This window comes from Lepeophtheirus salmonis, chromosome 3 (genome assembly GCF_016086655.4).
Source record: "Lepeophtheirus salmonis chromosome 3, UVic_Lsal_1.4, whole genome shotgun sequence".
Lineage (NCBI taxonomy): Eukaryota > Metazoa > Arthropoda > Copepoda > Siphonostomatoida > Caligidae > Lepeophtheirus > Lepeophtheirus salmonis.
The window spans coordinates 28,402,945-28,691,302 of NC_052133.2; the positions used below are offsets into that span (position 1 = coordinate 28,402,945).

The 288,358-nt window shown below is 30.0% G+C and overlaps 3 protein-coding genes and 3 long non-coding RNA genes across 10 annotated transcripts in view; 3 read left to right on the forward strand and 3 right to left on the reverse strand.

Annotated features, from left to right (window-relative positions):
- Nucleotides 1–1,210, reverse strand: part of LOC139904987 (uncharacterized) — a 1,898-nt gene extending 688 nt beyond the window's left edge. The window contains exon 1 of the mRNA XM_071887269.1: nucleotides 1–1,210. This exon is cut by the window's left edge and continues 61 nt beyond it. Coding sequence (XP_071743370.1) covers nucleotides 1–1,210 — 1,210 coding nt within the window.
- Nucleotides 158–4,681, reverse strand: LOC121114844 (uncharacterized). Its single transcript, XM_040708932.2, has 3 exons — nucleotides 4,264–4,681; nucleotides 1,645–1,997; nucleotides 158–1,579 (listed from the first exon to the last, which is right to left on the reverse strand). The coding sequence occupies exons 1-3, from the start codon at nucleotides 4,603–4,605 to the stop codon at nucleotides 1,225–1,227; spliced, it is 1,050 nt and encodes a 349-aa protein (XP_040564866.2). The 5' UTR covers nucleotides 4,606–4,681; the 3' UTR covers nucleotides 158–1,224.
- Nucleotides 4,682–10,750: 6,069 nt separating this feature from the next.
- Nucleotides 10,751–14,817, forward strand: LOC121115469 (uncharacterized). Of its 4 annotated transcripts, XR_011779361.1 has the most exons (5): nucleotides 10,751–10,902; nucleotides 13,213–13,266; nucleotides 14,027–14,276; nucleotides 14,343–14,396; nucleotides 14,460–14,817. It is a non-coding gene; the product is annotated as an uncharacterized lncRNA (long non-coding RNA). The 4 variants fall into 4 exon arrangements; XR_011779359.1 differs by having other exon boundaries at nucleotides 10,751–10,906; nucleotides 14,027–14,396; XR_011779358.1 differs by having other exon boundaries at nucleotides 14,027–14,396.
- A 28,295-nt stretch (nucleotides 14,818–43,112) lies between these two features.
- LOC121114847 (uncharacterized) lies at nucleotides 43,113–53,549 on the forward strand. Its single transcript, XR_011779362.1, has 2 exons — nucleotides 43,113–43,310; nucleotides 53,222–53,549. It is a non-coding gene; the product is annotated as an uncharacterized lncRNA (long non-coding RNA).
- A 25,219-nt stretch (nucleotides 53,550–78,768) lies between these two features.
- Nucleotides 78,769–212,331, reverse strand: LOC121114848 (uncharacterized). Of its 2 annotated transcripts, none has more exons than XM_071887272.1 (4): nucleotides 211,831–212,331; nucleotides 101,541–101,745; nucleotides 79,685–79,822; nucleotides 78,769–79,611 (listed from the first exon to the last, which is right to left on the reverse strand). In XM_071887272.1, exons 1-4 carry the CDS (start codon nucleotides 211,874–211,876, stop codon nucleotides 79,383–79,385), a joined length of 618 nt encoding a protein of 205 aa, XP_071743373.1. In that variant the 5' UTR covers nucleotides 211,877–212,331; the 3' UTR covers nucleotides 78,769–79,382. The 2 variants fall into 2 exon arrangements, with proteins under 2 accessions (XP_071743373.1, XP_040564868.1); XM_040708934.2 differs by lacking the exon at nucleotides 211,831–212,331 and adding an exon at nucleotides 183,165–183,667.
- On the forward strand, nucleotides 199,088–199,933 carry LOC121115470 (uncharacterized). Its single transcript, XR_005863529.2, has 3 exons — nucleotides 199,088–199,396; nucleotides 199,560–199,629; nucleotides 199,694–199,933. It is a non-coding gene; the product is annotated as an uncharacterized lncRNA (long non-coding RNA).
- Nucleotides 212,332–288,358: the final 76,027 nt, after the last annotated feature.

Here is a 288,358-nt window from a genome sequence, read left to right on the forward strand (position 1 = left end):
TATCCGTTATACGTGATATTGTAATACCTCTGTAGACGGTGAGATCAGGAGCTCGTCTTTTAGGTACAGGAACAGAGTTAGTAGTAGTAGTAGAAGAAGTTGCAGAGCGTTTTGAAGAATTGACTGGAGGATGAATTTTACTGTCAATTACAGTATATTTTTGATCACTAGATGCAGAAAATGACAAAGTAGTTCCAGCTTTGACTTTTATTGCAATTTTTCGAGGTACATTAAGTAGAACAGGCTTAGGAGACGATTGAGATCTTACAAGAATAGAAACCTGATCACTTTTATGTACCTCTGATGTAGACGAACTGACCAGCGAAGGAACAGAGTTAGACTGTCTACTTAGCTGAGCCGAAGAAAATAAAGCGTTGAGTTGCCCCCGATTGTTTTGAGTGGTTGGATTAATAGCTAAAAAAATGGGTCTTCCATTTACACGAGGAACTTTTCTAGCTTTTTGATAAAGTGTTCGCTGAAGAGTGGTGGCCCTCTCAAAAATTGTCTTTGATATCATCTCACTTACTTGCATGTTATTAGAGAATTTAATAGGCTGATATTTTCCATTTTGGTGCATCACTAGTTCTACAATAGGACGCCTTCCATTTGGATTTGTCATGGGAAGCTTAACGTTCACTATACTATTCACTTGTCCTACGGTGAATGATCTCACTGGAGTGGAAGAGGAAGGTGATGAATGTGACGAAGATGCCAAAGGATTAGAATTGCGATTACTGAGTAAGGAACAAGCTTTACACTTAAAAGTTTTAAAAAGTCGGTTTGCTTGAGTCATCCCTTGACAGCGAGCATGAAATAGGCATTGACAGGATACACAGGTCAAATTAGGTAAAAGACCATAGGATCCAGGACAATGCAGAGTGCAGGGAAGATTCTTTTTTGAGCCATGATCCAAAGGTGATCTCTTAATACGATTTTGTTGTAGATTCATATAATTAAACCCTGAATACTTTCTCTCAACTGGGATATTTTTGCATTTTCTAATGGCAGAGTCATGTGATGCTAAATTATCCTTCATGTGCTGCTCCCTTTCGAGGGAGAGTTTATCTGCTTGTAGCTTAACTTTTTTGAGAGCATCCTTTATTTTTTCGGTCGTTTCACGGGGTGTTAATTTCACTGCACGAAGAGGAGGTGGTGTTGGAGGATGAGACTCTCCCCCCGAGTGAGGTAAAAATCCCCATAGGATCATCATCAAGATTGGTCCATTTAGCTTCTTGAGCCATAAATGGAGTTTGGCACCTTTCCACTGTACGCGTTTTCCTTCTTTTTTTTATACTCTGCCTTCATACCAATAATGGAGCGCTTTATTTGAAGAACAATAGGGATTTCCATGGAGAACTCTTCCAAAATGTCGTCGTCATCCTCATCATCAGAGGAGAGAGTCGCAGGTTTGGAGTCATTGTAATGGACAACAGTCTTGGGTTGAGTTCGCAGCCCATCACGAGGACTTCGCACGATTTCATACATTGAGTTGTTGAGTCCGAGGGGACGGCAAACATAGCTGAAATTAATGTCTGAGAGGGAAGTGCTTGGAATTTCGTCAAAGTGCCGAATAATATCCCTAGAAAGTACAAAGAGATTCAAATACAATTCACGACTCCTCAATCAAACAAGAGAAACAACTACCTTTTGGAGCGCTTCTTCCGATGCGTTTCTCGACTTCCCCCATCTCTCTTGGGAGGGATATAGTAGATATCGCAGTCCTCGGACCCTGCTCGCAGCACACATTCCCTTTTCCACCCTTCCAGAAATGGCGCCAAAAGAGTCGACTCAATGGGGTGTAGAGCGTCCATCCCGGGAGCTCGCTCCTTCCTCACTTCATCCTCGCAGGAAATACCCTCTTCTTCTTCTTCTTCCTCCTCCTCCTCCTCTTCTTCTTCCTCCTCGCTTTCATCTTCGTCCCCAGAGAGAACCATCACGTCAGGCTCCTTCTCCTTCACTCCCTCCATCTCTGATCCCCGCTCACTCAAGGATGCCCACTAATCAGTAGTGATGAAACAGAAATCAGATAGAAATACAAAAGGGCCAGTCGAGGAATAATAACAATAAAAAGAGAGAGAGAGAAAGGAAGGAAGGAAGGGAAAAAGAGAGAAAAAAAAAATATTTAGAAAAGAGACACACAAACACAAGCAGATACACAAACAAAGAGAAAGAGAAAGAAGTATCTATTAAAAAGAGAAAAAGCTCCTCTTCTTTCCCACTTAGCACGCCCAATCGCCTCACATCTACAATTAGTGCAATGTTTGCTTTGCTGCTATGAGGGACTGCTAATCTATTTTCTTCACTAATCACTACGACACAGCTTGCTACCTTCTTCTTTCAGGGTTGGTTGGTCTCCTCTGGTTACTTATCATTCAAGGAGTTACTTCATTTTATCCCATTCACGCCGCTCACACATCCCTTTTTGCGCATTAAATCGATTTTTTTAAGAGCATCATCATTCATTCCCTTAATACAAGTTGTCATTCTATTACACAAGAGAATAAACCTAATTTAGACTAGGTACTTCTCATTACTTCAAATGTAAATGTTGGGAGGGCCGGGATGGACTGTACCACTTTCAATAACATTATTTGCGAGTTATTTAAAAACATGTAACGTGTGAGAGACTGATTCGTTTCATTTTTTCAACTAAAAATGATTAAATAATTTTTTCTTATAACAAAATAAGTAGTAATAGTAATGAAACCATAAAGAATCAAAATTATATTGTCAATGATAACAAAATGCTCAAAGGAGGAAACAGTTACTTATAGCATTTAGAATCACACACAGACGAAATAGTTAATTAAATAAGGATATTCTAAGAGTATACATATATAAGAGAGAAAGTCCTTCAATAGTCTTATAGGTCCTCAATGACAAAACATGACGTATGATGTTCAAGTGAAGACTTCTTCTCTCTTTCCCCCAAAGAGGAAATTTTACATTATTATTGAACATATTAAAAATTTAATTAAAAAAACTAATCTGTTTCAGCATGATGCAACAGGTGTTCCAATTATTTATAATTATTGATATGCTAATGTTTTTTAATGAGTTGAGGGGAAGCGTCGATACAGTAATTAACAGTGTATTCTCAATTTTTGAGTGGGATTATTTAACTTTTTATTCAAATAGAAATACTACAAACTAATTATAGATTGAAATCAAATAAATCTGCTGGTACCAAATGAAACGATGAGGGTCACGTCTTACATTACAACATTATTATTTTTTACCCACTAGACTGTAATAAAATGCGTAGATACTTGTAACCCGCTCCGAACAGCATTAATTTAATTTCAAACATTTCACTTCAAAATCCATTATTTCCAATATTAATCAGCTATTAATTACTGTCCCGTTTTAGGGTTTAATATGCACTTAGTCCTTTTCTTCTGAGGAAAATCAAAAACTAACTTTGGCAATATTTGAAAAAACAGGCAGGGGGAACTGCAAATCATTGAGCACACTCCTTAAATGATCAAAAACAAGAAACTGTGACAAGATCAGTAAAAATATTGTATACCAGTAAAATATAAAAAGTACCATTTTTTACTCATAGTTTCTTTTTAAAAAGGATGAGTAAAATAATTAACTTTCTGCATTATTTAAAGTTGAATTTTCTGGTTACAAAATGTTTCTAACCATATAAAAGAAAATGGTCTCTCCATAAAAAATAACAGGTTGTCAATTTTTGAAAATGATGAAATGAAAAGATTGTGGACGACCATCGAGTACATAAGAACTATATTATTTTTTTCAAGTTGTAAGGTATCATTTGTGATACATGAGTTTTGGAATCCTCGATTTGAGGAGTTACAATGTTTTTTCAGGCTCAAAAACTTCGTGGATGCAATGACAAATATACTACCAATGGATTATTAGACAGAACAAACACTCATTTTTGGCTTTCCAATGTTTGAATTAAACAAATTTATAACCAAAAAATCTTTGATTTTTGTTTGTTTTTAGAAATGAACAAGGATTCAAATTTCAAAAAATAAATATATTCTGACGATGCATTAATTTAGTGGACGTTATAGAGTTAAACGATATCTTATGCATTGAATTGAATAAGTTGAAGAACATAACCAATCTATTGTCAGAAAGAAGATTAGAAGAAGTAAATAAAGAAAAAATGATTTAAAAGTACCTACAGTACAATAACTATTACATAAAACTGACAACAGTAGATAGAAGCTGTAGTACCTACAGCTTCATTTATACATATAATATATAAATTATATTAATAAATAATACCTGGTTGACATAGCTCGTCCTACTGCGATGAGCAAACACATCTAATTCTCGTTGTCTATTAAACATATGATTAAAGATCGTGGGTATACTTCCAGGTTTTAAAATACGTTTCTTCTTATACCCCATTATTCGCATTTGAAGCTTGGAGGATGCATCGAAACATTCTTCGGCAAAGTGATCCGAACACAAATAAATGCGTTTAGGTAAATTTCCTCCTCGCTGAATACAGTCAATCCACACTTGTTTCAAATTTTCTTCTTTTGGGATCAGATGGAAACTTATGTCCAAGTTTTTGCATTTCTTAGTATTATTTGAGCACCCTATGATTGCACACCAAGACATTTTTAACTCAACTATGAACTCTATACTCTTCCCAATGTTTGATTTTGTATCTTTTTCTCTCAGTCTCAGTTTGTTTCTCTCTCTCTCTCTTTCTTTCCTCCCGACAACAATCTTTCCTGTTTGTGACGTCAGAATTCTTTTCAGAATGGCGCGCAGACTACAGGTTTATTTCATCATTGTGATCTAATAAACATTTCACCTTTACCTGATTAATTAATTTGTAATCTCTTAATTAAAAAGACATATTGTATATTACTTATTTCATTAATATTCCCCCAGAGAACAGCCAGGTTCCAGGTGGCTCTTGATTTCAATGAAGAAATTAAATCTACTTCTATTATTCAAAAAAAAATCTTAGTCAAAAGGTAAAATATAAGAATACTAGCTTGAGGTATCTTCTTTTCTATCGTGGTAACTAATAAGTAATAAAAGAGAACATTATCCAGCCTAGTGGGGGTCTAGATTCAATAATTATAATACGATTTCAGTCAGAAATTTGATTCCTCTAAAAATATTTATGCAAATTTAATATAGAAGCATATTTATCGTAATGTTCTTTAATGAATTAAGAGGCCATAATTAATGAGCAAGAGAGCATGTTGTGGTCAACTGTTGATTCCGGCTCCTCGTGTGTGTTTACATCCTGGCTATATATTTATAAGAAAAAAGAGTACTTCTAATATCTAAGTACTTGAATCATTCCCCCTTTTGACTGTTTTATAATTATTTATGATCTATTGATCTATGGAATAATAACTTTGAGAATACAGTTATATCAAAATGATGCTGTACGTATATGTTTGGAATAGTAGAACAATACTGCCTCTTTCTATTAAAAAATGTTATTTCTGCGAAAAAATATATCGATTATAACTAAAATATGAGTAGCCAGTCGGCATCGTCCAAAGATTACACAAGAGAAAATATTTTTCTGCTTGCTATATAGTATTTCGCGAACGTCATTAATTGTGTAATAATTGAAGGAGACGCTATTTTGAAGAATTACAGTTGAAATTTTTTCCATTAAACCTTGATAAAACTCCATCAAATAGTTTTATGAATAAAAAAATAAAAATAAAAAATGCATTGAATACTACTTGATGCTAATGATAAACAGTGATATTTGTATATTATCAAGGTAGTATATATCGAAAATATATATAATGAAAATCGCCAAAAATGGCTAGATTTGTACATTTTTTTTATCGATTTGAGCTTGAATTTCTCAACTAATGATTAGGGACGAAAAAAATAAGATGGTTAGAGAAAAAGTACTTATTCGGTCTATAATAATAGTTAATTTGTATCTACAGTACGGAAATAAGACTGCATTACGATGTAATAATGTATATTACACACATTCTGAAAAAACGGAGAATATATTATGTTCACATAGTTCACATCGGATCTCAAATAGAAAGGTTAGTCATTGAAAATTTGCTCCAATTAGATTTATCTTTGGGATCTCTAATTTTGAATTCATAATTTTGTAATAGAAGTGGCCTCTTTGCATCATTAGAATGTACAGTTTAATTTGTAAGGAATTTATCTGAATTAATTTGGAAAAACCATATCCTCCGAAAATTAATTGTAAATTCGGAAAGCACATAATCTTTAATTACTACTGCCACTACAGGTGTGTCCGCAGGAGGGGGGCTATAGGACCTGTAGCCCCCAAAATCGTTAAAAATATTAATAAATATGGAATGAAAATTAGCCACCCCCAAATCAATTTATGGATTTTTTTTCTAAAAAAAAATTATTTTATAGGATTTATTTTATAAAAAAAAAGTTCAATCAAATTATGCTGAAGGGAAAAAACAAACCAAGCTTCCCCCAAAAAAAAAAAATATATATATAATCTTGCAGACGCCTTGCACGAATCAGCAAATGGAGGGGGAAGACTTAATAAATATAATATCAAAGAAAAATACAGATTTGATTATAGTTTCCGTAACAAAGCAAACTTGATCGCTTGGAAAATGCTCCCGGTATTCACGATATATGCTGTTACAGAAAAGAAGGATCATGGATCATGTTTTTCTAAGAAATAATTAATGAGGTAAAAAAACTTTGATAATAAAGATTATAATACTGGCAAGATTTTTTTTTTGAATAAATTGGTGCATTTTAAATATTACTTAGCAGTTTATGAAAAATAAGTCTGTAGTATTTTCGATTCATGTTGTTTTCCTAATTCTTTTTATTCATTTATATTTATTTATCTGTTAGAAATCATTATTGACCTTATTATTGATCTCAATATACGACATTTTTCAAAATATCTACATTACTTTAAAAAAATAATATGATTTATTTATTGTGTGTGCCTATGTTTGCTATGACGACTAATGTATTTGTTATTTTTGTTGTTCCGTTCCTTGTTAGGGTATCCAAGTAGTACTTTAGAGATGGAGTATGCACTTTTTTTTGATATTTTACAAGTTGTAGTGCAAAAAATTATCACTCAATATATTTCAACTTCACCAGATTGAATGAAAATTGATAATATCAATATCTATTTTTTACTTGATATTTGGAAAAAAACAAGTTCGTTTATTTGTAATTTTTTTTTATTAATAGATAATTAAAGTTTTAAACAATTATGGAAAAAATAATGTAGAAAAATTGGTCATAATACCAATAAATACTACTTGACTATAATTCTACTGAACGTCTTTCAAGCAAATGCTTTAGAAACAAACAATATATAGTTAAGTATCCAAGACAATAATATATAAGCCACAAAATGAACATTTAAAAAGAAATACATTTTGTCTAAGAATTTCATTAAGATTAATAAAATAGAATTAATTATGTAATATTTGTACAATTACAGGTAAAAAAATACCTTTTATTGATGATGTTAAGGGCAAGGTTTAAAAAAAAGATTTATATTTATAATATAACAAAATATGGACTATTAACAGTTATTTATGCCACTTTTTTATTTATTTAATTTTAAAATTACGATGATTTGTAATTATAAATTATCGTATAATATACATAAAATCCCTTGTGGTGTACTCAAAAAAGTCTATGTTGCGTTATCCAATATATCCACTGATTGTAAACAAACAATATATTAATAATTATACGTCAAAGTTTCTAATTCATAATCGATGAGAAAAAGTGTTACCCTGCAGTACTGAATGCTTTTTGGCTATCCCACTTTAGACATGGTCCATGCCTAAAGTTGATATGTTTGTAATGAGTCAAGTCTGGGCCGCACAAGTAGGTATCATTCGAATGTTTTATATCTAGAATTAAATGAAAAATGAACAAGTAAAAAAGCGGAACTTTGGAAAAAAATTCACAACAAAACCTATACTCCAAAAAATTAACACCATATTATATTATAAAAGGCCTGGCGGTCATTAAAATTAGGCACTAGCCAACAGGGCAAGTCATTTTTTTTAGTACCCCTGTTAAAATAGGATAAGTTTTGGATTACAAAAAGATAGTAAGATATTTTCTGTGAAACATAATTTATACTATATAAAAAATATTGAGTGTACATGGTGTCAGGAGTAAAACGAAAAAAAAAAAAATTAGCAAATTAAGGGTGTATTGGAATTGTTCCTGGACAGAATATGGTTTCAAATAGTAATAACCTACCTCCTCCGAAGCCATTGGATCTCTCTGGTAGTGCTAATGAGAATTTCAAGATGTTTCGCTAGCAATACATGATTTATGTGGTTGCCACAGGATTGGACCAGGGGTCCAAAGAAAGAAGAAGTGCTATCCTCTTAAACCTAGTAGGTGAGGAGGCTCTTAGGTTTTATAATGGATTTGTGTGGGCAACCGCGGCAGAAACGGAAGGAGAGGCAAGGTATGTCCCAGAGGAGGACAAGAACGACCCGGAGACTATTCTATTAAAATTTCAAAAATTCTGCACTCCAAAGACGAATGTAACAACGTATGAGAGATATAAATTCAATCGATGCATACAGGAGGAGGGAGAAAATTTCGATAATTTTCTATCCAAGATTAATATCCTTGTGAATACATGTTCTTATTGAGATATGAGGGACGAGTTTATCAAAGATAAAATTGTACTTGGAATAAATAGCGACAAGGTGAAATCAAGGCTCTTAAGGGATGGTGATCTTACACTGGAAAAGGCCGTGCATGAATACAGAGCGGAAGAATGTTCAGGGAGATGGGCTCTTGAGATTAAAAATGAGTCAAAGGTTCAGGTTCAGGCGATTGGAACCCAAAGTAAATGGGAAACAGTACATTGTTCTTGTGGACTATTATTCAAGATGGATTGAGGTGGCTAGTTTACAAACGACAACATCGAACGAAGTCATTGATAGGATGAAACGGGTATTTTCTAGATTCGGAATCCCAGATCAAGTGAGATCTGATAACGCCAGTTATTATACATTAAAAGAGTTCAAACTATTTACCAATGAATATGGTTTCCGTCATCTTACAAGATGTCCTGGGCATTCATCAGGAAATAGAGGAGGTTATTCCTCTCACTCTCCATCGACTCGACCTTTGACTATCACTGTTCTTGCCTAGTATTATGCAAATGATTGTCCGTCAATCCAAGAGTTCTGTCCATTATGAAAAACACACCATGTCTAATGATATTATAATTGATAACAGAGAATTAAGTGATTAGCACTTTTTCCATTGGAATTACTCTCGTCTTTGTTTATTTTTCTTTTATCGTAATATATGTATATTATATCATATATGTATTGGTGATAGTTATTATATCAGTTTAAAATAATGTTTTAATTTTTTCCACTTATTCTTCTGCGATTTTTTCCTGCCCCCTTCCATTTGTGTGTCCAAATGTGAGTTTCGATGATGCATTGATCACGGAACGTTCAAATACAGACCTACAATAAAGCATTGCTGGAGCACGGTCTGTGCAAACATTTTCCCAAGGAATGTCATGATTTTTCAAAAAATAACCAACTTTGTTAAAGACATTGTGTGTAGTAGTTTTCTTTTCCAGTGGTTTGTAAAATAGAAACTCATCTTTGAAATCGCCTTCATAAATATACCTTAAATAAACCAGTAACTGAGAACAGTTTGAGATATTTGTCGATTCATCAACCTGACTAATAATTTTTCCACGTGGAGAAAATTTCATTTACTAGATTATTTGCTTCATAATATCGCCAGAAATGTTGTCTATTTTTCATCTGACGGTTTTATTAGACAAGGATATTGTATTCAATTTGTTAATATATTCAGCCCCAACCATAACTCGAACAATGCCTTTGTTGCTGGCAGTAGCAACTCCTAGGCAATTGTGTGAGTTTTTTTGACTTTGTCGTTTCTGAGAACCACCAAATATATAATCGCTTCCATATTTTGCTGTTTGTACTTGCTACCAAAATCAAGTCTGGTTTTTTTTTTTTTTCATACCATCAGTTTTATTCTTAAAATATTGGACATCCTTACTCGCAAAGTTAGGATGTTTAGTGTTAAAATGCGCCATTTTATTTTGTTAAGCTTCATTGATTCGGCTGACCTAACTTCGTTACAAGTGAGGCATTGTGGTTTTTCAATTTAACCAGGTTTGGTTATCGAATCATCAGGTGTTATACAGAAGCTATCTCATGTGATTACATGCCATTCTACAATTTTGTTTATGTGATCGGTTGTACGAAATGCTCAAAGCCAATCCAAAATAAGATTAAAAGATCGACAAGTGATCACATGAGATATGTTGATAAATTTTTGGAAACCACTAGAGAACACATCAATTCGAGAGGACATAAGTAATCCAATATGAAAGTACAGGTGCAAGAATAAATCCGGCCTATCAGTTCCGATGATATGATTCGGTTGCTTTTGGTTCGATAAAAGTAGTGGATCAATCAATTTAGGTCAAAACACACATAGGAATGAATATACATTGAATTGGACGTTCATTAAATATACAGTTTCGTTTAAAAAAAATATCACTTTAGAAAAAATATATAGTTATGAATTGATGTTAGGTGACGATCCTTTAAACGGAAAATCTTTTGATATTTTATTATTATTATATTAATGTACTCGTTTATATTATTAATATATATTGCAAGTTTTAAATTTTAATGTTTTTATTTTTTTGTGAATACTTGAGAATTTAAGAATATTGCTATATTTATTATTATTTCTGAAGAGGTCTCCAATGTAGACGAAATCGATTAAAGGTTGCTGATCATATTAACATCTAAGTTTTATTGTGTTGGTTGAGTCAAATCCATTTCCTTTAAAGTTTAATGGACCACTCGATATAATGTTTCCCGAGATGCAAATTTTGTGTTGCAATCTTTTTAGAAAGTACGTAAGTCATAAATTATTTTCTAATTCTTTTTCCTTCTTTTCCTTTTTCCTATTACATCATATAAAATATCGTAGCAAATATCGAAATTTCTAAGAATTTTTTTCCAATACGATGTAGATATTAGAGTTTTTGTCCTATAAATCGGTTTTTCAATTAGGATCTAATATATTAGCCCACGTCAAATGGGAAGTGGAGGAACCCAAAATATTAATTACATAGATTAAAAATGTCAAAATCTTACTTATAACCCCTTCTTAGTTTTTTAAATCACTGCCCTGTTGATACGAAATCTGAGACCAATAACTATGGGAGCCTTAATACATTGGTACGCTACAAATTTACATAAATTTCCTTGAATTTGGCTGATTTTAACCAATATTCACCGTCTTGTTTTCAATGAAATCCGGATTTCAATGAAATATTTAGCAATAAAAATAAGAAATGAATGAGAAAATTGCATTCTAATCTAAACAACGTACTTAGAATACCTATTTAATGCACGATCATTTTATAGTCCAGTGATTTGAAAATAGTGTGCTGTGAGATATTTCATAGAAAACTATGTTTTGATTTTGCCTGGCGTTGCCCGTACATTCAGAAATTTAATTTAATTAATAATTCCTCTACTTAATATATATAAAAAAATAGAGACAACTAAAATTTTAAGAATTATTCTCATGTTGGTTTTAAGAATATAATTATACTAATATATAGGGATTATATAGCCACTCTTTTTTAAGGGATGAGAAAGTCATTGCTTTTTTATTTATTTTTTAACCAGACTAGAGTGATACATATTTATAAATTCAATATGGAAAATTTATCATCTCAACAACAAAATATGCATAAAATATTAACTGAATAAAAATAAATAAAATGAAACAATAGAGCATACACCAATTTTTATATAAATTACCCTCAACATAGAAAATAAATAAATAACAAATGAGCCACTAAAATATAAATATATAATAGTAAGAGCAGAATTGTATTTAGGCTAACAACTAACTCATTTCTTCAAGATCTTTCTAAAAAGTTTTAGTATTTTCTGCAATGTCCAAAAATGTCTAGATGAGTTTCATCGATGATATTTAATAATATCAGAGGCCACTTTCTTCAATTTGAACGCTCCGTATCATGCACTGCCGAAATTAAAATTGCACAAATATATAAGTATAGGAGATATAGATATATTCTTTGCTAGGTAACCCTTAACATTTAATAAAGCATTGTCTATATACTTAGTTTTAGGAGTATAATCTTTTTTTTTTCTTTGACAATCCAAACAGAATTATTACCGTAGTTATATAAACATTCCTCTTAGGTTTAAAATAATAAATGATCTCAGAAAATGTAACTAAGAACATTCCGAAAAAGTTTGTATAATGTTGTTGAATAATTTAGTACAATCTTTACATGGAGGGCTGAAAAACATAATTCCTGTGGATATTCGAAATTAAGCAGTTAATTTTCTGGAAGTTGATGACATAATACTATGCATCCAATTTTTAGGTAGATTTATTTCCCTAATGGCCCTCTTCCAAATGTAATATTATTTTATTAGCCAATGATGCTAATCGGTAGCCTTTTTTAGTTCGCCAAAGTTTATTTTGGTTTGGCAAACTGAAGAGTTTCTTTTCGTTTCCTAAGCTGTTGTCCTTACCGTTTAATTCCCCAGCAGTGAACTTCCTTTTCTACTACATACAATCATACTCAAGATTGTATGTAAAAATTTGTTTTTACTCATAAAACATGGAGAGTAATCTTGAGGATTCGTTGGGAAGTGATGCCCTTGTTGGGCTTAGAATAGAATTGAGGATCGACATCTGAGTAGTTTTTGCCTATGTCCTTGTTTATTACTTTCTCCCATCCATAAATAGGACGGATCTTGGACCCAAGCCAGCTTTGGGTACTTGAACTTTTACGGATCTAAAAAAAAAAAAAAAAAAATCCGATGGATTATATGGATCTTAAGAAGCTTATAGTATTACTTAATCCTAGTTTTAAAAAAAGAAATCCGTTTTATTGAATGTGGTGCACTCTATTTATCTTGATAAATGCTTGAAGTGACATCTACACAAACTATTGCATCGCCCACGTTGTTACCATTATTGTATCACATTACAGGTAACAAAATGTCCTATTTTATTGGAACAATAATTTAAATAATTACTAATAATAATGTTTTAACAGTAATAAAATTAGATTATTCTATTTTATTAAAATATAATCAGACCATCTTTTTACTTTCTTATTTTACATGTAGAATTATCCGTAAAATTACATTAAATTTGATATAATTACAGCTAAACAAAGATATACAGACAGTTTCTGAAGAACAATACAAGGTGGAACACACGGTACGTGCACTCTTTTTCTTCTTCCATTTTTTAAACCAACTATGGACTATTTTCCAATAGTTATGGAATGAAAGAGGGAATTGAATTTAAAAAATGACGTAATAAATGTCTTTCTGTAGACATTCGTAGCATGATTGTTTTAATTCAATTCTATCTTTCATTTCAATAACAATTATACCGAAGGAAAAATAGAAAACTAGCCAATTGTAGGTCAAAAAAGAAAGAGAGAAAAAAAATTGCCTAATTTATACATATAAAGAAGATTCCTTGATTGGGTGATTTACTATCTTATTTTTTGGCTCCAAGGTTTTTATATAAAAATTCATGAAATTCTCGGCTTTATGAAAGACAAATGGTGCGAGTGGAAAACCGACTTAAATAGGAAATATACTTTAAATTAAAGAAAGATACAAATCCAAAATATATTTACTAAAAAAAAAAGACAATAGGAATATGACCCAGGGCCAATTTTAAGGTGAGGGAAGTACCCCAGCACCACTATTGTAAAGATCAATTCCGTTTATTTTATATTCGAGTGAAATTATTTAAAAAAAAAATCCAATTTAAAAAAAATGGAAGAATGAACCCCGAACATATATCCTTACTCCTTGCACTGCTCACATTAAAACCAGGGCTGGCATAAACCTCCAGTAATTGTGGAATAAGTCCATGAAACTTCAATATTTATGAATATCTGCTAACTGCTAATCCGCTTACTTTCTTGACCTTTCTACTATCGATAATTCTGCTAATTTTGTAGGTTTAAGGGTCCGCGAATACTAATCCACTAACGTTAAACCACAAATGAGAATCCTTGAGGTTTTGACTGTGATATCAAAAGAAACAAGATAAATTGGAGATATTAATACGTTTAACCCCCTGTTACTTTCCTGGCGTGTTTATCTACACGTGGGTACATGAAAAACGGAGAGCAACACCAAGGACTGAAGAGTAATTTTCCATATAATTAAAGCAAAATCTATTTTTTCGTGGATGCCTAATAACTCCGGGTAATGTCAGGTACTATTGTTTGTGTTAAAAAATATATTTTTCACAAAGAATATGTATGTTTCTAGCCTTCAAATTGAAAATTCCGAGTTTAACACTGGTTTCAGTCCAAAATTCCAGAGGTAAGTTTCCATGCTTGAAAATTTCTGTAATTTTGTAACCCCTGTATGCATTAACTTCACCAGTATCAATACACGTCACAAGTAATTTTTTTTTGGAGGAGTAGCATTGGGTTTTTTGGAAAAAAAAACCCAATAAGAGATCGTTGTACAGTGTGCCTAGTTTGATACGAAGGTTAACTATCTACATTAATTCTCAGCCATCCAAGATATAAGGCATATTTTTAAGTAGTCTAGTAGGCAAGGAGTGTACAATTGTACTAGTAGTAAAAAACTACATAGCCCCAGGACGTTGGGCTAGTGATTTTTCGAGCCATGTAGTGTAGATATAGATATTCTTTACGCAATTATTTGTTTACAAGATAAATATACTGAATTTACTGATAAATAGAACCTACAATAATTAATAAAAATTTCGATTTTATTTATACATGTGTAATTTCCCAAAAAATAATGGTGTTTTAATTATTTTTACACATTGCTATCTTGCATTTATTAATGCATAAATTACCATAATATAAACTGTATTTATATGCAAATATATCCTACTCATAATAACTATTTTCATAGCTAGTATGAATTCAAACATGTTATTAAAAATAACCCCAGCTTCAGTATGTCTATTTATATAATATTTATAATGATTAATATATGTAACAAGTAGAGGATAAGCATGATCTAGAATCCTTAAAATCAATAACAGCCTTAACACGCCGGAAAACAGATTGGGAACTCTTGGTGATGAATGCAGTGACCATTGCGTACCACAATGTCATGATGGGAGCTCGGAGCGAATCCATATTTGGAGAAAATGTATGGTAGACATTCTTCACCTAGACGCTCTAAAGTCTAGGAGGTTGTGGTCAGGGGCAGAGGAGGGTTGCACGGAGGAATGTCAGAATACAGCAATATTATTGATGGATAAGTTTTGGTTCTTTTTGGTTGTTTTGGATTTTAATGGACTTTGGGATGCTTTAGGCAGTCCGGATGGAGATGACTACAGTATTTGCAGCCTACTCAACGCTGACACCGACGCGAATTAAATTGTACACACTTTGCCTTTTTTGGTTGTTTCTCCGACTTTTTTGCACTTACACTTACTTCCTTCGGCCATTTTTAATAAATTTTAAAAATGATTTTTTTTTTTAAAAAAAGGTTAAATCATTTTTTCAAAAAAAAAAAAAAAATCTTCTTCAAGTTTATATTTACATTTATAGAAAATTCAATTCAGCACGGTCGCCAGTAAAGAGCTAGGACCAAATTCCTCAAAAAAGTCCTATTTGGTAATTCTATATGCTTTGTTGAATCTAAGGCAACAAAGAGGAGAAAAAATGGATCTCTATATTAATAAAGATAAGTCTGTATTTCTAAATGTCTGAATATATGACAGCATGCCAACAGGTGTATTTTATAGGTATGGTCTATGGGTGATATTATGAAAATATATTAATTTAAGAAATGCAATCTAGTCGTATTAATGAAGTATTGCAGGTGTGTGCATAAGAGGGTATTGTCCAAAACGAATATTGAAATAGCAAGCTTAACCTTCGCGAAAGTTGCGTCTTGATACTAGAAATGAACGTAGATAAATGTATTTTGACCCCCATTTTGCGGTCAAAGGCCATGCATCTTAGTCATATTTTTCTGCTCAATAAATCCTTGCCACTCTCTCACATGGATTTTTTTTTTAGAGCAACGACTTTTTTTCCTGGGTATTCCTTTTTTATAATATTGGCATGAAGAAATGTCAAACATATCCCCACTCTCTTAGATCATTTGGTTAACTTTGACATTTTCTTTGTTTAGTCCACTTTTAGAAAGTCTATTAATATTTTCATCCAGTTTTTGTATTTTTTTACTGACTCTAGGTCGATTTTTGGTGGAGCTACGTGTAAAGTAGAATATGCCTAATTGCCCTATGGAACCTTCCAAATTGTCGGTATCGTTTATTGTTGAATGTTTAGGTCGATTTTTAGTGGAGTATCAGGCAAACAGACAGACAAACTTTGGTTGATTAATATAGAAGATAACTCCCCAACAAATCCTCAGTGTTACTCTCTGCTTTTAACGAGCACACTCACATGCAACTACTTAATATGTAAACAATATATTTATATTATTATATCAATTCATATGTATTCTCGCCTCAAGAATGGAAGAAAAATAATAAGAGTTTCAGAAAAGAAAATAGTTTTTTGGGATTACTGATGATATACATAAGAGGCCAATAACAAAAAAAAAAAAAAAAAAAAAAAAAAAAAATACCAGAAACTCTGTTCTTGTTATACATTCACACGCCTGCAATATTTCATAATTACGACTTATTATTTCTTATATCAAAATATATTTATGATATACATCATTTATATTAAGAAAAGTAGATATTTGGATGAAATGCATAACTACGGACGATCCATTAAAGGAGGCCTGTTCTTGAATAAAGAATTGCATTCTTAAAATTTCCCCAAGTAACGATCATAATTCTAATCTGCTCCCTAAACTATAATTACATTAAAAAGTTTATGCATAGCCATGTTGATGAAAATACTTACATGCAAGATATTGAAGAGTTTAACTTGTTATATGACACTGACGAGAAAAAAAAATCTAGGAAGACATTTTATATTTAATTTAATCTTGAATAAATATTTTTTCTATTTATTCCTTGAACATTATTTATAAAAATATTTTTTAAATACAAAGTAAATATTTTCAAATAAAACATAAGCTAAGATAACAATTCTCACAACCTTTCCTCCAAAAGAAAATCACAATTTTACCAAACTTTATAAATTATTCATCAACAATAAAAGAATATTATGTACAGCTTAACAAAAAATAATTTTAATTCAACCAATCTACGCTAATAAGATAAAATATAAGTAACATATATATAGAATATATCTACGAAGATTTTGTTTCAATTTTATCAATCATTGACCGGAGTAATGATGAATAGACTAGAGCAGGATTCTCAAACTTTTTTTAGTGATGTGCCACTTGTAAAATATTTATTTAACACAAGTACCCACTTACCAGCACAAAACATTTTTAGCTTCAGTGACAGGAGCATCTGCATGATTATGTATCGGAAGGAGGGATTTGTTTTTGTATTTAAAAAAAAAATCAAAAAAAAATTCAAAAATCTTTACCTATTCACAAAAAATTTAAAAATCCATCTATTCTCAAAAAATATTTTGTTTTTTTCCTAAAAAAATTCTAAATTGATAGTTGCACACAAAAAATTTCAATTATAAATTAATTACAAGCTATGGAAATTTAAAAACCCATAACTATTCACAGAAAATTAAATTATCTTTCAAATATTAAATTTTTTGAAAAAAAAAATTCAAACATTAAATTTTGAAGAAAAAACAAAAAAATCATAATTTGGGAGGGGGGCTACAGCCCTTCCAGCCCAACTCGTGCAGACGCTCCTGAGTTATGTACCACTTATAAAATATTCTTCCAAAATCTGAAGTACCCTCTGAGTAGTCTCCAAGTGATTAGTGTACCCCCATTTGAGAACCATGTGTTAAAAGACAAATTTGTAGAAAATGAAATGAAAGGTAAAAAAAATGAATATTCAGTTTATTAATATCGTCAGTTGTTAAGAAGCTGTCAAGGTCTTTCGATTTCTTTCCTCTGAATGGAGGATGAAATTCTAAAGACTTTTTCTTCCGGTGTTCTATTAAGAGAATATCTTAATTAACTCAAATATTTTTTTACGGGCATCCCCTTAGTCCACTTAGTGAGTGAAGGAAGTAGTGAGTTCCATAATTTTTTATTTTTGTTATTATATATTTTTCCTCGGTCTTATTCTAGAAATTTGGATCTGAAGAGTAAGACACAACTTAAAAAAAAAAAAATTGAAAAGGTTTTTCCATTGTGTTTGGTGTTCACAACTTCCCTTTTTATTCAAAAAAACTAATATTTTGTGTGTTATTATTATAATAATATTTTTATAAATATTTTTGGTTTCAAATAAAACTTTTCAATTATAATAGCAAATTTCAAATTTTACAACACTCATTCAAAAATATGCTTGAAAGTCTTGAAGCTTATAATATAATATACATAAACTTAAATGGCTTTAAGTATTGATAGGATCGGAAGTCATTTGTCTTATTAAAGAAATATTAAGTAATAATAACAAATACAGATAGTTTAAGCAGTTTTTTGCATGTTGAATAAGTATCTTACCGAAATTATATATATTTCTTCTTCACCAGTATATAAGCCAAGCATGCATATGTACTATATTTTGACCATGATAGAAGGTTTTTTGGTATTTTTCTTAGCGAAGCATGATAGAAAAAGGATAAAACTATCGATAAGTTTTTGTGACATGTTCCTTAAATGCAAAGTTCTTATAATACTTTGATCACAATCATATTTATTATAGAAATAGTATAAGCTATATATGTACTATCTATTAATCCGATCTCCTTACAAATAGATAGGACATTTTAAATATCTATTCATTAAATGTAGTTAAATACTCATTATAGCTAGAACCAAAATTAAAAATTAAATTTGTAGAAAATGAAATGTAGTTTTAATAATAAATCAATATTCAATTTTTAATTATCGTCAGTTGTTAAGGGCAGTTAAGGTTTTTGGATCTCTTTCTTCTGAGTGAAGGGTGAACTTCTGAAGACTTTTTCTTCGGGTGATCTATTTAGAGAGATATCTTATTAGACTCAAAATGGAATAAATATTATTTTTCCTGGGTCTTACATACTCGACTTTGTGAGTGAAGGAAGTGACCTCCTTGATTAATTTTAAAAAAAAAATCATTTTTTTTTGGGTTGCTAGATCAGAGATTTTCTAAATAAACTTTAAAAATTAATGATATAGGCTCATGGAAATTCCATTTCATAATTGGAAATTTGGTGCCTCCTTTGTGTTTGTTTTTATTTAAGCTAATCTATTTTCTTTACATTATTTATTACAAAGTATAATCTATATTCTTCTTTGTTTGTTTTTAATCAAAAGATAATCTATTATGTTGAAGAAAGTTCATGAATACAATTTGTAAAGTAATAAAGTTAACCATAAGAAATTACAAATATACGATAACATAAATCAGGGATGTCTTAGTGTATTTTTTTGGAACCGACTAAACACGAGCTCGGAGATTTTAATATCCACGTGTAATTTGTAACTACATATATATAACAGCTATAATTAAAGAGACCCTTTATGAGGTACAGAAAAATTTATCTAGTAATGCGCTCTATTGATGAACAACAGGAGATCTTGTATTTCTATTAGGGATGGGTCCGGGTAATAACTGTATCCAGGAATATCTGCAAAAAATGGATACCCCGGTGTTAATTCAGTTAAAGAAGTATTCGGATATTTATTTATTGAGTGGTATTCGTTATAACCAGGGCATTTGTCATACATGTATTATTACTATTGATAGGTGATTTCAAGTTTCGCCCATTTATATGAGTACTTTTTTCACAAATTTGGTTCGCTCTCACTCATCACTACAGTTGACATTTTTGTAAAAAAAATAGAGTGTGAGGAGAAGGCGGGAGCGAGACATATGGTACACCAAATTAAGACACTTGTTAATATCATCTGCCTGTTGTATGATTTTTGGGGGAAGAAAATGAATTCCTGATGTTAAGAGAAGAACCTTCTTCCTTTAAAATGGTATTAGTGCTGAGAAAATATCATGAATTATATTTAAATTCATAGATATGTATTTTATTATCCATTTTTAAATCAATTGACATCAAAGATAGGCGATAATTCTTACTTCAGAAAATAATATTCAACATGTTTTAACGTAAAAACATAGATTCATGGCGAAAACCTTCCCCCTCCCAAATATACGTTTAAAAGATAAATTGCGATTGATAGGTATATCGACCTCATTGCCTTCTTAGAAGCCTGGTTTTAGAGTTAGTAGGAATTTAAGCAGATTGACCTTAACTATTTTTTTTTATTAGTTGGAAAAGTAACAAAAAATATGGAAATATCGAAATCCATTTGGTTACCAGAACCGGTACAAATATATTGGTATCGTGAAAAATACTAACATGCACTATATTTTTTAACAACAATCCATATAAAGACAAAAATTAACTTTTTTTGCACTTGAATTCGGATGGTGTGTTCCTCATTGCTATTACCTCGATAAATATGAAAATGACCTTTATAATCAATAATTTCTAGTTTTGTGGCATACAGAGAGCAACATTTCATATTTTTTAAATAAACCTTGATATATTAATAAATATATATTTTTTAAATAATAAATAACTTTTGTAACACTTAAGTTTTATGATGGTTTAAAAAAAAAGTTATTTGCATTCACTTAACGACTAACTATAATTTTTGTTACTGTGATCAAAAATGCTACATTTATTAAAATATTAAACAGAATCCCATCCCCTCCTTTACTAAGTGCACTGATGATTTTATATATTTGAAAAGTATCAACAGGTTAATAAACAATGAGTGACGTCGATACAGTCCTCTGCATTTGATTTGTCAGTACAAGATGACGTCATACACTTGATATAATTTTATACTGAAAACCAAACCGATACCAATAAAACAAATTTACACAAATAAATAGCTATTAAACAGAGAGTCTTCAAGTTTTTTCTGAAGAACACTATCTTCTTCCAAGGACTCCTGTAAGCAGGACCGGGCACGCGCAAACATGAATTCAAATACGCGTGCAACATGGGTCCATTGAAAAAAAACCAATGCAACGTGTTTAGTAAGATAATAGGTAATAACTAATTACTATTAGCTACTTTGTGGACTCCATTTTTATTGTGTTTTGAAATACTAATCATGCCCACTAAGTGTTGTGCTCCAGGGTGTAGAACGGGATATGACAACGAGCCACAACAGTCTGGTGTTACGATCCATCTGTGGCAAAACAAAGAGAGAAACGACGTACTTGATACCGCCTGGCTATGAACCATTCCAAGAGAAACAGATCTGCAAAAGACAGATTAGGCACCATCCAAAAGTACAAAGCTGTGTTCCCTGCATTTCAACTACTCCGATTCTTAAAAAAATCAGACCCTTGGCAAGGCTCTAAAGAAGAGGTTAGACAGCTGCTCACTTTTGATATGTATGCTTATAACCGTCCTTCTTTTATAGGTACCTCGAACCAGACGTAGTACCATCCCTATAGCCAAACTGCCCCAACTACCTCTCAACTTCTAAAGCGTCATCAGGCCAACTCAAGCTGCGACCACGTCACGTAGGGCTCAACAGTTCAATGAACTACAATAGCATGCAGTGTTTCACGAATCATCCATTGGAGCACTTAAGTACTACTCCAAAGAAGACAGCAGACCGGAGTTTAAAGACACAGCCGAATTTTCAGAGTTTGTCAGAACTATGTGGAATATCCTAAACGTTAAGACACCTGGAGTTGGCTACGAAAAGAGAGATGAGCTTCGGGAACCAATCTCTGAGAAGAACAAACTTGGCCTCTCTTTCTAGAGAGATTTTGTCGACTTTCTCATCGAGTGGCAGTAAAGCACCTGGCTTCAGAAACCTTCCTAATAACAAATCAGACGTGACGTGCTGCAAGAGATCCGCCAGAGTATATTCTCCTAGATGAAGAATTCAGAAGCTAATAGAAAAAAAACAAAATTTCAAACAAAATCCTCTGACTTGTAGACTTGGACCAACTTTGTACTTTTTGATAGTGCCTTTTCTTTTTTATATGTTTTCAATGTTTATTTTGATTGAAGTACTAATAAAATACCACTTCTATTAGAAGTATATAGCCTCATTTGTATCATTTTCCCTAGCAAAATACTTTTAAAAACTCTATATTTTGTAGCAAAACACTTAAGAGACATTCCATATATGATATTGATATATCATATAGTTATAGAATAAGCAAATACCCATATTGGAAACGCTTGAGCGCAGTGTCCTGTCCTGCTTACAGGAGTCCTTGCTTCTTCCAATTCCCTTGTTGTAGCTAACAAACGTAATTTTAAAATAGAGCGATCATATTCTCACGTTGATGTCCTGATCCTCGCTTTTCTAACTAAGCCGTCTTCTCCAGGATGTTTTTGAGACAAAGCCCACTCGTCAGACACCTTAAGGCATGATTCCACGATGTTATATATTTTTTTCTATCACATAATCACCCTTGTTAATATTTTCTCTCGTTTTGAACCATTTTGTCCTCAACATTAACTGAGGAGACCATAATTTCCAGAACATATCAGTTTTTCTTTTAATAAGTTGGAACTTCTTACGAAGATAACTAGATTCGGCTTCATCTAGTTGGTCCACTATTATTCCTTCCCCTTATAAGAGGCTGTTCGCTGTAATGAAACCTACTTCGTCCAAAGGATTGACTGAATTAATAGGAAATAATGACCTCAAATTTACCATATAAGTTATTTCGTACAATATTGTAGACCATTCATCACATTACGCTTTTATAATCCATAATTCCGTTTAAAGCTTTTCTTACACTTTTTATTAAACTTTCTACAGCTCCATTCATGTGACTAGCGAAAGGGCAGTTCCACTTCCACTCCAAATCCTTAGTTCGTACTGTTTCATTTTTCATCAACTCACTCCAATTATTACATATTTTCTTAATTTCTTTGTGAGCTCCAACCAAATTCTTGCCCTGATCGGAATACATTACTCCCGCTCATTCTTCCATAAAAGTCACAAACCTCCCGAACGCTAATAGGAACTTTTCTGATGACAATCCTTTTCCCCCACCACATAAATCATAAGTCAATTCTAAATAAATAGTCCTAGAGGTTAAACAGGAGAAAATGACTACCTGTCCTACACTTTTATTTGTAGAGACTTTCACCGACATAGGTCCAAAAAGATCCACAAGATGAACATTCAAACTGGTTTTATTCTTTTAACATACGAATACCAGGCAATTGCCCCATCTGTTTAACCATAACGGGCCGATTTAAAATTATACAATTTGATACGAGTATTTATAACTTTCCATACTATACGTGATACTCAAATTATCTATAACCCATCATGTAAAATAGATGCAAGGGTTCGTCTTGATCCCCCGTGATAAACCTTCTCATGGTGATACTGTACGATACATTTTGCAACTATGCCTCCAGGAATAATCATAGGGGATTTTTGTTCTTTTTTGCTTTCCTGGAACGAAACGAAACCACTTTGGCGAAAAAGTCTGTTGAATCTCTGACACACGAGCTTGCACATGAGCCTTAAAAGAGTCTTTATCTTTTCGAATTCAGTTTAATACTGTCTTTGAATCACTCCACATACAAACTTTTTCTGTTTCCTATTGTAACGCATTTATAATAGACTTCATCAATCTTGTCATGATCAACATCCATTCTATTTAATTCTAGGTATGCTTTTGATTAGAATAGGAGTTTCGTAAGACTTCGCCGCTATAAACCTGACTTCAAAACTTCCGTCCCCCATTCTCCATCGAACAAACACACAACCTCCATAAGCTTATTCTCCTCCATCAGCAAATCCATGAATTTCAGGTTTTCCTACTAAATGTTTTGGACGTAATGATCTTATTATTTGTACTTCCTTCAACAGATCCAGTGATTTGATTTTTGTCTTCCATACTTCTGCTTTTTTTTTCTTCTAGAACAGTGTCCCAATCTATTCCTCGTGCCCACAACGATTGAAAATCAATTCGCAACTCAATCAAAACATGAGCAAATATTCCTAGGGGATCCCATATTCGAGCAATATCTGACAAAATCGTTCTCTTGTTAACTTTGATTAAATTTGGCCATTCTCTTACTCCTAGTCGTATATAATCTACTCCACGTCCAAATTATACCCAAGAACTGAAATCACCATACATGATTCTCCTGAGCTTAACGCACTGGAACCCCATCTTTTTATTTTAAAACTTCCTCAATGCAGAACACGATCTACATCCATCATTATTTTACTAGCCACATCATCACTTTCCACGGGTGTAGCAATGTCATCAACAGAAGTATCTTCAAATAAAACTCTTCTAGCTTCTGGTTACTCATTTGCATATTTTTCATCAATAAAATCGACGGTGCTATGAGATAAGTCCGTTCTATGCTTATCTCCAAATATCAGACGTGTCCATTCGTATGTCTACGGATTCGCTCTTTCATCTCCATTTCTCTATACAATGTGTCGATTGTTTCTATCATCCTCTTTAACAAAAATACGATTAAACATTTTCGAAATATCACCATGGAAAAAATCTCTTCTAAATATTATGAGAACTTGAAATACTCTATTCGTCAAATCAGGTCCGGTCTCGAAACAATAATTATAAAGGAATCCCGGCCAAACTTCTTATGCTGAGTTACAAACAATTCTGAAAGGAGTTGACTCACTTGTTGTCTTGAAGACTCCTCGGATGTTTAAATAGAAGCCTTCTTCATTTTCTTTCGGGGTAACTTCTTGTATAAAGTCATTCTCTTCTAATTCATCTATCTGATCATTGAATAATTCCATATGTTCATTCCTTTTCAGTTGTTCCTCATGTGCCATCATCGCATTGATAGCTTCATCTCTATTGTTTGGAAGCTTTATCGGAAACCCCTTTTTCCATGGTAGTTTCACTTCCACGTGGTCATTTACTAATTTAATATCTTCCTTCAAATTCTTGATGAAACGAGACTCGTCAATTCCTTCTCACTACACAAGCACAATCTAGTAGGTTTTACTCCTGATTGATTCTTTGACATAATTTGCCTAAAATTGTCTACGTCTTCATCAATTACACAATCTATTCTAAAAACGTTGACTTTCCTTCTAGCACAAAATAGAGAATTAGTCAACACTTCCTTAACTCTTCGAACAACAGCCTATCCTAGAGGATACTTGATTGCACAGGATTCCTTCCATTTGCGTTTTATTCGGCCCAATTCTTCCAGAAGATATTTAAACCTTGACCGATGAGTACATCAATTACTACACATTATTTAGCTACTCTATCATACAAACACTTTAAATATGGATATTTGATACAAAAATTATTTTCTAATTCCGGTGATTTACCACATGTATTGCCTTTAGAAAACAAGCCCAGATTTTCTGTTTGATTTTGGTTCATACAACGTCTTTTCTTCATGTAACTTTCCACCAGCAACCTCCTAACAAATCTTTCCTATTATTCCATTTAAATCTAATTGAGACACTAAATCTTTTCTTATAAGGCTTGTATCACTTCCAGAATCTATCAACGCTCGAATTTGTCTCCATAATCCATCCAGATCTTGAATTTCAATCATAACCACTGGCAATCATACTTTAATTACCTGTAGGGTATTAATGTTCTTGTTTTCCATCTCATTATGCCCTTTGATTGGTATATGAAGGAGAGTGTGATGGTTGTGTCTATTACAAAGATTACATTTTACCAAATTGGGATACATCGACCTTTTATGTCCAACTTTCAGACATCGAAAACAAACGCTTCTTTTAGGTATGATATTCTGACGTTATTTTACAGATAACATAACAAATTTCTTATATTTTGTTAGGTCATAACAGTTATTGCTACATTCCAAATCATACTCCATCTTTACAGCTTGTTTATTGAAGATAGACGATAGTGAGTGATGTTGAGTTCTCACATCGTTTCTCTTCCTACATGGAGAAATGCGTATTTTCCCTTAGAAACAAGACTAGTTCATCTACGTTCTAACCCTTCTTCATTTTTATAAATAATTCGGATAGTCTCTATGGTAATTTATCACTTATAACATCTTCTAACAAAATACCTTTATTAACATATTCTGCTGGACCAATTCTTGTCATCCGATCTCGAAAGTGTTCGATAGATAATGGCAAACTTTTCATTTGTTCAATATTTCCATCTTAAATTCTTCTTATTTTATGAAACTCTGCCCTTATTTCTCTCAGTAGATTCTGTTTAGTTATTGGACGTTCAAACTTATCAAATGAATCTTTAATTGTCGAGCTTACTCTTACCTCCTCGTGATAAGAATTAGGTAATGCCTGAATCAGTAATGCTCGCATTGTCGTTTCATTCGTAACACTTGCTACCTTTAAGGTTTCTAAAAACGAAGTTTTCCACAAATGATCTCCATCCCACTTTTCATAAGAGTTCTGTATTTTTCACAAATGCTTCTTCCTAACGGGAATGATTTGAATAACAAGACATAGATGCTTCTTCTCCGAGTCTAAAACCATCACTATCGTTAGCTCTAATATTATCGTGAGTACCTTCTTCAAGCAGTGGTACATCTTTGGTTCTCATTCGATTAGTTCTATATTATTTCCATCAATAGGCGTTTTTTAATCTGTTAGTGTAGATCCCATTTCCAAAATTGTATATTCTCTTGGGGTTTCTGAATCGTTACTAGGCTGACTCACTTTGTTTTCCACATTTTTTTCATTTGCTAACTTCATTTTTTCTATTTCAAGCTTAATTTTCAGCTCTTTTAAGTTATGATCACGACTTCTCTGAGACTCAAAATCAACATTTTAACCTATGCCACCCTAACTCTCTCTTCCATATCTTCTACTTCTCTTACTGCAAGTAAGTTCCCCTTTCGTGCTTTGGTTAGCTCTTCTACAGTCAACATCTCAACTGTCTTCAAAGTGTTGAGACTCGTCATTGTTTCTTCATATTTGCCCAATAATTTTTCCAAAATCTTTACTCGAGAATCTGTTCTCTAAACCTCCTTCCCATCTGTCTCTCTGCTTCTCTTTATCATCCTCGAGCAGCTTTATTTCACTCCATACCTCTTCAACTTCTTTCTCCGACATCTCGTTTGTACTACAACACCTGTTGTCCTCCTCGATACGGAATTTATCCAACAGAGTAACCAAACACGTAGTATTGAAAGTTTTTAACTAGAATGAACGGTCTTTGATCTTTAGACTCGTCCTCTTTTGACTTCTTAGTTAACTGTTATATTAAAAACGAACATTAATTATATATATCTATTTTATTAAATTTGTTGCAAACTTTTAGCCGATTCACGTCCCCCTCCTTTACTAAGTAAGAACAGGAGAAACAAGTATCAACAGGTTAATAAACAATGAGTAACGTCGATCCACATGCCAAAAACCAGAAATTTCGGGTAATAATGGTCATTTTCATGTTTCTCAAAATGATAAAGGCAATCAAGAATACAACATCTCAATCAAATGGGGGAAAAGCTAAAATTTGACTGACTAGTGTTATCATCAGATGTTTAAAGTCAGCCGCAGCATCATATTTATAGTTGCTAGTGATGGGACGATTCCAAAAAAAAATCCTCATACCGATTCCGATGCGATTCTAGTAAAAATTAACGATGGCGCTTCCGATTCTAGTAACAATTAGCGATGCCGATTCCAATTCTTAAATATTTTAAATAATTGTTAAAAAATATTATTTTGCTATCAAGAACATCTATATATTTTAGGCAGGGCTTAGTTTTTGGATTTTTTAAAAAATCAAAAATCAAATGTTATATTTCATTTTTTTTTCAAAATTCACCACTATTAAAAAAAAAAAAAAAAAAAAAAACTCTAGCTATTCTCAAAGAAATACATTTTTTTGAATTTTTTTTTAAAAATCCACAGCTACTGACAAAAAATTTAATTTGTTGGAAAAACAACTCCAAAATTCCCAGCTTTTCGGATAAAAACTAAATTAAAAAAAAAAAAAAATTGTAAATATAATTAAAATTTAAATATTATATTTTCTAGTAAATAGCAAAAAAATTATTAATTTGGGGTTACACATTATTTTCCCCATACCGCTTCCGATTCCAGAAAATACACCCGATTTTCCGATTTCTATTCCGATTAATCGTCCCATCACTTATAATTACAGCAAGATACTCTTAGTTTTATTGATGTTAACAGGCGTCAATATCAGATAACAAGGTACATTAATATGATTCCTAATATTTGTTAATATAAGACTTTTTATTGTATCCATAATATAAGAATGTTCAATAATATGTATTTTTTCTCTTACAAAAGCAAATGTAATTAAGACTACAGCACGTCTTAAAAATAAGGAAAAATTAACCTGCTTACGGAAATTAGCAATTTATCGAAAACTCCAGAACCTACAAGGTTAATTCATACTTAATCTAAAAGAGCTTATAAAGATATTTTAAATAATACCATGATAGTAGGGATCAAAGTTCTGGTTGGCCTTTGTTATTAGGATGAAGTTAATTTCCTATTATTAACGGATTAAAAATTCAATTGCATGTATCTTTAAATACATTATGTATGGGTGATTATCTACCCCAGAGACTGAAATATCATTGTAGCTAGAGTAGGTTTCCAGGTGTTGCAGGGGAGATTAAGAAATTAAAATTAATTTGGAACTACATATACTGCTTCAAATAAAACACAAAAACAAAGACGTTAACATTTTAAGAAATATTTTTACTGTATATTGATATGTATATTTGTATACTTTTTTTAAAAGGAGATTATAAGGTCACCATGGCCTTGCAGGCCAAATAAATTGTTAACAGAACCATTTATAGAGCCTTCAGAACCAATTTGAAAAATTTCAGAAAAATCCATGTACTGGTTTGGCCGTGATTTCTGGACACCCCCATACATACATTTGCATTTAATATATAGAAGAGAAAATATATGTAGTGTAAATCATGTTCTAAGTCCCATAATTTGTCAAATACTTGCAGTATTCAACTTTTTGGCGATGGTACTCCATTAATATCTCAGTTATTCACACATTTTGGAATTAACTATTGAGGTTTACAAGAATGTTCTTTGTTTTTTCTTATTATTTATTTTCTCCAAAAATTATGATATCAAAAAAGGAGATCAAAATGGAGTGTGATATTTGAAGAGTTAAGTAAATTGTAATGAATAAAAGTGCTCGATGAGAATGCGAGAGTAAGACATATGGTACATCTCAATTACAATGCATTAGTCCGCTCAAGGAATTCTGAGCGCTCTCCCGCTCAGTTACTAATTTTGTGAGCGCCCTCCCATGCAATTAAAAATGAGCGGCGTTCATTTTTTCGCTCGTATAAGAGTATTTGAATTTAACTACTCTTAAGGATATAAATTAATTTTCTTAAATTTTTATATATTATTTATTCCACAAAATGAAGAGAAATAAAGTACGAAAATAGATTTAACTTAAAGATTTAAAATTATATTTAAAATAAATAAAAAATCCATAAAATGATTAATCCAATGTTTTAAATATTAATTACATGATTAATTGACAAAAGTAATTTTTTTAAAATACTTTTTGTCTTTTAAACTCTGACATCTATTCTTAAATAATAAACGACATTAAGAAAATTCCTTCTCAACGATAGCTGAGGATATCAGTGTATAAATTAGGAAGTAATATTAGTGCTTGACTAGATCTAACATCAATTCTGCCAAATATCTAAATTAATTTTAATAACAATTATCAAATTGATAGAATGAAAATTACCACATGCCAATCAGATAATATTAAGTACAAATGGGTAGTGGTTCCTAAACAGTGTGTCTTGAGGCAAATTCAAGTGTGTCGTATGATTTGTGACATTATCAGCAATAACTTAAAATAATTCGTTTAATTACAATAAGGGTGTCAATTTTTTTTATTAGTGTACCTTTGGCACAAAAAGTTTGGGAACCACTGTCTTAGAGGACATGTAAGTAGGAGGTTTCATGCACTATCATACAGTTAAAACTGATAATTAGTTTGAGATTAAAGAAAGGGTTCTCAAGTTTTGGAATTTATGCTTGCGTGATATATTGAGATCTTATTTCAATTTATTACAACGTTTCCAAAAGTGGGCACCATAGAAAAAAAAAGGTTCCAGCTTATCTTGAAACATCAATTCAACCGTATTTTCTCACAATCTTTAAAATCATTCTGTAACTATCAAATTTTTTGATGTCATCTCTGAAGGAGGTAAAATCGGAGAAAGTAATACAAATTTATATAAATGAGCAAAAATTCGAGCGATTTTATCCCTATTCTAAAATTGCGAGTGCCCTCCCACTCTCGCTCGTTATTCAAACCAATAAGCGCGCTCCCAAAAATAAGATGGAATAAGACAGAGGATTTTTGAAGCCTCTAAGGACATTTTAGTTTGAAAAAATGGTATATATGGTTCAAAATTGGGCATTTCTTGGCCTCATGCACATATAAAAATATAATGCTATGGGTATTGTACAACTTATTTTGAATAATTTAAGGGGCCTACGTTGTACTCAATGATGGGCAGTTTCCATTCCTTTATAGAACATAACATATCCAAATTTAACACTATTTGAAGTAAACATTATCTTGTGTTTTAATATTTAAAAAAGGGAAATCGCAAATATTATTTATTATTAATAATTCCTTCTTGGATACTTTTAATTAGAAAGTAATTCAGGAAGTCTATGAAATTATATATAAGTGTATTTCTCGTTAATAGTTTTTATCATAAGAAACTCTCATCAGGCTTACGAAAAAAAAAGTAATTAACTTTTTGTGAGATTACAAAAGAAAATGATTGAAAAAAAAATATTGATAGCATGCTAAAATACTATTAAATAAATAATATGATGATCAACTTATTAGTTTTTTATTAGGTCTATGTATAAAGCATTGCTCGAAGTTATTATGTGTCGACAAACAGACCGACAAACTTTGCTTTAATAAAAAGGATATGTACTCACATATTCTTTTATTTTTTAATATGGCACGCCAAAGTTTAGCTACACAATCTCGTTGTAACAATGTTATTTATAAGATCAATTGGTCACAAAGTTCTAAGATATTAAGCGCACACTTTAATTTTCAAAATTTATCTTTTAGTAATCCTCAAATTAGGGCTGTTTTTAGTGTGAGTGGGTCATTTCTTCTATAGTTTTTCCCAATTTAACATTTAAAAAGTATTTCCACTTTAAAATTAACTGCGGGCCTTTTATTCTTTTTTTTTAAAGAACCTTTTTCATAAGAAAAAAAATGTTGCTCTTTTTGATTAAAATATTTCATACATCGAATGATATTTTTTTAATAAAATACTATTTATTTTAATTTTAAAAATAATTCAATCCTTTTGTTTTTAGAATACATATTTGATTTTTTTATAAAATTCATTTAAGGCAGGGCCCGATGCATTAGCCCCCATTGCTTCCTCAAATCGGCTTTTTCCCTTGTATTTTTATGAATATTTAAAAATTATATATTATTTAATATTACGAATGATAAAATAGTATTAAATAATTTTCATAAAAAAAAATTTGCAAGATCTGGACATCGAAACGCAGTCAGCCTAAATTTACATGAAGTACAAAGTGAATCCTAAAGGTTTTATAATATTACATAGAAAATTGCAGTGGCTATCTAAAAACAGAATGTATTTCAAGGCAGCACATCTAAACTATTATAATAAAATCACAGATGAATAATAATTTAAATAAAATGTTTGAAGTTTTTTTTTTTGATAAATGACTTAACATGAATTTAAAATCTAATTACTTCGGATGGTTTTGTCCTTTGCATTCATATCGATGTTATTTTTTGCAAGAAATATAAAACCTAGGCTTGTTTTATTTAGGATAATCGGAGGATACTTCTCTTAGGTCCCAAAATTGATCATAAAAGATAGTCAGCCCATACGTTGTAAATATTTAAAAAGATAATGAAAGTTTAAAAAAAATGTATTTTCTTAAAATAAAATTGTAAAATCAAAAATTTATTTAAAAATATACATCGTTTAAGCACAGGATTCTATTGAAAAATCAATCAAACACTTTTCAAATAATATAAACTATCACCTCAACAATAAAAAAAGGACATGCATTTGGTCTTTGCTGACAGTAAAAACTGACTCTGCACTTTATCGTAAAAATAAATGTGGCCTTACTCAAAATTACTTAAAAAAAAATAAGATTATTATTTTTTTAAAATCAAAGATTTTAAAAGAGCCCTGCTCATATTTTTACCAAAAAGTAAACTCACAGTAAAACCTGTTTCTGCAATTTGTATGTTTGGTACCCTTGCCTTATGTACATGAATCAATTACTTATAAAAATCCCTAATCGATTTTTCATCTATTTAAAACATCTTTTATTTGGACTATATAATTTATCTTAACACTTAGTTACATTGAGGGGTACACTTTTTCAATAAGATTGAGCATGAGACTGTAAAGGCCAATCTATAGAACTTCAATTATCATTATTTTACCTTTTGCAGTATGGCTCCCGTTTGCTTTCTTATTCTTGGTCTAGAGTAATTTTATCGCTATTCCAATATTTTGGTGATGGTTTCAGTATCTTTTGACTAAAGACGTAAGACAAAAATGGCATTGAACGTAGTTCACATACGCTTTTTTAAAATTATTATTCATCCAAATGTTACAGACACTATTATAAAATTATTTAATTATAACAGAAGAACAAAAACAAATGATTAATAATTAATAGGCCATAAGATAGCTTTAAACAATAAAGTATGAGTTCACACTTCCTCGCTGGGATGATTCTGTAGTTCTTTGAACCAAATTATGGGTTTTTAAGAAGCTTTGTAAAATTGGTTTGTCAAGTAGGAACCATATTCCGTCATTAAAATATCCAATTGATATGAGGTAAAAAGCCAGGCGACATTTCAGGGGCTCCAAAGTCCTCCTTCATTCATCCATTTTATTAATCATTATTGACTTTTTAATTAAAACTAATAAACTTCTTGCTTTGGCCACACCGAAAAGGTCCGAAAAAAAAGTCTATGCCCTTTCCCTTAATGATATTCGCTGATTGTCCACTGTCTGTGTGAGTTAAGAGGAGATGTTGAAATTATATTATGCAAAATAATATTTTCATTTTTTTTTCACGTCCTTACCTTTGTAGTATCTTGCAAACTTTTCCTATAGAAGAAGCTATAAAAAGGCCAAAAATCAGTAGTAGTTGGACGTAAATATAGAGAATGTTTTACAGCTTAATAAGAACTAATTATAATTCTACCAATCAATGTTCAGAACACGGAAGGGGAAAAGAAGCAAAAGCATTGAGAAGTGACAACAAATACAATGTAATTGTTTGTAGTACTAAGGTAACCCCACACTAGGCTCAGAAATTTCAGGGATTACGTCATTGAGAGGCCAATACTCTATAAACCAGTAGCTGCAAACACTGGTTTCAATAGCAATTTATTAGAAAAATTTTAAACGCCCCAATACTCCAGTACCTCTATAGGACCGAACCCTACTTATTCTGAATTATTCAATAAGCAGCCCTTCAACACATTTAGAGTAACTCGGTAAATTTCACCATCTTTTTCTCGTTTCGATATTAAAGATTTGTAACTCATTATTTCTGAAGAGACTCTAAAGAGCGACAAAACAGAAGAAAACTCACGAAGTAAAAAAAAATATTTACCTCAATTATGTTCACTCATTCACTCCCCCTGATCAAAAAATGACAAGGGCGGATGGGACGTTTGTGAAGTCGTTGAAAATAAAATTATAATTTTTCTCTACGAAAATCCCATTCCTAATTATGACACGAGGTAAAATATGAACATATCAGTAAACACTCTTAAATCTATCAGAATTGCATGTGAAAACTTATTTTTTCATTCTATATGCCTGTCACCTCTTTCCTTAAAGTATGTTTAATTATTTCATACTTACGAGTTCTAACTGATTATTATTTGTTGGACCAGCTTAAGGTATATTTGTAATAAAACAGCCCTTCTCTATATGATGGCAATCAGGTCTAGTGTTAGGATTTTTCTTTGGGGGGGGGGGATATTTCATAGGATATGGTTTTTTTCATTTTTCTACAAAATAACAAAAGGCCTTTTTAATAAAAAAAAATTGCTTCATTTTAATCCAATTAGTTTTTTTTTAGAAATTTATGTTTTATTTTATGACTAAAACGTCCTATTTATAGAAAAAAAATCTTATATTTTTTCAATAAGCTATTTTAAATTTTATAAAGCCACATCTCATTTTTATAATTAGTCTTAAAATGTGACAAAACAATGCACATATTCCTTAAGAAAACTATTAACTAGATGCAAGATGTAATACTTGAGAGTCTTCAAATTACAAATTTGTTAAAAACTAATTTTGAATTTGTGCAAATTTTACTACTTTGTTTCAATTTCTAACCTAAGCATATTAAAAAAACCATCGACTTATTAGACATTTATTTTTTCAATCAACACTACACAAATATGATAACAAAATAAAATAATAAATAATAATCAAATATGTGGTGAGATTGGATCAACTATTTAATGAAATACATGTTTTCCTTATTTGTAGGACTTCAAACATAATATGTGGCGCTTTTACTGTTAAAGTTAAATCCGACCTAAAAGTCTGACACAAATCTTTTACTCCATAAACTGCTTTGCATAACAGCAGCATGATGCTAAAAGATCTGAATAAGTACAACATTCCAGGAAGTAATATTTAAGTGAAATTTTTTTATAGGTGTAAAAAAAACTTAGGGTAATCTTTGCATAGTATTAGAAAGAGCCTAATGGACTCACCCATGAACTACTACTAAAATAGAGGTAATTTTGAAGGATTTTCTCTAATGAAGAATCCGTGGAGAACAGTTCAAAAGTAGGTAAAAGTTATTATAACTCCAATACTTAATGAATAATTGAGGGCAAACTATTATAATATCAAGGAGAAATGGAGCGGAATACTTAAATAATTTAAATATTAATTGAGATACTATTCATTTGATTGAATTTAGATATTTAGACGAATATTGAAATATTTTTATTTCATATCTGAGGAATGATCTTTTGTTTTCGTTAAACCATGGGTACACTAAACAGCATCTTATTCCATTTTCCTATGATTCATTGACTTAAAACTAGTCCACACTAATTATACACTTTGTGAGGTGCCCATGATTTATCTTGATTGCCCATTGGGATTTTAAAATAGACCATGTAAGCTTTCTTAGTTAAATAAGTTAAATCCCACAAAACTTTTTCTTTTTTATATCGCTATAAAAAAAAGAAGGATGGATATTTTTAAATGATTTTTTTATTTGAAAGCCTCAACATTCCGGTTAATAATAAAACACCATTTTATTCATATGGCCTCCGTCGCTGGCCTTACAATAGCCCATTCTGTCGACCAAATTTTTCAATACATTTTCGATTGTGTGAGCTTCAATAGCTGCAATGGCGACTCCAATTTCGTGTTTCAAATCTTCAATCATCTCTGGATGGTTGGCGTAACATTTATCCTTGACGGTTCCCCACAAAAAATAGTCAAACAGAGTCAAATCGCAGCTACGAGGTGGCCAGTTGACGTTGCCGTTTCGGCTTATGATGCGATTGTCGAAGACAGTGCGCAAAAGATCCACTGTAACGTTGACTGTGTGGCACGTAGCGCCATCCTGTTGGAACCAAATGTCGTCAATGTCTTCCTTTTCCATTTGGGGAAACAAAAAATCTTCCAACATGGCCCGATAGCGCTCACCATTGACCGTAACGGCAGCTCCTTGCTCGTTTTTTCGCTTTCGGCAACAACAGTAATGTTTTCGATTGAGCGCACTGGACGTACTCGGAAACACGTTGTTTTAACCATTAACGAACCAGTTTCGCGCACACGCTTCACAAATTTATTCACAAACTGCCTGGAAGGCCCTTTATTTCGACCGACGTAATTTTCTTGCAGTTTCCTTTGAAGACTCTCCATTTTGGAAGTAAATCTTCAGTATTTCCCAATTTTCCTTGAGCGTAAACCTAACCATTTTGTAAACCGGAAACCTTTTACAAAATATTAGACACAATAAGAATGTTACTACAGCTGTCAAACTAAATAATGATATTATTTGCATGAATTTGTTATTTTGATAGAAGATCCAAATTTTCTTTATCTCCTACATAATATGTTTTATATTTAAACTAAAAAATTTAGGTATCTCTGAATTTATGATTAATAGAATAAGTCTAATATCCATTCTGCTGCTCTGAAAAGATAAATTATGTGTTTGAATTTCTGAGAATGTTAAAAAACTTTGACGGATATCTTCAAATAAAAAATATATCAATATCTTTCGTCCATAAAATTCTAAATATATTCATTTACCTTGACTCCAATTTAGACTGTGCTATAAATTACATACTTGTAATTTACTTATATGTGCTTTAATGACAAACATGTATCTATATGAGAAGGAAGTTTAGCTAAGTCATAAAATTATAGCTAGAGTAGAAGTATGTATAACAAGTAGGTATAGTATTTAATTATCGAAAGTCCAACTTTTTGGTATTTTAATATAATATGAAGTCTAAGAATTGATCAATGTTGAAAACTATTCTAAAATATATGCAAGGGTTCTTACCATAGAGCTATTACAAAAATAGACTAACTCCTGGCACTGTGATAGCAGTATATTGCCCCTATATCAGTGAGGACAACTTTTTATATTTAAAAATAAAAAGGTTGCATTAAATAAATCATTTTAAAGGAGGTTCCCTAATGAAGAATCTGAAAACTTATACAACTGAGGAAAATAATATTTCATTCTTCAGATTACCAATCCTAAAAAAAAAAAAAAAAAAACGAGCTAAAAACTACATCGGATGTTCATCTCTAAGATTTACATTCGATGTAAGTAAATTAAAAAAGCTTATAAATAATTGAAAATGTTGGGCACCTTATTTTTTATGATCTATAAAGTTTATAAACATTTCCTTAAAAGTTGTTTGTTAATAGATATGTAGGTACTACTAGTTATATTTTTGAATTATTTACTCTTTTACTTTAGAAAATTTGTTGAAGTGTGACAGATGTTACGGCTTGGATTTAACTACTCTTTTACTAAGTAAAAAGTTATTGTAATTTGTACATAAATATATGTATGGATATATCGAAATGAGAATATAATAACGTAAAGTCTTTTTTGATAGCTGTGTGCGTTAAGTTTACTATTGCTGATTAACACTGCAATGTGTATGTAAACTCCATCTTATTCAATAGACACTTTGGATGTACAGGGTAGACCAGAGTTATAGTCATTAAATAAGAGTTTTTATCTAGAGATTTTGTTACACTAGTCATAAATATTGCAATAGCCGTTTTGCCTGAAAAAATATTACACTGTAGGCTCCAGCTAGTGTTTTCTCGGCCCTAATTTATTTGATCTAGTCCAGTCTAGTCTTAGAACTGGTCTTATTGGTCTTTGGAATTTTTCATAAATATTCATGTTTTTATTAGAATGCAATATATACGAACATAATATATTTTTAATAACTTGGATAATTTGTTTTATGAGATAACAAAATAATTAAGTAATGGGTTAAATTATGATATTTAAGTAACCAATCGAGTTATACACATGCCGTCATGCTCTAACCCGACTTGTTTTTTTTACTAGCCACGGGCTAGCGTGAATAGCAAGTAATATGCAGTAAAATGGGTTAAAAGCAAGGTTGTGCCAGCTTAAGTTTTAGCCGTTCTATCGGTGCCGATTTCGGCTTCAGTCTTCGGTTTCAGTTCTTTTTTACAGAGTGTGATAGATAAATTTTTCTGCGTTATTAAAATTATTTCTTTTGCGCTAATTAAGGTTTTAGGTGACATCTCAAGCAAGGTTCCAGTACATGTATTGTTTTTCCTGTGCATTGTTTTGATTTGATCAAAATGGGACAAAAAATGAGTGAACAGGAATTAAAAAGACAAAGGGTGTCCATCCAAAAAAAAAAAAAAATCAGACATGAAACATTTCTCAAGTTCCTGGAGGCCAAGGTCAAGGAAGATCCAACAGCATCAATGCACCGCTTGACTCACAAGTTCAACGTGGAGGAGATCACCATCAGGAGGGGAGTTCACGATGACCTCGGCTTTAAGAGCTTAGTCAGGACTCCAAGACTTCTCCTCACCGACAGGATGAAGGCTTTTATGCTTGAGAGAGGCAAAAAAGTCCTTAATTACTTGAAGAGTCATCCATGGACTGTGAAGATCTCCTCAAACAAGAAGATCTTCATAGTCAACTAGGTTTTGAACCGCAGAGACGACCGATTTATAGCACCATCACCTGATAGGAAGAAAATGGATCCGGTTTTCTTCAAACCCAATGATAAAATCGGGGCTGAGGCCTACTATTAGGTCCTGAGGTGAAAAATCTTGCCCTGGCTGAAAACTTACTATCCTGTGCACCCAAGACGGTAACCCCAGCCATACGGCCTTGAAGACACAGCACTTCTGCAAGGATCACTTTGCTGACCTCTGGGACAAGACCTTATGGTCCTCTTCTAGTCCTGATATCAATCCCCCGACTTCAGTATGTATAATGTCTTAGAGAGCAAGGTTGGGAATACATCACACTTAAATGTGTAGCAGCTCAAGGCCTGCATCAAGAAGCAATGGACCAACATGTCCACCGATTATATTGCGGCAACCTTAGCTAAGTTCCCACATCGGATGCAGGGTTTGATAGAGACTGGAGGCGGACATATTGAATAATTCTTGCCAAGATTGATTCCTAAATGTTTTTTTTTTAAATAACATTTTTCATTATACTTTTCTAATAAAAAGTTATTAAGGTTTGGGTTTTGTTTCTTGATCGCGGAAAATTTCCATGTCACACTCAGTACATATGCTCACTTTGCACTTAAAATAAGGGGTATTGCTTGAAAATTTGGGTCCAGGAAATGATATTCAATACAAACAGAGCACAGCTCCCTTATACGCAGATTGTGTTGTGTCCAGCATGGCTCCAAAAACTAAGGTTGCTTAAGACAATGTTTTTCAAAGTTGGAGCCGTGAGGGAAGGTTAATACAAAGATGGAGAATTGAGGATTACTTTCAGTCTACAGATAAATATTAAAAAATTTTTAGTATAAAGGGGCCTCAGCTAAAAATATATTAGTGTAGGGGGCTTAGCATAATAAAGTTAGGGAAACCCTGACTTAAAAAATATTATAGTTATCATATTTTAAGCCCCGAAAGGTTAGTAGCGGATCAGGATCCTTAATCTACCCCAACCTTCCCTCTTTTATTTACACCGTCTTTTGCCCAAAACCACTTTCCTAGATCCTATCCTTAAGAAGCCCTTAGCTATTTGGAACTCAGACACAACTGTATCGCCTTGCCAACGTTTGGAAACATTGGAAAACGCTGCAATTGCACACAAAAAACTCAGAAAATTGATTAAAGCTAATTTATTTTTTATAATATGCATTGTATAAGGAATATATTGCAGTCTGTTAGTTTACATTTTTTTGCATAATTCTTTACAATTTCTGGATTATAAATATTTTAATTAACCCTCTGTAGAGTACGCAAACTAGGATTAATTATTATCAAAATATCCCACTAAAAAATAATGTAGATGTACAGTTGGTACAGCTAAACATAATTAAATGCAAGGAATAAAAAGTCTTGTTAGATCTGAGTTGAATTGAATTACCAAAAAACTCAAATTTCACCAACTTTATTCAAATTCGTCTATTAAATTTTGCTAAGTCATTTGTTTTGAATTAATGGAATATGGTTGTGCCTTGTATAGAGAGGATCTATTATCTAGTCAATAGTTTGTTTCCCAGTTGTTCAGAGATATTTGATATGACTTTTACTTCTCAGTATTAGTTATTACCGTTTTTCCAGAATCGTATGCTTTTGACTGAAAATAATCCATGCTCCGAACTGCAAAATCTCATGTATATCGTTGTCTGAGCAACCTTTCTCCTAACATTATTAAATATTATTTTTATTTTTACCTTTAGAGATTTTTTAAAGAAATTGGAATTCCTATGATATATCAAAGGGATACGAGTTATGACCTACCATTTGTAACTACTCTTATTGAATATAAAATACTTACTTCTTTAAATTATATCATGTCATGTATATCAATCTTAAATTATATTACAAATAAAATATAAACTTAGATCTCTGAGTTAAATTAATTTACATTATTCATGGTATCTTATGATTGAATATTTAAATTTAGTAATATATTGAACAAACAAGTATGAATGCTGCCTAATGGATAATTTATAGGCTCGGAATGGGATTTCTCCCCTCTCCTCTATATCATACAGATGGACATGAGTAGTGTATATTTCATGTTATATTACTAAAATTTTTAAAATAAAAGTTGACTGACATGCTCATTACATTATTACTGAAACATGCATAATTAAGTCAGGACGTATTTAATGTGTCCTGACTTAATGATAATGTATAAGTTTGCCCATACGTCATAATTTCTCTTTCTTTCTCAAAATTGGAGACGGCCACAGAGGATAGTTTCCATGACCCGACGAACTGCTAATTAACCGAACAACTCGGAAAAGTCGAGATCCTTCCGCTACACTTCGCATCTTCTCTTCCTCAGTCAATAATATTCTTCCTTCACTTTGCGTCCCTACGCTTGATTTACGGAAGTTATTTCCTTATTATTGAAAGGTTGTGAGAATTGAATTTTGTACTATCCTCTGTCGCTGTCTCCAATTTCGAGATAGAAAGAGAAAGTATGAGGTGTGCACAGACTTATACAGTGTACCCGATGATAATTATCATCGTAGTTAGTGATAAACTGCGAGAAACACTCGTAAATTGGTACTTGAGTTTTATTAAGTAAATAAAAAAAGATTTAAAAAAAAACAAGCAACACGTGGGCATAAAAAGCCGAGTGTTACTTGGAACTCGTTAAAACCTCGAAACCCGTCTAAACCTCGGAACTCCCCAAAACATAGGATTCTCTATTTTTCTTTTCCGAGCCTATTGTAACATGTAACACGTAACTTTTCATAGACTGACTTCCTTTCCCTTTTAAATTTAGAATTTATGTTTTGCCAGAGGCAAAACTATGTTGACTTTTGTGAAATGTGTACTCTTAGTCCAAGTTTATTTTAAAAGTAATTTTTGCTGGAACTTTTTAAGTCTAGGGGGAGTACTCGACATTTCTTTGAATAAGGCAGTTTATTAAGCACACACTCAAAAGTCCTCCTCAGACAAATATATGTTGTACATACAACAAAATTGTCTGTATTAAATAAATATCAATATTTCCAAATGAATGAGGGAGGACCCACTATTAAAAATAAATTCGAAAGTTCAAATCTGATTTTCACTCTACTAGCTACAAATTCGTTCGGCGTATCCCCTGAAATTTAAGCTAAAACATAATTTTCATTACTCTTACAGTAATTCAGGATTAGGGTATTAACTTTGTAACTATCATTATAATTTTTGTTTAAATAGTAGTTGCATATTAAAATGAATTTATTGTTCAAATTTTAATATGTTTTGGTATTCGATAAATAATAATAATAAGTTGACCATTAAGAATTTTAATGATAAGGAAAGTGGAATGGTGAAGTAAGTGACTATAACAGCCTTGTTTATATTTTTGAAACTCTAGTTGAACCACAAGATTGTGAAAATGACAACGTTATTTACAGTCTATGCAGCAAAAATATAAAAGTTACTGGTGTCAACAGCAGGACCTCAATCAAATACCACATGGAAAACATCCATGAAGTTGGTTAAAATGATTTTACTAATAATATACCATGAGTCTATGATTATGTCCCTTTATAAAATAAGTTTTCTGAGCCTCGAAAATAAATCCTTGATCGAAAGGCAGCTTTGACTCCGTTCAAGGGTTTAAAAAAATTATTCATTGTTTCAATAATTCTATAAAAAATATGGCTATTTGAGGGACAAGTCTTTTTACAAAGAAAAAGTGTTAGAGTGGATAACGAGTATTTAGGCGAATAACGAGCATTGAAGCGAGTAACGAGTATACCTCGTAATTCCTCGAGTTTTTTTTAGAAGCTCACAAAAACTCATGCAGCAAAATTCAGCATGCGGCACATCATTAGTTATTACTAATAATGATACATAAGTTAGCAATCAATTTCACACCATTAGAACCAACTTTAACATGAGTCATCATATAAATTAAGTATCTAACAACCTTTAGGTATGAAGCTAATATATGTATATATAAATAGATGTGAATAATTAATTTTTATTGAATGTTTAATCTAGGTCAATTTAGTTTTATATATAAAGAGTGGTTAAACTTTTATTGTGATACTAAAAATGTGGCGGTTGAATTTAAACTTCTTTGAAGCCCAGGAGTTCACATTTATCATTCAAGTGTTTTATTGTCGAATATAAAATTGCACACGACAATATTGTCTTGCCATAACATTACTTAAAATTATATTTCTCACCATGATTTTGCTTCAGGATCATATTATCACAATTATTTTGTTGCAACCTTATTACTGCACTCATTTTACTGTGAACTCCCTTTTTGGTCATTAAGAAAAGTCAAATTGATCCTTGATGTCGTCATTGAGAGTGTTTTTCCTAATAGAATCAATTCTACATATAATTAAGTAAAAATTAAATTTGTTTGTTTCAAATAGTATTATAAATAAAACGTGAATATATTTTGCAAGATAAACTCTTAATACATATCTTGCCTTAATAAACTATCGGCAATTAATGGAAAAATTCAAACACATAATGTCTTAAGAACCGACTGACTGGATGTTGGATTCCTTTGCACAATTTTGTTCTACAATGGGTATTCTTGAGCTTATGTCCAAGGCTGGAAACTATGCGAATCTATAAATATATATTGTGTACCTCTTCCATAATTTTTTTTCTCTCTCTCTTTCTCTCTCCAAGTTCCTTTTCTACTTCATTTTCGAAGACGTATGAAATATATATGTATGTAAAATGAGAGAAGAGTGATAAAAAGAAAATCCCTATATAAATATTCCACTCTTGCATATAAAATTTCATTTATACCATTTCCTTGTCAGCATTCAGAACTCACCCTCCTCAGATCAAAATGAAACTAAGAGCGATGTTTTTCATTTGGGTTCTTGTGGTGTTATTGCAACTAGCAGATTCATATAATTTAAATCAATGGAAAGCAAATTGGTTGGATCGCATGAAGGATGAACAGTCACTTTCAAATGAGCATGAGGATATTTTGGTGAGATATTTTTTGATTTTTGTATAAAGGCAGATCCGTAACCCCATCATTTCTAATAGAATGAAACGATAAGACACATTCATGCAATAAATAAAATATTTTTCCATTGATATATGTACATATGTGGGTTGTTTTAATAGAGAAGGACTGAATATCATAGAGTAATCCTCATTGGTTAACCTGTTTCATTGACTCATTAAACAAGTTGGAACAAATTTCAGCTTAAATGGAACCAGTTTTGGAACCAGAAGACCTATATACATACAAGGACGGCCACTCACTCCAAAATATTATTAATAATATCAATGCCGTGACTTCTTTCCCGATTGACTAGATTGAAAAGACATTTCTATACTCAATTTTTTTTTCTTAATTAAAAGCACAAAATTTAAATATTATTTGTAATTTTTAGAAAAGACAATTTATTCAACATTTATGTTATTCATACTGTGGATATCTTTAGGTTTGATGTTATTATGTGTATGCGAGGGTTATAGTTTTTATTTATTCTTTCAACGCCTTAAAATAATCTTTGCTATTTATTCTTGACTTAAAAGTGCAGATTTTAAGAGATTAGTGCTATAATTAAGCAGTGCGATATATTTGTTTTCTATTTAATTGAGAGGCACAGTAATACGGATTTCGAGGAAGAGTTTAATCCATTATTTGAGTTATAAGTATTTCTTTAATCTATTTATAATTTTAGTTAGACGATTTATTATAAGGTTAACGATGCTAATTTATTGGAGTATTGTTGTTCAATTGATTTTAAGGTGAGGCCCCTTAGGTTTGTGTATTTAGGTATGTGTGTTACTATAAGGGAATTAATTTTAATAATAAATCAATTAGTTACAGGCTTGGACAATAATATAGATTGTTCCCAAATTCTGAAGTTTTAGGGCATTAAAATTTTAATTATGTTCATTTTTTAAGTTTGGGACATATCCATTGTTTAGTTAGGACATTAACCCCTAATGCCTTCCTGTAGTTACGACACTAAACATATGTTTCTTACCACCCAAAAAATATCCTTAAAAATGATTACTTGTTAATACCCAAATAACATATGATATGTTCAAGGAAACATCAAAATTAGCAAATATGTTACTCCATATCAAAAATATAGCCGCGACATACCCTCCCCCTGTTCATCTGATCATCATTAGAGCTGAGATTTGGAGACATAAACTAGGCCGTCTAAAATGTGTATTTCCTTTTAATTGGTCCTCATATTTCTATATAGTTTTTTTTTCCATTTTTTTCTTTACCGAATGAATAACAGTAAGGGAGACGAGGACAGTTGCAAAAATTTTACAAAATAAATATCATATGTTCAACATGGCTTACATCTATTCAAAGAGAATACTGCGTCGTAGTTTTTCCTCAAATTGTATTAAGTATGACAAGTAAATGTTGCAACAGTTAGGTTTTCGACTTTCAGTTATAAATTAAGAAAAATAGACGTGTCAATATCAATTTTCATGTTTTATAGCAGAGTAAGATTTATATTATTATATAGGAGAAATGTATTTTAACAAACTTCTTTTGAGGCCTACCATGTCATACAAACCTGGTTGTTGCGAAGTGTAAATATATAAAAAGATAAAGAGGAATAAAAGAATAAAGGAACTTCCCCCTTTGTACTGAGTGCTATAATATCACAAATTTCCTTAGAATTAATGAGTTTTTAATATCTGGTAAAATTATATCAGCAAAAGAATAATCAATCATTACCATTATATAAAAAAATAAAAATATATTTACTCCAAAAAATTACTTTTACTTCTCAAAAACAGTTTTTATCCATCATTATATATGTAAGTAGATTATAGACAATATTTTTATTAATATAATTTCTCCATGATCTTATTTATGGGACAGGAATATTTTCTAAAGTACAAAGAGCATGAATATATATATACATAAAGTATATGCTAGTTAGAGCAAGATAAGAATGCTTTTATTAATTATTTTTTCCTAATTGAAAATTCTAGCGTATCAGCAAACATGGAATACTATAGTTAATAATTATCTCTGCGAGCAGATATGTATGTCTCTCAATGTAACCAAATTTTCTATGAATGTATTTACTTTGTTAGAATCTGCTATACTTCCATAACACATTATGGGAGGGATGGGCAACTGGATACCCGGGGGGGGGCACACAGCCCTCATCCACACTCAGTGTGGACAGCAATAATTTATAATAAAAAAAGGTAATGTGGCCCTCCAATGAAAGTGCATGATTTTTTTTGCCCCTTTTTATCATGGAAGTTGATCATCCTTGCATTATGGCATCGAAATCTCATTTGATAGTTGGAGAGGGAGTGACAATGCGGAACACGTTTTTTAAGAGATTATTCCATTAATTTTATAAATTGAATTAAATTTTTGAATTCTTATTTGGATATTTTCTTTTTATAATATTCATTTTAGATCCTATTTTATAGTTGATAAATATTCTAATAGTGCCAGATCCAACAGATAAAACAACATAACAAAAGAGGGACTGAGAAGGAGTTAGATAGGTTCAAAAATAGTTAATCCATTGTTTGTCCCCAAAAAATTATTAATTAAAGGGATTTTTGCTAACGCTCTTTATTAAAAATACCTTGTTTTAATTTTCTAATGTATAGTAGTTCTATTGATGCATATATATTGCACTAAAAGTTTTCCTCTCTTAAGGAAAAAAATAACAATAATTCCTGTTGTAAATAATAAATTGATTTTATTTTTAGAGACCTCATGCAAATTATCATTCCAAATAAAGCTATTATTTAAAAAAAAAACTACTCAGAAAATAAATTCAATGTACAGGGTATTAAGATTAAATCGGCTTGAATTGTACATATGAATGTTGAGAAATGACTCATCTGATGTGTCCGCCTCCAGCATCAATCACAGCCTCGGCCCAAGCACAGAAGGAGGATAAGTCGCTGACGAGGTAGTTCCTGGGAATGTGAGTCATTCTCTTCTTGGTGGAGGGAATCAAGGACTCTTTGAATGCATGAAATGTTCGATTTTTTTTAGATTCAACGTAGCTCATATAAAATAATTCATCTGATTTAGATCTGGACTGTTGGGGGGGAGGTATATTCCCTTGTCATGGCACTTTCCTGGTCGCATTGTTTGCGGCATGATGACGGATCTGGGATCATCCGTCGCCAGAAGAGCCTTACGAATCTTGTGAACGTTCTGGATTGGAACGCTTGTCAGATTTGAGACCTTTCGATTTAAAATCTTCATGTTTTTGTAGACAAAAAAAAAGGTACAATACCCTTCTTCCTCTGTAAATTAAATCTTCTTTATATCTGGAGCAGCAACGGATCTGCCGTCAAAAAAAGAGATGCCATAAGTCAGCTGTATCATTACAAAATCACCGGCGTATGCAAGCACCAATTTGATCTTAACAAGTTATATGTAAGTACATATAACCTGTGATGGGCGTTTTGTTGATACAAATATACATATGACAGCTTTACGATTGGAAACTCATTTTCTTATGGAATTTATGTGAATTCTTGTTACATCGTTGTGGTGTATAGCATGAAAGTTTTTTTTGTAGTTGGAAATCTGAGCTGTGTTTCTTATTTTCCATAACTTGTCATCTTTAATTTTTCATTCTTGAAAGAAAGAAAATCCACGTATAGTCCAATCAAAAAGATTTTATTAAATGTCTAAATCATATCCATCAAAATGAAAAAGGAAGACAGTTAGCCAATTCTTCCCAACTATGGAATTATTCTTCATTAACGGTTTGGAATTATTTTCAAGTTAACAAAAGAAAATTTAATTTACTCAACCCTGAATAGAGGTGACAACAACAAAATGCAGTGAAAGTGTTTGTGTAGGTTAGGTAACGCCTGTGATAAAAGGAAGTCTTACTAGTGATGTAAATCCTATGAATTTTTTAGCTGGCCAGTTTTTAATATGAAGAATCAATTTTCTTTTTTTTCGTAGTCGTCATTATTTCTGAGTAGTTAATATACTTTCCTAAATAGATTAAATTATATTCAAAACCTGATTAAAAATTATTGTTTGCTCAAAAAAGACGGATTTTAACCTTGAGGGTTTGTTGGAGAGTTATAATTGGAAGTCCTTGTTGGACTCTGAGTAGAATTGAAGCATCGGTGTAATTCTTGCCAATGCCTTTGTCTATTTCTTTCTCTCCCTCCTCCCTTGTCACAGCTGAATGTAGTTGATCTTCTCCAAAACATTCCTCAAACTCCCATGGTTACCATGTTGATTTTCGGTTGTTTTTTTAGCAAGCAAATTATACACTCTTTATAGCTCTTCTTTACCTTTTTTTATTATTGGGAGTAAAATGGCCCGGGAGTTTATATTTTCTACATTTAAGTGGTATTAATCCTGAAGCGACTACATAAATCCTACACGAATACTACTCGCATTTTCTTATAAATCAATAATAAAAATTGAGAGAAAATTTAGTCCAAATAAAATTACGAGATTATCTTGTTCGCGAAGGATTAAAATAGTACAATCATGATGACCATATCCAAAAAATATGACAATGGAAAAAAGAGTGACGTTTTGTAGTTGTAAACTGAACAGTGTTTTTTATTTTTCAAAGCTGCTATCATAATTATTATATATTTATAAATAAAGATTTGTTGTGGTTTTATAAGGTCCTTATTGGACTATGAGTAGAATTGAGGATCGACACCGGATAATTCATCTCTATACCATTGCTAGAAACGGAGTGGGATTTGAGTTTATTTCTTTATTCTCATAGTTCCTCACAGCTGAACCAAAGAAACTTCCTGACGGATGAGCTCCTATTCTCCAAAATCATAATTAATTCCAACTATGAAAATAACATTTTGGGAAACTTTTTATATAGCTCTATCAATATTTTTCTCAAAACTAGTTTTATCTATGGGTTATATACGACCATATTTAAAATATTACTATAAATTTTAATGTATAAATTACATAATGTCATCATTTAGGATATTTGTATAATACTTATATATATCTGTCATATATCACGCATCCATCATCATAACTCAGAAGATTATGCTCCTATTTCTTTTATTTTTGTCCTCAATGAGTAATGATATACTGAAAAACTAGATGAAAATATAATCTGGCAGGCTACACTAATGGAACATTAACTTTAATTTCAACAACACCTCGCTCTTTCATCTTCATTGATGGTGAACTATTGGTAACTAATGAAGTTAACATACTTTCTTCAAAGGAATGGTCTTCGTCAAGGAAAGTTTTTGTTGCTCAAAAATATCCTCACCTGCTGTAGTTCCGTGCAATGAAATGGGAAAAGTTCCTCTAGAATGGATAAACTATTGATGTTGAAAAATCGAATGAATATTGCCATTTGTGGTATGTCCGTATTTTCCACAGATTCATAAATACAAATGGATAAGTATTCCGATTTTTTCGGTTTAGTTCCCACCCAGTTTTTCAGTTAATTGTGTATTTTTATCGTTCGACAAGGGAATCTTTTTCAACTGGTTGGGTATCTTGTCATTTATGTACTTTGTCTACGTAGCAGTAACCAATTTCTCTATTTGTAAATTCCTGAAATATCCCCGGAAAATAGGATCCCAGCAGATACATGACATATTTTCCTGTAATATTTGCAGGCTACACAATTTTAGGATATGCTCGATTTTAGCATCAGCAGGGCCTGAGTCAAAAATAAATTTATGGCCCCTTTTCCTTCTTTCCTTTCTTGAAATTGGATTTAAAACAAAATATTTTTACTTTAAAAAAAATTAATGCAGGGGTCTTTTTTTCATATCATTTAAAAAAAAAAAATAAAGAATGTTCTGTTATTTTTAGAATGATATTTCATAGAAAAGTTATTTATTTAACATTCTCTAGTCTTTTTTAAATAATTTATGTCCATATTTCACTTGTTGACGTTATTTAAAAAAAAATATTTTTTTTCTATATTTAAAACTACCTTTAAAAAAAAAGATCAATAATCCTTTCTTTATTTGTATATATATTTTTTTGTATATATTAACTCAGAGATTTCCCTAGGTGTAAAACCCCAGATATCCTTGGAAAACAGGATTCCGAGAGAGTACCCTAGTAGGTTAATAAAATATTTTCCTGTAATATTAACATGCTTCAAAATTTTAGAGTAGGCTTGGTTATAGAATGAGCAAAGCCTTGGGCAATGTTACATTTGTTGGCCTTTTTTCTTTCTTTTTTTAGTTTGACTTTAAAAGAATATTTTTATGTTTAAAAAAAAAATAAATGAAACTTTCTTGCAAATGAACTTTTTCTTAAAAGAATATAAAAAATAAAATGTTCTTTAGCCTTTTCTATAAAAGGTAATTCTAAAAATAACAAGAATTTCATAGCACCATTAATAATTTATGTTCGTATTATATTGGTTAACTTTTAAACAGAAACAAAATATTACTTGCTATTTTTAAAATGACATTTTGAATATAATAGTCAATAATTATTTTTCTATTTTTATAGTTTTTATCGTGTATATATTTATCCAACTAGGGGCCAATCAAGAGTCAATTGCTTCATATAAAACTAGCCCTGTTTTAAAAGTATCGGTAGTGGTCAGAAATTTCTCTTTTTTGACAACTCTAGGTAATTAATCTCCATGTATATACATAATTATCAGAAATAAATGATTTCTATATTTAATTACATTTTCTTTCAAATTACATAACCTCCTTTTTTCAAAACAGTTAATAGAGAAAGAATGTTTTTTTTAATGATGATTTTTATGTAAAAAAACCATTAAGCACTTTCGTAAAAATAAGCACACAAAAAAAGGATTGTGTTGTGCAATATCCAAAAGTTTATTAGTTGAAGCAAATATTTTGTTCCATTTATTTATAATTATCGTATTTACTGTCTATATTCACTAACAAATGAACGATTTAATAAAAACCTCGAGGCAATATATCGGTGTTTTTAAGGGATAGGTTCGGGCAAGGTCGTCAACACAAGGACTTTTTTAAGGTCTTTGGTGTTTTTTATTATTTAAAAAAAAAATTTCCTAGTGAAATCTAATTTTTTCCGACTCTAATATGAAATTACTTTCTTTTCCTAAATAGAATGCAAGGTTCTTAACTTTAAAAAAAAAGAAGATCTTTGATTTTTTTTTATTAAAATTAGTAATTTATTAAAATATAGTTGTGTTTTATCAAACAACCTTTTTTAAGAAGAGTCTAAGACAGACTTCTTATAGCATTTTTAATTAATTGTGTCCATATTTCCTATAAAAAAGGGCTTTTTTAATAATTAATATTTCTTTTTAATTTATAAATGGTCTTATAATTTGAAAAAAAACCTTGATATTTTGTTCAACGGTTAATTAATGAAGTAAAAAAAAAATTGGGGTTACAAGCTATATAGGTAGTTTGAGGTTTACTCTTTTATAAAAGCTGAGTGAAATAAAATATTACGTTTGATAATAAGTTTTTTTTTAGGAATAGTCAATGTTTTGAACGAATTAGGAATTATCCAAGCAAATCCTAGTTTCTAGAATTTTATCAAATGAACTAATAAATTATCTTTCGTTCATTTTGTTGAATAGAGTGTTAGGAATTAGGAATCCCACTTCTAGTTGTAAGGTTGATGGATAATAAATATTTTAACCTACGATTTATATGCATTTGGTTTCATCCATAATCTAGCAAATAAATTTTTTAACATAACTTCAATGCATTCATTGTAGTTTAGCGTTCAGCTACTTTACTAAAGTAACACTATTAATGGACCAGATAGTCAAGTTTTCAAAGATATGAAGTTGGAGAATATTTTAACGGCTCAAAATTTGATTTTTAAAATTAAAAAAACTCCATACCTGTTCAATTAAATGTAGCAGGAAGTTACCTCGCGATGTTTTCGCTGCTTTTCCCCCCTCATCAGTGTTCTGAACGTTGACTAGTAGAATCATAATTATGTCATTTTTAAACTATGAACAATTATCATCAATTATTGAACAATAATTTCATAGTTGGGGAGAATTGGCCAATTACCAACGGATATTTGCCCTTTTTTGTTTTTTTCGGATTAAAGATTGTGTGATCCAATATCGGTAAATACATGGCAGAGGTGATTATTTTTGATAACCCGTCCCACCCGTTATAAAAAAGGTTAAAATACAACCTGACCCACAGTCAAAAATATTTTTTTAAATTTTGACCAAAAAGTTTTGGATTAGAAAAATATGAATTTGGCCAATTTCAACACAAATCCGGTGTTTATCCAGATTGGACACAAAACATGTACAAAATGCCTTGAAATTAACAAAAAAAGAAGTCTGGATTTTAGGTGTTGGATTCCTGGGTACGTTAATTTTTAAAAAAATTCAAGAGAAGTTCTGAAGGTTTCCTTGAGAGACACTATTTTTTTTAATAGTGGAAACACTGATTTTAATTTTAAGATTAAACTACTAGAACGGAACCTTAAAATCATTCAACGTTAAATAACGTTTTGCTTTCCGTTCATTGAACCTGCGTTCTTCTGAACAATAGTAAGTTTAGAGCTCCTTTCACAAGACTGGTTTTTGTCTAAGGCCATTTTCTGTGAAACCCTAGCTTACGATTACAACACATATAATAAAAGATATGCTTCTCGCGCTTTCTACGTAAGGTTTTTGTTTCACTCGCCACCACGATTGTCCAAAGAGAAAGGACATATTTGAAAAACATATGATAACTATCATTTTAAATTTTCCTTGTTGATAACTCTTAATTAATATTGGAAGATTATTTAATAATTATTTTGTTGATTTAATTATTAATTGCACAAGTATAAGAATTAATAACCGAGTATGGAATACAAGAATTCTAGACGAAGGGGCTTGATTTACATAAATTAATTTAAAAAAATTATAATTTCTAACACCTTTTTAGAGTTCATGATAGGTAGAGTTAGCTGCATTAAATCATGCATGAATAACTCATTGAAACAGCAGAGAGGAAAATATAGTGTACATATCTTTGTTTATTTCAAAAGTCTAGTCGTGCTTAGAATAAAAATCACGTCATATATATTGATGACAACATTATCACTCAAGTTTTTATTGTTATTGTTTTCCAAAAAGTGATGGTGAAAGGCAATGGCTAGGGAAGTGAAAATGGTATAATTTTGTATTCTATCCTTACACTCTTAAAAATTAACTCAGGGGCATTACTTAGCTGCATTTGGTTATTATTCTCTACTTGTGAGGTTCTTAATATACATATTTCTCACGGTTGTAAAAATTATTGGTTAAATACCTTAGTTTACCTAGTTCGAAAAAAAAAAATAGTCAAAACCCATCATTCATGTGGTTCATGGAATGATGTTGATGTGGCCAATACTTATGAACAGAATGAAAATTTTAATGTATAAATATTATTTTAGATATGTTATTTGGAAAACAAAATAGCCATTTAGAGGTCTGTAGCTTTATTCATAATATGAATTTCCATTACAGTTTCCAAATGATATCACAAAAAAACAAAAAACACACACACACATACGCAAGATACTTGCCGAGAAATAGTCTTTTTCTTCTCTGTTACTGCTTAATTTGGATATAACGCCGTTGTAGTTTTAGTAAATGAACTTTGTTAGCTCTGCCTTCATTTGATTTAAAAATAATTGTATAAAAGAGATACTCTTATCTTAGTTATATTTTGTATTACTTCACTCATCAATTATCCTTATTATAATATACTCTTAGAATCACACAACTCCATTAATATTATAAATAATTTAATAAAATTTATTTAACATAAAAAAGTACGATAAAATTCTGTATAACTTTTTTTTTTTTTTGAAAAAAAAGAAACCCCCTTTAATACTCAATATATGAATATATTTTGAGTGTAGCGCAAAAAATATTGACATACGCCCTCCATATGAGTAATATATCTACTGATAGTGTTTTTATTTTATAGAAGGATGTTTCAAACGTGAAAATCGGTCCCCGGATCTCCATCCGCTCTCCGAGGATTAAATTTAATCCAAATGAAGAAGATGACCCCAATAATATCTCGGCTGTTGACTACTATCGACGTGCCATGTTTAATAAATACTACTTTGGGCTAAAGAAATAACTAACATTTACAATACCTATTTATTAATACATTTATTACTCTTAACTTCAGTTACAAATTCATAAAAGTGAATTAATTATATATTATGTTAACCAGTTGCAAATTCTCCAATTTCATTCCAAGATACAACTAATAATAAACTAGAAAAATAAAATAGACAGACAGATCAGGATTTTTGTATATTTTGGGGATGGCCATACATCAATTGCCAGGCTGCTCTGCATGTCTAACAATATCAAAAAATAATTCCCTGAAAATAATTATATTTTTTAAAGTTAACATGCAGTCATATTTATTATGCTTCATTGCTATTGTAAAGCCAAATCCAGACAATTTCAAACACGTATTTTAAACAACATGTAGTAAAAATAATAATAAAAAATATAATTAATAACATATAGAAAGCACATAAGTTATAGACTAATTTAATTTTAACACATTCTCCAAATAATCATTCACTCGATACGGGGTCAAGAAGGCATTTACCATATCTGTGGGAAATATGCCAGCCCAATGTCAGTGGCTTTCTCTCAAAGACATCCAAAGTTATGATGAAGGCTGGAAACTTTATTTAGAACATATGAAAGCCATTATTTTCAACTCCAGGGATAATTTTGAACATCTTTTTATGATCCAGCTCATCTCATCGCTAAAAAAAAGTTCTCTATTGAACTTCAATTGTTGAACGATATTTTACCATTTGTGCCCCTGATCAGAGCTGTTATCATTGGGAGGGTGGGCTAAGTGGTGTACTATTAGTCCTGGGAGGTTGAAATTTTACATTGGTCCTGGTCAGACTCAGAGAGAGATGTTGATTTTCGGGGCGGGGGGATGTACGTGGAGCTAATTCTATGCCTGGAAGACAAAAATTGTTTTCTGGAGATCAAGGAGACTAGATCAGGAGTTGAGTTAAAATTCAAAAAGTGACCAGCGTCTCAAAAAACAAATATACAACTCAGCACGTTTTCAAAGTTTATTAAAAATCAAAGAAGTTATGGGGGAAAAAAGGATTCGGGGAAAACTACAAATTCTTTTTTTTTTTTTTTTGTAGTTAATAAAATGGATTTCCAATTGTGTATTGGATTCGTAGATAAAATAAAGTTTGTAAAAATTTGTCTGAAGCTTCGTTTGCATATAAATTTGATGCATAAAAATTGATGTTTAACTGAAATATCTGTCATTTTCCGTACAGATAGTTGGTAAGACTGTGAATATATACTTCACCAGAGGCGTAGGCACAAAGTCTTCGAATGCAGGTTTGATAAAAGACCACGAGTCCTTCTTTTCTGGACTCTCCCTAGGTCAACGTCAAGTCTATTCTGCAGGCCTCTCACGTGCAGCAGATTACATCGAACATGGAACTGTTGCACGTTTTGGAATGAAATAACTTATATGATCCCAGGAGAACCCAAAACAGACTGCATAGAAAAACAAGTTGTACCTCAAGTTAGCAAATGCAGCACTTAAGTGGGAATCTGCAAAGACCGTTCTCATTCAACTGAAAATTTTCTACAATAAGGCGAATATTCCTATAGTTCCTATCATCAATGTTGTAAATTAATGCTTGATCGTCTCAGTGAAAGCAGCACAAATTCCAGTGTCTCGTCGGGGAAATCAACATACCTTAACAAAACTCGAGTTTGAGAAAGCTCACCTTGACAAAACATTTAGTTCATGGGTTAATGATGCTATGGAAAAGATTATTAATGAAGAAGATAAAATACATTTATAAAATTCGATTGTTTGGCATCATTTGATATTATAGAAAGAAAGGAAGCAGCTATTGAGCGTAAAAAAAAAAGAAGCTATATCTCGATCTGAGGCATCAATATTAGAACAGCTTGAATCCTCAAACTCAAAGGATCTTCTAAAGCCTGTAAGTTTTTCTGAAAGTGACTCTGAGTCTACTGGGAGCTCGGATAGGACCGAATAAATCACCATAAAAAAGAAACGTTGCCACCACAGATTAACCTATACCAGTATACCGGCATTAATTCCTCATGACATTTTAAAAAGGCCTTCTTTAGTTTCTGTTACGATTCATTTCAATATAAGTCCTGCTCACCATACTGCACTCACCAAAGTGGCGATTGAGGAATCAAGAGGTGATACCTCTTGTATTTTTAAATCGTTTTCAATTACAGATAAGGCTAGGAGACTGGTCAAATTACACTTGACCGTGCACTCTTGTGGGCAGCATGTCGTCATCCTGTTGCAGAGATAATTTCAAACAATTTTTAATGTCTTGAAATTAAGCCCTCAAAGTCACCTGAAGTCTCCTTATTTAAAAGTCTAAAAAAGAATTGGGAACTTCTCTGTTGTGTAGAGGGTGGAAAATTCTCAAACGTTGACCAGGGAACAATACGATGCAGATGCCACAAATGCATTTATCTTACCAAACATGTGTCTTGAATTCATTACAAACAGTGTCCTCATATTGTAGAGATGATTATAAGGAAATGTCACGACTATGCAAAGTTGTTCCCTCTGGGGAAGAGATAACAAAGGAAGAGCTTCACATACCAGGAGCAATACATAAAGCCATGATGCCTAAAATTATATATTCCATAAAAAATTGTCTACTTGAAGAGCAAATTTCTTTAAATGGAAGTGTAGCAACCAATTAACAGCAATCAAACATAAAAGATTTTGTAGTTTTTGTTTCGTGCGTCTACAGTGGCTGGTGGCTCACAACTCAATCTGCGTGTTTTGCTCCTTCGTCGGATTTGTGCCTGTACAAGACTCTACAGGAATACAAAAAAGTCAATGCTCCGATCTCAATACATGATTTAAAAGCATATACTTGACACCAGAAATGGTTGTTAGGCATTGATTTGCGATAAAGTACCAGTTTTAGAAAATCTGGCCCTTGCAGATGCTTTAATAGTCAGTAAGCCAAAAAAGTTGCGGTGTGCTCCAATTCACCGACATGGGTCTGGCTATGGAAAACCTTTTTTCCGAATATAAAGAAAAAAAATACATTAGCTGATTTAGTGAACAATAACTCTCGGTTTACCACAAATATTTTAGATATAAATATGAGTTTCATTGAAGAAAATGTAAAAACATGGGAGAAGAACAAAGATTTCAAGATATCTCAGAAAACTATTGAATGCATCAACCTATTTAATGATTCAGTAGACAGAGCTGTCAAGCTTGCTACAGATTTTCTTCCATCTTCCAAAAAAGAAAAAGAAAATACAAAATAATACTTATATGTAATATAATACTTATATGTAATATGTAATACTTATTATATAATTATAAGTATTACCTATTTTGTATTTTTCTGCAGACAATATAATTGATTTTCTTTTTTTCTACTTTTTAGTCAACTTTTCTTTTTAGAATACATTGTTTTTATAGTAAAAAATGTAAATTTTTTGTATCATTAATAAATGAAGGTCCTTTTTGACATATTGTCTAGTAAAGATTGTCGCCATCTTTTTATGCAACTACTCTTTATTTCCCTTCGGTCATCGCATCCTGAATAAACACACATAGGAAAATCTGGAAGGTTTTTTTTTCTTTCCTTTTTTTTGAATTAATATTTTTACTATTATGACAAAATTAGATGTGAAAACGTTGAGTATTGGTTTCCTTTGACATATAATGCTAAAGGGAACCAAGTTTGCTCCCGTTTTTTTTTTTTTTTTTATTTTATATTTATTTATCTTTGGTACAATTTTTTGGTGCTTTGGCTAAATACATATAGAAGGGGATGGATACCCCCACAGGCGAAGAAGGATGCAGAAACCCCATTCATCAGGTTGATGAGTTTTTGGGTCTAGAGCTGCAAAAAGATAAACTCGACGAGGAAAAAACCTGTCAAGAAGATTGTCACGACTCATTCCATGAGTTTTAAAAGGAAATAACAGAAATCAACACCGTTATGAATGAAGGCAAAGAGAAAAAGGTTATCTTCATAGTAAATCTCTTTGTTTGATTTTATTATCATATTCTGACGAACGTGAACCTCTGACAACGGGATTTTTTAGTACATTAATGTCTGACATACCACTCAAAACCCTATCGGAATCAAAGGCAACAATAGGAGTGTTTTTTTATTGATTGTAAAAACACTCTTTCGTGATTGATGATTTCAGGTGGCCATTCTCTCAATTTAATGTTTCCCTCGTCTTTCTCTTTCCCTCCTGATATTGAGTTTTGAAAGGTTCAAGATGAATATTTAGGCAACATTTTCAACGATAGTTAAACTTGGGAGTAGCGGCAATCTCTCTTTCAATGATTTATGGTTATTTGGATTTAATTCAAATTTTGTTGAATAAACATTATTTCTGACAAGAGTAGATTATTCTTCTAAATATATTTTTCTTTCTAGATTACATCTTTGTTTTCCTCTAGAACATTAATATAGTCTTTGATTGAATTGATCTGCTAGGTTTAATAGTGGATTGTTTTATATCACCTGAATTTAAAAAAAAATAATGACTTCAAAGATGATAGTGTTTGTATTTTAGAAGTAATCAGGACAGAGCGTATATATTCTGTTCAGACTATAAGTGTAACAACTCATATGTAACATAAGTGAAACATGTTGTTTAAGGTTTTCGGCTACTTTAATGCAATAACCTGGTCAATTGGTAATGAAAAATTGGAGCAAGAACGTTGCTTATACGTATTGTAGCATCACATGTAATAATTGTACACCTTCCAAATAAATCAGATAATGACTACACAAAAAAATGACCATATTAAGGAACAACCCCCACTGCAGTCATGGATCGTCGTCGAGTCTGTAGTTTCTTCTAATTCAATAAATATATTCTTATCCTCAAATGCTTAATTGATCTTGGATAGCCCTTCTTTACTTCGAGACTCCATTTATTTTTTGTTAATGGAGAAGCGAGAGTTAATCACTTTTCCAGTGTAAAGTTCTATGAACTTAACAAAATTTGGACAATTCTCAAAATGGAGTGGAATATTGTAGGAGACAAGCATCTTGGTTATATAATTAGTCAAATTGGAAATGTCCTAATTGGAATTATTTATGCGACTAGTATTTTTGAATTCGGTTATTATGTGCTTTTCTACTTTAAACTTATTCGAAACTTTGATCCCATGATCACAAAAACCTAGAAGAATCTTCTGAACTCAATATATATTCTTGTATAAATTATCAGCGATTAAAGAATAAATAGCAATTTACATACGCTTTAAAAGATATTATATAAATATAAAATATTAATCAATTTTGAAATAAAATAATATTAATTCTTTTTATATGCATTTTTATTTTAAACAAATTATACTTTCTTCAATTGAAAAATGAATATTGGACTTATAAGTACAATGAGAAGTGTCCTTGAGTAAACACAATTCAAAAATTTGTTTAAAAATATATGTTATATGCAATATTGAAACCATTTTTTTATTTTAACATGCATTAAGGAGAATTATAAACTATCAAGTTAACATAAGATATATTTTTTACTAATACAGTAAACAATTTCATTTATGTTTTTCTCAAACTATAGTGAATATCAATTTAAATAACGCAGTTAGAATTTTGTTGGTATCGGCAATGACAATGGAAGTTATTTTTGGTGTTCTTCATAATCTTGAATCCGATTCATTATATTAAAAAAATTTAATTAAAAATAAATAACTTATTATAGTATTCTACAATTTGAAAAAACAAGCAAATATTAAAGGTATTGTTAATGATTTTGGGATGCCCTCCTGAAATTTTTTTTTTTTTTTTCACCAAATAAATAATTTATATCATAATAATTAATCAATCATGCGTAGTTGTGTAAATACTGTTTTTTTTTTTTTTTTAGCTGGCCTGTTTTTTTGGAATGGGTAATCTGAAGAATGAATTTTCTTTTACTTAGCATTTTTTATTATTATTTAATTTCTGAGTAAAGAGCATCCCTTCCCAAATAGGTTCAATTAGATTCAAAACCAAATTGAACATTCGTTTGTGCTCATAAAAGACTGAGGATTGAGGATACTTGAGCATTTGTTACGGAGTAATAATTGTAAGTCCGTATTGGACTCAGAGTAGAATTGAGGATCAACATCGGAGTAATTCTTGCTCAGGTCCTTGATTAGTTCCTTCTCTCCCTCCTTCTTTGTCCCAGCTGATTGCAGCTGATATCCTCCAAAACATTCCTCAATTTGTCAAGGTTACCATGTTTATTTTCTGTCTCTTTTTTTTTAAATACATGCACGTTATCCAATCAATTTTGTCATTTGTCATGCGAAGCAGAGGTGTAAGCATATGAAGGCTTTTTCCTCATTCTTAACCTTCCTTTTAATAAACAGATATTTTGATGCAGCCAAATATTACCCCATAAATTAAACGAATTTTATTATGTGTTACAAAGTCGATATAGGCGAATAATTACACTATTTAAATTAAGAACATTTTGCATTGATTACATAATATCTGTAAAAATGTTAACAGTTTAAAGAGCATGGATACAAAATTGTTATCTAGCAATTATATAAGCATGTCGATTCTCCATTCTACTCCGAGTACAACAAGGACTTACACATATAACTCTGAAACAAATCCTTATTGTTAATTTTCGTCTTTCACCAATTAATGATTACTTTATAATTAAAAGTGGAATTTTCTCTATCCAAGAAAATAAAAATATTAAAAGAATTATAGCAAGTCTGAAAAATAAAAAAACAATATTCTGAAGCATATATAAAAAGTTTGAAATATAGTTTGAAGAATATATGAAAGGAGAACATATTAGCGTTCATGACACTTTATTAGATTAGCTGCCAGAAGCTATGAGAGGACAAAAAAAATACAACCCACAAATCCTTATCTAGCAAGGACATAGCCAGTAATTACTATGATCCGCAATTCCACTCTTAATCCAATTAGAGCTTACACGTATATATCCCCAAAAAAACCTCAGTCCTTCTCTTCGTTATTCATGAGAACATACACTAATGGCTACTTTATTCATTTTTTTTTTGTGATGTCATCATATGTCTTGAAGACTGATCAAGAAATGATTACAATTAGGTAACAGTTAGTTGTTCATTGCTTTCTTCCTGCACTCTCATTTATCACCAGGATCTCTGTAACCAATACAAAAGAATGGAAGTAGGCTGTTTTATGAAGATACAAAATAACATCACAATTTCTGATTGTTATTGTCGTCTAAAAAGTAAGAGGCTAATGTCTTCCCCATGTGGTGCCCATGCTTATTCCTCAGTATAGGTGGGTTGACGCATCTATCGTGCGTGTAGACTCAATTAATGTTGAATTGTAATAATACAGACGCATATTGACCAAAGACGTATTCTACCCCGGAATATGAAAGAAAAAATTCTGTGCAAGTATTTGTATAGTAAACGGCACATAGTTTATTGAAGTAAAACTATGTGCTGTTTACTAAATAAATACTCGCACTAGAATTTTTCATTCATACCCTGGGGAAAAAATGTTTTTGGATATTGGCAAGAGAGGACTTTTGTGAACATTTCCATTAATCATCTACAAGAGTTAATATGTATTGTAAATTGTGTGTATTTTTTAGGTGGCCCGTTTTTTTTTTTTAAACTGGTAATCTCAATAATGAATTTTTCTTTTCCTTAGCACTTGTCATTACTATTTAACATCAGAGTGGTGAACTTATTTTACTACTACATTAAATTATATTCAAAACCTGATTGAACATTCATCTGTACTCATAGAAGGCAGAGAGTAACTCTTTGGAGTTATAATTGTATGTTCTTGTTGGACTCAGAATAGAATTGAGGATCGATATCGGAGTAATTCTTGCCATTCTCCATGTTTATTTCCTTCTCCTCCTCTTCCCTTGTTACAACTAATTGTAGTCGATCTAATGAAACTTTATCACAGCGAAGCTGCTCTTCTCCAAAATAGGATCCCAATTATCAGGGTTATCATGTTGATTTTTTTTAACATGTCCAAAATTCACACGATTTTCGTTACTTTGCCTTTGTATATTGACATAAAAGTTGCTTTCACGAATACTTACATTAATTAACTAACATGAGTTAATATATACATAGGTATATTTAAACACGCACGATAGATGTGACAACCCGCTTTAACTTACTTTCTTTAAGTTATTATTCTTTACTTTTAAAAGTTGTTGTTTTTTGCAGTTACGGCTTTATAGTTAAAAATTACTTGTGGGTATTAAAATACCCGATTTTACCCGAACTTGAAGTTCAATTACTCCTGTCTACTCGGATATAAAAAATAACCAAAACCTAACGCATGTTCTTTAACATTATCTTACAAAACAATCACGAAAAAAATTCTCTCACTTTTAATACATTAAATTTACAAGATTATCTTTTTTATTGAAGAATGAAAGAAATATATTTATGATTACATTGAAGATTTTTTAAAAGCTATATATATGTATAACATATATTTTTCAGAACAAGTTGATTATACTGTTTCTATATACGTAAAAATAATATTCTATTTAAATTTCTTCATTAACGAGAATTATATCAAATCTGGAGAAATTGTAAAACAAAAAGAAAATATGTTAATCATCTGAAGGAAGAACAAAAATAATTATAAATTTGTTACTAACCTATCAAATACTTTTCAAATATGAACAGGAAACCCTACAAATGTAATATTGATGTCAAATGATGGAGAATTTAAGAAAATTATTTATAGATTAAAAATCAGCGTCTATCTCCTACGAAGTATTTCGGGGAAGGGCAGGTTCCCCTAATGTATTTCCTTATTATTAAAAGATTGTGGTATTTGAATTTCAACGTAGGCCCAATGTACCCAATATACAAGCCGCTTCGACATCCGACACCCTACAAAAGTTGCAATCACAGTGCAATTTTAAGAGGTTGTATATTAACAGGGAAGATTGCTCTATGGAATATATAGAGCGACAAAGTTTTTATGGAGAAGGTTGTTATCGACTCGAGATGTATAAGGATAATTATATCATACAGCGAGGGCATACAACTGTTGGCGGGATCTTACACGACCCTAGTGAATTCAAGAAATCTATAGCTATCTTTGGCCTCCGTCCTCACATTGAAAAGAAGAATAATCCAAGAAATCAAAATGAAAAACCGTGGAACAGTGGAATTAAACCTAGATTAAATACGACTAAATATATGAAAAAATCATAAACAAGACATTATCAAGATAAATAAAGAATTCCATTTCATCTTTTTTCAAATAATTCAGGAGCATACTGAAAATTATCAGCAATAAAATGTAAATCCAAAAGAAATATATCTATAAATTTCGGAGTGTTTTAAAATCCCTACCCACTAACGGTGGATCTAAATCATACTAGAAAATATATCATTTATGTGCAAAAACTGTGACAGATATTTTATAAATGTCTTCTTTTCGATATAAATCTATTGACATCTGTTTGAAAAGTTGTCAAAGTTGTCATAAAAAATAAATATTTTATTTACAACTAAATAAAATAATGCCAAAATGGTTTGTGAAGTCCGTATCAACAATTATTTACCATTCAACTCCGTTACGCATGTACATTTAATTTTGAGAGAAAAAACTTAACATTTTTTTGGACTGGGTATGGATCTATTTGTATTACTTGGTTGAGCAAAAAGCTAATGAAAAGGATATAAATACCAATTTTGGATATTGAATGTGTCTCATAATATATTCAGTTATTTCAACGAAATTGAAGAGATTAGGACTTTAACTAAGGTTAAGCTTGTTTAACCAAAAATGGATAATGTACATTGTAGTTATGTTGACTTAAATCTTTTTATTTATCTGAAAAATAAATTAGTAGTACCTACGTGATACTATTAATTCATTGAAGTTCGCTACCCTATCTTAATGGTGGATTATATTTTTTTGAACAACTCAAAAATATTTACCTAAAAGAGTTCAGCTATGTGGTGAAGTGCCTGTCAGGCCACGGAGTCCATTGTTACCATTTTTAAAAACCACAGTTAGTCAAAAAAATACAATTTATTCAACAATGGCGTTTAAGAAAATGACATTTAAAAAAAAAAAAGTAATTAAAAAAAAAAAGGAGGCCCATATTTTAACTTTAAAAAATGGGAAATTATTAGATTAAAAAACAAAAAAAAGATTCCAAACTACTTTACAAGAAATTCAAACTTAAAAAGGAATGACCGAAAAAGGCCTTCGCATTTATCATTGCCCTTGTGGTCTAAAAAAATTCTGAAAGGGGTGCCACATCATATAATGATCTGAAATGTACTTTCGGAAATATAATACAAAACCCGCAATTTCCCAGATAAATAATTATTCTAAAAAAATGAATAGATTTTTGTAAATCTGTAGCGTAGGAAGTGCTAAAATTTAAGGTTAGCCTCCTGCTTTTTAAAATTCGTATTAATTAACTTGTGTAAAACCCTAGGCATAGGCAGATCGACCAAGTATAAGATATAATATCTCTATAAGTTCGGCATAGAAAAAATATTAGGATGCGTTTGAATGATTTGATGCAAAATAATGAATAATTCTTTATTTTAATCTTTATTAGGTTAAATAATTAATGGCCTTTTTCCAAACCTTGAACGAGATGTGCTATCTATGGATGACATCTTTGCACAATGAATTTTTGTATAGGTTATTTTTTTACCAAATGACAACTTTTCCACATTAACTAATCGAAATTTGATATAAGTTGAAAAAAAAACCCACCCTATTCCTCATTATGGGATGGCGCATATTGAAAGATTTGTAAAAAATAAGCTAACCATTTGTATTTTACACTTTGAAGCCAGTTAACATAGGCTCACTTGTTGCTTTGTTATGAAGATGAAGAAACTTATACGGGGTCTAAGTATAGGATGCTCATACTTTGTTTTTCAAAAGAGAGGGTATTTAGTTAAGGGGCTAATTTTTTTTGTTTACTTCTTAAAACTTGAGTACAAATTGACGAGTTTTGCTTGTGGCACATCACTATCTAACAATATATAGGAGTGAGCAGAAGTATCCGGACAATATTTTTAAGTAAGTTTAAATAATAGTAAATGACCTTTTAAGACAAAGTTTATTATGTATGAAATATAAATTACAAAATTAGATGTTGTATAATTCAATATGATCCCTCTTAGTATCGATTACCAACTGTAAACGGGACAAACAGGATATAAATGCTGAACAGGCCCTTATTAGATCTTACTTGTTGAAGTGGGACATGTTTTCCTTCACAGAAAGCTTCAGGGATCTCAAGAGACTATGGGGATGTTCGTTTGTATTCCTGCTCAGCTCTGACCACAAATAGAAATCACACGGTTTAAGGTCAGGGTAGTTTTGTAAAGTAAAAAAAAAAGTACATGTTACATAAATTTTTAAATAAAGTTGTCGCCTGAGTCGGAGTCAGGAGTACAAATTTTCGTTCTTCCGACTCTGACTCTACCTAAAAAGGCACCAACTCCGACTCTGCAGCCCTGGTAACTAAGATTGTTATAATAGGGATTTTGTGTGTATAGGAGCTGGGTTAACGCTCCTTTGGATGACTAAAATACGACTAAATAGAATGTCAGCAGAACAAATTTTAATTATCTAAGTAATACTTTATGAAAAAGAGCCCTTAAAAATGTAAAAAGAAATATTACTTTCCAAAAAAAATTTCATTAAATAAAATAAGAACGCCATTGAATTAGAAAGCTTAGACCTTCTTATAAAAAGTTATTTTAAAAATAGAATTAAATAATATTTTTCCAAAAAGATCATAAATATTACTAAAAATTTTACAAAGAAAGGCCTAAATAAAATTTCATCTAAGAGAAAAATAACTTTTTTATATTATATTCCTTAAAAAATCAGATATCATTCAGAAATAGAATTGTTTTGCCAATTTCCCCTTCTTTTCCGCCATTTAATCAGTACAATAGTAACTCTTACTATTTCTAAAAAAAATAACAGAAAAAAAATTTTGTTTTAGTTTATCTTTCTTTCCAGAAGCTTATTTTTAAGATTAAGGCTATGAATTAAAAAAAATAAAATGCAGTGTCATTATAATAATAATTTTCTTTACAAATTTCAAATGATGTCACTCAAAAAAAATGATCTGTAAAATACTTACGCAATGTAGTTTTAGTTAATAAATGTTGCTAATTCTGCCGTTATTCGATATAAAAATAATTGTATTAAAGTGATTGCTTTTAAAATATACATTTAGAATAATAAAACTCCATTTATATTTGCTAAAATGTAATGTTACTTTGTAAAATGTAAAAGTAACTTTCTTAAATATAAATTTGATTTAATTTTTTGTATGTAGTTAGCAATCATGAGTGAGTCTTTAAGTAAGATATTTTTCAATAATGAAGAAGACGATCAATTTTAACTTTACTTCATTTATAAATATTTATTGAATTACAATAAAATAACATTACATTTTTCCGATCGACATCCAATTTTTCCTAACTGTAATAAACCTTGGTAGAAGAAGTGTTACCCGCCCCGTGACCATAGCCCCGCGTTCATTTGAAGTTGAGTAATAAACAAAGTAGTTAAACTGAATGATAATAATTTTCGAAGCGCCATCTACGTACATTAATCGAATAAAGTAGTATAAATTCAAGTATAAATAAATTGTTTGATTGTTAATTATACATTAGATATAATATATATTAGTGTATATTTACATGAAATGTACCATAAATTAGAATTAAAGGTTATTATAATTATCCTTATTCAAATGTCAATTACAAAGTGACTCATCAGGGATGCAGAAAGGGTTTTTTGTGTGGGGGATAAGCAAGTATATTTTAGTATTCTTAGTATGTGGATAATAAAATAATTCGGAATAAAATATACAATACGGATTCATCCTTGTACTTAATAAACAAATAAACTCAAGGACTCAATTTCCTCTATCGGAGAAAAGGAAAACAGAAAAGCAACAGTATTTTACATTCTTTTTAATATAAATTTTTCAATGTTTTCATATAGGCTAAAAAAAGTATCCTAGTCTGCTTCTGAACAATCCTTCTTCCTTTTTATCTTAATAATTTTATTGAAGTTCATTTGGGCAATTGCTGTAAGTCTGGAGTCCTTCATGTCTTGATCCTCCTAAGACCAGAAAATCATATTTCTGCCTCCTATAGGTTTACAACGTGTAGGATGCAGGCAATTCTCAGTAGAGTCCAAATATTTCGAAGGTATCGTTATAACACTTTTTTCAGAGCCGATAAGTGATAAATTTGCTTATCAATTGAATTTTTCAACTTATTTTTCACATTTGAAGCTCCATTTTCAAAGTGTTGCTACCCTCAACCAGATTAAAATGTTAATTTTCATAATTTGAAATCAATCATATTCATTGTTGACAATTTTTTTTAAATTTGTGGCCTCTGAAAAAATGTCATCAAAGGGTTTAAAACAACATTCCGTCAAAATTTTGAAAGTTTTGTTAAATGCTCCCTCCCCCAAGAAAAATCATAGAAACGGCCCTTGAAAATGTAGCCACCTTCTTCTCTAAATTTAAATGTAACAAACTTAACTTTATAGTCCATTCTACAGAAGTGGGTTGGCCGCACTTTCCTTAGGAACCTCGATCAACTGAAGGCCAAAGCTAGGCTTACATGAGTCAATATGCCAATGGCATCATCTGTTTCAGCTGCAATGTTGTCCTTAAAAGATTGAATGGGTTCATTAAGGCCAAATATTATATGGGGGTAATATAATCCAAACTATACTTGGGGTTGCTGCAAAAGTTTTGGTAAAATAATTTTTTTGGTCAAACCATCCTTTTTCCGAGTTTTAATTCTTTTTAATCGTTAAAACATACATGAGTCGCCCTGTATGCGAGTATCTATAAATAGATATACAATATACATCAAAATAAAAAAAAACTGCATTTAAATATAACTATAAATAAATACATTACGTCATCATCTATAACACTGATAGCAGGGATATAATTATAACTTTTTTCTCTGTGATTACCATTTTTGAAATGAAACAGTATGACGATACTCATTTAAAGTTTGCATGTGGCAACAAGTCTAAGAATTAAAAAAAAGTTTTGCCTATAAGAAAATTAAACTTAGATTGATCTTATGGAAAATATATGATTAAATGAATAATAATGAAGTTATAGGCTGAGGCTTACTCTTTCGGAGTCAAAGCCTCTTAGCCTCATGCTGAGCTGTAGTACTTGGGTCCTGGCTTGAACTCGATTCTTGATTTGAATTATGCTTTCATGGACTCGTCTCGGACTCAGAAGCATTTGAAATCGAAGGCATGAGTAATAGAAAAAGGTGGACTTGACTACACTACTGGCCTCTACTCATAGTTCAACAGTCATAATAAAGTTTCTCAAGCCCCCTTCTCTATGGTATCTTTTAACATTGAATTTATTTGACAAGTAATTAAGGCCAACTAGTAATTATATGTGGCAAAACATTAAACTCAACTCCTGATAATATTATCATCATCACAAGGATCTTGATAACGATGTTTCTATGAATTGATTGATTTATAAATTACAAGACAATAAAACCGAGCAATGCCGTGTACTACCGCCAGTATGATATAAATTTTATTTATCTAATTTGATGAGGGTAGATAAGCACTTGAACCTTAAATGTAAAAATGGTTAAAAATTATTAGATAATTACTAATCAAATTGTATAAAATTTTGGGTAAATGAAATTTTGTTTCAACCGCTGTTATTTTCGTATATAATAAAGCGATAATCATTACTATGACTTGGGAAAGTTCGAACAAAAACCACCAACGTTATAATTATAGTTCAAATAAAGTCCCATTAAATATGTTAACAATTTGCGAAAATAATTTTGTCATTTGTACATGTTGCCAAAATGACACTTTATGAAATAAATACTAAATACTTATATAGATTTACATTTAATTTTGCTTCATTAAGCACTACTTTCAACAAAACTCAGCTATCTAATACTTTATCTTCTTACATGAAAAATATTTATTGTACTCAAGTCAAATCCATAAAAAAAACTAAATGATGAATGAACCAAAAAATGATGTATAATGTACATACTATTTTAATGGTTTACACAGTGGTAATATTATTCAATGAAATCCTAAGTGCTTGTGTTATCGAACATGGACATAAGAAGAAAATAATGATATGTATTAATAAGTTGAATATACAGAGAAGTCTGCTCGAAGTACTTGAGGATAATTCAATTCTTATGATCGACACATATTACAGTGTTGTATAAAATATGACCTAGAAAGTCTGAAATACTTTTTATAGTTGCAATCGGAACAAATTTTGGTCTATTACTACCGATGAAAATAGTATGTATATTGGCCATGTTAAAAAAAAAACCGAAAATCAACTTGGTAAACCTGACCATTTGGAGAATTTTTTGGAGGAGAGCAACCTATCAGTCATGACATTTCATGCAGAGAGATCAGCTACAATCACTTGTGACAAGGGAGGAGGGGGAGAAGGAATAAACAAGAACATAATCAAGAATGACTCCGAAGTCGATCATCAATTCTACTTTGAGTCCTTTATGATATACGTGGATATGAGATATATGAGGATATGGAGTTTATATATATACTTTATTCTACACGCGGAGAATACAGAATGAATCTCAAATTAATATGTTATTATACACAAAATACACACGGAACATTTATACATAGGTCACTAAACCCCTTAACATCCCCTCTTTCCCCCAGGACAATGATTACAAAATATAAATCTAAGGTATATGAAATGAAATTCGCTTGTTCCCTTCTGTTGAATCCAAACGGATGAATCTCCTATTACGATGCCAAAGACGATAATTTTTCATACGTATGACATATTGCCTTTGAGATTCCTGTGTTTCAATTGTACCTAGACGGTTCCATCTTTGGGTTATATGATCTTGTATCCGAACCGATTCACCGATCTTCAATACGGATAACTTCTTCCCATCTCCTTTTTTTAAAATTGGGTTTGGAACCTTACAAAGTTCTTGGCTTCTCTTTTGATGGAATTCAGGCAGCATAGGTATAATAGGTCTAGTACTACGACCAAAGACGATTTTAGTTCGACTCAATCCATCTTCTATTCTCGGAGTATTTCTCATTTCTAAAATTCCAAGATTGATTTTTGACTTATCTATCTTATTTCCATTCATAGTTTTCTTTACTAAATATTTTAACTTCTTCACACAAGCTTCAGCCAATCCATTGGATTGTGGGTTATGTGGAGAAAAACATTGCTATTCAACTCCCCAAAAGGATAGAAATTCTTGAAATTCCCTGGACGAGAATTTTGTCCACCATCTGATTCTAAAACTTCAGGTATACCATAATCAATGAAGAATCTCTCAATTACTTTCTTAATCCCTCTTGATGTGCATCCTCTATGCTCAAAATAATGCAAAGCAGGATATCCAGAAAGTCTATCTACATAAATCAAGAAATTCTTTCCACTTACAGAAAATATATCCACAGCTACTGCTTGAAATGGTCTCGTCATTTTCGGTCCTTTAATTTGAGTCTCCATTAATAAACTAGGTAATAACTTCTGGCATTCCTATTTAGCGACAAACTGACCTTTATAAACTTTTATGAATAATACAAACAGAAGGAGGAGCTTGAGACCAAATTAAATTGAAATTTAAACGATTCTGAGTCGGAGTCAAAGTCCTATCACAAAAAAAATCCGTAAATTGTTCCATCATTTTTTTTTTCTTTTAATCTTTATTCTTTATCACAGATTGCACCACAGATACACTCATTTGTTTTGAAAAATATGTTGCAGTTATCTACTGACTCGTTTAGAATAAAATATTTTGGGAATATGGCGACTAATGATTACATAATAATAAAAAATAATTTATCATTAATGAACTATAAGCACGAGGAAATGAGAGACGTAAATGAGGAAAACTGTAAACCTCAGTACAGTTGGAGCAATTTGGAATGACGAAAACTATTTAAAAAAATGTTATTTAATTTTTATAATTACGAAAATACATAAGAAGTTGGGCAAATTCTGTCATATTGGAAATTCTTTTTATTCACGAATAATTTGGTATAAAATATCTTTAGTGCAAAGTAAAAATAAAATTCTTAGGTGAGTGTGTGGCATGCTCTACTTTTATTGCAACTATGTTTGAAGCTTCATTGGCAGCTCAATTTTTGTTTCGAAATAATTCACTGCGATCAAGCCGGCGTCTCATGACACCAACAACTTTTGCTTTCAAAAGTCAGTGCTTTTATTTTTCAAATGAGGGTATTGAGATGTTTCTGAAGTTTAGCTGGTTTGATAGACTTATAAGCAAGAACTTCCAAACATATTACACATTGGGGGTTTTCGGGATTCCAGAGTCCTCACTTCAAGGAATCCTCGCTGTTCTGAAACAAAACTAGTTAGTTGTCACTGCAAATGCCAGGATGTAATTGGGAGACAGTGTTGCAAGCCGGTGAATTTGGCAACTCTAGTGGGAGGATCAAAACCAAAAAGAAACCAAATTTGCTCAGACGTGGCTAAGACGTTATGTTGAGTGACATAGTGAATGGTGGTTACATTTAGTATCGTACTATGAATGTATACTAAATAAATACTAAAATATGGGAGGTACTCTAGTTAGAATTTAAAGGGAAGTAAAGAGGGGATAAATGCTAACATTTTCTTAAGCTCTTTCAAAATTCCTTATTGAAATGTAATAACGAGTTTTTCATAAACTCAATTATATAATATATGTATCATTATTCATATATTCTCGCCCTTCATTTCTTGTGAAAGGACGATAATTAAATAGGATAAAGCGCCCAAAAATAATCTTTTGATTAAAGGAAATTGTATAAAAACAGAAACAGAGAATTCATTTATGTAATTAAATTGTATATATATCCTTTTTTCATTTCAGATAGTCATAGTCGTTTTTTTTTTTAGGGGGGTAAGCCCCCTAGATCTCCAGCTTTAAAGTATCTAGAAAAAATTACATAAAAAAATTCTCCATTCATCCTTCTACAATTTTCAAATTTAATTTATTTCCTTCCTAAAGCTTTAAAACAAATAAGCGAAAAGATATTACTTTTTATGATACAACAGAAATGTTGTAGATTTATCATTTTCTGACATTTTTTCTCATGACATATATAACTTGTTCTGCACCTTACGGAATTCAGCATGATAATTTATTTATTGTTTTAAAGGGTAAGTTCATGGAGCCTGCGTAGAAAATTATAAAGTAATATTCAAGTGTACTCAACGCCCCTGGTGAACAAATTTTTTCACCTAGACTACATTCAGTTGTTAATACTTAGCAAATAGTCTTCGTTTAACCAGCCAGTCAATATATATTTAGGACTGTAAATCCTAAGCATTTTTAGCGTGTCTGTATTAGATTTTATAGAGCTACAAATAACTACATTTTCAATTTCATTTCTTCTATAGTTTAAAATGTTAAATGAATTCTAACAAAAGTAATATAAACAACTTGCTTAAAATATGAACTGAAACTTGTGGGTTCTGTAGACATTCCCTGTAATTTTTTTCTTCGAGACTCCTACAAAAAAGTTAGGTATCATGTGATCTTGTATTGAACATTTTATACTTTAAAGTTAAAAGGTTTTTCATTGTTTTTATTTGGATTTTTTGGAACTTTTTGATCAAAAAAAAAAAAAAAAAAAAAAAATTAAAAATATGAGTCAAATTGGAATTCAACATGTAGTGATGAAAATCTGGTATATTTTTTAACTTAAATTAACTACATTTTCATTTCCACAGCTTTTTTCGTTAATCTATAAACGGTGTTTCTAAGCTAGCTGATTTTTCACTAGATCTAGTTAATTTTTGACTTGTATGGCTGGGAAAAAATATCATTTACCTGTTAACTGGAAGGCTTAGCTGATCTTTGATATAGTTTAGGCAATTCTTAGTAATTTCAGAATTAAAATTAAAAATATTAAATATTGGTTCGATTTTGGGAGTGTAAATTGATTATGTTCAAATTAAAATTTTCAATGTAAAAGCTCATAGCACACCCAGGTGTCGGATCAACCTTATAGCAGCTAATGAATATCAAAATTACCCCGGGTTTATAAATTTATTTTACACTATATATTCTGGAAATTATTTTATAATTTTTTACATACATATTTATTATTTTAGACAATAAAAATGTGATTTCTATGATTAAAAAATATATATAAATGAGGAGCTTTCTACTACATTCAATCATATTCTAAACCTGATTGAACATTCATAAAAGACGGAGAAACCCCTTGAGAATGTCTTGCAAAGTTATACTTGTAATTGTTTGTTGGACTCTGAGTAATTCGGAGTAATTTTTGCCTATACCTTTGATAATTTCCTTCTTCCCCTCCTCCCTTGTCCTGGTTTCTTTTTTTTTTTAACATCCCAAAATACGCACGATTTTCATTACAAGTAATATGCATCAAGAACGGATAACTTCTCAGGTCAACTAAAAAAACTCAGATGCTCAAAAATGCTTATAACTAATAATTTAATCACATCCTCTCATATTTTTTACTTTTGCCAAATGGTTTTACCCATGTTGGGGGTGATGGAAGACATGGTATGGTGCAACAACAGAGAGAGACTCACCCAGATGGATTGGCTTATCGTCACGTCTCCATCAACCGACGGGAGTCTCAAAATAGAGAATATTGTTTCTAAGGTCCAGGAAGTATTCTATGTGGCGAAGCATACAAATGGAATTATTCCACCCGGAATCCGAAGCTGCGTGTCCACCCTAATTAATATCATGGACTCCTTCTCAGGTGGAGGAACACCACTAGCGACATAATATTTCTTTTTAATCCCACCATTGACAAATAACGTCCATCCAAGGACAGGAGCGGTGTTTGTTTCGTCTTCTTCATATTTTAATCATTACTTTATATTATGTATTTTTATTAGGAAACACATATTTAATGATTATAAATAATGTGTGCTATTTTTCATTATTTTTATTTCGTTTATTTCTTTATAAAATATTGAAGTATGTTGCTGTTATTCAGATAAAAAAAGGAATCTTGTCCTTCGTATTTATGGTTAGTTCACAATAAAGTAATTTGTTTACAAAAAATAAAATAATAATAATAATTCTATACATTTGCTTTTATAAATGAAATACCTATAACGAAAAAAATGCATCAATTGATTCTTTGCAAAAGAGATATAAATTCACATTCTGGCATTTAATCAATACTGATGGTTAAAAAATATACACTTATTTCAATGAGATGATATTTTATTTTGGAAAATGATTGATACATCTATAAATAAATTCGTTTTATTTATTGATAAGCTCTTATATTGTAATAAATATATTTTTTAATAAATTAATCTACATATTTTGTTAATAAGTAGAGGAGATCGGAAACAGTTGCAACCAGTGGTGGGAGAGGACCCTGGAACTGAATATTTTATGGGCTGCCAAAACACAGCGGGGCTCCAAATTTAAGCTCAACAAAAATAACAGTTGGTACGTGTGCCAGTATCAGTTCTATCTTTAGCCTGTATTATTTATTGCCAATAAGAAGAAGCTCATTGAATGAAACAGAGGAGGCAAATAGCAATTACAGGCCTTCTCGCTCACTTCTACAAAAGTTACAATTCAATATAACCCTATTGATCATATTTCAAGAATTGTTAAAATTTGCTTCATACAAAGACTAAATCTTATATAAATTTTGTATTTATGTGGCTTTGACTATTTTTAAATGTACAATATATACGCAGGAAATCGGATAAGAGTTTGATATGTGAAATCAATAATATTTTTTTTAATCAAATAGTAATCAGATATCGTTAATTATATTTGATCTCTAATGATGAACTCATTATTGGATGATACTAATGCTTAGTCTATTAATTTTATGAATGTTTGAGAGATGACAGATTATCTACAAGCAACTATGTATAAGACGGAGAAAATTATCACACACCTCCATTCGTATACTGCAAAGACATCGGAGTGATTCCATGACTCAGATGTCTACCCTCAATTCTACTCTAACAAACATTTATTCTTATAACTCCTCAACTGATCCTCTGTGATATCCTGCAATATTCAAGTGCTTACGTACTTTTTATTACTTTAAACTTAGTTGTTCTATCCAACATTGGGAAATATATATTATAATAAACAAAACAATGTTCAGATTGTCAGTCATAATTTGTTTTACATGCGAGTAAGGAGATTTTTTCTACAACTCTATTATTAACCTTCAATATATAAGTACACTTATTAATTATTTATTCCTATATGAAAGTATTATTAGCTAACAAGAAGTACCATTGTTGATAATCTATCAAATTTGACGTCTCTCAATGTTACAAAAGAAAAAAGCAACAACAATCATGATGGTATCTAAAGCGTGGGTTGTATGTTGATTTCGACATTTTTGACATCTCTAGATATGATAGTAAAAATTCTCACATTTTTATTATACGCCTATTTTAAATAACGTCTTCTTGCAATTTGTTTGAACAATTATATCCTCACATGTTTAAAAATGGCCGTATTTTCACATCTCTAAATGAAAATCGTATTTTGGTCTTGTTAAAAGAAGGAGCCGAAAATCAACATGTCAAAAATTTGAAGAATGCTCTGGAGGAGAACAGATTGGCTGGCATGACGTTTCATTACATCGGCTATAATCCGCTTTGAGGAGAAATGAGGTGGAGAAGGAAATAAAAAACAATATTGGTAAGAATTACTTATATTGCTGTATAGGGAGTGGGACTTTTGTTTATTTCATTCCTATCACGACTGCTTGCAGCTGATTCTTGTTTGAATAAGAGTAATTCCAGCTATGTCCTTAGTATATACACATATTGTATTCATTTCCTTCCTCTCACGGTTGCTTTCAGCTGATCTAATACAACTTTAGTACAGATAAACTGCTATCATACCAAACCTCATTCAAATGATCAGAATTACCACGTTTATGTTTTATGCATCACGGCTTAATAGAGAACGGAAAATGAGGGAGTTTGGTCTTTAAAAGTTAACTTCTCCTCTACATTTGTAATAAGTAAATGCTTATACAAGTTACAAATCGTAAAATCTGCTTGCATAGAATTTTTCCAAAATTTGGATTTTTTGAAACTTTTCGGATAATCTTTGTTACAAATAATAAAAAAAAAATACCAAAAAATACGGGGAAAACATTATTAATTGTAAATTTTGTTAAAATAATTTAGACTCATCTTTAATATACTAAATAATGTTTATAAAGTAACATTCAATTTTGATATGTTTCTTTGATCAGTAGTATAATCTTATCAAAAAATATCATTTTATTATTTTTCAGATAAATATTCTTATATCGTTCCGAGTGTCAAAGGCAGGTACTTAGATGTAGGGATATTTATGATGTGATTTAGCATAAACCATCTGAGTAAAAGCTGTCATTATCAGTTAAGTCAACGTTTAGATGCCTATGGAAAGATTTTTTTTCAAATTATTGATGTCAATTGTGATTTTGCATTTTAATAAAATTTGGGTGTTGGTAGGGGGAAGGATTTCCAATTTTCCTCAATTGATAGTAATAGTTGACAATTTGAACTCTCTTTTTGCCCTTGGATTCAAATAGATATTATTCTAACCTTAAGAAACACAAAAAGGACATTTATAAGGTCACTGGAGTAAAACTCTTCAATTTATCACAGTATTTCTTTCTTTAAAAAAAATATCATACTGCGTTCATACAAATTCCTTTCTCTTTAACGTGGTATAGTATCGAGGGGAATCGAATTTACGATACGTAACCCAATCAAGAGCATAGTTCCTGGATCTACTCACCAAGTTGTAAAAAATCGACTAATAAGCAATTCAAAAAAGATTTAAAATAATGGAACCCTTGAACATTCTGTAAAAGTAAGCATACAAAATACAAAATATTCATTACAACTACTGTACAAATTTCACTACCTAGAAATTTTTGAAAAAATTTACAGTTAAAAGGAAGAAGTTATGGGGGGTGCAGACATACATTAGTAAAGGACTCAAGGGACTCCCTGAGTCCATTATTTACATCAATCATGTATCTGCTGACATGGATCGAGCTGTCATTTGATATTTGTTGTTCAAAATGGCTGATACTTTTGTTTAGTAACTTCAACAGATGCTAACTAGATGTGACTAGCTGTTTCAGTCATTTTGCACCACAAATATTTAATGACGGTTACATACTCGATCTAGGAAGGAGGAGGAGAAGGAAATAAACAAGGGCATTAGCAAGAATTACTCTAATTTTGATTCTCAATTCTACTCGTAGTCCAACAAGGACTTAGGATTATAACTCTCTAACAAATATTCATGAGTACACAAAAGTATTAAATCAAGGTTTGAATATAACTGAATGTGTTAGGAAAGGAAATTCACTACTCAGGAGTTGAATAATAATGACAAAACTCAGGAAAAGAAAATTAATTCTTCAGAGGAACAATTATAATGAACCGGGCCAGTTAAAAAATACAAACAATTTACACCACTAACGATTATTGATATTAATCTCATGAATTTTTAGAAGTCCCATTTTCTAACAATTGGTAATCTGAAAAATTAATTTTATTTTCCTTAGCAGTTGTCATTATTATTTAATTCCTGAGGAGTGAAGATCCTTTCCTAAAAAGATTCAATTATATTCAAAACCAAATTAAACTTTCTTATGTGCTCAAAAAACACGAAGTGGAGTGTAAGACTGAGGATTTGTTCTGGAGTTATGAAGTAAGTAAGTCTTTATTGAATTTAGTGTAGAATTGGGGACTGACATCCGCGTAATTCTAGCAAATGTCAGTGTTTCTCAAATTTTCAGTTTTACCAAGTTGATTTTTGGTTTCTTTTTTTTTAACATGCCTATTATATAAATGATTTTCATTACTACAAATGATGCTCCACAAAAGGGATTTTTCTTTTCATTTTGTAAAAAAAGATAAAGAAAAAAAAACCCACTCATTTTTTTCTTTATGAAAAAAATAAAACAAACAAAACCACTATCAAATATTGAAGAAAATATGTTATTTATTTTACACTTCACACAGAGAATTCATTCATGTTAATCTAATTGTAAAGTATAACTATATATTCATTATGATACAGTTGTATCTTGTAGCTATTATCTTTTAAAACAGTTATGTTTTTCTTGCAAAAAAAAAGTATATTATTGATATAACCAGATATTTACTTGGCTATTTTCCTTATTAATTTTCTATTTTTATTTTGCTCGATATCCCTTTATTACTTTTCTCTATTAAAATTAACAAGCAAAGGGTTTCCCAGTGTTGCTCGACCAAAGTAGGGGAGTATAAAATCAGATTGTTAATGAGATTTCTTTTTCATGCTTAGACCCCTTCGGTGACGGCGAGCATTTTAATATGGGGCTTGTATAATATGTATTTGAATTTAAAAAAATATCTATAAAATTCAAATAACGTGCCAACATATATACACAAAAAAAATTTGTCGAGATGAGAAGTCCATATTCTATTTAAGTCTAGAAATTGCCAAATCGAAATTCGCAAATATTGTTACAAAAACTGTTTTGCACTAATTTTGCAAAAAAAAATAGTTAATATCATTTATTGCCCTACACATTTAAAGGAAAAAATCTACCAAAATATTTTTTCGTTCTTGCAAAAACAAAAAAAAGTTAAAGAGAATAATATCGTCGAAAAAAAACCCCTCAATTTATTTTATAAATGTTCCAGAAATTGAAAATACTATTGGATATAATTAAAGTGTAAAATTGGATGTTAAGGACACACACACAAACTCTACTTTATATGCAAATATGTACAGATTATCCATTTAATGGTTTGTTAAATTTTAGAAACTTAACTAATGAATGATTTATTAAGCAATTTATACTAAATAATTGTTACAAAATATAAAATGAATACAGAAGATATTCGTGGTTATAGTTTCGAAGTAAGAAAACTATGTCTTACATCAAGTTGCAGTTTTTAGACATTATGCTGAAGTCCACAATTCAATTCAGTTTAAAAAAAAATCAATTATGCCCTTTAAAAAAAAGGCTCATTAAAAATTCGAGTTTTAAGTAGGGAAAAACTTATATGAGAATTAGGAGATTAAAGATTAAAAGTTTTTTTGAAATTACATTTTGGTCGTTTCAGTTTGTATTAATTAGAAATCAAACAATCTCTAAATTTCAATCAATAGTAACTCAAATTTGATCCTATTTTCAACTTGAGAAATTTTCCTTTACAATTTGAAAATCAAGGGAGAGTTTGACTTTGTAGAGTTGGTTTAACCCTTAAAATACCAGCCAGTTTATTACAGGGATAATACCTTGGTAATTTGGATATATTGCGAGTGTAAAAAAATCGACGTTATTGATGCTAAATTGATTTTTATCATAACGTAGAATTAAAAATTAATTATCATATATTTTATAAAATAAAAATACAAAATTTTAATACGAATTTGATTGTTACCACAATTTTATTTCATAATCTTAATGCCTCATGTGTACTTTGTACAAATTACCAATTTATACATAAATTGCGATACAATAAACAAATAATCATTAATTCAGTCAGCAGTATAAGCTGTTAATTTAAGTGATGCAAATATTTTTTCTTTTTCTGATAATAATAAACAAATTCATATTCAATATATAACCTCGATATGAACTTCAATTTCATCATTTTGAAAATGCGGAATAGTAAATAAAATATTATATAGTTATATCTAAAATTGAATAAAATACATATACATTTAATGGAGTCATACAATTCTATAATTTGAAATTAATTAATTAATGTTACCAATATTGTAGATATATATATTAAAACCTAAGACGACACATTTATACAAATATAAATTGCAAATAAGTCCCCATTCACATTTAAGCATTGTTAAGAGTATAATATCTATCTCTTATCGACAAAAAGGGGATTCAAATGTGAAGAACACTAAAACCTATCACCAGGATTTGAAATTTTAAAACAGTAAAGAATGATTCAAGATAGCGTTCTTTTTTTTTTTTGTTCTCGTTTCGATTCTTTAAAAACTGAAATTAATAAATATTTGAAGATCATTTGACCTCATTTTGAGAGATCCATTCAGACTCCCATTCTGGACGATATCGAATCTCTGTAAATATAGGAACTGCTTTTTGATCCACCAGCCTGGAGGGGAGAAGTGTTACTCCAAGTGTCACATTTCGAATGTCTACAAGTGCCTCTAAAAATACAAAATATGAGCCGGGAGATGCTCGATCCATTCGGATACGAGCAAATTTTCTAGATACAAAAGATACAGATCTGAAAGTATTATAAACAAATTAAAAGTTGTATAAGATTATGTTTGTAATTAACATAGAGGGATTTAACTTACGATTTATCAAATGAGGATTTGTTTGGAATTGAATTTTTCTTTAAGTATAGCCAAAGTGGAGTAGAACGATACGAATCTGTCCAGAAAGCGGATACGGTTAGTCTCCAATGGCCATATGAACGCCGTGGTACTTCCAATCTATAAAAAAAATCAGTTATTTATTCATTATGTAGCGTTTTCATGTGACGTGAGTTAATATCAATCATTTTGGGAGCGAAAGCAACCAAGTTTTATAATAATGGAATCCCTTTTTTTATTAATATTAAGGAAAATAATGAACCATTGGATGTCAAAATGGGACCAACAAATGAAAGGACATAAAATTTACTGTCTATCAGAAATCTATCCTTTTATTACCTAGTTTTATTGTATATCAGACCCTAAAATGTATTAAAAATATGTTGTTAGATCGTTATACAATCTTATTTTCATATTGTTGATAAAAATTAAGTAAAACATAAGATGTTTTTCTAACTTTTCTCACTCCTAACTGATACAAAAAACCAAAAAAACATAGAAATCTAGCCATATTTTTTACATATTACTTTGATCTTTTTCAAATATTATCAGTCTTAATCATATGCACCCTTTTTATTATTAAAAAAATTATTTGATGAAGTTTCTTCAAGATATATTGGAAATTTGTTCATTTCATTCAGTAAAAATATCCACTTTGAGCCCTCAAGATGGCATCTCTTTCAATTATGATGTAATTTTTGACGTCAATGGAAGTGTTGTAAATGTAGGTATTATGAATGTCCAAATTGGGCGGAACTTTTAAATATGAAATAGTCACACAACCTAGAATTACATTCCAAATAATTTCCCAATAAAAAAATTGTAAAAATCTTATCAAAATCAATTTTTATCATGTACAAACGGGTTTCCTCATAAATTGGTTAATGATTAACTATTCTATTATGTTCAAGCTACTTAAAAACCTGGAGGTTAATTAAATGTAATGGACTACAATTGATACTAAATTGTAGTATTTTAAGATAAAAATGGGGAAAACTACACACTAACAGAAGAACAATGACCAGTAATGAACGAGTAGAATATAAATTCACCTCTCGTTGTCAAGCCATAAACAGTCAAATAATGATTTTGTGAATTTATAAAGTTGCAACTAATTGATTGTAAAGATAACAGTTAACGAATTAAATGATACAATGATTTTATCAAAGTAAGAAAACCCTATGGATATAAATGCTGCCTTTTCATATTTAAAACTATTACATGACAATTATTTTTATTTATAACAAAATAAAGGTCACATAGCGATCTTTACTACATCTCTCAACCTTTTCATTAAGAAAGAGAAATATAGTTTTTCGAAATAAATTGATAGTTTGTCAATTACTTATTTCCCCACAAAATGAAGGAAGCTTATATATTTAATTGTTGATATTATGCTCACTGCTTAATAAATCATTTGCCTGTGACGTCGGCATGGTTGATGTTGGCATTTTGGGAGCCTAAACAACCAAATTTTATAAAATAGTGGGATTTCAAAATAGGACCAACAAATGAAAGGATTTTATCCCTTTATTGCGTAGTTTTTTATATATCTGATTCTTATATCTATTCTGCTTATCATAGGCATAAAGTAAAACATGTCCATGCATGAGTTAAGTCTTTTTTTTATTCTTAAAGTCATTTGATGGAGTTTTACCAAAATTTGTTATATATTCGTTCATTTTATCTACGAAAATTATCAAAAACATAGAGTCTCTTTCAATTATGATATAATTTATGACGTCATTGAAAGCAAAGAGAAATGCTATTAGAACAAGACTTGACAACAAGAAAATTGCAAGTCAAACACAGTAGATATATTGGTTTCTAATAATGATTATATTACTATATATTATCCAAAAGGTGTTTGAAATACTGTTCAATGAACAAACTTTCAGACCTATAGAGATTAAAAATTTTAAAAAAAATAAAACAAATACAATGATTTATTAAAGTGATGAAAAAAATATGCCTTATTTTATGTGCCTTAAGCGGTGCAAAAACATATACCTGTAGATAAATATATAAATGTTTTGTTTTATAAAAAAATATTATATTGATTAAGATATTTTAGATATAAGAAACAATTTAATTAAATGAAGACAATGGAAATAGTGATCAGAAACAATTCAATATTCATAATCTGAAATGATTTGCAATATTACAAATGTGGTGAGTTAAAATTAACAATATTGAACAAAAATTAAGAAAAAAAAAAGAAAGAAAGGTTTTTACTAGGGGTGTGCCGATGCTTCGGAATCGGCAAGAATCGGCCTTTTCTTTTTGCTAAATAATGCTGATTTCACCAATACCTATTCATAATTATTTAACTTATTTGAGCTCATTTTTGGAGACAAAATTATGATTAAAAATTAGCTAGACTAAACGACGTCCTTCAAACAAATTCAAAATAAGAAAAGAAGGGGGAGGGGAAAGTACATTGAAATATTATGCAAATTTGCAGAATTGTATAGGGAATTTACTTGAAATTAACCATTTAGATATAACCTTGTTTAATAGAAATACAAGGTTATACGATGTCCATAACGCTTTTCTAACTGATGCTTGACTTCTACCACGCTTTATAATAGTGGTCGAAAAGAGTATATACCGATACTGTTAATCTTATTATTTCTAATATTATATGCTGTTAATATACAAGTGTTATACTCTATGACGTTAAATCTGTCTGTCCTGCCCAGGATTAAGTACGGTACGTCAAATTGAAAATTATTGCAAACCCGATTACATTATGGTATAACCTTGTATTTCTATAACCTTGGAAATTAACACATTTTTTAGTGCACCATAAATTTGAAATGTATCCATGAGTTTTTAAAAAAGTCCGTAACCGTAGGAGTTGGATTAAGGGGTTTACTCTAAGCCATTAAGTCACTTTTTCACTAAATATTTATTTTTTGAATCTATGATGAAAAATATGTTTGAAAACAGAACTGAAGGCAAGTCCATATTTTCTGATTCAAGTTAGAGTCCTCAGTATACGTTCCGAGTCTATTAAATTTACATATTTCAATTCCTAGGGCAAGAGTATAAAACTTAGTTTGGAACAGGAGACAGGTTTAGAAATTTGATCTCAATTTGGTCGAATTAGTTAAATAATTTGTGTCACAAGTATTGTATTTTAGCATGGAGGAATTTGATCAGAGGCCAAGGGGTGAGGAGGCTGACTTTAAATATCTAACAAAGGAACTCAGTAACTCCCTAATACGAGCCAATCAGAAATTAATTGACTCCTGAGCACGGAGAGTAAAGCACGTTTTAAAATTAAAATTTATTAACAACTAATTATCATTAATAAATGTATGTACTTTTCCCTATCGGTGATTAATTAAAAGTTAATCATAAAAAAAAAAAATGAAAATGTCATTTCTTTATAAAATTCCTTTATACATAATAAAGAATTGGTATCGGAATCGACCATAAAGATGGTATCGAGGTCTTATCCAGAATCAGCTACAAATTTGATATCGGTACATACCTAGTTTTTATACTTCCAGGACCTATTTTGTTCAAATTGCATCAAGCAATTTTTTCTTTTGTAATTATGTTAAATGTGTTATTTAAAAAAAATAATGTAGATGGGCAGTGAGTTATTTGTTTAATCATTGGTAAATTTTTCTTTTAATATAATATATATAAAAAAGTAGGTCTGAAATCAGATGTTAGTAGTTTATTTCGGTTCTACTGGGTACTATAGTGGTACTGAGGTACTAATGCATTTAGAATGGTACTATACTATAACATAAAACGGATATAATTAATCAGAGGGATTTATAGGATGATAAACTTTTCCACATTTTGGAAGAAGTAAAATATGGTTATCAACTTAATTTTCTTGCGTACTATATGTAGTAGAACATTGGAAGAAAGAGCATGTTTCCTTTGCTAACAATCACTGGAGACATCCCAACATTTTTAGTTTGAGTGTACTCATGTAGGTAGTAAGTACATATAATAGATCAAGTAATTGAGATTTTTTTTTCAATTTTAAATTGAGAATTGTAAAATTTTTCAGATTTCTATACGGGCCCATATCAAGAGGAAATAAATTACATTACTGTAAAGGTACAGTTTAAATATATAAATTTAGATGCAGAAGAACACCGTTGCCTCATGATTTTTCTCTAATATTGTATTTAGTATGTCCAAAAATTAAAATTAATGTTATTATATAATAATAAGTGACGATATAGTTATACCAAGGTACACAATATATATATATTAACATACATATAATTTTTATAAATGAAGTTTACCCTCTTAAGAATAGAAAATTTGCAATTTTCTTTTTTATTCACTAAAAGCTTGACTAAAGGCCATAAAAAAATTAGAAATTATTTTATACAAAGCTTTAACGAGAAGATATCTCTATAAATAGATTATGAGTTTATCATCTTTTTTAGCTACCTCTTTCTATATAATATAGTTGTACTAATCTAATAAAAAAACTCCCAACAAATACACAAAAAATTAAATTTCACTTCACTACTTTTGCCTAAGGAACAATTACCTTCTCATAATAAATAATATAACTCTAAAAAGAAATACTATTGGCACTATTTCATCGTAACTTATTTGTATCTCATTAAACATGTACTTTCCTAAACTTACTCTTGCTTATATATTATACTAAGGCCTTAGGAAAGAGTTATCAATAGAGTTACTTCGTTGGTGGAGATAAATTTAGGCTAATTGTGTATGTCCTCAAAAAATAATGATGCACCTCAATGAGTTAGGAAAAACAATGATCGAATGTATGACTAATATAATGAGTTTGTGTACAATTTGCTACCAAAAAAGGAGATTAATATCTTAATAAGAATTTAGAGTACATGTGTTGAAAATAATTGTAGGGCTGGTACGGTACGATGTTGTACCGCGGTTCGGTTCGATACAACCCTTACAATTTGATACATTTCTACCCTCGGTTCGGTACCTATATATACATTCACATATTAAATATTTAGATATAAAACTTTTTTTAATCAATAGATTTAGATAGTGAGGTAAGATCAATAATCATCCTTTTATTTAAGAAATATTTTCGGCATTTTTTATACAAGAAAAAAAAAAAAAAAAAAAAAAGATAATGACTTACAAAAGGATAAAATACATCCCAGTTTACCAAAACCCAGGGGTATTTATGTAAATATATTTCCTAATATTTCCAAGTTAGCTTCACGATATCTTGCAACTACAGGTACTTTTGTATCAAGCAAAAACATTTTCCGACAGCTGTCAATATTGTGACTGCTAATCGGTCTTGTTTATTACGGAAAAGGTAGACAAGCTGAATTCGTGAATAGTAGTATTATATAACGCGTGTATATTTTATATCAACCTTTGTGTTTTTAGAGAAGTTAAGTATATTTAGGAATAATTTAATTCTAAAGAACCTAAGTTAATAAAGAATAAAATGTCGAAAAATTTGAAAAACGATCTTAATTCTATTAAAAAATATATTTGACCAAAAATGCTGTACCAAACTGCTTACCGTGAAGGGTATACTGCAGTTCGTTCCAAACCGTGGGTTTAGCCTGAAATATAGGATTCCCTGGCTTAACATATGCCCCAGCATTAGACTGATTGATTTTTTTTTTTTTTTGGTGTGATGTAATTTTGGAATGTATACTATTTTTCTTGACTATTTCACAAGTCAACAATAAATGAATTAGAAACTCCATTTTAATTACTGGGCTACTTGACGCCCTAATCACGAATCTGTAATTAGTTTTTAGTAACAAAAAAATTATGCTGATTTAAGATATTTACATATATTTTATATGCAACGGTCCAATCCAAAGAGAATGAAATTAAATCTTAAATAACCAACATATTTTAATGGTTTTGTTTGAAAAAGAGTAATAATACCTAGGCCTATCAATTGTTTTTACGCCAACAAGATACATGTATAACATTCTTTTCCCAATCTTGTTGCTCCGATTATAGTAAAAACAAATGTTTAGATATTTGTATGCACTAAAATAATTGAGTGGTGACTGTTGATTTATTTCAAGATAAAGATGCTACCATATGAAGAATAAATGCACATATATTCTTTCTACTTTATTGGTTTATGTTTTAATGGGTTCCTTTTCCTTCTTCTTTTAATTCGGCAATGTTTACATATACAAAGTGTTCTAAAATAATGATATTGAATAAACTGTTAAAGAAGTTTTTACATTGTACATTAAACTGATTCTTGAAATGATTCAAGCCATATTAATAAATGGCTAGAGGTTGTTCACGGCCTCTGAACTAGTCAATTTTACAATTTTTAGAAAAAAAAACAAATTTTTTTAGACAAAAATAGTAAAAGTTAGTAAAAATGCTACAATTTGTAAAAATAGCTATTTTACATTTATAACCAATCTTTCAAAAAATTTATTTCTAGTAAAAAGATGACAAATAAAAGCCAGCTGGAATGCGTAAATGGCATACCTTTCCTTCTTTTTTTATCCTTTATGTATAGGGTGAGGAATATGACTCAAAATTTATATTTCTTGATATTTTACTAACAGCCAAAAATTTGTCCCCCCCACCTCCAACATTTCGAAAAAAAAACACCATTGTTTTAAGAACCAGTAACTTGAACATATATCAGAATTTAACTATTTAAATATATTTGACGTCAATAATTTAATAAATAGTTGATGAGATGCATGATTTGAGATGAGAATGATGAAGATTAATCACCACGTTTGAGTATATGGCTGAGTCTGATTGAAGGTACGACACCAATCATTCTAATAATCAATTTTCTAAATATATATATTTTTTTTGAATATTTTTCAGAAAAATGTTTATTATATTTAGCTAAATTGCTTTCGGCATACTGTCTGTGTACTTTAATAAATAACTATAACTGTGCAAAATATACTTTTCTTTGCTCCAGAACTATTGTATCTATAGTGAGGAGTGGCAGGAGGGTCCATGGGATACTTTATGGGTGGCAAAAAATAGACATACCCAAAATTGTATAAAATAAGAATCTAAATTTCTTTTAAGAACACATAATGGGAAAAATCTCAATTAGAAAAATTATCTATGGACATCTGGATGTCACCGTATTAATGCCCTTATAATTTAAGGAGTCTTTTCACGAATGCTATATATGCAGAGAGTTGCTGACACCGTTAAGCTTCATAACAAAGCATATAAAGGATTCTATCATTTGAGTGCTCTAATAAGAAATTATAGCTCTCTTCAAAGGAATATAAAAATACAAAGATGTGACCAACATTATAAAGATACTAATGGGGATTACATATATTTAGATAATCATTATACTATCTAAAAATTATGCATTTTTTATATTGCAATTCAAGAGTGATAAATGTTTAAACTCTGGGAGTAATGAATGAAGAAAAGATGGATGTGTGTGTTTAATGCCTAAAAATTAGAGCAAAAGAAGACGGTGATAAAAAGGGTTGATGATAAATATCTAATCATAAAAAGATGTTCTAAATGACATCGTGATAAAGAATCATGCACTTACGTTTTTGAGGCCTATATAAAATAATTGAACTCTTTATTCCTAATATTGTAGATACATAAAGTTGCTTTTTCTCTTGTTTTTCGCATTATTTTACTATATTTGCCTGATTAAAATTACAAACTTAATGCTTCTATGGACTTTTGGAGTTCCATGGTGTAATTCATTCCATCCTTGTCTATATTAAAGACATACTAAGAATCAAAGTTCAGCTCTCCTATTAAGTATCTCCAACTGCCAGCCTATTTTTAATTTAATAGAAGAATTTATGTATGTGTGTTCCATTATTTTTACTACCTTTATATCAGTGATTCTCAAACTTCGGATCCTTTATAAGTGAAGGTATGCTAACCACTCTATAGGGATACATAGAGGCTTGAGTAAGGAGGGGGGGGGGTCATAGGGAAATCTTATATAAAAGATGATTTTGGAGATCTTGACATTTTCTTAAGAAACCTGTATACACAGGTAACCTGTATACCTGTGTAACTTGTGTCCAAGTTATTAATATTCAATTTGCAACAATCAACAGTAAAATGAAGTCATATTTTTGTATTTAGGGAAATAAAAGGAAGAAGTTGATCAATTAACTTGCTCTATTGAAGTTCTTGAAGCAAGACACATTCAAAAGGCTCAGAGGGTTCGTGCAAATGAGGATTGATGAAAGAAAAACATATGACCTAAAGTGTTAATTTATCGTTCATAAGAATTAGGACATCTCTTAACCCTTTCATTTTATTTTTTTCAAAATACAAAGATATAAAGAATTACTATGTACTGTTGTATCAGCGGTTGGCATATTGATTTTTTTTCATATTAGTTATATGTTATGTATTCCACAAAACATTATCAACTAGGATCAACTATTTTTGATAGCTGTCGATTTGTTTAGTGAGCTTTATATTTGTGTTCTGAATGTTAATTTGTTGAAATCAATTGATTTCTTGTTGAGTGTTGAGTATACTTAAAACTAAGTCCTTGCTTAAAACTATAAACAAAATAGTGAAACGCACTCGTTAGCTTGATGATATTTTTTTGGTATCCTCAACGCCTCTAACGGAGAAAAAAGTTTGTTGATTACATGGTCATTGTTTCGTCACTTGGTTTTTAGGTTTGGGTATCCCTACCATAAAATAAATAATAGACGAATATTTGAAGACAATAGCGGGTAATTCCTTAGCGATATGTTAGTTTTGAGTCTTTTTTCTTTTTCTTTTGAGAAAAGGTTAAGAAATATTATTTCTTACGTTTTGAACGTTGATCTTTTGAATTCTAATTCACTTAAGAGTGATATATACGGTCATGCCTAATATTATATAAATAATTAACACATATTCCAAATTTTGGAAGGATACAATTGGCTAATTAACAACTTATCTCAAGTCTTTTTCTATCTCTTATTAAAGGAGAGGTTGATAATTACAATGAAAATTATTTGTGGTAAAACTTTATATTTACATGGACGGCATTAAACCACATGTTACATCATGCAATTAGACAAATTGATTTAATAATTATATAAACGTCATTTTAGATTTTTGGTAATTATAATTAATTATCCAATAGTGATGTCACGAATCGCATGTTCGAACCTGTTTGCGAACTACTAAACTGAGACAAGCAGATTCTTCGTTTAATATACATAAAATAACCTGTTTGTGATTTGTGAATTTTTACTGATTTACCAAAAACAATGAAACGTTCTCATTCATCTTGGGTGTGCTTACCTCTCTTTTGTCAAGAGGCACGCATCTTAATCACACTCAAACCAAAATATAAAATTCATCCTTTAAAAATTAGAGAAAAATTACAAATTACTTAATTTACTTAAATTACTCCTGTATCGCCTTTAACAATGAAGCAGGTTTACTCCTTCCTGGCCGTCTCTGGTATTTCATACGTACTATTCAGACAAAAAAATAGGATAAGAAAGAACCAGATCTCCAGTCTAATCATCCAGGATCACAACCGGTAAAATTTATATGATGATCCTCCAAGAAAAAGGAACTATTAGAGCAGATAATTTTTTTTCATCCAGAACCACAATTTAAGGATGTGTTACTTCACGAGATTAAAAAATCTTTAAAATTAGATTTTAATCATTGTCCCTGTATCACGTTGCCAAGAATCTCCTATTTGTACATAATCTATTAATACATTCGAAGCGAATCAGGTATAATTGCTTCTTTCAAAGAATGTGTAACAATAATTACACGCTATTTTATGTATCAAAGCTATTAAACATTTCCTTAATGATTCATCCTCTTAATTAATCATACATTTATAAATCTGCATGTTGAAGGGTTAAAATCCCATTAAAAACTTTTTTTTACTTGACTACTCTCTTTAAAGGTGTTTTTATGCCGGAAACACATAAAGAGTAGGTAACTACTTATCCTTTTTTCTCAGAGGGCTAGAGTTGCCGGAAATTTTAACTGTGTTATATTTCAAGGGAGAGATAGAAAAATAACAATTTGAATTCAGTTTTCCCAAAGCTATTACACAAAGTGACAAAACAATTGGATTGCAGATTGAAGATATTTCCTTTTTAACGATAAAACTTTATCCCTCCGCTGTGATGTCCTTTATGTGATTCCTTAGATGACGTTACCTTGCTATTTTTTCTTTATGACATGGAATTTTGTCTTGCCTTTACAGAATTTACCATCTTAAATCAATTAAAAGGGTTAACTCATAGAGATTAATAGTTAATTAAATGTAGAGTAATTAAAGACACCATATTTTTCTCCAATGTGCTAAACAGTATTCTAGTAGCCGACTAAATTTGGACAAAACTAATCATGGGGTCATTGTTTCGAAATTTAATTTATAGCTTTGAGTGTTCTTACTATCGTTGCAGCGACAACTTGCTATATTTGGAGGAGAACAGCTTAGCATGACGTTTCATTGGATTAACTACTCACAGCTATGAGAGAAAACAAATATATAATAATCTAATTACGTGTCTAGCATGGAAATAGACAAGAATGATTGATGAAAGAATGTATAGTCCGAAAAGGACTTAGCCCTTTTATGACCTCCCCCTCCCCCCTCCCCCAAATAATCAGTTTTATTATCCGTCATTTATGACCACACTCAGATGTTATAACATTACACTTAGATCTTCTATCCTCAAGAATGAATGAATAATGATAACAGCTTTGGAAAATAAAAAAAATCGATTAGATTGCCAACTTGAAACATTGTAACACGAGAGTAACCTGTAATTGTCAATGAAAAAAGCTGATAGAACTAAACAACGGAACAAGATAGGAATTGTTAACTCACCTCAACAAATCTCCCATCGCTACCTATTGCCAGATACGGGAATATTCTCTAAATTGCTGTGAGCGTAAATACCACCCCTTAAAGAATGCCATAAAAAGTTTGGTAACTTTGAGAAATGACATATTTGATGATAAACATCACACTAGACTATAATATGGTGCTATAATTCTCTTACTGATTACGTCTTCACCTTTATTGTACCACGCAACTTTTTCTTCAAAAAAGGCCCAAAATCATCCAGTAATTGGGCAATAAAATTTACCAAATGCTATTTTTCACTTAATACTTGCGGACTATTATTATCGTATTATTTATTCACAATTTTTAAAATGAATTATTTTATATATATTCGAAACTGTATTTATTATATTTTATTCAAAGTAAAATTTAATACATTTGTAATTCTATATAATAGACAAAATTTCTTAATAGAAATAATAAAATGCCGAATACAAATATTAAATATGTAACGGTCAATGTGGAAAATCAGAAATTTTGCAAAATGCCCGGGGGGGGAGTCTATAAAATTTCCGTTCATTTATATTGTCAGGTAAAATAATTCTGGGTAATTTGATTGTTAAACAATTCATTTTAAGCAATTTGATAATTAAGGATTTGTTTATGATACAATTTCATTGCAATCAATTTGTTAATGGTGTGTATTTTCACTGAAATTTTGATTGTATTCGGACAATCAAACTATTGTATGGTAAGAAGTTGTAACGTAAGACCCCATTTCTTTTGGCAAAATATAACTTGGCCAACATGTTTTGTAGGTATCTCCTGAGTATCAAGGACCTCTTCTAATATTATATAATACATGCCGCTTGTTCAGGTAGACAGAAGGGCTGTCATGCAAATTCACATAAAATGACCACTCCATTGGAAATTTTATAGACTGCCGAGGCATTTTTGACATTGCCGCTCAAACGGGCATTTTGCAAGTTGCCCTTCCATTTTGCAAAACGCTGAAATTTTCCACATTGCCCGTAACATATATACGGCAAAGGATGAATAAAAAAATTGTATTCCTGTCCTTTTGAAAACGGAGCATAATTATAGTACAACCTATTACTTGGTTTATTAGCCATGATGTAGGAAGTGAGACGGGTGAATGGACAGCTGACAATGATAGGTATTTTTGTGTTAACATGTATATATATATATTTAATTTTCGCTCACTTCAATTCAAACACACCTCTACCCATATAATATAACTTACATGAGTACAATTGTATTTACACATAGTAGGGCATTCAAATCTCTTCAGTGTACGAACATTATTAAACAAATCATCAACACGAATTGGGATTATTTATTTGTGTATAGACATCTTTTTAATAACTTAATCAAAATTTATTCTGAAAATATAATCATGATTGCCTATGTAGTCCAAAATAACCTTGAAGGGTCATCAGCTGAACAAATGATGTAACACTTTATTATTCCATCTATTAATCCCTGATTCACTTTTTTTTAAATAAAAATATACCTATAAATTTGTAGATAGTTAACAATGGGATTTAATATGATGAATTCAATTGAATGTTTTTTTTATAAATAAATTCAATTACAATGTACATATTTGAACTTTGTAATTTGATTATAATTAAGCATTCTATTTAACCAAGACTAAATCCTTATTTTGATTTGATTAAGTGGTATTCCAAAACGAAGAATACATTTTAGTCATTCTGTATCTAAACAATTTGGGATGTAGATGTTATAAGGGTTATTATTCAATAGTTGTATGACCTTCTTCAATTTGAAAAACGCTTTTCAAAAAAAAATTTGATCTTAGGTTATACATAAAGGACAAAAAAAAAGTACGTACTATTCCGGGACACAATGTTTCATAGAAAACTTTGGAAAGATTGTTAATTTATCTAAAACATTTCTTTTTTATGAACTGCATTGTTTTGACTTAAGTTGACTAATTTTATGTCAAAACTATATTTTACAACTTTTATAACCCTACACAACTTCCGAACCAGGGGTTTGGGAATCATTTGGACTCAGAGAGCCATAAAAAAATATATATTTTTTGAGATGGTAGTTTAATCTTCAATTTTTCGCTAGTTTTAAAATTTGAGCAAGTTACCTTATATATTTTTAAGAATTAATGATACTGCAACTACGGATTCCAATAAACATTTAGTACAGTATCCATTCAAAAACTTCAGTACTCCTATACCATTTAAAGTACAGATAAACCCATACAACACTAAAATCTACTAATTTCAAGCAGTATGCTGCAGATAATATGGTTTTTTTTGAAGCTAGAATATGTGTACATGCTAGAACACCCCGCCCCCCCCCTACCAATATGAGTTTTGTTAAAATATTTAGTAATATTAGTATTACATAATTATTCGTCAGTGGTGTATATTAATGTTTTGTAAAGTGTATTAATATTATGTGTTAATAATGTTAGTATATTATGGTATTTGTCGTCTTGGGGGGAGATGTGAGGTCATCGTATATAGTAAGATTAAAACTTGTATGCATATAATATTAGAATGTACCTTTGTATAGAACCGTCTAATAGTGTAAACGTTTGTACGGTTGGTAACTCAAAACTAATAAAACTTCATGGGAGATTAAATGCTCACCTCCAAAATTTCTTTAAATTTTTAGATTTACCGCGTTAATTTTTGTATTTCTTTTTTTACATACCACTTTATTCATAATTCTATAATCACCTTCCCAGTAATGGAAAGTTCAGCACATTATTTTTATAGCAAGTATTTTTTTTTTAAATAAACTAAAATTCATTCTAAATAATGCATAATATATTAGAATATTTAAAAAGAATTACTTTGATGTAGTATTTTATTCTTTATTTTAATAGCAAAATGGAATCATTAATTATATATATATGATCCTATACTGAAAGAAAAAAAAGTTATTTAAATAATTCGACTAACAAATACTTTTGAGGAATACATTATTTGATTGACTTCTCAAGATGTTGAATTATATTACTTTAAAATTAATAAACATATTATTATACAATAGAGGATATATTATAATACCTAACTCTACATATTAAGGGTTCAAATAATAAAGACAATAAATTATACAAGGAACAATTGCAACACTATTGACTGGGCTTCGTAACGAATTTTACAATGTCTTAAATTTTTACTCAATTACTCTGTCTTAATTTTAGTCAATTAATTCAACTGATAACAAAATATTCAATAATTCAAATCATATGTGCAAGTTACAGTTAATAAATAATAATAATAAAATAATAATCACAATATAAGAAAAATATTCCTACTACAAAAAATTACATTCATCCTTCAAAATCTGTATTTAAATAACGTGACATTAGTAAAGTCTCATACGTCCTCTGTTGCAACTATTCCCAGCCTGTCCAACATATATCTTATCATGTTTCCGCTTTTCATATCGAAGGCTTTTTCAACGTTTTTTTAACAAAATTTATTTGGGCGAGCTTTTTTTCAGCTAGGATCATTTCAGCAAAGTTTTAATAATTTATATAATAATGACAAGGGAAATGAACACTACCAATAGACTAATAATAATAATTTTTGACTTAATTTCATAAGAAACTTCAAAATTATATTTTTACATTCTTGGGAAGGAGTTTGACTGAAATTTTTTTGGAATTATGTTTATTTTATATTTGAGTAAAAAAACGGAATGATCTTTTATCATAAAAACATGAAAATTAAATATATTTCGTGTTAGAGTGTAAAGAAAAATCCTAGCGACATTCCTGATTTTATGGAGTTTCTCGGAGTCCGAAGCGCTACTACTCATCATTGACTCAACCCACAATGTCACCCAGACAATTTTTCAAGTATAAAAAAAGTTGGTATACATCAAATTTCTTTTTAAAAACTCCCATAAACTATTCTTTAATATTTTTTTATTAGGTTCCTTCATATTAAAATATAAATATAATAATAATGAAGTCTAGGGCAATTACGTACAGATGCATAAAAAACATTAAAGTTGAAATTTAGTGCCCCGGAGTTGAACCACATCTACTATAACTATACTTGCAGAACAAATTCATTAACATGAAATAAAATCTCCAAATTAAATGTAATACATAAAATTAAAATGATAAAATAGGATACTATAATAAGCTTGTCCTAAAATTCTTGATTATTCTTTTAAAAACTCTTCCCTTGTTGGATCCCATAGAAGGAATACACTTCTGTGGGCCATGTATATTCAGATGTGCCAATATTTTATCCCTAACTTCTTCCACAACAATCGGTTCATATGACGTCAGTTTGCTTGCAATAAGAGCTTTTGAGTTTAACAATTGCCTTGGTTTCGGATGAAGCTTCCTTTTTTATTTGTGAAATTCAAAACATCACAATGGCTTTCTGATACTTTTCCTCTCAACCCATCAAACCTTTTACATTTAATTTTACAAATGTCTTTAGAATGGTTAAAGACGGGGAATCTACAAACCCATGGACTTTGTCATTGAATATCCTTTAATATTGAACTATACTACACATTCTTTCCCAACTTTTTTGAGTTCTACCCTTGAAATATGTGTAGGCACCTTCCATTGAGAGATGAATAAAATTTGGAGTGCATTTCATGAAAATGAAGGAGTTGGAGGCCATATATACACCATTAAGTTATTTGACTATATTTAGAAATAAAATTTTACATTTTATTTCTACATATATTGAAAAATATAAGAATTACAAACAAAAAATACTTGAATATATATTGTATATATTAAATCAGCAATATACTATTATATACTAATTGCAATCATTTATATACTATTAATTCTCTTTTTGCAGAAAAGTCAAAAATGCAACTCGCAAACAAATAACATTACAAGGATGTGAAACGGCTTATGAAGGAATCAATTTCTTAATGTAAAGGATGGATGTACTCTGTGCATTGAGTAAATCAAGTCTATTCTAGATTTTTATTTATAGACACAGTTACTCAAAGATTATTCTCTACATTAAGGTGCAACTTTTATTTATTTTTTATACAAGTTAGTACGGAAAAGGTCTTCTCACATAAACAAATTGAGTCAAATTGAGGAATTAAATGTAAAGCTGCTTTAGTGACTCATTCATAATTGAAATCCATAATTCGTCATAAGTTCAAAATTTCGATAATCTCATCTCCACATACATAATCCATCTGAGACGACAGATAATAAGCTGTAAAAGGGGCGTTTTTTTAATGAAGTTCGCTTTTTTTTGGTTATCTACATTTACTCATTTAAAAAATTACTTTGTATTCCGTAATATATTTAGTGATGAAAATCATGAGTATATTGGGCAAGTCAAAAAAAATATAACAATTATAACTCCGCAGCAAATCTCCAGGGTTACGCTCAATCCGGATTTGAATATTATTCAATGTTAGAGGAAAGAAAGTCCACTACTCAGGAGTAAAAAGTTAAAAAAAGATGGAGGAAAAAGATAAAATTCACTTATGAAAAGGAGAAAATCCTGCGAATATGCTTTTTTTATTCCATAAGAAGTAGTTACAAATGCATTTTCATGAAAAGTTAGTATACCATACTTTGTATCCCCCAAAGACCCCCTCCACAACGCATTTTATATATACGAGTAGTATGTAGATAATTTTTTAACTACTTGGTAAAATGTATTTTTTTGATTACACTTTAACAAATATTAATTAGTATTTATCTACTTATATTTTACAAACTTTTCAACTGCATATAAAAGAAATTCTAAAAATATTTGCAATTAATTTACAAATTTAAATAACTGGGAAATTTATTTTAATGCAAGGATTTATATATACAAGTGGTAACTTTTGAAATGCCTAAGCCCGTGATTGCTCATTTTTGCTTCCCTTTACTTCAAATATGTATTAATAATTAATATAGCAAAGCACATCTGCTCATGTCATTATTGCATCCAATTACATATTAATATTGGATAAGAATATACGCCATCTCATTATTTATCTATGTAGTATATATAAGGAGCTGTAAATTATGTTTATTGGATAAATATATGTAGAATTTGCCTATATGTAAAAATAAAAGAAGCTAAAAAATGATATACTAACTTGTGATGAAAATCGATTATATTTTGGGCATGTTAATAAAAAAGAAACCAAAAATCAACATGTCAACTGTCAAAATTTGAAAAAATATTTTAGAGGGGAGTAGTTTAGCTGTCATGACGCCTTATAAGATGAGCTACAATAAGCTGTGACAAGAGAGGATGGGGAGAAGGGCATTAACAAGAATGACTCCAAAGTTGATCCTCTATTCTACTTTGAGTCTAACAGGGACTTTCAATTATAACTCCAGAACAAAGCCTCGAGATATTTGTTCGAGTATTTTATGAGGACAATTAAATTGCGAATATAATTGAATGTAGTATGAGAAGAAGTTTACGAGTGAAATATTAATGACAAAAGCTGAGGGAAAGAAAATTCATTATTTATATTATCAATTCCAACAAAGTGGGCCAACGAAAAAGTAAATACAATTTACATCACTAGTCTGTTTTTATTTTTATCAAATAAAAATCAACTTAACGCAAGATGGGTAGAGTTGTATATTATAATTTTTTTTTTTTTTATTATCCAAAGATGTGATCATCATTATTTAATTCTTGAAGAGATTTGTTTTAGATTCGACGTTTCCCTAGACAAAATAATCAATTGACTATTAGACCCGGACTGTGAGGTGCCCATATTTCCCTCCCATTTTAGTCATATCAGTACTTACTCAGCCACTTCATGTCCGATACATGACAAGGTACTCAGTATTATTGCCGGACCCAAAGCCGATCAACTGCATCCAAGGCAGCACAATTTCTTCCAAAAATTAATTATCACAGCTCAACACCCTTCCTTCTCTGTAAAATCAGGATTCTTTATATCTGTAACAGATGTTGCTATGATTACCAAAACTTAAATATTTTGCATGCTTTTGTCGAGTGCCTTTTTGGTTTCCTTTTTACTTGAATTTGTTTATCTTTATGGGAAGGGGAAATGTTTATACTTTAAAGGCAACAATTTTATTTGGCTTGCCTGCAAAGCAAAGAAAAAGAAGCAATGAAAATTGTGCAATAGATTTCGCTCTTTTGAGTTCCAAAGCTCTTATTACCAATGAAATAGAATGTGGAGATCCAACTTTTAGAAAAAACTAATGAGCAATAGTTTTGTCCTCTGGACCTAGATATGGTGCTTTTTTTTTGAAAATAATAAGGAAGAGTGGTGATTCCTGAGATTATGCTATTGACAATGTCAAATATAAATTGTCAGATTCAACTATGTTGCTAGTTTAATAACAATCGAGGGAAACCAATTGATTGATTATTATGTTTCGAATTGTTTCGGGCGTGATTGTTTTATGTAACTATTTGATCGTTGGAATGTTTAATTATTTTTAGGTGTAGGTCTTGGCTAGGAAGCCTAATTTTAAGCCGGATTTTATACGCTAATCAAGTACATCAATCGAGTAAATAAAGGATTAAAAATCAAACAAAGTTGTTTTTAAATAAATAGATTTTATTATTTGAATGCTACATTTAATGATATTCAATAATTGATTCTCTTGATAACCTCAGCCTCGCGGCGCTGGAAGCTTTGGTAAGCTAGGTTACCTTGTTCAGATCCAGCTTTGCCATTTTACAGGTAATTGAGTTCTGCAGAGCCAGACAAATGAAACTTGGGATAGGCCTTATGCTCGACCCCCTCCCCCCTATTGGTTCAGATCCAGGATGTATGCGGACCAAAAATCCAGCCTCCAAAAGTGAGGACATTTTTTAGCCAAGAATCCTGTACTTTTTTGGCCTTGTGGGCTGGTGCACTGTCTTTTTGGAAGGTATAATTTCTTCTTCGGGCTACTTCGAAACTGTACAATGGCAATGCTGGATCCACACGAGCTCGCCTGGGCCTGCCAAAGCTTTTGGCGTTATGTAACTGAGGTTGTCAAGAGAACCCTATCTCATTATGAATAATTCAATGTAATTAAATGTAGCTTTCAAATAATAAGAAAATTATGGTTCTAATCCATCCAGTTCGTTCTTCATAAGTATTTAAAGATTTCCCCATAAATCTCTACCACCCTGTATATCATTTTAAAAAGTTTGTCTGTATTTTTGCTGATATGTCAACGAGTCATATTAAAAAAAATATATTAAAAAAAGTTAGAAGCTGTGTAGCAAGGCTCTGCGTGTCATATTAAAAAGAAAAGAATAGGAGATTACTTACAAATCAGCTATTATTAAAGCAAAGTTAATAATGCACTTTGAGCAATGCCGGATAATAAATGCATAATTTTAACATATTAAAATTGAATTAAGGCATCGAATAATAATTAGTGATTAGAATGACTATTACAATAATTCAATAAGAAATTATGAGATATGAAATTGTAACTTTTTAGAATCTGCTTATACAAGTTACAACTTGTAAAGAAAATCTATGTTTTACTATCAAAGATCCCTACGCCCCCTCACTCACCAAATGCATAAAATTCAAACTTCACCACATATTCCATTACTAAAAATTGGTTGTTATAATTCTAATATTACAGTAAATTGTATGTATCAACAGGTAAACCTCCATTACTCGGAATGGATAATGATTTTAGGAAATGCGAGTTATGGGATATTCCGACTTATCGATATTGTTTTGTAACCACTCCATGCGTCATATTTAAGTTTACAATTTAACAATTACTCGTATCTCACTTTTGAGTCTACTTTTATAAATATGGAAATATTGGCTGTATCTTGAAAGGAGACAAAATGGAAACTAAAAAAGTTCTTCTTCTGGAAATGCTCACAAGTCAGAAAACCCCAACCGAGATTGCTGGGATCAACCAAGTGGTATTGTATGACTGTAAAAAGCGATTCCTACCCATGAAAAAGTCTGCAGAAAGTATGAGGAAGATAGTAAACGAACAGTAACAGTAAAGGTTATAACTATGTGTGTCATTAACTTCATTATTTATTTATATGGAACAACGAGAAGGTTACCTCTGAAGTCTATATCGCGCTGCTTTGGAAACACGTAGTTCCTAAGATCAAGAAGGAATATAGTCTGAGGGAGCCATTTTGAATAAAAATTTCGATACCAGTCATAATTAACTTAATTTTGTTCTCACAGTCTTTACAAACTAGCTTTTAATAAAAGTTATATAAAAAAATCTTCAATGTAAGCTTAAATAGAACGCATGGGTTATATCCTTAATCAAGTAGAATTAAATACTATGTGTGCCACAAATGGTACATTGAATGAATCTTGCAAAATAATTTCACTTTTACAAGCAGAATAGTATTTCAAAAAGTAAACTTCAGCTGAAACCCCTGTCTCTTATACATATTTTTAACCCGTTAGTACCGATGGATTATTTAAACATCAAATATCATCATGAATATTTTTTTTTGTTTTATTTTTTGCCTATTTAGTTGACTCTCATTATATCTCATTTTCCTATTTTTTTAGATATGATGATGTACTTTTAAAATTGATATTTGTAGCTTTATTAATGGGGTTTTATTAAAAAATGGATTGTCTGAAAAGTAAAGATACTTTTTTGCTATTTTTTTAAAGCCTACTTTGTTTTTGGGGTTAAATATTATTTTATCAAATTGATCTTTGTATAATTTCTGAGTAGAGTTAAGAATGAATGTTGTTGACGCAATATACAATATATGTAATATATTTCTAGAAATTGAGGTTTGTTTTTTTTAAATGAAAAAAAAATATAAGGTATGGTATTATATAATAATACAATTACTTTTTGTGGTTAAAAAACAACTATGAAAGCAAAAAATATCTACACATCGTAAATACAAATACAATCAAATATATACACACATACAATCTCTTTTAAAATGCAACAATATCAAAATATGTAATCGTTATATTCATGAGTATGAAAGGAATAAAAAAAACCTATTAATTTGGAATTTTCTCATATGTACAATACACATACAAAGGTTTATCATGTCCGATGATTTTCTTTTAAATATGAGGCTCTTGTTCATAAATAAGGAATACTTTTGAGGAGAAAAATAAATTTTAAGCTTGTCCCTCACATATATTCACAATTTTTTTTCTTTATCACTATCACAAATAGTGCAAGACTTAGTTTTTTTAGAGTATACAAGTTACACCTCTTCGAATTCCGTAAATTAAAGTCTTTTTTGAAGTTGATAAATAATTTATCGAATACCTAAATAATGTGTATGCTTTTTAAGTTGGGTTTCTACCCCATATTTATTTTTCCAATCATCAAAGGTGCAATTGAGATATAGTGTATGTATGGAGTATAAAGAGCAAAAAAGGACTAGGAACGTAGGAGGGTGGATTGATTTTTGGGTATATTAAAAAAAAATTATGAAAATCAACATACTCAGTTAAATTTAGGATATAATTGAATCTATTAAGAAAAGGAAGTTCACTACTCAGGAATTAAATAATAATGAAATTTGTTAAGGAAAATTAAATCAATTTTTCAGATTACCAATTAAAATACAAAACACAAAAAAAACGGGCCTACCACAAAAATAAACATAATTTGCATCACTATTGATAGGTCATGCAAAATTAAAAGAAGTAATAATATTAGCAGAAACCCTACATATTAGATAAATCAACAGTATACTTTCTCGTTGTAAAGAAAACATTGACCTGAAAAGTTTATCAGCATGACACACTTTTTATATGTAGCCATTCTATTTCTTCTTAGAAAATTATTTATACAGTTAGGTTTCTTATAATTTTTAAACCTCTTCTACAAACATTAACCTTTACAACGTGGAAAAATTAATTAATCATAAACTTATTATGACTGATGAGTCATCATTTAATAATTATGATCCACCAAAAGAACTTAATTGATCTTGATCAGTTAAGTATTTAATCATTATCCTCACAAAATAGTTAGTTAGATCGAAAAGTTAACTACAACATTTTTCTCCATAGATAAAACTTAAACATGTAGCTAAATATAAAAAATAATTTATGTCCAAAATGTATATACAATGTTATCAAGAGTCCAAGAGTAGTTACCTTCCATAGACACCACGATCCGCTGAAGCACGTATATTTGTTGTAAGGGCAACAAGCTCAACGCCAGAGTTTAATTTATGTATACGACCGATACTATAGCTATAACGACTTCGATCTGTTCCAGAAAAATCCGGGGATCGCCGTCCTGTTCTTGAAGATGTTGAACCGGAGGATCGACATGCATTGATGGTATTTAGCATTGAACCTGTACAAATATTAAGAAATACATTTATTTATGAATATTGATTATAATTTCGCAAATCAAAGAATAATTTAGTTAAATGATAAATGGTGTATTCCTAATTTCTAATTTGACTGAACAGTGAACATATATGTATATAAACGTTACCAACTAGTTTGCATCAACTAGCCCCAAAACAACACTTTGACTTCACATACTCATTTGAATACTTATTCGATGAACAATATTTATCTGTTAAATTAACCGTACATAATTATATTTCATTAAGTAAGAAGTGTTAAGAAATGAAGGTAATTCTTGAGTTTCACAAAAAAGTTACTGAATACGAATCAAAATATTCTGTTGTAAATTCAAAAATGTGTCATAACTCAAAATTGAGGATACTATTTAAAAACCTCTCCTAATGAGCTGTAGTTAATACAACCCAAATAGTTGGTTTTCTCACGAAAGTACGAAAGAGAGCACAGCTAGTAGAAAATTGAAGTCTACCAACCTACTAACATGCACCAACATTGATTGGTCTTGATACTTTATTTTATATCTTTGTCACTTAAAAAAATAGGATTTAAAGTACTCAAATACTTGTTGTGGGATCCAGATTAAAATATTGAAAAATCAAAATAATTTTCTTATAAATAAGCTTGTGATCTCTTAAACTCTCTTGTTGCAAAACAGATTTATAAAACAATGGTACAGCTCAAGGGTCTTATTAAAATGAAAAGCAAACCTCGTTATACACAAAATGGAGTAAACTTACGAATTTTCCTTATTTATAACTCAATGCCTAGTTTCTTTACATTCCCTGGACTAAGTCTCTAAGAAGACTACAATAGTTGGTTGCATTACATGAACTCATCAAAATCATTCAAAAACGTATCCCATATATGTATTTGCAAATATTCACCACTATAAACAAAACGAAAGAATTAGATCTTAGACCTGAGTTGATAAAAAGAGCTACGAATTTGAGAACTAAATTAGTTTCAATATATTCTCTAAATAGAGTATAAAGCCTTGGATTACTGCAACCTAGGTGGCTAAAGTAGTCTTTGCTCTTCCATTATGCATCGCGCAGATTAGTTGGAATTTTTTTAAAAGGGTTATTGAAAAAAAGAAGAAGTTATGTTTCACCTCACCTTTAATATTCGCAACAAATTAGATTTGAAATTACATTCAAATTTTAAAAAAGAGAGAAGAAAAAAACAGTCTTGCATATTTATCTTTACCCAATACTCTGTTGATTATAAAAATGGCCATAGCTTCTGTTATTATACTGAGGACCGATATCGGAGTAATTTTCTGCATACATCCTTGATATATATGTAGTAGGATTTCTACATATTTCAGTCCTTTCATAGAAGCTTGTAGCAAATCAAATAAAACATCATGACAGCTAAACTGCTCTCCTCCAAAACATTCTTCAAACCATCAGAGTTACATTGTTGATTTTTGGTTTCGGTTATCGACCGAAAACTCTTAGGATTTACAACTCTGATTATTATCCTTATCCCTACCCAGATTTTGATTTGAGCTATGTAATAGCTTAGGCTGGCTTGGAGAGTATATTAATATATATAAATATTACCATCTAAACATTTATCTTTTTTCCAATCGCAATTTATAGTCTTGTCAACTAAGTTATTAGAAAGAGTTATAAGTATTAATAGTATATATTTATTAAAAAATAGTATGCTTAATGTAATCAAGCTCATCGTAAATCCTACTTACAAACAGATCTTATAAATGCATAATATGTTTACATAATCCTTAGTTACCATAGTTTCATATTTTATTTAAGTAGTTATACATGCCGGGTTGGACCCTAACTACTGTAAAATGAATAATCGTGTATAACTATTTTATTTCTATAAATAGTTAATTAAAATTTTGATTGATCAATAGTCCACAAAATATTATTCAAAATGGTCGTCTTTTGAAAAAATGACAACCCTCAGTCTGTTAGGCAAGGTACCACTGTAAACACGGGCCACTTTATTGGGAATAGTGTCATATTCCCTAATTAGGGAGGCTTTCAGTGTACCAAAATTAATATGGGGCTTCTTGTAGACAATTTCTTCTTAAAATCGACCACATTCCAAAACTATTTGGATTCAAATCTGGACTACATAGAAGCCAAAAATTGTTGATCCAAAAGCTAGCTAAATTAGTTCCATGCAACTTTTTGATCATATTGGACGTGTGAGAGGGAGCATCATCATCATAAAAGGTAATCGTATCTTTCTTAAAGCGGGAATTCCCACATTGTTGGACCCTTTTCTCCAGGATGGGGGAAACGTACTCATTTGTTGGTAACTAAAACCCAATGGGTGCAAAGATAAGGGACACCTTACTGGGTCGGCTGATGTAACCCTATAACATTTCTGTCTCTGATTTTTGCTTCCAATATATCCTTTTTGACCAAGCCAAAACCCCTTTCTGAGGTTGAATAGAGCTTCAACAGAAAAAAACTTCAGAATCACTGAAAACAATGTTGGGAGGCGTGCTAGACTTAAGTAAATTTAGTAATTTCTTGCTTTTCATTTACTCCCTTTTCTTTTGGGAATGAAAGATAACCAAAAAATGTTTAAATCAAACTATGTTGGCAATTGATCAATAAATGATCACAAAGTTTTTTTGCAATGATGTCTCTAAATTTCTATGAGTTAGATAAGTTTTATTTGAAGTTAAATTTCATAGAGTATTTAGTATCCATCCTGCATGTATGTATTTAAAATAAATTGGGATCTTAAACATCTTCTATTTGTAAATTAATACAGTAAATACTTAGGGCATATAACATATTTTGATTGAAAAATAAAAGTAGTTTTCTAAATATAAAATAATATGAAAGTACCTTAGGAATGTTTTTCACCAATAACTATGGTTCAAAAGTTAAGCACCTGGTATGCACTTAGTAAAATGCCACTTTTAAATGGAAGCACAATACAAGTGATATAACGGATCCTTAAAAGGGGTTGCAGAACCTATATGCAGTACTTTGTGCTAATGATTCCCGGTTCTTAACCGATCATTTTCTAAATTTTAGCAGTTCTGACCCAGTTCCTCGACAAGACTGGAGATTAGATTCTTTCTTACCCAATTTCCTGGTCAAAATAGTACTTATAGTGCCCATCAGGAAGGAGTACAGTCAGACCATTCCTTCTTATTATAGGCGACTAATTGAGGCATTCTCATCTAGATCTTCACCTATGAAATAATTTGTTATTTATCTCTAATTTTTAGGAGATAAATGCTATTTTTTCCCTATGTATCCACAGTCCCCACTTTGTGTTTGATATGGTTTCCTCTTGTCTGTATTGTGTAAAGTGCCTTCTTTCTCTACGACATATTTAAAAAAATGCAAAGCGTCAAATTTTCTCCTTATTTCAAACATTAAATACTCATTTCATTTTTGAACCTGAAAAATATCGCTTTCCAACCCCAAGTTTTACTTTAAATGCTTGTTGTCCTGTAAGTCTGAAAGGAGAGCACATACTTAATAAATGATGACACAAAATTAAATGCCCCTCAGAACTTAAAACAATTACTCCTTGTCTCACAAAGTACCCCATAGCCCTTTCGGATATCCATTCAATGTTTGTTTATTTAAATCTCCAAAGAATGAAATTGACAAATTTAGAAAGTTTTCGCAGATAAGACTAGAATTTGAAAACCTACTATATGACTGACTGTCAAATTACTTTGAGCTGCTAATATTGACAGCCATAGATAGATCTTGTAGTGAGGCAACATCTAACCTTAGGGGCGAAAGGAATGGAATATCACTTTATAATATTCATCCAATATGTTATACCATATTTCATAGGATAATATATTTTTTTAATGTGACAGTTAACATAACAAGTGTGTATAAATAATATAGTACTCACTAATATTGTGATCTCTAATGAATATAATTCTCTTTTGAATATGCCTTTTTATTTTTAAATTCATCTATACTCGTCAAATTTAATAAGAAATTTTGTTGACTTTTGCCAACATTTCATTTGTAACAATTTATAAAGAAATAACGAATTTTAGAAAAAAATATATCTTCACTTTAAAATTGATTCAATATCATTTTAGATATTCCTCGAGGTTTTTAAAATTAATCTGATAATGAACTATATTTTATTAAAACGAGTGTCGGATAATATAGCCTTACTTAGTAATATACTATTTTTATAGTAACTATTAGTATACTTTACTGAATAAGTAATATAATTAGATTACTTTTTAATTGAGTAACAACTTATTTTCTATTACTTCATAAAATCTATTATAACTTAAGTTATTAATAAAAAGTCTTAATCCGATCAGAAGGCAAGGAACACAAAACTCAACGCAACTCACCGTCTGATTGTACTTGTAGGTAGTGTTGGGTCAGTCCTTAAACTTAAAAAGCTTGGTCCTGGATGACGTCACGAAACTTTATTTTTAGTCAGTTCTAGAAACGACAATCTTTGGCACCGAAAGTCTTCAGGATCAGTGTTAGGACTGATATGACCGATCCTGAGGATGTACCGGAATGAATAAATAAGGAATGACACAAGCATAAGATATATTTTCAGAATGCCAGTACTTTAAGAACTGAAGAGTCCACGTACATACTTTTCCAAAAACAATGAGTTTTTTAATCAAGAATCGAGTACAAAACTATACTTTCTAGTTTTATTCAGAGGAACCCAGGACAAAAAAATTGAAAACACATACTAATAAAGAAAATATAATAAAAATTAGTTTAGGAATATTGGATCAAATTGGAAAACCAATACATTGGTAAAATATCCAATATCTGAATCGAATCATAGCTAAAAAAAATTCTTAGAAATTTCGATATTTTCTCTCCGATATCTTTTATGGTGCATTTAGAAAAAAAGAGGGAATAGAAAATATAATGTTGTTCATTTTTTGGGACGCCAGAAAATGTTTAATACATTCTGTACTCATACTTAGATGAATGATTACATTTGTTTTGAAAAATGTGCCTCATTGGTCTTCGTTTTATTAGTTAAAAAAATCAAAGATAAGATTGATTCAGAGATACGAGTACGTCTAACCATTTATAAAATATCGTAGCAAATCTTAAGGGAGGGCTGAGAGGGAAGGAAAAGTCGTCCTATAGAAAAGTTTTTAACATATGAAATCATCATACAGATTTGACAGTAACAGCATCATTAATCAAGCTTCATCAATTATTATAAGAATAACAAGTGCATAAATTATGCCTAAATTAAGTATAATGTCAAACTATTCTCTAAAAGATACTTAAAGTTTTAATAAAGTAATTTAATTGATAAACTGATGTACTTTAATTGATAAACTGATGTAATTTAATTGATAAACTGATGTACTTTAATTGATAAACTGATGTACTTTAATTATAATATAAATGAAAATAATGTCTTCTCTATAAGGAGTTTTAAAGTTTGGATCTTTTTAAACACCGATAAAACAGACATTACCGATTTCACGTCATATATAAAGAACAGCTACATCACTTGTAGAAATACTCAAAGAATTCAATTTGAAAATTCTAAAAAAACAGAATTGATAAGGAAAAATGAATTACAGATTCGTAATCCGTTGCTCTAGTCACTTTTACTATATAAAATTAGCTCTATAAGTAACTTGAAAGATTGCTTTGTTTAATAGAAAGTTGAATGAAATATAAATCTAAATTAATTTTTTACATCGAAATTGTTGATCCTTTGAAGTTTATAATTTGATTAATATAAGTACTTTCTACATATATAATAAATCCACCGTAGATACAAATATATATCTATGTTTATTTCATTGTGCACAAACAGGATCCCGAGAGAGAAATCCTTGCATCCATTAATGTGTTTTCATATATAAAGTTACTCTTAATGTATTAATTTGATGCATATTTGAAGTTTATTGTAGAGTTTTCAAAGTTTGAAACGCTTTATTCTCAAGGCGTGGTTTTATTGTGTATTTGAGATGATCATTTATTTGTATGTAGTGGACAAAGGAATCACTGATTTTCACATGTCTTTTTACAATTAAATGTTTGTGCTGGATACAGTCAAACATGTATTAAACGACTGAAAAAACGACTTCTTAGTGCAGGTGACCTCTTAAACCATGTTTCCTATTTTGTAGCCATTCTAAATTTTAAATCTAGATATGACCCCATAGTCCAGTGACACACTTAAAACAGATGACCGATAGACAAGATTAGACAAAATTATCAAGAGCTCAAACGTTATTAAGGTTAGATTTTTGAAATTTATTAATTAGTGAAAAAAAATCTTTGTTCCTTAAAATTTAAAATGTCCACCATTAGCCAGAATGACACACTCATCAGACATTGTCATCCACTCCTGCTGAATAGAGCCCTTCAGCTCAACAGTATTTCTGTGGAGAATAGAAAAGGCCTTGGCCTCAATGCCCCTCCCCCTATATCCTATAGTCAAGCGGGTTCAGATCTGGCAAGGAAGGAGGCTACAATGTTAAGGGTCAGAAAATGGCTAAATTCCTCCTGTTCCATGGTTGGAATACCTTAGAGCTGTGGATCAGGGCAGAGTCCTGCTGCCACGCATAATTGCTATAAAGATAGTTGGTCTCAAGTCAGGGCTTTATGGTGTTCTTAACTCTTAACTACTTGGTACCAGTCTTAAGGGTCTTTTCGTAGAAGAAGAGGGAATTATCTTTCCATTCGAGGCTGCGACGCCCAATAACATGGCAGAGACAGGATGCTTGGTGACATTAAACGTGGAGAAGTCTTCAAATGCCTTCCTGATCAGTGAACCTCTTCACTTCAACAATCTTGATCACCTCAAAAACAGGAACTCCTGCTTGGAATTAAGCACTCAATGTTTCTTCGACGACATCACAAAACAAACCTTTTTTACAAAAAAAAAAATGTATGATATAAAAAAGAAAGGTGTGAATATTGCTCTTTCAAACAATGTATGCTTCATTACACTACGTTAATTTGTTTGGAATTGGAAAGTATAAATATATGGTGATTTTTTGCTAAAACAAACTGTAATATGTGTTTTGACTATTAAAATAGGCACCAAATTTGGAAACGGTGGACCATAATCAAATTTGATAAAAACAAGGATGAATATTTACAGAAACAAAAAAAAGGTCACAGTAGTATAGACACAGCTTCAGGGGGCTACGAGGTTTCTGAGGTAGATTAACCAACCTTCTTCCCCAGATTTAATTGTATTCTACTTTACTAAATAATCTATTCTAGAGAAGGAGGGGGTGGCATCTAACTCGCAACCTTGATCATTTGAAGACAAAGATCAAGGAGGAAGGGTCAAACTTGTCGGTGGACATGAAACCTTGTCAGATGCAATGCTGTTCTTAAAAGATTGAATGGTGAAACCCTTTCTCCCCGAAGTTTTTCTTTCTTTTCAAAATTGAGGAAAAAACCAACTACTAATGTATGTAGGTAGGATATTTTTGAAATTTTAATGGGTTAAGGTAAAATGAGGCTATATTGAGAGAAATACACCCAATTAAATAAACTTGTAGTTACTCAACAAGTTTTGAAGTAATATATTTTGTATGAAACCAATCGTTTCCGAGTTTTAATCCTTTTTAATCGTCGGAACACAATTGAATACCCCTGTAGCTATGAGACACATACATTACAATCAAAATTCAATACATCCTTTTTTTATGTGCAATTTAAATGCATTATGCATTTGTAGTACAAATGTATTTAAAAAATTCAATTTAAGTCTTTAAAAAAAAAAAAAAAAAAAAAAACTGTCACAAAGTTTAAAGGTGTCTAAAAGTTAAATTTTTAAACGTTGAACTTTCATATTGTGTAACTCACTAAAGCAAGTCTTCTCAAACGATTGAGCGCTTCTCATATGACAATTTACATTAAGTTCAGAAGATATACCACACCTCCGTTTTTAAGAAACCCAATTTTTTCCTCAAAATTTTCGATTTTATATATATATTATATACTTATGTTGCATAAAGGTTGCTATTTTTTAAATAAATAGACTATAACACTATATCAAATGTCTTGAAGAATAACATAACTAAGAATGAACTAGTTAAGTCAATAATTGTCTTATTTTCCCTATAATTTTGTCCCTCTTTATTTTATGTTGGGGTATAAAAATCTGCCAAACTAAGTTTTGTTGTCTATACTAGTGATTATGATATGGAAGTACGTGTAACCCTGGGGGTACTTGGAGATTTTCCAGGTGGTAGGTGAGATTTACAAAAATATACATTTCCTTATCAAAAAAAATATTTTGCACACGGTTAGTAATTATTTCTAACCGTGTGCAAAATATTAATCTTTTTTCATTGACATAGAATGGGGGGAATGTCAGTGAAAAAAGATTAAGAACCACTTATATATATTGGAGGAAAATTTCAAAAATCAATAGCAATTAACAAAAAAATTGAGTAATTAAATTAATTTCAAATATTAAGTTTTCTAATAAAAAGCAAAAATTTCTTCTTTTTTTTTGGGGGGGGGGGTGGAGGGCGGCTAATGCCCCTACAGCAGACCACTAATGTCTTGTGTAGATTCAAGTCAATTAAAATGTTCCTATACCGTGACTTTGCCGAAGTTCATATGTGGCCCGTTAACACAAAATCATGTTAATTTGATTTTTTTTTTAAATTGAGTGTAGATGACATTTTTATTCTTGGAAAAATTATTGTCAATTTTTTATCAGCAAATTATTCTTATTAACTCTTTGGAGGCGTCACAAGTTGCACTTAAAGTAACACAAATTGATCTTTACAATAAAATAATGAGAAATTGGTAGATTTTTTGGTTGAAAGAATTATATTGGAGACACTACAATTCTTTCAAATATTTTAAAGGTTATCAACTACATGTAAAATTCTTGGGTATCTTAACTCATCCCACAATTTAAATATATAGTCTATAATCTCTTCAAATATGTATATCAAATTTTGGACTTTATGTTTGTACGAGGGGGATCTGAAAAGTTACCGACAAGACATTTTTTCTGAATTTTGAAAATAATTTTTCAATATAATCTCCTTGTAACTCTGCACATTTCTCCCATGGATACCCCCATCTCTGTAGCCCGTTCAGATAGTAGTCGGCCTTTTTCTCTGTTAATAATTGTTCACGAGACATTTTTTGTTTTTGGCTAAATTATTCTGAGTTGGATTGACTTAGACACGTAAGATTTTAAGACAAAAGCCTTTTTATGTCTGTTTTTGTTTGAATCCATAGAATACAGCTCGATAATCGATTTTGTCTTTAAAAAAAAAAAAAAACCCACTTAATCATTCAAACAACTGTTATATTACAACTGTACGTCCAAAATGGCTGAAACTTTATTGAGTAACTGTCAACAGATGCAAAATGGGCGAGACAAGCTTTTATTTGCGAGTGCTGACATCTTCAGGTTGAGGTTGGAAACTTTTCAGACCACCTTTGTATAAATGAAGTAAACAAACTAATTGAAATATTTTACTTTCCTTGATTTTTGTTTAAGATTTTTCTTATATTGACGCATTACATATAGATACTTATAATAAAATATTATCACTGTTTATTTGCTTCTCAATTATTTTGGGTGTTGTTTCTAAATTACCGTTTGTATGTACATATATACAATATCGAACAATAACAAAATAAATCAGAGCAAGAAATGGGAAGGGGGGATGTTTGTGACTTACTTCAAAGTAGTACAAGGAAACCAAAAATAATCATATCATAAAAATAATAACAATAAAACAATTAAGTCGGTCGACGACCCAAAAAAATACCCACAATCCCCTTATTTTTAACTCCTAATGAATTTTTTAAAGAAGAATAATAAAAAGTATTTATTAAATAGGGGGAAGTGAAAAATGTGCCGCCGCCTATTGATTAGTAGTATGCCATTTTCCCCCTTCAAGAAACAGACAATTCATTATTATTGAAACAACAGCTACCTATGTAACCATGAACTGTCTGTCTTGTACCTGTTATACATACACATAGGTGGTCTGCATAATATTAGAAGCTTAAGCATTATTTAAAAGGGTTATAATTAGAGTTATACAATATATAACCTACGGTGATATTGTGGTAACCCTGACAATTTGAAGTATGTTTGTGATGAAAGCAGTTTAGCTGACGTGACGTTTTATAAGGTTAGCAACGAACATTTTTGATAGGAAGATAAAAAATATAATTCCCACCCCAAATTTAACATGGACTAGGTATGGTAATACCCGTATCTGGAAGTTGAATGAAAAAAAAACCTGTATAATCCCTTCAAAAACGTACGAAATCCGTCCTCCCTGAAGACATTATATTCCAAATACAGAAGGAATTATCTTCGATATGAACTCCAACCATAGAGAGCGCATCTTTGAGGCCCGTGAAGAACTACAGACAATGTTGTAAGAAAATGAGTTGAGAGACACTCATTTACTCGTATTCACTAACAACCATGATATGCCGGAGGCTATGAATGCTACTGAATTGACCGATAAGATGGCTTTGAATGATTTAAGGAGCAGAAAGTGGTATATCTAAGTAACATGCAAACCAAAGAAATTGATTGTATGAGGTATTGAACTGGTTGTCAAATGAATTGTCCAAGTCTTAAGTGGTCTTTAAAAACGAAATTAATCATTTCAATAAGAATACTAAGTGCATTTTCATATTTTTCAAACCTCATTTCATACTTATTTTATTCATTTAAGTGTTTATAAGTAACACTCATTAATTGAAAAAAAAAAAAAAAAGTATAACGATATTGTGATGAATAGTGTTGTATAGCCAATCCTGACTTGGAATTAATTTATGTTTTAATTTATTTTATGCTAATGAAAAATATTTTTTGTCATTTTCTTTTTGATATATATAAACAAAATTTCTTGCATGTTTTCTATTATAAAATACACATTTAATTCTAAAACAAAAAACTATTAATCCTCATTTTTTAGCATACTTCAGATGATAATACAAAAAATTCAAGTTTAATAGTTAATAAATTAATATATCATTCATTAGTATCTTACTTAAAAAAATTTCAAAAGTATAAACCTGTGGTTTTCAAACTTTTTTAATTGACTTACTTCCTTAGAAATATGTTTTCAGCTACATATTCCGTACTCAGTGCAAACCTGTTTATTTTTTTTTTGTAAAACTCACTTACCTCCTGGAGATTCATCACGTACCCCCATTTGAGAATCACTGGACTATAGGCAATTAAAATTATTTTTACATATTTGTATAGACCCAATAATAATTAAAGAAATGTATATAGTATAGTGGAAATGTGACAATTCTGGCTTTACATTTTCATTCTTGATTATGTTGTTTTTAAAGATATTTAATATAAAACTATTTTCTATTTATATGCCTCTGAAGATATATTTAAATTGTCAGAAATAGTACAACATAATATATAAATAATAACCTAAAAATTTAATATTATTTTAACTCCATCACATATTCAACAAATCCTTATTAAATAACAGCAGCTAATATGCTTTGCTAACAAGAGATTATGATTTAAACATTGAACGATAAACATACTATTAATTAACAAAATGATATATTATATCTTCGGAATACATGGTGTAACAATATTATTACACATTTAAATAAATAGTTACTATTAAAAAATTGACTATCAAGTTATTTTAAGATTTGTATAAACATAAAATGGCTTCAACAAATCGTGAAAAATACAATTTTCTTCTTTTTGAAAGTGTTTGTCACTTAAGCAAAACTCAACTGGCCATGTGTGTTTTATGGTAGAAGGTGGTTTTTAAATCATGAACTAAAAAAGAACCTACTGTGAAAAAAATTGGTAAATTTTCAGTTATCAATATCCTAGATATATACCAAACATCTTCAATCCCAATGTCTTGCAAAAAAATTGGCAAATCAGAAATATTATTTAATAAAAAATATAAAAGTTTTAAGAATTTTTTAATCTAGAAGTTATTAGGTTACCAAGAAAATATTAATTTATTTATGGATTATTTTCAAACTTTATTTGACATTTCGTCTTGTAAATGTAGAAATTTTTCCTCATTTCCATTAAAAAATTCCTGCTGTGGAACAAAACTTCATATCTGATCAAAGAAATGAAAGAAAAATATTTATTGGTGTCCTCGACAGGAAAGCAACAGTTGCCCAATAAGAAAAATAAATTAGGGAATAAATAAAAGAACAATTAACTTCCAATGCATTCAAGAAACTCCTTTGAATTGAGTAATCAAATCCTCATTATGCATTTTCTACCATAAGTAATAGTATCGACATAGATTTTTTACCACCAAAAACGACTCTTGAGTGGATAATACTAGAAGAAAAAGAAGGTCCAAGTAGTAATTTCAATGACAAAATACAAAATTGTCTTCATATGCAGAATCATGTAACGGTGTAGGTGTGTCAGATAGAGGGACTGCATTACTATCTGCGTCTCTATTGGATAATATTGGACTTATCAATACATCTAACGCTAAAAATATCATAGACAAAAATAAAGTTAGGAAAATTATACTTGAAGGAAGATAAAAATGTCTGCAAATATTCCTATGGCATTGTCATATATTTTGATTCAAAACGAGATAATTCATTTAAAATTGTTAAATTAGCTGATAAGTTTGTCTAAAAAAATAACATTTGTCTTTGATTTCAGAACCGAATAACAAATATTTAGAACATTTTACCTCAAACACTAGGAAATCTCGTCGTTTTTGTGATGGAATTATTAGCTTAAATATCTCATAATTTCTAACTCTGATAAGCTAATGTTATTCTTCATATTACCCAAAATATACGAATAATAAGTTTACTTTGATTGATTCTCATGAAAGTGGCTGTCGTCACGTCTGGTTTTACATTGAGTGGGACCTTAAATAAAGATAAATAGGCTTCTATATTTTATGTAAAAAAGTGAGGCCTATGGCAATTACCCTCTTAAAACCAGCACTGGCTTTAGTAATTGTTGTTAAAAAGTACTCAAATACTGCTCGTCAAAGAAATACGCGTATTATTATATGAAGTTCGAAAAATATTTGTTTTAGGATAAATTTGCGTTTAAAACCTTTATTTTTCTCGATTCTATTTGTTAATCATATAAATGCTATGTTATAAGAATCTGTTTATGAATATAATTAGCAATACCGCATTAAAATATTACGAATCTTTTTGGGTTAATTATTTTTAATTTATAATAAAAGTAAGCATGGTAGCCATATTAAAAAATAGGAAATTTCAAACGTTTGTCGGCAGCTAAAAAACCCTGAAATTTTGCATAATGTTTTCAATAGTACGTATCAACTTTTTATCACTAACCGTTTATCAATTTCCAAGAAAGTGATTTTACCCCCTCAAAACGGGCCACCCTAATGTGAGCCCTTATTCCGTTGCCCAGTAAAAGAAGATTGGCCAGAAAATCTCTTGGAACTATTTTTGTAATGCTGGTCTTAAGAAGAAGCCCGATGTATGGGTTCCACAAGAATGGATGCAAACGAACCTTGTGGATCGACTTGATGTTTGTTACTTTGCTGAGTTGTTACAAAATCAATCCGTTTTTGAATCGTATCGTGACTGGCAATGAAAAATGGGCCACACACGAGAACAACAGCCAAAAAATATAGGCCAAAGTACGGAGAAGTGGCTCAAACGATTGGCAAGCATAGATTAACTGTCAAGAATGGTATACTTTGTGTTTGTTGGGATTGTAAAAGAATCATCCACAATGATCTGCTCCCATGAGGCAAAACTCTCAATTCAAACTTATAATGTCAACAACTGACCATATTGAAGCTGGCGATTGAACAGAAGCCGCCATAAATGGCCAATAGAAAGGGTGTTGTATTCTATTAAGACAACGCCAAGCCACACACATCTTTGAAGAAGTGCTAGAAGCTCCGAAAGCTTGGATGGGAGGTTCTACCTTATAGTTCAGACCTGTCACCAAGGGATTATCACATTTTCAAGATTTTTTTGATGGTAGAAAACAGTCCTCAAAAGTTATCCAAGAAAACGGCGCATATTTGATCTAAATCGGATAATCCTACTTATAATAATTTTATTGATAATGAGGCAAAAAAATGCTCAGAATTATTTACTTCACCTATTATTGATGACAGAATTATCACACAATGTTTCATTGTTGTCTTTCAAAAAGTAAATGCTCATAATTCCTCAGTAACTTAGTTGTATTAGTACGGAATTCTGTACTTTTGAAGGTTCTGTGGGATTGAGTTTATGTAGTTACAAATTCCTGGCGTATTAGTATACCCAGGTAAATACCAATCCTACACCTAACAAAAGCATAGACAGGAATTATAGTGATTTATCTCTGAGTCTAACTAGGAGATAAATTACTTATAAATCCCCAACAAATCCTATGTGTTGCTCTTATCATTTATGAGACAAATACTCCTGGTTATTTATATTTATATGTTTTCTTCTCAATCATCAAATAATAATGATAACAGCTTAGAAAAGAAAGGTTGCCATCTGCCAAAAGTATTAGTACAATTTTCTCCTATTATTTTTTATCAAGATACATTTCTTTTATTCTTATGAACATAATATGAGTAAAAAAAGGGATGTTGAATTATAATATATCAAAAAAAAATTAGTTCAATATTTATAAAATATGAAAATAGTGATATTAAAATTAATATATATGGGACACATAATATATTACTTTTAATATACAATTCTATATATGAATATGTACCTTAATCAAAAACTCATGTAGTAGCAACATTATTATTTATTTGAATATGCAAAGTGCACAAATACATCCTACGTTTGAATAGTAGGCTTAGAAGTATATAATCAGTCAACACAAAAACAAGTTAGAATGGTTTTTCTACAAATTGAGCCTGGACTACAATTTTATTATTTGACTAATAATCAACAATTTATAACAACAAAATATTCTGATTAACCCTTTGCACCTTTACAAATTGCAATGAATGTACTCAAAACTTTTCAACACAGTGAATTAATTAGAAAATTATAGATTTTATAAATTTGAAAGACCAATTAATTAAGTTTCATAAATTAAATTAAGTTTGTAAAATGAGATTCACATTCTTAGGAATCTCAATTCATCCCAGAAAATGAAATATAAGGTATAAAATTGAGCAAAAAAGGTCTATAAAATATTAGCATTAATGTATGATGTAAAAATATATATTGTACATTTCTTCTTATTGATTTTTGTTCGAGATTAATTTAGTGTTAACTCAGCACTATATTCAGAGCACTAGTCCATTCGAGATATCCTGAACGCACTACCGCTCTCACTCAATTAAATATGAGCTGCACTTATTTTTTCGTTCGTATAAGTGTATTCAAATTTGAAAACTATTTATGATTGCAATTAGATTCAATATATTGAAAGTATGATTTGCAACAACCATACATTATTTTCAATAGCTTATATTATTCCAAATGATTGGTTTATCCTCTGGTGTGTCTTGGACACACAAAATTTTGGATCCACTGTCTTAGAAGACATGTATTTACGAGTTTTCATGCACTATAATACAGTTAAGACTAATAATAAGGTTGAGCTTGAACAAAAGTTTCTAAAGTCTTTGCTTGTGTGAGATTTTGAGATCTTATGTCAATTTACTATATAAAAATATTTAAGTTGTATTTAATTTCAGAAAATTCGTTATTTATCTTCCAACGATAGATATGCATAGGAAGGAGCTGGTGTTGTCTCTGAGGGAAACAATATCTGAGTTTTATTAGAGTGGCCAGATTTTTTATGTTATCTCAAAAGAGGTAGAAACAGTCAAAAGAATGCAAACTTATGTAAATAAGCGAAAATTTGAGCGATTTTATCGCTCTTCTAAAATGATGAACGCGCTACCGTTCATTAATTAAAACAATGAGCGCACTCAAAAATTTTGAGCACCGCTCACTAATGCTTTGTCTATATGTGCATTTGATTGATTTTAAGGTGATATGTTAGCTCTTTTTTAGATTCTAAACTTGCAGGTTTATTGAGTCTAAAACATTCTAGGGATTGCCACGTTTTTCCATGTCTATTAATCTGAAACTACCCGATGTTTTGTTCTCTTTAGCCCATTGTTCTCATACCCCTTCAACATTACTATAAGTTTTTTAGCAATATAAATCTTTATATTGCCCTAGGTCATAGTTGTTACATTTAATACCTTAAAAATCAGTGAACAAATTAAATACTTTATTATTATTATTTATATATGTACCTGTAAATTCATTATTAAAATAGTATTTGTAGGAAATATTATTTCTAAACTAATAAATATACACATTATTATCAAACGAGACTAATTCTTTCTATACATAATAAGGCATCCCCCCCTCCCTTACCATATCATTTTTTCATAATCATCATTGGGATTGTAGATAAATTATAAGAACGCATAAAAAACATCCTTCGAAACCTCGATAATTAATTCCAGAATTTGTTAATAACTCAGATGAAAATGAAGTACCATCTGCTCAAAAAAACTACATACACAAATTTTATGATAGATTAAGAATTTGGTACAGCTTATACACAATACACTCACGATATAAAACGGATAGTTCAATCTCTGGAGTGGATAAAAAAGGGAAAGGAAAAATTAATATAATAACATATACTAACTATTCTTTTGTATTTTCATTCTTGCAGAATTTTAATTATTATTTAGAGAAGTGTTAATAATTATTATAAATATTACATTGATAATCTTATCAATGATTGGCTATGAAATGACACGAATTTCTTTACTAAATTAGTATAAAAATCCAAATGCTATCTTTTTTGAGTTCATATACCAAAAAAGGTTGCGTTAAAAAGTTAAATAATTTATCTTATTCTTTTTTGGATACTGAGAATATGTTATGTAAAATAATTACATTTTTTTTTTGATATTTATTAGACACCAACCTGAAGCAAGAATGACTTAAATGTGGTCTTAAAGAATCAAACTAGTAGGGCAAAGCTCGATATTTCCCCTCTTGAATTATAATAGAGGTTGTTTTTAAATTATTAGCCATGAATAATAATCATTTTAAGCCCATTTAGGCAAGTGTAAACCGTACCTTAACACATTAAATTTTTTTGTATTTATGGTACTATATTTAATTACCCATGCATCTTATTTAAATTTACTCAAAAGAATGTTTTTCAAGCTTTATTAAAAACTAGTCCGTGAATATGTATAGTGAAAAAAATTAAGTTTATTTACAGTGAATTATAAATGAAATTGATATTTTTTATTCAATATAGCCTCCCTTAGCTTCAATGACGGCATCCGCCCTCTTCCTGAAGGCTGCATATATTTCAAAGATGTAGTCTTCGAACAAGTTAGCCCATGCGGCCTTTATGGCGGACTCCAAAGTCTCACAAACCTGAGAGGCTTATTACAGGCAGGTCGCTTGACCTTTGGCTAGATTGATGAATCCAAAGGGTTAAGATCTGGGAAGTTAGGAGGCCACATGTTCTGGGATACATTCAAAAGATGCTTGGCTCCAGTCAACCACTTCTCCTTTGTGGACGTCGCAATGAAAATAGTTGTGAATTGTAAAAATTCTTGCTCCTAATTTTGCTCACAAGCCGTCTTTAACGATCCTCGTTCACATTCATCTTCTTGGCTATACCGGGAATCGACCTAGCTGGATTTCTATTTCTTTGACACGCATAACCATGGCTTCTGTACTTACGGTTCGTTTCAAGCCTTGTACATACTTTCTGGCGACTGTTCCTTGGGTTTCAAATCACTTTTAACGGTATACAGGGTCGTCTGGCGGATTTGAGGTCATTGGAGTCTTATGGTGTGCAATCATTTCCAGCTCAATAATTCTTTTGCCCACCCTTTTGTAAAAATTCATATCAAAACTCGAACTGAGAGCATTTCTTTAAGTGTAAACTTAAAAATGACGCATAGGGGATATTAGATTTTGCAATTTTTGGGTAAATATTTTTTTTTCTATTCATTGATCTTTTCTGCTATGGATAATAAAAAACAGCCGCTCAAAGTTTGAAGCAGCTCAAACCATTTTTGGCAAGGTAGAACTAATAAAAAATGATATTTTTTTGTTGAAATTGTTTTGTTATTTGGCATCTAGTACACTCCCAAATATGTTACTATAAGGCACGAGTTGTACTTCATATATCTTATAGTATTCGATTTATTAGTTAAAAATATTGTGCAACTTCTCTTTCATAATTTATAGGGTCTAAGATGTGCTCAATGATTTTCTGTTTCCAGTTTTATCAAATAAAATGTTCCTTCTTTTTGTTCAACGACTTTATATCACTTCATCTAGGGATTCATTTTGCAATATTTATTTTTTATAAAATAGGGAAAATCATTAATCATATTAATTCTAAACACACTAAAATAATAAATTATATAATTATTATAAAAATCAAAATCTATCTATACATGATGAACAATAACACCTAATTTCAACACTAAAATTCCATTTTTATCAAATTAAATTTGTGTTAGAGCCCTCAAACTTTGCTAAATTCAGTTTTTTGATAGTCCCCCGCAGAAAAGATCCATGTGCATCTCGGTGTTACCTCGCTAAGAATATTAAAATTGAGTCGGTTATCATTTGCGGATGTTTCTGCTTCTCTTCTCATGACTTTACCTCACTAACACAAAACATTTCACTGTAGTATGTTGTCAGCTGTCAATGTTTCTTTTTGTTCCATCAGTCTTCATGAACGTTGATTGGGAGATTTCAAATTTACTTTTTTTAAGTTGTGAATAATTACTAAGATTTATTGAATACTAATTCTATAGTCCTAATTGGTCTACAATTAGCTAACTACCAACTGTTTTTAGGGATTTTTTATGTTTTTTTTCGAAGGAAAGGTTGCAATATATAATAAAGGTGACGACGTGTTCTCCAATCAGTGTTCGTAACATTGATAGGTTGAATAAGAATGAGCTCTTTTTAAGTTGTGAATAAAACAAATATTGAATAATAATAACTCCGTTCTTGGGAATAATTGGGTATATAGTAATTGATTTTGGCCCTTTTTTCCATTAATTTTGCATTATAGAATAAAGAAGTAGAGAAAAAATAATATTTACACGAAAACGGGACTGTTTAATGTGTATACACACGATTATGCATGCAATATATATATATATATTTATGAAAAAAGGATGTTCAGATTAGGTTCTTCAATAGAACTTCCTTATAAGAGAGGCATAGAAAGAAAAGGATCAAAATTGATGCTTGGGATCAAAGGAAGTTGAAAGAAAGTAAAACTAATATCCGGTTTTGAAAGTAACATACATAGAAAATCAATACGTAAGAATAACAGTTAAAATAAGATGACACATAATATGTATATGATTGACTGTGCTTTTGTTGTCAATCAAGCAACAGAATAGTCCAGAATTAGAGTCCTATTAACTAGAACGTCATTCAATTAAGAGGTTTTAATGTGTGTATAGATGTAAGAAATATTGCTGTTCCTGGAGCATTATTTCAAAAATGGTGCTAAGACAATTATGAGTATTTTTGGGACTTTAACCCCCTAGACTAGGTATTTCCAACCTTTTCATAACTGCAGAAGCTCCAAGCATATTTTTGTTTGTTTGAGGGAACATCTAATTTTGACCAAATATTTGGGTCTAAGATATATTTCAAAGTTTTTTATAACCTTATTTTTTGAATAATATTTTTTTTGTTTTTTTGATGAAACGCTAATTCTGAACCACACCGTTGTATACTGGGATGGGATTTTAAATCCACAACAAGTTAATACTTTATGTATCCTATTAACCCTGAGATCTACATATGTTTATTAGAGTGTGCTTGTTAGATCTAGCTCAAAAAACTGTATATGAAAAAATATACAACTTTTGAGATTTCTTACGAATACAAATGCTGTGCGCCCATTATTGTGTGGTTCCATTCAGAGAGTACGAGGAAAGACAGAAATAACTCCATAGGTAATGATGCTTTAGATCTTAAGTTAATGTTAATAGATCTGGTCCCATAAAAGAATTTTAAATTGGTGCAGTTTGATAAAATTTGGTAATTGTAATAGGGTTTATTCCGGAAAAATCAACATTTTTAAGAGTTTTATGTTTCAGGCAAAGAAAAAGTGGCATTCTAGCTCACCGAATAAAAACCACTTTTAAACTATGTGTCTAAATCTTTCTTGGCGAGAGAGTCCAATAAACGTGCACATAACACTGTTGACTCCTTGCGGGCATTGCAGTGGCCAAGATGGACAAGGAGTTCCTCATCAAGGCATATCCCCTATTCGGGGCTGAGGTTGAAGCTGGAGGTCGTTGATTTGAGTGACGTACTTCACTATGGAGCCCATCATGTATGACCAAAATATTTTTGAATTTTTAAATTGATTTTCCGGAATTAAGATCCCCCTGAATAATCAATGTGTATGAGTCGTTGTTTTTCACTTATTTCTTACTGCTGTTATTGTATGTATGAATGTTCATAAAAAGATAATAATAAAAAATCTCTATTTTTTATTACTTCAAGAATTATAAGTCACTGCACTTTTAAGGTGAGTATGTTTTTGTTATTATTATTTTATTCATGCCTAATTACATAGATAGATCGGCTTACACGTACATACCTCTCAGATTTGGCTTAAGAAATGCATTGTGTCTATCTATAAGGTACAATATGATATTATTATTATTCAAATTTGGAGTGAAGATAATGACCTAAGAATCTTATTTGGATCAAATTCAACTCTTTAATAGAGAAGGGGTTTATAATGATTGGGTACTCTAGAAGTGTAACTCAATCTCTTAAAAAGAGTCAATAAATCCTCAGATTCTTAAGAATCAAGGTAATTTATCGGGTTTACCAATCATTAAATGTTTTTACAACATTTAAGCCAATCAAAATGACTTTATTCTTTATAAACATCAGTTCTAAGGGCATGTTAACGAATGTTCTGTGTGTTAGGGAATTATAATTGATATAATCACAATTTGAGGTCCCGTTTCGTCTGGTCATAAATAGGAAGGGCTCGCTTAAATAGGGTGTAATGTTGTCCCATAGAAAAGCTTTTTAAAGTCGCTTTAAACCAGTCATGTCTATATTATGGGTACTTTAATAATTGCTAAACTAAAAAGTGCCCTATAGAATTTTTATTTCGTATATAATTATTTTTTTTTAAATATTTAAACTTCTCAACAGTGCCACCGGAACACTAAGGACCAAGAGACAATTGATCTCCACTTTTGAAGAATTATTTATATATGAATAAAAAAAATTGTCAATGTCATCATTTGGGAAAAATAAACTAATTAACTAATAATAAAAAAATAAAATGACTAACTAACAGGATTATAATATTTCAAAAATTGTGTTCCAGGATCGTACTCAAAAAAAAAATCCCAGGAAATGAAAAACCCTTGTACTTAGTGTTGTGTTATTCCTTATTATTTGGTCTAGCCCATTCTCAGGACCGGTCCTATCATTCTTTGGGACCAATCCTTAAGACAGTCAAACCCTGGAGCTGCCATTACTATAACTGATAAAAAAAAGTTGATTGACGTCATCAAGAACTAAACTTTTTAAGTTTTAGGATTGAACTATACTGGATCAAGACTGAGCTGGATGGAACTACAGTATTCAGTCCTAAATAAGGACTGAAACAATACTACTTCTACCTATGATTACATTCCTTCCCTAAAAACAAACTAAACACCAAACAAAGTGATATTCACAAAGTATCTGTAAAAAAACATATAAAATAATAAGATGGATTGCACTCAACGCGATTGGACATAAACAAATATATTTATTTATGTACATATATATCATATTATTGTAGATGACTGCCAAGTTTTCATGGGTCATGTACCTATTTTTATAGGTACATTTATCTTAAAGTTGTAGTGTAATATTACATTTAGAAGTGCATTATTTATCAAGATATTACATAATTAATATTCGCTTATATTTATACATTATATTCACAGAAAAAACGGGAGTTAATGTATTGAATCATTAAAAAATGGATACATGGAAGTTATATTTACATTTTGGTACTTAAGACTTGTATGCTCATTTGGGAGTATTTGTGTAGAGAAAATTATTCAGCTTCAATTTGCCTTTTCTATTATGATTTTATTATATTGATTTTAAACAGTCATTTTTTTTTAAATGTTATTTTAATTGGTCAGATGGAGTAGCATCAATCAGGTATGAGTAATAATTACAATTACTTCACCAGACCTAGGAATTATTTTTGAAGTCAATATAAAATATGTTCGCTAGGTGCAATCATGAGTCGAACCTACGCAGTTTGAGTTAAAGAGAATAATTTATACAGAGCGTGTTGTCCACTGACCATTATCATTTTTATAATCAAATGATCTGGATGATTCGTCCATTTAGTACCTAATAAGATTTCTATAGGGTTTTATATTTTTGGGAAATTTTGTAGGCTCAAATATTTTTTCGCTGAAGAGGTATTCTCTTAAACATACTAATTATGTAAATCAAGTCTCTATGAAAGGAAACTTTGACTTGCTTTTGAAAAAGGAGGAGGAAGAGTATTTGATTTTTTTATTCATCATTTCTCATTAAAGTTTATTATTTGTTAGAATAACATTCAATAAATAATATTGAATTTTTATTGTCATACTTGTTATTTGCGGTATTTTTGAATACTTATTACTAGAATATCATTGATTTGTAAAAAATAATTTGGTACGGATATACGTAGTACGGAACCATAATCTGAAAAAATGCTACGGATACGGAAGCACATAATCTAATGGCATGGAGGTACAGATACGCTACCAAAAAATTTTTTTACTCTGCCCAGCTCTGCCAATTAGTTATAATTATAAAAATGAGAATTGAGAATATGAGGCTAAGACTATCTTAAAAACATTATTTCTTCTTAAAATATATAAGGAAATAATAAAGTTTAACAGTTTTAACTATTTACCAAGGGGATCCTCATATTTAAAAATAATATTTCCTGGGCTCCTACTCAAAGACAATTTCCTGTGAATTGAGAAACGCTAGTAACTATTTTATATGGTATATTTTGGAAGGAATCTAAATTAAAAATGTTTGTTTATTAAAGACTTGAAAACCTTTCAATAAAATTCATATTAGTTCCAGAGTTTACAACTTGCCATAAATGCAAATAGATTATATAAACATTTTGTGAATATAACCTAATGAATTATTTTGAAAAAAAAATAAAATAAATATCGGTTGTTATTTTCTTAATAAATGTGGGAAGAAAAAATGAGGAATGCAAGTGATATTTGTGCAAAAAATTTAAAAAATATTTTTGTATAGCTCAGAAGGTAATTAAGAAATAACCATTCATATTATTTTAATAGGGTGGAAATATATATATTTATTTTAAGTACCTATGTCAGCAACAGGTGTTGTTTGGTACTCGAGTACAATAGTGGTACTCGGGGTACTAAGACTTTACCAACTATATTAAACTGATATTGGAACCAGTCATTGCAGTTCCACTACAATCTACAAAAATTTACCCATCCTGGATGATGTAACTCCTCAAATTTCTGCAACAACAAAATTCTCCTTAATACAAACGCAAGAATAACCATGTCCTTCTAAAAAAAAATCATCAAATTTCTGAGCTAAACCCAAACCCTAAACAAAATACTTCAAGAAGCAAGTGAAGGTCCATTGCCCTTACAATATTTTTCATTGGTAAAGTCAAACCTAGTTCAACGGTCACCTGACATAGGTTCATTGATGAGTCTGCATTTATTAAAATCATTTTTTAAAACTTAAATAGACTGCTGACTATCAAACAAAAAAGGAGCAATCCTCTTTTTATGAGTACATCAATAAAGTATTTATACAATTAAATGAATATTTTTCTCGCCTTTATGTATTTCCCTCCATCTTAATGTGAGAAAGAAAGTTATCACATTACTGCCCAGCCGTAAATTTTATTATTTATTATATTCTTTTATACACTAATTTTAACTTTTAAATTATTCCAAAATACTAAACCTGGTTTAATAGTACACATGCACTAACTGCTCACTTTTTCAATTACCCTTGCCTGATTGCTTAATACAAGTTGAACCGTATGTATTTTTAGTAGAAAAAGTATAAAAAAGAACCAATATCTTTTAGTACCGAAATCGGTATTAAAAATATTGGTATTGAAACAACACTATCAATAAGTATGCAACAAAATATTTTTTTGAGGAATTAGTTGTGGATTAATACTACATGTAAATTAGGGTGGAGCTATTTTTTAAATCTTCGAAATATGGGGTCCTTAGAGTCCTAAAATGTTTCTTTTATTCTATAAATAGGAGTTCTATCTTTAAACTATTTTGAAAAACATTTAGAGATAGCTTAGTGGCCCTAAAGTTTGGAATTTTACACTTTTTAGAAAAAAAATGTGTTTTTGTTTTGATATCATCTCTATTTACACACTATAGATCTTTTGCCAAATGAATAATTTATTTTAACAAAATAACTACCAAGAATTTTTAATATACTTTTGTGATAATTCTGTATCTATGTTTCCAAAAGAACGATATCACACGCGTTCACAATTATTCTGAGTAAGAAATGGAAAACGATCTTTGATAATCACATAGAAAAAATCCACGTGAAGATGGGATTCATAAATAGAGTATTTCTTTTGACGATGAGATTCTTACATACAATATTCCTTTTGAAGATGGTATTATTGCATACATTAGTCCTTTTCGTTAACACTTTGTGTAGTATTCCTTTTTGTCACGCTTTACAAGGATCAATATAAATATGGACACTAGGGTGGTTTTTTTGTGAATTTTGTTCAAATTTCAATTACGGCTTGTGTGGAAAAGTTTTCATAAGGTAAGAAAATAATCTATCCGAAGGGCATTATCCTATAGGTTCATCTTTAGATCGCACAACTCTTTCAAAGTTTAGAAAAGAAATAATACAAAAGTTAATAGTCAATGAATATTTTTGATTAACCATTATTCGTTATTATGTATAAAATAATTTTGATATACATTTTTCTAACCCATAGAAAATATTTGTTGAAATTTCTTCTCAAGTCCCTCTATGGAGCAAAAGGAATAACTTTTGTTATACGTGGATCATCAAAATTTCCTGACTTTATTATCTTTTTTTTTTCTCCATAGAAATAGCTTTAGAAAAAAAAGCATTGATATTTTTTATAGGCTATAAAAATGGTATTATGTAAAAAAAGAGTATTGCTATATTTAAGTATTTATTGACAAAATAACTTTTACCGAGATGACATCGTAGAACAGTGACAATTTTGCAAAGATTTTTTTTTTTACCTCATGAAAACTTTTCTGCGCTAGTTGTAATCAAAATAAAAAAATATATATATATATATATATATACCGTCCAATATACATTATTGAAAAAACCTAAGCTTCAAAGTCTAACTCGCTTAGAACTACTTCTTTTTAATAATTGTTTGTGATTTATCATCTTGAGGTTATTTAAACCGTTAACTCAATTATACTAATTTTACCTGTACTATTCCATTAAAAGGGTTATTACCTGGATGCTTAATGAATAAACTATCTAATAACACAATATGAGAACATAGCAATTACATATAATCATAATTCAAACACATTTTGCAAACTATCTAAGTACAATTTACGTACTTTAATATTCATTTAGGATTCAATCTTTTGTTTCATTCTTTGCTGAGCTATAAACTAGTGTTGTCCCGATACCAATATTTTTGTAACGGATTCGGTATCAATATTTGTATTTTTACTTTGGTACAATTTGAGGGATTAAGTTATTGGTAGACCAACTATTTTATGGTGTACTAGAGCTGCTTATCGGTTCTAATATCAGTTTAGTAGAGTACCTTTTTTAAATGTGTCCGTATCCCAGTACTACTATAGCACCGTTATATCGAACAAGACTACTATAAACCAGAGTAGTCAAACGAAAATCACATGATCCATATTTATCTGCTAGGAACAATGAAGATGCCATGAATATCATCACAAAGAATTACATACTTCGCAAGGGGGAAGATATAGTAACGTCACCTGTGGTCATGATCGGTGTTAAGGCGGGTTACTGGAGGGAAGCATCTTTATTTTCTTTTATATAAAAAGTTCATTTTAAAATGGGCGTCTATTGCTACATCGTTCTATAGCTTTTAATTTTTCGGAGCGATAGGGTAATGAATACTTAAAACATGGAACGTGAACCCTTTTTTGCCTTTCCTTTTCTGACCCACTAAGGGTGCGTTTTTTCTCTTTTTCTAAAAATAGAATAGTAATGAAATCAAAGAAGGAATTGAATTTAAACAATTGTGCTATGAATGGCTTAAGGAATTAAAATAACTTTTATTATATTGTTATTGAAGTATAATTAATAGATCAGTCCTAAAAATAATTTAACTCCTTTTGAATTTGGCATTACTTTGAACAACTACAGGGGAAAAAAAGATTATTCTTTTTAGATAGGGGCACACATTTGATTGAATTTCCTCATATATTAAAGAAGTACAGAGGGAAAAATATTCTTTTGTCTTGACGACAGAGGTATTAAATGCATTTGCAACTAATCATAGCAGTATGAAACGTATTGTCGCATTTGTTTCCTCTCTGTAAACTTTGTGAATTGTTCAAAGTCATCCTTGTTATTTTTGGATCAACTCCATTAGACATAGACACAAACCTGTAGATAGTTTCCTCACCCTATAATTAAAAATGAATTATCTCTTTGACAATGAATTATAATTATATAATACTTAGACTAGACTAGTGTTGTTCGGGTTGCCTGGTACTAGAGATGTACAGGTTTACAGGCTTATTTAAAATGGTACTATACAAAATTTATATTCAAACCGGTACTTGCAGCGTCATTACGCATCCCGCACATTGAACAGCGATGATGCAAACCTCAAATTTCTAAAGCCCCTTTCTACTCCCAAAAAATAGTCCTTAACAAAATGCAGTAATTAAAACAGTCTTTTAAGATTATAAAAGTCTTCATATTTCTGGACTGGCCCTCCTCCGTCTTCTTGAAAAAAAAACATCATAAAAACGATTTTACAAAGGCATTTGAATTGTCCTTCCTTGTTTTATTTTATTTTAGAATAAAAGGTTTCGAACATTTTTGAATCATGAAAACCCTAATTCATATTTTTTTTTAGCAAAAAGTAAATCAATACTACATACACCACACCAGTCACTTTACGGATTTACAAAACCTCCACTAATTGTTCTGCAAGAAGTGGATTTGTCAAAATAATTTTTCAATTATGATTTATAAATAGGCAGACGCATCGAATATCTTAACCCGTATTCTTTTGTGTACGTGAATCCATATGAAGTAATGATAATTACAATGAGAGGCTTGTCTCTTTGGAGTGCTCAATAATTATTGACTCATAAATAATAAAACAATGTTGCCACATGAGAAGAAAATTAATCCTGCGTTTCACTATTCATCATGAAGTTTAATTGGACTTCTTTAACTGTATACATAGGCAGTATAAAGGATTTGTCTGGAGGCTCTGAGGGGGGTGTAAAAGGATTATTATTATTCTTACTGATCCAGGTTTGTTTTATTTCTTTAATGGATGAGTAAATACGAACACATTATTCACTATCAAGTTACAAGTAATAAATCTACTAATGGAACTCATTCCAAATAATTCCGTTTAAAATAGGTTTTACAAAATAACTGTTATTTATTTATTTCATATGCCAGATTTATTAAAAGCTATGTATTTTTGGAAAATAACATTCTTACCTGAAAATAGTAAAAAAAAAGTCAAAATAAAGCAAATTATAAAAAATAACTTTTATAGATAAATAAACAATATTTCAAAAGTTTTTTTACAGCCTTCCCAAAAAGTGCTTGTGTATTATAAAACATTATTAACAAAGTAAAGTTTTTTTGTCTTATATGTGTAACATAAGATGAAAAACTAGTTTAAAAATAATTTTGAAAGTAAAGAAGTGCAAATTTTTATTAATTTATGCATCGTCAACAAAAATGTTAATTTTGAAATGAATGAACTAACAACTTCAAAACAAAAAAGTTTACACAGAATATATTCAGGGTATTTATACTTTACACAACACATTTGGAACAATGACTCATAACAATTATTTATTTAATATTTTGATTTGAGTATAATGTTATCAACTATTTCTCAAAAATTCCGCCCTCTTCTTAAATGTACTTCTCCACACTAGAGAGAAACCTAGAGCAAACCAACTTTAGGCTATCTACGGAAATATTATTCAATTTCTAATTTTTGCTTTTTTAATGACTTAACGTAAAAGTGACTTGAAGCACAAGCCTGGCCTTAAATAGCGCTAAACACATATTAAATCAAAGGGATTCCGATTAGGAGGGGTTGAGGCCACAACTCTTTAGACCAAAATACGTCAGATTCTAATTTTTCATTAAGGTAGTTTTAAAAGTGTAGAAACAGTACATTTATCTGTATGAATCTCCCTCTTTGGCCCGAACATCACAGGGTAACCCTTTGCTGGTAATGGTATAATTTATGGTGATTTTTTTAAAAATGGCTTCAGCTTTATGTTTATCAAAATGAAGATTTTTGGACTATGTCCCTTAACATTTTGAAAAAGTACTAATTGAAGGACCACTCTAAGTTGCAATGTAATTTGATCAAATAGTACATCAAAATAATTAATTTGTCTATGTTCTTACGTTAATTCCTTACATAGGATTGTCAATCTATTAAAAGGAAATATTACGTACCATGAATGGTAATCCTCTTCTCAAAAATAAAAATAAATAAAAGTCTAAAAAACTTTGACAGATAAATTAATCAGTTGAAATGTGAGAAGGAAAAAAAAACTAACATGCTGTATATAGATGCTAATACTTACTTTACATTCGGGTTGCATTTCTGAGGTTTTTTAAGAAAGTAATTTGTAGTTATATAGCCTTAGTTGCAAAAAACCTTGAGAACTAAAGAATAATGCAACTTATAAATATAAGTTAAAAGTGAATATCGGGCTATTGGACCCCTTCACTTGTTTAAAGACACTAACTATTAAAAAATGCGTGGTTATTAGACGTAGGATTTGATTTTTTTTTTTTGTTCAAAATTAGTGCTAAAATTTTGAAAAATAAACACTCAAAATATCAAAATTGAGGAATTAATTTTTAATGAAAAATAAAATTTTAAAAGGACATTAGTAAATAGTGTTATTTTATATTTATCGTAATTTATTCTTACATTTTCCTCCATTATATAGACAAATCAAGATTTTAGAAAAAATTTCTTCCCTTAATTTTTGCCATTCATTAGTAATGGTAGTTTTAAACATACTAAAAGAATATTAAACTTCCACATTAGTAGTTGGAGTAAATTTGAAGTTGGCGTGATCTTCAAGATTATTGTTAGATGGAGGCATCTCATAATCCCCACCACTGATTAATGATTATATATGTTCGTCTAACCTTTTGTAAAAATAGAAAATCAAGATTTCTCAATTTGGTGCAAAAAATATAATTATTCTTTGTATCAAGATTCAAGGGGGTTTTTTCAACGGATAATTTAGCGCCAAATTTAGAATCATCAAAAGTTGATCATTTTTCTAAGCTTTTATTAAATAAATAAAGAAAATTTGGGTTATAGTTAACTCTTTTTCACTCAAAAAAGGGCAAAATGAGCAGTTTTTCCTAAAAAGTTTAAAGTGAGCAATTTTTTGAGTGATAGCTCACAAAGTCATTTGATTATGATGGAATCCATATATGACGTTATTTTTATTAAACTACCCACTGTTACCCACTTTTGAATTAATTCTGGTAGCCCTGGCGTTAAGATGTGAGTACAGAAAGCAAAGAATTTATAGCGTTCTCTGACGTAATCGCAAGAATATTCAAAAACGAAGATGACAACACAAAAACTTTGAATTTCTTTGTTTGATTAGTTGTTACTTGTAAATTGTACATAAGGAATCATAGAACAGGGGAATACTTCAAATTACTAATTACTAATATTACATAATTCAAAATCAATAGGAATATAAATATGACAAATACCCAGGAAAAAAGTGGTACACATCTATAAATAAAGATCCGAACACTTTTTTTTGAATTTTACCCGTCGACGAGTAATTAATCATACAAAATTTAATTAAAATGCGGGTATTTTTTTACATTGATGATCCAGATACAATAAAGCGTCACTATGACAGAATTGGATAATAATATATTTAATTTGAAAGACCCTATCGGAGCTTAATTAAGTATCATAAATCATATATATGAAAAATCTAAACTAATTATCTTAACTTGTCCCAGAAATGTGAATACAAAACCTAATCAATGAACAAAATATGTCTATGAAATATTGGGGTAAATGTCCATTAGACTGTACTGAAATGAGTAGTAAAAATAAAGAAACAAACCAAAGTATGTATGCGTCATACGCGGTACTAAATCAGTATGTATTTATTTAATTGTGATATCTTTAGGATTCAAATACCCTTAACGTGAGACAAATAAGAGCAAGTTTGTATCAACATTATTGTAAGATAAACTTACAATATACATTACTCAAAATTATAAAAATCATGCATCTCCGTTTAACTTGATAGTTTTAAAGGAACAACATGAAAAAATCATTTTTTCCCCCAATAATTTACAAATTTTAAATAAAAATGTGTCCAGGAAGGACCTTTTTTCGGGCAATTAAAGGCTATTTACTTTTCTAAATGGGTAAAATACAAAATAAAAAATATCCTGCAATACCAAATTTCGAACTTTTGGAATTACGGCACAGTCTAATCTTTTTCTTGATTTTTGTTCAAGATTGTTTTTGATTGTAACTCGACACATTATGTATTTTTCTATCAAGCCATGTTTCATTAACATCATCATTATTGTAATTTGAATACATCAAGTTGACTCTTGATTCTCACGTCCTTGGAGAGAGAGAGAGAGAGAGAGGTTTCTGTCTGCACATAATATATTGTTATAATACGAACGAAAAAAAAAGGAGTTGGAATAAATTAAGGATTGGCTTTTTCTTTAAGTATGACATTTGAGGCGCAAAAACTGTCAATGTTTCTACACCATCACATTTATAACTCTTTGTCTGTTTGCTTTGGATTTACAAGGACATTTCAAATCCTATGTATTGAATGAAGCCATGTGTCATTAGCCACTTTTATGATTCAACAAACTAAGCCACTGATGACATTACTTTGTATCAAAGAAACAGCCTCTAAAGGGTCTTTAATATTGTAAGGAAGGGTTATTTAACTATTTATCATCAGATCTTGAATTATGTAATAGGTACTTCATATGCTGAGGCCATTTTTTGGTTTTAGAAAAGTAGATTTTTCTACAAAAAATATATTGCATTCATACTGGATATGTACAAGATGCATTTCTGTACGAGTTGTAACTTGTATAAACAGATTGTACAAGCTACAATTTCTTCCTCTTATGATGTCATAATTTATTATGTATCTGTTATTTTAATTAACAAGTATATATTTTTTATCTTGGTCCATCAAAACTACTTATATTTAGTAGATATTTACATGTAATATACCAATGGGTATCAAATCCCAACTTCTACCCGTCATATACATCAACAGTCTATAAATATGACTTTATTAAGGGTTTGGCTAATATGTCAGCCAATTTTAACAGTTATAGACTAAACATTGATGGAATGGAGTTACCAAATATTCCCTATAATAAATTTATTTTTCTAAAAAAGAAAAGTGAGTTCAACAATTTTTACTAAAGTTAAAGTTACTAAATAATTTAAAATCCAAACCCCACAATCCTATTTGAAAGTTATTTCACTCGTAATTAATCTTTTTGAGCCACACAATCTGTAAAGATAATTTATTGTAGCCATGTGAGGTCCCCTTTAGTCATTATAATTCTCATAATTTCATAATTAATAGGTATGGAATGTCGGAAACTAAAAACTTGCATAAAACTATTTATGCTGCCATATTGGCCATGAATAAAATAAACAGACAATTACTGAATTCTCAGAATAAAAACTATTGGATAGTATCACAAAATCTTTACATATCATCTGGTTGGTAAGATAAAATATTAATGTTGCTGCTGAAATGACCGTACTTGGTCATTTGATTGATTATACTTATTAGCATCATAACGATTAATTTATGAATATATTATATTCAACAACAAAAACTCATATTGTTTTGGCCTTATTTCTTACTTCTTTTTTTTATCAATGAGGCCCATAAATACGAAGGCATACTTAATATTCCCCTGTACAACTCATGTGAATAAAAGGAATCGTACAATCAGAGAGGCATGTAAAAATATTCATACTCTGCACCCACCTTTTGACATACCCAAAAATCACCACACAGTGAAAATTTACTTCCTGCCACAACCTAAAAATGTATTGTTGTTTTTTTATAATTAATGATGTGACTAAAATGTTAAAGTTATAAGTGGCTAAGTAATTGTCATTATTAATTCAGTAAACATCAGACTCCTCACGGGTCGCGATGCCGTGCCTATCTACATAGTTTTTTTGCAAAGCAGCGTAGCGCTTATTAAAACCAGGTATGTATGATCTTTTATTTTCGTTGAAAATAAATATGGAGAAAAAGTACAGTTATTTTCATGGATTGTCCAACTAGAGGCAATGCCTTAGAAAAGGGATTCTCAATCTTGTTTAGTGATGTAGAACATGTAAAATATTTATATAATCAAAGTACCACCTTACCAGTACAAATCATTTTTAAATTAAGTGACCGGGGCATCCACAGGATTATATGTATATATATATTATTATTATTTTTATTTTTTTAGGGGGGGGGAGGGAACTTTTCGCATAGAAATCCAAAAATTAAAATTAACAAAAAAAAAATTGAACTTTTAATAATAAAAAAAATTCAAAAATCCTTAGCTGCTCTTTAAAAAAAAATCAAAAATTAAATTTCTAATATAAAATTTAAAAAAAATATATATATACATATGTATATAAAATTTTTAGTGGAAAAAAAAGTTCAAATAATAATTTTTTGAAAATTTTTTTATTAAATTTTCTTACAAAAAGCAAAAATTTCTTAATTTTGGAGGGAACTATATTTTTTTCATTACCTAGAAATGTAATAAATAGCTTTATAGCAGTAATAAATAAGAATTGGAGTGGCTAAGTAAACATTATTTTCCCGATACCGATTCTAGGGAAAAAAACCGATTTTCCGATTTTCCATTACGATTAGTTGTTCTTTTTATCAAGTCTGGTTTTAGGAATTTTTGATTATATTTTTTTAATACGAAAAAATCTACATAAAAGTTAATTGACTTTATATTTTGGTTATAGATTTGTATTTTATGTGGGATAATCAAATCCCGAGAAAATGCGATGGAATTGTAAAAAATATTATATTCTTGAATTATATGTATGCCATGAGGCTTAAGGTTATATGCTATTCCACCACCTCTATATATTTCTTACGAGTTTTTGATATAAAAAAAGATTCAGTTTACTCGATGATACATACTTTCCTGAGAGAGCTCATGAAATATCGATTGGGAAAGTATTTTTTTTTAAAGCACAATATCATCCCTTTGAGGAAATGGAAACACCTCAACTATTTCAAATTCTTTTGTGGGATTTTTACTTGTTTTTTGTTCTGTATAGTGATGTTAATCTATTTTTATTAATTGAAGGTATGTAAAGGTGAATTTGGGAGAGGGGAACGAAAAAATGTAGAGATAAAAAATCCCCTTTGTTTAAAAGGTTTTGCTTGGAAAGAAATCAAATCTTGTATTTTCAGCCAAAGGGCCCATTAAAAGCATGATTAATTAGTATCTCATTTGAAAAAGTGTATTTGATTCTAAAAGCTATAATTCAGTACCAATATTTATTTATCTTCAATTTTGTTTGCTGGAGGCTCATTGTAGATTTTTTGAAAAAAATTTCGTGATAATGAATGGGCATTACATTATAATCCACCCGCCTCGAATGAATTCCTCCCAATAAGTTTCAGAGGAATAAAGAACATATTCAATATTCATGTATTCTAATATATAGATATATACAAAGTGAGTGCCACCCCAAAAAAAAAGCTGTAGGATTTAAATACGACTGTATCCCGTTATTTTTATGACGAGGTTTCATTATGAAACCACGCACCATGCCTCCAAATGTAAAAATATCGGAGCAACAACAAAAAAGGCAACGCGTGTGAACCGCACCCGTGAAAGTATCGAGAAGGCTGCAAATATCTTTGGCATCTCTATTCGAACTACCTACAAGATCAAGAAGTCGATTACAGCACATTACAGTCCAGAAGAAGCTTACTTCTGCAGTAATAATATGTCTGATTTCTGGCCTGCCTCAATGTGGCTCTCCTCTAGCCCGGGCATTAACCCCCTGGATTTTGCAGTTTTGGCTGTCTATAGAATAATGTCAGCCACATATCTCATCCAAATTTGGATACGCTCCGTGCTGTCATCATGACAGCACGGAGCGTCATGGATACATCCCTCATCGTCTAAAGCTACCAATCTGTTCACTGGCGTGTCGTGGCTGTTATTGCTTGTGAACGATGACATATAAAATAAAAATTATAGCTATATATACTTTTAAAACATAACACGAATTAGTTTTGAGTTGTCTTTTTTGGTTCCATAAAAAGCACGTTTTTATTAATTTAGTCATGCTTCTTCAATTTTTGTGTCCTCACACTGTATGCATAAGTAGGCTGAGTTTATAATTGTATTATTACTTTAAAGCAAATAAACTATATTTCATTTCATAACAATGATGAATTCCCCATATTAATAACCTTAATACTTCTAAAATAACCATGTCAAAATGCAAACATGAACTTCTGAGTGTCTAAACCGATGTACAATAAACGTACTTATAATTATTTCATTACATGACTAAAAGGAGAGAATGAATGATGAATGAATGTCCAAATAAAAGTATCCAAACAATAGGCAATTCTTTATATTGTCAAGACTTGCTGGCTACTGTTTTTTGTTTCCGGTGGAGGTCAAGAATTATTGCAAAGGGGTCATCAGGAATCGAAAAAACTGCATTTAATGAAAGATTTAGGTAATGCGACAATCACTAAAATAAAACTCTCGAAAGAAATATAATATTAAAATTGCATATTTGTATCTTTAAATTAGTTATAGAATCACACGCATATTGAATTTTGTTACCCTCGTACTTTTTGTTACTATCATGTGCAATTTATAAAGTTTGATAAAAGAACATTTCGGATGGAAATTGACGACTACTCGTTGAAAAAAGAATTTAAATATAGGTTTTTATACATTAAATAATCATCTGCTTTTTGTTCAAATACCTTGGGGCCGCATAGGTAGACACATGGCTAAAGCAATCATTAATCTTCGTGAAAACTAATAATTTTCAATTTCACTCAAGCGTCACATTGCGAGTAGTATCAAATATATCCACGCAATGTGAATTCAAAAAGATTATTAAATAACTTGATGAATAAAGTAATTGGAACATACATTCTATTTAGATTACGTTTTGCTCTAGTTAGCAAAGACAGGAAATACTTTTTAACCCTTCTTCCTTGTTGTTCGACAATTCAATTCATCTTGTGTAGAGTTGTAATAATATCTTCACTTGAAAAAAATGCCTTATCATTAACAAGAGAGAAATTTTACAATACAAATGTACTATTAATATTCTAAACAAATGGAATGGAACATGTTGAGAAATTGAATAAGACCATATATGCTATGGCAAGAAAAATCATTAGGGTATCATCAATCCTTTGACAATAACAACACTTGTTAAAATGCGTTCATTTTTAAGCGTGTGAGGATGTTATAATATCCCAGTAGTAATTTGTATAATTTTTTCCTTATATGCTTAAAAATACGCTCGTTTTTCTCTGGACTACCTATGACATATCAAATTAATTATCGTCACTTGTGTACCGAAAAGAGAAAGTAAATTCTAAATCCAGGAAAAAATATCATTTTTGGTGGGGGCGGGGTCGATCTGGAAACTCGTATATTCGCAACTCGGATTTAGACTCACATTAATCTGTATATGTATATATAAAATAAAATTTGTGTGGGAGCCTCTTTCGAATTTGGCCAGGCTAAGATGGGGTTCATATAAGGGGGGCTTATGCTATACTCAAAACATACAAACCGTTTTTTACAGCTAATAGAGATTGAGTTATTAATCAAAAAGTGATTGGCGGCTTAAAAAACAACTATACTAATAACAACGTTTTCTAAATCTATTCAAAATGAAAAAAGTTATAGTAAAAAAAAAGAAATCGGCGAAAAATTCAAATTTCGGTTTTTAGGTGAAAAAATGAAGAACTTTCAATGAAATATTAGATTCGAAAATGGAATAAAGTTTTTGTAGAAATTTGTCCTGAAATTCCTTGAATTTGTTAGTATATAAATTTGAAAGTAAAAATTTATGTTTAACTGAAAAATCTGTGATTTTCTGTATAATTTTTCATTTTTTTTGAATTTTTCTTCTTTTTTTTTCCGCATTTTTTTATGAAACGTCAATTTTTAATTTTTTAAGAAGAAATGCCACAAAACGATGCCTTTTGGAAATAAAACTTTAGATTTCAACAATATAATCGAGTCTCTTCAATTTTCGGGACATTAAATTAAATAATTTTTGCAAAAATGAACCAGTTATAGCAATTTATTTTTTCCAGAACATTGTTATCCATAACTTTTTTGTTTTTGCAGGTACGGAAAAAATGTAGGTAGTTTTGTCTTTCTCTTTACAATGGCAATAAATGTTAAATACTATTTATAGAATTATTTTCTGAATAATTTTTCAATTATTTTGACCATTGCCAAATTGATGGCTGGCTCCATTTTTGGTTGAGCTACGCCGGGCAAGCATTTACTAGTGTCTTATAAAAATGCGACTCAAACTCAAAGTTAAGACTTTGGACTTGAATATGGCTCAAGTTCTAATACTCAAGGCATGTCTCTCAGCTTAGAGTTGGGAACTCTAACTTATGATTCAGAATCTATCCACCCCTAAATATATTTAAAATATGGATTTATACACGATACCAACTCATGTCAAAATTCTAGTTGCTCATTTTGGACTTGAGCTCCTCAAAAATGACTTTGAACAGCTGCCCTAATTGAGACTACAATAAACAATTTTTTACACAGACTTAAGTGAACATTTTTCTTAAATATAACTCGTACTTGCCCAAAAATATTTTCCAGGAAAATTTGACTTTACTTAAACTCAAATTCCACACTAGTATATATATTTTATACCTACCTTCATACTAACTCTCAAACACTTACAGATTTATTATAATTACAATTTCATATTTGTAAGTTATTTTATAAATCCATATGTAGAAGAATTAAATAAGCTTAGTCATTTGTGAATTTTACCTTTGCAAAAAATCATTCCAGGTAAGCTAAAGTTATAATAATACAAAGGGGCATTAGATACATTTACATCAGTCTCGTATTTGTTTATATAAAATACGGCCCAGGGGAAAAAGTAGATTTTGTTATAAACTAATCAATTTCTTCTAAAAATAACAATATATATATATATATTAAATTCAAAGTAAAGTAAAGGGCCCTACACATATGACTTTCCCCAAGGCCCAAGTTATACAAATTAATTTCAATGATTTTCGTATTAATATGATGATCTTTCTGGCTTGAAATGGACTAGCTCTTCTGAACATCCATTAGACTGATTAGGTATGTTTGTTCCAATTATACATATATGATATATAAAATCCAAATAATTTCGGAAGCCAAAAGAAGATCTTTATACTAAAGCAAATAACTATTATTATACTTTATTATTTAATAAACTAATCACAATCTTAACAAATATTCATGTTCCTAAATAGAATATAATTAAACTACGTCAAAGATCATGTACGTTACATGCACTATACGATAAACAATGGATTTTCTTTTACGTACTTATTTATGTATGTCGGTATAAAGAAATATCTATTAACTCCAAGCATACATATCACAAACAGAAACAAATTTAAGATTTAAAAACTTCATTAGACAAATAGGTTGTTACAAAAACGTAGGTACGTAAAAAAAAAAAATAAGAAACTGAAAATTGACATGTTAACCCTAATAATTAAAAAAATGTTTTAGACGAGAGCAGCTTAGCTCGGCCCATGGCTCCTTTTAAAAAAATATATATACAGGTGTAGTGTATTTTCCGTTCAACTGTTTCAATTAATTTTCATAAGTTGACTGTTGTATGATTTAACGCAGTTGACTCTACGTATTATGAACTCATAAAGGCAAATTATGGAATTTAAATTTTCAAATTAATTTATATCAATCGAGGGTCTTTGTAAATAATTCCGTTCATTTCATGTCAGTCATTGATAAGATTATTAATTCAATGCATAAAATATAATAACAATTTTGTAAATAATAATTGGCAACAGTTGTCAACAACACAAATACAGAAGATTAGCTACCATTTGTTTTTCAAATTTTTGGGCTTTTGACAGTCGACGTTAGAGTTGATAAAAGAGCTAATCGTACCTATGATAGGAAGAAAATAAAGCAAGGACATAGGCAGGCAGCATTACTCCGTTGTCTATCCTATATTATACTCTGAGTCCAAGATGCCCTAACACTTTAAACTCCTCCAAAAAATCATCAGTGGTATTCTTCGTCATTCATGAAAACACACTCATGGTTACACATTATATTTTGTTCTTCTCTGCTAAGAATCAAAACAGTATTGGAAAATATAATTGTTCAGTTTATATCTACCAAAAATCTTGTAAGGCTAATCATTTTTCTATTTGTATAATATTTTTTAAATTTCTTTTTCGTAAGCTTAAATTTACATATTCTTTCCAGCGCGGGGCTCCTGGGACCAGAGAAAAGTGTTCCCTTAAAGCCGACAATATATCTGGAGATTCTATGAGACGATCCCTAACGGTGGTCTGAAAATTTTCCGACCTAACAAAGATTCAAGACTTTTTTTATGAATTTTCTTCTTGTAAATCTGCACACTTCTCCCATGGATACCCCCATCTCTGTAACCCGTCTTAATAGTACCCAGCGTATTTCTCTCGAAAATAATTGTTTCTCAAGACAATTTTTTGTCTTGGCTCAATTACTTTGACACGTTAAATTTTAACAAAAAACCCTTTGTATGTCTGCTATTGTTTGAATCCATAGAATACAGCTCGATAATCGATTTTGTCTACTTTCACAAGAATACTCACATCAATTTACTCAAACGACTGTTACATAACAACTACGGGTCCGAAATAGCTGAAACTTTATTAAATAACTGTCAATAGATGATAGATATAAGATGTTAATAGCTTTTTGTTGAGGTGGGAAACTTTTCAGACTACCCTCAAATATATATATATATATATTATTACATAATTTGTGTTGCTTACTCATCAGTCATCTCTGCATATTATTATCTGCTTTAATGTGAAAAAAAATTGTCTTTCCCCTACTTCATAGTTAAAGTATGAATATAAATGAGAAAGTCTGACCACTTTGATTACCTCCTAGGAATCTGTACAACGATTTGGTTTGCCTGTAAGTGCAACATCTGACGACTTATAACAGGATGTGGAAATGATGTAATATTTTACGTAATTTTTGCATGAGTTAACCCGTGAGCCTAAATGGATCAAGAAATTTTATCACATACATATAAATCGAATTAAATATTGTATTTGATTACTTGTCTTGTACCTATTATGTAAGTATATAAAAAAACAAAAAATAGGTAACCGCAGAAATGGCGTATCATAAATGTTACCTTTTTATGTAAGTAATAAACACTTTCTTCTAGGTGATACAATAGTACTACGCTCTGTGGTACAACCACTAGACAAAGAGGAACCTCTTACAAAAGAAAATCTGCCTCATTACATGATATTTATAAACATTTTTTTTGAAAATTATTTTACTTATTCCTTTGAAAAACAACTAATTAAGTTTTGCTACAAAAACAACCTTATGCATGTGAAATTGCAAGGAAAAAAATGCAATTATATTGTCGCGCATATAATTAGTTAAAGATTTGTTAAACTGCAAAAAACGTACGAACCAAAAAAAATGTATCGGACCGAGTTAAACACCAATGCACACATACGTTTATCTACCATAAAAGATTATTACTTTAGTTACTTTTTGCCTTAGATAGGTGATACAAACCTTTAAATTTTTGTTTGTTTCGTAATGAAATATGCATTAAAAAATACTTATATTTGAAATCCCCTCCTGTCACAAACATGTTATATCTTCATTCATGGTATATTTGCATAGTGTTAAGAAAATAATTTGTTAAGTATCAACACCAAATGCAGTCTCATGCTACGAAGTAAGTCTTTCATGCCCTAATTAAAATCCCTTACACATCAAAAGGGAACCCAACCTCCGTTTTTTTCTAATACCTTTGTCAAAATTCCTACATAATAAATAGAATATCAAAGGAATATTAAATGATTTATTCACAGTTAAAGACTCATCGGATCCCTTAGGGCACGACCACCCAAAATAACTACAAGAGTATCAAGAGATGTCAACAATGGAATACATACATTCTCTGCATAATGATTATCCACACCATCATATATCAAGTAGATGGATATTATTTATATCTCGAATTACCTACCTAAATAACGTAACTAAATAATTGAAAGAAACGTCATGGAGTTGAATGGTTAAGTAATAGTAAGGTGGGTTATCACATCTATCATGGCTATACACTAGGCCCAGGGGCGTTCCCATACAGTGGGCTGAATAGTCAAAAATTTACAATTGGATTTTGTTTTTTAGAAAATTTCAATATATAGAATTTAATTTTTGATTTTTTTTTGTGAATAGCTGTGGATTTTTGAAATTTTTGTTTGAAAAAATTTAATATTTGAAATTAAATTTTTGAAATCCTTGTCCAAATTTTTTTTTTTGTAAATAGCTACGGATTTTTAAAAATTTTACCAAAAAATGTAATATTTGAAATTTAATTTTTTGAAAAGAGTTGTGAAGTTTTGAAATTTTATTTACAAAAAATATAATTTATGAAAAAAAAGTTGTTTAAATTTTTTGATAAAAAGAAAAAGTTTTCTTTCATAGGTATGGATTTATAATTTTTTTTTTTTTTAAATTTAAAATTTTTTGATTTTTTTTCTCAAAAATTTAAATTTTTTTGATTTTTTTTAAATTCTAAAAAACAAGGTACCCCCACCCTCCCCTCCCAAAAAGAAAAAATATATATATATAATCCTGTGGATGCCCCTGAGGGAAGTTTCGATTAAAACTAGTTTTAAAAAATTGTGATATGGATTGAAAATTTTGTAATGCAAAATTCTATTTTTCTACAAGGACATCTTTAGGCGACCATCTAGATCAAATTATGAAAGATAGGAAAAGCTATTTACTTAGTGAATATGGATACTAAGACGACATTATTTATTAGTTATTTTGCATTAAATAATTTTAATGGACAATTTTTAACCCATAAACCGTATTTAAAACTACAATATTACAAGTTTTGGGTCCCCACACAATATACGTGTATAATTTTAGAAGGAACCAATTACAATTTGTTTCTGAGATCTTTTAATATTACAATCTTCAAACCTGAACCATTTTTCTTTTAAAAATAAAGATACTCTGTGGTTTAAAATGCATTTTGTTTTTAGGAGTAAAAATATCATGAAAATAACTAATATAGCATATTCTCTTCTCCCCCATCACCAAAAAATATAAATCACAGAACCTCTATATTTTCTAAGATATAATTGTTCAGGTTTAAAGATTATAATACGCAAAGTTATTAAAATAAATTGTGGTTACATGCATGATAGATAGAGCAGGAAACACTTAAAATGAATATGGAACGCGCTTTTTTGTGCTTGACGGAAGTGCAAAAGAATGTATTCATATTTACAAAGTAAATGCAGAAACTTGAAACTTTAAAAATTCATATCTTACTCATTTAAAAAAAATCATTCACTATGTTTTGTATATTTTAATTTAAATCCATATTTTACATGGCAATACATATATTATGTTCAATATACACAATACATATCCAAGCCAGTTTCTGCAAATGAACGAGAGCAAAATGTCAAATTTCTATGAGTGTAACAAGGTTTTCAAAATTGAAATGCAATTGTAATCACCTTTTCAGCACTTTTTTCAATCTAATTACCTCAAAATTATAAAAATGTATGATAAAGTTTTGTTTCTGAAGCGGCAGACAACTTTATGTTAATAAAAAAAGAAATTTTATCTTCCGTGTTAAAATATCAAGTTACAATATCAAATACAAAAGTGCTCAATTTTTTAATGTAGTTCAGAATAGAAAATAGAAACCATGCATTTGTACGGAATTACAAAAACACACGGAACGTATTTCATTAAATATAAATGAATTAATGGGCAGTAATAATGATGTGACTACTTCATTTTTTCTCTTTCTTTTTTCAATACTTTATCGATCCTCAGTGGTTCAATTCAAGTCCATACACCACAATATAGATTCATCACTAATTCCATTTAAAATGATTTTTTGTACATGTATTCTTTAAAAAAATGGAAAAACGACCATAACTAAAACATTTATAAAGAACGACACAGTCGTAGTCTCATGGACAACTCCTACTTAGAATGATCGAGTGTGTTTTTTTATTTCTCATATTAAAACTTGAAAAATCCAGCTGCTGGAGATTTGAAAAGAGTTAAGTCTAATCATACTTAATTTGAAAAGTTATGAGTTTCTTTTAATTTGAGAAATTGTATTTTTTATTTTGTAGATATATTCAATTATTTTCGTACTTAATAATATTAAGTACTTTGTTGCTGTAATATGTATGACCACCAGTGTCAGCTGACTTAATAGTGCTATTTTTACAATTGTATTTACACAACTTGAACACTCAACTACGATTTCCTTTGGGTATTTATGGAATAATTAAAGAGTAGTCCCACACGTCGTTAACTTTATTGTATCATGCCAACTTTTCTCCAAAAAGAAACAGAAAAAAGGGCAAAATCATCTCGTAGTTAGTCAAATACGTCAATCATACCAACTGCCATTTATATGTTATGTACTCCCAAACTATCACTGTCATATTAATTCTTCACCATTTTTAAAATGACTTGCATATTATTAAAATCTATATAGTATTTTATTCGATAATGTATAATAATATTACTTAGTAATATTTTATTAAAATAGTGATTATACATTTGTATTTGTGTATGATAGCCAAAATTTCTTCATATAAATAATAAAATGACCAATATATATATACTTATAAACAACGAGGGATCATCAAGAAATTGTATTCCTGTTCTTTTTGAAACGGGGCATGAGTATAGAATAACTTATTACTTTGTTTATTTTTCAAAAGGAATAAATTAATAAATAGCCATGACGTATCAAGCGAGAGGAGGGAATCGACAGCTGACAATAAAATACATAGTGTATTTTTGTGTTGGCAAGGTAACTATGCGCATTGGAGAAGAGTTACCTAATTGACAAATTACAATAAAATATACATATAATCTTGCTTATTTCTCTTCGTCTAATAGGAAAGGTTGAGAGATGCCTTGAAGTTTGTGATGTGAAAAAGAAGAAATAGTATGGGACTAATATCGTAAACCCTACCTTTTAAATAACTTCTAATAACCCCCCTAAAACTATCTTCATAAAATAATTAATCTCACGATTAATATAAGCAATCAATTTCATGAGAATTCAGATAACATGAAGTTCTCGTGTCTATTTTGACGGTTTTTTCTTTCTTTTCATTGATATCATTTTCAAATTAAGCCCCAAAAAAATTTTTTTTTTTAAACTTGCATATATGTTTATATATTCGAATGAGAACCATTAAACATATTTTGGAGGTTGCCCAATTCAGTTGGAACTTTCTTTATATGTATTTCGTAGAATTTTTAATATTTTTCCGATATTATTCATTATGATCAGATATTAGATTCTTGGAGAGCCTTGCCTGGTATTATAACCCTACAATACTAAATTGGTCCAAGTTTCATTCATATTAAAAAATTATTAAAGGTTTCTCAAATCAAAGGATGCTTTTTCTGTTAAATATTGTCTTTTTTTCCTCATAAAAATATGTGTTATCTAAACAATAAAGATAACAAAGTTAGTCATAATTACAAAAAAAAAAAAAAATGAATATATAGACATTTTAGAAACTTATATGAATTATGGACCGATCTCTAGCTCATATATTAAACAACTTTTCTATAAAAATGCACAACTTTTTCTATTTCTCCGTTTCAAATTCGAAAAAGTTGATCAGAACGACCAACCCTAATATGAAGATGGTCGGAAATGTTTCCGACCTATCAAAAATACATGACCTTGTTTCTTGATTTTTATTTTATTTTTGAACATGGGTCTCCTTGTATCTCTACACAAATCTCCGCGATGCTCTTAATCTCTGTATCCCGTCAAATAGTACTCCGCATATTTCTCGGCAAAATAATTGTTCACAAAGGTGATGATTGCCTTTTCATTTGATGAAAATCTTTGCAGTCCACTATTTAGACTGTCTTTCTATTTCGGGTCAATAATGTTGTCCAAGTTTCATATACAGTAATTAATCGGTGTCAACAGAGTAATACTCAATTTTCTCCATTTTCAAATAAACACTCACAAGAACTCACTCAAACGACAGTTCCATAACATTTGTGCATTCAAAATGGCTCATGATTTGGTGAGTAACTGTCAAGAGATGCTAGATAGATGTAACTAGTTTTTATTTACAAGGGCTCTCATGTTCATATTGACGTGGAAAACTTTTCTGACCACCCTGATATATGTATGTACATCAAGTGCTAATATGTGATTTTATGAAACAAAATGTTTTTGTGTCGATGGCCACATATGTATAATGTAGGTATATATGTATACCCATGTTTATAAGGCAGTCATAAAACTCCAAAAGGTTTAAACAATTAATGACTGATTTATTATCATGTTATAACGCATATAAAAAGTATTATCTGTGACATTGAGCCCTTCCATAAAAAAAAAGAAAAAAAAAAGACCGTGCCCTACTCAAGAATAGAGTATGCTTTTTGCAAAAGTGATAACAACTACTTGAACAAATGTGAATGATTTTTATTTTTATATTTACTTATTTTTTTAAGCTTAATATATGTACAGTCTAATACAGACCTATTACAATAAACACGTCTTGTACCTTAAAAATCGCAAAATGGGCGTGATTTTATTAGTTGAAAGTATTTTTTTATTCATTCTTACAATCTTTAAAAATCCACATCCGGAAAATATATTCATGCACATTTAGCAACATCTATTTTTATAAGTAACACATTATGGAATATGATATTTCAATAAATGGGACAAGTACAGAGTGTGACCTCTATTTAACAACCAATACGATTTAAAAAAAATATTTTTTCTCCTAAACGATTCATCTGATTTTAATAATTACAAATGCCAAATGAAAGCTGAATAAATCCAAATATTATTCAATATAATCCCCTTTGGCTCAATAACGACCTCGACTCGACTTTAGAGACAGGAGTAGTAGGTCTTGATGACGGTACCTTTTGGGAGATTCTGGAATTCTTCCCAGATCCTGGACATCAGATGGGGGTTGAGGTCTGTTGAGCTTGGAAGAGAAACAATGGGTCCTACATATAAAGTAAAAAAAAACCCAAAAAAACGACAACTAGGTCAACATTTTCCTTGCAGTGTGGGATGAAGCAGAGTCATAATCACCTTTAGACTTTTTAGTTCCTTCCTGACTCCAGACAATGTACATGTCCTGCCCCCCCCCCAAATACTTTTATTATCCATTCTAAAAATCGATAAAAAAACAACATCCGGCCAATATATTTATGCAAATTAAGCAACATCCATTTTTATAAGCAACACATTATGTAATATGATAATCCAGTAAAAGGTACGAGTACAACTTCCTTTACTATGATCATAATTAATATCTACATATACGAGGTTGGGCAGCAAAACGTGGACTTTTAAGCCTCCTGGCCTTCATTACCTATATCAGAATGTGGTGTGGAGTCTTCGTGTATAAGGACAATCCCAAGTCGCCCTTATTGGATCTCCTGATTGTCCTAGCAGCCACGAAAAAGTTGTTTGGGAGACGATTAATCGAAAACTTGCTCTTCTTCTCCAAGCTGGACAGGAACTCCGGATTTGAATTGTGCCCTCAACTTCCTACTTTCCTGGAGAGGTCTTCTCCATCATTATTCATCTTGGCCACTTTGAAAACGAGGGTCCTGGAGCCCTTCCAAATGTCTACTAATTCTTTCCACCTCAACTTGAGCATCTAGACGATCTGAGATGACCTGCTATTTCCTCCTCATAACGACGGGATGACGAAATGTTAATAATATTTTGTTTATGCACAAAGGATGGTTACACCATAATGCCAAAAAAAGTAATCACTAAACCTTCCTATTTTAATGAAGAATCAACATTAATGAACAGTCCACGTTTTCCTGCCTAACCCTGTATATATTATTAAATATTAACTTTTGCGTAAAAAAGATTAATTAATTATATAAAATTTGCATTTTCTTATGGACAACAATGAACCGATTGATTATAATTAGGCATTAATAAATATAGTAGGAAATACCAGGCACTTTTGCAACAGTCCCTTTTACTAAGCTACAGTCATAGATTTACATTTTGTTATAGTAAATATAATTTTAATCAACTTTTCTTCGAATTAATTTGGAGGTGTAAAATTAATTTTTTGGAGAAGTGTTTTTAAAAAAAAGCAGTGATTTTTCCTGTAATTTATATAATTGGATAATTATTTATTATTTTGCGATCAAACTTTTATCAAAGTTCAAAAATCCATTATTTTAGGACAAATTATAAATAAAATAATTTTTGTACAGATTGTTACATATAAATAATTGGAAAGTTCAGTTTTAATTACTTTTACGTTTGTGAAGCAAATATGATTTTTGATCAGAGATGGAGGCGTTAGAGCCAATTCCTAAGTAAATAAAGGGATTAGAATCAAAAATGGGGACTTGAGTCATAGTGAATAGGACTCGAGTTGCTTTTTATGACTTGTGAGAACTGACTTCAATTAATTCCTTTAATTAGTTAAAAAGAGATGCCCTGATTAAGTATAAGTGATATTTATAGTATTACATTTACTCCATCTAACATTGAAATCTTTTGGGGAAATCCATATACCTAACGTATATTTCTTTCTCTAGGAATCACCTGAGCGCCGACGTACACACACTGAATTTAAGAGAATAACATCTCCCGATCGTTTTGTCCATGAGCTATGGAAGTTCCATTATTAAAATTGAATTTCCTGATACTTGACTTGAGACAAGAGATGATATTCAATCAAACAAAAAAAAAATACTTTTTTGACGTAAAGATTTTTACTTCAGACTGACTTGTGACTTTGTGTTAAGCCTGTGTATAATTATTAAAATGACATAACATATTGGTGACACCATAATTATGGAACTTTTAGTTTTAATTATAAAAATTAGGGGAACCAATGACCAATGGACTCGCTCTCTAATCCGCACTAGAGGGAATGATCACAAGTCTATTTATCCATAAAGATAAAAACCAAACCTCCTCATTAAAGGTATATTGTCCAAAAAAACAAATACCTATAGCATCATAACTTGGCTGAATCTCCTCACGTTACCGGTTTGACACAAAAATCCAATATATATACTCTACTAGTAAGACAATAAATATCTTATAATCCTTTTTTTCTTAACAAAATTTGGTTGTGATTAGAATAAGAATATATTTCCATACCACACTTTGAAAAAAAAAAACACGATCACACAAAAAAACAAAAAAAGTCAAAGTATTGATTTTCAAGTGGCAATTTCTAATGATAGGATTTTTAGACAATTTGAAAGAAAACTCCATTGGTTTTAATCAATTGGAAGATTTATTGATGTGTGTGTGTTTTTTTGTTCTTTTTTTGGGTTCTCATGCTGTTATTTTTATGGAATGATGTTTATAATTTTCGTATTTAGAAAATGAAGGGTAAGTTATGTATGAGTATTAACCTATACCGTACTCCTTCCAAGAAATATTGAACTCATAAAAACTTGATTAAAGAAACATGACTTAACAGCATTTTAAGCTAAAAGTCATAAGTAACTACGAATAAAAAGAAATTGTTTAAAAGCCTAGCTGTTGTTGAAAAGTATGTAAGTACCCAATTTTATTTTCGAGTGAGATAAAATTTCATAATCTAAATATAAAAATGGATTAGCCATATAATTCCAAAGAACTTTACCTTACTATTATATTGCATGTTTGAGCAAAATGTATGTATTTGACAGTCATAATGATATGATGCCTTTATTAAATGCAATTTTTTAAAGAGTCATGTTCTCTCCACACCTTTGAAAAAAAATAAAAATACAATAGACTCATTAATGATCTAGGATTGAATGAGAACTTTGACCAAAGTATGGAGACTACAAACTAGTGTAATTTGGCAGCTCAGTAATACTATAGTACCGAAGTACAGACTCATTTAAAACGGTACTTTAGTAAATCGATATTAGAACAGGTATTTGCAATTTCATTACGTCAAAAAAAAAATGTCCACCTTGCGATGACAAAATACTTCAAATTTCTAACCCTTCTAAATCCCCCACTCCAAAAAAACAAAACAAGATTTTCTTTCATAAAAAAGTCATGGAAAAGCTAGGTAGCTCCCACCCTTTCTGCCGGCCAATCTGTAAGTGCATTGCAATTTCTTATAACGGCATTTTGTTTCATATACATTTTTAGTCGAAAATCTGTTAAAAATATTTACACCTATAACGGTATTTTAACCTGTACGAAAAGATCAGTATTGAGATATTTTTCTATAAACTAAAAATACAAACCAAAATGTTTTGAAAAGAAAGTAACATATGCTTACAGGGGCGTCTGCAGAGTTTTAGGATGTTAGGGCTAGTGCAAAATTTGCGGACCTTTTTTAAAAAGAAGATAATTGTATTTTATGTACGTTTTTTTTAATGTAATAAGGGGCAAAGTTTGTTGTGGAGGGAGGTTGTACAGACAGTTTGTTGATTACGTCATCGGCGAGTCAATTATTTTTATGACGTATCAGCTCTGTATGTACCGGTTTCAGTGCCAATTTAGTTTAGTGCCGTTTTTTAACGTTTCAGTGCCCTGCACCTCTATATTGAACAACACTACTACAAACTTCATTACTTTTTGAGCCTATGTAAGTTCTCAGATCCTACATACATGTATTTTGTAGATACTATATGGATAAATTAATTGATTAATTATCCTTAGCATAATTAATAGCAATTGCAAATATTACGTATATATGACCTTTGTAGATTAAATTTAGATTCATACAGTATCGTTGTGTAATCTTTGTTCTTAATTGTTTTTTTGTTTGTTTTGGAGGTAGATACTAGAAGGTAAGTGATCAGTTATTTTTAAAACACAAAGACCCTATGGTTTGGTCAAATTTATTCATGTGTATGACCAAATCAATTTGTGTTCCACATTAATAAATAAATACATATACAAGTCAAAGTATGCACTAAAAAACTAAACCATTGACTGCATTTGACAAAAAGAGTATGCTCAAGGCAAAGTTATGAAACAAAGTGACGAAACAAGGACTAGTTAATTTTGCTGATTAAAAAGCTACTATTTTGTCCCCTATGGACGCTATAGATGCTATGAATGACTCTATACCTAACTACACAACCTGTATACATTCACCTTTTTGTTTATATTAACGAACACGACTCGCTTTTGACATGCACAGAGAAAACATAAGATTTTAGATCTACGCTTTTCCAATAATGGAACTCCCTTTAACTCCTTTATGTGGTAAACACCCCTAAGTCAACGTCATCACTTGTTTTCTCGAATACAAACATTCGTGATGCACTTCCATCGAAAAAAAATCAATGAGGTCCCTAATTTTCATTTTACTTTAATGGCATATTATATATAATATTTAACCATATTTATATTGAAATTCCCTCTAATATCTCAATTAGTGACCATTTGACCTTTACTCTTTCAAATGTCCATTTAAACAAAATCATGTACCAAAGTATGTAGTTACAAGAATGGTCTTTATAAGCAATCAAGTAAATTTATAAATATAAAAATTTGCATATAAACTGTTTTTTCTTTAAAACAAATAATTTGATAAGTAAAAACGAATCTATGTATTTTTTTAATAACAAGTTGCACTCCCAACAAAAAGTATTAAAAAAAGGTACTAAAAGTCTACCTTCTTCTAATAATTTATTAAAAGTAATTATAAGGGTGTAAAACCGTCTTTTAAACGCTAAAGAATTCAAATAATGTTCCTAATCTAAAGTGAATCTGGGAGTAATAGTACACATAATTCAAGATTCCTTCCAGATCTGTCTGTATTTTCTTGGTCAATCATTCAATTAACCTTTGTTCCATAATCTCTTTTAAGTACATACATAAAGAAGCATTGTTTGTAGATTAATTCATTACTTGACTTAAAATTAATTACTCATGGGAGCCATATCGTAAAATTAAATTGAAAGATCCCACGCGTTTCAAAAAAATATAAGTGAATTTATTTTATTCCGTCAGAGGGAGATAATTGGATTTTTTTTGTTTATTTGTTTTGAAGCGTGAGCTACATTTATAATTGACTCTTGTGCATGACTTAATGATCTCATTAATTGATAGTAAAAAGGATTTTTGGATTCGAGTATTACTGGGACTAAAAAAATTAGACTTTACTTAAGTCGACAATTTTCTGAAAATAACTCCAACTGCCCCTAAAATATTATTTGAAATACTATACACAACTCAAACTTGAATGATCAAAAATCGGCGTGGTCAAGTATAGTGATGTTAGTGATCAGGTGGTGCATGTTTTAATAACTAAACTTGTATAAAATATGTATTTAACTGGAGTGATATTTTTAAACTTGGCAATCTGAGCAGTGTTTTCCGAAGCTCTATCATTATTATTTAATTCTTGAAGAAACAACATCTAAATGTAAAGTTATCACTAAGTAGAGTACCCATGAGAGTAACATTGATGATTTCTTGAACTTAGAGTTCTATTGATGATCGAAATCGAAGTAACTCTGCAGGTATGTCCATTTGATTTTCAACTTTTTTCGAATTTCGGATAGAGATAGTGTAGAAAAGTTATTATATGGTATGAAAGGGATCTATCCAAAATTGTCTTGTCCTCCGACACGATATATCAACAGCATACAAAATCGAAGTTAAGTAAGAAATTTACACATTTTGAGGTGTGGATTTAAAGTATTACCGATGATTTAGGTATACTAAGTTATATATCATATATAACTGATTAATATTAAATATTGGCCAATTAACTCTCACATCTCCTTTCACTTTATTGCAACTGTCCCCCTTGTACTGAGCGTTTCAGTATCTCTAATTTCAACTCACTGAGTGACTTTTGACTTTTGATAATATTATATCAACTAATAGCAAAATAATCGATAATTCAAATGATATCAGTTACAGTAAAAACAATAATAAGAAAAACTGACTAAAATATTATAAAAATAATGTTTTTCCATAAAATATACTTTATGCCTCAAAATCAGTTTTCTCGAAGAAGAAAAAATGACAAAAAGGCCTGATTTTTTTAATGTTGCAAGTTTACTGGTCTTCCATACAAAAAAAACAAAAAAAAAAAAAAAACTTGACCTTCCATAATCAACTACCTAAAAAGGATCTACTTCATAATCATAGTCGTGAAGGTAATTAACATATAAATGGACTTTATATCACAAATGGTTCAAGGTTTTAAGTGTGCATATGTACATATGTAGCAATGGAGGATGGGTCATTACAAGCCGGAATGTCTCTCCACTCCCTCTTTCAACCAAAACCATATTTTGTTTATTCCTTAAGGAATATATATATATATATCAATTTGTCACATTAACTACAGTTAATTATTTCATATTATTAACGAATGAAATTGAAATATATTTTTCTTCTTCTTTTCAAATCATTAAACAATTTTTAAGTGCATAAAGAAACAAATGAAGTAATCTGATATCTTAATACCATTGTGCATCATAGCTTATAATGACGTAGTTGAATGAGTGAATTTTTAAAGCCTCTTTCAACTCTTCCAAAGCAAATAATAGTGTATTATGTTTATTAGAATGGGTCAAAAATTAGAATATTAGAAATCGAGGAGGGGGGATATTCATAAAAATTTTAATAGCATTTTATACAAAATTTAATCAAAAAAGGACCAAGTTACTCTCTGACAAATTTTAATTTTTTTTTAAAGTATGTTTCATTTATTATGTAACTATGAGAATTTTTTTATTAAAATGGAACACATGTGTACCAATTTGTGAATAGATGTTAAAAACATTGCCTCCAAATGGGATATATACGTACCAATTAGTAGCTGAGGTTAAAATAATTAAATCCTATTACATATTATTATAATTTTGTCTTGTTCATAACTTACCTAAAAGTGGAGTAAATATACATATTATTGGAGTAAGATGCACCTAAGGTCTAACGCCATTCTTTGCAATGTAAACAAGGATACTAGACGCTATGTAGGCCGGCATTTTAAAAATCATTGAGTGAGCACTAACATATAGAAAAGTACTCTTGTTGTAAATTCAAAAAGTTATTTCTCACATTTGTTTCAAGTGGAACATAAATGTTCAAATTGTCCTTTAGGGTTAAGGATTTTTAAACGTATTTTAGAGGTTCTCCAATTCGGTTATAAATTTAGATATACATATTCTGTGGACTTTTAAAATATTTTCTGCATTTTTACCAATTACAATATAAAAAAACATTCTTGAAGAAACTTGACTAGTTATATAACCTGTAATAATAATAGAATGGTTCAAGTTTTGCTATTACAAAATAAGAAGAAATGAGGCCCACAAATCAAGTTTTGTAATTTCTTTTAAATACTACTTTACTTTTATCTTTATCCATCAAGAGTGCAACATAACTTTATAATTATTAATCCGTATCATTACTTAAAAAATAGTTACTCATCATAAATAAACAGAGTGAATGTGGTTAATTATCCTCACAAAAGAAATCCATTTGAGATTATAAAGAAATAAACAATTAAAAAATGTATATGTAGGCATTGAAGAACAATCTCTGAAACTCACTCCTTCGATCAAATATTTACGAAAAATAATTATTTATAAACCAATACACAACTTTTCCCAATGTCCCCTTTTCAAAATTTGATATAGTTGATCAAAGATTCTCAAAAGTTCACCCTATTGTTTATATTTTTGTTATTTGTTGTCTGCTAGCTATTTTTATTCTTTTCACATATGTTCATGCCTCAAGCATGAACAATGTTGCTATAGATGATACATTGTAATAGGATTTCAAATGTTGATTCTCCCTTTCACTCAAGTGCATCTATGATTTGAAAAAATTTTCAGTAAGTTGATCAAAATTTACACCTATTTAAAAATAAAAATAATTTATCTAAATATTTGAAATGATGAAGGAATATTCTATCATGTTATTACACATTTGATAAGTGATATTTTCATCACATCCATTAGCCTAGACATAGGAAACGGGGTGGGGGGAGGCATGACAAACGGTTTGGTATATTTGGATAATTAGCCTGGTTTATTCGAGCAATATTTTATTTTTTTTTTTTTTCAACTGTGATACGAAACAAGTAAAAAAATAAAAGTTATATTGAAAAACATATATTTATAAAAAAAAAGTTCAATGTCTATTCTTAAAAAAGGTCAGCCAGACAAATTCTGATTAATTCAACGGATGCGGTACAAGTATCCCTTAATATTCGCAAGAATCCTACTCACAATTTAAGAAAAGTATTATTATTATATACAATTCCATTTGAAGGACTATATCAAAGTTTTAAAAAACCACATAAATCAATGAAGACTCCAGAGCAGAGGTTTACAAACTTTTTTGTGCTACGGACCGGTTTAATCTATTCGAAACTGGTATTCATTTTATTTTGCTAAATCATTACTGATAATAAAGGTTTCGAATGTATGGTCATTAATTCGGGGGCAAGGACCAACTCATTTCTATATAAAATATTTTTTGAAGTTGAACATAATTGTTTTTGCCCCTGTTTATTATATATGGTTACCGTAAGAAGCCATTCAATTTGGAAAAGTAAAGGTCAAGGGAGCACAAAACGTAAAAAACGTATAATCGATCATAACTTTGGAACATATTTAGATACATAAGTCATTTTTATTTTATCCTGAGGTTTTGCGCTCTACCAAGTGCCTATTCTAGTATCAAATATGTAAGTATTGGAAAAGTTAAATGTGATATATTACATAAATAGATAGAGGACCGAAAGCAGTGTCTCAACGGTCTTGAAGCTCAAATATGACTTTACAAAATGAGTACAAATCCATTAATTAGTTTGCACAAAAGTTACTTTTAAAAATAAAATATCTTTCAACTGATAACTATCAATACGAAAAAGTTTTTTAGAGTAAAGCTAATATTCCTGGGTGTATTAACTTATCAAAAAAGTTGATCATGAAGGTCGTAACTAATCAAAATGTGTCAATGAAATATTGGGATGTGATGATGAATTAAATTAATATTTGGTGATTTTTTTATTTTCTGGGTTGTTGTTCTAGATTGTTTTTGTGTTGATGCGTAACAGAGTACATACCATTAGTGTTTTAATTAGAAAATGGGGATCAGTCGAATGGCATTGTAATTATTTTTTATAGAAATAATAAAGCCAAATACATTAGTGCAGCAAAGATAGAATATTGTTATTATGTTATAAAAGTATCAATTACTTTTTATTTTCCTTGATAAAATTAATTGTATCAAAGTCAATGAATAAAGGCATGACAAACTTTAGGTGCTTCAAAAGAATAAGAAGCTTTGTCTACGACTTGATATATTTGACAGTAACTACTTTAACTCACCACTCCCTCAAAGATCAAACATAGGTACATCATACCAAGAGAAAAAAAGATCACACAAATTAAACTATCTGTCTTTTTCAGTCTACAAACATAAGCCAAGTCACGACTATTTGCATAACTCAACCCTCTAAGCACCCATGTTTCTGTATTCATGTTTAAGGTCATATTTATAGTTTTATTATTCATAAAAATAATATTGGCACTATATTCTATATTGATATTTCAATTACACATCATTATGAAGATATCTGAGTCTTAGAATTAATACTTTTTTATTATTCTACCTTAATTGTTGAATTGATACAAAAATCAAGAAAATGAAATATCCCGACTTTTTTTTTTTTTACATCATATGTATACATAAGGTCTAATATTTCATATGCATATTTTGGTCAGCTATTTGTATTCAAATTTATGGGAATTCTTTTGATGTACGCAAAAGAATGAAATATAGTTTAAAGCTATTTGATTTAAGTACCTTATTTTGGACCCATTCGACCCTTTTATTATACTTGTTTGTTTGTTTTTTATGAAAAAATTTCAAATATTAATTTTTTGAAAAAAAATTTTAATATAAAGTTTTTGGGAAAAACTTTCAAAAAACCAAAGCCATTCACATAAACATAATTTTTTTATTTTGAAAATATTACAGTTTCTTAGAAAAAAAATCAAAAATTCAATGCTTTTCTCAAAAAATTAAATTTTTAATTAATCATTTGAAAAATTCCCATCTTTTCAAAAAAAAAAAAAATATATATATAGTGAAAAGCAAAATTCCTTAATTTTGGGAGCGCCCCTACAGCCATTTCCTGTGGTAACCCCTGCTGTGTGACAATGAATTTTGCAATTTTTGCGAGGTGTCACAAATGATTAGTCGGAATAATTTATTGGTAGAAATTACGATAATTATTAGTTGAAGAAAAATCATTCTATCTTGTTTTTGTAGCAACAGACTAAACATTTTGTAAAACTTTAGTTAGATAACCCGAAATGTTCCCATTATGATTCAATGGTTATTAACTAAATATTATTAAAATCAAATTTTATATTAATTACATATTATGTACTGTACGTAACTTTCATTTTAAGATATCAAACCATGGAAAGAGTTTTGTCAGAAAATCAAAGCGTGTTTTTGAGCATCAAACAATAATTTGTTACAGACTATTTCATCTTTTTCTCTCTGTTAATTATAATTATTAGTACAAGGATTCCCTCCTTTAACTTATATTTTTTAATTGCGTAATACCCACAAATTAATCTATACGTACCTTACAATGGACGCAATTCTACAGTGAATTAAGTGCCTGTCAATAGCATTTATATATTACACATGAAGAATAGAGTGTTTTCAATGACGTCATAAATTAAAGAATGCCATCTTGGGGTAGGATATTTTTACTATACAATGCACAAATTTACAAGAAATTTTGGTGAAACTTTAGACACCATTAGAAAGACAGTGATGTCATTTGGACCCATTTTCATTATTAATTTCTAAATACATGCCACAAATTTGATTGTAATTTATTAAAAATTTTGAGTTATATTATTTTAATCCTAAAAATTATATTGGTATTTTTTGTCATTTATATTTTCCTTAATTAATTAAATATGCAAAGTTCTACTTAAAAAGATAGAGAGGTCAAAAATTAAAAAAAAACAACATAAGACTTGTCTTTTTTTGAGTTTACTTACATGTCACATGACTCTTAGACCTCCCAAGTAAAATTTTCTAAAGATATATAAATTATTATAGCTATTCTTCAGTGATGTTTCTAGCTCCTTTGGGGGCGGGGAGAGCTTGAGCCCCTTAAAAGTGTTTTAAGTACCTTCAAATTTTTAATTATATCTTTTATAAATTTATAAGTCTGTTTTTGGTGTTATAACCCATGGAATCTAAAATGATCGAAGAGATCAGTCATAAATCTAGCACGTAGGCGTATAACATAACCAAGCATGCTCCTATGATATTTTGGGGGGCTCCAAGGTCATCTAGAGGCTGTTTTTACCGTAATAAAACCGTCTTCCCCTTCTCTCTTTCCCTCTGTCTCTTTCTACACTCCTCTCTTTGTCTCTTTTCTTCTGCCTTCATTCTTTGTTTCTATTCCCCTCTATTCAGCCCTGTAACGCGGGCACTCTCTCCTAGTATATATACAAAATAAAACTATTTAAATAAGTAATTACATAACGATGTTGATAATTTTTGGGGCTAAGCCCCCCCCGCCGCAATGACGAAATTTAGTAACCCCCTGCTACTCACAGAAACTTACAAATCGACAATCCTAATGAGAAATTAATTTACTCAGTAATATGTTAGAATGAAACAAAATATGGAGTAGATACCATTAATAAAAGGGCTAGGCTATATACTCCTAAATTTATTTCCAGGGTTTGACCAGTGCAAGGATTGTAAAACTTACTTTATTTACCAGTACATAAGATTGTACAACGATGTAATAACATGTTTTTAATAAATGTAAGGGTCGGATATGTATTAAAAAAACTAGGGATTACGGATATACATTTTTGAAGGGCATCTTTTGTTTTGTTAGTTCCATTTTGACATCCAAATAAACAGCAATAGTTCCTTATTTTCCTTAATGTTAATGAAGTAGGGTTTTGTATATATTATATAACTTGGTTATTTAGGGCCCCAAAATGTCAGACATCAATAATGCTGATGTCATATGAAAAGACTTTTTCGCCACTTGAACTCCATAATATTTCAATAAGGGGTGTAAAAATAAATGTACCATATATAAAAAGAGATAAGATTAAAAACAAAGTACGTTACATACTTTGTATTATCATAAATTTTCTTTCAATATACATAACATTTGAATCTACATCTTGTTGTACATGTTTATGGGACTATATTTCTAAATTGCTTTGTGTATTCTGTTATTCCATTATTTATAGCCAATTGACCGTAAAACAACCAATTTCTTTTTCCTCAAAATAATATGTAGAACCACCATAGGATTCTTATGATTATATAATAATATATCTGATTGAAATACGTGGATCTACAATCTATATATATAGGTAGGCACCCATCAAGAGCCTACGACATAATAATATGTATGAACTAGGGTCGTTCGCACTATTGGTACTAATAGGTGTAGTAACAAAAAATCCATAACTTTTAATGGATTTTTTTAAAATTATTGTTTATCTTCTTGGCAGTTAAAACAGTACGTAGATAACGGTCGGACTCGAGGATTTCCATTATTTCATCCAAATTTTCCACAGTTGACCTTCAAAACGTCGAAATTACCAGAACAGAGTGGACAGAACCAAAATTTTGCATGATTTGCTGTTACAGTATCAAGACTATCAACACTATTGACATTTTCAGCCTCCTGGCTTGCGTTTTCGCTTTGTTCGAAGAAAAACTGTAAAACTTGTTGTATTTCCTCTCTACTAGGTATCAATCATTGACGCACAATCAAGCAAAAATGAGTGATACAATCACAAAACTATCTTAAGAGCTTTTTAGTACGAATTTTTATTTTTTTAAACTCATCCCACTGATACAACGCGAGATACACATTACTAAAGCCATCTATTTCAAAAATAATTAATTCCTTTTTACTACATATATTATAGTAATGACAGGTTTAAAAATATACTTCCTAAAATTGTTTCTGTAAATGATACATGCCGCTTCATTATGTGACAAAAATATTGGACTGCCGATGACGTAACCCCTTAATTTCAATGCTAGACCCCCACTCCCAGAAAAATGTTCTGTACATACATAAAAAATAGCATAATGAAAATTGTTTTTTATTACCCAAGGTCTTCAAATTTCTTACCTTCCCCTAAAAAATAATCCTACCCCCTTGTAAGCGTACCTATATGAATTGCATTTTCTTGTTATACATTTTTAGTCAAAAAGGTATCGAACAATATCGAAAATGGTTATAGGAAACTTTACCAAAAACCTTTTGCCGAGTAACGACTTTACCAAACAGATACATTGTAGAATGAACACTTGGCCGAATGAGCACTTTGTTGAACAGCCACACTTTGCTCTATTACTTTATAATTATGATTACCTCGCTCATACAAAAAGTTACAGATGTCAAAGTTTGGATTTCTTCAGGGAATATTTTTTGTATTGATTTTCTTGTGTAGTGTAAGTTTCTCCTCGAATAACAAACATATTTCGGGAATTATAGAGTCAGAGACGATAGTAAATTAATGAACATTTAATGATTTCCAATTCGTGACAAACTGATTTTAGGGATCTTTTTTTTCATTTTTGGAGAAAATACAGATAAATATAAAAAAGATCACATCTTTTTGATCCTTCAATATGAACAATAGATAGAAGGACTTATATTGTCATGTTTATAAAAGGTACCCTTAAAAACAGGCCTAATTGTTTCCACTATTTACACATCATTGACTCTTTTCTTTCTCCTTACAAAATAAATATTATGAACGAACCTTTTTTGTTTGTGTTGTTGCTCTATTAATATTATCATAGCTTAATATACCAATTAAGTACGTTGTAATCCGTTTATGAAAACAAAAACATTTTATTTATATGTAATAAGTTTATAAATGAATAATATACGTTATATTTAAAAGATTCGGATATATTTTAATTATTTTTCAATTCAAAGTATGGATTTTTTTTTATTTATTAATAAATTTAGCTTTATTAGGAAAAAAAAGATATTACAACTGTATCATTACATTACACTTAAAGTATGTAACACCACCCAATTCTCTTTTTTCGTTATATTTACATTATGCATGAAAAAGATCAGGATTCATGCCCCGTTTATATTTGTCTCACTTCATATCCTATTTTACATTCCAAAATACTTTGATTATAAAATGGTAAGCAATATGGTAACACTGACAATTTGAAGAATATTTGTGAAAAGAGCAGCTATGCTGTCATGAAATTTCATTAAATTAGCTGTAAGCAGCTGTTATATATCAAGGACATAAACAGGAATTACTGCGACGTCGATTATCAATTCTACTCTGAGTGCAACAAGGACTTCCCTTTATAACCCATCAACAAATCCTAAATGTTAATCACCCTCCTTCATGAACACACGTACTTTATACTGGGATGTTATCCCCTCAAAAATTAAAGAATAATAATGATAGCTTTAGAAAATAAAAATACTACCAACAACACACATACTAAAAAAATACTTAAGATTGACAACTCTAAGTAGACTTGCATTTCATATTATACGTTATTAGTGTGGAACAGTGGTTCTCAAACCCTAATACTCCAACTCCCTCTAAGTGGAATGTTGTGGAGCAGTGACTAAGGGAGGAGTGTGCTGTCAAAGGAAAATATTATCAAGTTTATTGTCTCTTATTAAAAAGTTAAAAAAAATTAAAATAGGTAATCCTTTTTTTTTTCTTTTTGTATTTCATTACGTCAAAAAAGTTTTTAATTTAAATTAATGGTGGCATATGGAGATCTTGATGTCTTTCTATGTGATACGAGATGAAGAAAGTTTGCAAATCATTTTTGTAAAAGCACAATTTGTAATCCCCCTCATTTTCAGTTAGCACCAATCTTCAAAAGACAGCTGTCAAAAAGGTGTGACGCTACTTTTGTTATTTCTCATAAAATAAAAAAAAAAGTTGTGTTTTAATTTTACACTGCTTCTTGATGAGAAACAATACCGTTCAAGCAGCTAACCAATTGCTTGAAAAGTGTCTTGGAGACTACGCTCTATAAAGCCAAAAAATAATAAATAATAGTAATAAAAAAATGTGTTTTTTTTAAGCTCGGGACCCTTTAGTCCATGTGCTATCAGAGTCTCGGCCAATTTAAGGTAGTTGCAGATAAATTTGTCATCAGTTAAACCTACCAAAATTTTATTTACCTGAAAAACAAGATCCAACATATGAGGCACAATATTTTTTAACTTTAGTTAACTATTGAAGACCAAATCGTAACAAAAGATTTATTTGATGAAAAAATATCGACTGATGAATCGATTATTTAACCAAATAAATTTTTTATCGCTAGGACTAAAATAATTAATATTGATCGAATCCTAATATATCCAATACATATCATGGATGCTCCTTAATAGCAACACATAAAATGCCCATAAATGGTGAAAAAATACATAGTTTAAGAGACTTGAAATTTAGCAAATATTGTTTTTTATATTTTATGTAATTTAAAAAATTAAAAAAAAAGATAGATATAATAGAGGCATAAAATTTATTAATCGAGTTTGGTCAAAGTAATAAAAAGAATGTCAATATTGTATTTCCTTTCAAAACACTTATTTTTCATGAACATAGAAGTATATTACCCGAAGATTAATAACTAATTGAATAAATATTAGAGACTAGTATATAAGAATAAATTTTTTGATGAATTTATATATTCAATAATGACCTACATTTTGTCAACCCCAAAAGAATCTACCAACACATTAGTACTTTTAATAAAAATGAAAATACAATGGTAGTCCAATTGTTTTTGTTTAAAAAAAAAGAGAAACAACAAGACACACTTTCATGACACAAAATTTGAAGAGGAGTTGAAACAATGAACTGAAATGAATTGAATTCTATCAAATGATTATGTATATTCCAAAATAAAGTTAACAGAAAGGGTGGGACGTGCTTTAAAGGGAATGTAGTTTTATTGACTTGAAGAGTGGATACTTATTCATTGAAAAACAATGTTTTTTAAATCTATACATATTTATTAAATTATCAATTTATCAAATATATTTTGATATTGTGTTGAGTCTTTTGAGCATAAAACCATAAAAAACTCAACAACCATAGGCATAAATACATAGAGGCGACAAGATGCGTGAATGATTGAGCAAAGATATCAACTGACAAGAAGGGTATAATATGACGTCATTTTTGTTAGTTTGTCATACATCAATAATTGACAATTCCAACTGTAGAAATAATATTCAACTCTGATGGTGTCACAATAAGTTAACCAATCAACTTTGCTCCTTTAGCTGACGCAGTAATTATAATATATCTTTTTACCCAGTGATTAAATAATGCACAGTAGTACTTTGACATACGAGTTTAATTCGTTCCCTAACGGAGCTCGTAAGTCAAAGCAATTTATCCTCGAATAAATAACTTAAAAAATTGAATTTGAATGAGCTATCTTGCGTACCAGCTTGTAACTTAATAAAAACTCGTATGTTGTGGCTCTTGCATCTCAAGGTGTTTATTGTTTATTTGATTCTTTACCATAATTGGTTTTCACCGAACTGCAAATTTAAATTCCTTTGACATCTCTTTACATTTATCTTTTTATGATCATAACAGTGATGAATAACATTTTCCTGGCAGTATTTAAAAAAGAAAAAAATGAATGTGGTAATCCTGACGAGTTGAGAGGAGGCAGCTTAGCTGTTCTACTGTTGTATTAGATCTGTGCCACGAAAGGAACGGAAATAACACACATCCTACTCTTTATAAAGAAAAAACATATAGACTAATTACTTCGATGTCGATCCTCAATTATACTATGCATCGAGCAAGGACTTACACTTATAAATCACAAGCAAACCCTCATTATTACACTTTGTCTTTCATGAGCACAAGCATCTCTAATCATATCTATAGAAAGTTGTACATTAACGTGTTTTAGTACAGAGGGACGAACTTGTTCTATTGGGTCAGAAAACAAGTCTTAACAAATTTTAGTTTGAATCTAAGGATTCTGAAAAATTATAGGAAGATCTTTCATCATTCTTTCATATTGAGTAAAAAAAGAAACTGAAATAAAAAATAACATTTTGGTCTGTTGATTGGTCGTTTTTAGGGAGAAATAACTTTTCTTGGAGAAGGATAGATTTTGGAGATTAGTTTTTCTTTGGTAAAATGAACTCGGGAAAATATGAGGAACAAACATCTGTTATGCCTTATAAAGTACCCAAATGTACACACAATTTAAAAGATGCATTTTAATGTGAATGAAGAAGACTCGCATGAAAATCATTTATCATAATGCAATATGTCGTACCAAGGATCAAAACATCTTGTTTTTCTCATACATAACTCAACACAAAATAACAATTATTTCTAATTTTAGAAATATTTTTTTCTATACATATGTACGAGTTACGATACATTTACCCTGCACAATTAACGATCCTCTATGATATATATATATATAATTCCATTTAACATCAGCATCTTGTTTCAGTCGAGACCTTATGATGTTTTTTCTAAGGTTAGCTTTTTGTTTAATTAACGGCTGATCACTTACATATTTTAGTTGATTCCTTTTGGTACATTTTATACCTGAAAACATTGCTGCTATTGCTAAAGGTTTTGAAATGTTTGAAAATCAATATGGGTGATTCATATCTTGCGAATAATTTAGCCTCTTTTTTCCATTCTATGGTTTTTTTTATTACCCCTTTATTGGCATACTTTCCAAAATATATTATTATTTAATAACAATAATTTAAAAGGAATTAAATATAGATATAAACGTAAAATGGAATAAAATATTTTCAAACTACTAATACGCCGTTATCTTTATTGCATAACTGAATCCTTCCATGCGAAAGAAACAACAAAAAATACCCCATTATAGAATTACTATTCGATCAGTGTTGTAAATTGTTCACAACTTAACAAGAGAGAATTCTAATTTAACCAATCAATGTTCAGAATACTGATAAGGAGAAAAGAGTCGAAACATCGACAGCTGACAATGGAATACACTGTACTTTTTTTGTTAGCGAGATAACGCCTTGCGAACTAAATAATATTTGAAGACTAAATATTATTATTTTTGTGACGTATATGTAGGATTGTAAAACATATTACTATAATTTTTTATAGTTAATGTTTCATTAATGTTATGACGTCATTTAAAAACATAACCCCCAATAATAATACCCTATGTATTTTGTTGTGAGCTGACAATTCCCTCCTCTCGCTTGATACGTCATGCCTATTTCATAATTTATTCTTTTTGATAAATAAACAAAGTAATAAGTTATTCTATACTTATGCTCCGTTTCAAAAAGAACAGGAATACAATTTATTGATGATCCCTCGTTGTTTATAAGTATATATATATATTGGTCATTTTATTATTTATATGAAGAAATTTTGGCTATCATATAGAAATACAAATTTAAAGCTACGTTTTTAATAGAATATTACTAAGCAATATTATAATACCGTACAGAATGATATATTATCTATATTTTAATATGACGAAAAATATTTTTGAAAAATGATGAAGAAGTAATATGACTGTGATAATCTGGGATTAATAAGAGATATATAGCATTTAGTATAATTGACTTATTTGGCTAACTACCATAAGATTTCAAGCCTTTTTTCTGTTTCTTTTCGGAGGAAAGGTTGTGTGATACAATAAAGGTAACGACGTGTCCCTTCACTTTTGTATTATATACAAATGATGAATGAGAGTGCGTGATGTAAATAATTTATATAAATATATAACGCAATTGTGAGCACTTCTGCTAAATTTTCAAGACAGATGGTGACGTCACAAAAAAATATACACTACTTCATTTGGTCTGTCATCCCCCTTATAGAAATGTACTTAATCAAAAAGGGAAGGATTCAAATTACTCGTCAATACTAGTGATAGATGTGTGACAGACACAGGGGAAAAAACAGAATAAATGAGGATCCCAATACTTTTTTTTAAAATTTTAACCACCAACGAGTAATTACCCGCAAAGTTAAACCGTAAGTTACCCGTTTTTCAAGATAAAGTACGGGTATTTTCATCTCTGAAGTTCTGGATATGAACCCACGGGTGTGGATTCAACCTGCACCTATCCCTAACATGAACTATTTTGAAATCTCAGAAGTCATAATAACGAATTTATGTCTTAAGTTTCCCACATTGCTCCTCTTATTCAGTGAGAAAAACATTGATTGGGTAATGCTATTATCTAACACGTATTGCCTCACCTATAAATTAGCTAACAATTTAAGAAACATGTTTCTTGGAGCAAATTCATGACGAAGGGCTCTATTTTTACACACACATATTAGGACAACTCAAAAAACAGGCGAACGTCTTTTAATAAAAAAAAGAAGAAGAATGTTATGTGAACAACTAATAATAAGTAATTTGAGTATCTATTTTTCCATAATATTTTCTTTTTAAGGTGTATTAATCTGTTTATATCCTAAGGGTAAAGATCTTTTCTTTGCAATTTTTTGCCTTATGAATTATTATGTAATCGATTGTTTTGGTCTAGGAATTGTGTAAAGGAAAAAAGAAGATTAGGTAGAGGGTTTGTTTTCTCTGTAATCATGGGCTAGTGGCAGATCGTTTATTATACCTTCATAATAGTGATGGGAAAAATCAACTCTTTTTACTAACTCGGTTATTTGACTCACGTTCACAAAAAAGAAGGACTCGTTCAATCGTTTCTTTTTAATAAGTAAGTAACTAATTCACAATTAGTAGCATTGTATTCCCATTAGTGTGGCCGATGGGGATGTTTAAACACCTCGGTATTGAAACTAATTTAAACATTACCAAGTGGTCCATTAAAATCTGAACACTTCAAATTTTAAAATTCAACAAGGTATCATTTATTAATTAACTATAGAACTTCAACAAAATTAATTATATAAATAGATGTGTATCGTATCTCTCTTATATATTTATTTAGCCACCCTTAGTGGCAAGGATGACTTCCAGGTTTCTTTCATTGCTGGTGTCAAAAGTGGCCTTTCCACCCTCATAAGTCCGCCCATTTTTTGATTACTCTCTAGGAAGTCTAGCGCTAAACCCCCAGATCTCTTGGATGGGCCCTCGTGGACTTGAGGGTATCGGCTTGGCCAGTTTTTTAACTCCTCCGAGTCCAGTGACAGAGTCCTTCTTCCTCTTCAACGTCCCAGTCTTGCTGACTGCGTAGTCGGTGATCCTAGAGACACTCAACTGCTTGAGTGATCGAATCGAACTTTGTCGATCACCTTCAAGTGTCCTTTTCTCGACTTGTACGTAAACTAGAGAGCTTAGTTTATTTTTTTGTTTTGTAACTAATTGCTTATGCTTTAATATATCGAAATAGGAATAAATTTCAATCACTCAACCTTAATTAATTTTTGAATTAATAAGTGTTCAGATTTCAATGGACCACACCGTAAATATCTCTATGAATAATTATTTCTTTAGCTAACGACGCTTATGATGATCAAGATAATATCTTTTTTTATTCCTCTTTACTTTCGGTATAAAGTACTTTTAAAATTGATTGTTGTAGCTTTCATAGGATTTAATTAAAAAATGGCGCGCCTCAAAGCATCAGGATACTTCTTATTTTTATATAGATATTTTTAGATATACTTTTTTGATCTTATATTAAAATAGTTAGGGAACATGTGTAGGTACATAGTATGAGACATATAGATCATCTTTATATTAAAAAATATCATTTTATCTGAAAAAAGTGTTATTAAATTAGATCTAATTTGGACAACGATTCTTGTAAAAAAATTTCAGACATACTATATTTCAATAATACCTACTAGTATTAGAATATTCAGGAAATATGTATGCAAATTTTGAGACATATAGATCATTTTTTATTTCAAAAAATAATCCTTTCAATAGAATGAGATGTTGAAATATGTAAAATATTTTAGAGCCTCGGCAGTAAAGAGATGTTTTTTTTTTGTAAGAGTTAGAGGAGAAGGGTATATGGTACATCTGAATTAAGACCCTTTCTAATATCAACTCCCTGTTTTATGATTTTGAAGGGAGAAAATGAATTACTAAAGAAGAGAACCCTCCTCATTTAAAATAGCATAAATACAGAGACAAGAAATAAAAAAATATATTTATTTCGGGGTGGGTCAATGCAAGTGATTTAACTATCGATCTCAAATAGTGGAACTAAACAAATCGTTTATTGACGGAGTCATTAGAATGAACTGCTTTTTTAAAAGAGTCGTACCTTTTGAACGAATCTTTTATGAACAACACATCACTACTAAATGTATCTACAAGTAAGTAGTTGGAGAGAGAGAAGATGTGCTCCTGCCTAGTTTTACTACCTGTGACAATTAATTTCTCCTCGTTTGAAAAATGTAATAAAAATTTGTGGGCCTCAACGGATGAATGAATATTGCCCATTATTTTTCATGGTTAAAAAGATTTCAAACAAAAATGTAGAAAGAATGATACAAAAACTACCAGAGCAACGAATGGGTTAAATGAAATTAATTAATTTCATTTTTCCTAGCCATGTGTAATTCCCTTCCATTGTTCTATGGATATTCGATCAAATTATGCCTATATTCATTGTACATACCTATCACATCAGGGCCCCAATCTGCTCCATTAAAGTTTCAATAATAGGCCATTCGGGTTGAATAATCTTTTACTCAGATGCATTCATTTCAATTTCGATAGAGTGTTTTCATGTGACGTCAGGGATGTTGATGTTGGTTATTTGTGGGGCCTTAACAATCAAGTTTTATATTAATAAAAACCTTTTTTTATTAATGTTAAGTTAACTATTGGATATCAAAATAAGACCAACAAAGGATAGTAATTAAATCTTTCCTCTCTATTAAAAATATATCCTTCTAATGGTTTGTTTTATTATATATCTGATCCTAAAAAATATATAAAATATGTTGTTACATCGTTCTATGTTTTTATTTAGAATAGGTATCCTACTTTTGTAGTTTCTAATCGATCAAAAAACAATTCTACAAATCTAGCCATTTTTTAGAGATTCTCAATACATATTATTTCTATTTAATTCAAATGTCGTGGTTTATCATAATCATAAAGTAGTATTCCGTGTGGGTATTATGTCTTTTTTTATTCATAAAGTCATTTTATGAAGTAAAGATACCAACTTTGAGCCCCAAGATGGTGTTTTCCATTATGATGCAATTTATGACGTCAGTGAAAACACTCTATATTAATAAAAAAATTGCATCTATGTATCATAGTTTTGTTTTTCAGGTAAATCTATAAGCAAACTAACCAATAAAGATGAAATTTGAAAAAATATGCTGACAGCATCCTTGATAGGCTGATCAATCAAAATACATTTCCTCAAAATGGGCCACAAAGTTTAATAAATTAATTAAACTTAAAAAAGGTTAATATTTTCCAGTACGTTTGCTAGTAGTCTATAAAAAATGGTCACTTTCCTTAGCTCACAGATAATAATGTCTACTATTATCCTATCTCATCCAATAGTGAAATGAAGAAATCCATTTTCTTAGATTTACTGTATGGTTATTATGGGTAGGGTTGGTTTTACCAGGAGACATGCTTAAGGCAGGATATTTGTCCAGTGCCCATTTTCTTTGAATTTAATTTCGAATTTTGGAGTTTTTTTAAAAAGTACATAATTTTGCAAGGAGCTCCTATTTTTTAAATTGAAATCCTGATCTAGACAAAGACTTTTTTCTTAGCTAAAATTATATTTATTTTCGGAAAAATTGATTGTTAGTTTCAACAGAATGTTGTATTTTAATGATTTAAAAAAAAGTTTTTTGTTTTGTTTTGAACGACCTTTAACAATAAAATTAACTATTGTGTATCACTTTATTTTTACTCGTAATTGCCAATTTTATTTCACATTTATTAGAATTATACTTATATATAATATTGCAAATATATTATCCATAAAGTATTTACAGAATTAAAATAAAATTTGGACTGTCATTTTTTAGAAAAGCCATATTCAATTTTTGTCTAATAATCTTTTCCTTTTAAAACATAATATTTTTGATTAAAAATAGGTCCACAACCTTCAAGGTCCCCCACCCTTAAAACCAACACTAATTATGGTAGTACATGATGAAAAGTTAACACAGGAATAAGTTGTAATATTGATTTAGAATAAAAATTTGTTTATTTTCAAAGCAGATAAATAAATAAACATTTTTAAATAAATTAACGATAACATTATATTGGTTTTAATTTTTTGTCATGATTCACTTATTTAAAGCCATCTATAAAATAAATAAATGTTCTAAGGAGGAAGTTAATCTTATGCAAATTATTAACTTACACGGATTTGACTGTATTTATGTTTTTCCTATTTAACAGGTAATTAATACATCTATAAATATATGTACAGGGCCGATTTGAGTAAACCCGACAATTTTAAACCTTATCATAAACTTAATCAAGAATAAGTATGTAATATATATATAAGTATGTATTAGTGTCACAAATGGTAACTAATTGTTCAACAAATGAAAATCAATAATTTTCTTCATCGATAAGATTAACGGGATCATAAAAAGATGTTCAGAATGATCCCTGATATTGAATATGGTGGGTGACTCTCACATATTCTAAACAAAGTTACTAGCTTTCATCATGATCCTAAGGATCTTTGACAGTGACATTGGACTACCATATTTGACGTAGATATGGTAAATGCCAATAAGGGTATTCGACCTCGAATCGAGCGAATGATTGCTTGTAGAAGTTCCAACTAATTAAATGTATAATTTCATGTCTATATAATATATTGTTAATTACGTTTTTTTGTACTATTTTCTCTAAGTTAAACTAGAGAATTGCACGTTTAAAATTACAGGGATATGATATCTAATGGACCTTTTATTGTGTATATACATATATAATATTAGTTTATAACTATATTGTGTGTATGTTGGAACCAAAAAAAATGAGATGTACAATATTTACTAAAGAATTTACAGCAGACTTAAGATGCATCAATACAATAATTAAATATGCCTTAGATGGTGCATATATGTTAATTTGTATTTTTTCATTATTTTGATGAAAATTACTCATTGATAAGAATATTATGTGGCACATTATTAGATTTAAATGGGTCGAGATATACGGAATACAAGTAGTTTAATAGATCAAAATCAAGAGATAGCATCAAATAATTCGTTGGTAATTAAAAGAACATATGTTGCAATTAAATAAGGCAAAAATAAAAAAGAAGAATAAAAAATTACTTGTCAAATTTGGAATATATGTATATACTAGTGTTGAATTTGTACATCATGGCTACTTCTGCAGAACGTATAAAGGTGTAGATAGCTAGGTAGGATAGACCTCAGACATTTTTTTGTTTGAATTATTCTAAAAAAATTATCATTATTTGTCTATTACAAAAAAAATCAAAAAACTACTTGTGTGCTTAGACCATAACTCCTTTCATGGCACTCTACATCTCTTTAACCATGGCACACACCTTATAATTCATAAGAAACTCATTTAAGAAAAAAATCAAACATATAATTGTGTGCCATTGACCTCGAACCCATCATTCAAAAATAACAACGATATATTCATCATCCGTCGTGTTAAACGACTCAACTTCTGCTCAATGTTTTTTTTTTTTGTTTTTTGGGTACGAAAAAGCATGAATAAGACATACATAGATACAATTCGTAGAGTAAAAACCATGGAGTCATACTTGTATACTGATTTGATTTTGATTTTTTTTTTTTTTTTGGAAAAAGATCTTCATTATATAAGGGTGCAGCAGAAAGAGCTGAAGCATTATGAACAATGTGTAGTCATACTTATTTTTTATATCATCAATGTACACATAGAGGTTTATTGTTTTGTGATGATGTTTAGGTATTATGTGTGTTGTTCTTTTTATTCTTGTTTTATTGGTTCCATGGGGATGTAACGTGATGGTTGATGATTTGTACATTGTTCATATTATCAGCTCATGTTGAATCATTGGTTAGATCATAGTTTAGATCATGCATACAAAAATTAGACATTTTTAGATCATAAGATCGTTATTGACTCTCGCAACCTTTACTCCTCCAAAAATAAAAGAAAAGAAAACGAAAATATCTGCTGGTAACTTGAGCAAATTCTTCTGAAGTATGGGATGATTATTCAATAATAAGGAACTTTTCATAGCTGCTTCACAAGGGTGCATTCAAAATCAACCAATCAGTGTATAATTAATGAAAAAACTAACAATTTTTACACAATGCAATCTTTATAGAGCGTTTTTAAGTTACCTCATAATAAATTTATGTTGTTTAGAACACCACTAAATGAATACGTCGACATCCTTACTTTTTCTTGCAACTTTTCTTTTTCCAAAAATATACCAGAAAAAAGGCCCATAATCATTTTGGTAGTCAGGCAATTCTTTAAAACTACAGAACTATTATTTTATTGTTGCTTGGAATTGTCATAGATAAATATAGATTGTTTGAAGGCTATTGCTATGCCAGCCGTTGCAGGATGAACCTTTTGATATAAATATATAAAATTTAAAATATTACAATATTTAAAAAAAGTCACAAAAATATACATCATAAATTTTGCCTACCATAAGCAACATTAAATCAGGGAATAACAGTACAACTTCGTCACTTTAGATATTATCTATGGAAGTTGTTCATAGCCTAACATGAGCTAATTCAATTACAACTAATCAACGTTCTGAACAAGGATAAAAGAAAAGAAGCAGAAAAAATCGGAAACTAATTAAACAGAGTGTAATTTTTTTGTGCGTTTCATTCAAAATAAAAAGTCAAGCTTACCATATGAAATTTTATAGCCTAAAAAAACATTGACTATATATATATCTTACATTAATAGTATATTATTATTCTTTTAGTACTCTACACTCCTCATTTATAAATACTTAATACTATATTACTTTTGACAATTGTATTTTGCTAATTAGATAGAGGTCGAGAGGGTATTTTTTGAATTTGGCACACAGTTGCGTAGCTTACAATCCTTGTTTATGTTCAAAAATAAATTAAAACCATCTTTTTGAGCAAGTAATGGTCTATGTGTTGAAAGGTGTGCCACCTTCTTTGTAAATACTTTCGTATTGTTTCATCTACTATTTATTTGATATGGTTCTGCTCTAGACTATGTACTAAGTACAAGCAAAAAAGATGGCCGTTCTGATCCTTGATGACACTGTATTAATGCTGTACGTACATACATAAACTAATTTTTTATTGTTTCATGTGTTATATGAAAATCTTCGTAAATAACTTGATTTTTATTAGTGTTCACCTATTAAAAAACAAAAAATACCCATCTCACATATTATAATATGTAGTTTGAAATAAAATAACGATTGGTTTGGTGTAAGGATTGGTTTTGTTTACCTATCTGTACGTTGTAGAGCCCGCTAAAAAAATAAATGTATTCGATACATGTATCTAATGCCACTTTAGTGTACAAACATTTGCTTATGAAATTAAAGGTATGCCAAATAAAATTAAATTTTCTTCAAGCAAGATCAACATCCTGTTAATGTATATAAAGTTCTTGTGAAATTAATGATGGTGAGGATTATAAAATATACGTAAATCTAATTGGAAGTAATTAAGGTGCTTATATCTACAAGTAAGTAAAAATTTTCTACCTGGAATTTTATTAGTAACAAAATTTTACAATGTATTTGTTTTAAACATTAAAAAAGACGGACTTGACTCAACCAACACAATAAAACATAGCTTTTTATAGGATCAGGAACATTTAATCGATTTGTCTCCATTGAAGACCTCTTTGGAAATAACAATACTCTTAAATTCTTAAGTTTTCACAAAAAAATTAAACATTAAAATTAAAAACTATGTTTATATGGAATAATATATACGACTACATTATTATATATTATAATAAAATATCGAAATATTTTCTAGTAATAGGATCGTAAACTTACATAAATTTATAATTATATTGAAGAAAAAAAATTGATTTTTTTTTAAACGAAACTGTTTTACAGTAAATTTAATGAACGTCTATTTCAATATCTATTCATTCCAGCGGATGTTTTTGAATGAAATTGATTGATCCACTACTTTTATCGAACCAAAAGCAACTATATCATATCATCATCGATAGCTGATAGGGCGGGCTTGTTCTAGCACCTGTACTCAAATTGGATTTCTTATGTCCTCTCAAATTGAAATGTTCTCAAGTGGCTTCTAAATATGTATCGACGTATCTCATGTGATCATTTATCCAATCTTTTAATCTTCTTTTGGATTGTCCAACATATTAATTTGAGCATTTCGTAGAGTCGATCACATAACGCAAATGTGTGGAATTGCACGTAATCACATGAGCCAATTTCTGTGTATCACCCGATGGCGATGATTTAATAACCGAAATTGGTTAAAGATATGAACAAGTTCTACATCTGTTTTCTAAGCACTTGACACTTCTTGATGACGACCTACTTGGAGTCTCTGGAAAAACTTTTGCACGACAAAGTAGATCCCTGAGATTTTATTTTTGCTTTGAGGCAATCATAGCTGGTTTTGGAAACATTTTTTATATTCTTGGATCCAGCGTTAATGCTCTCAATGATGGTGAAGTACGGATGAAATTTGCTTAAGCTGCGGATAATAAGTTATGACAAACGATCATTAGATTTGGTTTTCTTGAGGGCTTAATTCCTTCCCATTAGCTTTGCTTTCTCAATCAAAGCATCAATAGCTTTTGGTCGATAATCACGAGATAACAGCATTTCTGTAAGTTCTTGAAAACGGTTTTCTCGCACATTTTCATTGCTGCAAATTCTCAAGGTTTTTAAAGACAGACTGTAGGGAATATTCCGACACCCTTGGAATGGATGTGATGATGAGGGACGAAGATACTAAATTCCATCAGTTTTTTTTTACTTTTATAGTTGAAGCAGGAATTGAAAAACCACAATGTGTCATTTGTAACGAAGTCAGGTCAGCCGAATCAATGAAGCCAACAAAATACATTTTGCTTTAATAACATAAAAGATAACAATCAACAAATCCTTGTTGTTACTTTTAGTAACAGAAAGTACTGTAGCTCGTTGCTAAACCTCCTCTAAAATCTTTTTTTTTTTTAATTTTATATAAAGTACTTCCCTTTATTTAATACAATTTGAGCTGTACGTCTGTGAGATTTTATACAGTGCTCCCTGTATATATTATACTCCGGGTTTTTTTAAATACTGTATACAGTACAATATGTGGCTGGTTTTTATATATTGATACATAAAACAAACATACAGATATATTTGACTTAATCAAAAAACTACCAGGAAAAACTGAAGGATTAAGGCGGGGTTCTGGATAAATCTCATTTACAGCAAAGTTAATAGAAATTCAAGGTTAGACCATCATATAATCGGGCTTGCTTGAATTTTCAATTTGATGCATTGGACCGACTGCTGAGTAAAGCAGGCAGATTTTGGCAAAACACGCAAACATTCATAGTTTATCATGTCATTCTTGGTAGAATTTTCAATTTAATGTATCGTATCGACTGGTGGGCAAGAAAAATCGATTTTTGACAAAACATGCAACCACTAATCTACAATAACGTCAGTATTAAAAGCGTTGTGGAAGTCAAACATTAGTCGTTCATGCGTTATGGTATAAACTTGTATTTCTATTAACCGTGCCTTACAGCAAATGTTGTTATTGTTATAAATTCAACTTTCGAAATGCCTAGTAATTTCTTGAAATTTTGCGTTCCTGATACCATTTAATATACATATATGAAGATCTCATTATAAAAGATAAAAGCTCTATTTCGTAGAAAATTCGACTTTTGTTTTTATTAGTATATCATTAAAATAATAATCCTATGACAAAATATTTGGCCAGTTTTCTAAGAAAAAAACCTTTATATATTTTTTTGAAAAAAGGATTATCCAAATAAATGGAATAAGCCTCAAGACCAACATCATAACGGAACAAATATATTTCCTTAATACATATTATGATTAAACAATTATAGTAAGTAAATAAAGTCTAAGGATATAGCAATTAATATGAATGTTTCTTCTTTGTAAATATTAGGGTTGTATTCGATTATTACTCGAACTCGAAAAAAACTCAACATTACTCAAGTTGAGATTTTTTTTTAATGACTCACCCAAGATATTATTTGAAAAACTACACTAAGCTCGAACTCAAATGATCAAACTTCAAAACATTCGAGCATAGATTAATCTCATTTCCATTTGTTTTCAGGTTGTTGACGCATTTTTGGGGGGATATTTTTCCTTTAGCCTAATATCCGCCTAGCTTTTGACTGCCTTATTGAGGTAATCAAAATGACTTAATTGTTGAACATATATTCTATCAATTCGAGGAAAAAATATTTGTAATTGCCTGATGCCTTTACTTGAGCACGAATTCTAACTCGACTTGACTCAATATTAAATTTCTCGAACTCGACAGTTATTACTAGAATCCAAGGCTTGTAAATACTGATCCGTAAGGTTATAATTTGTAAGAAATAAAATAATATCGAACTAATAGTAATTGAATTCCTTTTTACGGATCATATGTTTAACATCTACAAAACATTGATATGTCCAACAAATCAACAGTTGAATTCATTCATTATTCATTGTACAATAATATTTGGTATAAAACTATATCTTAGATACCTAAACATATATTATAATTCGTCTAGTCATTTGCCTATTGGTACTAATCAATTGCAAGATATTAATTATTATATCATGTCAATGCCCATTTTAAACTTGTATCATCACTCTTTTATGGGTTGTTCTTCTTTTCTGACGAATGATTTTGAAAGATCTTGATTCAGCTCGACTAAACTGTAACAAAGGCACATATTGTATATTTGTTCAATTTTTTTTTTTTTTTTTTGGTAGGGGTCTTAGGTCTAATTGTGCATAAAATACTCGCACTCAAGAGATAGCATGAAAAGTATTGAAAAATCACTTGAAAGATACAAAGGAAGGATGATTTATGGGATGTCATTTATTTTTTTCCAATGGTAGAAATAGTTTGCCATTTGGGCAAATTATGAAAATTATATATATATATTTTTAGAGTATTTCCATTCCTCAGTTTCTCCTTAAAATATAGGGTGTCACAATGTTATCTTTATTGTATTCTTTTCCTTAATGTAAGGACTAATGTTTGCTACAAAATTATAATATTAAAGCTATTATTTTATATAAAACAAGCAACCTCATCCAAAAATAATAACTAATCGTTTGATTCCCAAAATTCGGTTGAAATAAAAATATTTTATTAACATTCTTATCAAAAATTAAAAATATAATTTTTTTACTATAAGAATAACAAATTATATCTTATTGAAACCTCAAAATCATGTTGTTAAAATTATTTTAAACTAAGGATATATTTTAAATCGATATTTTTAGCATTTTAATTAATATTCACAAATGCAAAATGGAGGGAGTTGTTAAAAAGTGATACAAAATTTGAACAACGTTATTATTAAAATCATTTAACTGCTTATCATGTAATTAAATACACTCTATTTTTGGGGTTTACTTTTTAGCCACCTCACTAACCATATTATAAAAATGATTTTAAGTAACAAAAGATTAAAAAAACAAATTCCAATTCACTAAATCAACGTTCAGATCGCTAATAATGAGAGGCATGGATTGAGTAGGAAAATCAACAGTTGACAAATAAATTCTGTGTATACTTCACAACGTCATCTTTTTAAATAAGACAAAAACCTAGCAAACATTCTGTTGGTATATAGTGACCGATATTCGAGGAAAGAAAGGGCATGTTTGGCAGCATTTTTAGAGCTATACGCCAACTGTAATTAGACTTGAGTCGACTCTTTTTTGTACTAATATTTTTGTATGTTTGACATTCAATTGTTAGCATAAAGTGAGTAGATTTTTGCTCAAGATTGGAACCCTGAGCTGTTGAGCATTGAAATATTTGTAGACTAATACATAATAGTGTGATGCATTTGCATGTTCAAAAGATCATAGTCGTCATTAATAACAAGTTATGTGACGTAAACTCTTGCTCTAGAAAGGGGATTTAAGACAAAATTAACGAACTAATAGGGTTTATTTATAAGCTTAAGATCCAATTATGACGAATAGGAAAACTTTTTCTATATTTGAAGTAACTCCCGTCAATAAGTAATTCTAATTTTATCTTCATCAAAAAAAAAAGCTTAATCATTATCTCATATTGAAAATATAGAAAATAAGATTTCCTTTTGATGATTTTTTTATACGTTAAAATAATTTGCTTACATATTCTCATTCGCAAAATGGAAAGGATGTACAAGTTTTTATTCTAAGCCTCACATCCAATTTAAAAAAAACAAAAAATCATCTTGTAAGAAGCTCATCATTCTACTCAAATTTTAAAAGAGGCATCGGTTGAGTTGAAAACCCCTTATATACGTACCTACCCATTTTGATAATGATTCATTAAGTAGTATATTTTAAAGCATTGGTATTTCATGTGGTAATGGATACGTGTTTTGCTTTGCTTACATTTTAAACCGTAAATCAATGGAAAAATGCATTAAAAATATATTATTATAAATTGTTCTTTTTTGGGTTGTTTATGGGCGATAAGCATTCTAACCTTATTAATAAATACAAACTTATAATGGGCTTAAATCAATTTAATGACCCTGGCAAGTAATTATTATTTTTGTTTCAACACCTATGAGCCTTTGACTAAAAATAATACTAGTTGATAAGGATCTATGACCCTTTCATGTTCAAAATTTTGAAGTGTTGTTCATTGATAAATTATTTATTCTGACATTTTAAATACATCATTGCTCGAGAACACAATTTCAAATAAAAGTTTCAAAATATTTATTACTAATGCAAAAAAAAAAAACTTTTGTTGTTGTCGCTGTTACAATTCATTGCAAATTGTCTCAATAGCAACTCACGCACAAAAATAGATTTTGTAAAATTGACGTATTAAAATATTGTATATTTTATAAAACCATTTGTTAATTAGCACAAAATAATTATATATGTATGTATATATTTAGGATTCAGTGGCGTGACGTATTCTAGTCCACTCTAATTTCCATATTTGCTCAGTGATATACTGTCTTTTCAAAATAATATCTATTGAACCTAATTGAATAAATATTAAATATATATTGCCAATCTATGAGGCATGAAAAGTTACAATTTTTATTTTATTTTTTTGGTTATATGCTTATTTACATATTAACTAATTAATTATAACTACTATTAACAAAACTTTGAAGTCGTTTGAATAAGATTTTCCTCAATTTAACTATGGCATTAATGATTACTTTTAGAACTCATTTTTTTATAAATATGATTTTTCCTCATGATTATTCAATGATTGATGAAAGTGTATCTGTTAAAAGACGTTTCAAGCATGAAAAGTCTTTTGATTATATTTATTTGTAGAGATGCATATTATTCTCTCACTTATTTAGTAACCAACCGGTCCTTGCACCACCTTATGTATGGTATAGTACCTATTATATGTATCTATAGGCAGATTTAAGGAGTGTTGCTTCTCTGTATTGTACTTTGTTCCTTATGTAAATGATGGGTGCACTATGGGAGAATAACTGACCCGTTTGTTCATTTCAACAATATATGTACTTCAAAATGGAATTATCATATTTACTCTCAAAAATTCATCAATTAAAGTGTGTGGAGTTCAAATCCATCAAGTAATCTAAAACTAATTCTGTAATAAAATAGACTTGACATCTATCGGGACTTTTCTGTACAACAATTTTTAGTCCATAGTGTGCAGTTGTTATTATTTCAAATCACCATTCATTTATCAAAAAAAATAATTTATCATTGAGTCAATGGTACTGAAATTATTATGTAGTCTCCCATTTATAAATTATAGCATGAGAAGAGGTTAATTACTTTACTTGAATGAAGTTATGCAAAAGTGAACAACTGAATACTTAGAATGTTTTTACCAGGTTCTCTTAACCTTTCAGTTCCTACGAGAGAAAAAAAAACACCTAAATTTTTTCTCTCACTTATAAATCTTTTTTTACATCGTAAATTATACATAAGTTGTATAATTCACAAACCCATTTTTTTACTTGTTTTAAAACCTATGAATGTATTTCACCCCCAAGAATCTAAGGTATAAATTCTTTTTTTTTTTTTTTAAATTACACACTTATTATTAGTTCAAGTTCAAAAATTAAATCATAATTTATTCCTCAAACCCTTGAAAAAAAAAGGAATTCAAGTTCAGTGAACTTGCAGATAGATAGATAGTAGCTGCTTTAGATGAACAAGCAGTATTTTCGTTTGCATTGACCACACATTTTGATATCAATTTGTAATACACACACACAAGAAATGCATAACGTACATTTTAAATAACATTCCTAACCCATCCCTTTTATGAAGAGGTAAGAAGACTCAGAGCAAATGGTGATTTCTACGAGATTTTGTAGAGAGTGTACAAAATATGTGCATATGAAAGTTTAGTAAAGACATTATATTTACAGGGCGTGCTAGCTAACTGTACCGCGAAATTGTTTTGTTTTTTTCCATACGCAATTTTCTCTCCAACCAATTATTGAATTAAAAAAATAAAACCACATTTTGAAAGCTTTATAGATTTTAAACTATTTTATTTAATAAAATCACCTACAGCCTCAATCAAAGTCTATACAAATTCCTCCTTGATCCGACTGATAAATTCGTCTTTGGTATTGCAAGGGATTCGGTTGGTTTATTTTCGATCAACACCAACAAAAAAAATCCATCAGATACAGATCCAGAGAGTTTGGAGCCAAAAGTCCGGCGAAATTAAGTCGTTAGACTCAGTCATTTTGACCTTTGACCCAATCCCACATTGCTGCTGCCTCAAATTCCCTTCTAACCTTGTGAATAAACGTCTCGCTGAGTCCCAGAGTTCAAGAAACTGTTATGTGGCACAGATTCCAAGGAGGCCTCCGTGCCTTTTCCAAATATTTGGAAAAACAAATTCATCAATCGATTCCATTTTTTTTTTTCAACTGGTGTAGGTTTGAACAAGCTACCGAAAAAAACAGTGCCTAATGCCTGCATTTTACCAAGAGAACTCTTCAAAGTGGCAACATAGATAGCTTGTACTCCTAGTATTAGTGATAGATTTGAGTCTGGAAATCCACTAGACAGGTTTGAGACCGTAATGATTCCGCGTTCTGCATGAAAAACATATTTTTCTTAAAAAAGGAAATTACGGGTTTACAAAAATTTTAAGAAAACGATTTGAGTTTCTAGATTGGCTTTGAAAAAATCCCTTAAGACCAGACTAAAAAACAATAATATGTATGTATATATTAAAATCTGCAAGTTGTTAAGAGAGAGAGGGGGTGTGTTAGTCGGAAACGCCACTCCTTAGACAGAGAGATGTTACTACACTCTTCCTGGTCAATGAGTATAGAGTATTTGTCTTTCGTCCACATCCGGATTGTAGTGTACACATTCAACAAAAAGTAAGATATTGTCTACATTAATGTTTCTGACTAAAATGAGGGATTCATCAATTAACCCAAATGTTTATGGTTAAGTTTGAAAAACAAAAAAAAAACCCAATTAATAAACCAACTATAAAAAAACTAGCACACTAAAAAATACTAGTGATTTATAAGTCCAGGGATTAATACTCAAATATGACAGTGCACTAAAAAGTTTCCTACCACAATGTGAAGATGGCAGCCCTCCTAAATAATAGCTAGTCACATCGGTCTAGTATCTGTTGAGAGTTACTCACCAAAGTCATTTTGGACTCACAGTCCTTTGAGTGCTTCTTTTTAATAGACAAAATTGAGTATAGAGCTGTGATCAAATGTTTTAAAGGCTTGTTCTTCTTCTGCGTCTAAGTCAATTCAACTCAGAGTAATTGAGTCACAAACAAAAGGGGTATCATGAACAATTATTGTACAGATAAACTAGAGTACTATTTGGATTGCGTAACAGAGATGGAAGCATCGGCAGAAGAAGTGTGTAGAGTTACAAGGAGATAAAGTAACAATTACCTAAATTCAGAAAAAATGTCTTGTATCTTTGTTAGGTCGGAAACTTTTCAGACCACCCTCGTAGATACTACATGAGTAAAAATACAAAACATTTATGAATTTAATTTATTGTAGAATTAAGGATTACATTGATGAAAAACGTGAGAAGGGATTCTTCAAGTTGAGAATAGCCCAAGCCAAGGGTAAACCAGAACCCATTGGGACGTTTTGAGGGGCTTTGAATGGGTTATATGGAGTAAAAAAGTAAATAAACTTGTCAAAGCCTGAACAATGCTGCATGTAAGATTTTACAATATTATAAGTACTACTAACATTTACAGACCTTGTTTTAACTGCATTTAGTATTTATTAAATAATTCATCGGTAATCGCCCAAATTGCTCATTGGAACATTGTTCTTTGGTCCACACACAAAATTATAGTATAAAGACATGTTTGTGGTAATTTAGGTATTTCGTTTACATAAATATTCCAAATTAAAATATTAATTATTTTAAGTATGTACCTAAAATATTTTCATAATGGATATTATATATTTTTTAATTTAGTCAAATGCATTATTAGTTTTCTTTTTCTTTAAAAACTCCACGCTGAGTTTTACATTAAAAAAATATTGCATATTTTTTGACGCTTTTAATACTCAATTCCCATTTAGAAACGATTAGTGATAGCTTGAAAACTTTAAAAAAAAACTTACCAATTAGAAAAAATAGGATCCATCGAAACATTGTTTTAGTTTTCGGATTATTTTTGGCACGTTATAGAAAATATATTTTGAGGTGTATTTTTTTTTTTTGTCTATCTAATTCAGTTATTCACATTCACGGAAATTTATATTATTATTTGAATATATATATATTGATTTATTTAGGAGAGTAAAATGAATTATTATTAATCTCTTCTTGTTTTTGTTTGTTTTTTTTCAAATCACGATTTCACAAAACACAAGACAAACTAATTTCACAGAAAAAGTATAAACAATACTTTACTTTTATTAAAATAATTAGATAATTTTAAAGCAACGGAGTCGTTGCTGGTTCCATCCACAACTGGATAAAGTCACACACACACAAAACAACAATAGTCAAGAAGATTTCCCTCCTATATTTTGCTAAAAAAAATACAGACGGAAACATTTAAGTTTTTTTTTTAAATAAAAAACCGTGAGTAGACGCAACAGGTAACAACATACACGTACACAGAGTTGTTGAGAGGGCAACAACGAATCTTGGGTGAAAAAAAAATTGCGCACTCTCCTGGAGAATCTTCTTCACGATCATCACATCATCACACATTTTTAAGCGTGCATATATAAACTGTATAATGTATATACATGTTTTCTTCGACCGTATGAAGAAAAATATAAGCAACGCTAAGTCAACCGTCGTTGGAGTTCCAAGAAGTCGTTCTTATAGGAATTTCATATGTATATGATTTTGTCGTCATCCCAAGTATTAAGGTCATATTGAGTTGATTTTATGATTATTTTAGTCCCATACACATACATATGTAGTGAGTTAGCAAACAAAAACAATTTTGAACAAGAATCCAAATAAGGCCCAATTAATTTTTTTATGATTTATTATTTGACACCATATCTTTATACGATAAGTATGGGCCGGGATAATACCCGTTCTCGTGGGTTTGTACCACGAGACATTATGCAAAAAATATACTCTTATTTGCCGTAAAAACGGGTACCCTACAGATAGTTACTCTTTAGTGGGTTAAATTGAATCCTAATTTATTGACGGGTACCCGTTTTTACCCAAGTGTTTGACACACATCTATCAATAGTATTCAAGAGTAATTTAAATCTTTCCCTTTTTGATCAATTGTACAAAAGGGATGACTAAGAAAACAAACCAGATCATAGCTTTTGGAGACGTCATCATCTGTCTTGAACACTTCATCAAGAAATGCATACAATTACGTCACATATATCTATAAATTGTTTTCTACTCAAAGTCTAATTCTTCAGTCCAATCCAATCCTAAAGTGTGAAGTGGCAGTTTTATAAGAAAAAACATCATAATATTAAGTCAACATACTTTGCATTGTTATTGTCTTACAAAAAATGAGAGGCAAATGTCACCCCTGCCTGTTGTCGTGCTTATGCTCGTCACTCATAAGTCATTAGTAATTTAGCTGTATTTGTCTGTACTTCTGGAGGTTCTTTCTAATAAAACCCATTTAGCTACAAATTACTCGCAGCTATTAAAATATCCAAGCGGAACCATAATATTTAAGTATACCCTGTACCAAAAAAAAAAAAGAAGCCAAATCCTGTTCCTAACATATATCGAAGTAAATTTGTTTCCTTCAAATCTAAAATGTACAACATCTATTTTTCTATTCTAAGTATGCAATTTTAATGGTAATGGAAAGTTCTCAAACTATTATTGTTTAAAATATCGGGGCGTCAAAAAGTTTTGAAACATGACTTTAATTGTGTTTTGAAGGTTTGGATAATTTTATGCAAAATGTGTCGTTATAAAAAAAGAACAACTTATTCTTTACCTTCTGAAAGCTGTATTTACTAAGTCTCTAGGATAAATATCAACGAAAATTGAGCAAAAAAGGTACGATGTGTCTCGTTTATCTCGTGCCAGATTTAGCAATTTGATATTGTAAAGACCCTTAATGCCTGCAGAACCACCGTTTGGAGGATCACGTCAACAATGGTGAAGACATCAGTGATATTCATAGAAGCAGAAGGCCGATAAAGTTAAACCCTGAAACGGTAAAAAAAAAGCTTTTTTCAAAAATTCCTTGGTTTTCCATGCCGTAAAAAAATTGGTGGTAAGTCTCTTCGATATATTGAATGACCCTTTACCTCTCAAGAAAACAACAATTACAATGGATTGGTTCAAAAAGGTTTACAATGACCTGAGGTATCACAGAAACCGAATTTTGACCAATAGACATTCATTTTTACGAGTATAATTGAAAATTTAAAAAGTATGAAACTAAAAAATAATAAAATTACGTTTTATAATACAATTTTTGTTTTAAAAAAAATTAACTGAAAGAAGTTAAAATGTTATATGAGCATGTCATATGTGTATGAAGCCAAAAGAGAAATGCACAATTTATTTTTTTACATTTGTCGCCTGTCATCACAGAACCAAGCTAGAATAAATTTTTCTTGAAATTGAGTGTGGATTATGTTTCTATTCTTCGACGAGTTACCGTTAATTTATATCAAAAATTATACCTATAAACCCTTTGGGTGTGCCGCAAATTAAACTGAAAGTAGTCCAAATAAAAGAATGATACATGTTAACTAATCTCACAAATTTGAATACAAGTCCTATAATTGACACAATATATCTAGATATCAAATATTGGACCTTATGTACAAGTATATATGAAATAAAAGATTGTTTTTTATGTTGATACACTCCATAATATATACAACCCAATATTTCTAAGGCATATTTTGGCAAATTATAAGGCTTGTATCTAAATTTTGTAGGACGTGTTGAGATCCCCCAGAATGTTAATTATGGTTTAGCAGGAGTGCAGAGTTGGAGTGAGTGCTCTTTTGTGGGTTTTTTTACGGACTCCGACTCCAGCTGCAAAAATTATTATAATTCATTTAAATAAAACTTATTTCTAATTGAAGGCTTACATTGAGAGTTTGTAAAGTTATTTTCTAAATGGTTATAAATTACAAGTATTCAGTACTATTAATTTATTAAACTTGAAAATTAATTCTTGTATAAGTTTAAGCTAAATATGCGTTATTGGTTAGGCAGCAATCCACAAGTACTTCACGAGTGCCCATTTCATCCCTAAAAAAATACTGTTTGGAATAGACTTTATGCTGGAGGGATCATTGGATCATATTTTTTCGTGGATGATGATAGTTGCAACGTTACTGGTAATGAAAATCGTTATTGCACCATGATAACTGATCTATATTTATAGTATCTAGACTGAAATGACTCAATAGTACTTATATAGGCTATAAAACATATTATTACTAGGTATGCACCTATATAATGAGACTTTCGGCTATTGGTCCCAAGGTGTCGCCAGTTAAACATTACAAATCGGTCCAAAAATCTAAATGCTTATTTCGACATGTGTCAACAATATTTAATTCCTTGTTTGTATAGTTCCATTCAACAACACACTTTTTTTGCTCGTAAAAATGTCTAATTTTGTGCCTACAAACTATGACGTGCGGACATAATTGATTTTCTGTTACCAATTGAAGAAAAACAGTTCTCAAGCCCATCAAATGCTTGTTGGAAGCTTACAGTAACATGCTCTAAGCAGAACACAGTATTCACGTGGTTTGAAAAATTCCAAAGAGGTATTTGAAGTGAGAATTGAAGAGTGAGGCCGGCCACCCAAAAAGTTTTAAAACGCCAAATCACAAGCATTGCTCGATGAAGATGATGACCAAACGAAAGAACAGCTCGCAGAACAACAATTGGCCTATTTGAACCATGCTATACGCCAAAAACGCCCAATATATGAAGCCAGACAACACAAGGTAATTTTCTTAGATGACAACGCACCACCGCATCCCTCTATAGCCACCCGTCAGTTTGTTGAATCGTACAAATGGGAACCTCTTGCTCATGCGGCTTACTCTCCAGAACTGGCGCCTTCTGATAATAACTTGTTTCCATCGATGGGCCACGCACTCAATGATTTACGCTTCGATTCTCATGCTGAAGCCAAAAATGGACCGATGGATGGTTTGCAGTCAAAAACGAACAATTTTTTTTGGAAAGACATCCATAAATGGCATGAAAGATGAGAAAAATGTGTGGCTAGCGGAGGCACATACATTGAAAATTAAATTTCCAACCATTTTTTCATACTAAACGTTAAAAAAAAATTTTTTTAAAGTATCATTGCATAGGCGCATACCTGGTAAAATATTGTTAATTAGAGTCACAGCCGTTGACATTCAAAATACTAGATTCGGAGTCGGACATTTTATTTTCCGTCTCCACAGCCTTAGTTTAAAGCCTTCATTTTATTTATAAAACTTATTTTGACTTGTTGAAATCAATTGCCCATTATTAAGTAAAGAAAACAAATGTAATCCACACTCAATATTAAGGAAAATCAATCTATATTACTTTTGTGTTGACAACCCACACAGAAAAAGTTAAAGAAATAAAATATTATTGTTTCTTTAAAACTTACTTCATAAAGTATAATTTTTACATCAATTGATAACTTCATTTCTGTTTTGATTATCTATTTGTAAAAAAAAATAATTGAGGAATTAAGAAATCGTTTATCTTACTATCACAAAAACTAACACCGTCTTTAAATGTCAGCTGGAAGGGCTGTGGACCTCCCACGCCCCAAAAGGAATAAATGCTTTTTTTTAGAAAATTTAATATTTGAATTTTTTCATCATTTTTCAATTTTTTTTTTCCAAATAAATTTATTTTCTGAGAATAGATTTGGATTTTTTTTTTTTTAAATACAAAAACCGAGCCTTTTCTCCCCATATAATCCTGCAAACGCCCCTGAGCTGTCAATATCTATGATTATTTTCTTCTCATCAGTGTTATCAATGTTAATGCTAATAATTTAAATCAACAACCATGCTAAACTGTTTATTTTTTTGAACAATTATAGAATAATAAGTCGACGGTTTGGAAGAATTGATCCATAATTTGATGATAACAAACTTATTTAGGACCCTTTTTCTGTTGTTTTTTTCAGAAAAACGGTTTTGTGATGTAATAAATATTACGACGTGACATATGTATAACAACACTTATCAATGAGATTGGGAAACGTGTGAATAACGAGTATTTTAACCATGAGTAGACTTAAACTAGGAAGGGGAATACTCCTTAGATTTTCCAAAGGGGCCCCTTCCTTTGTAGTTTGAATACAAAATTTAATAATGCACAATTTTTAATATATTTCATAATATTTCAATCGTACATACTTTTATTTGATTCTGAATTATAATATTGCTTAGTAATATTTTATTTAAAGTGTAACTATATATTTGTAATTGTAGAAGAAATATTATGCCTAATATAAAAATAATAAAATATAAAAAACGAGGGATCAACAAAAAATTGTATTCCTGTCTTTTTGAAAACGGAGCATAAGTATTTATAATTATGTACTTCTTTTATTTATGAAAAATAAATTATGAATTAGTCATTGAATATCAATTAAGATGAGGGAATCGACAGCAGACAACCCATTAACGAGTTAATGTTGTGACATAATAGTTACTTTATTGATTAAAATTGTCTTTTTTATGACATTTCTCCGTTTTTTAAAGTTATAGAAAATTGCATTATAATGCTTAACCTTAATTTTTTTCCTTATTTGATAGACATCCTCCAATCACTTATGACTGTAAGTGCTTCACCACAAATAAAAAATATAATATGCAACTTTTTACCTGGCTTTAATCAATGAAATACTATTGGATTTCATATTGAATCATTCTTAACAACATGGACGAATTGATAATTAAATGGATCATCATAAATATTATATATATATTTTTGACGTAGGGGGTGATCGGAGATAGTTGTAACATTTTTTTATTTTTTCCACAATTACTTTGAGATGGGTTGACTAAGACTCGTCAAATTTTAACACAACATATGTCTTCCATTATTTGAATTTATTTAAAAGTTATACTAGGGAATAGTTTTTCCACAAATTTCATTTGTATACGACTCGTTCAATAGTTCAATCGCCAACAGTTAAAAGATATCGAACTTCAGTCAAAAATAAAAGATTAGACGAAATCGTATTTTTTAATAAATAAATAATTAGACTTTTTTTGAAATATATGAGTAAATTTCAATGTATTATCGTAGTTTAAGAAATAATAAGATTTATATTATAAATCAGCTATCAGTATTATAGATATGAGAAATTCACTTTCAAAAATCTCTTGAAGGCTCTGTTTTAGCTAAAAAAACATGTTTTTATGTGACATGTAAGTATATATTCCTATATAATTAGGATTATAATAAGCAATAGTAGTAAAATTGCATCATTTGTTACAGCAATTCCCATTCCCCTCAAGAATAGTTGTTATCCAAAAACTTGACGAAAAGTTGGCAAAAATTATTAATTTTTTCACACAATACTCTGTAACAAATATTATGATTGTAGCTTTTTTTATATTCGTTCAAATTGGGAAATTGAAACTGGCCAAGTCACTCCGAAACTTTAGTAGTTTCAAATATTCAACTTGTGAATCATGATTTGACAAATTAAATTTATAATACAAATAATTTATTACCAAATATATTTATTTAAATAGCCTGATGCAGTTTTAATCTCTTCATTTATGTAAAAAGAGAATTTTGGAGGGGGATAGTTTATTTGGACTCTCCTTCCGGAAGTTAACGGTTCTTTTGTAACAAGATTTTAAATGTATTTAACTCTACATATAAACACAAGAGAATCATAAATACTTACAAGGCATTGATGTTGATAGAAACAAATAAAAAAATTATATGTACATTTAGACATTTACTTGAAAATGAACGATCGGAGGTTTGTACATCAAGGATAAATATCTTTAAATCTTTATAGAGAAGAAAAAATTACAATATAAATGATATTCATTTGTCATATTAATAGGAATGTATGCATATCCTTATCTAATACTCATAAGCAATGTAATGGATCACTAAATTGAGGTTCCAGGTTCAACACAGTTCTTTGCTCTAACAGTAAAGGTTTTCTTTATGGATCAACATCTAAATTTTAGTATATCAAGTTCTTTCATATTTTATTTTCAGTAAATAATTCCCTATTTAATATCAGGGATGGAGAAGAAGGAGTAGATACAGGTTCGCCCCTATTTTTATAGGGGTGTTAGATGTTCCTCAGAAGGACAGCAAAAAATCTTGTGCATTAAGTTAATTATTATTTTTTATAATTTTTCAAAGATAATTTTACATATGGCGGTAAAAAATGATGTTTCATTCTTTTTGTGTGGTTATTTCAAGTTCACGGTCAACGAGCTGGTTCTTCCACATATTTTGAAAAGCAGTTCTCTAGTAACCCACTGTTTGCATAAAGTTTGGACCTGCAAACCGTGACAGTACTAATATTGCATATAGGAATGCCCAAAGTTTTATAGAAATACAAGGTTAGACCATCACGTAATTGGCCTTGCAAAAATTTGCAATTTGAAGTTTCGTACTGATAGCTTGGCAAGATAGACAGATTTTGACAAAACACGCAGCCAATCATGCTTTATGGCGACACTCTTGCTAGAATTTTCAATTTGTTGTATCATACCGACTGCTGGGCATGACTGACAGATTTTGACAAAACACGCAATATTCTATGACGTCACTATTAAAAATCGTGGTGAAATTCAAACATCATTCGTACACCCATTATGGTATAACCTTTTATTTCTATTAACCTTGGCAATACCCAAGAAATACTACAGTCTACTGGAAAGGAAAGAAACCAACTATCTGATTTTTATCATATGTAAGATATTATAAAATTCATTTAGTATATAATATATATTAAATACACATATAAAATAATAACTTGTTTTAACTAATTTTTATAACATTGATATATTTCCCAAATCTGGGATACTTTTTTTTATATTAGAGGACACTAATAAATACTTCAAGATTAATGTATATTTAATTCAAAAATTACTTTGATTCTGATTGGAGCGCTTTGATTTTTTATTAATCATTGCTCTTTTCTGATGGCCTCTTTTTACTCTGAACAGAACTCTCATTCAATTTGACTATTATATTATTGATCATAATATTGAAAAGCACTTGTGTGATTTCGTTGAGAAGTGAGGGTCGCTTGTAACTTCCATCATATGCTGCATTCATAATTACCTCAACAAACATCTCTGAGCTTTGGCCATTCTTTCGATGAAAGTTGCACGGTTACGGAGAATTCATTAGAGGGCTTTTTCTACCTCATTATAAAATAAAAAAATCAGATAACGAAAAGGTATACACACATGTTAAAAAGAGGATATATTAGGGTGTTGATAACGAACCCCTATTCATGATTTTGATGAATCTTCCTTGTTCGATTGTCTCTTGGTCTGATTATGCACCTCAACCCTGATAATATTATCTAGAGGAGTATATTTTAAGGAAATCCATCTTCTGCAAGTTGTACAGAGAGTAACAGGGAAAATTTCTGTGTCATTATTACTATTATTATTTTGTAGTAATTAATGTTTCAGTTTAAATCTCAAGCAATAATCCGATACAATTGTTGTTTTTCTTGCGTATTGTTATGATTTAATCAAAATTAGACGAAAAATGAGTGAACAGGAATCAAAAAGGCAAAGGGTTTCGGATCTTCTCGACGCGGATGTTGATCCAAAAAGAATTTCAGACATTGTTGGAATCACCGTAAGGACAGTCCGGAACATCAGGGTGGCCAATGAGAATAGGAAAGAAGTCAAAAGGAAGTCAGAAAGTGGAAAAAATGCTTTGAAACGAGATGAAACATTTCTCAAGTTCCTGGAGGCCAAGATCAAGGAAGATCCAACAGCATCACTGCGCCGCTTGGCTGACGAGTTCAACGTAGAAGAGATCATCATCAGGAGGGCATTTCATGATGACCTTGGCCTTAAGAGCTTTTTAGGACTCCAAGGTATCTCTTCCCCTGACAGGATGAAGGCTTTCAGGCTTGAGAGATGGAAAAAAGTCCTTAATTACTTGAAGAGTCATCCGTCGACTGTGAAGATCTTCTAAGACAAGAAGATCTCAAAGACAACTACTATGTCTGATAGAGTAGTTGTATTACTTTAAACCATACTTATACTAAATTTGTACAACTGTATCTGAACAATATAGGAATATTTATTGAAAAAAAAACAATATCTGAAAATTAAGACTTAGACTATATAGTACAAAAATAATATAATATATAATACAAAAAAAAAATAAGAAGAATAAGAATTATTTTTGTAATGTCAAAACATATATATGATATTGGTTTTGTTTGTGTATCTATCTATTCACCAGATGTGGCCTCTGATTATAAGAGTTGTGAAAGAATATGACAATATCAATAACAAATCTTATGTATCAATTAAACAGAACTAAAGCATTAAACCATGTAGCACATCGAAGGCGAACGTCCTTTTTTGCGGGAAAAAATATCGTGGTTTGAATTTACTTTTTTTTTTGTCCGCTAGAGGTATTATCATTTCAAGCATTTTGTTGAATCATTTCCTGTTCCCTCGGGAATGAGTCAAGTACTTACTGCAATTTTACTCCATTCATTATTCATATACTTTTGATTTAACAATTATGGAGAAGGAAATAGTCATTTATCAAGAAGAAGGCTCGTCCAGTGTTGGAGAAGAAACTGGAGACTGTCCCATCCGGAAAAAACCTATAGTTGAAGAAGGAACGGTGGAAAAGGAGAAGTCTCCTGAACCCAGCACTTCTTCCTCAACCAGTCAATCCGATCTTTCCTCTCGTCTTAGAGCAACTTAAATCATTAGCAGAGAAGAAAAAACCAGCATATACTACTGATGATTCTTCCATTAGAGGAGCTTTGGCGGGTTCCAAATCTGCTAATTTTTTCATCAAGAAGGATTCAATCAAACTCCTTCAGGTAGATGTCTTCTCTCCCAGGGCTTCATTATCCCACAATGATTACAAAGCTTTCGTCCAGGACAAGCTACTTCTTGGGAAGGAAAGTCATGATCTCTTGGGGCCGGTCGGAGCTAATACTGAATTACGTAGGCTGGAGGGAAATTTTGTTTAGAGACTATCGTGAAAATTCAGAGAGCCAACAGCTAAGTCTTCGGCCCATCATGGGGGCATATGAAGAAGTAAACAAATTGAACTCTTTGTTCAAGACTGATCTCTCCACGGAGAAATGGAGACAAGGGACTGAGGGAATTAAGAAGGTTGGTCTTCTTCTTTGGGACTTTCTTCAGTGGCAGCGAAGGGTTGAAACCTGCTTAAGGATAAATAAGATCCAGGCTCTTCTCCATCCCATGAAAGACTCATTGAAAAGGAGTATAATGTTTGATAGCTCATATCATAACATGGATCTGAAATTCCTTCTGTCCAAGGATTGTGTGAAGGCCATTTTAGAGGTGGCTAAGGTGGAAAGACCCCTTAATAACACCATTAAAGGGATCAAGTTCCAAAAAATATTTTTTTTGGAAGATGAACCACCGCCCAAAAGAACGAATAATCGAGAAGAAAAAAGACCCAAAGGAGAAACTTCCACCAGGAACTGTTTTTATAAAAAGAGAGAAGGTATGTTTTTATACATACTTTGGTATCAAAAAACTTGCTGCACCTCTGATATAAAGAATTAAACCTTTACTCTGATCAATCAATATTTAAAAAATGTGCCTATTGGAGGAGGAATTTGATTTAGCAGAGGAGGTGGCGCTTAATTCAACTTTTTATAATTTCCCTTTACTCTCTAATTAATAGATTTTTATTGGTTAAATTGTTAAATTACAAAAAGTAATCAAAGAATCCAAAGAAAAGAAATTTAATGTATAAGTATATTTAGAGAAACATTATTATGCAATAGAAAATTTTATATATGTAAATATAGTTATTATTATACATATCTATGTTTATTCGTAATTGTTATTTTTTTTTTGGGGTTTTTCGATCAATCAACGTTGGTGATTACAATTATCTAGATACAATTGAGGTGAAATATAATAAATTATATAAAGTTACTTGTATTAATATCCTATTTCACAAGATATATAATTGTATATTCTTGTGCAACATTCTTGTCGTCAGGTTTTGGAGGAGTTCCATTTTTCGCAGAAAGTCTCTGAGGAAGTGAATTGAGTTTAGACAGTGTAGTTAAGTATATATTTTTTTTTATTATTGAGCTATACAATAACTTAAATTTAAATATTTATTCTAGTTATTCCTTTTATTTAAGTGCCCTCGCCTATCAGAAGGACGTATTTGTACTTCTGTCAGGTGGTTGGAATACTGGATCCTGGTTTACATTTCGTCTAGTGTATGTTATCTGTGTATACAAATGAGATTATTTTACAATAAATATGAAATAAATAACTTGAACTTTTCTTAACTGTTTAAGAAAGACATATGTAGTTGTTTTTTTAGAGATGTTACTGGAAGAAGTACGAAGTATTCAACCGCTAGTCTCAGGCTTTCTAACAGAGCCAAGCATCTCTGAATGTATCTTAATGACACTTTTTCTTTCCTTAATAGAACTCTTGCTAATTACTCGATTTTGAGTTGAGGAATCATGGAACTCTTTTTTAAATTCAACTTAAAACCTATCGACGTAAAAACAATCGCGGTTATACAAATATCTCTTTAAGATATAATTTCGGATGAGCATTGTAAAATAACATCATCAAGTATATTCTACAAGATATAAGTAATTCGTCTCGCAGGAAAATATGAATAGGAATAGCATGATTCAACTCAACATAATAAAAATAGTTAGGTGGTCATTTTATCTTATTAATACTTTTAGAACTATGTTGACCATTATCTTTACCGTCATTTCTAATTTTTTTGTTCCTTTTTCAAAGTCTTTGCAAATATTAGTAACCTTAATTTTATGAATCTATTCATTAATTTATCTTTTAATGAGTGACAAAGTGGCATTAATTCAAAGTCTTTAGTTATGACATCACTTGCAATTTTAATTTTAATGGCTAAATATTTATTTTCACATTTATACAAAGATTGATCTAAATTTCTGATTGGATTTTCCATTGGTAAATTTTTTATTTTAAATACTTCATGTGAACAATAAACGAGGCCATCTCCAGTTTAATCTGCAATAGTTATAAGTTTAGTGATTTTATCATCGTAAGAATCACTTTTTGTTGTTTTTAATATATGTAGACAAGATTCACAATGACCTGCTAAGTAATACAATATATTAACGTCAAAGAAGCTTTCCTATCTATCTCTGACACAGTTCTAACCTTTACTTTTAGCATATCAAAAACTTCTTGCAAAATTCCTTCGTTGAACATAAAATTTCGGGTTTTTTCTGAATGGTTCTTACACATGGAAGAGGCAAATATTCTCTTAATAATTCATAACCAGATTTACTACATGACATTCTTAATTTGAAAGGGCGCCTTTAATTGACTCATTAGTAAATTTTATATTTTTCGAGTTTTTTACAATGAGATTTTTTAAGACATCGTCAGCAGGTTTCCAATTAGGAAGACATTTAAGATTTTATATCCATTTTTTTTCTTTCTTGCGACTTCTTTTGGATTTTATGGAATGGAAAATTTAAAAAAACGAACGTTTCCATGAAGCTTTTAGAATTTTAAATCAGTTCTATTTTTGCATCCTCGGACGCTGCAATGCCCCATTATTTCGGAGTAATTTGTTTCAAATTTGCTTTATAATAATATGTAAATATAAAATATTTAAGACTAGAATAAATTATATACGTATTATTACTTATTCAAACTTATTAATACTACGTAGTGCATACAATAAATAAATGAGTGACGTCATAGAAAAGCGACATTTTGCGAAATATTATGGCAAAAATAAACCATACTATTTTCTGAGGGTAACGGTGTTCAATGCACTACTTGGTTGAATAATTTATACAGAACAAGCTATAATACCAAGTGACAAAGTGAGCCTGTTAGCTTGAGGAGCTAGTACAAAGTACGTATGTATGTCAGAGAAGTTCTGAAATTGCAAACATAAGTAACAAATTCTGTCAAACCAAATGCGAAGATTGGGAACGGCGTTACCTTTATTGTATACCGCAACCTTTCATCCAAAAAGAAACAGAAAAAAGGCCTAAAATCATCAGCTAGTTAGCCAAATAAGTCAATCATACCAACTGGGAGTAAGATATGTACTCCCAGACGATCACTCTCACATTTAAATTGAATTACATGTCATTAAAATCTATATAATATTTTATTTGATACTGTACTATAATATTGCTTTTTAATATTTTATTAAAAGAGTAGTTATACATTTGTATTTGTGTATGATAGCCAAAATTTCTTCATAGAGCTAATAAAATGGCCATTATATAAAGGACGAGGGATCAACAAGGAATTATATTCCTGCCCTTTTAGAAACGGGGCATAAGTATAGAACTTATTACTTTTTTTTATTTGTCAAAACGAACATTAGGGAATAGCCATGACGTATCAGGCGAGATGAGGCAATCGATAGATGTCATCAAAATACTTGGTTATTTTAGTGTTATCAAGGTAAGGCCGTGAGGGGAGGGACAAAAAACGCCCAAAACTTTGGTAAATACTTTGTACATGGGTCCTGCGTTTTTCTTGCCTACGAGAAACTATATTCTAACACACCACAAAATGTTACATCTGAGATGACGTCACTTTATAATTTTTTCTCGGTACGTATGAAATTTTATATTCCCTTCGTAGAATGAACTTTGTTAATATTCAATTGAGAGTGTAACTTCATGGGAGTTGGTAGTAGCTAGTTATAGAGTAATAATATTTATGGCACAACAAACGAACAATAAAATGTTCCCGTAGTCAACTAAATATAGAATCATCTTTACGTCATTTGGTCAATGGCTTAGGTACATAGCTTTTTAATAAAAGTGTTAGGTAATTATATTCTGAATCTGATTATAATCTTTTGAGAAAAATTGCTTGCTTTTGACACATATGTAAAGACGTTATATACATATTAACATACTAGTGGTTTCCCCTAGGATTACGTTTTCCTTGTGATTATACCTACGATATATTTCCTAGTATTATTCATATTCCCAGTAAATCCTGCATTTAATTAATTTCTAATAAAACTTCATTGAATAATAAATATTGTTCAACAAAGTACCAAAATATTGTTTGAAAAACAATATTATACGTTCCTTATTTATTTTTTATACCCCATAACTCATAAGTACATTCAATTGAATATCGATATTGACATATATATTATGTACAAGTTCTAATTTGTATAAGATAGTTCTACAAGTTGCAACCCAAAAAAATGAGAAGAATAATTTTAAACGAAGGATTTACCAATGATGTTTTTTTTGACTGTTTCGATAAAAATACTACTAAAAAAAGTATGTTGTGGCACATTATAAATTTAAAGTGCAGACAGTTTTAACACTGATAACTTCATAATGAACATGTAGTTTTAATAAATTAAAATCAAATTATGGGATCCTTAAATAGTTAGTAATTAGAATGCTAATTACTCTAAATATATTAAGTATTTTAAGAAGAAGAATGTGCAACTTGTACACTAGAGTGTTTCTTATAAAAATCTGTTTCTTTGAAATACATTTTACCAAGTTTGAGGGAAATTGAACAATGTTGAGAGGTTACTCAACAACTTCAAAGTTTTGAAAATTGCTAAAAAAAAAAAAAAAAAGTGTCTTCCTTCTAATTATCGTGATAATTTTTTCAAGATGACTTAATTTACTCTAAGAAATATTAATTTTGTTATAAAAAATTAAATATAGAACATTTTAATTATAATTCTTCTGATTTTCCCTCTTTTCCTCTTTAGTGCATCTAATAAACAAATTTTTCACTATACAAAACTTTAGACAACCAACCAACATGGTGCAATTTTTTTGAACAAAATAGCTAAACAGAAAACTAATACATATATAACGTGTTGTGCACAATGTTTTAATATTTTCCCTCTTTTGCATTTCAAAACATGAAGATTTTTCATGTAATATTTTCATTTTGTTGAATTACTAAAATTTTAGTGTGACAATTAGTTATTTTCATTTTTTTTTAAATGGTAAATTTTATGTAAAATTGAGCTTATGTTTAGAGGTAGATCAACGGCTTTAAAAATTGATAATTTATAAAAAAAAAATTATACTCAAATATTATCAATAATATTTAGTTTTGTTTTGTGACATACATATTTTATTAGTTTATAAGTTTTGTATCATACTTTTTTTTCGAGTCCGGATACATCTTTTGATGTTCTTCAACGGCTTGTGTTATATGTTGCTAAATATTCATATAATAATAATTGAAGTACTTGGATAGTTCCATTTCGAATGGTTGTCAATTGTAAACAAAATTACTCCAGATGTGCATACGAGCAATAACGCTTCATAGAGGTTTTTTTTCTTTAAATTTGGGATACCTATGATTGAATGATAAATGGTATTTATTTTACATCCCAAATTAAGGACCGACACAGCCAAAACAAGGAGTCTTTAAAAACAAAACATAAAAAATCTTCTTATTTTGTAATGAAAAATATGGAAAATATAAAAACGTTTTGCGCAACACGTTATATATGTAGGTATTAGTTTTCTCTTCAACTATTTTGATTTGTAATTCACATAATATATATCTTTTCTCATACTAACAATAATATTTCTTGGAGTAAATTAAGTCATCTTGAAAAAATTATGATACACAAAATCTGTATCGTCAACTGTTTTCTCAATAATCGAGAAATAATTCTCTCTTTTTTTGGAAAAAATGGCAATTTTCAATAGTTTGAGGCCATTGAGCTACCTCTAAACACTGTTCAATTTTCCTCAAACTTTGCCAATTGTATTTATTTATGAAAAGAAACAAATTTTGATCTGGCGACCAGGACATTTGAAGAAAATAAGAAACACTATATTCTACACAACATGATTAAGTCTATCAAAATAAGAACGAACTGAAAAAACTCACATATTGTTATTTATGTTTCAGTTAATTGTTTCTAAACTGTTCCATATCGACATAACTGATCCGGGTTATGAAATTAAAATAAGCACACTTTAAGTGATAATGATAAAGAAACTGAGAATAAATGTTTAAGACTAGCTTTAAATTTGTTCTTTCATCTTAAAATATAAAAAATAACTTACTTCAATTTCATTGTATTTAATGTTTGCTAACACAATCTTGTTATTTCCCAGGATAATAAAAATTTGAAAATGTATTTCCTGGAATCCCGCTCAAAGAAAATATTCTGGGTATGTAAAAACTTGTATATATACTACATATATCGGTATTCTCTGTAGTTACATTCATTTTTCACGTTTAAAACAAAAATAAAAGCATTATTTAAATAAATGAAATCCTTAAGCGTTGGTGACAATTTTCTATAAATTTTGATTTCATTTATATTGTGAACAGTTTCTAAGTGGAATTATAAATGTTCAAAATTACGTGGTTCGATATCATAGTGATAAGCTTGTAACTGCAAGTAAGTAGCCTTAGGCTAGATTTTGGTTGGGACTTCTAACTTTTACAATAATTATCCTTTTCAGAAATAAAGAGTTATGTGATAATTACATTCCATCTAACAGTATTTTTATCGGGCCATCTACAACTTCCTCTCAGAAAATATTTTATCCAAGGAAATTGCCAAAAGGAGGAAAATAATTAAAAAAGTAAGTCTAATAAGACGAATTAATAATTTATTTTTTTTAAATATGGAGACTCATTTATGAAGAAAATACATTTTAACGCGTAATAAAAGGTTATAAAAAGATTCAAAACTTCGGATCCCTCAGGATTGCCTATTGAATTATATGGAAAATTTGCCCTGCTTCCTAGTCGTGTACTACGATCTTTCGAACGGGAAACATTTCCTCTTTTATCAATTGAGGTACCCTGACCCTGGTACATAAAAACATAAATTTGATATAAAGAATTAGCCCCCTTACAAGGGTGGGCAGAAGTATCTTGACATATTTCTAATTTATTTTCTTTTAAGATCTAGTGCCTTTATTTTACTGAGCTTTCGCTTCACCTCAAGGTACTGTACATAGACAACAACGTTTGTTGTTATACTTAATCTGTTCAGTTCCACCATGAAGTGGCGAGAGGACAAACTTAGAGTGATTGCAGAATTGTTTGAGGCCGGCAACGATGGTAAGATGATCATAAAAGTCACAAAAAATGCCAGGAGCACCGTCTATGACGTTTGCAAGTGACTGAAGGATGGTAAGGGGGTTTCCCATTCCTCATGTGGTTCACACAGCCAAAAAGCGGACTGGCCACTTCCTGGCTGTGCTCAAGAGCCCATCAAAGCCAATCCTGGCATATCAATGGCTGCTCATGTTCGGAGGAGGTTTATAAGTAGGAGAACAGTAGTTAGAGCCATCAAGGGCGACCTTGGCTTGAATTCCTACTAAAGGGGAAGGTGTCACCTTCTTAACACGAAGATGAAGGACATCAGTCACAATGAGACAAAAAACTGCACCAATTTTGTAAATCAAATCTGGCATCATAAAGCTATTCAGTGATAAGACAAAATTCACCTTGGACGTTGACTACAACCCAATGAATGACCGTTTTCTAGCAGAAAATAGAGGTAAGGATCCTACTCATGTGGATTCAAGATTCAGCGCCTTGTCATATTGCCAAAACTGTCATGCATTATCTCTACAGCTAGTTTAACGTCGTTATCAAAGCTGATTACTGACCTTCCAACAGCTCTCACTTTAACCTGTGTGATTTCTAGTTTAGGTCAGACCTGAGAAGGAAGGTCATCTTTATAGCTCTTTGAGATCTCTGATGCTTTCTGGGAAGAGGTACGTGTCCCACATCAACAAGAAAGATGTAAAAAAGACCTTCTCAGCCTTTATGTCCCATTTACAGTTGGGGATCAATGTTGAGGGTGGTTATATTACATGATACAACAGCTTATTGTTGAATTTAAATTTCATATGTTATAAATTTCATCTGTGACTTAAACTGAATTGAAAATATTGCCTGGATACTTCTGACCACCCCTGTTCATTATTATTAAATACCTCTTACAAAATACTTACAGGGATTCTAAATCAGAAGCTATTAGCCGTGATACTAACGATCATTACTAAGAACCAGAAAGGTTTCGTTGAAGACAGGCTCGCCGAGTACATTCATAGAAATATTCAATTATTAAATTCCTTCCTAATTTTTTTGTGTCTTAATTATGTATCAAACTGTATGAATTCCTGCCATATTTATTAACTATTCAATCGTGTATGTACCAAGGTTTATAATTATATTTATAATATAGTAACATTTTAGCTTGTAATTTGTATTTATGTATTGAAATATAAAGTTAACTTACAAAAAATATATAAATATTGAATTCATTTTTATTTAATTAAGATTATAATATCTTATAATATGAGGAAGGCTTCAAGTTCTATTCACATATAAAGATTTCATTGTAAATTTGATATAAGAAGAAAGGGCGATATTCTCTCTCTCTCTCTACATCCTTGCAATAAATTCCTTCTATGAAAGAATCTGAACTAATAATTTAATAAAAATGATACATGGATCCACAATTGACCATTAAATACTTGCACTATGCTGACTGTCTAACAGTATTCTTATCAAGCGACCCACATGCTCTAATATAATTGATTGGTGAACTTCTATAAGTGATGGAAGACTATAAATCGGTCTTTTGGCTTTCCATTAATGTGTAAAAGATATCCACCATAACACCAGTCGATAACATTGCAAAAAACTATTGATATAAGGTAGGGCTGGTACGGTAAGGGGTTTTACCGAAGTTCGGTTCTGTACGTTTTTACCTTAATTGTAGTACCGACAATACCTATATATGGGTTCTAGGATAATTGGCCGAAAAATGATATATAATTTATTGATATATACGATTACATATTTTAATTCCATTTAAAATGATAGTATGATAAATAGGTATTGTTGATATATGGTACTATATATGTCATATAGGTAAATTAATGAGTGTTCTTTGGCAGAAAAATATTTTATATTAATTATATTCAGTAATGATACTTTTATAAACACAACATAGTAGTATGTGTATAGAATTTAGTTCGAATCTACCAAGGACCACTTCTAATCTGCTATGATACACCCCGGCCCACGGGGTGTGCGCAATGCATCCCTTAAAACCGGATATGTATAATACTTTATTAGTCCAATAAATAATAACCAATACAAGTATAATAAATACCTATTAGATTTCGAAGGGTGATTCAAAACGAGCGGTTTTTGGATTGTAGAAATAAAACACATAAAATATTATATTATGGTCAAAACTTTATTATGAACCGAAAAAACAATCCTTTACAATTATTTCTAGAAAATAATCCCCTTCATATGTTGGCCGCAACTGGCCTTTAAATGGTCCATTCTTTCGCGCCAATTTTCAAAGACACGTTCGAGTATTGTGACCGGAATCTCACGAATAACTCGCTCAATATTTGCTTCCAATGCTTCAATCGTAGCTGGTTTATCCACATAGACTTTTGCTTTTACGTAGCCCTAAAGAAAAAGTGTCCAAATGTTTGATATCACACGATCTTGGTGGCCAATTCACCGGGCCAAAACGTGAAATTAATTGCTCACCAAAATGATGTCCCAATAAGTCCATTGTTACGCGTGCTGTGGGGCAAGTGTCATATTGGAACCAAATATTGTGGAGACCATGTGCTTCAATTTGAGGTACCAAAAAGTATGTTACCATGGCGCGATAACGTTCGCCGTTGACGGTAACGTGTTGGCACTACACTCTCGGCTACGCCTGCAATATTTTCTACGCTGTACGTGGCATACCAGACGACGGGACATCCCAGCAAGTTGCTACCCCTTCAAATTTTTCAATTATTCTGCGAATTGTGGATTCTGAAGGTCGATTATGTGGACCATAAGTTGGGCGTAATTTGCGAAAAACTAATTTCACAGAACGCTGATTTTCATAGTACAATTGAGCAATTTGTACACGTTGTTGTGGCGTATATCTTTCCATGAAGAATTGTAAAACAATACTGAGTAAAAATGACGAATGAATTTGACATAAACCTTTCAAAAAATCCTTACTGGAAAAAACCGCTCGTTTTGAATCATCCTTTATATACATTAGGGTATCCCCTAATATCAAAAGTAATTTTTCAAAAATACATACCCCAATTTTTTTTCTAATTGATATCAGCTACTCAAATATGAAAAAAAATCAATTCAGTAAAACGTGTTTCAACTTTCCCAGTGCCCCCTAATCTATATAAAGTGATTTTTTTGAGTTTATCTTTCAAAATTAATAAATAATAGGATTCTACTACATATATTAGGATTATTTTTACTTAATAAAACAATAAATTAATATTATTGGATATATTTTCTTTTAAGTGTTTTTATTTAAAGTCAGTCTGTTAATGAACTCAACGTAGTATAAATTGTTTTTGTTCCACTGCTGCTGTAATTAATCCATGAAAGTCTTTCATCAACTTAACTGCTCTCTCAGCCGTATCATTAATAAATTTTTTTTTTTGGCTTCAATAAAAGCAAAATTACTATCCCATAAGGATTGAGCTTCACGAAGAAAATAATCATCAATTTTGAAACGGGAAAAGAGTGACAGTATTTTGACCGATATGAAGTAACATATTTTTTTATTTGAAATAAAATTTTATATAATAATAGACGAGTTGAAAATGAAACAATAAATAAAGTTATCACTAGATTTCAAAACATTCACGTAACAACCAAAGAAGCATCAAATGCTCTATTCGATGTAACGTATCTTTTGCCATGTGCCAAGATATTTTCATTAGTCAAATTTTTGAACATGTTTTCTTTAGTTTTTTGATCGACATCATCATCAAAGAATGAAAGGCAGCAAAAAAATATAAAACAAATATAATATATATTTGTTTGCTTTTTTTTTTTTTTTTCGAGAAGTGAAATTTAATTTGTAAAGAAAATAAATTATTAATGAATAAAATATCGAAAAAAACTTGAAAAACAACATTAGTTCTATTAAAAAAACTTTTTACAAAATACCGTACCGAACCGCGTACCGTGAAGTACCGTACAAGACACTAGCCTTTTTAAAAACAGGCTCTATCTTTACGAGTAATATGTTTAAAATTTAACGGAACAGTACAATTGGTATATTTCTGAGAACATCCAGCCTGGATAGATTTATGAATGGATTAAAATATATAGCTTTAAACCATTGTTAATTAATATATACTTTTTTAAACCTATTATTAGAAATTTTAATTTCGCAGGGCGTAATGAGAGACGGGAGGAAGCCTTATTATTGAGTTAAGACTTTTTTAACATCAGCTACCTGTTATATGAGTTTAGAGGGAGAAATTGTGATTCTCTTATAGAGAGAAGGATCTTTGCTGGAAATTGTTATAAAATAATATTTAACCGTGTGTACTATTATTTCATAATGCGTTTTTAAAAAAATACACTGAAAGTAGATGGGACTTTATCATCAAAAGATCGAAATGTTAACAACACGACGATTAATTTAAGAAGAATAAAAAAAAATAGGATTTAATGAAAGTACCAAACTTTTTTCCTTTTCTAATCTTAAAACTGTTATTTTTCTCTACTGCTTACCTATACTAACACATTATGGTTTAAGTGTCCGGTTTATACTTCCTTCATCTTTTGAGTGTGTTTCACTTTCGTTTTTGTCAGAGTTTTATATTACATCATATTTTTTTTTTTTAGATCCGTTTTAAACTTTAAATGTTGAAATATTATCTTGTACCTAACGGATAACTTTATGCCTAGAGGGTTGTTTTTTATTTACACTACGATGATTAAATAAAAGAAATTATATGTATACAAAATAAGAAAGTTTTAAAAATTCTGTCATAATGAATTGTGGCCCGTAAATACAAAAAGGAGCAACAATGATTTATCTCAAAATTAAGAGTGGATTTTATTTGTCTTACTCGACAAAATTATAGTAATTTCTAAGAACAAATTTTTCTTATTAACCTTTGGGTTGTGTCGCAAATTGAACTTAAAGTAGCCAAAATTAATCGTCATAATAAAAGACTAAGAAATTGTACTGATTTTATCTGAAATTGGGCATATCGGAGCCAATACAGTATCATGAATCTAATAAATGTTATACACAATATCTAAATTTCTTGCTTTGTAAATTAAACCTCCTGTACAAACTAAAAACAGAAATGGTTTTGCTATGGAATGGCAAAACAATTTCTGTATCTTAACTTATTCTACATATTTCAATACAAGCTATAAAATTTACTCAAATATGTCTATGAAATATTGGTCTGGATGTATCTATCAAGTAAAAAAATAAGTGGGATTTTCCCTTTTTATGATTTTTGTTCAAGATTATTTTTATGTTGACGCACTGCAATTATATCGTATAGAAAGAAAGAAAGAAATCCAAATATAAATAGTTAAATAATTGATTTCTTATAAATTAGTATATCAACCTCAACAAAAACCGAAAATCAATCAATACTCTGCTAAACTAGACTTTTTTAGAACCTAATTCACTTTAATAAATGAAAATCCCAATTAATTATGCTCCAAATGGGTTCTCTTGGCATAGCATCTATTAAAAAACAAGACGTAAAGGTTGTTTTACTTAAGTGATTACACACTCATTCAGTAAGTAAAATTTCTTCCTTTTGATTATTATGTATTATAGCACTTCACTCCATGATATTTTTTTGAAATAAAAAAGTTATTATATAAAGATAGTAATGTAAAAATAATGGATGAAGAAATGCGTGCTAAATAGAGCGTAAGCACTTTGGTGATCCCACTTTAATTCCTGAACAAACTAAATTAAAATTCATCACAATTTTAATTGTTCATGGTTGATTATAGTATCATATTTTATAAATACCAAAGCTTACAAATGTTTATATAATTATGAGCTTAATTTAACTTAGTGACTAAACACCCCCATGAAAGTACTTGTGTTAGGGTTTGACGAGTGGTTTAGAACTAAAAATCTTATTGAATTATATGACACACACAAAAAAAAAAAACTAATTACGACAAGCTCTGTGAAAATCTTGATTCACAACAGGAACTTAATCAAAAGTAGATAAAGTTTTAATAAATACGTAGACTGTTAATTATATTTCTGGCCTCAAAGACACATTGCGTTTTAAGCTCCATCTGTTGAATCCATTCGACGGGTTTGTATTTCCAAGTATCAAATTTATAATACATTTTGTTATTTACACGTGATTTGAGTATTTTATGGTGATTTTAAATATTATTTCCATTAAAAAAATGGAATTAACTCTTGAAAACTTTCGTGTAATCATTTTTTATAACTTTCGACGTAGGTTATTAAGGCAACAGTCCGTCACTTCCTTATATTAGGAGGGCCTCTGTGTTTTATTTCAAACTCAACTTAAGCACTCTAGAAGAAATAATTTTAAGTTTTCGGCCAGGTCAGTACAGAGGTTCTGATTGTTTGAGTATCGCAAGTATTTTGTTGGGCTGCAAATTTTTTTCCTTCAAAATGAAAAATAAAGATTATAATCCTATGTATCACTTGAGAAAAGGAACTTTCATCAAACTTTTGAAATTCCAAAACATACCTTTAAAATTCAAACATCTGAAATTTAGTAATATGGATTTAAAATTCAAACTTCTTAATCCCTTTACAAATAGAGAATATCTTTAAAAAAGTCATTTTCAAATGACTACAGAGGTCAAACAAAGCCCTTTTGGAGACTGAAACTTTAAAAACATAATTTTTTCATTAAAATACAACAGTAACATCGAATTAACAGGTCATTCTAAAAAATTGGACACCTAGATACACAAAAATTTACAAAAAGTTGAACTTTTTGTGACCTTTAATATGACATTAAAACTATACTTTATAAAATTAGAATATTATTTAACTATTGCTTTAATAATCACGAAATTCACAAGTCTTTTCTTATTATTTTGAAAATAGATTTAAAAAAATATACATTCTTGGGTTGAAAAAATTATTTGTGGGTGGGAAAGGGGGGATTGTTGCTCGGAAATTAAACATTTTCTTGTAGAGTCCTTAAAATATGCTTTTGCATCCGAAAAGTTGGGCTAAAATTTAATTTTCTCATTTCCATCAATTAACTCCGCCCCTACTTATATAAACACAATCCTACAGTAAATATAAAAATGGTATTCAAGTGAAACAGGAGTTCGCTTCACGGCAAATTTCGTGAAGGTCCTCCAAAATCAGTTTTAGTGCCGTATAAATTGATGCTGAGTATGAGCTAATATAACAAGATCTTCATGTTACTTACCGGTAGATTGGGGCATCTTGGGGATGAGTATGACTAGCATCTACAGGATATTGAATGAAAATTTGGCTGTAAAGAAGATTTGTTTTCTTTGGATCCCACGTAATCTAACAAATGATGAAAATAAGGCTATATGGAATAAAATATTCAAATCACGTGTAAATAACAAATTCGTAAATAACAAAACGGTATTATAAAGTTGACTCATGTAAACACCGAGGTATCAATTGGATACAACACATGGAGGTCAGAAATATAAATAACAACCCAATTATGTAATAGAATGAACAATTTATTTGTAGGTCTTCAATGTTCAAGAAAAAATATACAAATATATCATCATCGTTTTATGATGAATACAAATAAATTTTTTTGTCTATTTATATAAAATAATATATGTTTGATGTATTTTTCTCATATTTTGTTGATTTCTTTAACATTTTTTTTCGTTATTAACCTTTTTTCATATTTTTAAAATCATGTTACGGTTCATTAATAATCATTCAAAAAAATATTTTTTTTTTTTTTTTTGGAATTTCTCTTTTTTAAAGAGTAGATAGAATGGATGATTAAATTTCGCAAAAAAACAAAAAAAAAAACAATTTGCTATTAATATTACATAGTATGCACTTTCAATATTCACATCATTTGATAATTATAAAAAGATTTAACAGTATTTGATAATGTATTGATAACCATCCAATTAATTGTAAAAGGAGGTCACAGTACATGGATTATAATTCATGTATAATAATTTGCAATTAGATATGTACATATGATGATGCCAATGGAAAGAGGGGTGGTTCGTAAAAATGGCTCCCTTGTGCAATTTAAGAATTTAAAAGACATCATATTTTGAGGTTTATTGATACTATATGGCTCTAATAATAGTACAAAGTTGTTTTTACAAATCACGGACTTGTGTACACTCATTATGATCAATACTTTATTACAGTTCTCAGGACGAAATATCTTACTTCTAAGAGAACCGATTTCATTAAAAGAGTTTGGGGCTTGCACATGGATCTTCATACTGTAAATGTGGGTTACTACATCTATTGTGCCTGTACACGTCTAAGTACATGTATATAATCAAGGTTGATTATATCTAGTTGTAGAAATTTTATGATTTTCAATCTGGAATGCCATTGGTGCAAACTTAAGGAAGAGGACAAGATATCTCTGATCAGAGCAAGCTCAAACGTTTAGAAAGAGCTTAGAAGATTCTAAATTTTCTAAAAGGCCAACAGAAATTCGGGGAAAGTTTTTCTCTTTTCTGATAAAAAAATGTTCACCGTTATTACAACTATGAATAAGTGGAACAGCCGCTATATCACAACCGTACATCCAGACAATGTCTCAGCTTCAGTGAAACATGTCTTCAGAACAAAACATCTAGTGACCAGAACAGACAAAGTCTGTTCTGTTTTTGGGGAGAGGAAGGAGCAGCACAATGCAGATGTTTACATCGAACTTCTGGATAAGAAAGTGCTTCTTTGGATCAAAGAGAAGTTCGGGCACAATTTTGTTTTCACTCAAGACTGAGCTCCGTATCATTCCAGGCCTTCTTGAAAGACAACTTTCCATACTTTTGAGACCTCAACATGTGGCCGCCTTCCTCTCTAGAAGTAAATTCCTAGGACTAATCTATCTGGGCGTGTTTGGAGGAGAGGACATTTGCTACTCATGACATGATTGTCCAGTCTCTACGGGCTTCCATCAAGAGGGACTGGACCAAACTCAAGTCTGACTACATATTCAAGGTCTGCAATGGATTTAGGCCTCATATTGAGGCAATTATTAGAGCTGAGAACTCACATATTGAATAAAAGTTGTACCGAGCACTATTTTCAGATTATTTTGTAAGATCCACCCTGTATATACACAAATATAAATGATATCGGGAGAAGAGTTGATCTAACAAAAATATCATTTATATAAATGTATACATTCTATTAGAAAACCTTATTCCAACTAAAACTTCACTGGATAGTATATCAGTGAAAAAATATTATTTTTTATAAAGAACATTTAGTAGGAAAATAATTAATTCAACATTAATATCATTTTTATTAAAACAAATAAATAAAATGTTAATTTTTCTTTTTGAAATGCCAGTTTCAGAATATTTCGAGTGCTTAGATAATTTATGTGAATTGAATCTCAATTTCGTGAGGTACAACCCCACTACGAAGAAAAAAAAGCATTCTTTTTGGGGTTCATTGAAATTAAAAACTTCAAGGCTTGTAATCATTGTTACGTTATTGTGTCTAAGTCTGAAATCACTGCAAGATAACTTCTGGGATTAACGGATTAAACCAATTACAATTATGTTTATTTATTAAAATAAATATATATATTATGTATCTGCAGTCTATCGCCTCTTTTTGGAATATCAATATTGCCTCTTCGGTATCAATAAGTGTCCCTTATGTACTGGGTCAACCGCTATTATATACTCATCTCCATTACGCAAATTTTGAGATGTTTTTGAGTATTTTTTTACAATTTTCCTATGGGTATTCTATGCATGGAGACATTGTTAATCTTCCTGTTTGAGGACCCAGTCTACAACTCGATGGCCTTCCGGAACAATCCTGTGTGGAAGAGTGCTACTATCTTAATCCTCTTTTCGTAGTGTGGCGAGAAAGACAATGTTTTTATTGGCAATGGACACCTAATTATGTGTTCTACAACATTGCCGATAGAAAAATTGTAAAAAAAGTTACTTCACCTATCAGAATTTGCATAATAGAGATGAATAAACAATAATGCTTGGCCCACTATATATATTATCTATATTAACAAAGCAAAATTAGTCTGACTGTTTGTTTGATTGTCTATAGAGGATTCATTTTGAACAAGGAACGTGTGCATCTATAGGTTAATGTGAAGTGTGGCGTTGGTCCTTATTTATTCCAGTACACTTTTTGGACTGGTCCTTGGGAATGTTAGTCCTTGAATTTTTCATAAATAGGTCGATCTTCATTAAACCTTTTTAAGATATAGCTAAAGAGTATTCATCAAATGTTGCAAAAAATATTTATGCTTTCATTACAATGGAATATAAAACGATCAAAATATATTTAGTTTTAAGATTTATTTTATTATATAACAAAGTATATTAAAAAAAAGGAAAAAATAAACCCTCAATAACATCATGAGTGATCGATTTTACCTTTTTTAAGGACTGACAAGTGTAACTGGACTTGATGGTAGCGGACTGAGCTGGATGGCGCTATTAAATAAGGACTGACACAATACTATCAGTAAGTCATATTAAAAAAGAAAAGGTGATTACTATGCACAGATATATATGTATTAGTGACTTTAGATGAGATAAGGAATACTAAAACTACTGGAAAGGAAAGAAAAAATAATCAACTCACTCTTTCTTTAACAGAAACTATAAAAAGAGAAATTACTCGTATGAACAATGAATATTGATGTAAATCCGGTGTGTTTTTTAGCTGGCCTGTTAATTTGTAATTGGTAGTATAAAGAAGGAATTTCATTTTCCTCAGTAGTGAACATCCTCTCTTTTAAATAGATTCAATTATATTCAAAACCTGATTGAAGATTCTTATGTGCTCATAAAAGACCCTAAGTATTTGTTGCGGAGTTATAATTGTAAATCCTTGTTGGACTCACAGTAGAATTGGGGATCGACATCGAGTAATTCTAGCAAATGCCCTTGTTTATATCCTTTTCTCCTTCCCCTCTTGTTACGGCTGATTGTAGCTGATCTAATTAAACGTAATGATCATTAATCTTTCTATCCTTCAAAACACTTTTCAAATTGTTAGGGTCACCATGTTATTTTTGTTTTTTTAACATGCCCATTCTACACGGGATTTTCCTCATTAATTGATACATTTATCATAATCGTAAAAATTTATTGCGATCTTAATTTAAATGATTTCTTAACTCATGATAAATTATATTTATTAGTTAACTTAATAATTTCATTTTATACTCCGACAAATTACAACATTATTTGTATTACTTTCGATACTAAAATTAGCAAATCTTTTTTTCTTACATTAATTTAAGAATAATTTATATTTCGGTCTGTAATATTAAAAATATACAAGAGAAGTACAATCATCCCTTCAGTTGAATTAATGTTGGCAATGATTATTTCGATGTATTGATGATGAAAAATATTTTATCATACGTAAACAACGCAAAACTATTCGTCACAACATTGAACAATTTAATGAAATTTTAGAAACATAGGTAGAGAAACAGTGACCGAATTTGCAAATTGTTGATAATATTTCACATGAAAATGGATAACATATAGGTTAAATAATCAATTACTGTGAGCTATCATAATACCATTAACTAATAATAAATTATTTGTAGAATATTCCTACCTTTAGTGTCGAACGATCCGTCGTCGTAATCAGAATCAGTGATCATTGCTAAAAACTTGATCTTATGTCTCTTCCCACTATGTTTAGTTTATTCATGAACATTAAGTATCACAATTCTAGTCGACGGTATTATAATAGCCTCGATAGGTAAAGGTAGTAGAGCATTGACCTTCATTATTTTACTTCATTTAAGATTGGATATTTATTAAATAAACAGTTTCTCATTTTAGTACATTTACTCTTTTTCTATTGTTGATATAGGCATCTCAAAGGCGATGAAGAATTCACTTTTTTTTTTCTTTTTTTTTTTTGCACTAGCTAGAATCATTTAGCAAACTATTTCTTGGTAATTACAATGACTTTCTTGTTATCGTAAATCATAGAACTGTTTTAGAAGTTTGACTTTCATTTCCGTAGAATTTTCCCTTGGAGTATTAACAAGGATTGTGATACATATCCGGCAATATAAAATACTATTCCTTTATGTTGTTGAAGATCCTGCAAAGAAAGTTTAATAGTAAGAAAAATTTCCATAATGGTTTGAAATGACCTACAATTTGCATTTCATATTGATCTACTTTCAGGGATATGATAGGAAATATTTTCCCTTTTTTGGCTTTATATAGATGGACTTGAACGTAATGAATTGTAAATAATAATTAAACAATTTATGTTAAATTACATTAGTATATTCACTTAATTTATAATATTAGTATGGTCATCACAGACTCATAAGACGATAAAGAATTTACTTTTTTTTTGTTTGCACTAGCTAAAATCATTTTGATATTATAGAGGCGTATATCTTAAATTGATGTGTGTACCATGCAAATTATTTCTTGGTAACTACGGGTCATTCCTGTTATCGTAAATCATAAAACCGTTTCAGAAGTTTAATTTTGTGAACTGATATTGTTTCATATCAAAGCAACAGAAAGGAACACAGAAGAATATCTTCTACCTTTAGATTGTTTTGAAAGGATGATACATTTTCTATTCCATGTTTTTACATGAAGAAGCTTTTCAAAATATTTTTTTCTCTGTCTGATAGTCCGTGAGCCTAGAAAACCAGCAATGTTGATGGCTTCAGTGACATAGTTAATTTTAGTGTCTGAATTTATGCAGTGTGTTACTAAGCTCTTATCTAGTTCGATGTTGTTAGAGATGATCCTGAAGGAGAGGCTTTATTTAACCTCCACGAAAGCAAGCTGCAATGTCTACCCTTTCGTATCTGAATGTATAATTTTGACAAGTGCAACTTTTTGAGTTTTAAGCAACAAAAATCCTGAGTGGAATTATCCCGAAGAGAGTTTGGGATCTTTTACTGACAGAAAAGTATCTTCCCTAAACATTGCACACATCAGAGTTTTTGTCTTTCATTCTTCAACTACAATGTTTTGGTGCTAGTGGATGCCAGTGTTTGGTCTTGAATGATAGGTAGATTATCAATTCGGGCACTTTTATGAGATTGCATCATATTTCAACTACCTGTGGATTTACATAATTTATAAGTAACATTGATTACTAAAATCACAGGTAAGAAATTGCAATACTGAAATATATAATTTTGAGTTTGAAGGGGATGCAATATCTGAAATATCCTATAATTAGGTTGTCCAGATACGCATGAGACAACGCTTCCAATGATATTTTAAGCAAAATTAAGGAAAAAAGTGCCGTTTTATAGATTTACAATCGATATTTATGCTAATAGAGAGCATCCCTTGGAGTGATTTTCCTTTATTACGAGATTTATTAAATGATTCAGTGATAAAATTAGTCCCTTTAAAATGCACAGTCTTGAATTCGCTGTGGAAATCTAGTCAATAGTATCTCTTGCATGGACTTGACCCATTTTAAGACGCACTTCCACTTGATTTAGTATTCATTGGATGAGGCTTTTCAATGAGCTTGTGTAGCTAAAACTCAGTGCGTCATAGTAAAAAAAGAAAAGGATGGTACATATATTTAGATTTGCAAATTCTAACACTTTTTAATTGTGCAAGTTTTTGTGTTGTTATCAACATGAAAAATGTGTTTTATTTTCTAAAACTGTTAAAACTATTTTTTCATTCTTCAGAACGGAACATCTAAGTATAAAGTGAGTGTGCTAATGACAAACTCAGCGTAACATTAGGATTTTGTTTTCTATATTAATAAAGCAAATCTATATTATTAATTATTCCGTTCCCATAGAGAAATGGGTGACCCAGGTCCCTTTAGTTTAACTCTCAATATATTTGCTCATTTTTTAATAAAAAGGATTATTTATATCTATATTTTTTTATTTATAATGTTAACATCAAACTAAATCAAAATTATTAGTTCATCACTAATGTTTATAACTATTTCTTTTTGCAAAAAATTGTTGTATGAAATTAAATTCAGCTAATTTTAGACTCACATAATTTTGGCTATTAATCATAAAAATATTACAGTAAGAATTAAAAAATAAGAAATTTATTTTATTTAACATTTAAAGGCAAATTGCAAATAAATCAGTACATCAAATTAATAAGTATGGGATTAAAAATTAATAGGGACTAATAAGAAAGAGTCGACACTTGGCAAATAGAGAGTATGTGTTGTATTTCTCGTTTCTGATTGGCTAAAAATTGTCAAATTCCATATATTCATAATTGAAAGGTCTTGGAGGTTTTCTATTTTTAGATACAATACCTTATTAAATTATTTAGTATAATTATTCATTCATTGAAATATATTTTTATAATGGTCATGTGTAGTGCTGTGTGTTTTAAAATCAGCCACGGATAAAAGGTTAATTATAGTCCATAAAAATGTCATGCCTTCCAAAAGATAATTGTGAATCAATGCCATCAAACGTTCAAATTGTACTCCAACCAACACATTATTAATATTATTTAATTATAAATGTGATAATTAAACATATTATGCTTATTTTTTCTTAATAGTACTATTTAAAAACTTGACTCGACCCACAAAATAAAACATAGATGATAAGAGGATCAGTAACATTGAATCGATTTTGTCTCCATTGGAGACTTCTTCTGAAATAATAATATAACAATATTCTTAAATTTTTAAACTTTTACATAAAAATAAAAACATTCAAATTTATAACGTTGAATATTTAAAATAATATATATGAGAACATTAACATATGAATAATAAAATATCGTTATATATTCCGTTTAATGCCGTGAAACAATGATTTGGTGGTTGGATTGTAAAAGGTGGATGATGAGATGGTTTGATCAATATTGTTTATGAGAACCATGACGGTTTTGCAGCATCAGAGTTTTTGACAATGGTTTGGGAGTTGAGTATTTTCTCTTCTGCAATCACAGTAATATTAAGCTTGTTGCATTAACATAAAATTATGATCCTAAAGAGTTTTAATTAAGTATTTAATATTCTCTATGTTTATTTATTACATCTTTTTTTCATATTATACGGGTGTAGGTATTAATTTAAAAAAAATGAGAACATATATCAACAAATGTATAGCTAGATTTATAAATACGCACGATAGGCTACCATGAGTTACCTTAATATTTTGAACGACTGCATTTAAGTCATTTATGTTTGTTTTTGAACATATTTTCTTTAAATTATAAAATAAAATTATGGTCTCAATATTAAGTATATATTAGTATTACAAAAACCGGAGAAATCTATAAAATAGTAAAACTTAGTGGATATTATGTATTGACATGAAATGATCATCTGAAAAATAATTTTGATTATTATCTCTAGACATATTATATATGTATATATTTTTAGTAAATATTTAAATGATACTCGGGAAATCAAATTTCTAACTATGCATACTTTTATATTGCTTGAAGTTTGAACAGTTTGTAATACAGACCAATAATAGTTTTACAAGTCATGATATGAAAGATTTTGAAAACTCTACTAGACTGACAACAATTATAACAATGAAATAGTATCTGCACGGCCAAAATAATCCCGAAGGAATTAATAAGATAAAAAAATAAAATAACGCAGAACTCATAAACAAGGAATTTAAATTTGAAGAAAATAATAGATGTTGTAATTTATTTATTCATTTGTTCAATCAATACTAAACAATCTTATTGTTTTAACTATTGTGTTTTGTTAAACAACTTATAATTAGCTCTTATGACACACATTTAGTGATGTATTCATTTGTATGGATCTTTGTGAGAGTAATATTCGTATATGATGACAAGCAATTTAGTTGTCTAAAAGAAAATTCTCGATTAAATAAGTTTGAAACCTCCAACGACATTAAGATATTCAAATAAAATTATACGGAAGTTAAAAGGTCACTTATATCTATTAAGTAAACACATAATCATTTAACACTTCTCTATAACTATTTTATGTAATAGCTTAATCAAATATGCTTTGCCGACAAAAATATCGAGCAAAGAGAGGCAAATTATCTTTACTGAAGGACTCTTATCAACGTAATAGTTTTCTTATGGTAAAAGAAAAATGAGAGTTGACCTAAAGAGGTCAATGAATGAGCTGTAGATTGAGGATTATAACTCTTTCGGTTTCTCATTGGGTGTTTCAGTCGATTATTCCGTATGTTTATGGAACTCCTAAATTCAAGAATACAATGATTCTTTAAAAGACTTGGAGCAATTGTTGTATTTTTGAACATAGGGACAATCATTCACAAGTTCAGAAGTAACTATCACAGATATTGATGTTAAGCAACATCTGCGCAATGAATGATTCTTTCCATTAAAGGAGATCATATCCCCAAGTGTTTGACAAAGAAGTGCTACATAGAAAAGATCCGTACAAATGACCACGAATTAAATGTTTTATACAAAGTTTAATATCTTCCCTTATCTCACCTCCCTTCTTCTGCTAAGTAATGTAATTCAAATTCATACCTACACTCGTCCAAAGGTTTCCTAAATGAGAAAGAAGTTGTAAATCCCCACAATAATAATATTTTTTTATTACTAATAAAGAGTAGCTAATTATTAAAACTTTGAGCCTTTGGCGAAGAGACATTTCTCTATTCTGGAGTGGAAGCTCGAACATTCCCGAAATATGTTTAATCTGATAAAAACTAAAACCAACTCATGCTCGATGAAGACTTCGAGGGGGTGAATCCAACCTCTCGATTATGCACCAAAAATAATACTAAAAGTTGTAAAAGAAAAGAATGTTTGAATTTTCTTAGAGAATTGGGATGAGGCATGTTACAAAACATATCCTCCATTCCAATTATTATCTTTGACTTAGACCAAAATGAATTCCTTAATGACTCTTTTGTAAAAGTTGAAATCCATTTTTGGCCTCATTCAGCATTTTTTCTTTTACTTCTGCAAACTGACCTTAATCCAAACCTTAGAGTTTCAGCTATCAATTTACATCACTTTCAACTATAATTGAATCTTATAATAACAATTGCAAAAACTCAATGAGAACATTTCATATTGTAACTCTTTACATAGGTTGTGTACAAGTTGTAACTTGTATAAGCAAATTGTAGAAGTTTCAAAAAATGACCCAATGAAATTAAATAATGTATATAGAGCAGGAATTGTGATGAGAATATTACAATAATAGAATAATGAATGGCCAATATGAATTAATAATGTAACTTTCGACTATTTTTATGAAAATTTCGAATTGATAAGACGTATTCTATGGCGCATAATAAATTTTTAATGCCTTTACCTATATTACTTTTAAATACATCATAATTGCGTAATTTTATTATATTAAAAGGAAATAATAATAACAATTAATGACTATTAAATATTACGAAGGTAGAAAAAGTCCTAATACTCCATTTCAAGTCAGGTTGACAATTTCAAGTCCTTAAGTATTTTCATCAAATCTGATTAAAGTCCTTCGAAGATAAAAGTTACATCAAAGAGTATTTTATAATCAGCAAAGAATTGAAATGATTTTCCAGTTAAAGTCGAGTCGCTAGTTTTAGCTTTCGAGTTCAGGTCAAGTCTTTAATATCGGACATAGTCTCATCACAAATTGAACGTCAATACCTTACTTTAATTGATAAATAATTATTCATGTATCTGTAATCAAATACATATCTGTGTTATGCTTTCATAACGCAGATGATTAGAGTTGTATTAAATATTACCTGAACGGTTGCGAAATTTTTTCTAATAGCAATCTAAAAACAGTTTTCATTTTTATTTTTTAAAACTGTTATCCTTATTCTTTTAATTTTGAAGAGAGAGTATCTAAATAAAAAGTAGAGCGTGTGCACATGAGTCATGAATAATCAGGATTCAGGAATAATAAATATAATTCCTTGCTATATTCAGAGTAGAATTGAGTAGCAAAATCTGTATAATTCCTGTTTCCTGTGAGGTTTGTGTTTATTTCCTTCCATTGGTCAGGCATGGTCAGGGTTGCCATGTAGTTTTTCTGTTTCTTTTATTTTTACATTTCGATTTCTTACCTATATTTTATACAACTCTTTTAGGAACTATTTAGGCTACTTATATTAATTTAATAAATGCTTTATTGTGATTATAAAGATACCACTTTTTGAAATAATTTTCCTGTAAGTCTTCTTTACCTGATACCTTTACTCGAAAACGACTTGACTCAATCACCAAACTTACATTGGAGCGAAATGGATTACTTGAATCCATCACTATTTAAAAAATGATTGAATTCTCCAGAAAAGGGTTGATGGTATATTTTTGTCTTGTTTTGTTCGGTTATCATTTATTTTTCATTGATGGATTGAATTAATCTAATAGTGGATGTCTATTCATTGACTGAGTTAGTTACAAACACATTCAACCGTGTAATTGTATATTAAAACTATCCATCTTGACAAATTTTCTTGTTATAATAATATACTTTGATATATTAGTTTCTAGGATCTAAAACATCTGTACCATGTATAAATAATTAGATTGATCACTATTTTTGAAAATAACATGAATGTGACATGTCTCAGAATTGCAAAATAGTTTTTGCTTCAATCTAAATCTTTTTAAAACTCTTTTTTAACACGTTGTTACCTTTATTTTATCACTCGATTTTTCTCCAAAAATAAACAAAAAATGGCCAGAAATCATCTGGTAGTTAGCCAAATGAGTCAATCCTAGCAACTGCTATTTATCTCTTAAACTAATAATATTATCAATATATCAACTATAAATATTGAAATCCTACATAGTATTTTATTCGATACTTTATTAACATATTACTTTCTAATATTTTATTAAAAGCTATAAATTTGTATTTGTATATGATAGCCAAAATATCTACACATAAATAATGAGATGGCTTATATATATTTATATATACGACAAGGTATCAAAAATAAATTTTATTCCTGTCCTACTTGGAAACGGAGCAATGACATTTTATACCTTATAATTTCGTTTATTTATTGAAAAGAATAAATTATGAAATAAACATGAAGTATCAAATCAACTGAGTAAATCGACAGCTGACAACAAAAAATTTGTGTTTGTGAGGTATCGTTTTATTAAGATTTTAGAGGATTTTCGTATGATGTTGCGATAATTTATTATTTTTGGATGAGTCCCAGACAAATTGCCTTTGCAAAACACAGTCAACCAAATAAATCGATTATTCACAGATGAATTATACATCATTTTTTTGGAAGGAAGGATTATTAATTTATAAATAGAGTAATATTTCATATATTAGTTAATTTTATGTAAATTACAACTTACTACAAAGAAAATTAACGTACTTATTAGAGCTGAGCAAGTCTGTATCAAAAGCGTACCTCCGTAATATTGTACCGTTACGGAACCAAAAATGGTAAGAAAATACTGATACGGAACTGTCTCAAAAAAATGGTACACACTTTATGTAAATCTAGTCCTTACTGCGTACATTTTTTAGATTAAAAACTTTGTAGCTCAATTTCTTTATGTTGATCAATATATTATACCCTTTATTCATTAATGAATAGACCAAGGGGGGGATAAAATTGAAGAGTACATAGAAACAAAGAGAAAAAAATGTCTCCTTTGTTCACATCAGAAAAAAGCACCATCGAAGCGACTTTTAAACGATAGTTTTTATAGCTTAATTAAAAAAATTGATCTTCAAGTTTCAAAGTTTGTACATAAATCCCCCTAAAAAAAAAGAATTCAAAAATGTCGTTACATTACGTTAGAATTGAACGTGTTATTATTAATATAGCTGCTATGATGTTTGTTGAAAGTACTTCATATCTAAAAAATCTATTAATAAGGTATTATCTAAATCATCATGAGCATCCTTAAAACTTAACCAAATTTTGCCAGCGCTAACAGCCCTACCCTTAATGCTCATTACAGAAAAGGACAAGCCGTCTGTTCGGTCTATGTCAAGGTGATGGGTCCTATTGTTCTCTCCCTTGACCAGCTGCAGGCTAAGAACAAGATCTATACGGGATCTTTCATTTCCTATCTGCAATATCTTAAGGACTAGTTGGTTCCTCTCAAGTTGGATCCAACATGGTCTATAGTAAGAGGTTGGTGGCTCACCTTTTGGGGTTTGAGAAAAGGTTTGACCACTTATTCAAAGGCTTGAATCTTCTCATTGCTACGGCCATTCACCCTTACCACAAAATACCGTCAAATACTTTTCCAAGGAGAATTTGGACTTAGCTGATAATGTCAAGAATCAACTTCTGAAGGAATAGCAATATAAATGTGAGAAAATGTATTTGTTCCCAATAGCTGGGAAGGTCGCAACTTCTGGAGAGGAGGAGAATGACATTGACTATATATGGGAGTCCAGTCACACAACAGCGTCTCAGTCCTATACTAATCTGAAGGAGATGCTGAGGGCGGAGGTCAAAAGGGGTCAAAACCCGGACAAGCAGTTCCCAGAATGCATCCACACACGATTTACCTCAAGAGTTTACAGCAGGTTGGTTGAACTTGTTTGTCCAGTACAATACATCGAGGCTCTTTAGAGTGGGTTTTGATATTTTGCGACCGAAGAGGTACCCACAATTTTATAAATCAAGTCTTTTATGAGAGGAAACTTGGACTTGCTTTTGAAAAAGGAGGAGAAAGAGGAGATGTAAATTGTGTATTTGTTTTTTTTATTCATCATTTCTCATTATAATAATGCTAATAATGCGTATATTTTGTTTATATTTATTATTAGCAATATATACTTTTATTTATTAAAAGATAATACAATCAATAAAATTATATTTTTAATTATTATACTTGTTATTTGAGGTCTTTTTGAATATTTACTAGAAGAATATCTTTAATTTGTAATAAATAATTAGGAACGGTATGAAGGTACGGATATACATGGAACGAAACCATAATTTGAAAAAATGAATGATGTACGAATACAGAACCACGTAGTCTAACGGTACGGAAGTACAGATGATAACGAACCAAACATTTTGATATTCTGCCTAGCTTTAAAATTATACTTTTTGTATAAAGTCAAACCTACTACAACCTTTGAAAGGCCTTAACATTTCTAAGATAAAAAGTAATTATAACAAGGAAAAACAATATTTTTATGTGTACTAAGGACGACATTCGATAAATATTATTAACATTTTGTATGAAAAATTTTATAAAAAAAAAACCTCATTTATTACATTAATAAGAAATGATTTAAAAAAAACAAAAAAAAAAACAAGCCCCTATACATTTATCTTTATCCCAGTCACCGTTAGCGCTAAAACCAGCCCTAGGTGTGAGCCATGATTAGAGAGGAGGAGAAAGAGACATCGTTCTCCCAGACTTTATATAACTCTGGATTTTACATACTTTATGTAGGGATATCCTTGAATATACTCCAAGTTTTAAAATACAAACTGCGGCACTGTTGAGAGGGTTGTTTGATATTTATTTGTTGAATATAACTTAATATATCTGCACCATCTTGCGGCTTTAAATGTTTTGTTAGTTTGGTAATACTCTATTGCCTATAAGTATTAGGTAAAACTTTGAACCATGTGGTGAAACAATGACAACATGATCAGTTTTGGTCTAAATTTTGTGGCTATGAAAATACTTTTAGCCTGTAAGGGGAGCTGAAGGTTCTATGGATTACTTTAAAGCTAATTATGCACCATTCATGATTTTATCCTTTTAATTGAATTCACATGGTGTTTCTGCGAAAAGGAAGACACAATTACATGCATCACGAGGAAAAAAAATAAAATAACGTCATAAGAAGTTTTCTCATAGCCAAGGAAGGATCTTCAGGCCAACAGTCGCGTTTTGTCAATTTTTTTCATAGGATATAAGTGGTGTTAGAATGTTATGTTTTTCTGTCCATGTGCAAAATAATATTCATTTGGAAAGCCTCAAATAACTTTCATTTTTTGCATTCAGAGTCGGGACCCAAAACATAATTTTTATGGAATCAAGGGAAAAGAACCTAATACAAATTTTTAATATGTTTAAATACTATATTTAGCAACATTTTTTTTATTCAGAAGGTCCCCTTCACAAGCAATAACAGCCTCGACATGCTGGCAAACTGATTCGCAGCTCTTGACAAAGAAGTTCTTATCCATGGCGTACCACACTGTCATAATGACAGCTTGGAGCAAATCGATATTTGGATGAGAGGTGCGGCAGACATTTTTCTCCGATACAACCCAAACTTCAAAGTCCAGGGGTTGAGGTCAAGTCTGGAGGAAGAGGCAAGCCAGAAGTCAGCACCATTTTGATGTTGTAAGCGGCCCAGATAGAGATACCAACGGTCTCTAAAGTCTTCTTGGCACTGACACTGGCGCGGAGGAAATCGTGCACGCATTGTCTCTTTTGTTGTTACTCCGAAATTTTTAAAATTACAAACATGTTCATCTTTGTTTCAGCTGTCGTTCAGTTGTATAATGAACATTACAATTAAAAATAATGGTGATCAAGTTTCGGGGTCCCCACTTTGCATTACTGGGATTTGGGGCAGACAAATGTACGATAACAGTTTTCATTATTTTAAACCTCCACTACTTTCTTATTAAATATTTTTGATCCCCTTTCTATAAAATACTATATTTCATGAGGGTTAGGACCAAAGTAAGATAAAAGGAATCGAATGAAAATAGTTTTAACTTGATCATCTGTCTCAAGATATGTTCGAATTCTGTATTCCAACAGGATTAAAATTAAACGAAAGTAAACCATCAGGCCTCATAAGAGAATATAGTCGACTCCTTCTTTTGGAAAGATATTCAAGGGGAAAAACAATAATTGATTATGATTTGTGCTGCAATTATAATTCCCATTTATTTTACACAAATTTTAAAAAAATAAAATCTTTAATAATGTGTTACAAATTTCTCGGAATAGATCAATCAATTATTTCGATAAAGGTTTTTTTTTGACAATGCGAATTAATCAATTTTTTGGATTGAATGTATCGAAGCTCCTATGTAGTACGTGGTCAAGTCCTGATCGATACATCTCTATCCCAAAATCATATTTGACTATAATTCTCAAACTGTGTTTGTCATTAGACTATAATTAAACTTACACAACACAAGGAGCTCAAGTCTCTTCAAAAATTAAAACGAAAAATATTCGACAAAGAAATCTTTATAATTTTGAAATCATCAAAATCGCCCCCACGTCTTGTAGTGTAATGTAGATCAAATGTGATTTGAATAATTTATTTCATATTGTTTATTACTAAGTATTTTTACAAAGATTTTTGTATTTGTTTTGATTCAAGTTTCAGAATTCCTGACCAAAGCTTCTGAAACAAATGAGAATATAGATAATCAGAAAATATATCAACTCAAGGCATATTTATACTTTAATTTATAATGCTAAATTTAACATTTTCTTCTTTTTAAACATTATAGTCTATACAAACTAATCCGCTTCACATATATTTTCACATAGTATTAACGTCTCTTGTGGTATACACCTTACGAAGTAAAGGCAGTACTATTTTCTTGGTTTTATCATATAAAGTTCGTGTAACATGAATAGGAATTATAAAATGGAATCGACGGAACTCAATGGACAACGCGCTCGGGAGGAATTATTCTCTTGAACTTAATGTTTGCGCTCGGTCATTACTAAAGAGAGAAATATGCTTCATGAATATGGATGTCACACAAGATACATCTAGGTCAGATGGAGTAATCATAATACAATAATGTTTACTTATACTTAATCAATGCAACTCTATCTGACACATTAAAGGAAGATTTAAAAAAAGTTCTAATTATATGGTATTGTAGAATTAATCAATAATAATCTTCAAATATATTGATTATTTGATTCGGAATTACTATAATTACATATATTTCAGAAATCAGGCGAGTTAGAGAAAACATGGATCAGTTTCAAAAATTGTACTCAAAGATGAATCTCATACTTGACTTAAATTTATTGGTAAGCCTTTGTGTTTCGCAGTGTGATAGTTTTAAAAATCAAAATAAAATTAAAATAAATAAATGTATTGGTCTCAAAATTAAGTCTGAATAATGCACTCAAATTGGACACAAAAGATTTCCCATTGAACAACATTTTCGCTAAATAATGTAATAGAGATATAGACCCGTGACCTCATTATCAATTTACCTCGGTTATCTTTGACTTATGAATCCAATATTACTTAAGATAAACAACTATTATCTTGTATGGAAGATACTTGAGAATTTAACAATTTTCATTCCCGTATTAATGACCCATATATTTCTGATAAAAAGTATTTCATAACTATAATGGGGTAGATTGGAGACAGTTGTAACACTTTTTCTATTTTGCTTAATTACTTATAGTTGGTTTGATTTAAGCCCCCACTATAGCTATACAGTCATACATGTATTAATTGGTATACTAAGAGACACTGAAAAAGCGATCGTGTAGTGCAAGTGACCTCTTAAACTAGGTTTAGAGCGAAAAAACGCTTAAAACTGGTATTTTTAATTTTTTTCTATGGTTAACCCACTGTAAACAACTGAAAATGCCGAAACTGTTCCTGTAACCATGGCTGTTGAGAACAGTTCAAAAATATAAAATTTGAAATAAACATTTAAAAGGTTAGACATGTTGAATAGTTAAATTTTATTGTATTATATTTATAGCACATTAAGATAAAATTGGATTTATATTATAGATAACTAATCAGTAACATATATTGGAGATATTTACTCTCATAAGCCTCTTCAGGTCTCTACTTTGACGAAAAAACATGCTTGATGTCAAGTACAATTTTCATAAAATATCAAGGAAGAATAAAAATGCAAGGAAAATTGCAAAACATAACTCAAATATCCCTTTTGTACAGAGCCTTAAATATCTCAAACTTCTTCTCATTGAGTGAGATTTTAAATTTTAATAAAAATAGATTAACTGTTAGACAAAAATCAGTATTTCATCCAGAAGGAAAAATGAAATGCATTATTAAAAAATAAATATATCTGCCAAAGTACTATTTTTTCTCTTAAAAAGCAGTTTTTATTAAATATTTCTAAGAAAAGTTGTCGAAAAAATTAGTGATTTTTTCTTTCATAATTTGCGTATTATTAATTTTACATCCGTACTGTTTTGTAACAGTCTTTGGCCTTTTTTACTTTCATAGTGGAAATTTATGAGGGAAAAATGGTATAAGTATTATTTGGGAAAGTCAATAAAAAGTTTCCACCCTTTTAATTTCTTTATTATCATTTTCTGCACGAATCATATGACACTGCATCTATTAAATTTATTCTTGATTTGTATTTAAGAAATCATTATTTATATTTTCACATGATTATAATAGGTGCATACTATACCAAACTCTTCTTCTTTTGAGTACCGTTATCTACATGAACTGTGTTAACCTGCACCCATTTTCTAACTATATATATTTATTTTTTTTGTTTACAAAAAAATCTATGTTGTTGGTACATTGTAGTCGATAGTTCCATACAAATATACTTAAATGCAACATGACGCCTCATTTAGAAAATTACAGTAACTCCTCAAATTACTGTTAATTTTTATCTACATACATATATATAAATAATATATATTTGTTTTAATAACCATTCAAAATCATCTTGAATCTGTTTCAAAAAGAAGAAAAATAATATTTATCTACTTTTTTCCTCGTCAAATATTTTTTTATAAAAGATTGCATGATATGAAAAAATAGTGATGTATCGTAGATGTTGAATTGCTTTTCTTCAAATTTTCCACCTGATATCCTGTTTTCCTGATTGTAATATGAAATTACTTTTTTTTTTCAATTTAAGATACTGGCATTTAAATTTTTCATATAAAACTCCTTTCTTAATAAAAGTTTTGATGTATTGATCGACTCACTTTTTTTGTGGAAAATAACGTTTGAATTTAATTTTTGAATGCCTTTTTTTTTAAAAGAATATCATTTTTTTAGGGGATTTCTATATAAAAATGCCTATTTTTTTATGGGCCTTCCCTAATTGTTTACAATAAAAGTTTTTTTATGTCATTGCACTAATAATCCAAATTATTATTATAATATCCCATTTTCACCGGCTCTAATAATCCATTTGAGTTGCATGTTCTTGGACAAAACGCTTAAAAGTTTTTTAAAATTTTGTAACCGTAAGTTCGATTAAAGGTCGTTCTTAGAAAAGGTAATATAGAAATGACATGCACATTAGGGTTTTCTTATGCTTTATTTTGTTGAAATGTTCGGGTTGCAGATCAAAATAAAAATAACAAAATACAGTTGGAAAGGTTTAATGAAAATTGAACATTGTTTAGAAGTGCTCAATGGCCTCAAAGTTTTTAAAATTGCCATTCTTTTCAAAAAAAAAAAAAAAAATGACTTCATTCTCGATTATCGTGAAAACAGTTCAGGATATAGCTTGTTGTTTTTTTAATTTTTCAAGATGGCTTAATTAACTTTTAGAAATATTAATTTTTTTCTGAGAAAAAATATTAACTATGTGAATTATTATGCAAAATAGTTGAAGAGAAGACTACTTCAATTATAACCCATTTGTGGAGAATGTTTTTATATTTTCCCTGTTCTTCTCCTGGAAACAATACTGTTTGTTTCGTTTGTGCCAGTCCTTAATTTGGGTTGTTTTTGATTGAGCTAAACATTGTTCCATTTTGTTCAAACTTTGCCAATTCTATTTTTTTTATCTTAAGGAACAGATTTTGTCACGACGACTCGGACATTTCAAAAAAGTAAAATTAAGCAACACCCTAATGTACATGGACTTCAAAATATTTACTAGGTCAAATGGATTAAATGAGTTACGTAATACTTATGTTAGAGATTCTTTCACGGGATCCTAAGACCCTGTTTCTCCGGGAAATCTTGCATTTGATTATTTCCTAATATAAGTTTCATTTAACTATACATAATCTACCAAAAATTAGCTTATTCAACGCGTACTGTAAAATTAGTTTTTAGGATTGGATCAGACTATGGAATTCAAAAAAGCTGAACATCCAGGCTCTAAAAAACAACCCATACAATATTAGTGACAATGATAAAAATAAAAAATGAGAATATGTCTTGGTTAAGACTAGCTTAAAACGTATTTTTCTTCTTTAAAAATAAAGATTAAAACTTAAATTTACAGGTATTATTATTTACCCACAGGATCCCGATATTCCCTGAAGTATTTTCATTTTGCAGGATAACACTGTAAGAAATTTTCCAAAAACATAAGATACCCCAATTTCAATCTTTTAAATCCTATGTTACCTATATTTATATGTCTATTTTTGGTGTTATCACACATAGAATCCAAAATAGTCAAACAGAACATTCGGAAATGTAGACCTATAAAATAAACGAGCATATTCCTATGGTATTTTTTTGGGTCCTCCAAGGCAGTATTGTGTCGGTCCTTATTTATTCGGTCCAGAATTGTCAGTCATTGTCAGTCATTATTCGGACCGTCAGTCCTTTAGGACTGTCGGTCCTTGGAATTTTTAATAAAAATATAGATGGTTTATTAAGGCATATAAGATATATTAAATATGTATTAAGATTATTGCACATATTTTGCAAAAAATATTATATTTGCATTATGATACAATATAATATAGTTACTTAGCTATATAATGTATTCTATTATATAGCATAATAATTAAAAAGAGAAAAACACCATCATTGACGTCATGAAGGATCGATTTTACCTTCTTTAAGGACCAAAAAGTGGGGTTGGAATGGATGGGATCGGACTGGACTCCTGTCCTTGGTCCTAATTAAGGACCGACTCAACACTACTACGCCTGTTTTTGACTGAAATAAAACCTCCTTTCCCTTTTCTCTTTCTATATCTCCATATTTCTATCTATCTATCCCCTCTTCTCTTCTCCCACAGTATCTTTCTACATCCTTCTCTCCGTCACTTTTCTTCTACCTTCATTCTTTGTTTCTATTCCCCTCTATTAAACCCAGCAACGTGGATACACTCTGCTAGTACTATTATAAATAAGTAATTTATTATACGGTGTTGATAATATTTGAGCCAAAGCCCTACCCAACCCAAAAAAAATAAATATATATATATATGAAATATAGTAAAGCCTAACTACTGCATATTCGAATTTGTTGATAATTTTTATATATATTGTATACACTCTTAAGACTCCGTACACACGGCCAGGTTTTTATAAAGGTACTGTATTTATTTTGTTCGGATTTCAAAAAAAACAATCCACAAGATATTCAACTTAATCTGAGCCTGTTGTATCTCATGGGAAATGAGCGTATTCAGCTAGTAAAAATTAAGTTATTCTTTTAAATTCAAGCTGTAACTTGTAAAATGATATTCTACTAGTTATTTTACTCTATAATCCGTTATCAAAAATATCGTTATAGGTGAAACTGAACATCCAAGTCATTTGGATACAAGCCCAATTTTGCATCTTCCTCTGAACACGTTTGGGTATGGAAATAAAAGTTACTATAAAACTTTTCGTATATAAAACATTTTACTAACTGCAAATTATCCGCATTATAAAAATACTCAGATCAACTTCTGCAAATTTCTAAATTTTGATATTCATATTTGAACTCTCGTATTATCTGCATAACCTCATTTTTAGATATTGGATCCATCACTAAGGTATGTTAAGAGTTTCTTTGCATATCTGACCCCATCTAGTGTGAATGCATATTTTAAGCATAGAAATGAGTAGGAGGTTAGTACATAAAATGCACAAGAAAGGTCTTGATTGCAATAGTAAAAGTTGTAAGGGAGACTGTATACTTTTTCAACACTCTCTGTTCAATTATACGGAGTTGGTTTCATTTAGACACGCATAAATGTAATAAAACATACCAACATGTGTTTCATATTGTTTGAATATACATATTTAAAGATTATACCAGTCAGTAATTTATGCAAAAATTGCATTGAATGCAAAACATCACATGTTGCAACAGTTAAAAAAAAAAAAAGGTTGAGTTAGAAATGAAGAAAATTAAACAAAATAATATTTTTTGATTAGTAAATAACTAGTCTTTTTCATGATGAAGAAAAAAAGTTAAATTTCAATGTATTATAATATATTTATATTATATATCACTGACAAGTATCAGGGGTATCCATAGGAAGTGGGCTGGAGGGGTTTTAGCCTCCCTCCAAATTATGGAATTTTTGTTTTTTACTAGAAAAATTTTTCGTCATTTGTTAAAATTATGCAGTAGAGCAAAAATATATAATATTTCAATTTACTTTCCAAAAAACTTAATTTTTTGTGTATTGCTTTTGTTGAAATTTTTTCTAAGAAATTTAATATTTTAAATTTGTTCAAAAAAATTTAATTATTTGTGAAAAGCTCCAGATTTTTGAAAGCATTTTCAATAAAACTTATTTATTAGTGAAAAACTCTGGATTTTTGAATTTTTTTTTCAAAAAATTTAATATTTGAAATTTCATTTTTGGAATTTTTCCAAAAAAAAAATCATTTTTTTTTTGAATACTTATGGATTTTTAATTTTTTTATGAATATCTATGGTCCTACAGACGTCCTTGAGTATTATAGATACGACATATTCACTCTTACACCCCTTTTCAGCACTCTACTTTGTTAAATAAACATATTTTATCTGAACCATAAATACACAAAATTATAACACTTGCCACTAAAATATCTCCATTATGTATTTGGATAAAAATATATCAACTGATAGCAAAGGAATCAATAATTCAAAGGATACAATTTATGTTAACAAAAATAATGATTTCATTATTACAATAATTATTCTTCTACGATAAATTACTTATAATTCTCAAAATTAGTTGCAACTGAAATATTTTCTCAAAGAGGAGTTTCAAATTTATGATAAAATTATGTCAACTGATACCAAAAGAATCAATAATTTAAATAATATAAGTTCATGTAAAAAAAAAAAGACTATTTATCATTGTCCATACAAAATATACTTTTGACTCCTCAAAACGATTTTTTGCTTATATTTCGAAGAAATGTTGCAAAAAAGTATTGTAATGTAAATTTTGTGGCTGTAGCTTCTTTGATGTTTTTTATAAAGAGCTTGTTGCAACCATCTCTGGTCTCCCCTACCTAAAATATATCCCATAATGATAATAAATGCTTCAAATGAAGGTCTATGCCCCTCCAAAGTTTAATGAATAGGCTCAGTGCCAATTATTATTATTACATATTAATAGTTAAAGTACATTTGCACCACGATGACGCAAATATATAATCAGATTTAATACGGATGATGTTATCATATGGCAAAACAAAAGTACTTATTTGGGATAGTCTGCAAAAGGATTTGATGAATAAATTGAATTTTGAACGCCATCAAAAATTAAATTATAATTGTATGTCTATTTTTTTATGTTACTCTCTGTGGTTGATTTATGCTTTGAATGAAAGAATAGGGAATTAATGATGATTGGTAACATATTTGGATCATTAAGTAATACTGTGATTACCTACAAAAAAAAAAAAAAATACTACAAGAGTTTTATCTCATATTTTATATAGCTAGTAATATTTTGAAATAAATAAATTTAAGAATGAAATATTATAAAATACTGATTCTTTTTTATTTATTTAACTTTTTTTTATCTCTTTTGTATTTTTAATATTATGTCGATTTTCAATATGAAGCATTTCTCCCGCATAACAGACGAGATTTTATGAGTACATATAAATTAGTCTTTTCCCTCCAATAGGTTTAAAGTTTAATACGTAGGTTTCGTATAGTATAAATTTTAAAATATTAGTTGATCTAACAGAATAATAACACAGTTTTCAAACGAGGTGCTTTAGGTTTAACTTGTAATTTTTTCGAGCTAAATTACCAGCAAAATATAAATAAAACATGAACGTGTTACATTTCTCTTGGACTGAAGATACAAGTAAGTCTCTTTTCTTCAAGGGCATGTGATTTGCGACTGAGTTAGAAGAAGGACTCAGTCGCAAATCTGGGTCTGGCCGACCACCAAATGACATGAATTGCGTGTTGAACATTTTAGGGAAAACATACGTCTTTGGTCTTAGTGCCATTGAGGTAAGACTCGAGGAAAAATAAATTCCTTAAGATATCTTAGCCCGGATTTTTTTTTTTTTTCAAGTGTACTTAAAAGATGCTCTTGCATCCGAAAAGTAGGGCTAAAATTGAATTTGATTTTAACACAAAATGCCTCAATTTTTAATCAATTTACACTAAAGATAGCAATAATTTTCTTTTAGATGGAGGTTTTAACACAACACAACTAATTAAATAATGAAAAAAAAGAAAAAGAACAAAATCGTATTAACTGTTTTTCATTTTATAATCGCATCACTTAAGTATTTAGTTACACAGATCCCCTCTTTAATTAAATGACTTGAGGCCCTTTTAAAGCACATATAATAGAAACAAAAGTGTGTCCCCTGAACACCCTCCCCCCGCCGCCATCCATTAGCTCATGGATTTGTAAATTATATTTCTATTAATTAACTAATTATTAGTTCTCTTTATCAAACTCTCATTGCAATCCCGTAACCAGGCATTATGTGATCTTATTCACCCAATACAATGTTTGTGCCTCCCCCAAATAATATATAAAAGGAAACATAGTTGATACATTACTATACAAAACTGCGGAATTTTGATTACATTCTAAATTATTGAAGTCAAAAATGTTTTTAAATGCAACCTCCATGTTTTAGACCTACGACTACTTTGGACTCTAATAATAATATAGATGCAAAATAAATTGTTGATTCTAACAAAAAAATAGTAATACTAATTTAAAACTTTAGGCTTTTATATTATACAAAGGTTATTAAAAATTTCAATAATAAATAAATAAAAATATCCTTTCCAACTAATCAAAATCTTCGTTACGGCCCTCTTCCATCCTAAAATTTGGAGTGCCTGTCCTTAAATATAGATCTGGTTCTGAGACTGTTTTTATGTACCTGAAAATCAACTTTATAATACTTAATATTAAAAGTTAATGGAAAGGAAAATAATCTCTAAAAAAAATTAGGAAAAAATACCAACTAAACAAAAAATACTTTTTAGAGTGAAATTAACGTCGCTAGTTATTTGTCTTTAGGCACAAAAAATATGACTCATTATTAGAGGATTTAAAAAATAAAATAATTTTTGTAAGAGATGATTCATTATAATTTGATTGCTAAATTTAAGTAATAATAGGGTGTGAAAAAACTCGTTTTATGTAATCGTGCCAAAAGTATGGTCACTTCTCTATGTAGTAAAAAAAACATTACAACGTAAGCTTAACCAAACAATGTCAAATAATCATGTTATTAATTAACTTGTTAATCTCCGTTTTTCATGAGGACATGCACTTTTGTTTACTTTATACTTCGGTAGTCAGTCTTCAACAATTAAATAATAATTATCACAGCATTGAAAAATAAAAAAAACACCTATTTAGGTAGTCACTACAAAAGCCATTGATTATAAATTATTTTCTTTCTCTTTCATTTACGGATCTTTTGGATATCATAGTGTATCAATCCAATTCATTGTGAAGCCTTTTTTTTTCTGAATCAAATGTTATAAACAAATATGATTAATCTGATTAACCGAATAAATGTGAATTAACATATGAAACTGTATTCAAATCAAATCAAAATCACTTAAAAATAAATACAAATATCGCGTCCACATTGAAATATATTATAGATTACATTCAGAACTAAGAAATGAACTCAATCAGACAATGATATGTAGAACCTTATCAACGAGGTCAATGTTAAGGCAAAATGTAATAATATAAAGTAATTATCCCAAAACGAGGAAATATAAAATAAAACATTTTTTTATATTTAACTTTTAGTTTTTAGAAAAATTTTGTTTCTTGAAATTGAAACCTAAATGATATACCTATTTGAAATTAAGTGTACACCACAGTTGCTTCTAAAAGTATAAAATAAAAGTCTCAATATCTCATAAAGTAATCTTTTGATTAGAAACAACAATTAGATTTGTACCTTCCAAATAAAAACTACCATGTATACTAAATTGCATCAAACTCTGAGACTGTCTATTAAGAACTTAGCTTCTTCTTTTTTTTGGAGGGGTGGGAGCTGGTTAATAGTGTTGTGTCTGTCTTTATTTAGGACCGAAAAACTACAGTCCAGTTCAGTCTCCGTCTGTAGTCAGTTCAGTCCTACATGTCAGTCCTAAAACTTATTAACTTGGGTCCTTCATGACTTCCACCAACTTTATTTCTTCTTTTTATTATTAAATTCTAGTAGTCACAGTTTGAAGGACAAAGAGTCTTAAGGACCGGCCTTAAGACTGGATTGGATCGAATAAATAAGGACTGATACATTACTTATGATTAAATACCTCTATATTTTGTTGCAATGTCAAAAGTAGGTCTTTTAGGCATATTTTCACAATCTTCCCTGCAAAACCTTTAGATACCTAAAAATGTGATCCTTCAAAATATAAACCGCAGTGATTTCAGATTTGAACACCTTTAAATATTCATTTATAATCAAAAAACATTTTTAGATTGGCTTCCTATTTACATAGGTTGAATCTGATTTTTATAAAAACATCAAAAAGATACCTATACTTGAGAACAAGGCTGTATGCATCTATCAGGGCTGTAATCTACAGGGAGCAAGGGTCTCCAACAATTTTATCGCTGTTAGTATTGATAATTCTGTTAATGGGGTGTCATTTATAGTTTCTCAAATCAGTTCCCCAAATAAAAATCGTAATTTAGGCACTATATACGGAAGATCCCCTCATGCTCACTATTTTTTAGAATAGATGCAAAACATGTTTTATACAAATGTTTAAATCTAATGACATCTGATAAATTTATAAGGAGGGGCGAAGCTAAGGGAAAAAAATCACTTTTAGGCATATTACTCAGCCTATCAAAAGTTATTTTGAGATTTGATTTTGTTTGCAATGTTTAAAACAATATGCAACGTCATAACATAGTTACTGATACTTTATCATCAACTTTTTGATGAAGAAAAACTTGCCAGATTAATGATAACCAATAAATTAAAGTGTTCATGGATATAATTGAAACAAAATTTAAATTCGCGAAAAATATATATATATAAATAAACTAAGAAACCATTTAAAATGAGAAAAATGATAATAATTTGTTCCAACTTATTATAATTAAAATATTATGATAAATTGACATTTTAGACTACGAGGATTTTTAATTTTTCTCTGGGGCTTTTAGTTTTTAATTTTTCTCTTTTTTTTTTCTCGACCCAACTCGAGCTCCCTCCAGCTACTCTTTGACTTCAAAGACTAACAAATTATTGAACACTTAACTAATTAACTCCATTTAACTCTTAAATGAACCCAAAATATTTATCTATTTTAAAATATATACTTCATTGGATTCATTCAATATTTTATCATTAATTAACGAAACCTAACTATTCAAGAAGTTTTTAAATTAATTATATTAGCCTAGATGTTGATTTATATATAATCATGACACACATAACTGTTCCATAAAAGGTGTGGAGTACACCTGTTTTCCTATGTGAAAAGAGTTTACAAAAATTGGGCAAATTTAAAGCCTCAATATTTTGTTTTTGTGTGTGTCGAAGATGAGAAAAGTTTTCTCCCTTTTCTCATGCAACAATTAAATGTATATTAAAGTTTGGAGGAGTCTCACGGTGCAATTAAGATCATATTATGTAATACAGTTAATGATTTTCTTTTTTTTTTGTCTTGTATTTGTAATCTGTAATGACCTGAGGAATAAAATTAATATTCAATATAACAATTGTATTTTTTTTTTAGTAGTTAATATTTTGGAGAAGCAACATTAATAAATGCTTTTGTAGCTTAATTGTTTATTAAAGAGACTCTTAGGAAATACCCGAAATGCCGGTTAAAATAATAATGAATAAAATTTCCTAAAAGTTTTATATCCATCAGTATTCGAGATGATTTTTTTTTCTTCAATTGAATTCTTATTCATTCGGCCCAGTCAAGTCCAATAGGTCCTTTGAATTGTCAGTATGAGAACTTATTAAAAAAGAAGAAATATAGTTGATTCACGTCATCGTAGAGCGAACTTTTTTTAAATATCCCTTTAATTGGTCAGAAAGATTTGCACTAATTTTGTATAAGAAACATTATAGTAATACATTAACTCCATCTGACCTAGAATTCTTCTTTGAAGTCCTTATACTTAAGGAATATTTCTATCTCTAGGAAGGACCTAACCTATGTATATTGAATTTAAAAAAAGAAGTTCTGTAGAGTGCGTTGTCCATTGAGCTACGTCGTTCCATTTAAGAATTAAGTTTTTAGGACTGATATGTAGGACTGAACTGACTGGACTTCAATTCTTAAAAAGACCGACAAAACACTAGCTGGCACCTATTTCCTTGGAAAATCTTTAATTTGTACAAAAGTTTGAATGATTTATTATATATCAATATAATAATTAACTTATATATGTAAAATATAATGTTAAACTAGAGTAGGTCACCGCAGTTACCATGGAAGTGAATTAATACTACTCCGTAATATATATTAAAATATCGTATCTAGATAATATTTTTTTATTTTTAATAAACGCTTTAACGATACATAAGGAATACATTTTTTATTAAATAAAAATATTGAATATCAAAATTTCGGAAAGTTGAGAGCCAACTATTGAACTTTCATTCGCTCTACTGTCATATTATGATGAAACCCATACTTTTTTTAAACTAAATATATCTTGTTCATTATTGGTATCATCAAATCATACGATAAGTGTTGTTTTTTGGATAATATTTTCGTGAATTATTGGGCGTCGAGTGTGGAGGTCTCAAAGGAAGAAATCCCAAATAATTTATATTTTTATTTCCTAAAAGGGGAAAATGCGTCGAAAGCAACCAAGGAAATTTGCGATGTATAAGGGCCGATACTCTTTCGGTTCGTGTTGCACAACAATTGTTCGAGTTTTTTTTTATATTCAAAACCTCTACTGTGAACAATTCGACTGTTTGAATCTGGTGATCAAAGATAAGCGGCCAGCATTGGTGAACAATAATATATCATCAAGACAATATTCAAGATTCTCCAGGAGCTCAGATGGGAAGTTTTTATGCATTCACCCTACATTCCGGACTTGGCACCAAGTAAATTGAGGCCTGTGAAAATGGGTTGTTCCATCTTTTGCCCATAGGGACAAGGGCTTCCACAAGAAGTTGGTGAAGTTGGATTCTCGTTGGCAATAAGTTATTGAATAGAACGGGGCATAATTGGTTTAAATCGGATGATTGTAACACTTTTTATAAAGCATGCAAATAAAGGGAAAAATACGAAATTAGTTTTCCCCCAGCCTATTATATGCTTTGTGAAGATGCGGTGGTGATTTTTAACCTGCATTATGTATCTGCCGTAATCTTAGACAGTTTATAGGCTGGAGGTTCATTTGAAGTACATGGAAGGGCCTAAGGGCTTTGTATAGTAGTGGCAGTGGTTTTTAACCTGCTTGGTGCCACTGCACAAAAAAAGTTCTGAGCCGTAGTATTATTTGTAAATGACAGGCAATTTACCTAATGACAATTTTCCACGATTATTTAAGTATTCATTGGCACTAAATGGTAGAAAATTATTTCCTTATTTATCAATTGTGAATACAACTACTTATATAAGTGTTTAATTAATTTAATTGTTATTCCGTTCCAGGATCATATAGTGGTTAAAAGGTATCAAAGTCTACAAAAAGTCACTATAGTGTTCAATTTTCTTAGTATGTACTTTTTCATAGTTAATATTTTCAGAAAAAAAAAATCTGTACAAAGTTAGGGCCGAGGTGTATTTGGGGATATTAAAAGGGTGCCTTGATGCTCAGGAAGCGGTAGCAAATAAATTTAACTTACCTCAGGGCCTAGCAGTTTATCTACACAACCAGTAGGCCAATGTGTATTATAGCATATTAGAAGGTTTCTATGGTGCATAGAAACTCGCCGGTGGTGGAGTTTTAACTACCTTGGAGCCTAGCACTTCATCTGCACAACCTGAGGGCCGGGTGTATTTAGGGATATTACAAGGAGTCCTTGATGCTAAGGGAAGCGGTGGCAAATAAATTTAACTAGCCTCGGATCCCAGCAGTTCAACGACACAACCCGTGTTCCAGTGTATATTATAGTATATTAGAAGGGTTCTATCCTCGCATGTTTCTTCATCATTCAATAATATTCTCTTCCGAATATAATATAAATTGATACGAAGTTGCACCAATCATATTGTCTTGCAATAATATTACTTCACGAAGATATTACCCATCACGTTTTTGTCTCACAATGGTAATCTACACAACGATATAACCAAGCACACTATTACACTAACGTTTTTATCTGCAACCTCTTTACCACAATCATTTTACAGTGAGCCCACTGATACCAGACAAATTTTCAACTGCTTTGCAAAAAATTTAGTCTCTGAATAAAATGATAATATTATAGTAAATATATATTAAAAAAATCAATTAAAATGAAAACTAGACTGAAAAAAATGATTCAAAAATTGAATGGTTGGGATTAAATGATGATTTATTACATTAGGGCTATAGATATTATTCTTTACTCTTTATAAAAATATCACTTATCTAATTTTATTGTCTTATATTATTATTGATATTGAATAAATGCATTAATTTAATAATTTACAATTGGATACCTAAAAATGAAGTTACAACACACGTGACATCATATGATATCTCTTCTCGCACACCTTCTTTCTTGCTAGTTTTTTTATTCATGGATATGACCATTGTATGGTATTCGTTCTCGGTTCTTTTTATACAAGCTCAGTTTCGTAACAAGCACTTAAAACAAAGGCGTTGCTAGAAAATTCAGGCACAGGAAATGATATGGATACAAACAGGGCCGCAGCTACATTATACGGAGAGTGGATAGTGCTCCAAGCGCCAGCAGGCGCCTCGAAAACTAAAGTTGCTTAAGAAAATGGTTTTCAAAGTGGGAGCCGTGAAGGGAGGCTTGGGGATGCCTTGAAGATGTAGAATTGATGCTTATAAAGGGGGCTTCAGCTAAAAATGTATTAGTTATAAGGGCCTTGGTATAGTAAAGTTTGGGAAACTCTGGCTTAAGGAGTATTATATTTATCATATTATAGGGGTCTGACAAGCTTAGAAACATACCTGGGCCAATAATCTACCCCACCCCATCCCTCTTTTATTTACACCGTTTGATGTCTAAAGGCACTTTTCCAGAATCATAAGAAGCCCTTAGCTATTTGGAACATCTATACAACTGCATCACTCTGGCGACGTAAACATCATTGGAAAACGCTAATCTATTTTTTATAATATATATTGTATTTTCTTTATAGGTATATTGTATATGGAACAAAAGTACAAGAACTAAGTCTAATAAGAAATATATCCCGGTCTCGGTTCGACTTTGTCGGTTTTGGTTCTAGCGGTTCAAAAACTGGAACGGATTGAATCGCTAGACTTAGTATATCACTTATCAAATATTCAACAAAATACCCCGCAATCCTATGAATATTGTTTTAGTCATGTATTTATGAGTACTTTTTTAATAATATCATAATCAAATTATAATTTCGAGGGATGTTTGTTTTAAATTAGGTTTTTACATTCAACAATTCATTCATATAACTTTATCATGTTTTAGACACTTGAATATCGATGAAGGATCTCCTAAATTTAAAAAAATCTGCTAAAGAAAACGAATATAAAATCTTAGCTAAAAAGATTGGATCATTAACCTTACATTTCAACAAGTATAAAGTTTCCGCCATTTTGAATACTCCAATGTAAAATTTTACGGAAAGGAAAAGTAAGAGAAATTTTATAAAGCGGTTTTATGGTTTAAGCAATAATAAACTGTTTTTAGTAAGACAAGAAACAGTTTGCATATTCCCTTTTATCAATAAATATGTCTTTAAATAAATTTATGGTTAAAAATAAAAAAACTTGGATGTATCTCGAGGTTGAATGAATTAAACTGTATCTTTATCAAAGCCTCAAGCTTAATATATTAAATAATAACTTTTTTCAATTATGAGTGATCTTGGAAAAATGGTTTCAAAATATGGAAAACCCAAGAGTCTTCCTATTTATCAAATCATGAGTACTTAATTTAATCTGAAAAGATGATTTATAATTTGCTAATTTTTTTTAAAAAACTGATTGATCACATGAAATATAGTATATGATAGTCCCCTATATAAAATACGGAATACTTGAAAGTGTGTAGATAAGAATACAATAAGTCTGTGTTGGATCAATAAAAGTTGAACAAATTTATTATAAAATATAACGATCCACGTCGTCTATCAATTCAATGACACTTTGTAAAGCTTTTTGCCCGAGTATTTTTAAAATATTTAGTATAATAAATATTCTTTGCATTGATAAATGCACAAATGTAATCACTTATCTGGAAAATATATTTACTATGTGACGGCAATCAAGCTATGCATTGAGTCTTTAAAGTATATAGTATTTTTTAATTTTATATATCTAGGGGAGTAAACTTTATAAAACACTTACTTAATGTCGGGTAATTTTCATGATTAATAATTTTCCCTTCGGCAATATTTATATTAACCATATTGATTACATGTAAACAATAATAAAGTATATATACATATAACATGATGTTAATCGGTAGCCTTTTGGAACATGTTAGATAAAAAAGAAACTGAAAATAAAAATGGTATCCCTGACAATTTGAAGAATGTTTTCGAGAAGAGCAGCTTAGCTGTCATGAATTTTTATTTGATCAGCTACAAGCAGCTGTGCCAAGGGGGGATGGGATTAGGTAATAAACAAGGGCATAGGCAATAATTACTCCGACATCAATTTTTAATTATACTCTGAGTTCAATTAGGACTTAAAATCAGTGTTTGAGTTGTAGTGAGATGACAGGGGATGCCATCCCCCCTTCAATGAAAATGGTCTAAAATTGTCTTCTCCAAAACAGGCATATCTTCACCAATATTTTTGTATAATTTAAACAATGAATATAGAGCCAGTTCTGTAATAACACGTCGTCTAACTTTCAACAACATATTTTAGGTAAAAAAAAGAACCAGTACACGCGCGAGTAAACCATCAAATTTCTTTACCTATTGAGCTGGTGTTGGGCTCAAAGAAGCAGAAGATAGATGGTTTTTTAGATGTATCCAGAGTATCTAGACTAAAAACATATCCACCATGCATACTTAACAATAAAATTACAGTGGGTTTATTTTTGCTTTATACCCAATAATTCCACAGTTTTTCATTCCATTCTTTGATGAAGACTTGTACCCAGTTTTAAAAAGTCCAACCTAAAAAACTACTCATTAATATACAAACCCCTTTTTGTTTTGTAATACATAAAAATGAGCCTCAAGGGCGTAGTTTACTAAAAGCAAAACAGGCAATCCCAGGTGTCCTCAAATGATACTCTCAATTTTTATAAAATGATTTCCAATTTCTTCAAATTGTATTTGTTTTTTTAATTGCCTCAAAATAGGGGCAATACTTTTATTCAAGGCAATCTCCAATTTATTTTCAACAGACTTGCTCCTTTAAAAAATAGCTAAGCCGACATATTTTTTCTGAATTACCTTATTTACTAGAAACTTTGACCCGTGGCATAGACAATATAGGTAAATGGTAAGTTTGCCGTCCATTCAGAGGTTTCAAAATGGGAGCAAAGAAATAAAGGTGACCACAAGCATTACCCAACTTTCGGGCCGGGCTCAATTTTTCCAACATTATAGTTGCACCCATAAAAGTAGGGTCTGGTCGGTATTTAATTGTCAGACCCAGTAGGGTTTCATTTTTTTTCTTTTCTGGGTAAATTTTTTTTGATTTGTTTTTAATTGCTTTGCTGATTTTTTCAAAAGGTTGTAAATTCCTACTGTGAGCTCATCTCTAATATACCCATAGTGAACTTAGTTTGTGTATAGTATCAACCTCTCCAGAAGGTAGGTTCTGTTTTTAATTATTATTATTTATTGTTAAAGATATTAATACAAGACTTTGGGTTGGAAGGAGGGGGGACACTTGCCGTGTGTGGGGATAAAATTACTTTTTTATATTTTCCAGCTACAAGCCGACCTGAATGCACTGAACTGACCCGTTAATAACTGCCTTTTTTATATGAAAATAAAAAGTGCATATCAACGGTATACACCTTATTCGTGCAGTTGTAATGATTTATTTTGTAAAACTTATCTAAAATTTTCTTTTTTTACATAGTTCAATTTTATATTTTGCATTGGCCATATTTTCTCGGATTATAATGAATGTTTAAGGCAACTAATATATTCAACTTTGTCTAACAGTTAAATATTGAATATACATATTATTGGTTAATATTTTGCATTGCGCGCCAAGTTGATTCGGATTGGCCCTGTTCGATTGCATGGTTGATCACAATACCATATTTAAATGAAATTTAAATACAAAAAGCAAAAGTAGGGAGAAGCTTCAAGGGTCATTTATTCGCCTTCTTTCTATTTTTCAACGAATCCCAAAACTGGGGAATAAGGAGCCGTTATTGCCATAATAATGAAAAGCTGCGTGATAATGTTGTCATCAATATATGGCATAATTTTCAAAAAATTGTCTACAACACCCCTGGTGCTGAGAAAAAGAGTAGGAAACATAAAAAATGTGAGTTTAATGTAAAGAATATTCCTTAGTACTGATATAAAAAGAGAAGAACTTATAATTATCCCTTAATATGCATAAATATATGACAAATACTCTGATAAAAACGTGTACTCGCCGAAAAATAAATATTCGAATCCATTTTTTTAATTTTGCAGGTCGATGCGTAATACGCAGTATTCTTTACATTAATGTTCCGGGTACGAGTCCAAAGGTATGGGTATTACTTGGTCCCATCACTAGGTGGTACCCAGAGTTATGACTTTGAAAAAAATTAATGGGGGTTAGTTTAATACAATATACCTATGAGTATTGTAATAATAAAAAATGGTAAATTTCATTTCTGTTGGAATCAATAGGTTTGAAAATAAGTTCCTTAAAAATACTATTTTTGAAAAAGATTAAGATAATCTTAGTTCTTTTTAAATGTTGTTTATTTATACAATTAATTAAAAGAGTGAGCAAGACAGTACAGAAACAATGGGACTTCAAAATCACAAAGGGTGATTGGCTAATAGCAACGACATTCAGTTACCAAGAAATGTTTAAAATGGAAACAACTAAAATACATACAATTATGTACGCTATAAGAACAAATAAAAATTAATACCTCAAGAGATGGAGGGGATGATCAGAAGATCAACCATGAATAAATTTATGATAGTTAACTAACTCTTTTTCATAGTTTTTTAAACCGAATATTCATTTTTATTATTTATTCATTAATATTTTTTTAAAGGGTTGGATTTTATACAATATACATTTATATTTTTTTTTTAGATTTTACTTTAAAAATATCTGTTTTATGTAATGTTCATTTATAATGGAATTCAGAATGTACCAAAACTGTTTTCATAAGTATAATTTGTCTATCAAAATAAATGTATGATTGATTTAAAAAAAACAACAACTGACAAGCAAGATATATAAGTTATGGTTTAATTATAACATAACCCATTTCATTATTAATGTAAAATTATACTAATTAACCCTTCTTTCTTTGTGAAAAGATAAAAAATGGTCAATATTCGGTGAAAGTTAGTCAATTATAACCTCCATAGTTAGACCATTCATTATATTATAATGAGATTTGTAGCAATGTAATATATTGTTCAAGTTCAGTAAATACACATTCAAGACATTCACCAGACAAAAGTGTAAACTTGAACATACAATTATCTCACAATCTCTGTAATATTATTTGTTGTTTAATAGTAGTGGCATTCACATCTTAGGAACTCAGTTCGAACTCAATAAATCAAAGTTCAGGACACTAACAGTAACAACAATTAGCAAAATATGGATGTACAATAGAGTTGATATTACGGGATATCCTTGAGGTTAAGAAAATTAAACAAAGATAAACATTTAATATACAACGATTGGGTATTATTTCAGCGTATGTTAACATGGCGGATAAGGCAATCACATACTTAGGTAGAATTTAACTAACTTTTGAAAAGAGAAAGATTTAGAACAAGTGTGAATCCGACGATATAGATGAATGTTACTGCATATGTATGTATGGACGTGCCGATCTTTCCTTACTACTTATGGGACTGAAACTTCCGCGGCCCCTTAAATAGTTTTCCCATCTACTAAAAAAACTGTCGAACTTTGATACTAGTCGTCGAAACCACCATTGTAAGAAGTGTTTGAAAATAGGGAGGGGTCCTGTATGGTTCTTGAAGAGGCAGTGGTGATTTTTAATCTGTCTCAACCCCCTAAGCTTATAATGCACTTCCCGTTGATTTGAAGCATAGACTATTCTATAGGGGTTTTATGAAGTGGTTGCATTGGTTTTTTACCTCTCTTGATGCTCCATGGTTATAATATAAAAAAACATGCGTCTCCAGGCAATTTCGTAAAATAGGAGGATTATTTTATTGACAACCATCTGTCGATGAGAAAACTATCAAATGATCCTTTAATGTGCTAGATTGGTAGATGAATAACTACATATATACATATGCAGTATAATTGCAGTTAATCTTCATGAGGTAATCTACCGTTAGTGGCATTTTTGGAGGGCAATTTTCCTGCGGAAAATCCTCTGCACGTGATAAATTCCACTTTCCATCTATTTATTAGTTATCTCGATCAATATATTGATATTGACTTTGTATCAAGTAGAAATATATCTACCATAATAGCACCATTTTGTAAGGATGTGATTCGAGATATTAATCTCGGTGTTGAGTAATGGCTCGACATTCCATGCCCCTCTCTCAAGATGAAAAAATGACTAGAAATTTACTTTTTTTTCTTTATTAAAAGAGCAAACGACTTGTTCCATTTAAACAGCTCTCAAATCAACCCAAACTAAAATAACATCATTAGTCTTCCTTCAATAGATATTAAGACATCTACGTTGTACCTAAGTATGTATTATGTATCCCCTTCAAGGTTCATAAACTTATTTATTATTAAGTTTGACTTTTCAAGATAAATAAAAAGCTATGTAATGTATTTAGGGACAAAATCAACATACTTACTCGTACTTAAAAAAACAACAGTTTACTTAAAGTCTCGTCGATAATATGAGTCGAGAAAAATCTATGCACATATATACAAACATTAATGTCTTAAACAATAAATATAAATAATTCTTAAAATCACGACCAACGGTAATCTCAATATATATACCATATATGTGTAGATGTAAGCTGTAGTAATCAAATAAACAACTTGAGTTTGAATTTGTGTGTGTTTTGTTTCGTTTTAATGTTGTACCGTAATGATACACAAAATATTTACAGTACATAGGAGTGATTACTATTTTTTGAATGGTAATCACTCCTATGTACTGTAGGTCTAAGGATTTCAAGAATAGTTTTGGCTTCACTCTCAGTCTTTACGATGCTAAACAATGATATATTCAAGATTTTACCCAATTTTAGTTTAAGGTTGAAAGAAAATCTTGATTTTAAATGAGTCTAGAACCAATTTTCGCTTCAAATCCAAAATCAATCGATAACTCACACAGTATTATTAAAGATTCTCTCATAAACTTTAAAAAGGTCGCAAAAAGTAGCATTTCGTTTCAAGATTCAAATAATTAAATTAGAACAAGTTTAGTTATATACATTTTCAGGTATAAATGGTTATTTATAGTACTCATTGACAATGAATAACCAGTAACCATGACTCTCTTCTTCAAATAAACAAGGATACGGTGTACTTTCCTTCAATTGTTTTCAGAAGTTGACACTTGTATGATCTAAAGCCGCTGACTCTACATATTATGAACTAAAAAAGTTACTACATAAGATTTATATCTTAATATTAATTCAAATCAATCAATGGGTTTTGTTTAAAATTTGCATCATTTCATAATAAATCATTGATATGATTATCAATTCAATGTATATAATAATTAATAACTATTCTCTAAGTAATAATTAGCACTTGGGAAAAAGAACAATGCAGAAGACTAGCTACCATATGTTTTGTTTTGTTTTTTCAAATATTTATTTTCCCTTTTAACAGTTGAAATTGAGGGGAATGAAGTGACTATTCGTGAACTTGCAGACCTCACACATAAACATCCATCTAAACGTTCGCAAGCCGAAAAAAAAGTAAAACGCTGCTATAACTATATTTCTTCACCGGTTTTATTAAAATTTTCACAAAAATCAGCAATATGACATATCAATTAACATTCAATGAGTAAAATCGGCATTTAGTCTATTCGATGTTTTGTCTGGTCGACGTTATGTCTATTTGACGTTAGTCTATTCGATGTTTTGTCCATTCAACATTTCGTCTGTCAACGTTTTGTCAACGCACCTTTGGAGACCTTCATTGGAAACCCATACAACATTACCCCAGAAAAAGTAATCTAAAGGATTCAATTCCACCAAGTTAGGAGGCCAAGAACTTGGCTTAATGTACATCCCATTCTCAGAATCAAGAAAATGAAGTGTTCTTTTGCTGGTGTGACAGGTTCCCCCATCTTGCTAATAGATCCAAGGTTGGTCTTTCATGATGCTTCGGATTCAAGGAATGGCGTTGGTGTGAAAAACACTGACGTAGACTTTGACATTGGCCTTCAGGACCTGATTGAAGATGAATGGTGGCATAACGTGACCCTCGCAGCTAAAAACGCCAAGAACCATTACTTTTTGTGGTCACTTGGCTTTCATGGGAATAGGGACGTTGTAAGGACTTTTTGCCAACGATATATTGCTTTTCAAGTTATTTTTTGGGTTAGACAGAATTTTTTATCATCTAAGAAGAACTAGTAAAGATCTTACATGGGAGGCTTCTGTTTTAGCTTGATCAAAGCCTTGGATCGGATGACTCTTTTCTACCTGTTTGACGTGTTAAAAGCCTTCCCTTGCGACGTGTATAGATGTAGTACTGTAGGTCTTCATTGATGATATGACAATCGAACAGGACACTACGTTGATGCTATCAGCGATTGGCCGGTGTTCTTTTCAATTTTTTTGATTATTTTCCTCAATAAAGGATGACTTTAGACAAATTTGTCCGCTTCCTGGAAATCATAGTCATTGGGTCCTCACTAGACCACTCAACACGTCTTCTGAACTTTTGGAAGAATCGAGTAGTGCACTTGACCACATTAGCTAAAAATACGTTGACTACCATTTAAATTGTACAAAATACACAAAAGTGCACAACGTTAAAGGAAAACAGGGGTATGTTGTCGTAAGGAAGCATAATGAGCAATGACGTTGTAGAGTGACATTCATATCGGACTTATTCCCCATTGGAATGTGATACTATCTTTTGGCGGTAGTAGGGGATGGGATGAGGTCATAGAAAATTGCAAACGTTTAAAAGAAGTACCCTTTAGTTAAATATTTTTAGGGACATATCTTAAATCAAGATATCATCGCCATTTCACTCTAAAATTACCAAATTACCCATATTTTTTAAAATAAACTGAGGGTTAAACTATTTTTTTATCCTTAGAAACACCATATTTATACTTTAAATGGGCGGCTTCATATTGCTTTGTTTTAAAACAAAGTCATCACTCTAATGTACATAGACAGAAAATATACTTAGAGTTGTATAAAAATTTATATAGGATATATTGAATGTGAGATCAATGGGATATATGCTTGAAGATACGAAGCAGCTTTATTATATTTAAATCCATTTCTAATTGTCTTATATAAGATTTATTAAGTCAATAGATTACTTTGGGATTGCTTATTCTTTAACAGTTCTACGTCAGATTGTATTTTAAAAAAATACTTTGCTTATAAAGTAGTGGTTCTTAACCTTTTTCTATCTTTATTTCCTAATTTCAGAATCTCAATAAAGCTATTCCCTCTCTGTCTTCTTAAATTTGATGTCCTTTTTTAATAACAAAAGGTGAACCCTATAATAGTATACGTTTCTTATTTTATATATCAGTTTGTAATCCTCCATTTGAACAGTTTGACAATTCCTTAGCTACAACAAATTCATGTATACAATACAAAATTATAATTCACGGATTATTAAACCGAAAAAAAGCAAATTTCTTATACATGGTACTCCAAATGTGTTGCAAACTATAGCTTTATCACAAAAAAAAACTAAAACCCGATGTAATGGGAGAAATCTAGTTTTTAAAGACCGTTATATGAAGAAAATGGATCCCATTATTTTTGCTGTTATTGCAAAAACTTGTGGCGTACGCCAAATTACTCATACCTTCTTAACCCGCGGTTTAATTTCAACAATAATTATTTCTGAAAAAGTGGACATAAGTGATATTAAGTTTTATTTCGAATTTATTTATATAAATAGCTCTTTATATGAAGACATTTGACCTCGAGGGTCAAGTTTTATCTTGGTCAAATTGGATAACTTTTTTCTCTAAATGTCATTTAGAACAAAAATATGTAAATGTAGAGATGATAATTTTATTTTGGGAGATACGATAGTGGTCTGAAAAGTTTCCGACCTCAAAATGCAGATGGCAGTACTCGTAAAAAAAAGGAAAAGAAAAAAGAGGTTCCTTGTAACTCTACACCCAACCAAGTTACAGACGGAGGGGTTACCAGAGATGGGAGCATCGCTCGGAGAAGTGGTTGGAGTGACAAGGAGATTATGTTGAAAAATATAAATTCAGAATTTTTTTTCACAAAAACACTTTGATCAACTCAAAGTTGCATAACAACTGCGCGTCCAAAATAGCTGAAACTTTGGTGAGTAACTTTCAACAGATACTAAACAGATTTGATTAGCTCTTATTTACGAGTGCTCGTCATCCTTGCGTTAATGTTGGAAAATCTAAGACCTCCTTCGTATTGTGTTGTAAAATTAAAAATTAAATGCAATTCATTGCATTTAATTTTGATAAAATGAATCTGATTAGGAAAAAAGAAAAAAATAGGATTTATGTATTTACTCCAAGGGAGTATTAGATTTAAGTCAAACAATTAAGTTTGGTCGATTTCGAGTTTTTTTAGTTATGTGTGGAGTTGAGTTCGTGCTAGTAAAATATATTAATATTCGATTTCGGTCAAGTTCGAGATTTTGAGCATTTCCACATATTATATAAGGTGATTTCTCGACTCATTGTGAATGGATCGCTTCATTGTTTCGATCCTGGTATCTCATTCGCAAGGAAGGAGTCTACTCTAATCCCTTATGATGGCTGGTAGTTTTCATCGGATAAATTATCCTCCCCTCGTCCCTCGTGGAATTCGGAATCCGATTTCGAACATCTCTTGAGGTGGATAATCAAGTTAGAAGTATCCAAAACCTTAGTAGTAGTCATAATGAAGAACAATTATTTGATAGTGTTAGTTAAAAATTATCATTTGGGATCAAAGTTATTATAAGATAAGCATAAAAAATATCACAACGTAAACAAAAAAATATTATTTCTTTTTGTTGATAAACCTTTCAAATACAGTATGTCCAAAAATTGATTTTAAAAAAATCAAGAAATAACCTAATTAACTGATTTTTTTCTTGCGAAAAACTTTATTTACTTCCCAATATGACGACCTTTAAGCTTTATACATTTTTTATGCATTTTGGCATCCCTTCATACAGATTATTCAAAGTATCTGGAAAAAAAATTTCACAAGGTTTTGTCAGTTTTTATTTAATTCATCCTCTGAAGTTGCTGGCGTATTTTCATTGAGTTCCCTCTGGACCAAGGCTCACAAATTTTCAATGGGAGACAAATCAAGACTATTGGCAGGCCATGTGCCTTTGCCCCAGAAAGAATTCAAGTTGTCTGCACAACACTTTAGTGTCTTTTTGGAGTGGTGACCAGGGGCACCATCCTGCTGGAAAATGGTTCTTGTTGTGTCAGACAATATTTTCCTCTTCAAAGGAGTTCCAGTTTCTTCAGTACGAGACAAAGCTGACATCAGAGAATTGCTGAGGATCTCCGTTATGTAGTATTGCGTCACTGTCTTGTGCCTGATAACGGCCCAAACCTGAATTTTCAGAAGAAATTTCACAGTTGAAGTGGGTTCTACATCTCCCTTATCTCTTGCCAAAACCCTATCTGTTTGGGGATTTGAGACATGGAATAGCTCAAATGGACTTTCATCACTAAAGAGGATACATTTGCAGTCATCTGCATTCCAGTGTTTCCGCTCACGACAGAATTGAAGCCTGGGCTTCCTTTGGTTTTCTGAAAGTTTGGGATGCAGACGAGGTTTGTATGGCAAGGCATTCAATGAGTGCGTCAGATAGTTGTGGGCAGATATTGGATAGCCATTTGAAGCCAATCTTGCTGCAATTTTCCTTGTGGATTGCCTCTTTTTGGTCAAAGATTTTGAAATCACCAGTATGGGAACTTTCATAATTTTTTTCTTCCTTCCTCGCCCCTTTTGATTTGCAAGCGTTTGTCCATCCTTCCTTTTCTTACAGTAATTTTCAATGGTTCTGAGAGGAATCTGTAACCTTTGAGTAACGTCTCTCTGGCTTCATACACCCTCTATCATTCCAACAACCTTGGCCCTGGTCTCCAAAGAGTGCTCTCTCACCATTTCGGATATTGAATTTCAACTAACATCCTGTAGTGTTTTCTGAGCCCTTTTATACAGATGTATGATACAATCATCAAAAATTATTGCATCAGAAAAATTCAATATTAATGGTTGTACCAGCCAAATTTCATTTTATTCCGACCAAAAATATATATATATTTTTTAAATATAAAACAGATATTTTTAATACCACCATCAATTTTTGGACATACTGTATATTTATAATTTCTTATAAATTTTGAATATAACGTAATAAAGTTCTTTTAATTTCTATTGTACAATATATATGTTTAAAAATTAATAATTAAATGAGTATTTTTCATTGAATCAGGATATAACCTTCGATGATCTTCGACCATTTGGAGGAGGAATTGGATCTCCCAATTCATCAGAAGTTAGTAGACGACTTTATTCCTTAATGAGACCAACTCCTCGCTCAGCATGATCATTAATAACTATTAAATGAATGATAGTATCACGGGCTTGTAGGTAGTTATCTTGATCATTCCATAAGTCAGGATAATTTTGTGCGATCGAAAGTAACCGCAAGTTCAGGAATCTATATTGTTGTTCTTCCTCCTGTTTTGTCTGTTTTTCTTTTTTTCCATCAACTGTATTATCCTCTTTATAGTTGACTAATTGAAAGTTGTTCAAGGGGCTACTTGATGATAGATATTTCCTCAATTTATTTAGCCTGACCACAATTTTGTCATTTCTATCGAATGCTCTTTGTTTCTTAACAGAAAGATTTCTATCAATACCAGCAATGGTTTTTTTTATCCTCTTCAAATACGTTTAAATTTCTATTAAGAGCATCAGCATGAACTAAATGACAAAGGTCTTCGATGGAGGATACAAAGGGAGCTTCTTTATCCAATTAAGTTTTTGATGTACGTGATTTGTTCTTTTTCACGAGTTTTTATTGTTGAAAAATCTGTTGGTATTTTCTTTGACAGTCTTGATGATGTTTAATTGGAATCCTGGCTAAATCCCAAAATTTAGCTATCTGCAGGATGGTAATACTCAACGAATGTCGAATTGTCTTTCGCAAATCGATGTGATTATGTAAAAATAGTCCAAGAGCCATTTGCAGCGAAGGTAATTTATTGTCAATCAATTTAGTAATAGTATCGCCAATTAAATATAACTTTGTTTTAGATCTAGTGTTTTTAGCCATTACTTTTGTTTTAAAATTGCAATAACTAAAATGATACTTAACAATTCAGGACAAAAAGAGAGAATGAAAATAATTTGAAAAATTATTTATTTACTTGTTATATTCCAGACAGATTGTTCAGATTGTTCAATGTTCAAGTAGATTGAAGAACATAAAAGAGTTTTGTTTGCTGGTATTTTAAGCATTAAAAGATTAGCTCTACAAATGTATTAAAAAAATCTTTGTTTTAAAAATGGATCGACAAACGTCATGAAAAATTTGAACGAAATACCAATAATCATAAATGAAATCTTAGTCTAAAATAAAATAAGGTTCAATTAATTTATTTGTTGATTAAAATTTGAATATGAAGACTTTTTTTTTTTTGTCTTTATTAAAAATCCGATAGGTTGCATTCTTAAACAATATAAATAAATATTGTAGTTTAAATTTTATCCTTCGGACAAAAGACAATATAATAAAAATGTACATATTTATAATCACACGCAACTATAAAAGTCTAAATACAATACTTTAAAATTTCAATGAAAACGACGATAAAGTTATAAAACTAGAAAATACTGCACACTTTACAAAAATAAGAATACTTTTTGTATTCCAGAAAAGTAAGCCAGAAAAAGGTCAATGTCTTCACAATAGGTATTTCTTAAAACGTCAATTACGATTGATTAAATGTAAGCTTATTAAGTCCCTTTATTCGAAAAAAAAGTCAGTAAAAAGGTTGAAAAAAGGTCAAATTTATCCTAACATAACTATTAATAACTGTTTTATCTACTTGAAGTAATAAATTCACCATTTCTAATAATTTGGGACACATAAATTGAAAATATGGATATCATTTCTTTTACGATCTGACAGATGAACGTATAGCAATACAATACAATTTATGGAAGCCTTTGCTCTTTTTGACCTATTAACGCCAACCGCTCGTAAAAAAATTATAAAATAATTTCGATTGAAAATTGATTAAAATAAATTTATTGTTTTCAAGGTTTGTTGTGACACCATGGGCCTATTTGATATTCAGGTCAAAACACTCTTTTTCGACAAAAATTGTAAAATTTTAAAACCGTTCAAAATTTATATACGATATTTTTAACTTAAAGGAAAAATTTACGACCCTCAGAGCTCACTATTTCTCAAACGTAAAAAATAAGCTCTACCTTAATATCCATTGAATATTTTTATATAATATAAGCTATGATATTCCTCATATTTTCAAATATATCGAGTACAAAATAAGATACAGAATCAATAAAAATACTTATTAATCACAAACAACACTTTTACATAAGTTTTAGTAATCATACTTTTAATTTGACCAATGTTTTAATGTTAAAAAAATACTCTGAACGATAATAGTCCCGAATTACTAAAATCCCATTTATTTAAGAATTCAGATGACTCAGAGAAAAATTGAGACATAGTTTTGCATTCTGCGTTTATAGATAAATTTTATCTGTAATTCTATATTTCAAATATAAAACTTATTAAACGGACATCCTAGAAATGTTATCAAGATATAAATCGCCGTGGTTGTACATTGGGTCTCCTATGTAAAAACATGCCGTAGTCTTTTTTATAAACTTTTAATACAACCCACTTTTATGTTGTTGTACCATCTATGGTGCTACAAAATTTCAATGACTTTTTATGTCAAGTTACATTTAAGTAGTTACAAATTAATTATCTATCATACCTATATAATATAGGTATGATAGATAATGATAAATAAATAAAGTAAATAATGGTAAATAAATAATGATAAATAAATAAAGTTAATAATTATCTATATAGGCTATATATAACTATAAAGTTTTTATGTATTTAAATTTATTTCCCAAACTATAAATTATTTTATAGGTACGTATACGTCCCTCTAGAAGCTTTCATTTATTGTAAAACATTAGCATAGCAAATAAGTTTAGTTTATATCACTTTTTATTTTTTAGATCAATAGTCGATTTGGGCATTTTTTTCAACCTTGTCTATCAAAAAGAAAGAATAACGTAAGGGAATTTTTATTGTATGCTTGGTCTATAGAACGCTTTCATTTGACTTCAGCATTGTTGATATAGTCCATTCTGGAATTTATAAGAATAAAAATCCTTTTTTATTTAATAAATAATTGCAATGTATTTTGATGTTAAAATAGGAAAAAAAACAAATAATAATAATTAAATCTTCATCATCTGTTAAAAATGTATCCTTGTAATGCCTGGCTATATTATATATCAGACCCTAAAATGTATTAATAATATATTGTTCTAATATCTAAAAATTAACTATAATAATGGAAATAATATTATATTTTTCTCTAATTGTACTGCTTAACCGATCAAAATGAAATAATTTTGCAAATCCTTTTAATAGATATTGCAAGGATTTCATTCAAATATTACTGCTGCATGGGGATCCAGTAGTATTCAGTTCAGTCTTTTTTTTATTCTTAAAGCCGTAGGCAAGTTTTATCTAGTTGGATTTGAAATCTGTCCATTTTATTAAGTAAAAAATGCACTTTGAGACGTCAATGAAGACGCTCTATTAAGCACCTATTTTTTTGTTTTTAAATGTTTAATTTAATTTTTAAAGTATTCTAAGATTAATAGAAATACAAGGTTATACACTGACACTTTTTCGACTGATATTTGACTTCCACGACGCCTTTCAATTTAGTAACGTCGAAGAGTATGTATAACTTTTACCAAGATTAGCTATATATCATTTTCCTTGACTGTTACTGTTAGAGTATCGTTGTTATACTCTATGGCATCAAAATCTGTCTGTCTTGCCCAACAGTTGGTACGGTAATTCAAATTGAAAATTCTAGCAAGTCCAATTGCATGATGCAATTATATACCTTGTATTTCTATTAATTTTGATGTATTCTTTTTTTAAGCTCCTTAAGGTGACTTTTGGAGAAAAATGTCAGAACAGATAAGAAAAATGTGTATAATTCTGTATTTTAAGTAAAATAAATAATAATGCTTTGTTAACTAAATAAATAACTTATGCCGTTTTTTAAACTTATACCAGAGCGTGCGACATAAAAACGATATTGTAGAACAATTAAGCTTTGCATATGCTATTTTGTTAACCACTAGACAACTTTCCTGCATTAGCCATAATTGAAATTTGAAAAAAAAGTTATGAACCACCTTAATATTTATCAATTATAATAAGGAAGAAACTTCTTTGATTGAACAATACTTTCATAGCATTGAATAAATCAACTCTTATTGTCGATTTAATCCCTTGATTATAGTAATAAAAAAACCAAAAGTATACATTCCATGATAAAAAGATTGACTTCAACTTAATAAGATAATTCATTTGGTTAGTCAGCTAAATAAAATTGGAAATTAATTAAAGTAAAGTGGAAAACTACTTATTCTTAATTTTTTTGCAAGAAAAACCAATGATTTACATCTGAATTGAACAAACATTAAATTGAATTTATATAATTTATGTCTTTAAAATAAAGAAAATCAAATTAATATTTATTGTAAAACAGATTCTCAAGAAGGAGCCATATATTCTTTTGTAAACAAAGTTTATTTTGACAGGATAAAAATGCTAAGGCTTTTTAAAGGAAATGCCTTAAGCAGAAAAGATTACTTTTTAACCTTATTATAAAGCTTGCTTAAAATTTGCTAAGCTTGACGATATTTTATTAGCTACAAGTCGACTTTTAATTTACACAAGATAATTAATTTGAGATGCACATATTTGTGTACGTTACTATACCATGTTATATTTTTTCTTGTGAAGAATGTAATTTTTTATTTATTCCACGATTAACTATATCAATTCATGGGGATTATTGCATAGTTGCTATTAAGTAATTCACAACGTACCTAAAGTACAAAAAATATCACTTGTAGCAAGTAAAATGTGTAAACAAACTGATAATTAGTCTATTTTAATTACGTTATTTTATGTCCTTGATCCTTTTCAAGTTAACAACTGTGGTAATTTAAACCACTATTTAAAATTAACATTAAATTTTGCTGAAAATAAGTATATTTTCAATGTTGTCTTTCTGAAATAAAATTGTCTCAACCTCATATAAAAACATAAAAATTATCTGAAAAAATGAAATGGAAAAGGCTGAAAAACTTAAACTTGATATTAAAGAAAAGCAATGACGGATTTGAAATTAACGTGTCAATTATTATTCAAATGAAGTGTCCAACATAGTACAAAAATTGTAAGTTTGACATATTTCAAAAATTGTAATTAACATATTACAAAAATTGTTATTTGACATATTTCAAAAATATATTAACAATATTCATTTTTGATTTTTTGTTCAGGTGCCTCAAAAGAGGAAAAACTCTCTTTTCCGTGTTTCTTAAAAAAATAGATATAAAAGGACATTAATTTGAAAATCTTAAAGATTAAGCTACTGTTACAAACACTGAAGGAGCTTCAAGAACTTCATTCTCGTTTCAACAAGGTAGTGTTAAAATTGTCTTGGTGTAGTATGCGTTCAACTTTAAGAATTTTTAGCGGGAATATTGATTGGTTTCCTTCTTTTCCTGACCTCTTTGTCTACGACTATTCACAAAAAAATTTCAAAGTCCATCGCTATTCTCAAAAAAATTAATTTTTTTTGTAAAAAAATTTCGAATTCCACAATTAATAAAAAAATATATATTTTTGAAAAAAATTTCAAACATAAATTTTTGTGAAAAAATATTTCAAAAATTAAAATTATTACATAAAATTAAAAAAAAAAAAAATCGACATAGTATTTCATAGAAAATTTAATTTTTTTTCAAAAAATTTAATTAAATTACAAATATTAAATTTTTTGGAAAAAAAATTTCGAATATTAAATTTTTTGGAATTTTTTTTTCCAAAATCTTTTAATATTTTGCTTACATAAATAATAATTCGAGGAGTACGTTATTTATATGGAGTGAGTGAAAAGCATATTTTATTCTTTTCACTTGTATGTTTGGGCTAAAAAAATCAAAGAATAAGTAGTTATAAAAGAAGATCAAGATCATAACTAAAAATTTAGATAGCAAACAGCTGCAAATTGCAACGTGGCTTATACTAAGTTATCATCCCTTGAGTGTTAAAGAAGATTCTTTGGTGGAGCTAACAAAGATTGCCGAGTAGGTGCTCAGTTCCTGGACCTCGATCTGGGTATCGCCTTAAAAAAGGAAAGTCCAAATTCCTAGACGATATTTAGGGCAATGTAACGTTCCATCAATATCCGTAAGATTCAAACAGACTCCGAGTGTTGAAAAGGGTAATTCCAAGAGATCAGACAAATTTCCCTCAATCATTTAATAGAATTAAAATTTACTCCTTACATTTTCACGATCAAAATTTCTTGACAGAATCTATAGATTCTGATAGTTTTCGAATGAAGAAGCGAAAAGGTTCTAAATTGACGAATAGAAGATTAAAAGATGACACCATGCCTTGTTGGTTCCAAAAATGTGCTTCTTATTTATCAAGACATCAACCAGATCGAAGGAACGGTAGAACAACTACTCAAGCACGTTTCCAATAAGAGTATTGGTAATATTTGTGTGTGTGTGTGTGTTTCTCAAAATTCATATTTCCCATTGATATTAATATGTATGGATAGTTTTGCACTCTGTCGAACGGAAAATATGGGGCAAAAGTTTATTGAAGTGGATAACTTTACTTCTTTAGATAATCGTCCTGCTATTATATCAATCATAGATATTTGCTAGATTTCATTTTGATTCTGTTCATGGATGAACAGTTATAAAGCATCAATTAGAAATATTTCACGACTTGACATTCATCAAGGCGCATGGGAATTGTCGATTACCTCTCAGTAAAGTGCATCATGTAATGAGCAAGAAATGGACTATCACATCCATGTCTCAAGTACTAAATATATTCGTTTTTTTGAAGAGCTACATGTGGAGGAGGAAAAGAACATGGAGAAGTTTGCTCATTTCAAAGTCATTTTAGATGCACTCAAAAGTGAGACATAACTTTTTTCAGACGGGTGAAATTATCGATGCTAAATTGATTTTTTTGTTTGAACAATTAAGCCTTGCGATGAAAGAGGGACAAGGCCTTAGATATTCGGTTGAAATGTTAGCCAACTGTTTAATTTAGAAACAAACCAAACCTACTCTTTATAAGCAACTTCAAAAGCAAGGAATTCTTACAATGCCACATGTGTCCCATTTGATGAGAATTTGTGGAGCAGTCACTGTCCTTACTCGCATTCATTAATTAAATACCTGAAGTGTGGAAATGAAAATATGAATCCAATACAGAAAAATGTGTATCTATTAATTGACGAAATTCACACAGCAAAGCAAGTGGACTTAGTAACCCTAAATTATAGGGATTGAATAAAGACTTTGTGCTCTCAAAAAATATCTTCATATTCATTATTAAAAGTTCGTTTGGGAAGTATGAGGACGTTGTGAGCCAAAATCCTGTGACCAAAATCAACTCTAAAATATTAAAACAATTTTATGATCTTGTGCAACAAGCTGTACATAAAACTTGATTCCGAGTAATTGGTACACTTGTCGACAACTTTTGATTCCCTGGAGATGTTCTCAAAAATTCATCCCCCTTTTCTTGGAACAATCCCTTTTCTAAAGATGATTCGTTATTATTGGAACATATTGAATATAACATCACTTTTCACTGGCTGTAGAAAAAGGTATAGCCTTCAAAATCCCACTCAAAGTATGGATGATGAACAAATCAAATTGTTGAAAGATTCTGGAGATTTGATAAAGAGGTGGGAGTTGAGTGAGTAAAAAACCAGGACTTTCGAGAGAAACTTCCATTGCTGTAAAACACACAACTATTGCTTATATTGAGCTTACTCAGGAACTTCTTCAAACCTGAGGTTTTCACTTTGTTATTTTAGATGTTATTCAAAGTGACTTCATTGAAGCAAGATTTAGAAGATATAGACAGTTGTCTGGTGCAAAGTACTTTTTATCCGTGAAGAACTGCTTGAAAGAGGAAAATAATATTCGAGTGAAGTCACTTATGAAATTCTCTAAATGAAAATAAGTGATATTAAGGTAGTGTTGGTTAAGAAGACCCAACCCATAATAAAATAAATTCGGTAAAGCTTCTGTCAATGTTAGATGTTGATAGTTTAATGGGATTTGATTTTGATGAACTTGATTTAAATTACAATCAAGTTTTATAAGTTGATATGTAGATACCAAACTTTAAGAAATCTGTGTCACGCAACTGTTATCAATTCGAATTTTGTTGACTTAAAGAATTTTCTAATATTAATTTTGAAGAAGTATTTATGATTTTCAAACAGTCAAAGATTCTTTTACCAATTCGATAAATCTAGAAGGACTTGTATATCCTTCATACTCTATTGATTTAATTGGTATCATTTTCTGGAATCTATATGAAGCTATTACACAAAATACAGATACCAGAGCTATATTTCTAAATTATAGCTAATCAAAAGGATATATTTGTATCTATGATTAAAAATATTTATCATGGAAACAGTGAGTTTTTTGATAATATTAAATTTATGTGGAATATATGTGACAAATAATTTAGACTTATATTTCCAAAATCTCTGGCACTATGTTTAATATTCTTATGAAAAACTTTATAAATGAATATAATAGTATGATTCATCAAACTTAAAAAAAGAAAATCATATGTCTTAAACAAGAATAGTTCAACAAAAAAATCAATGAAAATAATAATAATGATTATAGAATTATTAAAATGATTTGGAGAAAATTAGTCAATAAAGTATAATATAACCTACTTCTATTTTTTTGAGTTATTTTATTTAAATAATACAATTTTACTAGATATGATTTTGACCCAAACATGCAAAATCCACCTCAAGAGGACAAAATTTATTATTAAAATATCAAATATTTATTCACCGTGTGTCGAACTTAGATAAAGAATAAACTCTGTCAGAGCACCCCTTAAAAACTACTACACATAGAAATAACAATATTAGTCATAAATTTAACTCGTAAATAATACTTTAGAGTTCGTTTTGTAACCCTCAGCATTTAAGTAGACTCATATATCATAAAAAAATCAACATACTATTTGACAGTTAAAAAATAGTCTAATAACTTATGAAAGAATAATTTATTATTTAACTGAGAAAAATAAAAAAAAGGTAAATAATTCATTAAATAGCAAATCCACTCTTATAGAAATTAAAGATTTTTATCAACATACAAACCTATAAAGATTCACGATTATTGACAGAATGTATTATAAAATAAGTATTGGCACAAATGCTTAAGTTATAATAATAAAGCCGCCACAGAGCTGATCAGTAAGTAAAAATATGAGTTATAATAAAATAAATATGAACATCACGATCGGTTAATTATCTTGGTCGGATGTTATATAATTCTACAAAGTTATTTGAACTGTAAAATAAAAACTTTATAAGTTAATATGGATTGAAATATATACAACAAACCTATCTCATTATTCCTAAACAGTTTGCATAACTTTCATTGATTCTATGTATAATATGGATAGTTATTTATCTTAATCCTGTAACACCATATGTGTCATAATTGTTGACCGACAAAACCTACCCCAACAGAACATCGAAGGACAAAACGTCAAATAGAAAATACGTCGAATGGAGAAAACATCGACATATATTAACAGTAAGGAATCATCACAAACCCTCATTTATACCCCAAAATTCGGGGCAATTTTGTGTACTGCCGCGTGCCAAAATGAGATGAAACCCACTTCTGTTTAAATTACTGTATGGGTCGCTCTCAATATCCTAATTTATTCCACGGATATTAATAGTTATAATGTTAATACATATTAAATATTCTCATTTATTTTCTAATAAAAATAAAATAGACAACCCTCCCCCCTACGTAAACAACAGTAATGACCCCTCAACCTCCCTCCATTTATACCCAGAAAGTTGGGAGGTTTTCGTGTATCGTCGGATCCAAAAAAGGGAGGAAACCTACCAGAATCAGACAAGTTACCTTGAAAGGCTCCCAACACCTTAATTTATATGCAGAAAGTTACTTTCGGATACCGCCAATTCCCAAAACGAGATGAAATCCGAAAAAGCCTCAAATTTCAGGGACCCTTCGGGATGTAAATGTAAGTAGTGACGGTGGGCTTTTCCTGTTTTGGGACCCGGTGGAACCCCAAAACAGCCCCAACACTTGTGGTGTGAATTAGGGTTTTGTGAGGTGCTCTTAGTACTTGCTTAAATAGTTGCAGTGGGTTTCATCCCATTTTGGACCAGGCCGTACCCGAAAATAGTCCCAACATTTAGAGGTTAAATAGGGGTTTTAAAGGGCTCTTAGTAGTTGCTAAAATAGTCGCGCTAGTTTTCATCCCACATTGAGGCCAACAGCCTTAACATTAGGGTTGTATAAGGGGGTTGAAAAGGGCCTTTAATGGTAGTTTATATAGGATTGGTGGTGTTGGGGGTATGCTTCAGGTGAGAAATGTCTGAATGGAATATATCACAGCACCATTTGTTTTGTGCATTCGACTTTTTGTTGGTCGAAGTTATGTCCACGCACCTCATAATTGATACATGAGTTTTGGAATCCAATTAAACAATAGCTTTAGACGACTCTATGGAAAAAAGATATTTGATATAGATTTATTCATTCCCAAGAATGGAGAAAGAAAGAAAAAAAAATATGTATACACAAGTTAGTTTAAATGTTATATTAGAAAACGAACTTTTCCTCCGATAATTCGAAAATAGTCGAAATAGGTTCATGCGCAATAATTGCGGTACACGTAAAGCGTTTCCATACTTATTATTCTTTTTTGGAATAGGAAGAAGCAACTATTGGGGTGCAACATAAATTATACTTATGATTGACAATGTGCATTTCTACAAAGCTCATTTTTTTCCTTTGTATTTTATCTCAAAAATTGCTAATTGTACAGACAAAAATACATACCAAACTTTTAAAAAAATTCAAAAATTTGATCATTGACAGCAGACAAAATGAATCCTTAGGTCATTAACTCGTGTATCTTACAATCAAACGAGTTTAACTCCTTCATGAACTGTACATTTCTAAATGTTTCTTATAAAATTCTAAGATCATTTAGTAATCATGCAGCAAAATAGTAATTTAGTAAAATACTACACTTTTATTTTTATACAACTTTCTCAAACTTTGATTCTTTGTCGTCGTCTTATTGGAACTAAACCTCTTTCATTTTTGAGCCAATAAAAAGACGGAGAATTGGACATACAAATAAGATTGATTTCCTCAAAAATGGCCAAATCAATTTTCTTGAAACTTAAAAATCATCAAATATAAGCATCAATAAATATGAAAAAATCTGACTGGCACCAACCTACTGGGCGTTAGAGGGTTAAACAACATTATTTTTAGGGGCATTATTTAAGAAGAAAATATAATTTATATTGAAAGGGTAGTGTAAGAGCTAAGGCATTCATGATAAAACAATAATTGAAAAAAAAAAATACAACTCGGAATTGATACACGAGTTCGAGTCTACAAATGTACAAAAATACCTGTTTTTAATAACCAACAATTGCCTTCAACTAAGACGTATAGATTTATAAACACATCTTACGACTTATAAATATTTATTTGCTCAACCAATTTAAGTAATAAATATATGTACATAGAAAATTTACCTTTGTAATATAAATCTTGCAAAGCAATTTATAGTCTATAAGGATATATATTCCCATTATATCAATAACAATATGTCATTTTATCATTAATGCCACTTTTGAATAGAGCAATACGAGTATATCCTAAGTAATGGATGAATCTTGTTGAAAATAGACATTAAAAAACAAAACAAGAATCACAAAATTATTACTTTATTCTTAAATTTATTACTTTCACAATATATTTCCCACTTTAAAACCGACATTGATTAATGTCCTCTTCTTTGAAAACCAAAACATGGCCACCACCTTAAAACCACCAAGCAGAGAGAAAAAGTGAAAACTAGAGAAAATTAGGTTTTAATGGGAATTTTCTATCTGATATGTGCAGCAAAGTCGTTCTTCAAACAGCTATTAATGCAATTGGCTAAATCCATTTCTTGAAATTTATGTGACATATGACGTATGCGTTCAAATACAAATAAAAAGGAAAAACAATGTTAAATCAGGCTAACTTATAAAAGTTTTACGTAGTAACATGGTGAGTAGTTTGGGAGCTACAGGAGCCAAATTTCGGGTAAACTGAATCAAATGGTTTTACTTTCTAGAGTCGAAATTTTATAACTAAAAAATGATATTAGTACTTTTTTATCTTTTTTTAAAAGAAATGTTGCAAGGAAGAATGGAGATAACATAGCGTAGAAATAAGGAAATATAATATTGACCGTTTGTGCAATTTTTTTTTAGAAATTGGAGAAGTTCTTTAATTATTTTTCCACAAATAGAGCAATTTATATAAATAACTATTTTAGATCATTTATCAACTTTTCATAAGTTATTTAATAGTTCTCCTCCAAAATGATTATTTCTGATTAGAAAAAACAAAGTATAATAAAAAATGATTTTTGCAAAGATTGAACTCATATCTAAATAAATATTTCATATTATGTATATTTATAGTAATATTACCTGCCAGTATGTAAAAATGAAAGAAACCGACAGGTGACCCCGTACAATTTGAAGGATGTTTAAAATAAGAGCAACTTAGCTGTCATGACGTCTCATTGAATTAACTGCAAGAAGCCATGAGAAGAAGGAAATAAACTCAAATCTAACTCGGTATCTAGCAATGATATAGGGAGAATCACCACGATGTCAATCCTCAATCCTATTTTGAGTCCAACCAGAACTTGATACTACAATTCCGCAATAAATTGCATATTTTTATTAGGAGAGGACCATCTTAAAACTTTTGAAAGATTGTTTATTTATCTACGACTAAAACATGTATTTTTTTTTAGTTTGCTCTATCAAAGGGCACAATCTCTATACAATGATAACTATGGCTCAAACTTTATAGTTCGTCAATTTTCATGTATTTAAAAAAAAACATTTTTGGACTATCTTCTAGTAATGTAACAGATCCTGAAATTATGGCTGCTTAGTCTATGTCGTTCTTTGCTCGAACGGTTTCTGGTTCTTAACGGATTATCTTATAGATTTTCGCGTTTCTTATCTTGTTCCTAGATTAGGCTAGAGATTAGGTACTTTCTTGCCTATTTTATATAAAAATATGTCCCATAAAAATGGTTCTTTAAAACCTATTGGAGAAAATGGTGGGCCTATTCATTCATGGCATTAATCGTTGCTCGTACTTAGGAGTCAACACACATATGTAGAGCTATGAATTTTTTCAATAAATACAATTATATAGAACGGATTTTTTTATAGTCTTGCATGGTTCATTGCTCCTGGACACTCGAATAATATTTCACTGGGAAGAGTGCCACCAAGAAGGATAAAAATCATTTCATCAAGTTCCTTTCTTAAATCCTTTCTTTCTTTTAGTGTCCATTGAGCCAGAGTTCAAGCAATGTCTTATCAGAACTTTTGAGATTTAAATGGTACATTGATAATTAATTCAAATAAATGAGGAATTATTTGTATATTAGTTGAATCAACATGAATACGGGCAGTGTTTGATGAAGTTGAATAAATTACCATTACTACTCAAATTTAAATCTCTTACAACTTCAACAACAGCCATTGTTTCTCTTTTCCAATGTTTCCAATTTTTTAGCGTTTGTATTCAACGTTAGCTTGGTTAATTCCAATAATGAAATTGATTGAATAAAAAAAAGTTGCTTTTTGCTTCGATTCATCGAGAAAAAATAATCAATTAAAAAAAATTCATAGTAACTCGGTATTTATCAAATTTGTATGTATAAAAAGATACTTCAATATTATAAGAAAAATATTTCAAAAATGTAAATACATTTAAAAACCAAATACATTTTTGAAGGTGAGGAGGGCCAATGGTTGTAATTTCTGTTTAGAAAAGGTTATTTTTTTTATTTACTGCAATACAATAATTGTACATTTTCAAAAGGGAAGAATATGGCTCACCCCTCTGTTCAATGGGCTATGAAGATGCAAAAAATATTTCATTTAAACTGTAAATATCTAATTAAACACAAAATGTATGATCTTCATTGATAAATAATATTTAAAAAAGCTGCATGTTATACGCAGTACCCAATACACGTCCTTATATCTTGCTATGCCTTTCAAATAGAGAGTTGTTGCTTTAGGGGAACAAAAGTTAAAAAACTTTTTTATGATCTAATTCTCTTCTAAAGTATTTAATTCAAGTATTAAAGTATTATCATTACATATTTTATATTATTAAAAGGAAACATGCCCCCTTAATCCTCAACTTAGTATGTTACAAAACAAAATCCAATTCAATATTTTCTCTAATAGATAATGGTAAAAAAGACAAATCATGTTCCTAGATTGAATATAAAGGAAGTTATGAGCAATTTATTATTGGAATTTCATCCCTTTTTTTTTCCTAATCCTTATGTTATAAACTACACTTTTTTTTTTGAATGCAAATAGAAGAAATAAATCATTTATTTATTTTTCTCCAAAAAAATTATTTTTCTGTGATTAACTATAGATTTTTGAATTTTTTGTGCATAGGATTTTTGAATTTAACCCTTCCGACGCCCCTAATTTCGTAAACTCTAGTTTCAGGACTTTCTAATGTATAATATACAATGATGCTTCAAAGTAATAATATTTATAACTTTTTTTTCATTAAAATTGACGTCCCCAGCAATAAATTAATTTTCATAGTATTAATATAGATATTGTTTATATATAGATAATTTACATATTATATTTCCAATCCCACTAGACATACTAATACAGGTTGCACAAGCTAGCCTTGCCGCCACTTTAGTGCACTCTTTTGGCCGAACGCAGACACTTAAACTGTTGATTTTGGTTTCATTAGATAGCTTGTTAAAAATTGCAAGCAGCCCTCCTTAGTATCCGGGCTGGGAGCAACAGCAAAACAATTGTTCGAACTTTAGTTCTCAAAATTAGGAGGGGATTTGAGGTCTCTAAAGGACTGAGCTTCCTTCCACACCTCAAAAAAGAAAAAAGTCTCAAATGGTTCCAAGACAATTTGAACGAGATCAATTTTGCCGAACGTTTGGCCTCTAAACTCACCAAAATTGAATCTGATGGATTTGTTAGTGTGAGGTACGATCAGCGACAATGCAACCCAACCTTCTGCATAACCAAAAACAAACTTATCAAGAAGGAATTCATGGATTCGCCAAGGTAACAATGGGAAAAGGCTGCTCGCGCTTTCAGTCCCGTATAGAGACTGTAGACTGGATTTATTTTATGGAATAAAATAAATCAGAATCCATCAAGCTTTTAGAATCAGGTTTTCTTTTTGTAATTTGATAACTGGTAGGAGATGGAATTGTGTTTGAAAAAAATCATTTTTGTGGTACAGATAGGTTGTGGACCTTCTATAATATAGCCACTTAATAAATATACCTATTTAATAGTAACGAAATGTGTTCATTGACTTACAAATATTGAAGTAATTTCGATACAATAATGCAACTCAATATTTAGATAGTTTCCCAACTTTTCCTTAAAATTAACATAACCTGATGTCCTATACGAATAAGGTCATATCGATTCTTATTAAGGGAAAAATATATTTTGTTGTGTAATTTGTTGAAACTGTAGAAATACTAATATAAACTTACACAAAAATACTAATTAATATATTGATATGAATTAGGTTAACTGCGTTTAGGAAACGAGAAAATAATTTTATTAATGGAGATTACGATGAAATAGTTAAAAATAAACATGTATTAACAAAATATTAATATTATTATTTATCAACTTAATAATCCAAGCCATGTTAGAAAAAAATAGTTCTTTTTGATGTTACAAAGGTAAACATTTCTGACAGAGTCATAACTAAAAATAAGTTTTGTGTATTTTTTTCAAACCGAGTAGACACAAGTAATGAATATACAGAACAAAACCCATTTTTAGTGTTAGCGAGCCTTGGGAAAACGTAAATATGTTGGGCCCTACTCTTTCCTTCCTTTATTAAAATTTGATTTTTCTAAAAATATTTTCTATTTGTTTTAAAAACTGTTGCGGAGCCAACTTTTTTTTTTTTTTTTTAAAGATACAGAAAAAATAAAAAGTTTCTATTATTTCTTTAGAAGGATTTTTTCAAAAAATGGTAAGCCTTTTTTAATAATATATGTCCATATTTCATTTATTGAGGTTTTTTATGATAAGAAAATAATATTTATCTCAGTTTTGAAAACGATCTTTTCAAACACAAATTAATCCTTTTTCTATTTCAAGGTCTTTTAAAAAATAATTATGGAAGGTGTATACATTTACACTGTACATGCCCCAATCAAAAGCAAATCCTAGGCCAAGTGCCCCCCTAAAACCAGGATGGGTTTCGCGTAATTATTTATATGTATATTTATTTAGTTTTTTTCTGTTCGCAAAGGTATTTTAAAAATAGTATACCTACAATTTAGAGCTGTGAAAAGACAAAAGTAAGCAGATATTTAAATGATATTTAATGCTGGTATGTTAAAAAAGAAATCCAAAATTAACGTGGTTACCCCGACAATTTGAAAAAAGTTTGGGAGGATCATGAGTAATAATGTTTATGGGCAATTTGATAAAATAAACTTAAAAATCTCAATTAAATACGTTGAATTAATATGTACTTGATAAGTACTTCGGTCAATAAATAATGTAATATGTTGTATCAAATTTTGGTTGGATCAAGTTACATTATTCAAAGGATACAAGGCCTACAGGAAATAATAAGAAGTGTTGTGTTGGTCCTTTTTTAACGGTTCAGTTCAGTCTAGTGTGTTATTATCTTAAATCACTTCACTTTATATTTTTAGGTATCTGGGATTTTTGCATAGAAGATTGTGAAAATATCCATAAAAATACCTGTTATTGACATTGTAACAAAAATATAGGGGTATATGGGCATTAATGCTGTGTCCGTCCTTATTTATTTGGTCCAGCACAGTGTTAGGACCGGTCCTATCAGTCATTGTAACCGGTTTTTAAGACTGTAGGGTCTTAGGACTTTCAGTACAAGAACTGATGAAACAAAGAAGAAATAATGTTGACTGACGTCATCAAAGACCGAAGTTTATATGTTTTTAGAACTCATAAGTAGGATTATACTTAACCGTACTGAGACTGAACTGGACGGGACTGCAGTCTTCCGTTTTAAATAATGACATACACAACGTTAATAATAAGTGATCATATCAAAAAAGGAAAACTCGAAATTACCGTTCAATATTGATATATACATATGTTTATAAACCTGGTTAAAAACGGTATTCTCAAATAAATGTTCCAATTTTGATTATCACCGTTTTTACAAATCATATGCAGACATTTTTAACATGGGACACAGGCAATATTTGGGCCCATCCCTAAACTAATAAGTATATTGTTCAATATGTCAGAGCACTCATTCCGATCATTAGTGAAAAATATAAGCGAAAAACGAATTGAAAAAAACAACAAATAACTGTAATGAAATAATTCTTGATGTAATTAAAAAACCTTGACTCGACACTTCATTACAAAGAAAAATATAACTTCAATCATGTGTAGTTATGCCATTTGATATTAAGTAGACCGCATGGTAAAAAAAATAATTTGTTTAAAGACGTTTTTATGAATTATAGGAATTGAAACAGGAACATGCAAGGGCTTCTAATTGTGCAATTACGTTTGAACTATCATTAAACATTCGAATAGTTATACATATTTATGTATTCTGGATAATTGTACAATATTTAAAGTAGATATTGACTAATTTATCGATGAGTTGATTATATTTAACAATTAATTATAATAAATAAGTCCTTCAACAATTATAATTAATTGGTAGTTGACCAAAAGTTGCTTAGCCTGAAGGGCAATAAAAATGAGTTGCAGCAAAATGATAACGAGGTAAAGTGTTGGTCTCAATGCAAAACCAATATCAAAAAAAACAAATTCTCTAGAGGAAGAGTTATCAAAGTGCTCCTTGAAATAATAGGATGCATTTTTTGGGTCCTTTTAAAATATATTATCATATGTACCCGGCCAATTTTATAATTATCATATATGAAATTTAGTATTCTAAATGGAAAGGTTACTTAAAGTACCACGTGTTGTAGAATGCATGAATCCATTTAATATGACAATAACAACAAAATATTACATTTGCATAGTTGTAAAAATTTATATTCATTTACCAACAACACATCCGTACCATTATTTTATCTTGCAAACTTTCCTCTGAGAAGAAATATAAAAAAGACCCTACCTCAAGCTTTAGTTGTTCAATTATTCAAAACTATGGAATTATTGTTTAATAGTTGTTGGAAAATGTTCACATTTTAGCTAATTCGATTTCAACCAATCCCATTTTGCATAATGAGTGTCCTCTAGAATTTTCAATTTCTATTGTTATAGTTTTATGTAAAAAAAAAAAAAAGTTTCTAGCAATAGATCTGATTATGAATGAATACTCATGTTTCTTTGATGCCACTGTAATTAAAATAAAGAACGTGGAAACATAACATCAAAAAAAAAAAAAAGTAAAAAGATATATACTTTTCTGTTTATCATCATTCGATTTGAATCAAACTTGGTTTGTCAAATAATTCAAATATGAAGTTTCAGATCTGTAACTCAATCAAGCAGTGAGTTTTGATCTCCTTTTTATGATAAACTTGATCAAAAATAATCTTGAAGTCCTTGCGTTTTTGGTTGTAGTTTGTAAAACACTCATTTGACATATTGTCATATTTTATTTGACATACGAAATTTCATTCAAATCGGATAAAAAAGTGTAACCTTTCTATCGAATGACCCAGTTAACAAACATGATTGATGTATTACCAGGGATTCCATTCAATTTAAGGAATCAAAAATTTGAGAATCCCCGGTGTATGTAAAACATCCATATCTTAATTTATACAACAATAAATCATAAATTGCTTCATGTTTTTAAATAATTATGGTGATACGTAATAATAACAATTAAAATTTTAAGCATAATTTCTTTTATTTGTGTTAAATATATTATTTAGTCAAATTGGTTTCTTGCTTAGGGATAACAAATTGTAACACAAATTAGAGGTTAAATTACCCCATAATAGGAGAATAAAAATGGGTTATACGGATCTATATACTCGTTTAGTCTGTAGCTTAAGGCAAGGAATACTCCATACATGAAGCATTCACTTATTTTTTCCTTCCATTCTTTTGAAAAACTGATGGAGATTTTTTCTTTTTTTCTATCAGTAGAATAGCAATTAAAGGAAAAAGGAAAATTTGAATTTAAATTATTTTCTAATGAATTGCATCAGGAATTAAGTAATTTTATTTATCAGTTTTATTCCGATGACATAAAATAACTAGATAAAATATTTTTATTTTTAAATTCTTAAAATATTTATCTCAGGATTATTTTAAACCTTAAAATAACAACTGGGGTCAGTTAACCCATTTTTTAAAGGTGATTGTTTGTCTTACATCCCTCATTGGTCTGAGCCAACCATAATTTTGTAACTTTGTTTGTACCTATAGATTTTAAATTAAACATAGGTTTTTTATTTCTTCAGTCTAATATTATATTTTACATCTTATATATATATAATTATAAGTTTGTTTCTGGTGTTTTTACAAATATAATCCAAAACAGTTGAACAAACCATTCTGAAATTTAGCAAATAAATCTATAAAATAAACAAGCATGTTCCTATGGTATTTTTAGGGCCTCTGAGGTAATGAATAGGATGTTTTTATTCCCAGGATTCCTGTGTTTCCGACTAATACTCACTTAAAAGATTGCAAAGACCTTTGAAACTCTGCCTCACACTGTTTTAAACAAGAGTCAAGGTCAGTCACTTTAGGTGGCCTTGTTTTTTTTCACGGCCAATTGTATGTAATTTACTTCAAGACTGATAGTAAGGAAAATCTTATGATCAGTTCCCCAGGTTGGAGGATACAGAATGTTGTATGAGGCCTTCGGTGATTTAAAAAAAAATGATTTTAAATAAATCAACGCGGACACTCTCCACTAATAAATCTATATAAATAAAAAATCGTAACATATAATAGGAAAAAGTTCAGTGTAACCATTAAAAGTTTATAAACTTGGGTAAATAAGTTAAAAACTATTATTGAATAAGTAGAGAAATAGAAACTTCTTTCTTTAGAAAGAATAAAGCATAGTTAATTCAAAATTTTATCTTAATAATCAACAAAAATCCTTTTTTTTTTTTTTTTTTTTTTGTAATGTATTTTCTGAAAAGCCACAAAGAGAAGACTATTTCGTCAATAAGTGTCCCATTCTTTCAAATGAGAGACATGAAAGAAAGCAAAAAGAATATTCAAAAACTCGTATTTTTTGAAATGTACAATGATGAATAAAATTATGAGAAAAACTTTAACATCAAATATGTTTAAGACCTCTTTGTGTGGTAGTGTTCATAGCCCTATATTTGTACTGTTTTATTAAAGTACATGTATACATATAGTTAACAGCAATAACTATTTAACTAACAAAAATAAAAATAAACTTCAAAAATTTATTTAAAACTTGCTTCTCCAATAAAAACCATTTTCTCCTTTACAAAATTGTTTTTATGTTAACTCATCGCATATGCATGTATATAAATAAGACTAAAAATAGATTTTTAGAAGGTTGAAAATATCCGTAAAAGCACACCATTTAGCTGGATGATAAATTATCTTTTGCAAAATATGTGCATATCTCTGTATTCTAAATTAAACTTTTTTCTTTTTTTGCATTCTCTATTTGACAAACTTTCTAAATCAACTCCCGCTCAAAAATACATAAATAAAAATCAGTTGACAACATTTTTATTTATTCTGTTGTCATTTTAACAATAAGCGACAACCCTTTGATTATTTCCCCAAAGAATGGCATTACAATATGACACGTCAAATGAAATATTTAAATCTTATTCATAAAGAAGTCCACTTATAAAAGTATTCATTCATATGGATATATGTTCAAAAGTATTTCGTTTCATTGATTGTACAATGTATGAGTATAAGTAGGTATAATAATCAAGAGTGATGAGTTCTTCTTATAAATTGTGATGCAAATGATCTGATAACTATGTATTATAAGCAGGTTACTATGATATCTATTATAATAAATCCGAGATTTAAAGAATCTTTTTATTTATTTTTCAATAAGAAAAACACATTTGCATATGAAAAAAAATAAATTATATTTATTCGTTTATGAGTAGGACTCTGAGTTGAAGATAATACTGTGTAGACGGAAACATCTTGGATAAAATTAAATGTCAACTTCAATAAGATATAAAATGTTAACTAGATGGCCGACAAAGTTGACTTTTTTTTACATCTACATTTCAAACATGGATCCTTCATTACTTCCCAAAAACTCCCCCTTTGCTGCTGGGATATAAGACTAAATTATTAGACTAAAGACCTTTCAGGCGTCCCGTAGAAGTAATACGACATTGAGTTCGACTCCTTATCAACTTAGCTCATCAATATTGTTATATTAGTTACTTCAAGTATTCTTCTCTTCCAAATAATTCAGGTTCAAACATGGTAAAAGCTAGAATTATTTTGATCAGACTCCCTTTAACCCCTTTTCTTTCTTAATGTACTTCTGAATGGCATCGTAAGTATAAAAGGGAGCTCTTTTCTGCTCCCACACCTACTGGCCATGTCCATAAGTGGCAAATAAGGCTTGAAACTCCTTTGTGAATATTATATACTTATATTGTTTGCTGGTAAGATTACCATTCATCCCGATGGATAGAAGAGCGGAGCAGATTTCTCTCAGAATCATGCCCTTGGCTGGGTATTTGCACTAAACAAAATATTCATCATTACACTTTCCATCCAGGAAGAAAGTTCTAAATATTTAACATCGCAATATTATAAAATTATAGACGTATAAAAAATGTCTTAACACTTATAAATATCCAAGAAAATGTATCACAGCTAAAGGAATCTTTTCTTGTTGCAAGCAAAAAAGTGATTTTTTAGTAAGATCGGTAGAAGTTTCAGCCTACTTGGATAGTAGCAAACTCTTGCATTCCTGCAGCTCTGAAAAAGCAAAAAACAAACATGTCATATTATTAATGAAATGTTCTTTTCGCCACCCAATTTATACAAATACCAGTAAAATGATAGAGAGAGCCTACAGAATCAACATAAAAGTGACCAGGCCCGTTACTTGAATATTTTAATAAAAACTTTAACAGCTTAGAAAAAAATGCTTTTTTAGTACCATATTTTTCAATTTCTTTTTCTTAGGAATGATAAATTAAAAAAATAAATTGATAACAATGAATATTATTAATTTTAAATTATGAAAACATACTATGATTTTAGGACAAAAAACTGTCTTTTTAAGAGATTAGTCATCGAGTATTGCTATCTACCATACCCCTTTTGTAATCACGACCCTGAAAAAGAAAACTTCCTTGTCCTTTTTTCTTTCCAAAGACAAAGGAAATATGCAATTATTTTAAAGCTTTAGTTTAGTTTATATGCCATAGAAGCAAAGAAAGAAAATGTAAAAATAAATAAATAAAATAATTATCATTAAAAATATTATATTTATATTTTAACAAAACTTTGAATAACTTTATGAATTTGTGTTTTTAAATCCTTTCAACTGATGAGTTTTATTTTTAATAAAATTTACAATTCATATTTGTATTTCCTGTCATTTTGGATTTTTAAATGTTATACTTGAGTGGCAGAAAATAAAGACTGGATATTTAGAGAAAATATAGCACAAATTTTTGAGTGGTTTCATTTTCATATTTAATTGTTAAAAAAAAAAAAGTCACATGAGATTCATCCGTTAGGACAATTTTATAATTATGTATGTTGTAATTATCTTTATAATTGTAACAGTCATCTGTACATAAATATATTATAGAATAGGGGAGCTCAAATTTTATGATGTTATGGAACCCTTGACATCAAACATGGTGTATGCAGCCCTAACGATGTTAATATATATAAATTTACCATTAGGTAATAAGGAGAAGCAATTTAATCTTGCACTTGTATATCGTAATCTTTCCAACGAAAAGAAACAGAAAAAAATACCAAATATTAATTGAAGTTTTTTTCCGCCTTGAAGGGAATTATCATTCTATAATTGTTGAGAAGAACTCATTATAATTAAACTAATCAATGTTCAAAATAAAGGTTTGTAAAAAAAAAAAAAAAAAAAAAATCAATCAATAGCACACAACAAAATATATTGTAAATTTTTGTTTTAGTGAGGTAACGCCGTGGGGAGTCATATAATAACTAAATCATATAGTATTTTAAGCAACCTTTCAATTTTATGTAGATATTTTTTCCTATATGTATCTGTAAAACATAATGTTCGTCACACTTTTAATTTCAATTCAAACTATAAATAAACAGTTTCTAAAGTTTCATAGGGGACTGTCATGGTCAAAAAAATGGTTATATGCTTATTTTTATAATTTAATTTATTTTAATAATAGAAAAAAACGTTATTTAAGAAAAATATATATAAATTTAAATTTAAAACGACCAAGAGCATTGAAAACTTAGTTGCAGAAAGTGTAGTATAAACTTAAAAAACACAGAGTTCCTAGATTTTATTCTCTTCCAAAATACAACTTTGGTGAAAAGTATAGGCAGTTATTAAAAAAAAATTCTTAATATGATAAACTTACTGATTTGTTGTTGATAGGGATTAGGTTTTCACTTTTCTCTATCGAGATCCCGGGATTTATATGAGTTTTTCACCCGCATTTAATTTATTATAATCCTCCAAGAATTAGTTTGTTTTTCCTTTAATATTTTTTTTTTTGCTAGTCAGAATGCCTTATAAGCTGTGGCTCTAAAAAACAACCTGTGTACTATTAGTGATAATGATAAAAATGATAAATATGAGAATTGAGAATACGTCATTTATTTTTTCTTATTCAAATATATAAAAAAAAATTCCCCGTTTGCTTTTGTCGAGTGCCCTTTGGTTTTCTCTTTAATTGAATTTTTTTCCTATAAATGTGGAGGGAAAAACATTAATATCTTAAAGGCAACAATTTATTTCGGCTTTCCTACAAGGCAAAGACAAAAAAGTGCAGAAAATTGGCCAATACATATAGCTCTTTTGAGTGCCAAAGCTGTTATGGTAATAAATAGGTATGTGGAGAACCAATTCTTAGAGAAAATCTCCAGGAACAATAGTTATATTTACAGCAGCAAAAATATAGTGAGTTTTTTTTTTTTTTGTTTTTTTTTTTGAAAGGGTGTTGATTCTTCGGACCGTACTATTGGCATTGTCAAATGTAAATAGTCAGAGTCAACTACTCTAAAAAGAATTCTGCTGAGGTATGAACGCTTTCATCGAGGGAGACCAATATGGATTGATTCTTATGTTTTATTCTATTAAGTGTTATTTTTAGGTGCAAGTCTTAGATAGGAGTTCTAATTTTAAACTAAAATACTTATTTATGTTAATACAATGCCATTCCTACTAGCAATTTCATATTATAGTATTTATGTTTTGTATATATATCTACATATATAAGATGAATAAAGATATATATATATTATATATAAAGTATGTTTCCTAGGATCCCACTCAAAGATAATTTAACTGGAAAAATAAATGATAATAGAGATAATAAAACAAAAAAATAACGAGGGATTAAAAAATGATAATATAGCTATTATTATATAAAAATAATTTTGATCCTGGTATATACAAGAGTAACTTTTTCCGGTGCTGCCTGGGACAATAAGAAATCCAAATTAATAAAGAAATCTTCTGCTTAATATAAACAAAAAATAATGACCGTTAAATTTTAAGAATCATTTTCAATTTGGTTTTATGAGTATGGCTATACTAATATATAGGCACTCTTATTTTACGATATTGGGAAATAATTGCTTTATTTTGTGTCACACGTCGAACTCGCAGTCTCGCAGCCACTTCTCAGAGCATCATGGAAACCTCCTAATATTCCAAAATATTGGCCCCGGGTCACAGATTGTACATTTGAAGTACTGGCCCAAAATAAAGTTTAACTCTGCTGCCGCCGTGGATCTAGGCACCAAGGAACCCTTCTAAACTGCTGGGCCCAAGGCAATCTAAATTTCTCCTCTGCATCTTCCTTTAGCAACAAGGAACACAGACAATATCCTTAAATATGCCTCGGCTCTCAGGTTGTACAAATGAAATATTGGGCCCAACCCCAGTTTAAACTGCACTGACGCTGCATTTTTAAGTAACATGAACCCCTTCAAATATTCTACAATACACCCTTGCCCACGTGTTGTGGGCTGCTGGTTCCTGAGGTAGGTTAAGTTATTCCACTGCACTGGCCTGAGCATAAAAGAACCCGTCTAATATCCAAAATACATCCCAGGCCTCAGGTTGTAAAGGCGAAATGCTAAAAAAAAAATGCTACTTAAAGGCTGTCATGGCCCTTTGACCAAAAAATTGTCATCAAATTGTCATCGCAACCTACATAAAAAAAGTACTGTAAAAACCATCGATTGGTTCGGCCGTTATTGAAGGACAAACATACACACACATTCACATTTAATGTATAGATTTTGTAAATTTATTAGAATATTATCAAATTAAGAACTATATTATAACTTCCGTTTTTTTGCAAAACTTCCCAGTAAATGTATTTCTAGGAAATCAAAGAGCAAATCAGTTTATTATTATCGACCAAATTAGTTTTACTATCAATTATTAATTTGGATATTCTTTTCATACAAACTTTTGCTAAAACAAAAATATACTGTAGAGCAGTTGGATTTTCAACTTTTTTTCGAATTTCGATTACAAGTAGTGCGGAAAAGTTGTGATATGGTATGGAAATTACCTATGCTAAATTTCAATGGCTTACAAGGTCATTCGAAAAAAGTTGGAAACAAACCGGCTAATACACAGTGTATTTCGTTGCAGCTGTAGATGTTTCTGCTTCATTTCTCCTAATACCTAAGTGTTGTTAACGTCGATTGATTTAATAAGAGTTAGGTCTTTTTAAGCTGTGAACAATTCCTATCAATTATATAACAATTAGGGGCATCTACAGGATTATATTTTGAGGGGTGGTTTTTGGATTTTTTTTTTTTTTTGAATAAAAAATAAAATAAAAAAGATTAGGTTTCAAGTATGAAAAAAAAAATTGAAAAATTAAATTTCAAATATGAAATCTTTGAAAAAAAAATATGAAAAATCCATAGTTATTTATAGAATTATTTTTTTTTAAAAATAAAATTGAGAGCTATTCATAACAAATTTCAAAAGCACATTGCTATTTTCAATGTAATTAAATTTTTTGGAAAAAAGAAACCAGAATTCCACTAATCTTTAAAAAAAAATTTTTTGGAAAAAAAATTCTGATAATACATTTTCTGCTCTGCATTTGCCCAAATTACGAATACAGATTCAAGTAAAAATTTCTGAATTAAGGGTGGACTACAGTTCCTCATACCTACACCAGCGGACACCCCTTATAATAATTCCATATTGGATAACTACTAACTGATGTTAAGCCTTTGCTATATTTATTTTTGTATAAAAGATTGCGTGATACTGCAAAAGTAAAATGTGATATAAGCAGACGATGAAAATGAATTTAATATATAGAAATAACAACCATAAAATAATCTATAATTCCCCCTCCCCCTCAAAATGGAGTACTCTAAGGTAATGTTGTTTCGACTCGAAGATTGATTGACTTGCTTCAACTCTACTCAAATAACTCAAAGATCTGAATGTTCCCAAGTTATTTATTAATTATAATTTCTATTGATATTCTTGAAAGAGATAGACTAGACATAGTCATAATAATTGTGTTTAAATAATTGCACAATTTCGTATTTACTAAAAAAAAATAGCTCATTAGTGTTCATAAAGCAACCAAAAAATTGCCGCAATAGAGCAACATAAAAAGTACACAGTGAAAGTATTTCATTTAATATAAATTAAGAATAAACATGCGTAGCCACTAATTGTTCTCTTTCTGTTTTTTTTTTCAAATTGATCGACTCGACTCAAGTCTATACTACACGGATCGTCACTCCTAAACTAATGTTGGTGAATTTTGGTTGGTGACATTTTAAAGAAAAGGTATATTCTCAGCTCTGACGAATACATGGTTGTTATTAATCATGAAAATATCCCAATGGTTTATACAAAAATTGTTCCATTGCCACATTTAAACACAAATTGCACATACAGCATTACGATTAATTCATATAAAATGGATAAGAAATGAAGAATGGGCACTTATTTATCACATGTACTTATTTCAAATTTAGTCTAATATAACTAAATATCGTATTTCAATATGCCCTATGTTTGTTTTTTCTTTCTGGAAAGTTTTAAAAATTAATTTTGTATGGAACATTGTAGAAAATCATTTATTATATTTTAATTTTTAAACTGTGTTTTTCTTTTGAGGAAAGTTTTTTTTTTTTTTTTTTTTTTTAATGCAGAATAGACATCAGATGGAGAAATAAAATAAATAATAAATCTTCATTTCCTTAGATTTAGAAAGCAAATGCAAACAAAAGTAACTATAATATTCTTTTTTTTTATTTCTACGACATGAAATCCTATGGAGAGAAGTAAAGTAATTTAAATGGTAGTAAATAACTTTTTTAGTTCCATTTTTTAAATTTACAACAAAAAAAAAAAATATTTTCTTGTTTGAAAAATTACCATTCGACACCTAATTAAAGAAGTATAACATCAGATAGTTAAACAAAATCTATTGTAAGTTCAATAATGTACGGTCAATATATAATAGAGATATTTGTTTAATGTGGACATTTATTAAAATCCCAAATTAGTCATTTAATGAAGTACCAATACACTAAACAAGCTTCCCACATCATATTTTACAATAGTTATTTAATTTTTTTTTCTTACTATATATATGGGCGACCAATGGTCTTCATTTACCGGACATGTCCTCTGATTACATTCTGTCCAGAGATCCGGGGAACTTGATCAATTTTGAAGATATAAAAAGAAAACTTGTTAGGACAAAAGCAGTTATATTAAATTACATAATTTAATATAACTTAAGGATATTTTTTTATAACAAAAAATGTTGAATTAAAATTAATTTAAAAGTAATTAAAGAAATAAATCAAAATTTTAAACAAACATCAAAATTTACCCACAAACTTTTCTAATTTCATATTATGTACTCTCTCCCTGCTAAAAACTAACACAAACAAATGCAAGATTATATTTATATATTGGGAGGGGGGGGATTTTTTTTTGAAAAATTAAATTTCTCTGAAAAAAAAAATTGAAAAAATCCAGACCTGTTTACAAGATTTAAAAAAAAAATATATATATATGAAATTTTCAAGTATGAATTAAAAATTCCATAATTTGGGAGGCGTCCTCTTGCGGACGCCCCTGACCATAGCTATATAATGATTGAAAATTCTCAAATGGTGGGTGGCCATGATCCCCCTGTTGCCTAATCCTTATTTTAAAAATAAACAAACATATTAAGATAAATTTCATATTTCTCCTCACTTACTCGTATCTTTATTTGCAATTTACAGTGTGCGTAAGTAAAAAATAAAACTTAAATATATTCCCAAAAATTATCCAAGGGCAATAAGAACATTCATTGTTTGAAATAACAGTCTTGACACAAAGTCAGTTTTGCCATGTCGTCAAAGAGACGTAGGTAGGTTGATTTGCTCTATGGAGGAGTTCCTGTTTGTGAGTTGGTAAAGATTATGGAAGTGAACTTGTCCTTTAAAAAATAGCTGAACCGACATATTTTTTTCTGAATTACCTTATTTAATGGAAAAGTTGACTCGTGGTATAGACAATATAGGCAAATACTAAGTGTGACATTTTTTCAGGGGTATCAAAATGTGTACTAAGAAAAAAAAAGATGACGCCCAACCTATCCGACTTTCGGGCTGAGCTTCATTTTCCGACATTATAGTTGGCCAAAGTTGAGCCCATAAAACTAGGGTTTGGTCGGTCTTTAACTGTCAGGCCCTATTGGATTTCATTTTTTTATTTTCTGGCTGAATTTTTTTGGAAAGCCCTCTGATTGGTTTTTAATTGATTTTTTCAAAAGGTTCTAAATCCCTCCTGTGAGTTCATCTCTGATATACACAAAGTGATCCTAGTTTGTCTATAGTATGAACATCTCCAGAAAGGTGGGTTCTGTTTTTATTCTTATTATTTATTGTTAGAGACATTAATACAAGACTTTGGGGTGGAGGGAGGGTGCTTGCCGTGAGAGAGGATAAAATTAGTCCCGAATCACTTTGTCAATACTTTTGGCTTCAATCCAATCTGAATGCACTTCTCCCATCAGTTAGTTACTGTATTTCTTAGTATGAAAATAATCAGTTTTTATCAACGGTATACAATGTACAAATATTCGTGCAGTTGTAATATTTTTATTTTGTCACACTTGTCTAAAGTTTTCTTTTTATATATAGTTCAATTTTCGAGTATTTTTTAGTGTAGAAGTGTTTTGGGGATTCCCATTCATTACTTAAATGGGAGAAATCAATCATTTATATTTAATATAGATAAATTCTTAATATTTCAAACAGTTCAATTTTTTTTTCTCAATCCATAGTTTCGTTTAATTGCACCATTTGCTGGGAAATAAGCAATTTGAAGGTAGCCTTCAAAATTACAAATGGGGGGTAATTGATCAAATATAAAATATTATGGACTTAAGAACATTTATTTATCTAATATTTCGTACACTTTCCATTTAATCTGTTTTTGAGACATAGATCAATTTTAATCCGATATTAGCAATTTTAATCTTTACTACTCCACTTGATGAAAGTACTTTGTCTTAATTTTTAACCTCTCCTTTTTTAAAAATAATTCTCATCTATTTTCTGGAGAGAGTGGGAAGATATTCATATACTCGAATTTTCTATACCAAAATCCATGATCTAATAATATATAATATTTCCATAAAACAACACAACTTTCTTAAACATCAAGAGAATTTAATTAAATTTTCAGGAATTACAGAGCACAGTATTGTGTAAAAGTTAATATTTTTAAATATCTGTAAATGATTTGTATAATATGAAATTTGAGTATAAGAATATATTCCCACACTCTTCAGACAATTATTGATAGATATTGAAAAAAAGGAGTCTATAAAAATTAAGACAAAGTACTTTCATATAATGCAGTAATAAAGATTGAAGGTTTTAATGTCCGGTTAAAATTTATGTACTTCGCATATAAAAAATTAAATAAAAACTTTAAAAGATACTAGATAAATAAATGCAGTAACGTCCATTGTACCTACTATTTGATGCATTACAACATATTGGTAATTTTGAAGGCTATCTTCGGATGACTTTTCTTTTTCAGCAAATGGTGTAATTAATGGAAAAAAAGTAGACTAAATTAACTATATTTTAGCTACCATCAAAGATAATACATATAATTAAACCCATTTGAAGAAAAAAAGATGAAGTAATCTTAGGAAAAAATAGTCAAAAAGTATTGTGGACAATAAGAAAATGAACGTCAAAATGAACGCTTTCATATTTTTTTTTCGTTCATCGTTCATTTTTTTTCTGTTCGTCGTTCATTTGTTCAAAAATGAACGGAAAGAGTGAGCACCTTTCGTTTTTCCGTTCAATGTCCAAGCCTAATTATTTGCTGCTGGTTTGCCTAAGACCCTCTACACACATAGTCTGGGAGCCTGCCACGGAAGATTTCACATCATAGGGTTTGACCCCTGACATTACTTATGTCACCTAGAACATTGATTTTTTTTTTTTTGTCAACCTGACCGCCCCTGAAGGGTCTGGTGTCAAAACCCTCCTGAAAATAGCCACTGTTTTTTTTTGTTTGTTTTTTTAAACTATAAGATAAATGGACAAAACTTGCACCAATGTATAGAACAATGTCAGGACATCATCAAAAATTCGATCGAAAACTTGAGGTCAGACCCCCCTAATCACAACTTGAGTTATTTTTTCCAGACCGATAGTTTCGTAAAATCCCCTATCTCAGACCGTTATCAAATCATGGACTGATTTTTTAGGTCTTTATATAAAAAATTTTTTTGTGCAAACTTAAAATATTCCTTACAGGGATCGTAGAAAAAAATGCCGTCTCCCATATTTTCTGCTTCTTATTGGATGAAAAGTTGAAACACACAATAAAAGGAAAGTCGTGTTCAAAATATGTTATTATAAAATATCTCGAAGAAGAAAAAACAAAAATGTTTAGAACTTTCAAACACCATCCATCGGCATTTTGTCCCACAGTCTGAAACCCACATTTATTATTGTTATTTAAGCCGTAGAACACAATTATGACCATTAGACTTTCAACTTCGACAGATTTGGACTTTAAGGTATTTAAAAAAAAAATTAGACTGATTAGGGTATAACTATGATTGAGTCCCATATTTCGAGATAAAAGAACTATATAGATAAAAATCAAACTAAATAACAAATTGATAGAAACATTTCATGATTTGAAAAATGAATTACATATTACTTTATCTTGATTACAATTAATAAAAAATGTATATAACCAGCAAAAAAATTGAGTAAAATGAAGAACCTTACTTAGAAGCTAATACATATTTTTTAGTTTTTCATCCATTGCTTTATATAATAGCTGAAGTTATATGTATTATATCTTACATGTCAATTTAAAAAAGATCGTTTTTCAATCGATTAAGCTGTTTATGAAGTTTTAACTAATAATATATACTAATGTAATTAATAATTTAGATGTAAGGAGATTAAAACAAATTTATTGACGGTTCATATTCAAAATAATTGATTAGTTGATAGATATAAAACTCATAGGCGGCTCTTTTTCACCCCGGAATATTATTGTAATGTATATTCAAAACCAACTTACCGCCTCATTTTGTATTTTATGCCTAAAATAACAATAATAAATATGGGTTTTAGCCTGCAGGGACTACAAGACCTTCATTTTGTTGCATAGTGTAATTAATATCATATTATATAATTACCGGTTATAGAAAAAGTACGGAGACCTCCCTCCAAGTAGTCATTAAAATACTCACAATTGATAAGGATGATGTTGAACATATAAAATTTTTAAAAGATTTATTCTACAACAATTCACACTAATTATGAATCTGGCCAACATCAGCCTCAATGACAACCTCCAACCGTATCCGGAACCCCTTACACACATTGGTAACATAGTCATTTTTCATGATCCTCCACTGCTAGTTAAAGGAGGTCTTCAGGGCATCAATATTCAGGTGGCGGACTTTGCAAGTCCCCCTTCCTCCCCCTCTCCCCCCAAAAAAAAAATATATAAATATAATTTTGCAGACGCCCCTGATAGCTGATGCTTAATATAGGACATGTTAGTAAATCTAATTAGAGCTTAAAATTGAACTAATAATACATTTTTGTAATTAGATATTGGAGATAATTAAAGACCATATTTAAAGAAATAGAAGGAAATAAATCATTATTCAAAAAGCAGGAAAAACTAGATATAAATTCCATTTTGCAAAAAAATAAAAAAGATATAAGTCAGTAAGGTGTTGTTGTGGGAATATGCAGTCCACGAAAAGGAACCCTCTCTCGAAGTGCATAGCCATACTTAATGTTTATAGCTATGGCAAAACTAATCATGGCCGTCCACATGGGAGGGGCTTAAGGGGTTGTAGCCCCCCACCCAATCGAGAAATTTTATCAAAAACATTAAAGAAAAAGGTCATTGAGTTATTTATGAGCCAGCTAACTCTGATGACGATAATTACTGATAAGTAATATTAGCAATAAATGAAAATAAACTCCGATTGTTTTTTTCATGGAAAATCTAAATACTAATTATTTATGTAAATGTTATATACTAGTTGAGTGTGTACAAATCGTGGGTCTAAGGAAGCTGTAGCTCTCAAACAGGTTAATTATTCATTACACTTATAATCTGCTCTATATTTTTATATTCGTGATGACATCCTCTTTGATAAAAATTATAGACGGTCCTCCATTGCCTGGTATGAAAGATCCAAAAAGAAAGACTCAAACTTTACCAGATGTAAACAGTGAATAACCAATATTTATGAAATGACCAAGAAGAATTCAGTATAACTAGGGATCACCGAATTTATCTCTATATCTCTTAATATCTATTGGAATATTAACTATTGAAAGTTCCATGGGCAAATTTTGTAAATTCTTCGAAATTCTCAGCTCATTTAAAAATAGGAGGATGTGCTTTTTATTGATGTCTTGATACATATACATGAAATTTTTATTCGTAAATATTCATCTTAAGTACTAAAGAAACAATATTTTAAACCCATCATATCTCATCTTTGATAGTACCCCTTTCATGCGTACTGGATAACGTTATATCCGTGATGAAGGCTGAAAGGATCAAGAAGGAAGAATCTTTTTCATGTAATGAAAGTTCTCCAATATGAGACAAACTATTCATTTCTAGAAATTTTAGTACATCTCCAGGAATGCAGACGAAGAGGAAAGGGAAAAAGTTACACATCACTTCATTACCAATCTATCTACTCAGAAATATTATATACCAAGTATAAATTATATCAAATCAATGTTACAGTTGACCATTCGTACTAATTTTTATCTGAGCGGATATTTACTTGTTATACATCGGTTCGAAAATTTTCATTACCTCAGTGCACAGTCACTCAGAATCGGTAAAATGAAAACTCGCATTGGAAAGAATAGTATAAGGGATTGGAATCAGAAGCATGATCCATTGGACGCAATAAAAACCTTAAAAGTGTCTAATACTTTGAAAATTTTTGTACCTTTCGCCGCAGAAGTGACATTTCACCTTTTTTATTTTATTCTCAATGAAGACATTATTCAGTTTTTCCATCACTTTTAATCAATTATTAATTATGTATATATCTTAATTAATAATATCATAGTTTAGTTCCTTTCTGTTCAAATTTATGTATTAGCTTTAACATATAATATAATTAAGCATTATTATAGTTGGTTTTAATATTTTTAGAATCTAATGCATCGAATATTATTAGGTTTTTAATTATACTTTGTTTGCACCATTGTTTATTATTTATAAATGCAAACCCGTCTCGGGCAGAATAGGATAAGGATTGGACTTAGAGTAATGAGAAATCAGACTCAATAAATACATCTCACATCTTGAAACATTTTGCAATTTTCGCAGCAGAATTGACCTTATTTATTTATTGTCTTCTTTAAATATAGTCGAAGGAATCAATAAGATGAAAAAATTATATAACGGAGAACTTATAAATATCGAATCTAGTGTTTAATTTATTTAATATTTGTCCATTCAATACTGAAAAAAATGCATTATTATTTTGTTACATTTTCCCTATTTTCTTAAATAAGTGTACAAAAGTTAAGAAGTCACTTTTTTTATCACATAATCAGTTCACTTCGGTTTACAACAAATCTACAAAATTAGCTACACTCTTAAGAAAATATGATATTATTAGAGTAGATTTAATTAATATCTAATGTTTATGTACATAATAGTAGAACTGAATATGACAAATATATCGAGAATGAGAGTTTAAGATAGTCTTCTTCCCCTTGTTTTCCATCTAAGATAAACTTACAAGTATGAAGAAATCAGGAGTGAGACTTGGAGTATTCAGAATGTATAATTGTTTACGTAGACACAACAGCACGAAATCCATCATATATAAATGAAATTTAAATGAGTGTGACAGAGACTAGTGACTTATGCCGCTTTATGAAACTCATCTAGAAGTATGTGATGATTCCATAGAAGATATGGAGTAATGGATGTATTTTTGAGCATAAAAGCGATGATTTGCGAAGTGAGAAGTAACTATAAGATACTTTGAGGATAAGGAACATCTACCATAATACATCCTTGCATTTAATGAGATGATATTCAGTGAGTGAGGTAAAAAGAGGCGAGATCCCTTGAATAAGTGTAACCTGAAGTTGAAGAGAAGATTTAAGTTTCTACTGGTACAGATATCCCAATGGGAAAATATTAATTCCTTGGAAGACAATGGATCAGTGGAGCATATCCAAATTCTACCTTGGAAATATCCATGCAAATCCTCATAAATTAAATGTCTTGACACACACTTGCAACTCTTCCCGTTCCTCCCCTTCCCATTTGATTAATCCCAATAATTGGAATAAATACTTTACCAGCTATTAATTATGACGTCACTACCAATTATATTCTTACGCTAAGAAATAGTTGGGCCAACTTATTGAATGATCTCTTTCAATATTTGTACAGAATTGTGGGCGTGTGAAGTATTGATAATTGATCTTTCATAATAATATCCTACAATACCTAAATATCGTATAATGATACAATACACGTATTGTTACAGTGCTACTAATAAGTATGCAATAATATATGTAATACTTATCATACTTTGAGAGAATGTTTTTTTTTTAAACTATATTTTAAGAGATGCTATTTTAGATATCCTTGCGTTATTATACTTTTTTCTATTTTAAACCGGAAGTTTGTTTTTCAGACGGTAAACTGAACAGTGTTTTTTTTTTATTTTCCTAATCAGTTATCCTTATTATTTAATTCTTGAGGAGGAAACATCTACAGTTGATACCAAAACTATTCGTACCCTCTCCAAAAATTAATAACTTATGCTTTTTTCGGAGTAAGATAACAAAATATCAATTTTAGCGTTTCAAAGAGCAAAATAACTGAATACTTTGTAAAATGGCCTCTGACTTTCTTCAAATATTGAATAGGCTTAGGATAAGTCCTTACCGAATTGAGGAAAACACTTGGATCGATTTTGGCTCACTCACAAAAGTCATCAAGATTTGTAGAAGGGCTTTTCCACACTGCTTTTTTCAAGGTAGTCCATAGATTCTTAATAGGGTTAAGGTAAGGATTTTTGGTTGTCCAGTCTATGAGCTATACTTCTAATACCTATTGAGCCATTCTTGAAATTTTTTGGATTTAATCATTGTTTTGATGGACCACAATATCTTTCAACCTTAATCATCTATGCTGATTGATGGGGATTAATTTCAATTATCTGATGAAGTGTTCCTTTTTTTTTTTTTTTCATAATTAATTGTTTATGGTTTAATATACAAAATATGAACTTAATATCAATAGCTCAACTTTAATTAATTATTGAATTAACAAGTGTTCAGATTTCAATAAGCACCGCTATTAAAATCATTTAGTTGCTTCAATTTCAAAAAAGAAAAAAAAAACACGATTTTTTCAATTTATTCTTATAATTTGAAATTTGCAAAATATTTTAAATACAATTTACTGAACAGATAATTATTCTAAAATAGAAAAAACTGACGTTACCAGATACGGTTTATGCAAAAAAATTAAATTATAGAGATTTTCCAATCGTATTTTCCCCCAAAAACCAACGTTTGTAAAATCTTTTCAGAGTTGCCAATAAATAATTACTTAATCAACTAATCATCCAAACTAAGAAATAATATTATGGGGGTCCAATGTCATTGGATGAGTGGCTGGTAATGTCTGCTTCCAGTCATGAAAACTGCTTTAAACGAGAAGTTGTTATAATTAAAGTTTTACTAGTCCTCTACAAGACCATGTCTTGTAATTCAAACATACCTATGGGGCTGGATAAACTCATAGGGAAGTTAATCTCAATTAGACCCTTTTAGGGAGGACGACTCTGGCTGAGTTCATATGAAGCTTACCAACTGACCAGAGAATTATCTAGACCAGAGAGATTCGAGATGGATCTTCTTTGTTACTTTTGAATTAACTAATTGATAAGGATTCCTGCGTCGTGACGTCATCATAGAGTTGATTGATACTACATCATAGATGTATTAGAGAGAGATAAAAAAAAGGATTGAGCAAGGAGTCTGCAGGAAAGAAAAAACACGACTTCAAAAAAGATGTTTACCTATAGTTATTATGTTGACGCATGCGCAGTGTTGTTTTTCAATCATTTTTAAAATACTGTGATCATACTTCTAATTTATTCTAAATATGCTCCCTCATTTTCGCTTGAATTTTCAATAATGTAATAATTACGATCTTGGATTGAATAAATCAATATTCACTCTAAAAAAAAAGATATTTTGCCTAATATATTCTGCATCTTTTTGTTAAAACCAATATCCCTCTAAATAAAAGATAAACAACAAGATGAAAATACCACGGTATATTAAAATTCCAAAGTTCCGTTTCTTCAGTGTATGATTTTCAAAATTATGTAAAACACAACTATTCGAAATAGGATGTTATATTTCTAATTTAGGCATTGTTAATTTCTTTCAATGTTAAAATACTAATACTTAAAGCGTTACAGAGGTCCTGATTTTTGGAAATTAAACATTGACACCTTAATGTTACAAAAATTGACGGTATTGTAAATACAAAAGTCTCTCCACATCAAATTGCTCAAAGTTTTTCACCTCAACAACTCAAAATTTGATGATATTTAGCGAGGTTTTACTAGTACTTAACATAAGACTTAAAATCGGTCTTTGAAAAAATTTTAACGATATATTTTTCTACGTGGTATTATTTTAAGGAATATTATTGAAATTACGAAAATAGTTCGCAATTATTTTTAATTTAGGCCTAATTGAAGTATTTATTATTCTTATAAAAAAATGTGATGATTGATTGGTGATGACGTCACTTGTTGAAATCTATGATGAAGTCAATTAGCAAAGATGGTTATATGGACGGCTTTTGCGTACGATTTGGATGTGTCCTTAAAATGTAGGAGGGTTCCTACAAAATGTTGTGATCGATACACATATCCCTAAAATTTAGTATACATTTAGATGCAGCTAACTTAACTATTTTATTTTGTTGTACAATTAAATATTTCGTGCGATTTGATATGAAATCTTATATTTTTGCAACTATATAAAATATCTGTCATAGTACCAGATTTAAAATAGTCATATCTCGGGAACGAGGGATTATATTTCAACAGGCAAAGTATTCTTTAAAAGGAAAATATGTGAAAATAAGTTTTATATGGGAATTTGTAGTTATATGTATTAGGTCGTTTTTAGCCATGATCTTATATTATGACCTCTGACCTTGTTTATCAAATTTTCTCTTTGTCAAATCGAATTCATTTTTAGTTTAGAGTGTTAATAAGAAGTGATCTAAACATGGAAAAGATAAAAAATTTCATTTTTAAAATTAAAAATTAAACATCGTAATTAAAAATTCAACTGTAAGTTTTAGGTACTCACGCTGTTGAAAGAAAAGGAGTGGGATTATCGTGTATTTTCTACAACTGCTT

What these genes read in the sequence shown, in the direction of transcription:
- LOC121114848 (XM_071887272.1), bottom strand. Translation starts at nt 211,876, where the DNA reads ATGATCACTGATTCTGATTACGACGACGGATCGTTCGACACTAAAG. An exon ending in CGGATCGTTCGACACTAAAG is followed by an intron (nt 101,746 to 211,830) that starts GTAGGAATATTC and finishes ATATTTGTACAG; the next exon opens with GTTCAATGCTAAATACCATC. An exon ending in AAATCCTCATTTGATAAATC is followed by an intron (nt 79,612 to 79,684) that starts GTAAGTTAAATC and finishes TAATACTTTCAG; the next exon opens with ATCTGTATCTTTTGTATCTA.
- LOC121114844 (XM_040708932.2), bottom strand. Translation starts at nt 4,605, where the DNA reads ATGTCTTGGTGTGCAATCATAGGGTGCTCAAATAATACTAAGAAATGC. An exon ending in GGACGAGCTATGTCAACCAG is followed by an intron (nt 1,998 to 4,263) that starts GTATTATTTATT and finishes ACTACTGATTAG; the next exon opens with TGGGCATCCTTGAGTGAGCG. An exon ending in CGGAAGAAGCGCTCCAAAAG is followed by an intron (nt 1,580 to 1,644) that starts GTAGTTGTTTCT and finishes TGTACTTTCTAG; the next exon opens with GGATATTATTCGGCACTTTG.